The sequence below is a fragment of the Oryza sativa genome, chromosome 9, assembly GCF_034140825.1.
Source record: "Oryza sativa Japonica Group chromosome 9, ASM3414082v1".
NCBI lineage: Eukaryota > Viridiplantae > Streptophyta > Magnoliopsida > Poales > Poaceae > Oryza > Oryza sativa.
Window position 1 is genome coordinate 15,172,183 of NC_089043.1, and position 286,555 is coordinate 15,458,737.

At 42.0% G+C, this 286,555-nt stretch overlaps 18 protein-coding genes, 3 long non-coding RNA genes, 2 other non-coding genes and 3 pseudogenes across 26 annotated transcripts; 10 read left to right on the forward strand and 16 right to left on the reverse strand.

Annotated features, from left to right (window-relative positions):
* Window positions 1-1,359: 1,359 nt before the first annotated feature.
* On the forward strand, window positions 1,360-10,425 carry LOC4346802 (proton pump-interactor BIP103-like). Its single transcript, NM_001403737.1, has 8 exons — window positions 1,360-1,498; window positions 6,050-6,419; window positions 6,628-6,822; window positions 6,922-7,101; window positions 7,200-7,394; window positions 8,904-9,002; window positions 9,097-9,603; window positions 9,713-10,425. The coding sequence occupies exons 2-8, from the start codon at window positions 6,054-6,056 to the stop codon at window positions 10,052-10,054; spliced, it is 1,884 nt and encodes a 627-aa protein (NP_001390666.1). The 5' UTR covers window positions 1,360-1,498; window positions 6,050-6,053; the 3' UTR covers window positions 10,055-10,425.
* Window positions 10,426-12,101: 1,676 nt separating this feature from the next.
* LOC4346803 (chlorophyll a-b binding protein 1, chloroplastic-like) lies at window positions 12,102-13,437 on the forward strand. Its single transcript, NM_001403741.1, has one exon. It carries the CDS (start codon window positions 12,260-12,262, stop codon window positions 13,055-13,057), a length of 798 nt encoding a protein of 265 aa, NP_001390670.1. The 5' UTR covers window positions 12,102-12,259; the 3' UTR covers window positions 13,058-13,437.
* Window positions 13,438-15,974: 2,537 nt separating this feature from the next.
* Window positions 15,975-19,280, reverse strand: LOC4346804 (uncharacterized). Its single transcript, XM_015756503.2, has 9 exons — window positions 19,001-19,280; window positions 18,792-18,858; window positions 18,282-18,310; window positions 17,993-18,201; window positions 17,745-17,863; window positions 17,236-17,340; window positions 17,097-17,163; window positions 16,534-16,687; window positions 15,975-16,427 (listed from the first exon to the last, which is right to left on the reverse strand). Exons 1-9 carry the CDS (start codon window positions 19,202-19,204, stop codon window positions 16,272-16,274), a joined length of 1,110 nt encoding a protein of 369 aa, XP_015611989.1. The 5' UTR covers window positions 19,205-19,280; the 3' UTR covers window positions 15,975-16,271.
* A 3,690-nt stretch (window positions 19,281-22,970) lies between these two features.
* On the reverse strand, window positions 22,971-29,176 carry LOC4346805 (protein unc-13 homolog). Its single transcript, XM_015756501.3, has 5 exons — window positions 28,544-29,176; window positions 25,964-26,827; window positions 25,195-25,638; window positions 24,463-24,652; window positions 22,971-24,371 (listed from the first exon to the last, which is right to left on the reverse strand). The coding sequence occupies exons 1-5, from the start codon at window positions 29,075-29,077 to the stop codon at window positions 23,446-23,448; spliced, it is 2,958 nt and encodes a 985-aa protein (XP_015611987.1). The 5' UTR covers window positions 29,078-29,176; the 3' UTR covers window positions 22,971-23,445.
* Window positions 29,177-38,758: 9,582 nt separating this feature from the next.
* Window positions 38,759-38,831, reverse strand: TRNAK-CUU (transfer RNA lysine (anticodon CUU)). Its single transcript has one exon. It is a non-coding gene; the product is annotated as a tRNA-Lys (tRNA).
* A 145-nt stretch (window positions 38,832-38,976) lies between these two features.
* LOC4346807 (protein SAWADEE HOMEODOMAIN HOMOLOG 1) lies at window positions 38,977-44,383 on the reverse strand. Its single transcript, XM_015795972.3, has 9 exons — window positions 44,271-44,383; window positions 42,829-42,914; window positions 41,420-41,465; window positions 41,145-41,349; window positions 40,993-41,062; window positions 40,470-40,521; window positions 39,881-40,024; window positions 39,586-39,705; window positions 38,977-39,427 (listed from the first exon to the last, which is right to left on the reverse strand). Exons 1-9 carry the CDS (start codon window positions 44,307-44,309, stop codon window positions 39,380-39,382), a joined length of 810 nt encoding a protein of 269 aa, XP_015651458.1. The 5' UTR covers window positions 44,310-44,383; the 3' UTR covers window positions 38,977-39,379.
* Window positions 44,384-64,253: 19,870 nt separating this feature from the next.
* On the forward strand, window positions 64,254-66,767 carry LOC4346808 (exocyst complex component EXO70A1). The gene has a single exon (XM_015755849.3). The coding sequence runs from the start codon at window positions 64,534-64,536 to the stop codon at window positions 66,328-66,330; it is 1,797 nt and encodes a 598-aa protein (XP_015611335.1). The 5' UTR covers window positions 64,254-64,533; the 3' UTR covers window positions 66,331-66,767.
* Window positions 66,768-72,311: 5,544 nt separating this feature from the next.
* On the reverse strand, window positions 72,312-76,109 carry LOC4346809 (uncharacterized). Its single transcript, XM_015756774.3, has 7 exons — window positions 75,998-76,109; window positions 74,605-74,952; window positions 74,207-74,434; window positions 73,760-74,114; window positions 73,558-73,682; window positions 73,306-73,441; window positions 72,312-72,873 (listed from the first exon to the last, which is right to left on the reverse strand). The coding sequence occupies exons 2-7, from the start codon at window positions 74,946-74,948 to the stop codon at window positions 72,634-72,636; spliced, it is 1,428 nt and encodes a 475-aa protein (XP_015612260.1). The 5' UTR covers window positions 74,949-74,952; window positions 75,998-76,109; the 3' UTR covers window positions 72,312-72,633.
* Window positions 76,110-79,528: 3,419 nt separating this feature from the next.
* Window positions 79,529-79,601, forward strand: TRNAF-GAA (transfer RNA phenylalanine (anticodon GAA)). The gene has a single exon. It is a non-coding gene; the product is annotated as a tRNA-Phe (tRNA).
* Window positions 79,602-81,695: 2,094 nt separating this feature from the next.
* On the reverse strand, window positions 81,696-85,780 carry LOC4346811 (uncharacterized). Its single transcript, XM_015756837.3, has 7 exons — window positions 85,667-85,780; window positions 84,249-84,596; window positions 83,844-84,071; window positions 83,405-83,759; window positions 83,179-83,303; window positions 82,926-83,061; window positions 81,696-82,488 (listed from the first exon to the last, which is right to left on the reverse strand). Exons 2-7 carry the CDS (start codon window positions 84,590-84,592, stop codon window positions 82,249-82,251), a joined length of 1,428 nt encoding a protein of 475 aa, XP_015612323.1. The 5' UTR covers window positions 84,593-84,596; window positions 85,667-85,780; the 3' UTR covers window positions 81,696-82,248.
* A 3,068-nt stretch (window positions 85,781-88,848) lies between these two features.
* On the forward strand, window positions 88,849-93,410 carry LOC4346812 (probable histone acetyltransferase type B catalytic subunit). Its single transcript, NM_001422733.1, has 10 exons — window positions 88,849-88,975; window positions 89,762-89,803; window positions 90,127-90,236; window positions 90,316-90,384; window positions 91,265-91,303; window positions 91,386-91,459; window positions 91,554-91,620; window positions 92,036-92,114; window positions 92,188-92,348; window positions 92,442-93,410. Exons 1-10 carry the CDS (start codon window positions 88,900-88,902, stop codon window positions 93,123-93,125), a joined length of 1,401 nt encoding a protein of 466 aa, NP_001409662.1. The 5' UTR covers window positions 88,849-88,899; the 3' UTR covers window positions 93,126-93,410.
* Window positions 93,411-94,710: 1,300 nt separating this feature from the next.
* LOC9269619 (nicotinamide/nicotinic acid mononucleotide adenylyltransferase-like) lies at window positions 94,711-97,157 on the reverse strand (annotated as a pseudogene).
* A 6,176-nt stretch (window positions 97,158-103,333) lies between these two features.
* Window positions 103,334-114,366, forward strand: LOC4346814 (probable LRR receptor-like serine/threonine-protein kinase At1g51860; annotated as a pseudogene).
* An 8,138-nt stretch (window positions 114,367-122,504) lies between these two features.
* Window positions 122,505-132,053, forward strand: LOC9267814 (probable LRR receptor-like serine/threonine-protein kinase At5g59680). The gene is made up of 12 exons (XM_066303966.1): window positions 122,505-122,562; window positions 122,661-123,294; window positions 125,881-126,344; window positions 127,935-128,067; window positions 128,172-128,243; window positions 129,392-129,472; window positions 129,618-129,793; window positions 129,894-130,156; window positions 130,354-130,480; window positions 130,758-130,826; window positions 131,095-131,284; window positions 131,520-132,053. The coding sequence occupies exons 1-12, from the start codon at window positions 122,505-122,507 to the stop codon at window positions 131,917-131,919; spliced, it is 2,667 nt and encodes an 888-aa protein (XP_066160063.1). The 3' UTR covers window positions 131,920-132,053.
* A 5,036-nt stretch (window positions 132,054-137,089) lies between these two features.
* LOC107278789 (uncharacterized) lies at window positions 137,090-142,565 on the reverse strand. 2 transcript variants are annotated; one of them, XM_066304342.1, is made up of 5 exons: window positions 142,152-142,565; window positions 138,806-141,336; window positions 138,608-138,728; window positions 137,490-138,279; window positions 137,090-137,326 (listed from the first exon to the last, which is right to left on the reverse strand). In XM_066304342.1, the coding sequence occupies exons 2-4, from the start codon at window positions 138,850-138,852 to the stop codon at window positions 137,491-137,493; spliced, it is 957 nt and encodes a 318-aa protein (XP_066160439.1). In that variant the 5' UTR covers window positions 138,853-141,336; window positions 142,152-142,565; the 3' UTR covers window positions 137,090-137,326; window position 137,490. The 2 variants fall into 2 exon arrangements, 1 of the variants encoding a protein (XP_066160439.1); XR_010735157.1 differs by lacking the exon at window positions 142,152-142,565 and having other exon boundaries at window positions 138,806-141,319.
* A 1,415-nt stretch (window positions 142,566-143,980) lies between these two features.
* Window positions 143,981-147,692, reverse strand: LOC4346816 (autonomous transposable element EN-1 mosaic protein). Of its 2 annotated transcripts, none has more exons than XM_015755404.3 (9): window positions 147,443-147,692; window positions 146,646-146,900; window positions 146,357-146,570; window positions 145,989-146,186; window positions 145,729-145,905; window positions 145,535-145,645; window positions 144,738-145,205; window positions 144,523-144,597; window positions 143,981-144,412 (listed from the first exon to the last, which is right to left on the reverse strand). In XM_015755404.3, exons 2-9 carry the CDS (start codon window positions 146,894-146,896, stop codon window positions 144,323-144,325), a joined length of 1,584 nt encoding a protein of 527 aa, XP_015610890.1. In that variant the 5' UTR covers window positions 146,897-146,900; window positions 147,443-147,692; the 3' UTR covers window positions 143,981-144,322. The 2 variants fall into 2 exon arrangements, with proteins under 2 accessions (XP_015610890.1, XP_015610889.1); XM_015755403.3 differs by having other exon boundaries at window positions 147,438-147,692.
* A 2,064-nt stretch (window positions 147,693-149,756) lies between these two features.
* On the forward strand, window positions 149,757-151,592 carry LOC107278899 (uncharacterized). 2 transcript variants are annotated; one of them, XR_010735158.1, is made up of 4 exons: window positions 149,757-149,944; window positions 150,080-150,192; window positions 150,752-150,806; window positions 151,361-151,592. It is a non-coding gene; the product is annotated as an uncharacterized lncRNA (long non-coding RNA). The 2 variants fall into 2 exon arrangements; XR_001539817.3 differs by lacking the exon at window positions 150,752-150,806.
* Window positions 151,593-158,339: 6,747 nt separating this feature from the next.
* LOC112936039 (senescence-induced receptor-like serine/threonine-protein kinase) lies at window positions 158,340-161,850 on the reverse strand. The gene is made up of 9 exons (XM_026020454.2): window positions 161,720-161,850; window positions 161,548-161,619; window positions 161,376-161,453; window positions 161,058-161,221; window positions 160,668-160,930; window positions 160,347-160,473; window positions 159,989-160,057; window positions 159,509-159,698; window positions 158,340-158,991 (listed from the first exon to the last, which is right to left on the reverse strand). The coding sequence occupies exons 1-9, from the start codon at window positions 161,848-161,850 to the stop codon at window positions 158,595-158,597; spliced, it is 1,491 nt and encodes a 496-aa protein (XP_025876239.2). The 3' UTR covers window positions 158,340-158,594.
* Window positions 161,851-168,958: 7,108 nt separating this feature from the next.
* LOC4346817 (probable LRR receptor-like serine/threonine-protein kinase At1g51810) lies at window positions 168,959-171,276 on the reverse strand. Its single transcript, XM_066304343.1, has 3 exons — window positions 171,169-171,276; window positions 170,490-171,033; window positions 168,959-169,560 (listed from the first exon to the last, which is right to left on the reverse strand). Exons 1-3 carry the CDS (start codon window positions 171,236-171,238, stop codon window positions 169,056-169,058), a joined length of 1,119 nt encoding a protein of 372 aa, XP_066160440.1. The 5' UTR covers window positions 171,239-171,276; the 3' UTR covers window positions 168,959-169,055.
* A 15,160-nt stretch (window positions 171,277-186,436) lies between these two features.
* LOC9267979 (probable LRR receptor-like serine/threonine-protein kinase At1g51810) lies at window positions 186,437-196,956 on the forward strand. Its single transcript, XM_015755664.3, has 14 exons — window positions 186,437-186,554; window positions 186,688-187,237; window positions 190,403-190,875; window positions 191,162-191,300; window positions 191,390-191,461; window positions 191,913-191,990; window positions 192,154-192,323; window positions 192,467-192,735; window positions 192,923-193,049; window positions 193,304-193,372; window positions 194,352-194,541; window positions 194,748-195,125; window positions 195,750-195,882; window positions 196,831-196,956. The coding sequence occupies exons 1-14, from the start codon at window positions 186,437-186,439 to the stop codon at window positions 196,954-196,956; spliced, it is 2,892 nt and encodes a 963-aa protein (XP_015611150.2).
* LOC136351831 (uncharacterized) lies at window positions 189,350-190,229 on the forward strand (annotated as a pseudogene).
* A 363-nt stretch (window positions 196,957-197,319) lies between the features above and the next one.
* On the reverse strand, window positions 197,320-206,362 carry LOC4346819 (probable LRR receptor-like serine/threonine-protein kinase At1g51880). Its single transcript, XM_066303967.1, has 12 exons — window positions 206,265-206,362; window positions 204,546-205,122; window positions 203,064-203,533; window positions 202,822-202,960; window positions 202,659-202,730; window positions 200,454-200,528; window positions 200,196-200,344; window positions 199,830-200,092; window positions 199,329-199,455; window positions 198,398-198,466; window positions 198,123-198,312; window positions 197,320-197,996 (listed from the first exon to the last, which is right to left on the reverse strand). The coding sequence occupies exons 1-12, from the start codon at window positions 206,329-206,331 to the stop codon at window positions 197,603-197,605; spliced, it is 2,592 nt and encodes an 863-aa protein (XP_066160064.1). The 5' UTR covers window positions 206,332-206,362; the 3' UTR covers window positions 197,320-197,602.
* An 11,241-nt stretch (window positions 206,363-217,603) lies between these two features.
* LOC4346820 (probable LRR receptor-like protein kinase At1g51890) lies at window positions 217,604-227,224 on the reverse strand. Its single transcript, XM_026020257.2, is given in 12 exon segments — window positions 217,604-218,285; window positions 218,356-218,515; window positions 218,601-218,669; window positions 219,524-219,650; window positions 220,027-220,289; window positions 220,390-220,547; window positions 220,658-220,732; window positions 222,144-222,215; window positions 222,307-222,445; window positions 222,543-223,012; window positions 225,447-226,100; window positions 227,145-227,224. Coding segments are annotated over 12 exon segments (2,661 nt in total). The 3' UTR covers window positions 217,604-217,891.
* A 5,748-nt stretch (window positions 227,225-232,972) lies between these two features.
* Window positions 232,973-236,974, reverse strand: LOC136351669 (uncharacterized). The gene is made up of 2 exons (XR_010734854.1): window positions 236,768-236,974; window positions 232,973-233,538 (listed from the first exon to the last, which is right to left on the reverse strand). It is a non-coding gene; the product is annotated as an uncharacterized lncRNA (long non-coding RNA).
* A 20,035-nt stretch (window positions 236,975-257,009) lies between these two features.
* Window positions 257,010-258,956, reverse strand: LOC136351646 (uncharacterized). The gene is made up of 2 exons (XR_010734824.1): window positions 258,541-258,956; window positions 257,010-257,333 (listed from the first exon to the last, which is right to left on the reverse strand). It is a non-coding gene; the product is annotated as an uncharacterized lncRNA (long non-coding RNA).
* A 14,652-nt stretch (window positions 258,957-273,608) lies between these two features.
* LOC107278843 (uncharacterized) lies at window positions 273,609-275,232 on the reverse strand. Its single transcript, XM_066303968.1, has 2 exons — window positions 274,962-275,232; window positions 273,609-274,867 (listed from the first exon to the last, which is right to left on the reverse strand). Exons 1-2 carry the CDS (start codon window positions 275,230-275,232, stop codon window positions 273,609-273,611), a joined length of 1,530 nt encoding a protein of 509 aa, XP_066160065.1.
* Window positions 275,233-286,555: the final 11,323 nt, after the last annotated feature.

Here is a 286,555-nt window from a genome sequence, read left to right on the forward strand (position 1 = left end):
ACCATTCCTACCTATCGTTAGAACAAAAAATGATATGCCGTTCCTGCGAATGTTCATCCAGTAAATCACAAATGATATGTCGTTCATGCGAATGATATTGTATTCTTCCCCATATTTCCCAACTCACCTCCCTCGTATCGCGCGCGTACGCTTTTTAAACTATCAAATGGTGCGTTTTTTTTTGCAAAAGGTTTTTAAGTTGCTTTAAAAATAATATTAATCCATCTTTAAAACAGTTTAATAAATACTTAATTAATCGTAAGAAAATGCGTTGCTTCATTTTGCGTGCGCGGGAGGTGAGTTTCCAACCTCACCACCCGAACTAATTTAGCTTGATGCTAAAAAACTTATGTTTTTTTTCCTTTCTGGTGCCAGGAGAGGGTGAACCTGAGAAGATTGTCCCAGCGGCCGAAGCACTCTTAATGGCTTGTGTCAAACTGTCGAATACACGTGTGCCTCTTGCCATATGCGCTAATGTTGAACTGAGAGGAACTGAGAGGTTGTTTGGTTGATGGCTAAGTTTACCACACCTTACTTTATGGGGTTGTTTGGTTGATGGCTAAGTTTACCATATCTCACTTTGTCACAAGTGTGTTATGCCACAAAAAGTGAGGCTAACAATTTGTTGGCCACAAGTGTGGCTAAGTTTGGTAAGAATTTGAGTCTATAACGTGTAGGCCCAATGATTTTGTAAAGTGAGGCATGATACAAGTGTAGCAACCAACCAAACACTGTACTAACAAATTGTGGCATGCCTAAGGTTTGGCATGGCAATCTTTAGAAGCCAACCAAACAGCCCCTCAATCCGATAGTTAGGGTCTAAAATGTTTTATGAACTCATGAGTAACCCCATGTGATGGTACATTTCAACCCACTCACTTGGGCAAATTCCCATTTGAATTGCTGTTTGTGAGGTCCTTGATGTCTAAATTTTGGACATGGTAAGAAGAGCATACTTCCTCCGTCAAAAAAAAACTCAACCTAGGAGGGGATGTGATCTAGATTCTAGATAAAGGGTAGCCAGATTTGTTGTCTTAGAAGGGATCACATGACTCATATTCTCTTAATAGGTTAAGTTTTTTTTAAGGACGAAGGAACTCTTATAGGTTAAGTATTTTTTAAAGGATGAAGGAAGTATACGATAATATGACCGGCTCCAAGAACTATCAGGATTTGAACTTTTTTAAATGCATTGTGTTGGGGTAAGATTTCACATTTCCATGGAAATTTGGTGATTTTCATCTGCTTAGCAGGGGACCCCTCCATCCGCCGCTCGGCCCCACCGTCCCCGCGCGCCACGTCAGATCACCGCGGAGGTGGGCTCCACCCGCAGCGACCCATCGAGGTACTCCTCTCTTCAACTGCTACTAGTACTATCTCCTCCCGTCTCGTGCTCTTGCGCGCCCCCGCATCTCTCTCTCCTCGCCTAGGGTTTCACGCCCTCCGATCCCGCGGCGGCGGCGAAGCTTCCACTCGCCTCGGCGGCGGCGCCGGCCAGGTGAGGCAGCAGCTCGGGCTCTCTCTCTCTCTCTCCTCTTGTTTCTTCCTCTCGCCGTCGGATCGGATCGGGGCGGGTCCATTCGTTGCGGCTTCTCCTGTAGATCTGTGGCCCGTGCTCATGCTCGATCTGTACTGTATCCGCGGGGTGTGTGTGATCCGTGTCGCGTTCTTTTGGTTGGTTTTCTGCGGGATGGATGCGTTTGATTATGGTGCGGGTGGTTTTTTGGTGAGTAGGTGGGGGCGTCCAGATCCATGCGCATGGATGGATCCTGGGTTGGTGTGTTCGTTGGTAGTTGTGATTATCCGGCGGGTATCGGATCGATGCTAGTGAAGTATGTGATCGAGAGCGATGTTTTGGTTGGTTAGGTGGTTGGCAGGGATTTGTGCTTGGATTCTGGGACAAGTTTTCGTTTCGTGACGTTGCTGACATGCTTGGTTTGAAGGAAAATAATAATAATAATGATTAGGCGTAGATATATGCTAAATTTGACTCCGGATCCAAGTCAATTTTACCAATTTTGATAGGAATTGAGCGTTGCGAAAGTTACCATTCTTGCTAGGTTGACATGTCAAACTTAACTTTGAGCAGGTAATTTTCCATTGCAATTTTTTTTGGGAGCAATCCAATTCTTCTATTACGGGAATTTGCAAAAAAAAAAAAACTTGCATAAATCGCAGCAATGGTCAGCACATGAACGGAACAGGAACTACAAGCAAAATGAAAAAGGAAAATTAACTACCGTATGAACCAAGTTTCACATGGGCGTGCAAAATTCTGCACAGGTAGCAGCACCCGTGCGATCCAAGCCCATCTCCACCGCCAACCCGACCAAAAAACACAGCTGTTGATTCACAAGGCTTCGCAGATCACATCCCTACCTAAATACCTAAATTTCCAGCATGCACGCAACCTAAGCGGGCATGCTGATCCAGATCTACCCGACACCATCAACCCAATTCCCCCTCCTCCAAACAGCGAAACCGAACTGCAGCAGATCACAACCCCCATCTCCACTGAATCCAAACACCACATCGAGAAAAAAAAAACACACTCTAGATCGCGCGACCGCAACACCGCGCCCCGCCCCCATTCCCCCGCGGCGCGGTAGATCAGGCACACACGGATCGGCCAAATCTGATGGGGAAAAACAAGGATAACATGAGGGAAGGATCGGATCACCGGGCTCACCTGACAACGGTGAGGCCGCGCTCCGATCTGGCGGCGGCGGCGGCAGTGGAGGTCGCCAAATCTAGAGGCGCACGCGCGGCGAGTGAGGGAGGAGAGGAGAGAGGCGGGGTTAGGGGCGTGCATGCAGGAGTACTAGTAGAAGCCATAGGGGAAGGGGAAGCGAGGCAGTTGGGGTATTTTATATGATGAGCTGGAATTTTTTTTGTTTCTTTTGCGGTTTTTCACCCTTTTTCTTGAAAAAAACTACTATGCGTAATTCGTCTTTCTTTTTTTTTTTTTTGTGTTGGTGGAAAGACAACTCTTTTAGATTTTAGACTGGCATGCTTCTTGTTAAATGGAGAGAACGAAAGAGAGATAGGGTCCTCTGCAATACTCACCTGAGCCTATGGCAGCTCCAACTCTCAGATTCACCTCAGTTCTGACTAGAGCGCAACCAAACGGTCCAGCTCCACAAAAAAATGGAGTGGAGTAGGCCAGATCGCTCCAAAAAATTGTACTAGCTGCGCTCCCAACTCCAACTCCAGAGGACCCTATCTCTCTTTCGTTCTCTCCCTTTAACAAGAAGCATGCCGGTCTAAAATTAAAATCTGATAGAATTATCTTTCCACCAACACAAAAGAAAAAAAAGAAAGACGAATTAGGCATAGTAGTTTTTCAAGAAAAAAAAGTGAAAATACCGCAAAAGAAACAAAAAAAAAATCCAGCTCATCATATAAAATACCCCAACTGCCTCGCTTCCCCTTCCCCTCTGGCTTCTACCAGTACTCTTGCACGCACGGCCCTAACCCCGCCTCTGTAAATTCTTTCTCTCTCTCTCGCGGCGCGTCCGCCTCTAGATTTGGCGACCTCCGCCACCGCCGCCAGATCGGAGCGCGGCCTCGCCACCGCCAGGTGAGCCCGGTGATCCGATCCTCCCCCTCGTGTTCTCGTTGTTTTTTCCCCTCAGATTAGGCCGATCCGTGTGTGCCCGATCTACCGCGCCACGGGAGAATGGGGGCGGGGCGGGGTGTTGCGGTGGCGCGATCTGGAGTGTGTGTGTTTTTTCTTTCAGTGGGGATGGGGGTTGTGATCTGTTGCGGTTCGGTTTCATTGTTTGGAGGAGGGGGGAATTGGGTTGATGGTATTGGGTAGATCTGGATCAGCCTGGCCGCTTGGGTTCCGTGCATGCTGGAAACTTAGGTAGGAATGTGATCAGCCTGGCCGCTTGGGTTCCCCACTGACCAGATCACAACCCCCATCCCCACTGAATCCAACAGATCCGTGCATGCTGGAAACTTAGGTAGGAATGTGATCTGCGAAGCCTCGTGAAATCACACCTGCGTTTTTGGTCGGGTTGGCGGTGGAGATGGGCTTGGATCGCAACGGGTGCTACCTATGCAAAATTCTGCGTGCCCACGTGAAACTTTGGTTCGTACTGGAGTTAATTTTCCTTTTTTGTTTTTGCTTGTAGTTCCTGTTCCGTTCGTGTGCTGACCATGCTGCGATTTAGGCAAGTTCTTTTTTTGGTAGCAACTGATTTTGTCGCTGGTGATGAAGCCTTGTCAGATGCTGAGCGATAGTGCGGAGTATCTGAGTTGTAGTGATTGGATCATCGGAGTTACTGGGCAACCGCAAGGGTCAGCATTCCTTGGTGATAGAATTTGTGTTGTATGCTTTTAGACAACCGTATGTGTAATCTGTATTTCTGTTCTCTTGAATGAGAGAAGGGAAGGGAAGGTTATTTTCCTTTCAGTAGAGTGACCAGTGAATATGATGGAGTGAGGAGGGAAATGTTTACTTATCGCGTCACGGCTATCTTGTCCCAATTGTGGTTCTTTGTGAGTCACAGTGCTAGTTTTGTTTATTAGGGTGCAGCTATGCTACCAGATACCAGCAGGACACAACATACCACAATAAGCTACTTTGTAAAATGCATCACATTGAACACCTAATGCCATGCCATCCTTATTTGATGTGCTTAATGTTCTAAAAGTCAGCCCTAGGCATGGCGTGCTAGGAGCTATGTGCCATGTCGCAGCTGTGATTTTGCATTTGGTGGTGCACCTTCCTTGGGGGCTCTAGTGCTGATATTTTAATTGTCTTTATTTATGTGATATGTTTGCTAATTGCTAGGAAACCTCTTGTCAAGTTGATCTTAGGCGGGGTTAGGTGTCTGTAGGTGCTAACCTTGCTGACCACCTAGTCACCTTATTGAACATTGTATGCGCTATGATAGCCAGCAATGTTGTGACTGGCTTGTGTGCACCTGTGGTTTAGTGTACACCTCACCGCCTTGGCTGCACAGCATGACTCATTAGTTATGGTGCACATGCCCCAAACCGATGTTCGTACTTTCCTCACAGGCCTAGATTTGTGTGTGGTTATTTGGTTTCTGTTTGTGTGATTTGCATGCATGATTTCAGGGAGTTACACTCGGGCAGGGATTTGGATGTGGGATTTAATGCCTATTTGGTTTGTGGGTAGGCGTAGGCCCTCTTTGTTTAGGCTTATAAGCCTACTTATAAGTCGAAAAGTCTAAGTCAAAACAAACAAGCAGCTTTTTCATTTGGCTTTTTTGAAGCCATAAGCCACTCTAACACTATTAAGCCAAAAGCTAGGTTGGAGAAGCTTTTTTGGCTTATATGAGATAGATGTATGACTCCACCACTAAACTTAGGACATTAAATCCACTGGCTTATAAATCATATAAGCCAATAAGCTGACTTAAAAGTCTAGGCCAATAAGCCTAAGCCTAAACAAAGAGGGCCGTAGTGTGATTGCATAATTCCCTAGGTCATGGTTTAACTTGAACTTTGTATCACAGTGTGGAGATATATTCGTTTTGATGTATAGATCATGATATGGTAATCTGTGTGCCTTTTCTGTCTGAACCATATTGAATATCCCCTGTGTCCCAAAATATAAGCATTTCTGGAGTTCTGCATGGTGATTAAGGAAGTAGGTGGAATTAAATGGGAGATGGTTTTCATTTGTTGAGATGAGGACCTTGCTGTCATCCCAGTCTCAGCTGGAGAAATTAAACGGTAGATGGTTGTGATTTGTTGAGATAAGGGAGTAGCTGAAGTTGCTATATTTTGGCACGGAGGGAGTTACTAAGTGGAGAAAAGAGGTATGGACTTGGCTTGCATATAATTGATTTACTAGGGTAGTGTTCTTGTTTTCGTTTCCAGGTAAGTGGGGTCATTCTGGCACATAATGTTTTCAGTGAATTTTGCCTGATTTCTTATCATGTGTGGTCACATTTCTTAATTCCGAAAAACATATTATAACCAATTGCCCTTGCATATGATGAATATGATCTTACTGGATGTGTGTTCATTTATGCTGTGATGTTTACTGATTCCTTTTACATATCTGAAGGGACATGGGAATGGAGGTTGTTGGAACTGAGGCTGCACCAGCAGAGGTTAAAGTAACTGATGGAGAAGTGAACCTTTTCCAAGAGAATGAAAGTAAAGCAACTGCCAAGGAACGTGAGGAGGCGGTTCTTTTTGGTTCAGATAACAGCACAGCTACAGCAAATGGAGCCGCAAATGGCGCTGATTTGGCACCCCCAAAGGATGCAGAGGAGGACTGGCCTGAAGCTAGGAAAACACATAGCTTCTTCTTTGTCAAGATCCGCTTACTTGAGGACCCTAAGCTGAAAATGAAGATTGATCAGGCAGAAAAGGACTTCCAGAAGAAGATTCAAGCTCGTTCTCAAATTTTTGAGGCTATAAAAGCCAAGAAGGTATGGTCCTAGTTCTTACAGTTCTAGTACATATAAATATGGTCAATCTTGTTTAAATTTTATCCTAAATCAGCAAGAAGTTATATTCCTTACAACTTGTTTAAAACGACTGTCATCTGCTATTGATGCTAGAGCCTAGAATATGTTGCCAATTTGAGCAGACTACGAAATTTTGGTGATATGTCTGATTTTGGAACTTAATCTGCAGAATGAGCGCTTCGGTATTATCTCAGAGCTGAAGCCATTGGCTGCTGAGAACAAGCAATACAACGAAGCCGTAAGTGAGAAGTTGAAGGCGATAGAACCTCTTAGAAACCGTTTAGGAAAGTTCCGCGATGAAAACAATGCTATCCGGGCACAGGGTGCAGGCATATGTTCTTCAATTGAAGAGCTTGAGAAATCGGTATGGCAGTACGGTTAACCTATGATAATTTATTTTTCTGTTCTTCAGTCCAATATTTGATTACATGTTTGTGCCTTCTCCATTGCTTTGTCCTATTAGATCAAGAGATTGAACGACCGCATATCTCATGAGAGCATACCCTTGGATGAGGAGAAGCGGTTGATCAAACAGATTAGAGAGCTTGAAAAGACCAGACCGAAAGTCATCTCCACTTCTGCTAACCGAGCTCAAATCCAAGATACAGTGGTCGAAAGAGACGCCATACAGGATCAGGTTAAAGTAAGTATATACAACTAAATATTTGTTTGTGCATTTATCTTCTTGAAAAAAAAATAGAATTAATAATGGCCAAACATTGTTTGCAACTGTTACTTCAGATCATCGGGGAGGGCATTGATGGAGTAAAGAAGGAGCGACAAGCAGTCAGGTCTAAAATTAAGGTCCTGGAGGATGAGCTAAAGGCTATTGACATGGAGATGGGTTCGCTTCAAGAAGATTTAACTGCTGCCAATGCCAGAAAGGACAAGGCACATGAATCATTGGTCCAATTGAGACATGCACGAGATGCCTATGTAAGTCAATGTGTCTTTAATGTCTTTCATGCGGGGCATCATGTTTTCTCTTCTAATACTATCTACCTGGTATGCCTGGACTAAGAAGGAGCAACACCTAATTTTTTAAAGTTACTTCAGTTGTGTTGCACACAGTGTTACGGGACACACGGGTCCAAAGTTTTTGACATATCAACTTGTTTCTTTTTGCCAACATGTCTCTGACTCGACTCGACTGGTGGTGCATCTTCCAGCAGAGTGTAACTGGTAGTCAAGGCAGAAACGCATTGCTTTGTTGGGGAGGGGAAAGAAAAGGCATTGGGGATAGAATAATCAATAAGTGTGAAAATGAAGTCTGTCTAGGTTGTTTTTTTTTGTCAGCGGCCAACTTTCTATCCTCTCTAGAGACTTTTTTGTGGATAAGTGGATGGAACAGTTATAAATGTCCTGGGCTCCTGGTATGGATAAACAGACTAGATAATTTTCTGTGTGCTAGAAAAGCCTAGAATGATGTACCCCCTTTCGTCCCAAAACAGTCCCAAAATATAGCTACTTGTCACCACCTACTCCCCCATATCAACCAATTCCATCTCTCATTTAATCTCTACCATCCCTCTTCTCAACCAAGCACAACCACCCCCATTTAATTTCACTTCTCTCCTTAATCATCGTGAAAATTCCAGAAAGTGCTTATATTTTGGGACAAGGGGAGTAGAACATATGCTGCGTACAAGAGATTTTGTGAAATGCTTAAGTCCTTATAACAGAATTAATTATATTAGGTGAATCCTTGACTATTTAGCATTTGCTAAATCAGATACCTGAAAATCCATGACGGATACGGATTCCTATGTCTATGTGCCGGTAACACTGGATTTACAGTTCTCAGCAAATACATATATTTGCATGTCTTCACATAACCTCAGTTACACGTCCTTGAGCTGTAAGACAGATTAATTTTTGTTTTCCCCCCAAGTTTGGTGCTTTTCTATGTATATACTGACACTATAATTACCAATCGAATTTCCTTCATGATTCATTGATACCTCTGCATAAGGGTAACCTGTTAACATGTGGTGATGAAACATGTTTTTAGTAATTAATTGTCTCATAGTTACTACTCCCTCCATTCCAAATTGATCTACATATTTCATAGGTACACCAAGACCAATAAAAGCTAATAACTCTCTCATACTATATTTACTCTAGCAACAAACTCGATGTATGCACCATCCCCACTATCTCCTAGCCAATAGCAAATCAAGATATTGCATGTGGGTTATAAATACTTGTGTGCATGGATGTATGCATCAATGTCCATTTACTCCAATGCACAAATAACGAATAGACTTAATTTATGAACACAAATATGTAGATCATTTAGGAATAACCTCAAAAAAACTATATGTAGATCAATTTGGAATGGAGGGAGTATATATTAGCATGCTTAAGCTAGCTGCTTTTGACTTTGAGGATGTGGAGTTCATTTGTCTTTCTACTGATACCTCTTATGCTCCCATGTTTATCTAGAACGCATCATTCCATCAAAACCGCCAACTTCTGAGCAAAGCTAGGGATCTTGCTTCTAGGAGTGAGCTTGCACAAGTGCAAGAGCTCTACAAGACACAGGTGTGTGCGCCTCTGGAGCATTGTTTTAATAACTGTTCATCTTTTACGACTTAACAAAAATGTCCTAACTAAACTTCTGTTGTACTCTTTATAGGTTGACAAATTCGTGGCAGAATGGTGCAACAGCAAGGCCTTCAGAGAGGACTACGAGAAAAGGATCCTCTCCTCCCTCAACAGTCGACAGCTTAGCCGAGATGGCCGGATGAGGAATCCTGATGAGAAACCCATATTTATTGAAACAGAGGCAGCAGCACCACCTGTAGAACAAGAGCCTATCCAATCAAAAATGCCTGCAAAACAAGCCAAGGAAGCGCCTGCTCCCCAAGCAGAGGTTTCTCCCAAAGATGAGTCCCGCGTGAAAGCAATAGCTAAGCCATCTAAGGCTAAATCCTCTCTGGATGCTGATGATGACTATGAGGCCGAGTCTCCCAAGGAGAAGCCAAAGCCTAAAGAGGTTGATGTAGCTAAGTTGAAAGAGATCAAGAGACAGGAGGAGATGGAGAAGAATAGACTTGCCCTGGAAAGGAAGAAGAAGCTGGCCGAGAAGCAAGCAGCGAAGGCAGCAGCCCGTGCACAAAAGGAGGCAGAGAAGAAACTCAAGGTAGACAAGTCGTCGTCATCATCATCCCTCTTCCTCGCTGCCACATTGTAACCATGTTTATCTCTCTCGCTTTGCCACATTGTAACCACGTCAATGTACTTATTTTCAGAGAGAGGAGATGAGGGCCAGGAGGAGGGCTGGGGCAGCTGACACCGAGGCGTCCACTGAATCGGACAACAGGTCTGATGGAGCAGCGGAGGCACAAGCAGAGGACGACTCCGCTCCTGCTTCTGCTCCGGTGATGAGAGAACAGAGGGAGAGTGTCCGGTACAGCAGAAACGTCGTGACCAAGAGCAAGGCCCCGCTGCCGAAGGCGATCCTGAGGAGGAAGAAAGCCCAGTCGTACTGGTCCTGGGCTGGCCCTGCTGCTGCAGTGGCCGCCGCGCTCGTCGCCCTGCTTGCCGTGCTAGGCTACTACCAGTACTACCTCCCAGCGAGCGCTAGCAACTGATGGAAGGAAAGCAGGCAGCCCCCCCTTGAGAATTGCTTACTTGAACAATTTTGCAGGTGAGAAACAGAGTGCGTGGTCTGCTGAGACGTGGACTGAAAGACTGGAGATTTGTTCGTTTTCGTTCTGTTAGTTTGATGATCGGTGGATAAGAGTAAGGAAAAAAAAAGGATAGAAGTTAATTTTGGTTGGGACTTAGAATCTCCTATATACTGCGAGTGATCTCATGTACTCTTAAACTGAAGCATAGGTTGCCGTTCTGAAATAAACAATGCCGCATGCTTTAGGTTTACTTATCTGTTCCTATGAGCCAGATGAATTGCTGTGTTGTTCCGTTTTGTTCCATGAGCAATCGATGATCGTCATTTGCATGCTGCTTGCGGATGTGGGCGAGCTAATGTCAGTGTGTAGCGTGGGTTTACAAATCCCCAAATCTGTCTGTATCGCTCTAAGGCCCCGTTTAGTTTTCCAAATTTTTTCCCTAAAACCATCGTATCGAATCTTTAGACATATGCATGAAGCATTAAATATAGATAAATGAAAAAACTAATTGCACAGTTAATTAGTCCATGAAGAAGGAAATCGCGAGACGAATTTTTTGAGTCTAATTAGTCTATGACTAGCCATAAATGCTACAGTAACTCACATGTGCTAGTCTTGCGGTTTCCAGGTGAGTTATATTTTTTCATTCGTGTCCAAAAAACCCTTCCGACATCCGGTCAAACATCCGATATGACACATAAAAATTTTCTTTTCATGAACTAAACAGGCCCTAAATCCTGGGCGGGGTTCGCAAAATTGTCTCGTCACAAAAACCGCTTCCCAGCAGTTTCATCGAGAATTGTGATTGACAAAAAAAAAAGTTCGCATAAATTAACACTTATGAAATTATAATGGCATGATTCTAAATAGTTAAATAGTAATGATATATTTTTAAACCGTAAAATTTATAATGACGTAAATCCAACTAACCCTACAATTGTACACCCAGCACTTCAGCACAAGTCTCTTACTTTTTGGTGCTCAAAAGATTTAGTAAAATTCAACAATAACATGGAATAATTTTATTTTAAGTTTATATTTCGGGTTGTTTGTGTAAAGGCAAAGACCCGTAGATTACGCATGTGCAAAGATTTTATGGAGGTTCAAACGCTCCTTTAGATAAATAGCCTTAAGCCTGTTGGTTTGTATATATTAGTTCAAAATTCATGATATATAAATAAAGCCAGCTATATATTGTGTTGTTACGGAGCGAGTTTTCCCATTGACCTAAGGGAGTCCTTCAATAGTTGAGCAAAGAAGTTCAGGTACGTGTTTTAATGCTTCATGGAAGAACCAACAAGGAGATCTAGACATCACTTCTGATTGGGATTAAGGTAATGAGCCCTATCTGATGTCAGTGGGGATTGTTTACAGTACCGCAGCAAACACTGACGTATGGGTCTGGACCCATATGTTAGCCACCGCTACTGCATCAGCAGTATTGCAGAGAATTTGCATCAGCAGTACTGCATCAGCAGTATTACAGATGGGGGTGCACAAAGCCGGGTCAGTTTACCCAACTACCTTCCTCCTCTTAACTATAACTTATATTCAATTTATGTCTCTCGAAAATAGATATGAACATACTTTTTTAAAAAATAATACTACATATTGTGAATTTGTGATCCTTACCTTTACATTTGAGTTATGACGAACAACTTTATCGATTATATAAAAGAAAGGATGACTTCTTATCCAAACAAATCCTATAGTAATGTCTTTTTAACTTTCAGTGACTAACATATAAACCATCAAACGAGTCCATATTAAAGGATAATACTACGAAGAATTGTCATCCCACATTTTTACACTGCCACTATCAGTTAAAACTGAAAACCAGCTCACCCCAAGCTCACCAAGAATCTTCGAGAAACTTATAAACTCCGCCGAAAAATCTCGGACAAACCCGCGGCTCACACGCCTCCACGCACCCAAACCCCACCCTAGAATATCCTCTCCTTGGCCACCGCGCCGCCACATCAGCCTCCCCAATCTCCCCGCCCCACGCGCGAGCGCCAATCGCGAGCCGCCTTTAGATTTCCCAAGATAAGGACTCGATCCCCCCTCACTTCCCGCGCTATTTAAACTCCCGCGCCATCTCCAACTCCCAACTCACACTCGCTCGCTCATCGCCATCTCTCTCAGCTCTCACAGCTCACTGCATCAATGGCCGCGGCCACCATGGCGCTCTCCTCCCCGGTGATGGCCCGCGCGGCGCCGTCGACCTCCTCCGCGCTCTTCGGCGAGGCGCGGATCACCATGCGCAAGACCGCCGCGAAGCCCAAGCCGGCGGCGTCGTCGGGGAGCCCGTGGTACGGCGCCGACCGCGTCCTCTACCTCGGCCCGCTCTCCGGCGAGCCGCCGAGCTACCTCACCGGCGAGTTCCCGGGCGACTACGGGTGGGACACCGCGGGGCTCTCCGCCGACCCGGAGACGTTCGCCAAGAACCGGGAGCTGGAGGTGATCCACTCCCGGTGGGCGATGCTGGGCGCGCTCGGCTGCGTCTTCCCGGAGCTCCTCGCCCGGAACGGCGTCAAGTTCGGCGAGGCCGTGTGGTTCAAGGCGGGCTCGCAGATCTTCAGCGAGGGCGGGCTCGACTACCTCGGCAACCCGAGCCTGATCCACGCGCAGAGCATCCTCGCCATCTGGGCGGTGCAGGTGGTGCTCATGGGCGCCGTCGAGGGGTACCGCATCGCCGGCGGGCCGCTCGGCGAGGTCGTCGACCCGCTCTACCCCGGCGGCGCCTTCGACCCGCTCGGCCTCGCCGATGACCCCGAGGCGTTCGCGGAGCTCAAGGTGAAGGAGATCAAGAACGGCCGCCTCGCCATGTTCTCCATGTTCGGCTTCTTCGTCCAGGCCATCGTCACCGGCAAGGGCCCCCTCGAGAACCTCGCCGACCACCTCGCCGACCCCGTCAACAACAACGCCTGGGCGTACGCCACCAACTTCGTCCCCGGCAAGTGAAGTGGGGGACCGTAGCTTAGCAGTGGTTAATTGTGGTTGGATGGATTTGTGGCCAGCGAGTTCGTTGTCTTTGGGTTGGGGAAGATGGGTTTAGTGCGACGAGATGATGATCGAGTTGGTGTTGTGTACACTAAGAAGATGAAGAAGAAGATGATGTTTTTGCAATAATGATTTTATTCGTTTCCCAACTAATGGTCTAGGTACTTATCCGTGGTGTTATTCTGATTAGCGGATTTCTCATCTCTATTAGATCGGAAACAAATACTCCCTCGATCCCAAAATATAACCATTTCTGGCTATGTATAGTGTAAATATGTAGTCTAAATTGTTTATATTGTGGCATGGAAGGATTAATTAGTGCTTTAAATTTACGTATACAATAGATTGGGTCGAATCTACGAAGATAATGGATCCTCTGATTTAGTGGGTTAAAATCCAAAGCGTTTGGTCTTAAAAAAAAAATCCGAAGCGCACAATAAAATGAGTCTGCTGCTACAATATACAACTTGTTCATATTATAGCATTTCACAGTAAACCACGAGTGGGGCTGCTATACAACGGAATCCCGTTCTAATAGGATGATATCAGTTAGGTATCAGGGTCCTGATACCTACCTCTGAGATATCATGTCTTGAAACCTAACCGGTATCAAGTGATATCTATCAGATATCAGACGATACTTATCATGATTCCTACTACGTATTAGGTGATACTTATCAGGTATCAGATGATTTCCACCACATGTCGAATGATACTTGCAAGGTATCGGATGATACCTAGCTACCAGATATCAGGTGATTCCTACTAGGTATTAGGAGTCGAGCACTGAGGCGTCATCGCCAGTGGCCCCACCCTCCACACCCCATGCTGGAGCTTGTCGCCGGCGGTCGCATCCTCCGTCGTCCATGCCCCACGTCGGAGGTCATCGTCGGTGGCTGCATCCTCTAACATCCACGTGCCTCATGTCAAAGCTCATCGCCAGCGGCCATGTCTTCCATATTGAGTAGGTCCTCCACTATCCACGCGCCACATCAGAGCTCATCGCCAGCTGCTGCCGCGAGCACGTCCTCCACCGTCCACGTCACACCGGAGCTCGTCGCCGGTGGCTTTGTCATCCTCGCTCCACATTTGTCCGACAACTGCTCCATCCCGGCCGTTGTCGCAGCCCATGTCCACCGGCTTCGACTCCGCGTTCGACCACTCCGGCAACAACTCCATCCCTGCCGCAGCTCATGTCCGCTGGCTCAGACTCCATGTCGGACCACTCTAGCTACAGTTCCATCCCCGTCGTAGCCCACATCCGCCGGCTCCATCTTGGCGCCCGGACATTCAGGCGACAACTCTGTCTCGGTTGCCGCCATAGCACATATCCGCTGGCTCTTGGCAACGTATACTTATTGTATTGTTGTTCGATGAACTACTCGTGACAACAACAAACTACTGAGTTTTGTAAAATCTGCTCAAACAGTACATAACACGATTTAAGGCTATATAAATTTTAGCAACCGTCGATGGTTGACAACTATAAGGTAGAAACGTTGATGACGTGCGCATCGTCACACCGTACCAACCGAGCCAACGCTAGAGCTAACAGAGGGCAGTTGTCTTCACCGTGAAGAGATCACCGAAAACCAGGAAAAAAATTAACGTTATTGGCAATGCAAGGAAAAAAAAAACAATTTTCTTGTCCGAGCTCGATCTGCCACCGCGTTCTTCACTATCACCAAAAATCTTGTAAAAAGGTTGTTATCAGTAGAAAAAAAAATTCTTCCGCTGTCCGAGCTCAACGTCGTCGTCTCTGCCTTCGCCACTGGTCGCTCGTACGGGTGGATGCATTGCATGGTGGCCACTTGTACATGTCAGTTTCAGCACACGCACCCATGCCAATAATCCCGACAATTAGCCTCTCAACGTTCGAAAACCAGCCGAGTCGAGTCGAGCCCACTTTGGCACCTTGCTTCCACCACACACACACACACACACACAAACAACCAAACAAACCCAAAAAAAAAAAACAGAGAGAGAGAGAGAGAGAGACCATGGTAACACAGCCAAACAGGCCACGTTACTACTAGTAGTAGGTACCAACCGGCCCAGCAGAAATATCTCCCGGAATCCACCGGCGGAGAACGTGACACTCCCTCGGCGTCTACTGAAATTCACCGCGAAAAACTAGGCAAAAATCCGGTCGCCGCTCGCTAGGCGCTTGGCTCCGGCTCTGGCGCCGATCGATCGAGAGCTCCGATCCTAGCCAATGCGAGGCCACGTCAGCCGCCTCATCATTCACAAAAAAAAAAAAAGAAAAAAAAAGAAAAGAAGAGTAAACCGTACTTTGCACAGGCAGATTGTGTCTTGTTTCACTTTGCATCAGGTTTACCATATAATTTTACTTTACATCAGGCTGGATTGAAATAAGTTCATAAAATTGAAGGAAAATCTTGTGAAATCCAAATGAAACCTTTTTGAATTTAGATCGAAGTTTCATTCAAATCTCAAATAAATTATGTACGTTTGATGATGTATCCTAGAGTAAAGTTAAAGTACGTGCTAAACCTGGTGTAAAGTGAAAGATACAATCCACCAGACATAGAGTGCAATTTACTCAAAAAATATTTCAGCAAAACAAATATTTTTTTTATAAAAGTGTATTTACATAATTGGCAAGGGGGATATCAAGTACCAGAAGCACATATAGTGTGATGGTAAAGCATGCACAGTTGCGAGAATGAGAGGGTGCATGACTATGCCCATCAGTACTTAAAATCCTGATACGAACAAATATTATGCCCGTGCTGCATTACCACGCTTTTCATAGAATTTTAGTAGTGAGGTAAGTAATTGACTCTTATCTCGCTCTCTTTAAGCGTGCGTTAGAAAACATGCTCAGAAGAACTAGAGAAGAAGTGAGAAGAGGATATAAAAAAGAAGGATGAAATGTGGGCTGCAGATTGAACCTGCTCACTACAACAAGCAGTTTTCCTATAGGCTCGTTCCTAGTTTGTACTGCTTCCATCCCATAATTTGGACAGGATATGTCACATCCTATTCTAGGTTGCTAGGGCCAAAGGGAGTAGTTACGAGTACCAGCTTGCAATGGAGTTTGTAAAAGTTTGTGCACAAACACTTGTCCAGCTTACTGAAAAGGCCTGAAACTATTGCCCATCGAACAGAGTAAACCTGAAATTCAGTAACCTCATAATTTTCACAAGTTAGTTCAGCTAGTCCTCAGTTCACATACTCTATTCTGTAGCTCATTGAACAATGCTAAAGATTCTGCCCATAGCTTCTTGGCCACTTCAACGTTGTATGACAACTGAGAAGACGTTATGGTCCTTCCTTTCCCTCCAAAGAAATACTTTCCAGATGAGTCCTAAAGCCCAATGTAAAAATTCATCCCGAAGGTTAACCGGAGAATACAGTACATCATGTTGTTATTTATAATGTAATTGTTTGCTAGGATTGAACAGGAAGCTTACAGGTGGTGCCAAAGCGGCATCAAGGACAGCATCAACTCCCGTATCAGGTTGTTGTAGGAGATTCAGGAGGCGCAGAACAGAAAGCGCAAGCCAAGAAAGACATGGAGGAAGCTCCCGCATTATGCCTGTCTGTACTACACCTGGATCCGCAGCCCTGGGAGCATGAAATGTCATACTTCATATGAATAGTAAGCAACTTCAATTTCGAACTGGTAAAATAAGTTGCATTCTCATAAAAAAAAATAAAGGGTTGGCATGAATCACAATAGTTTTGATAAACTGCCAAGAGCGTAATGTTTGTCAGTGGCATTGAGATGAGCCATCCTAATCTATCCTTGCACTTGCACAGGAAACCTATGAAGCAATCAAGTATATTCTTCAATGATTTCAATATAGTTTCAGTAGAGGTTGACTTGGTGACTACTGGACAGAAGTTCTTGTAAAATTTTAATCATCTAAATGAAAAAAAAAATCACTTCCATCAGCAATAATTTGGATTTGTTCAACAAAGAAAATATGCAAAAGAAAAAAAAATGCATGCAACCAAAATCGATGGCACATACATGACGGAGACACCAGAAGATAAGTGAAGTTGTCGATGAAGCTCGTATGAGAACATCAGTAAACAAACTGGAATAAGAGAAAGTGAGCCCAAAGGAAATAAAGTTGCATTAAGCCTATTCAAAAATAAAAGTGACGTACATTTGGTATACTCATAAGTAGAAGCTAAGAGATAGCTTCTCCTCGCTGGCCAATGACCAAACCTTACTCCGCTCAATCCTTTCTCAGACAAGTTAATTTCTGACACTGGAGATGTGAAATTTGCAAATATTAACCAAAATATAATAACCAAACCACATGTCTAGTTCTCATGGAGAAAGAAAGGAAGCAGATATAATAATGGTAGGATCTGTCTGAAATGCAACTTAATATTTTGATATATCATCAATTTTGAGCTACTATAAGAGCATATGCCAAACGCAAGCAATTTGCAAACATATGTACTGATTCAAAAGTGTGGCAGAGAAACGTCTGTCCGACAAGATTTCAAAAAATGCAATTTACAGCAAACAAGATCTGCGTAGCAAGGGAAAAATAATTGGACAAATTGATGCCAATTAATGTATATGCAATTAAAATTATTTTCAATCTAATCCAGATACAATTCACATAGTTTTCTTGCTATTTATAATAGAAGACTTGACACTTACCACATCTGTGTGTGAAAGACGTTAGATTAACCACCCGAGAAGGTGTTGAGCTGTTCTTGAGCAATGGTAACAGAATGTTGGTCAGGACAAATGGACCAATGTAGTTTGCCTGAATCATTCTGGAAATCGTGTGTGGTAAGTTTCACTCAAACAGTAGATTAAAAAATGTAATAATGACATAAGTAAAGCATGTATAAGAAGAACATTAGAATTTCTTCTGCAAAAGTACTTTCAACATAAACACCTACTCATCAAGACCGTCCTCTGTAATTCGATATGACTTTGCTAGGATCCCAGCGTTATTGACCAAAAGCTGAATAGAGTGCTCCATATTTGAGTCCTTGATCCACTGATTCAGTGAAGTTTCAAACTTCTTTATTGACTTGTAGGATGACAAGTCGATTTGAAATGCTTCAAGATGGGCATCAGGTTGTTGATCCCGAATTTGTTGAACAGTCTGTTTTGCACACATCACCACAATGATGACAATGGGTAAATGATAAGATAAGACATCTAGCTAAAAGCTCCAAATAATACCTCAGATAACAATTGTGAAGAACGCCCAGCTGACACAAAATAGAATGCATATAGTGTTTTAGTCCAATAATACCAAGCGACCAACAAGGTTGAATCAATTCAACAACAAAATCAAGGAATACTTTCTACTCCAAAACTATAGCAATTGGCAAGTAGGAAACAAGTCAATATGAAATGAAGTAACATCTACAATTGTAGATGCAAAAGAAGACCAACTAACCATAGGACAAGTAATGAACATTTTACCAAAAGATTGCATACACATTTGCGTATTCAACAAATGAAAAGACGCACTACTTTTGGATTGGAAAGGACCTAATTAATGAAGAACAAGAGCATAAGCTTCTACAGGTTCAATACTTCACGAAATCAAGCAACAGCAAGGAAATTAGTGCTACAACAACCCCATGATTTGGACCGTTGGCAATGCTCGAGTCAACAACCAAAGATGCACACAGGGTGTTCGATGAAATGCCCACACAAGCACCGAAAAAGAAACAGGCGACCCACCGAGGATGACGTGGTACCCCTCCCGCGCCAGCGCCGCCGCCGCCGCTTTGCCCAGCCCCGACGTCGCCTGCACACGCATACACACACACACACCCCACCCACCATGAGCTGAGCACATCACAAGACGGGGAGACTCGAAAGAGAGAGAGAAGCGACTCCATCTGCAAGCAAGCAAGCAAGAAAGAGCGGAGGCGAGAGCCATCGGTTACCCCAGTAATCACGCAGACGGGGCGGCGGCGGCGGCGACGAGCGGCGTCGTCGTCGGGCTCGGGCATAGGTCGGAGGCGAGGGACGGGGGCGCCGCGGCGGAGGAAGAAGAGGAGGATGTAGGAGTAGAGGAGGGAGACGGTCCACAGGACGGCCATCCGCCAGAACTCCCGCGAGCACACCATGCGGAGCGCTTCGCGGTCCATGGCCGCCGGCGGCGGCTGCTCGGCGAGTTGTCAAGTTGCCACCGGGAAAGAGGGGCCACAACGGACGGTTCGGATTAGGGGAGAAAATTGAGATTGTGCCGTCTTCAAAAGGGTTTCGCTTTCGCTCAAATGCCATGCTGAAAATAGGATTAGTTAATTAAAATGCCACTTTTAACTGAAGGTTGCACGCTATAATATTCAAACTGACAAAAATATTCTGTTGCTATCTTTTTTCCGCCTTTATCGTCGACGACGCACTGCCGCAAGCTGATGGGGCCGCCTTCGTCTCCACCTTCACCACTCCCAAGGCGCATAGCTACCGCTCCCTACGGCAGGGGAACCGGATCCGTCCACCGGCCTCAGCCGCCTCCGCCTCCACTAAGCCCACCACCACCGCCGTTCGGGAAGAAAAGGGAAGAAAGAAGATGGTAGCTGGCATGTAAGTCCCACATTTTTTTTTCTAACGACCTAGCTATGGGATCTAAATTGCATAGTTTGTATAGCTACGGGTGAAGATTTATGGAATCAAGGATACGGGTGAACTTATTTCAAGTAGCTAATACGTGATGGTTTGATGGGCTTTCCATGGCTGGTAGTACTTCGGCTGTTTTTAATGGGCTTTTGACATTTAAAAGCTAGTGGACTGCCTCCCTTTGCTCAATACTTCAGGGGCCCGCGAGTGAAGATGCCACCCTAGCCCTGGCCCCGCACGATCCGCGGATAGATATTTGGCCCCGGCCCCATAGGGGGTGGGGAACTTCGGATCCGACAGGGTAATTGCCATCCCTAGGCGAGATCTGACGGTAGAGAAAGTTTGGACTTAAGAAATTAATAGGACACAACTACGAAACTACTAGTCGTTGGTTTGTTTTAGAGCAGTGACCACACCATCTCAAGTATAAATCCCCTTTTAGCTTAAAAGAAATACAATTGTGCATATCTTTTGTTAACCTTTTCAATGACTTAAATCTTTTAAATCACATATTATTTTTAAGATATATTTGCATCCGTGTACTCCACTCAAAATATTTGACAAAAGAGATCCATGTTGAATATATTCAAACATCTTATTAATTTAAAAGCATTTTATTTAAATTGTAGAAGTAACTTAGCTATGCAATAGAAGTAACTCGCTATAGCATTAGAAGTAATTACATTATGAGTGAGTGAAATTAGAAGTTATGTGGAGTAAATTCAAAAGCAAAGTTTAGAGAAGATTTTTAAGTAAATACATTTATCAAAGTAAATTCAATAAATCCTGAAAGTAATTCACATAAATCATAAAAGTAACTTAGTAAAAAATGGAAGTAAGTTGTTATGAAATTAGAATTAAATCCGTTGTAGGGAAAAAATTATGATCTATCCAGAAATCATAATTAGCACAAATTATAGAATTGACTAAAAACAATAATAATAAGTGTAATCAACTCAAAGCATTATAAATATATTAGAAGTAATTTAATCAAATCTAAAAGTAATTTTTATATATGATAAAAGTAACTTACGTATATAATAAAAGTAATTCATAACATAAATGTTTTTTCATCATGATATAATCATATAAGACCTTCTTATAAAGATTTAATTACAATGAACGTAATGTTGTAGCTGGATCATAGATCAAATAAATAATTTAAGAGAATTTTCTAAGAAGAAAAAAAGCACGCATAACCTAATAGAAAAAAAAACTTGCATGTCTGTAGACGTGTAGTAGTACTTCTCTCACATATGGCTGGCGTCGCTCGTTAAGCCTAAATCGAGAGGCCCCTCGAAGTAGATTTTGTGAAATTAATAACCATGTGTTTGGTTTGGAATGGGATAAGTTAGGTCATCATAGGTTGCCCATATTTCCTAATAAGACAAAAACGGTTTATTAGGAAATAAAAATTAATTTGCAGTTAAAACTTTTATGTGTTTTTAGTGATAAGTCAATGCTGAAAAAGAAGCTATGTGATAATATCCTAAAATCAACTTGAAATTAAATTTGAAATTCAAATTTTGCCTTTTTTTTTTCCTTTGGTTTATTAGAGCAACCAATGGGGTATTTAGGTAAGGATGAATTTTTTTATGGCGTTTGATTCGGGACAGATAAGGTGGGATGATCACTAAAAGGAAAATATTATTCCCTCAAAATCTAGGTTAGCTCCATACGACTAATCAATTTAACACACTTGCTCTTTATCATTAGCATACAAACCACACCCTTTTACAGCATTTCTTAAGAAATATGACAATTTTATCTCTCATGCCAAAAAACACATGAATACTACGATCTTTCTCTACCTCTCACTGTGGGATTTTTCTTCTTTCTTTTTTTGTTGCCGATACTTTTATTTTATTATTGTCCTTTTTGGGTTGTTGTGGATAGGAAAAAGAGAAAGATGAGGTGGATTCGCGAAAGGGCCTGTAGCCTAGTGGTTACAAGAGCCTCAGTAACACCTGAGGTCCTGGGTTCAACTTCCCATGGGAGTGAATTTTCCAGGATTTAACGGCGTTGTGCTTTCAGTAGTAGGCGACGTACCCGTCGACAGCGAGCGGTAGGGTTTACGTGCGTGTGTTCACAGGGGTGAGTGCGCGTGCGTTGTACTGTGTAATTCGTGTAATTCTTAAAAAAGAAAGATGAGGTGGATTCATCATTTTATAGGCCACATTTCCTACCCATTTGTACAGTTTCTCTTCCTTTTTTCTTGTTGGCCACATTTCCTAAGGAGATACTCCCTCCGTTTCACAATGCAAGTCATTCTAATATTTTCTATATCCATATTGATGTTAATGAATCTTTTAGATGTTAATGAATCTTTCATTAGAATGACTTGCATTGTGAAACGGATGAAGTATCAGGAGGAAGAAAAAAAATCCTCTTTATTCAGGAGGAAGAAAAAGAAAATCCTCCTTGTAATAAGATAACCAATTCATGAACTATAAACCTCCCGTGCGAATGTCAGAGCTTGTTGATATGCATTTGTCTTCGCAAACACAAAAAGAACATGACAGCTAAAAAGCATATACGAACAGTTTGTTCCATCTAAATAATAACTAATGTACAAAACAGCTCCTTCTATCGCCCCTGTTTAGAACAAAGAAATGAAAAACACGAGAATATGGAAAAAAAATATTGTAAAGTGAAAAACTATGGAATTCAAAACTAACACAAAAACAGGAGATGTAGGAAAATCCCACGGGGAAACATAACTATAGGATTTTTTTTATAAAATTATTTTTTGGTAGCATCATAGAAAAAGCATAGGAATTAATAGTCAAAAGGAAAAGAAAACATGAGGTCTAGCCTCATGTTAATTCTCCAAAATCAGTATGAAATGAGCAATTCAATATAAATGTAAAAAGGATTTTGTAGAAATTATTCCTTTGTTCCAAAGGACAATGTAGGAATATATTTTTTTCAATGGATTTCAAATCCCTCAATAATTTCTCCAGTTTTCTTTTGTTCCAACGGAGATCACATGAAAAACCTAGGAGATCAACAAAGTGACAGGGGTTTCCTTTCGCTCACTCCATAGAGTGGAGGATTAGCTTCCTTTCCCAAGGAATTCAACATCTTCCATTTGTACTGACTTCCAAACAAGCTTCTAGGGAAAAAATTCCAAAGGAATGCAAACCTCCAGAATTCCTCCAAATGTACCTTGTTCCAAACGGGAATGGGTGATTTCATAACGCAGATGAAAATAACAAGAATCATTTTACTCCAGCCGAGAAGATAATGTAGGACATGGCCGAGCAAAAATGTTCCCCACGAAAATAACACGAATGCAGGAACCAGATGCCTTGCATAATGATATACTCAAGTCCAACGCAGCAAGTCACACCAGTACAAAACTTATTCACAAGATGGGTATATCTGTTGCAAACTACAGCTACTGGAAAAATACACACATGCAGCGGCAAAGGTCAGCAAAAGAACTGGATTAGGGTAAAACATATAATCATAATAATAAACAAATCGACCTGTAAGTAATCCCCCCCCCCCAAAAAAAAAAGGAAAAAAGAAAAAGAAAAGAGTACCAGCATATTTCTTGGCGCCACTGAACAGCATGTGATAGAAGGGCCAAGTTGCTGAATTGAACTCCCCCGTTCAAATCAATCGCCTCAGATAAGGCAAACTCCGCAGTGGTAGCTTTACAATGGTAGTGTTCCTCAAAGGAGGATGTGACAAAATCATTCCAAATCCTGACTTCCTCAGTGGGTTTCATGATTTTGTTTCCAGAAAATGTACATCGAGTTCATCAGATCTTCTTGGGAAGATTATAGGTTTTCTTTAGGAACTTGGTAGCCGTCTCATCATAACGGTAGCACAGAACTCGCAGGACTGTGTTGGGTTCGTTCGGGCTCCAGTGCCCTGTTGTTGGTGGCAATGGTAACCTATTCTTGGCTCCAGATCGATTAGACTCAGCCATCATGCGTTTGAATCGGTCAATAAGGCTCTCGGAGTCTGTTCGTAGGAGGGGTAGGACATTCTTGACCTGGGAGGATGCCTTATCGACCAATTCCTCTGGCAAACCATCACCATCTGCTAAAAACAGGTCTTTAAGGGCCTTGAAGTCATCCTCTATTATCTGGGAGTCTTGACGGGTGAAAGCACGCAAAGGCCCACCAGCAAGAAGCACCAGCAAGAACCCATCAAAAGTGGCTTTCATCAATGCGGTTATAGCACGGTTCCGCACTTTGTTATGCACCATACCAGATATGGTCTCTAGTATAGGGTCGAGTTCTCTCAACAATATCTCGATCCTACTTGATGCAATGTCACCAATATAAAGGATATCCCAGAGAACGTGCCCCAAATCATAGAATGTCACCTTATATGCAGTTGTCTCACATAACTGCTGAATGCCCTCTTGACAGGCTGTCTGACAAAGCTCAAATTTGATGTCCAATCCATCGGTAACATCTGCCTGAGCTGACTCGACATTCCGCAAGCCTGTTTTTATCTTCTTCTCTAAGTTCTCGAGTTCACCTCGCACGAATTGAAGCGTATTCAAGCGTACACAGAGTTGAGGAAGGGCTAAGGGATCAGCGCCATTGGTTGTTCCATTTTGTGATCCTCGGTACTGTGGATTCTGTGGCTTTTCCTTTTTCTTGAACAATATATTCGATCCTACCTCGCATCGTGTCAACGGAGGTAGTTGGGGCATAAAAGAATTCCTTGTTCCTGTAATTAATGCATGTTTAAAATATGAACATTTGTACCCTGCATCTGAACACCATGTTATAGAAAAATGTGCCATGAGCTCAGTACTTACCACAGCCAGATTTTGCTTTAGACACAAAAAGCTGTAGGCTTCTATCAAGTCCAAACATCAGGTCAGGAAGAAGAACTGGATGCATTGGAATGGGCAATTGGAAAAATGCATCTAATGTTTCACCAACCATCCGAAGCATCTCCACACAAGAGGGAGCAATATTCTCTCTGTTGGCAGCTGGATTCCAAGTCTGCATGAAAGACATTGACAGACTTAGTGGAATTTTAGAACAGGAAAATCAAGCTAAGTTAATTCAAACACAATATGTCAAGAACAAGTTGGACTCATCATTCAAGAAGAATATTCAGGACAATTACATCTCACAAGTTGACTGAGCCAATCTAACATTTGGTTTACACATAGCATGCATCTGGATGTGACTCAACTAGCTATAATTTTTTTTCCATTCTGAAAAACTGGTGTGATGTCAAAATTTTGACTGCAAATCAAACAAATGCGGCAATTTTGGCAGCCATAGTTGGGATAAGATGAGAGAATGAACATATATCAGAGCCCAGATTGGAGATTGCAGTCATCAATGACACATGGATATGGACGGTTCAGGAAAAATAGCAGATAATGTTTACAAGTGTTATGCATCTACATGCACAGAGTAATTTAGTCTTATCGTAATAAAAATCACAACAACATGCATCATCAGTTACTAAATTAAGATAGTTTCTGTTTATACCAAAAGAAAAAAATATGTACTGTGAAATAAAGTAAGAGCACCTCTTGTTTCAAAGTCCGATCAACCCATCCCTTGAGCCTGTCTATCCTTTCTTTAATCCAAACTTTCACCAGGTTAGCAATTGCATTTTCAGCTTCATATGGTGGCATCTCTCTGATTAATGACTTGCCTCCATCATCACTATCCACAGAATCTTCAACTGCAATATTAACAAGATCCTTCTCTAATTTATCAGCAGCCTTAAGCACTTGAACCGTATCTGGGGTCAGCTCTGTAAGTCCAGCTATGAACTGTTTCAGCTCATTTCCAAAGCAAGAATGAAGGGTGGCAACAGCAACGCCTGAAGCAAGGGGATGCCATGTCTTTAAAATTGGGCTGTACAAATTTTTCTCCTTAATTGCTAGGTCACCAATGTCCTTTGCAAGGATAGACAGAACAGGGGTAGGGTTTCTTGATGACCGCTTGGAATCTGCTTCTTCCATTCTCTGCAAAGTGAAAGCTGTGTCACATTACTGTGCTACTGCACTATAGAAAAGACGTACATGAAAGGATCAACTAGCAAGATTTGAAAAGTTCAAATTATATGGTTCAAAAGAAACAAAATTACTAATAGGATGGCTTGAGTTTGAACAAAACAGTTTCTTGTGGTTGATTACCAGGAATCTACTTTCTAGCTTTTCTTCCCCAAAGCGCATTAGCCATTAAAAGTAAAGATATTGCAATAATCTAAACAAGGCATCTCAGCATACCAAAGTATGGAATATAACATTTAATCAATATGAATCAGAGTGAGAAATAATAGGGACTTACTTGAGCAAAAGCTGTACGGAGTGAAGACCTTATGTAGGTCTCTATCCTGCTGCGAGCTACGTCAGTCTCTTCTTTCCTCCTCCGACGGTATTCATGGGATATATCTTCAACAAGAACCCTTGCAGCTGACACTCCAATTGACACAATACCTTGCATGGACTCAATGTTACTTGTATTGAAGGTCTCATGGTAAGCCAGAAGTCTTTTCTCTGTCCAACCCATTATTGAGCTTAAAGTTGAACTCAACACTTTGCTGTAATTTGGATCTTTTGTGGTTTTGGCATCCTTTGCAACTTCGGCCAACTGATTCTCCGCAGCAGAGAGCAACTCAATATCTACTTGCCCGGACATAACAAAATGGTTGAACAATGCCCAAGCAAAGCAAAGGTTGTGAAGCATCTGGTTAATTCCCAGAATACCCCAGGTCTTCTTTAAGAGCTCCATCACCTCATCAATCTCATCAACAACAGTGCCATCATCATTATCAAAGCAAGCTTCTACCAACATCTGGTATAGATGGAGATTCAAGGGGAAACCATCAGCCCAGTGGCATCCGTCAGAAGTCCCATCATCAGACCTACCAGCAAGGGACATGACAGCACTACGTAGGACCTGCATTGACTCAGAGTTTTTCCCAGTTTCAAGTGGTCTATCGTATGCTCCACGTATAATTTGCCGCAGTCGTTGTGCAGAAACATCTGATTTGTTCAATGGAACAAGTGGGTGAACAAGCAAACCAGCCTCAAGAAGCTTCAAGTTCCTACTCTGCCATGCCTCGTACTCTTGAGGATCAGGGATATCTGATGCCTTGAACTGCTGTAGGAATTCTAAGGGCAAGACCATAGATTCAGCACGCCTGCCAAGCTGTTTCAAGAAAAAGAAAAATGGAGTTCAAACTTGGTACCAACAATTACAGGAACAGGCGTTAAGTCCCGAACAATAATAGAGCAGAGTAGAGTATCTTTGATATGATATATACAATAAGATCATGTTTGGCTTGTTGACATCAAACATGCTAAAAGTCCAGAAAACACAAACACACATTCAGCAACATGTCAATACTTAGCTATGTGTTTGTTTAAAGTTTAAACTGTCCAATGTTGTTGATCTGTTAACACATCTATCAAACAGACCATGTCATAGGAGGGTATATAAAAACATAAAACATATACAATAAAAAAAATAATCAGGCAGCTAAAGCTAAACTGCCAAACTTACAATGGTCATCTAAAGCCTGCAAATTTGCTCTTTTGGGGAGAAGACTTGGCAATAAAGATCTAAATATCATCATTCAGCACAGTTTAACTAAGAAACCTACTGAAGTGGAGATGTGCAATGAATCAACCATTTTCAGAATGCATATAAGACAACTTAGAGCATGAAGGTCAAGGCAGGAAGCTCAACACTCAGGGTGTAGATTTAGGATGTTTTGGTTATGACAGAGTAGCTTCTGCAATTAAGATAATCCAGCAATTAAGATAATCCAGTAGATACCCTCGCTCCTCCCTCCTCCCACACTCAGTACGCTGCACTCAGCACTAAAATCACAAATTTTACGACACTTTGTAGAACTATCTTTCTTCAATACTGCCTCTAGTACATGGATGCCTCTAGTACATTGCTCATGGATGACTGCAGTACATTGCCATATACTGTTTCCATTCCTCAAAACTGCGGTAAAATAAAGATGTCTTTGTTTTGTAGTGAGCATGACAAGAATAAATGGCTAATTGTCCTTTTGTGGAGACACATCCAATCTACAAACTTATGAGCATGCATAAGTAAAATAGCAAAAAACATTTCCGTCACTTTGTACTTATCAAAAACAGTCCGATGATAACATTACGAACCCATTTCAGACACAGGAAAAATCATGTGTGAAATGAATTAATCTACGGTGAAATTGATATAAAATCCATGCATTCGAACAAAACACTAAATTATTGTCCTTGTTGACATTATAAGATATGCTAGCAACAACCATTTGGATGTGACTCTATCGAGAAGAGTTGGTATGTATAGCTTTGCTTTGTACAATGCATCCGAGTATCCTACTACTGAAGCAAAACCGCAGATCAAGCTAAGAATCATGGTATTGAAACAGTCATAGTAATAATAATAAAAGGCGCACATAAAAATTATCTTGAGAAAACGTATATTGACTAAGTTCCAACTTCCGAGGCTATATGATAAACAAATCACAGAAAATAACTGGATATACTCCGGCTGGCACCAACAAATTACAAGATCTACGGGTAAAAAAAAAGGAGAGAGAGAGTTCATTTTTTATTCCCCTCCCGAGAAAAAAAAAAGGAGATATACTTCAAGTTAATGCATTTTCCCATTCTAACTAAAAATACGCGGAAACAAAAACAGAAATACGAGAAACGAGGGTATTTTTAGCGAAATTTGAAACTCTCGCGAACCCTCCCACGAAACCCAACCCAGATCTACCACAATGGCGATGATCAGATGAGAAAAACTTGAAGCTACATTTTTCACCCGAAATCCCGCTGGGAACGAACGCGCTAACAACCAAAACCACCCGAAGCCAAGAGAGCTCGAGATCCTTTCATTTACCTGACTCGCGGCGATGCGGAGGAGGCCCCTCCGGATCCTGGCGTCGGCGGGCTCCGAGACCCGCATCTGCACGCGCATCAGCTCCCCGACGGTCGCCGGCCGCCGCGGCGGCACCGACTTCCCGCCGCCGCCGCTCCCGGGGCTCCCACCCTTGGACGACGCCGACGACCTCAGCCCGAGCGCCTTCTTCATCTTGCTCGCCGCGGCGGAGGTGAGCGAGCGCTGGAGCGACGGGGAGGAGGAGGCGTTCGCGGAGGAGAGAGACGAGGCGGAGGCCGGGGACGCCGGCCCACCACCACCACCCGCCGATGCCGCCGCCTGGGGGATGTAGGTGAGCGGCTTCCCTCCCGTGGTGCGGGACGAGGCGACGAGCACCTCGTAGGCGGCCTCGCGGAGGTCGGCGGCGGAGAGGGGGACGCCGAGGTCGGGGAACGGGGAGGGGAGGCCGCCGGTGGAGGCCGTGGCGGCGGCGGCGGCGGAGGAGCCGTTGGAGGAGGAGGAGTCGCGGCGGGACTCGCGGAAGAGGCGAGACATCGCGGCAGCGGCGGAGGTAGTCGCCGTCGGTGGTGGTGGTGGGTGGGGAGCTCGCCGCGCTCGCTCTCGTGGTGAGGGGAGGAGGAGAGAGAAAGGGAGAGGAGGGGAGGTGTGCGTGCCGCTTTTTGTCCCGGAGGGATGATGAGGAGAGAGAAAGAGAGCGTGCTAATTGCAACGGGTACCCCAAGATATAGCCACTAGGTAGGTAGTATACTCCCTCGGTCCCAAAATATAATAGATTTTGGGTGGACGTGAGACAGTCGCATCTATCTAAAATCTCTTATATTTTGGGACAGAGGGAGTACAGAGCATTGATCCACAACCATGCAATTTTGAGGTTTCGAGGACGAAAGTAGATTTGGAGTGAAATTCCGAAAAGGTGAATTGGATACATGTCATTACTACTGTTACTATTCGTCTATTCATATCTATATCATCCGAATACGCACAAAATTGGAACCATATTATAGCCATCACGTTTTTCCATCTTCTTTCCCGATTTCTTATTCTTCTCCTATCTCCTCTCTCTCGCTCATTTCCCCTTCTGTTGATCGGACACAACAGCGGTGCCGACGCCATCACCGCCCCATATGCCCGCAACGCTGATGGTAGATCGGGCTTGCTTAGCCACAACAGCAACACCGATGCCATTGCTACCCCACATGCCGGTCCACCGAGCAACATGGAGGGCAAGGCGGTGGTTGTGAAGGGGAAGATCCGGTCGCTGTTGACTCAAGCGTCTCCCATCCCTCCCACAGCGACGCCTTGCCGCCTATCGCTTCTCTCCAGCAGCGATGGTGTGGCCACCGTCGATGCAAATGACCTGGCCACTAATATATGTAGGAGACGACCAACATGCAGAGAGGTGCAGTAGCAACGACCTCCTCAACAGCTAGGCGCGTGAGGTTGTGATGTATGTGAACAAGAGTCGGCGCTTCGCTGCTGCGCTAGCCACTGCCTCCCTCGGCGGCACCCTCCTTGTCGCCCGTCGCATCAAGTGGAGAGAGAAGAAGGGAGGATGGAGGAAGATGAAATTGACATGTGGGTCCCACGTCTAGAGGTATTTTGGTCTATATGATGACAAAAAACGTGAAAGCGATGGCATGGTTTTAATTTTACATGTATTTCGACGATATGGATACGAATAGACGAAGAGCAATGACATTTATCTAAAATGGCACATTTATAATGGCATGATCCAATTTACCCAATTTCGAATGGTTTTCGAGAGTTCAAATATAAAGAAGAAATTTGGACAAAATTTGATCAAAATTTATTAAAAATTGGCGAAACTTGTCATATGCTAGGATCTAAATCCAGTACTCGATTAGAAAAGTGAACCCTGATACATGTATAAGGTTTTCTTTTGATTTCTGAAATCATTCACTAGGTTAATAGCTTTTTGTTTCTTGTACTTAGGGAAAGTTTTTCTTTGCTATATATAATTGCAGATATGTAAGCTCAGACAGTTTACTGATACTAATTTGATCAAGTGTGGCACTATGATAGTACAACTTGTCTAGATTTATAGAAAATAAATCTTTATATTTGTAGACAGAGGTAGTAATATAAGTTTAACAATTGGCTCGTTTGCTGATGACGCCATCATTAACACATCTTTAATGCTAAATGATTAAATTTATGCCATTAACATCGGTGATCATGGTTGGATAGCTTAGTGTTGTTCTCTTTACCGATGGCATTCGTGATGACTTCTAACTGCCTACCGATGAAACAAAGATGGAGAGTTAGCATACGGTGACATTAACGATCAATATGGTTTAATGTTTCTCATTTTGATGTAATATTCTACTACAGCTTGTATGAATATTGCTCAACAATATAATATTCTACTACAATTTGTGCCACATATTCATGCCTAATGATGCGATACTCATTTCGATACTCATTTCGATGAAGTTTCTTATATTAGGACATATATACGTTCTCCATCCAAAAAGAGAATCTAGACTACAGTCAATATAGATTTATACGTATTTAAGCTCATTATCTGAAACGGCGTATTTTTAGCGCAATATTGCAATGACTAAGGGCGGAGATAGGAGTAGGACAGTTAGGGCTACAACTCTACTCCTGAGTCTAAATATCTATATTAGCTAGAATTATACTTTAAAACTTCAAAAATTAGAAGATTAAAGGCGAAGCTATATAAATTACATTAGTTGAGCTCCAGGCTTAGAAGAATCTTGGTTCTGCCACTGGCGACGACGTATTTTTGGAAGCCAGAAGTTGTCAAGGCAAATGCAATAATGGACACATGTAATCTTATGGGGTGCATTTCCAATCGTAACCGCAGCAAAAAGTTTTCGGCCAGTGCTGATCGATCTCCATTACCGTATGTGTCAAGGTTAAGCAAGGACTTAGGTACCATCAACTAATTCGTACCAGTTGTCACCCAGTAATTGCATATAGACCCTTACAGTAATACTCCCTCTGAAACAAGTTACAAGACGTTTTAACTTTGGTCAAAGGCAAATTACTTTAAGTTTAACTAATTCTATAGAAAAAAGTAGTAATATTTACAATACCAGCATAATTTCATTAAATCTATAATTGAATAATTTTTTATAATATATTTGTCTTAGGTTAAAAATATTACTACGTTTTTCTATAAAATTAGTAAAACTTAGAGTAGTTTAACTTTTATCAAAGTCAAAACTTCTTGTAACCTGAAACGGATGGAGTATTTTATATATAAGGAAAAAAAAGAGAAATAATTGCCTAGACCAGGTCCTTCGAAGAATCGTCAATCTGTCCAGTTGTCTGGTGAACCAAGTCCACGAGGATCGCAGGAAGTGCAGGTCCTACGTGGCAGGTATCGCTGGTTTTATTTCAAGTGTAGCTTCAAGTTCAAGAGATTCCAGTTTGATTGGAATAAGAAAAAGATATGTAATAAAGTGTTCTATAATAAGAAAGCAGATCTCGTAGTTTTACCATATTTGATAAGAAAAAATACATGCCGTTATAAAAAAAAAGTACGAGCGAAGGAAACGATACACTATAATGGGCATAAATATAATGGGCATAGTTGGGGTTTTCTCTACGGTTTTTAGAAAACAAGTTTAAATGAGAGGTAAGAGGCATATAAAATATTGTTAAATTGTCCTTTTAATATCTGCCATGTTGTTGGCAAATTGAATTTAATGAATATTGTCTAGGCTTTGAAGTATAATCATTTTAGTTTATCCTCTCCACGTACTTTCCTTAGAGAGCTTTTTAAAAAAAAATTGAGTTAAGTGGGTTTTGTCTATAGCAACCAAACTGTACCAGTTGACTGTTAGAAAGCATGTCCAAAATAAGAAACCTCTATGATTGATACTATTATGCATGCAGCAAGTAGAGTAAGGAAAGTTACTCTAGGATAAAGGAGAAGTTTATTTTATAACTCTGGTCTCCTAAAAATTATGGAAAATTCGGATTTTGGGCACCCCCTAAAGTATCAAAATATGTTCTAATAGTTTTAAGTCATTACTGATTGTCCATTGTTTAATGGGCTTTATTTAGAAAACGTGCACTTCATTAATGAAAAATAACCACTTTGATATAAAGTTTATTACATATAGCGATTTTTTTTTGAACAATGATAGTTGTGTGGATTTTAGAAGTAATATGACAAAATATTTTGTCCATACTCTTGAAGTAGTGGGTCACCAAACTATGCTTATGGTGGTAATTATGTTGCTATTTTGATAGATAGGGATATCTTTACAAAAATAATAAGATCGAATTGAACTATCAATTGCACATGATTTATGGAAACACAATGTATAGATTAATGTGTTATGTGCCAACCAAAAGTAAGTATGGCACTAGAAGAGGTAAACCTTATCAGAGCCGAAAAATCATCTTGTCACGGAACCATAAAAACTTCAAATAAAACCTCTTAGAGTATATGAGTTCTCAGGTTCACAAAACCTCGTATCAAGGCGGATCCACCACCCGACAAACTTAGACTAGCTAGCTGGATGCACAATAGAATTTGACTGTTTTTGATGAATCACAAAGAAAATTTTCATAACAAAAACACATTGATATAATATAATAGGATCAATTTGGCCATGCTTTAGAAATCTTTCTAATTTTAAGGTCGGCCACTGCCTACGGTTGAGTTGAAATTTAAACGACCTATGCGTTCACATTCCTAATCCCGCCGATCCTGCAAATGTTAATTAAATCGCTGTGAGTTTTTTATGTATAAGACACAGCTGCAAATATTTGCATGTATGGAATTTCAAATGGACGTACGCGTTAAATTAAATTTCAACGCCTCGTGAAAAGAACAATTCAATTTCAACGATTTCACGAGAAGAAAAAAAAATCACGGTTCTTAGCTGTTAAACTTCTCCGATCCGATGGTAGACGCGTGATCGTCGTACACAGACGCGTGAATATAATGTAGGACTACGGTTCTCGTACGAGATACAGGAGGACCGGCCGTTGAAATACATTTGAAACTTTTTTACTGCTCTTTAATTACCATTGCGCAATATAATGGAGAATTACCGCGGCCGATCGAAATGACCGGGATATAACGGTTATTTTTACAGTCACGCCTTAGGCCGTATTTAGTTCCACGTCAAAATTGAAAGTTTGACTAAAATTGAAAGTTTGAAGAAAAAAGTTGAAAGTTTACGTGTGTAGAAAAAAATTGTTGGGATGAAAAAATTGAAAGTTTAAAGAAAAAGTTAGGAACTAAACTCGGTCTTATCTAACTAAACACAGGATTAATCCGGTGGTGATTAATGAAGAGTGTGCTGATCAATGCGCAAAATTAGAGCACATTGTATTGACATGGTACACGAATTTAAGTGCAATCTAGTATATAAACTTGTAAAATACTTATTTTTTATATGAATTTGTTAGGTGTGTACCAACCAAAAAAAATAATAAGACTAATTTTGCTAGGCTCTCATCGGATGGCCTGTTCAGCCAAAGAAAAAGTTAAATTTTAAATTTTCAAACTTAATTTGGAGGTTGATTTTGAGATATTTTCAACGTAATTTCCTTTTTATATTAGCTTTTAAGTCACCAATAACACATATATAAAAGTTTTACCTACAAATTCGTTTTTATTCCCTAATAAGCCGGCTTATTAGGGAAAAAGCCAACCGATGGGGACCCTAATTTAAGTGTTAACATATCCTCTCTTATAACCCACTAACTCTTTAAGTTTGACATGCAAAGATGCCACATCATCATCCACTAACTATCATTACACCATATCATCATCCATTAACAATCATGACATTTAAACATCATGCAAACATGTTATATTAGCTATAACTTTTAAATTTATTAAATTTAAGATCATTATGTTTACATAATATTTCAATGTATATCTTCATTATGTTTTATAATATCCTATGTATCTATATAGTTCATCCTCACTTAGTTAGTGCTTAAATGATTAATGTATGTACAAATTATCTATATCATTTCTTCTCTAATTAAGCCATATCACCTCAATTGTTTATAGCCTTTAAATGATTAATCTACGATGCAAACTATCTTCCTACTTTTCCTCTTTCATAAATTCGTACCACCTTACGTTTACATTTGAATCATCAATCTACATACTATTTAAATTTAAATTATCATAAACCACACTAACTTACTTAATCTGATATTATCTAGCTATTTTATATGTTATTTTTATTTATTATTGTTATACTAAATTCCTACAGCAACGTGTGAGGTTTCACCTAGTGTTATATGATAAGAATGCTACCTATACATATAAATGTTAAATAGAGATGATTAATTAGCTGGTATAGTTATGGGCACACGGCTGGGCCACATGTATGTAACCCCCAAGTTGGTTAATCAAATAAATAGTATGCGTGATTAATTGGCTCTATCAATCATATGGTCTGATCCTACGGCGCAGATATATATATATATATATATATATATATATATATATATATATAGGACACTCATATGGGGCACCATGGTGCCCGGGCACCATGGTATCTAATGCACAAAATTACTCAAATTTTTCAAAATTTTCAAATTGTGAGTATATACCTAGTTATAATAATTTGATTCATACCTATACTTATCAACAAAACAACTCAAATTTAACTTTATTTCACAATCCATGATTACATACCTAACTAATTATATATATGGATGCTATATACCTAGAATCAAAATCTAACAAAAACAAGTTCAAATTCAGTTCAAACTTGCTTTAAACTAGTTAGTAAAGTAGTTAATGTTAATACCTAAGTAATTGAAAAAGTTTCATACTCATTTGAATTGGGTATATACTCAATTTCAACAATGGTGCCCGGGCACCATGGAGCACCAAACAAATTTACTATATATATATATATATATATATATATATATATATATATATATATATATATATATATATATATATATATATATATATATAGACACACACACCAGCTGGAACGTGCCAATAATTAGAAAAATCTCTCGATCAAGTCAAGCACTAGTGTACTACAGCTCAGGCATGGCGGTTGCCAAGCATGCGCCAGAATGTTTCTGCGAGGGAGAAACATGGGATCCATGGGATGCCCAAAACGATGGCGAAATAATCTGTGTGCATTAATTTGACGAATTTTCGGTAGGCGAAACTGACACGCTTGATCAAGAACAGCTAATTACAAAGCTAGCTAGGGCCACATCCTCTAATTCACACATGTACACCCTGTTTAGAAGAGTTTACCTTTTAAAATATCCAGCTCCACTAAACAGCGCAAATTCTCACATATATTCTGAGAATATATATGTAACTATAAAAATGAGAAAACAAAGTAAAAGCCAAAATCTAGCTTTTATAAATTCTCATAAGTTACTACCAACTGCATATAGAGCCTGAAAAGACGGAAGTGGACTACAATAATTTTGAAGTCGCTAAAACAACTTGAAAGCACATTATTTTAATCAGGCGGTATTGTATTTTTATGCATTTTAGCTATTTTTTCTAGACCGAGGGGTTAATTCGAAGAGTTTTTTTTAGAGTGATAAAGTTGCTAGAAGCATAAAATGCACATCCCTCAACAGATGGCCGTGGTAGCCTGGTAGGCGACGCACTTCCTCCGTCCCAAAATATAAGCATTTTTATCATTGTACTAAGTCAACCATTTTAATCATGTAAAATTGATGTTATTAGATTTATCATTAATCAAACTAGCATAATATGTAACGCTTTTTATTTAAAATATTTTATTTTTATAAATATTGTTGGTTAAAATAGTATCTCAAAAACTATGTCAAAGTTAAAAAATGTTTATATTTTGGGATGGAGGGAGTACCGTTTACAGACTTGGGGGAGGTGTTTACAGGGTATACTCACTCTATTCTGAATTGATCACCGCATTCCATGTTTACACTGCACAAGGAGGAGAAGATTGATCCCTAATCCATTTGATCAACGCATTGAAGAAAAAGAAAAAAAATGTTGCTTTGGTGAACGCATCATTCACTACAGGATATGAAGGGATGCAACTATGCTCTGTATGCATGCACCCAAACATTTACTTTACGTAGAGAAATGAAAATACGCTGCGAAGAAATACCTAATACGCTGATCATTTCTTAAAACATTGAAAAAGTACTATATAATGAATATTTGTGAATGAAGGGACTATATAATATAATTGATTAATAAAATATCTAGTACTCTATCCGTTCCAAAATATATATAAATTCTAGCATCTGATCGAAATGAAGGGATGCAACTATATATGCTCTACATGCATGCGTCGAAACATTTACTTTACATAGAGAAATGAAAAGACAGTGAGAAGAAATACTTAATACGCTGATCATTTCTTAAAACATCAAAAAAATTTATATGATGAATATTTGTGAATGGAGGGAGTATATAATATAATTGACTAATAAAATATCTAGCACTACATCTTTCCTAAAATACAAATTCTAGAATTCAAAATTTGCTCCAAACTATAATAAATTTTTCACCCACACTCCTTTCTGAACTAATCACAACATTTCACCACTTTCTCTTATCAATCAATCATAATCTTTTTATATTTAATTCTATTTACTTTCTTTAATACTGTGTCCATTAAAACTCTTCATATTTTAGGACGGAGAAAGTATCTTATAAAAGAATAATTTAATAAACTATAGGATATATGACACTAATGATTGAAGACTAATCGCTTTCAAGGGCCAGGACAACGCTGATAAGTGATTAGATATTGTGCCTTATTGTTTGGCATATTCATATGCTTATCAACCAAAATTTAAATTTTCAACGTTAAATTTGGAGTTGATTTTGGAGTATTTTCATCGAAGTTTATTTTTCAGCCTTTGCTTTTAGATCGCTAAGAACCCATATATAAAAGTTTTATTCACAAATTGATTTTCATTTGCAAATATGCCATTTGGCACGATGAGGCTGATTGTATCTGTTCTGGGTTGTCGTCACTATCGTCTAGCTGACAGTAGGTACAGTGCTGATATTTTAGGCCCACCTGTCGGTGAAATCGAAACTCGAAAGGTTGTTGAACCAAGGTTGTTTCAGTACCTCTGTGTTGGCTGCTTGGTGCTCTATCTCTATGGAGAGCTAATGGGCACTCGGACTTGTCCATTCAATTCAGCAAAATGCTTGTACACATTCTTAGGTAAGGTCAACTTAATTGCTCAATCCATGAGAGATTTTTTTTCCTTTTCTTCATAAAATCTTTCAGTGTGTCTCAAAACCGTTTTATAATCACTTAACTTTCTAAATCAACATTCCAAAACCGTTTTATAATTCCAAAACCGTTTTACTCCATACGGGTATGTGTGTGCACGGTCATAAAGAGTATGCGCCCGTTGTGAGCATCTGCGATTATACTGTGTTTCCCCAAAAAAAGTTGATTTTCAGAAAAATTTTCTAAGAAATGTTGGTGAAGATTTTTCTTTTAAAAAATGACAACGTGCTAAGGTCTCAAGAGTTTTGCTCACGCTAATCCGGTAACTATAATCAGACAAGAACTATCTTAGGTTGTGTTCTTCCCCATTCCCCCTCCTTTCCCAACTCACCTCACTCTTTTTCCACACGTAAGCTTATGAAACTATTAAAAGGTGTGTGTTTTTTTGCAAAAAAAAAAATCTTTACGAAAGTTGCTTTAAAAATCATATTAATCCTTTTTTTAAAAAAACTTAGCTAATACTAAACTAATCATGCACTAATGAGTCACTCCGTTTTCAAGGTCGGAGAGATTAGTTCTCAACCACAGGAAACGAACACAACCTAAAGCTAAAGCATTGTCTTACTGTTTTCAAAGCTAAATAAGTAAATGTGTAGTTAAATGTGGAGGTAAACTTAAGATCAAGCTGAAGCGCATGGAAACGTTATTATTAAAGAGTCCAAAATTTTTAGTAGTATAAAGAAAGGTCCGGAATTTTGAATCAAAGACTTCTTGGGAGAAAGGCAGCATACAATTAACAATCAGCATACGTGCAAACAGTTCCAACAGAAAGAAAAAACGACGAGACACAATAAAACAAGAAGTTATAGGAAGCAAAAAAGCTCCAAAAGATGTGAGTGAAGCAAATCTTGAAAATAAAAAGAGAGAAGAATAAATAACAAAACCTAAAAAAATGAATTCTCAAAAACAAAAATGCGATTGTTTAAAAAAAAAGGGAAAAATGAAAACAAAAAAATGTTGACGCCCACCGTGGGGCTCGAACCCACGACCACAAGGTTAAGAGCCTTGCGCTCTACCGACTGAGCTAGACGGGCCAGCTTGTCTGAATGGCATTTTTTATGTTATTATAAGTAAAAGTTATAAAAAGATTGCACAATTTTTCAATTGCATTTCGTGAGGTTGGGCAGGAACCTGAATACTGATAAGAACAATGTACCAGTGCAGAAAAGCAGACGAAAATCACCCAAGCCGAGAACGCTGAGCATTACGAATTTTCCATGGAAATGTGGAATCTCACACCCAACACAACGCATTTAAAAAGTCCAATCCTGTTAGTTCTTGGAGGTAATATGCTCTTCAGTTCAGTCTTGACTAATCCCCCTCTTTTCCTCCCAAATTACTGCACAAAATTTGGCCATCAAGCAGCCCCACGAACAGCCCCTAACTAGGTTCGGAATTTGCCAAAGAGGGTTGAAATGTACCATCACCGGGGGGGGGGGGGGGTTACTGTACTCATCAATGAGTTCTGAACCAAGCAAAAAGTTTAGCCCCTAACTAGGTTCGGAGTTCCTGTTAGTTCAGCATTAGCGCATACGGCAAGAGGCAAGAGGCAGATGTGTATTTGACAGTTTGACACAAGCCATCAGGAGTGCTTTGGCCGCCGGGACAATCTTCTCAGGTTCACCCTCTCCTGGCATCAGAAAAAAAACAGCAAGTTTATCAGCATCAAGCTAAATTATATCATTTGCAGGAACGGCATATCATTTGTGATTTAATGGTTGAACATTCGCAGGAACGGCATATCATTTTTTGTTCTAAGGATACGTGGGTAGGATTGGTTGAAATTACCTGGGTTCCATCATGGTCGTATTCGACAAGGAAGACACATCTGCACCCCCTTATATCATGTTGTTTCCGCTGGATTTCCAGAACATGCGCATCGAAATGCAATGCTTCATCATTGCTCTCCTAATGAACAAAATCACAATGAGGAAAGGAAAAACTTCAATAAAAAATACATTTTAAAAAAATCAATAAAAACGACTCGAAAGTAGAAAGTTGCAGCAGTACAACATATTGTATAGCCTCTCAGTTATAGTTTCAGGGCAAAAGAAAAAGGGAACGTCATTACCCTTTACCCTACCTTGAAACAGAGGACAAGGTCTCCTTCCCTGATGAGTTTGCATTCTGATGATTCCAACGGGATGGATTGCAGGCGGATAGCCTTCCGGACATTGATCCATTCATCCTCTTCAGCCCCAAATCCTTGAAATCTCACTCGGACTTCCTAGAACAATAATGAAGAAATAGAGTTTTCAAAAATAGATCTTTAATTTGTACGGTGCGAACAATTATAAAATGCAATAACGAGATTCATGTGATCAGACCTAAGAAGAAAACGAATATGTTATCATTGAAGACTCTCCAAAATCCATGTGGTTCAAACTTAAGATCAAGCTGAAGCGCATGGAAACGTTATTATTAAAGAGTCTAAAATTTTTAGTAGTATAAAGAAAGGTCCGGAATTTTGAATCAAAGACTTCTTGGGAGAAAGGCAGCATACAATTAGTAACATAGGGGTCTGAGACATTCTAAAATTCAGGGCAGTGCACAAATACTTCTGAGGAAAAAAAAAAAGAACACATGACATATGCTAGCAAGCCGATAAATAAACTATCAGCTGAAGAGACATAAATGCAAACATATCCTACAACATCAATTATTCTACTTACAAATTCACCAGAACTTAACTTCCTGTATGCTAAGAAAGTGGCGATATCATACCTGCATAGCACAGAAAATCATGTGATGACTATGGCATTAGTGTTGGCTTGCCAAAGTTAAGAAACAAAACAAGATAAGAAAACTTGAAATTAGTCAGTACATGTACAAACATTAAACTTCCAGCTTCATACAGCAGTACTAAGTACTAAGAACACTGCACAAATGCCCAGTTGCAAAGTTAACTGAGATCACTACCACAGTTCTAGCATTCTAGGTTCTAACGTACCAAACTAGCATAATCAGGAAAGGAGCAAGTGATTTGTCATGGCAAACCTTCCCATTGATGGGAATTATGTCTCTAAGTACTCCTAACACAACAAACTTGGGTACAACTTTCAACAGAAGTTAAATATATTGCTTGATCCTGCATGATTAGCATTAAAATTTTGAAGACAAGGAAATGGAAAGTATATGGGAGAAAGGGTCAAAGGAAACAAGAATTGTATCGTTACAAAGTAAAAGGGTATTCACCAAGCAAAATCCTTTGAAGACCTAGCCTCGAACTGCATGTCTTCAATTTCAGGAAGCTTATCTATGTTGTCTGAAAAGAAGTCAACACATAAGAAATAATGCACGAAGCATCATGCTTTAACAGATTATAATATTTGCAACTACGGAACTACCTATAGGTAAATCCGGCGAAACCTCGCCTATATCATTTGAAATGCTTGTATCAACAGCTAAAGCATTTTCTTCAGATGATGGAGGCTTTTCTTCAGAAACCGGTGCACTTGCTTGGGAGGCTAAAGCCTTTTCTTCAGAGCCAGTAGGCAAACAAGGAGGTATAACAGTTGATGCAGGGAACTTTTGACGGAACCATTCTTGAACCTGTTCAAGCAGATGTTATTATAGTACACAAATTGAAATTTGGGGCATAACAAGAGTCAGACGGTATAACCTGCACAGCCTGTAGTGCTTTACTTCCAACTCGGCCTGGAGAACAACTGCGCACAGCAGAAAATGAAATAAAAAAAACCATAATCATTAGTTTGAAGCTATTGCATGTCAATAATAATTCACAAATTAAAAAGAAACGTTTTTGCAACACCAGTATTCATACAGTTAGACAACATTTAACTATTTAAGACATATCTGCTTAAGGAGAACAACAGAAGACACTTCGATCCTTTCATAAGCTTCTTGCAGAAAACTACGATCGAAGCCTATAGTCTCTACTCTCTACTTATTGATTCAGAATAAAAATAAAGGAAAATTAAATGTTTGCCAATCCAAAAGATTGATAATCTAAAATATGCCACTCCACAGAATGTAAATGCTCCAACGTGAATACTATTTTGCCATTTTGAGCCTTTTTTAGAATAATACATGTCTTTTTCCCAACCTGAATTGCCATTTCCTCTTTCCTAGATTCTTCCCCCTACTCCCATCTAATTTTCTCTCATCATCGGACATGACACCGCACAGTTCAGTTTGTTTGTTACAAATTACGAATTAGGTTAGTGTTGATGGCATTAAGCTATCCCAACCATACTGTTATTTAAAAGATAAAGGACCACCGCCACCTTATAACACTGACATTCATGGCAAAGATGTGCCACACAATTGACCTATTCTTGCACCCACGGTCAGCAAGATTATTGGTTATCCAAGCACCTATCTCCAATACAATAAAACATGAATCTAAATTCCTCAAACATGACTGGACTGGCTAATGCCTCGCAGCCACTGCTGTCATGCATGGCACACGTGAGCACCAAGCCACCAAAGTCCTTCTGACCTGCTACTCCTCATAATGAAACCACGCGCAGATGGAAGTTCGTATCTGCTGAGGACATCTTATCCAGACCCAGACTACCATTCTCATGTCACCACAGGTCATCTAGTCATGATTCAACACTCTGAACAACTTCACCATCATCAAGTATATGTAATGCTCGGACCATCTCGACCAGACATCATTGGAGCGCTATCCCTGAGCAAGCCCAACTGCAAACTTTTGGTCATAACCGCTGGCCCTCACCACCACATGCTGGCCTTATGTGACCTGGAGCTGCTCGACAAGGATGCCACCCCATTCTGGTCACCAAGGATAAGAAGAGCGCTACAGCGTACAAGGGCAAAATTACCGAGCAATGTGTGGGTCTAGAGTCTAGACCAAATGATTGAAAAAAAGACTGAAAAGGGCAAAAATAGAATAGATCCTCTCTTCACAGTGGCATTAGAATGATTATATATAGTTGAGTGGCCTTTTGGGCATGTCAGCCTTGGCAATGGTAAATGTCAAAGTTTTACCTACAATAAAAAGGTTTAGAACACCCTGTAAGGTTGTAACACTGTGGGACTCACTTAAATTCTTCTGCGAGCTTCCGGCAGAAAATTTCATCCAAGACTTGTTCCTTTTTATGTGTAACCAACTTCTCCATCCTTGCAATCTGCACGAGGAAGTATTTAGGTTACCATGGAAGATGCAAACTAGCATAGTACAAATTGTATAGCTGATTTAACCATGATAATACAGCATGCAGAGGGAAAGACTGTGTACTATACTAGTAGTTCACTTAGGTACAGTGGTTGGGATCATTTGAGCCCCATCTCCTAACTTTAAAAAAAATGGATAGGATCTCCTTTGTGTTCCCATTTCTAGTCATTACATGCATAGCTAAATAGAGATTGATTTACAACTAGAGAATTCATGTTGAATCATGAAACTACGTAAAGCTAACAAAGGAGCATTTACTTTCCCTTCTTCCTTCCTCTGAAATGGATAGGCAACACACAAATGATGAACTATAGAGTTTAACTCTTAAAATTGGCCATAGGATGCAAAACACAGCAATCTAATAAGTACACATTGTGCACTACTAAAAGCCCACAAAGGACCATCGAATATCCTTTTCTCCAGTAGTTAGGATATATTGAAGAGTGGAAGAACAAACTCAACCGAAGTGTTTTTCCCATTTACAGGAGCAAAGAACTGAAAAGAATAAGTTATTCTGCTTCAGTTACAAGAATATTAAGTTTAACAAAGAAGGAAGAGTTGGCAAAATAGCAATGCTGACCAGTGGCCACAGAAGAATATCTGAATAGGAGGATAGCCACTTCCTTGACTCAACCTCGTGACTTTGATTAGGACTCACATTTAGCTATTCTTTGGCATCAATATGACCGGTTAAATGAATAATGCAATATGCCAGTATTTTATTGTTGCATGCATTGATCACTACATGCAGCATTCTAGCCAAAAACATCAGTGCCTCATGACTCTTCATATTTATGAAAAGAGTATAAACTTCTACCAGGATCACCCAATGCTAAACTGAACATTTTGTTCAGTAAGCAAAAAAGAAAAGGAACAAATATACACTGTAGTCAAGATTAGTCAACAGATGCTGAATAACTATAGTACATCACAAGCCTGCATGTAATCACCTGAATGCGCACTAGCAAATAAAGTCGCCATAGCATCAAAATCCCAATCAATTTCATCATACACAAGGGGAGAGAACTTCCCATGGCCCCCACAAGAACCCCGACCAAAACCCACCAAGAAACCACACCACTTGAACGAAATGGAGCGTGGGGAGGCATAAACAGCAGCAGGGCGAATCCGATCCCCCGAAGAACCAGAGAAATTTCTCCCAGCTCAATCGCGGAGATGCCCCGGCCCGTCCGTCTCTCCCCACCCCAACCCAACAAGAACCCCGGAGAAGCAGCACCACCCCAAGCGGAACCCCACCACAGGGGCGCCGACGAGAGGGGGGAATGGATGGGGCGCGGCGAGGCCTCACCTCGGATGGCGCGAAGCGAACGCTCGATCGCCGCTCCATTTCTCGCCGCCGGCGAGGTCTCCGCCGCCGGAAGAACGGGGAAGACGCCCTCCTCCCAACTTGCAGCAAAGAGTAGAAAAGAAAATGAAAAGGAAAAAGAAAAAAAAATTAAAAGAGAAGTAGGGGAAGTGGTTGAGTGGGCCCCACCAGATAATGGCCAAGGAAGGGACTGGTTGGTGGGCCCAGGAATCATCCTGCCATGCCAGACACTGACAGGTTTCTCAGGACAGATTGGAAGCCTGTTTGGAATTCTGGCCCTCTTTAGGGTGTGTTTAGTTAAAGTTTAGTTGAAATTGGAACGATACGATGGAAAAATTAAAGTTTATGACCGAGTTTAGTTCAATTGGAAGTTTGAAGAAAAAAATTGGAACTAAACTCGGCCTAAGATTTCAACTTTTTTCTTCAAACTTCTAATTTTTCCGTCACATCAAACTTTCTTACCCACACGAACTTCTAATTTTTTCGTCACATTGTTCCAATTTCTTTAAACTTTCAATTTTAGCGTGGAATTAAACACAGCCAAAATTGGAAGTTTGATTTATAATTGGATCTATGCCACTATAAATTTGTTTGTTTAGAAAAATACCACTACAATTCACCTAATAGGAAAAGGGAAATGCTGAACACCGGTATACCGTCCCGACGGGATAGGATAGACACCAACCAATCCACTCTTCTTCTACCTAGCTATTCTTTCTACAACATCTCTCTCACACGTGCTGCTGCAACTAAGTCAACGACGAGCTCCGGCGTGGCATGGGTGTGGATGACGGAGGACGCGGTCACCAGCGACGAGCTCCGACGCGGCCGCCCCCGACGAGCCCCCGGCATCGCGGACTCCGACGACGAGCTTCAGCGTGGCGTGAGGCACGGACGGCGGAGGATGTGGCCGCGGCGACGAGCCGCGTGGCATGGGTGTGCATGACGGAGGACGCGGTCGCCGGCGACGAGCTCCGACGCGGCCGTCCCCGACAAGCCCCCGGCATCGCGGACTCCGGCGACGAGCTTCCGCGTGGCGTGAGGCACGAACGGTGGAGGACGTGGCCGCGGCGACGAGCCCGGCGTGGGGAGCGACAACGGAGGATGCGGCCGACAGCGACGCGGTCGCCGGATTGCTGCTTGGAGCTCCAGCACCGCCACCCGCCATCCACGGCGCCGCCGTTAACGCCCACCTCCGGCTCCATCCGCGTGGCTAGCCGGTGCGCCCTCCGCCAGCGCCCCAACTCTGTCACAGGCCCTCTCTAGTCGTCGCCTTCGTCGCTGGCCGCTGGCCGTCGATCCCGCTGTGAGTCCAGGCCTTCATCCTATCCATCTGCTGCTTCGAGGGAGCAAAGAGACAAGACGGGGTGTAAAGAGCTTGTTGACCTGGTCATGGTTGGCTGTGGAGTGTGGTAGAATCATCTTCTACATGGTAAGAATCGCATAATACCTGATAGATATCATCTTCTACGTTGTAAGAATCGCATGATACTTGATAGGTATCATCTTTTATGTTGTAAGAATCGCATGATACATCTCGATACCTGATAGGTATCACCCGATACCAGCTAGGTATCAGGACCTGATACATCGCAAGCATCACCCACCACGTGGTAAGAATCACATGATACCTAATAGGTATCATCTGATACTTCACAAGTATCACCTGATATATGGTAGAATCGCATGATACCTAATAGGTATCACCCGATACCGGCTAGGTATCAGGACCTGATACATCGTAAGCATCACCCACCACGTGGTGAGAATCGCATGATACCTGATAGGTATCATCTGATACCTCACAAGTATCACCTGATACGTGGCAGAAACGCATGATACCGGTTAGATATCAGGACTTGATATCTAACCGGTATCATATCGTTTTTGAATGGAATTGCGGTATATAGTAGCTATGATACTGGGACTGATAACCACCAGGTATCGTTTATCAAGACCGATGCCCAGCATGTATCAAATATGATACTTGGCCATCCGGTTATCTGGTACTTGATACCAAACGGTATCACACACGATGCCTGTTATGAGGCATGGCACCCACTCGGTATCAGGTGTGATACCTGATAATAGACTTAATGCTCACTCGGTATCAGATGTGATACGTACCCAGTAACAGATTTGATACCTGGTAGCTAGGTAGGCTACTACTTGCTATACTAAACTAGCTTGGCTATCACATGAAGATTTTTTTGCGTATGCACGTGGACAAAATGACAAATGATGGGTCAATGGGGGTGACATGACACACCTTTTGAGACACGATGACAATATACATGACATACTAATTGAACGGAAGGAATCGTCCGGCTAACTGCTTGTAGGCCTGTACCGTCCGAACGGTATACCGGTATATAGCAGCCCTCTATTGTTTAGGTATTACTGAAATTTTATAAATTTAGAACGATGCCATCGCCGTGATGTTTTCCATCACTTCCGTCTTCTTCCGTCTCTTTTTCTCATCTCCTTCCTCTTCTCTTCGTTTCTTCTCCCCGTCGGCCAGCCATGCCTCAGCGTCGTGCTGCCGGCGAACGCCATGTCCACGCGCAGGAGCCTGAGCCGAAGGAGACTGTGTCACACCCTGAAAATTCAAAATATATAAATTGTTGTTTAAATGGAATTTTTAGAATTTATTTTAAAAGCCTAGAAGAGAAGATCTAATTTTAATTAATAAATTCCAATATAAAATGGGGCCAGATAAAATTTCATTAAATACTTTGCTTAATTCTATAATTCCTAGATTTTTCTGGGATTTATTTGAGCTAAGGAAGTATTTTCAATAAATGGAATTGCATTTAAGAAATAATTTAAATTGAAAAAGGTTTTAAAAAGTCTCTTTTGGCTTTGGGCCAAAAGTCGGCCCAAAACCGCTCTCTCTCTCCTCGGCCCAGTCCGGCCCAGTCCGCCGCAGCCGCGCGCGTGCGTCCGCCCGCTGACAGGTGGGGCCCACCTGTCAGGGCCGTTGTCAACCTCCGGCCGCCGCCGCCCGAAACCCTAGTTTCGCGCCGCCGCCGTTCCTTTCCAAATCCGGCCGCTCCTTTCCTTCTCCGGCCGAATTGATAGAGGGGAAATGATCCTCGGGATCTCCTCTACCTTTTCTCCTTTGGAAACATCGGCTAATTCGTTTTGGAAATTGTTGGAATCGAGTTCGAATCGGATTCGTCTCTCTCCTCCGAACCCTAAACCTTCCTTCTCGTCGCCAGCCGCCGTGGGCCTTCGCCGTCGCCTCCGAGCCCCTTTAAAAGGTTCCCCGGTGTCTCCTCTACCCGCCGCCACTCTCGCCTTCGCCTCTCGTCGCCGGAAGAGCTCTAGCGCCGTGCAACCTAGCGCCGCCGTCACCGCCGTCGCTCCAGCCGTGCGCCGCCGCCGTCTCGGTCGTCGTCATCGCTCGGGAAGGCCACCGTCATGATCGCCAAGTCGCCGCCGTTCTCGTCCGCTCCTTCACCGCCGCCGAAGACCGCCGGAACACCGTCGCCGCCGTCGACCCGAAGTTTGCCGCCGCTTCCTCCTCGTCGCCGTCGCTGTCTGTTGATCTTCCGCCGCTCTTTTGGTCACCGGTGAGTTCGCCGCGTCGCGCTCTACCCGTTGGTGCTCTCCGTTCGTGCCGAAGTGCCGCCGTTCGCCGGCGAGCATGCGCGCCCGAGCCGCCGAGCCGCCGCCGCCGGTGGTGACGTCACCGCCGACGTCATCGTCGCCCTCTCCCGTGAGCCGGTCGTAGACCGATCGATCTCGGCCGTCCGTTTTGGATGGATCGATCTCGGCCGTCCGTTCGCGTGAACCGTCGCCCGTGCGCCCGGTCCACCGAAACCCTAGCCGCTGACGCAATAAACCCCTTTTTCCTTTTCAAAAATAATTCATTATTGCGTCATAATTCAATTAAAATCAATTTAAGTGTTTTAATCCGATTAAATCTTCAAAAATTCATAACTAATTCATCTTAGCTCGGATTTAGTTGGTTCAAGTCTCTAAATTTTTCTAAAATTGAGATCTACATGTTAAAAATATCCACATGTACTGTTCATGCTTATTTATATGCTGTTTTGGTGATTTTGCTTCTTTCTGCTTAGATTCCGCCGTTTCCGGAGAGTCCGTTTTCGCAGGAGAAGAATTTGAAGAGTTCCAAGGCCAGCAAGGCAAGTCACACAGATCCCAAACAACCCTTTGAGCATGTTGATCCTATTTAAAGCTATTGTTTCTATTCAACTATTGTATTTATTTTCGAATGTCATTGGGTGGAATTAACCTATTCTTTGCTATAGCCCTTTTGTATTTGATTACTTTATTCCTTGATACCTTGGGTTATTACAATTTGACTAGTTGAGCTTTATTTATATTGGTTCAACTAGATATTAGATATAATTGCTTAGCCATGCTTAGAAACATTAGCTCACTATTGGGATAACTTATGACTCATTATTATTTAATGATGGCTTAATGATAGTTCACGATGGTCAATCGTGATTGTTTAATTATTTAATGTGCCAACTAAAACCTGATAAAGGTGGGTTGTGAGCACATGATTTTGTTGGTCGTGCTCATGACAATTAAGGACCGGTTCACGAGTTTCGGTTGTGAAACATTAACCGTGCCAACCACAAGCCAGCGTGGGCAACGGCTTTATCTTTTGTATAGCATGGTTCATTGCGGGGCACCAGACTGAGAAGTGGCGGAGATAAGCCCACGGGGGTCGCTGGGGAGTCCATGCCTTATTTATAAGGGGGTGATTATGATCCAGGAAAGGTGCGCTGTAGTGGATTGTGTTGTGCAAGGGGTATTGTCACAACTCCTTTCCGAGGTACCGTGGTGGTATTGAGGCACATGGTGACATGATGTGGGGTTGTGTCTTGTGGGTACAGTGGTACACCTCTGATCAGAGTAAAACTATTCGAATAGCCGTGCCCGCGGTTATGGGCGGGTCTAACAATATCTTTCGTGATTAGTCTCACCCTTCTCACCATAGTAAGTGATGCTTTAATTGGTAATAATTTGATTAGCTCCTGGTTTGGAATGGTATATTCCTGGTTTGGAGATAGAACTGTGCAGCCGGGATGGTTGTTCAGAATGGTTGGGCCTATGCAACAGGGTATGTTGTATAGCGTTGGATTAATATTGTTTAATTATTACTCAACTGTTTTATTAAATTCTCAAATATTTGCTAAATGCTGCTTTTGCAAATGAAACCCTACTATGCCATCCTTTGTTATCCTGTGCACTTGCATATTTGCTGCGTGGCTTGCTGAGTATGTCATATACTCACCTTGCAATCATTCATCAGAGGAAGAGTTCTACAATGATGCTGATGGTGTGGAGGATTAGGTGTAGCCTTGGTCAAGCTGCCTGTGGAGTGGAGCCGTCTGCGCCGTTTATTTTATTTTCCGCTGCTTAGATCTTTATTGATTGAGAGGAACTATCTACCTCTGTAATGACATTTTATTTCGCTTATTAATTAGAGTAATAATTGTACTATATTATCAATTTGTTATTGTGTGCCTCGGCTGATTCCTGGACGAGGGTTCACACACATGTAAGCGTTTAGAATTTTGGATAGAAATTCCGGGCGTGACAGACGGCGCCCTTGCTGAGGTAGCTGACGCGCGGGTCGAACACAGGGCCAGCCTGCCGGTGGCACGACACCGAGCACAAGGAGCACTGCAGCTAGGTGAGCGATGAGCCCATGTCGACGACCATCACGGTAGAAGGTCGCCGGCATGCCGAGGCCCAGGTGGGTGACGTAGTTGCCTACGGCTACCGACGCACCCAGCGTCAGCGGCACGGACGACAACGACGCCTGTGAGCCGCGCCGCTGGCCTTCTTCTTGTGGTGGCCGTGGAGGAGAGACGACGACGCCGTGCGGCAGGAGGTATACTCATTGGAGCAGGAGAACAGGAACTGATGCTCAGATTGACATGGCCAGAATTTTATCCAGCAAGAAAGAAAATCTGGAGACCGCGGGATCAAAGTGCAAGAAGGATAGCAAGATGCTCTTCAGACATTAGTCATCTATACAATAGAAAAATAGGAGACTTGATCAAAAGAAGCTCTGCACTTGAAGATCAGCTTGCGACTGCCTTGGCGAGCACAGAACAGGCGGAGAATATCATCGTTGTTTGGCGAGGCACGAGACGAGGTGGGCGATGCGTGCGTCATCGTGTGTGATGACGACGGAGACGGCGGGAGCCATCAACCCGATCTACGCTGATGTCGTCATCGACATGGTCGCTGCCCATTCGTCCAGGACGGCGGTGGCCGTCGTCAGCGACGATGACGATGGCGCTCCTCCAGCGTTGGTGTGGCGGCAAGGGGTGGCGCCGAGGACGGGCTGTGGGAGGCGATCTGGGCGACGAGCACGCGCAAGTACCCGCTCAGCCTTGGCCACTTCCGTCTTCTGCGGTGGCTCGGCTACGGCAACATATCGGCAGCGTGTACCCTCCTCGAGCTCCGTGGCGGCGGCGGCGGCGCCCTCTTCACCCTCGTCGAGTTTGTGCGGAGGCACGGCCGACCGACGGGGAGGAGAAGAAACAAAGAGAAGGAAGAAGGAGAGGAGAAGAAGAGAAGGAACAAGACGGAAGGGATGGAAAACGTGACGGCGATGGCACAGTTTCAATTTTGCAAAATTTCAATAGCACCTAAGGATATCATGAATAGTAATGGTATTTTTCTAAACTGGCAAAGTTGCAATGGCATGGATAAAATTAAGAGACAATCCATTATACGCCACTGACTTTATCACACGTCCACGATTTGCCGCTGACTTTATCACATTCTACAATATACCATCAACTTTTGCTTAACTTCTACGATTTACTATCGCCGTCCGGTTAGTCTCCTTTAGGACTGTACAAATTTGTCAAAATGACCAAAATACCCATGGGACAAAAAATTTCAAATTTTGGATAAAAATTCTGAAATATCAAAATTTAAATTTTTGGCCAAAGTTTGGATGTTTACAATCTTATGTTTATAATATGATATTTTGAAATTTTTATCCACATTTAGAAATTTTTTTCATTAGGGGTATTTTGGTCATTTGGATAAAATTGTACAGTACTAACGGAGGCTAACCGGACGGCGATGGTAAATCGTAGAAGTTAAGCAAAAGTTGATGGTATATTGTAGAACGTGACAAAGTCGGTGGCAAATCATAGACGTGCGACAAAGTCAGTGGCATATAATGGATTATCTCTAAAATTAACCCTAGGAAAAACACCGTGGGAATGGTGGAAGATTAACTTGCCACCTCATCAATATTTTCAGAAATACTGTCAAGAATTCGACGACTCTTCCGGCATCTCGCCTAGTTGAATCAGGATTTCGCTAGGGATTTGGATTGGAGATTGGGGAAAGGGATGAACTGAGGAGGGAAAGGTAGTTTAGTGACATTCGATTTCTTTCATTTCTTCGATATCGTTTACAGACAAGGGATTTCCCCTTAAATGGTCACATGCCACAGCACACACACCCACCTGACGCGTCCGCCGGCCCAGCACGGCACGTCAGTTCACTCACACACTCTTGGCCCATAACTGGCCCACACAGGCAAGCCTTGATGAACTACAGTTGTCATGACAATTTCCCTCCCCTTAAGGAGTGGCTTGTCCCAAAGCCGGTGCATCAAGAAAGTGGTGACGCTGTTGATGAAGATTCTCCCATGTCGCAAGCTCATCAGGGAGACTAGTCCAACGCACCAGCACTTGAGATGTTGTAGTTCGTCCTCGTTTAACCAGTCACCTGTTCAATATAGCTTCCGGCTGCGCGTCCTCTGCACCATTAACACAAGCATCAGGTAAACTTGAACATACCTGAACTCCTGGTTGCACAGCCTGTTTAAGCAGCGATACATGAACAACTGGGTGCACCAGACTGCTCACTGGTAAGTCCAGGCGATAAGCCACCTTCCCAACCTTCTCTAGAATCTTGTACGGCCCAAAGAAGCGAAAACTCAACTTCTGACAAGCTCGATTGACCACTGATAGTTGCACATAGGGCCGCAATTTGAGATAGACCATTTCCCCAACCGAAAACTGTCGTTCTTGGCGATGCTTGTTAGCCTGGCTTACCATCCGTTGTTGGGCCCACAACAGTTGTTGATGAATCAATCCTTGCATCAATGATCTCTGCTCCAACCAAGTCTGCACATCTGGAACAGTACTCTGTCCAAGATCCACCACCCCAAAGTGCGTCGGCTTTTGAGCAAACAACACTTCATATGGTGACTTGCCCAACGCAGTATGAAAAGCTGTATTGTACCAATGTTGCGCTTGAGACAACCATTGGGACCATTTGTTTGGAGTTGCATGAACTGAACAGCGCAAGAAGGCTTCTATACACTGATTCAGCCTCTTAGGTTGTCCATCAGTTTGAGGATGGTATGAGGAACTCATATTAAGCTTCACATTAGCAAGTCTGAATAATTCCTGCCACAATGCACTGGTGAAGATTCTATCACGATCACTCACTATCTACTTAGGCATTCCAAAGATGTCATAAACATTAGTGATAAACGCTTGGGCCACCGTCAGAGCAGTGAATGGGTGAGATAGAGGTATAAATTTGGCAAATTTAGAGAATTTGTCAATTACCACCAGGATTGTGTCAAACTTGCCTGACTTAGGAAGCCCTTCAATAAAATCCATGCACACTGTGTGCCAGGCTTGGAGGGGAACTGGCAGAGGTTGTAACAACCCTAGAGTTCTTCCATGTTCCACTTTTGCTCTCTGACAGGTCTCGCATTGCTGCACAAACTGGTGGACATCCTTCCGTAAGCTTGACCAAGTGAATAGACTTTTGATTCGTTGGTATGTTGCAGCCTGGCCTGAATGCCCCCCAATACCACTATCATGCAGAGCCAACATCATAGCCTGTTTAGCTGCAACATGCTGTCCTAACCAAATTTTGCCATTCAGTCGAATTATCCCATTCACCAATTTATATCCACCTTGTCCTTCTGGATGTAAGCTAAGTGCAGCTAGAAGCTTCTTGGTATCAGCATCCTGTTGGTACCCTTCCTGGATTATCTCCAACCACCTTGGAACACTGATAGAAACTGCCAACAACTCATCTGAGTTACTTCTCCTAGACAAGGCATCTATAGCCCCATTGTCTGAACCCTTTTAGTACTTAATTTTATACTGCAACCCCATCAACTTGACAAAGGCCTTATGCTGCATGTTTGTTGTCAATCTTTGCTCACCTAAATGACTTAAACTCTTATGGTCAGTCAGAATTAAAAACTCTGCATGCTGGAGGTATGCCCTCCACTTTTCCACAGCTAACAGTATTGCCATACACTCCTTTTCATATGTTGACATCATCTGAGACCTTTTACTGAGCCCCTTGCTGATAAATGCAATTGGATGCCCAGCCTGCGTTAGTACAGCTCCAATCCCTGTGTCACTGGCATCTGTCTCAACCACAAATTGTTGAGAAAAACTGGCAGAGCTAACACTGGGGCCTCCAACAATTTTGATTTCACTAACTCGAAGGCTTGTTGCTCTTTTGTTCCCCACTTGTAACTCACATCCTTCTTAAGTAGGGTGGTCAAGTCTCTGGTAATCACCCCATATCCTTGGATAAATTTCCTATAGTATCCAGTTAATCCCAGAAATCCTCTTAACTGTTTGACAGTTTTAGGAACAGGCCAGTCTTGGACTGCTTTTATTTTTGATGGATCAGTTGCCACTCTAGAAGCTCCAATCACATGCCCAAGATATTCTAGATGTTGTTTGGCAAAAGAACACTTACTCTTTTTGACAAACAGTTGATGCCTTGCTAGAATCTCTAACACAATCCTCAACTAACTAACATGTTCTTGTAGGGTTCGACTGTAAATCAAGATGTCATCCACAAACACCATCACCCCTTTTTTGATCAAATGGGCAAAAATTGTGTTCATCAATCCTTGGAAGGTGGCTGGTGCATTTGTCAATCCGAAAGGCATCACTCTGAACTCATAGTGCCCTACATGAGTTTTGAAAGCAGTTTTAAACTCATCACATTCTTCCAACCTTATCTGATGGTATCCTGATCTGAGGTCAAGCTTTGTGAACCACTGGGCTCCTGCCAATTCATCCAACAACTCTTCCACTACTGGCATGGGATATTTGTTCTTCACTGTTACTTCATTAAGTGCCCTGTAATCAATGCAAAACCTCCAAGACCCATCCTTCTTTTTGACCAAAAGAACTAGTGAAGCAAATGGGCTCACACTGGTCTGGATTATGCCTTGGTGCAACATCTGAGCTACTTGTTTCTCTATTTCATCCTTCACATTCACTGGTTTAACATTTGGCAGCAAGGGAATTCTATGGTCAAACTGCGTATGAGGTGGCAACTCTGTTGGCTCTTTGAACAAATGTTGAAATTCTGTTATCACCTCATTAATTTGGTCTGGGACATCCTCAGCTTCCACCAACTCCTCCCTCATTGCACAAAGTTGGACCACTTATGACACAGCCCCATCTTTAAGCATCCCCTTTAGTTGCTGGCTTGTAACCTGCTCACAGGATTTTATTTCCTCCTTTACTCCTACCAAAGTGATCCTTTTCCCCATTTGAGCAAACCTCAATTTCTTTCTCCTCCAATCTATCCACATTGGACTAAACTCCTCTAACCAATCCATTCCTAGGATCATGTCGTACCCTCCTATTGGCAACACTTTTAGTTTATCCTGGAATGTACTACCTTGACACCACCATTCCACCTGAACACATTTGTCACAAGTCATCTTTCCTCCATCTGCTATGGTCACTGAATTTGCAGGCATTCTTTCTGTGGGAAGCTGCAATTTGCTAACCAAACTCTCTACAATAAAATTACTAGAGCTCCCAGAATCTACCAGAATCAGTACCTCTTGATGCTGAATCATACCTTGCAGCCTAATTGTTTTCTTTCCCATTGTTCCAGCAGCTGCACACTTTGAAAGTGTTAGCTCTTCTTCATTATCTTCTTCTTCTTCTTTCTGGATGTCAGCAGTTCCATCCTGTAACATCAATACTTCAAGCAACTCATCTAACACATGCAATTGAACTGACTTTGGACATTTGTGCCCAGGTCCCCATTTCTCCCCACACTTGAAGCATTCACCCCTTGCTCGCCTAGCAGCTTTGAGTGATTCATATATGTCTTCCCACTTGGGTTTCTCCTCTCCTTTCTTGTTTTCCTCAGGATGTGCCCCCAATATTCCCTTGGCAACATATGCTGGCTTGATGCCTCCTTTGAATCCTTCTTTCACAATCACTTTCTGTTGAGCCTTCGATGCTGACAATTCTCCTAGCAACTCCTCCTGCGTTTTAGCCAAAGACAGAGCCAGATCAACAGTTCTAGGTTTATGCAATTTGATTGCTATTTTGACTTCAGGTTTCAGTCCCCTCACAAATTTGGTAACAAAGAAGGTTTTATCATAGCTTCTATTGTAGACTAACAACACCCTATGCATCAACTCCACAAACTTAACATAATAATCATCCACACTCCCACACTGTTTTAGATTCTCCAACTCTTCTAGGTGTTGCTGATATTTATCCCTTCCAAATTTCCCATTAACAGCTACAACCAGCTCAGCCCAAGTTTCCACAGGATGTAAGGCCTCATAGGTTTACAGCCACAAGGCTGCATTCCCAATGAAATGCAAAGTAGCAAAGGATGACCAAGAGTTGTAGGGAACCTAATACATTTCAAAATACTTCTCAGAGTTGGTTTTCCAGAGTTTTGGGTTATCTCCATCAAACTTTGGGAAATCTGTCTTAGGCAGTCTAGGGCTGGCGGATCTAACACTAAAGCTGGACCCCCCTACTCCCTTCTCTGATGTTTCTCCCAACTCAAAATTAACAGGCGAATGGTGGAATTGGGGCTTACTCTTGACCAGGGTTTGCTCCTTAGCCTTGAAGGCTTCGGATGCGTCACCCTGGTGAGTCGATTCGACGCCGTGCCTACGGGCGCTTGTGCCGCCTGCGATGGTGTCGTTGGCGTCACCGCTTCTAGCTGCGTCACCCTGACCGCAATCTCATCCACCGCCTTGTTCAGCTCCCGGATTCCTGAATCCACGCATGGGATCCATTTCTCCAGACCTTGAAGCGATCCGAGGATGTTGTTGATACTTGTTGTGAGCTCCACCACCTTCTCGCCCAACACCTCTGCTTCTTCTTCCGCTGCCCCCATCCTCTCGGTTAGGGTTGGATTTGCCTTCTTCCTCGCCAGTGCGCACGAGAACCGAAGTGCTCTAATACTAGATTGTCACGAATTCCATGACTCTTCCAGCGTTTCGCCTAGTTGAATCAGGATTTCGCTAGAGATTTGGATTAGAGATTGGGGAAAGGGATGAATTGAGGAGGGAAAGGTAGTTTAGTGGCATTTGATTTCTTTCATTTTTTCGATACCGTTTACAGACAAGGGATTTCCCCTTAAATGGTCACATGCCACAGCACACACACCCACCTGACGCGTCTGCCGACCCAACACGGCACGTCAGTTCACTCACACACCCTTGGCCCATAACTGGCCCACACAGGCTAGCCTTAATGAACTACAGTTGTCATGACAAATACCTTACATCCATGCCATCCTGTACACTTATACTCGTTTTGAATTATTCTTTTACCAACATACCCTTGTCAATTTGATTTATAAACTTGCCTGCTGAGTAAAAAAGGTTAAAAAAAAAGAGAAAAATTTCAGCTGCTCCAGCCCTAACCCTATCAGAGAGAGAGAGAGAGAGAGAGCGAGCGGCGACAGCACGAGCTCGGAGAGCACAGCCAACAGCGGCGAGGTCCGCGGTGGAGTGATGGCGGTAGGGCACGAGGCGATGGCGCGAGCTCGCGAGTAGATCTGGCGGCGAGGTTAGGGACGGTGGCGGCAGGCGCGAGCAAGTCCGGCTGCGCAACCTCTGCACGCGTGGCGAACAAATCCGACGGCGCCAATGCAAGGTGGGGCTGCGGCACGATGAGCAGATCCGGCGGCAGCAAGCAAGGTCCAAGACGATAGGTTCAGCGGCGGCACGAGCTCGGGGAGGATGGCGGGTCACGACGTGGAGGCGATGGCCGGCTCAGGCGGTGGTCGCCAATGGCGAGCCCTCCACACCAGCTCTTCTTTCTTCTTTTTCTTGCCTTTTCTCTCTATAAATTATTTTTATCCTAGATTTTCTTTGTCTCTAGTCCGACGGCAATGAAATGCATATGTGGCAGCAACTATTTCAATTTGGGATTTTGATCCATATGGCATGTAAAGTACATGAAGGGTATTTCGGTCCATACGAAAATACAATAGCAAAAAAAGGGTACAAAACAGGTATTAAGGTTGCAAGATGGCATGGATCTAATTTTGAAAATATTGCAATGGCATCCTTCCAATTAGATGAATTGTAGTGATATTTTTCAAAACCGTTAAATTTATGATGGCATAGATCCAATTAACTCTTGATTTATCCAGGTAAGGACTCCTTTGAATCAAAGTGTTGTAGAGAAATTTTATGAGATTGAAATTCTATAGAAAATTTTTCTATTTGGCTCTTTGATTTAAAGGATTGGTGTTTTTCAAATCCAATATAATTCCTATAGAATGGCTTATTACATGTAGGTTTGAAGGAAATTTAGCAAAAGGTCCAACCTCTTGGAAAAAAATCATTTTAGTCTATCTGTCTCATCTGATTTCTGTGTTTTTTCTACGGCTCAATTAAACGATCATTCATGTGTTTTCCATGTGTTTTGCGATACTCTGTTTTACACTTGCATTACTGTCAGAATCAAAGTTTTTCTATTCCTCTATTTTTTTTCATTCCTACGGTTCAAAGAGACGCTAAGAGTATGAACTAGGAAGTCTTGATTTTGTTTCATTTATATATGTAAAATGTTGATTTGTTGGTGAGATGGTGAGATTGAAGGGAACCCTTCCACATTAAACCAGGTTACAATTGTTGTACATAATGAAATGGAATCAGTTGGCATGTTAGGATAGATAGCTTTTTAAGTCAAATTGTTAGCTCAAAATATGCATGAGTGTGAGATTTATATCTTGCTGGATTTACATGAGTATTAATACATATGGTACCGGAGAAAATGCCAACCATATCAAATATCCGGTTGGTACCTAAGATTTGAGAATCCCATGTGAAATATAAATTGAGGCACTATATTTAAAAACTTCCTAGAAACAAACAATAGATTAGTATTTTAGAATCTTTTATCATGATGTAGTGATTTATTTTTATTAAGCGGAAAAATATAATCCTAAATGCTTGGAACGTACATTTATATCGTCAATATGAGCCATATCTATTACCATTAAACATGTATCATAAGCTAATACAACAAGCTCGAAAAATCTTTAAACATACTGAAATGCATTGACATGAACTAAATATATACTCCTACCTCCGTGCGAGAATCGGAGGTATAAAAAATCCGAGGCCTTAATTTTTTAGGGAGGCTGTTTAGTGACCCCTGTCAAATAGTACTTGACTTGTTTCTGACACTCATAGGTTAAGCATGCATGAATTCAGAACTAGTAATCCTTCCGTTCTAAAATACTTATATTTTTCGAATATTGCCAAGTCAAATATTATTAACTTTAACTATTATTAGAAAAAAATAAAAAACAATCATGTAAAATGATGTTACTAGATTTATCATTGAACAAACTATCAAAATATGTAACTATTTTTTAAAAAATATTTTACTTTTATAGATATTGTTGGTCAAAGTGGTATCTCAAAAACCGTGTCCAAATTCAAAAATGCTTATATTTTTAGACGGAGGGAGTAGCCTGGATCTACAGGATAGTGGGAGTGCAAGCCCGTAGTTAATCTTGAAAAATAGAGGTTATTGGGTATCCCATATACATATGACTAACATATCTAACGAGCTACTCCCTCCGTTGTTTAATATATCACGTCGTTAACTTTTTAAAATATATTGGACCATTAATTATATTAAAAATAATTGTTATTTATTTTATTGTGACTTAATTTATTATCAAATGTAGTATTCTTTAAGCATGAGTTATTTTTTTATATTTGCAAAAAAATGAATAAAATGAATGGTCAAATGTTTAATTTTTTTTACTTATTTGTGTAGATTTAGGTTCCCTTCAATATAAGTTGAATAATAAACAAATGCCCCGATCGGTTGAGCTGTGGTTGGACGGAGCAATAAAAAAATTAATAAGCAAAACCTTTATGCCAATATCATTCACGATTTTATAGTCAAGGCTAGAACATAGTATGATGAAAAACCCAGAAAATGAGCTTTCTCTCAAAATTTAAATTTTCGGTATTCCATTCAGAAGTGTAGTAAAACGGTCAATGTGTTGACACGTTTCAATAAGATCTGAAGGTCGCGTGTTCGATCCACGCTCACCGCACCTCAATTTTCAATAAGTTAAATTATTTAAATTCCCTTCTTTAGGGTTGAAAATTAAATTGCTTACTTAAGTTTTTAATTTTTCTATTCATCAGTGTCGAAATTAAATTATTTCCCCAAGTTTCTAAAATTTTGTTTCTTCAGGATCTATGGTATTTTTCAGCTTGCAATTTTCATCAAGTTATATTATTTTCCTAGGATTTTAAAAATTTCCCCTCTTCAGGGTTGAAAATTAAATTGCTTACTTAAGTTTTTAATTTTTCTGTTCATCAGTGTCGAAATAATAATTATTTCCCCAAGTTTCTAAAATTTTGTTTCTTCAGGATCTATGGTATTTTTCAACTTGCAATTTTCATAAAGTTATATTATTTTCCTAGGATTTTAAAAATTTCCCCTCTTCAGGGTTGAAAATTAAATTGCTTACTTAAGTTTTTAATTTTTCTGTTCATCAGTGTCGAAATTAAATTATTTCCCCAAGTTTCTAAAATTTTGTTTCTTCAGGATCCAAGGTATTTTTCAACTTCATTTTGTCTTCAACGTAGTTAAATTGTTTTCCTAGGTTTTTTAAAACTTATCTTCTTTAGGGTTCAAAATTAAATTGGTTTCCTAAGTTTTTAATTTTTCTTTTCGTTAGTGTCAAAATTAAATTGTTTCCCCAAGTTTCTAAAATTTTATTTCTATAGGGTCTAAGGTATTTTTCAACTTCATTTTATATTCAAGGACCAAGTTAAATTGTTTTCCTAGGTTTTAAAATTTCTGTTCTTCAGGGTTCAAAATTAAATTATTTTTCAAAGTTTTTAATTTTTCTTTTTGTTAGTGTTGAAATTAATTTTTTTTCCCCAAGTTTCTAAAATTTTGTTTCTTCAGGGTCTAAGGTATTTCTCACCTGTCGCCGCTTCGGATTTGTATGTCGTCACCGTCTCTGCTGTTCCACGCCACTCGGAAAAGGGTGCCACCGTCATCGCCGAGGGAGTGGGCCGCTCGGAGCCGCTGGACGCACCACCACCGCCGCTCTGGGTCACCGCCTTCTCCGCCGCTCTCCGGGTCTGCTCTCTCTCTCTCTCCTCGTTCTTGAGTCTTGACGGTTGCATTTGGTATATGAAAACACGATCCAAAAACAAGTTACCGTGATTTTCGTTTTTTGTTGAAGTTAGTAAACAATCAGATAATTACATTGAGGCGAGCTTCTTTTATGAGCTTTTGAATAAAATTTTTGACGAACGGTTGCTGTAAATTATTAACTATGGAATCAATTGTATGATGCTCCTATTGCAAAAGTGAACTTGAAGAAAAGTTGTGCTATGTTTCAGCAATGTGACAATATCACTTGTTTTACTGCAGGGGTTGTGCTTATATATATTTGTTTTCAGAACTTTTTTTTAAAAAAAAGGAGACTACTTCTGTAGAGTTTTGAGTCACATCAGCATGGTGCGCCAATTTTGCATTTGTTTAGAAAATTCCAAGGATGTGCACTTTTTTTTGTTTGTCAGCTAGCATTTGGCCAACACATCCATGTTTCTATGCATCTCGAGTTCAAAATTTTCTCTCCAACAAAGATCCATCCTAACTATCACAAACTTGCAAATAAAATGCTGCCTCCATGCCACATCTTCTCCTTTTTTTTGTGGACTGAATTACTTCTGTATATGTGAAAGTATGATTGGCATTCTAATTCTGTGCTGTTTTGAGCTTTTCGTCAGAAGCATGCAATGATATTATGGCATACTCCTTGAAATCCTGCGAATTTTATTAAGAAAAATACTTTCTTCCTACTGTTGTTACACTAGCTGTGTGGAGAGAAAACTTTGTCAAAAGCTAAATATTACGGTAAATGTTCTTGGTAAATCTTTTTTCTGGCATTATAGTATGCAACTGAGCTATGCCAGAAATTGCGATCACACCCAACTGATTAACTGAACGACATAGTGGAGACTTAGGTTAAAGGATTAGAAATCAGAGTAACTTAGAAAACGATACCTGTCCAATGCTAATGCAGAGGCTTGCTGAAAGATTATGTAGAGTTTTTACCTGAAAGAATCTCTACAGACACTACAACACGTTCATGTATTCTAAGAGCCTTCTATGGTTCTTAAAGCTCTTGTCCTGGTATGCTTGACACGGAGCTGCCTTGACAAACTACTATCACATCTGGTGTGTGGTTGCTATTTGCTTGTTCAAGAATGTCGGGAAAGTGGAGATCCGTGGAGAACTTACGGTGAGTTTGCTATTCCCATGTCATCCAATGAACCAGTTTTTTACTTCCTCCGTTTCACAATGTAAGTCATTCTAGCATTTCTCATATTCATATTGATGAGATTCATTAACATCAATATGAATATGAGAAATGCTAGAATGACTTACATTATAAAACGGAGGGAGTACTTGATAATGTTAATATGGCATGGGAATCAATGGTCTCTTCCTATACAAGGCAGATCCTCAATGGATTAACTTATCTGCATCTATACCAATATAAAATATATCTGTTTCATCACATAATTCTTTTCTAGCCCTGCATTTCTACAGCCTACATATGGTATAATTTTAGTATCATGGTTGATTCAATCTGTAGAGTCTAGCGTGCACTGCAGAATCCAGTGTGCACAATCTGCATACAGTATAATTCAATTGCAAGATCGGTGTTCTTTGTAGGCATGCAAATCGATAAGAACTTATTCATGTGAGTTGATGGTCTTAACATAATGACATTTGTTTATCAGCGTATGAATTATGGGGAAGAAGTATGGCATGTTGCCCACTGTTTTTCTTCTTATTATATACTAGATGAGGGAACCAAAGTGGATCAATACGCCTTCAGAATTTTGTGCATCTTTCAATTTGGGTAAGATGATATTGAAGGACCAGAAGCCACCAATAAAATAGAAGTGCTTATCTTATCCATTTCATTTACTGGAATTATACTTTTGCTTTTTCATTCTATGCAGAGAGCAGAGTCAAACTATAGGATTGCAGTTCCGGTTTCATTTATACAAGTTAACCGTGTGCAATTTAAAGCAACTAAATTTTGCACATCGTTGCAATTATCAGAGACACCTGATTGGGGTTTCGAAAGAATTATATTAGAATAGTTTTGCCTCACAGATGATTTAAGAAACTTGTCAATTAGACCTTAAATGTTTTCGTTTGAGATTGGTTTACATTCGGCACCTTACCTTCCATGGTAATCTGAGTCCATGTCCTTTTAAGGAATAGCATAAAAGCTAACACTCCCTATTCCCAAACGATGTTTGACAAATGCTTGTTAAGTGATATATTGTGTGAATCTTATGATCACCTGTTTATATCTGCAGGTTATATAGATTCATGTCACATGTGTATGTCTTCAGAATATCTATATTTATGTCAGTGTCTGTTTTTAGATTTATATATATTTAGGTTACCTGTGTATATATTGAGATTTTTCCTAATTGCATATCATTACAAATTACAAATATATTTAATGAATTTTATATGGATAGTGTACTCTGTTCTTGTTCCATTTTTTTCCAAGAATAATTGTCATTAGAATATGCAGATTTAGTTTGGGAAGCAAAATTCTATATTCTCAACTTAGGCTTTGTTTTCCTTTAGGTGGTGATATGGGCCCTGTTTAGATCCCACCCCAAAAATTTTCACCATGTCACATCGAACGTTTACGTTTGAACACCTGCATGAAGTACTAAATATAAGTTTAATAAAACAACTAATTGTACAGATTGCGACTAATTTGCGAGACAAATTTTTAAGCCTAATTGCTCCATGATTTGACAATGTGGTGCTACATTAAATATTTGCTAATGACAGATTAATTAGGCTTAATAAATTCGTCTCGCGGTTTACTGACGGATTCTGTAATTAGTTTTTTATTAGTGCCCGAACACCCCATACGACATCCTATATAATATCCGATGTGATATACCAAAACGTTACATCCCTAGATCTAAACAGGTAGCTGAGAGGTAGCTGAGAAGATCCAGGCCACTTAATTTAGATGAGAAAAAAAAATATCTCCCGCGAGTTCCTCATGGCTTATCATAGCAAGACCAATGGTGCCACTTGTAAAATCCAGATTTCTGTTTTAACCGGCTTGGCATGCACTACCTGAATTAAGTGAGTAAACATGTCCATGCAACGTTTCTCAATTCAATGAGCAGGAAGACGTGCCATGCACATGCATAATTACTAGTAACAATAAAATTCTCACTTAGTCTGAAGTTCTTAACCTAGGTCATGAACACCGTGTTGACTGTTCATCCGAAACTTGTTTGGATTGATGAAAAATTTTGCCAACCCCAAATTTTTGGTAACTTTGATAGTGTTGTATAGTTATTTGATTTGCTACCAATTTATGCTCTCACTAGTATAAATTGTATTATATCAGATTTGGTGTCAAAACTTACTAATGTTTAGGCACTACTAAAATATTGGTAAGATAAGGATTGGCACTAAAACAAACAAGCCCTATAATAATCACTTGGCTTTCCTTTTGTGAGGTTAATTTCTTGGTTGCAGCCCAACCTCTCCTTGTGGCCCGTGACCTATTGATGCCTCCTCCTAATAATAATGTCCCAGTCATGTCACATCTTGTTCGTGTAAGGACACGTGATCAGTGTAGATAACTTCTTTGTGCTACCTCCCACAACATTTGTTTCAGTCGTGGGAAATACTCATTTCGTCATGAAAGAAAAATAACCTTATGTCTAGATTCATTATTATAGGTGGTACGTGTCCAGTAGCAGTAAATACGTCTTCATCAGTAACAGTAAAGCAGAGCATTCCCGTGTGCCGGAAGAGGTCGCCGCGGCTGGAGACAATTCAGCCGGTGTTCTACTGGCGACTGGCCTCCTCGAGTTCTTGATCTTGGCGGATTGCCGTCCATGGAGACCACACGAAGCGATGGCAGCATCATGGTGGTAGGGGCGGTCGATATCGATTGCCCCCAGCACCGGCTGTGCGGGTACCGCGACTTGATACGGGGCGTCTCCGGCGGCGGCGCCGCCATGTCGCGCTGGCCGGAGGCGGCGCCCTTCGTCCCGCAGATCGCCAGTACTGGTGGCGATGGTGGTGCAGCGGTGGCCGGCGGCGGCTGGTCGAGCGGGAGCTCAAGCCCGGCTCCATCGTCTTGCAGCTCCTCCTCCTCTTGGCGCGAGGGAGACTGCTGCTACGACGTCTGCTGGTGTTCTTCTTCCACGGTCCACGAGCTTCGCAGCATCGCGGAGCGGATGGTCCGTGACGGCTACATCGAGGGGCTCATCAGGGCTTTCGGTGGCGCGGCCACTGCCGGAGCCGCCGGACGGCGTGGCCCCCCAGACGAGCTTCTCCTCCATAACTGGTTCTCGCAGCTCGACGTGGAGTGGGTCCTGCTCCTCCATACCTGCAGCGAGGAAGAAGAAGACGAACACGTACGACGACCTCCTCCTCTTCCCGTGGAAGATTTGATGGCGCTTATGGAGCGGTGGATCCGAGCCCTCCTAACCATGGTGCAGGTTCTCTGCATCACGCAGCTCGAGCTCCGCGCCAAGAAGCCAACCGTCGCCGGAGTCCGGAGAGCCATCCAGTTCTTCCTGCTCCGCCGCGACAGCAAGACGGCGCACGCGGACTACGTGCAGCAGGTGGTCCAGTTCGCGCGGTTCGCGGAGGAGAGCATCCTCAGGATGCTGGCCTTCGTCGACGCCGCCACTCTCGCCGTCGTCGAGGAGGACGACGACGACCACCGGGTGGCCGAGGCGCTCCCGGGGATGTTGCAGGTGTACGCCTGCATCTCCGAGGCCTCTCCGACCGTGCTCGCCATGTTCAAAGAAGCATCCGATCTCCTCGCTTCCGGCTCCTCCCGCCATGGCCAGGAGGCACAGGTTTTCGACGGCATGGACGGCATCTTCCTGCGCAAGAGGAAGAAGCTGAGCGACGCGATCTGGGACATGATGGAGAAGGTTCGATCCTCCTTCTTGCAGGATGGATGCTGGCAAGTCTCGCCGGAGGCATCAGCATCAGGAGTCCATGAGACCACCGTGCTGATGATGAACTACATCGCGCTTCTCTGGCGCAACGACGACGTCCTCACCTTCATCCTGCAGGATCACCACTTCAGCGTGTTCGTCTCTCACACCCAGGGCTTCAGCTCGGTCGTGAACCTGATCACCGACATCATCTCTTGCCTTGGCCACAAATTGGAGGAAATTGCCTCCTCCCTTTCCAATTCCATCTTGGACCCAGCGTTGCGTTGCATTTTCTTGCTAAACAATTGGCAGCTTGTGTTGCACCGCATCGAATCCCTGGACCTGCCATCTTGGGCCTTGATAGACAGATGCAGGACACGGAGGTACATAGACACTTACATTGACGTCTTCTGGTCGCCTCTGTTGTGCTGCATCTTCATCGGAAATTCTTCTGATACTCCTCGAAAGAAAACCTACAGACCTGCTTTCGGCTTCCGAAGATACCTGTCTCTTGAAAATTTTGAGATAGAATTCAGAAAAACCTACGCGAAGCACAAGTTTTTCAAGGTTCCAGACCCTAAGCTTCGGCAGAGATTACGTCAAGCCATCATCCAGAAAATCATTCCGCATTATAGCATGTATCTGGAGGAGCGAGCAGCAAGGGGAATGCACAATCGACCTCCCAAAATTACTCCTGAGCAGTTGAAGGAGCTATTAGAAGAATTATTCGAAGGTTGAAGCAGATGAATTTCAGTGGAATAAATGGCTATATATTTAATTAGCACTCACCGTTTTGTCACCCTAGCTTGGGTCGTAGGTTTGAAGGTTTGTGCTCCGGCCAGCAATTAAGGTGTGGTTTGTCTTCTTTGGACTTTGGTGATTATGGTGAGAGTATAATTCACCAAGTTCCTGCAAACAGAAACTTGGTTAGTCTTGCCTTATTCGCCGGAGACCTTACTTAGTCTTGCCTGCTTGTGAAGATGGGGGTTACTAAAACTGTTGAAATGAGTTTTACTTAAATGTTACAAATTTAATTATTTCCGTTGTACAGATAATCTATTATCATCTTCGTGTACTCTCTTTGGTTTTGTCGTGCATCTACTTGTACTTTAATATTGTGGTGTACCAGTAAAGTAATAAGAAGTAATACGTTGTGAGTTGTGGCATCCCAAAAATAATTTTCTTGAGATGTTAGCTTACACTTACAGACGACCTGTTCTCGACTTCTAGTATATACTTTATTTTGTTGTCTAGGGGCAAGATCTACTGTAACAAAATAAATGTAAAACATGTAATAAGACAGTTTATACAATGCAGTAGGAGCATGCATGGAAGTATAAATCAATTGTTCAACAATTGGAAACATCAAACAAAGCGTCCAATTAATGGTTTCAGACGCCGCCTCATCCCCAAGCTTCACACTCTGGTCGCCTCAAACCAGAGCGCATTCATCAAAGATCGCTGCATCCCGGACAACTTTACGATGTTCTATCAATCAACCAAGCGTTTGCACGAGAGACGGCGGCCGGCCTTGCGGCTCAAGTTGGACATCGCCGAAGCTTTCGATTCCATCTCTTGGCAGTTCATCATCCTGGAAGTCCTGGAGCACAAGGGCTTTGGACAACGTTGGAACTCCTGGATTGCCATGCTTCTGCGTACGGCAAGCATGAAGATCCTTCTGAATGGCATGCCGGGGGATGGTGTAGTTCATCGCCGCGGCATTCGGCGAGATGACCCAATTATATCCCCCTTGTTTTTCATCTTGGTGATAGACTCCCTGAGCTCCCTCTTTGTTAAGGCTCAGAATGAAGGGTTGCTTCAACCTCTCAGTGTCCCTCACCGGGTGTCTTTCTACGTTGACGACGTGGTCGCATTCATCTAGCCTACAGTGCGAGAGATCAGGGCAGCCACGGAGATCCTCAACATCTTCGGTGAGGCTTCGGGCTTATGGGCAAACTTCGCCAAATGCGCGGCCCTGCCGATACAATGCTCTGAAGAAGACCTATTACTAGCGCAAGCTGAACTTCCTTGCCCACTTGCAGCTTTCCCGTGCAAGTATCTGGGGCTCCCTCTGTCTATTTTCCGGCTAAAGAAAGAAGATCTGCAACACTCATCGACAAAGTCACTAACCGGCTACCGACGTGGAAGGCTGAGCAAATGGAACCGATAGGTCGCATTACCATGGTAAAATCGGTCCTAAGCTTGGTGCCCATCTACCACCTAATTGCCATTGATCCGCCGAAGTGGGTAATCAAGGGAATAGACAAAATCCGCTAGGGTTTTCTCTGGGCGGGCAGGGCCAACGCTCATGGCGGTCACTGTCAGGTTGCTTGGTCGAATGTCTGCTCCCCTACAACGTATGGCAGTCTGGGAGTACTGAACCTAGAGCTCATGGGGATCGCAATTCGTTCATGCTGGATATGGTCCCATCGCACTTCTCAGGAAAAGCCTTGGCAAGGTCTATCAATCCCCTGTTCTCCAAAGGAACACAGCTTCGTGGCTGCGTCCATGATCTGCCGGGTCGGCAATGGTGCTTCGGCGCTGTTCTGGGAGGACCGATGGTTAGATGGATCCTGTATCCGCTCGCTAGCACCGGCGCTCTACGATCGTGTCCCTAAGCGAACTCAGCGAGGAGAACAGTGGTGGAGGGACTGCTCAACAGAAGTTGGATCCGCGATATTCAAGGAGCCCTCAGGACCCAGGCCATTCTCGACTACCTCAACCTCTGGTTGTTGTTGCGTGCGATGAACCTCACGGACTGATGGGACCATTTTTTTCGTGGAAATGGGAAAGCTCGGCACTCTACTCTTCTCGCTCAGCCTACTAAGGTTTGTTCCTCGGTCGGATTCCCTTCCAATGTGTGCCGATTTGGAAATGACTCGCATCACCGCGATGTCGCTACTTCCTATGGCTAGTCGCTCTCAAGTCTCAACCGATGCTGGTCGGCGGATAGGTTGCGCATCAAAGGTATGCCAATCCCATCCTCCGCGTCCTTTGCGATCAGCATGGAGAAAGCATCGATCATATTTTAGTGGCTGCTGTTTTCGGCCATCGGGAGCCCAGAATGCTTGCCTATCAACGAAGTCTCCTTCCATACTTGGTTGTGCGACAGTAGGAAATCCTTCACCAACTCCCAACGATGAAGTTTCGACACCATTGCTACACTCGCAGCGTGGACAATATGGAAAGAACAGAATAACTGGGTGTTCAACCAAAAGCAGAGAAGCTAGATGGAAGTTGCAAAGGGAATGGTGGAGGCGGCGGCGTTGTGGCGGCTGGCCAATGCCGCCATGCCGGCCATCCACCTATAGTGCCCTTGGACTGCTTAGGTCGCATCTTGCATCTGTGAGATTAGGCTTTAGCACGGTATAACCTATCATGTCCTTCCGTCCCCTTCTGTTTTTTCTTTGATCTGTACAGACTTTTACTCCTCTTAACAAAGATGCACTTCTTGCATATTAAAAAAAATGGTTTCAGACGTGGTGGAAGTCCCAGGAGTAGCATTATCATCAAGGATATGAAAGAACTGGAAGTCGGTGCTCAATACATTTAGTATCTCTCGACGCGGCTCATCTTAATCATAGACACCATTGAGAACACATAAACCAACAATAATAGATAGGGAATCAAGCCAAAAGCAAATCCAATCGTGTGCACATTCACTTCAAAATGATGGAGCATTTTTTTTTTCATCTTAGGAACACGTATACACCTTGCAGTGCAATTGACACACAAGCTACTCCCTATGTTGGACCTAATACACTATTACTTAGGTTAATTATCCAAATATTTAGATGATTATATTAAAAAAATGTTGTAGGGTATAGGCCACTGGCCATGATTGTCTGTCTTGCTGACGAGAGAAACGAGCAGTACAATGCCTAGATATAAAATTGTTCCATGATCGATCGATGAGAGATTGAGAGTGCTAGCTTGCTTTCAATTCATCCCCATGCATGCCAGGAGAGGTGAATGAGCATCGGGTTCAGAATTCAGATCATGCTTGGGCCCAACTCCTCCCCGGTTATCGTCTTTGCCGGTGGGGTTTTCTCCCCGATAGCCATGCCCGTCTGCGAAAATAAAACCCCTACGTCACCGAAAATGCTTTTTCTAGTAGTGGGGATTGAACTCGAGCATGAGATAACACCGAACATCCATGCATCCATATATCCGATGAGTGATCGATAGGCATTTTTTTTGCCGGGACGGCCCAAGGCAGGCCGCCCAAATTGTATTAAGGAGCGAGAGAAGGTTTCAAAAACTTTTACAAATCGACATTAAACAGTCGAGGAGAACCAAAAAGAAAAGGAAAACAAGCACACCGCCACAAGCGGGATCTTTAGCTGACTTCTCTAAAAATGTTGGCCTCTCTCCACACTACAACTTCATCTTTGATATCTCTGAAGAGTTCCGCCGCCTCGATAGGCATTGGACAACCGCAACATTGATCTATCTATCTCCCATGAACATACAAATGCAAACCCGCTATGGATGCGGATATAGGCTACGAGCATAAATGCATGCATATGCGGAACCGGGTATAGCGAGTTTTCTTTAAGTGGATCAACAAATAATTTTTAATAGAAAGTTAATGTATCTAACCAATTATTTTATAGAGGTATCTAGTTGCTAAAGGCGATTTCAGAATAAAAAAAGTAAAATCAAAATGATTTAACTTATTCTCTCAATTTCAATCGACCGCTATTAGTATAAGAAGTGGTGATGCTTGCAGTAATATATGTCGAAACATGCATGCGTCCTTCGGTCTTCTTTTTTCTTCGATCAAAGTTAAAAATCTTGCAAATTCTTGATCTTCCGATGTGAATTCTAAGCTTCCCCTCCAACTTAGACAACCTTGATGAACTAGGATTTAAGGTGGAAGCAAGAGGTAGGAGGGGTGAGGGATGAGGAGAGGGGAAGTTCCCCAACTTTAGAGGGAGATATGTGGCAGCCCAACAATGGTCACCGACGACGGGAGCATGACGAGCCACAGGGACTGAAGAGGGTAGTGGACGCAAGGAAATTTTGGCCATGTGATTGGGTGGCGGGTGCTGCCGGAGCCGGAAGAGAAAGACAAGCAGGGGCGGAGCCCAATAGGCCTGGGAGGGGGGTTCCCAGGCACCCGGGCCGAAGCAAAAAAAATTAGCTATTACCACTATGAATCCACCATACAGGCACCCCTTGATCCAAAACTCAGGAACCCCCTCGCTAGCCTTCAGCCCAAAATCTGCAAAACGCCAAGGCCCAACAAGGCCCAACATCTGCACTTCACAGGTTAATCCAACGTCGATCGTTGGGCACGGCACGCATCGTCGTTCCATCTTCCACCTCTTCCTCTCTCTCGACTCAGCGTTGCGGCGCCGCCGCCTGTTGGCCAGAATCGCCACGCCACGCCACGCCACGCCGTCGCCCATTGGCTAAAATAGCCGCGTCGTCGCGTTGTGCCATCGCCGTGCCGATTTCGTCTTTGGCTGCTGCACTTGAATCTTGATTAGGTGATTTTGCCTTAATATTGGCTTGTTGGCTAGGGCGAGCACTCTAAGGAGAGTCTAAGTTTGTGATTACCATCTCCTCGTGGAATGGCTGGACGGCGTCGCCTTCTCCAACAGCCCGACATGGCAAGCCAATGATGCCAACCGGGCACTAGAGCAAATGAGCAGATGCAAGGTCCTTTTATCCCATGTCATCCTTAACTCCTTTTGTTTTCAGTTAATGTAGTAAGTACCGACATAAAGCTTGAAAATTTTCAATTAATCTCGAATAGTTTTTTCTCTATATTTTAATGTCTGGTTTCAAGTTGAACTTTCAAAAATTTTGAGTATTTGACCGTACTGTTGTGCATAGTTCGAATATATAACTGTTTGTATTTGTAAATGATTTCATGACTTATTCTTTACTTAAAATTTAAGTATGATCCTCTCTTTCTTTATTCAGTCCTAATGGATGAATGAAGACAGTGATATCACATTTTTTATGATATATTTTGTGATTTGTGACTTTCTTATACGATTGACAAATTATCAATTTCACAAATATTTTTAGCTGATTTTATAATTCAGGTACACAATTTCTGTCCTTTTTCTCAACACTTTCTTTTAGTATAATGCCCTCAATGGGAGAATCGATGTTTAGGATACACAATTATCTGCATAATACTAGTGTTAGCTCACCAGCCGATCTCATTAGAGATGAGAGTGACAAATCCTTAATTGACACTTATAAGAGTGGCAATTAGTAAAATATCCCCACGCTTAGAAGCATCGGGTAGGCCATCGAATCAATTCTTTTTTCCAAAAAGTTTGATTTGTATGAATGTTAATTTCGTGTCATATATTCTCTATTCAACTTAATAGATCACTTTATAATTAAGCACGTCACCTTTACTTCTAGTAGAAGAAAACAGGCGAAGTTGTATGAGCCGGAAAAAGGCAAACGGACTCGCATATTAGCCAGGTAGTTTTAACATGCAACGTTGCGTGCTTACACGCTTGCTGAGCTAAACCTCATGCTACAGCTTAAATGCTTAATACAATGTAATCAAGGGAAGACGAATATAACAATTAACATTATAAAAAAATTTAGTGCACTTCACACATACAAATACAATGCAAGATATTAGACTGCCAAATTTCAAAATCCAGAAGCAAAGAATAAAAGAAGCATTAGTGGATTAGTCCATAATTTCTAGGAATCAGAAAGAGAGGGATTAGTAGAGCTGATTGTCGCAAAAAAGGGGATAATATATTCAGTTCCAAATGACTAAAACTGATCCCAAATTATGGTTACTACATAGTCAAAAGAAAGAAGGCTGCGGAAGACGGATCGATGATGGCCATGACTGTACTTGAAACAGGACATATACCACCATACCGGCCTGAAAACACACGCAGAACCTTAAACGAGTACCTCATTTTCAAATAAGTCAGGCAACCTAAACTGACTTTAAGCTCTCCAATTACATCCATAAACAGCCGGCCGAGAAGTACTTTCATTTGCAAGAAGATCCAACTATTGGCATAACAATGTCCTCAAGCAACGGTATCAAAAACCAAAGAAACCAAGCTCAGTTGCCCTCTCTTTCTCGAATGTCTCGAAGTACTGGTAGATGATAGTAACAGCAAGCAGAATACCAGTTCCTGAACCAATAGCACCCATGAAATCAGCTAGAACAGTCAATGCACCAATGCACACTCCACCAAATGCAGCGGCAGTGGGGATGTATCTGTTCAATTCCTTCTGCAAGTTTGACTCACGATGGCCAGGCATCACCATTTGCTGTTCCTGTTATAGTGACATAGAAATGGAGTTTATAGATGGCCTTTGAGTAAACCAATATAGACTATTAGATCACCTCAACACTAAATATCCCACTATATATAGATTCCTCAGCACAAGGTCAAAAGTTTCTAAATATCCACTAAAAAGGTTCCAGCAGTTTCAGATAAGATAATAATAGTTAAGAAACTTTGGATAAGGCTTCATGGAAAACATTGAACGCTACTTGAACAATTCATGTGCTTGAATGACTATAATGTTGCATGGCACAACAATATTTGGAGTTTTATGTATACAGAGTTCAGAGGTTAGCATACATCAAAACATGTGCAGATGGGATATCAGACTTAAGACATCACCACACATGCAATGTAATGAGTTGGACTATAGGTAAACAGGAACAATAACTAGATAGAAAATATGTATCTACATCTTTACCTTCAGCTGTTTAGCAACATCCTTTGCAGATGAGCCAGATACTTCAATCCATGTCTTTGAGAAGAGAGCACAAGCTGACAGCATGAAGACCACATAGAACAACGCATGGAACGGATTTGCAAGAACATCAGCCAAACTGCATGTTTCCAAACATGAAAGGTAAGAACAAAAACAAAAACATAAAATGGTGACAAAAACAAAAGGCAAGACCATAAGGATAGAATGGTGACATCAAACATAACGATTATTCACCTTGATGGAGCAGTTACATAGTAAGCGAGACCACCAACAGGAACCGAATGGCCAGAGTACTCAGATTCCTTCCATTTCCCAAGAAGGTTAACCAGAAAATTTCCACTGTACCTCCTGTAGAGAAGCTGCAACAAAATAAAAACATGTTAAAAACTTGATCAGTAATGTAAATATTACTGCGGCACTACAATACCGCACGCACCTGTGATATGAAGTAGAGGTTGGTAATCAGTGCAGAGTGCAGAATGATGGGCATGTTTGAAGTGTAGAACAACTTAATTGGATATGAGCCTTGCTGCCCCCTAGCATTCTTTGATCTCACTGGAAGCACAACACGGAAGCCTTGGAAGTAGATGACTATGAGGAAGACCAATACAGTTGCAAGTAAATTTGTCACATTCGGAAGGTTCTGACGGTAGAAAGCTTCACGCAAGGCACGGACTTTGTCAGTTCTAGTAATCAACAAATGGAACAATGCAATGACAGCTCCTTCAAATTCAGCACCACGCCCACTGTTGATGGTTGTGGGGCTAAACGCCTTCCAGATGATATTCTCACTGTGCAACAGCAAGTTCACCAATAATAAGCTAAATTGTAACAAAATGTCACATCAGTAAGAATGTAAGATAAAGAAATTTAAGATGCTTACCAGATATTGGTAGCAATGAACAGAGAAATGCCAGAACCCAAACCATAGCCTTTCTGGAGAAGTTCATCAAGGCAGATAACAATGATGCCAGCAAAGAAAAGTTGTAGGATGATGAGAATGGCATTGCCAGTTCCAAGTTGGCTCACACTACCATACATTCCAGACAGCACATATGCCACAGCTTCCCCAATAGCAATCAAGATACCCAGCAGCTTTTGTGCGCCATTCCTGAGTCACATCACAAGATTACCACCAGGCAAAAAAAAAAAACTTTCATTCACTAAATCACTAGGTGCAGGACAGGCTAGCAGTACATGCACATTAGACTCTGAACACATTACCACCAATATATAAGACAATATAAAATAGGATATTGCGCTATTTCTATAAATACTTACAGAAGTGCACGGTCCTCTCTCACACTGTTGTCAACTTCAATAATCTTTGATCCCACTAGAAGTTGCATTACCATTCCAGATGTCACAATTGGGGTAATACCCAGCTCCATAACAGTGCCACGGTTTGATGCAAGAATAACACGCATCCAGTAGAAAGGATCTGCTCCAGTAGTTGAATGAATTCCATAGAGTGGGAGCTGACTGCACACCAGGAAAATGAAGAGAGAGATAACGGTATAGATCACTTTTTCTCTGAATGGTATTTTCCTATCAGCACTCTGTACTTCTGGCAGGAAAGCCAGAAAGGGCCTGACAAGATGCAGTACTCGAAAACCACCAGCCATCTTTCTGTGTCCAGGAAAAGAAAACAGATCAGCCTTTGACACAATGCACATGAAAAATGTTAAAACATAATATCACCCAGTAAACTGCAAAATTTCCCAGCTTGGTGTGTTATGCAGTCAGTTATGGTTCAGATCAACAAGATGCATTTATTATCCATTTGACTGTAATTGAAGTAAACCAACCCAAATATCGTAATGCTAAAACAGGAACCCAGTATTTCAAATAAAATGAAAGTCGAATGTGAACCCTCATGCGTTTCTTTGACGAAAAATGGGCAGAAAGGAATTTAATTCACTTGCACCAAGTTTACAGCAGGACGAAATAATCACATTTACTGAGAGATGGAAAACATTTTTATTTCCTTAAGAAGATTTAATTAATTCAAATAAAAGTGGGAAAGTGAGGAGGAGCTATATAAAGAAGCTATGCCTAAGATTGCAATAGGAAGCAGGTGATTTATAAGCAGAAGAAAATTAAAGTTTGACATGTCCATCTAGCAAGAATGGTAACTTTCGCAACGCAAAAGAAAAGGAAAAAAAAGAAGGCCAATTCTCAATTCCTATCAAAATTGGTACGTTGACTTGGATTCGGAGTCAAATTTAGCATATATCTACACCTAATCTGCATTCATTTATTATTATCATCATTATTATTATTTTTTCCTTCAAACCAAAGCATGTCAGCGAAACAAAAACTTGTCCCAGAATCCAAGCACAAATCCCCGCCAACCAACCAAAGCATCGCTCTCGATCACAATACTTAACTAGCATCGATCCGATACCCGCCGGCTAATCACAACTACCAACGAACACACCAACCCAACCCTGGATCTGGACGCCCCACCTATCCACCAAAAACCACCCGCATCATAAAACGAAAAAAAAAACGCGACACGGATCAGAGACACGCCCGCGGATCCAAGCATGAACACAGCAGGCAGACGGGCAACACAGATCTAGAGGAAAAACGCCGCAACAAATGGACCCGCCCGATCCGACGGCGAGAAGAAGGAAGGAACAAGGGGGAGAGGGCCGAGCTGCTGCCTCACCTGGCCGGCGCCGCCGCCGAGGCGAGTGGAAGCTTCTCGCCGCCGCCGCCGCGGGATCGGAGAGCGTGAAACCCTAGGCGAGGAGAGAGATGGTGGGGCAAGAGCACGAAACGGGAGGAGGGAGGGAGATAGTAGTAGCAGTTGAAGAAGAGAGGAGGTAGAATGGGTCGCTGCGGGTGGTGACCTGACGTGGCGCGCGGGGCCGGGGTCGTCCGATCCGGGACGAGCGGCGGATGGATCACGCAAAGCCGACAACGCTGGCTTCAAATCATCTATAGCTAATTAATAGTTTATTTATACAATAATTAACTATAAAAATATACTAAGCTATTAATATCCGGTCCCACCCCTCATACACACGTAACGTCTTATAATCCGTGTTACAGCCGGCTACAAATTTATAGTCCGTTTTCTTCTCTCTTTATCTTTTCTTCTCGATATGTGTTATAGCTGGCTTATAGCTTTCTATTGTACATGCTCTTAGGACATCACCAATGTATTTGGCAAAAATGATCTATATAGATGGGATCCACATAAAGAGACTATAATTATAGCGATCTCCACAATGCATATAGATACAAGGTAGTATTAAGAGATGAGAAAGAAAAAGAGATAGATATTATTATTTATTCTATATGGGTAGTCCATATGCTTACGGATACCTTTTGTTATTTTCTCCATATTGACTAGTTACACGATGGTAATATATAGCTGAATGGAATATAATATTGCCTATAGACTACTTTTGCTTCACATCGTGGATGCCCTCACGCGACCTTGGGTAACCACCTGTGTTACTTTTTTATCATGAGATAAATCGTTTCAATTAACAAAGTTTAAAATACTATGAACAGTTAGTTAAATTGTAAACAACTTTAACGTCATAATATTACTCCGTATAAGCTAATGCTGATCGGAAGGTTAAACATAATTTGCTATGTCCATAAACATAACTTGATGATGAACAGACCATCTTCCCCTGTTTAAAACAACTTACCAGTAGACAGTGCTTTGGTTGTAGCTCAACGATCCATTTGATGAGCGCTTGAGACGAAGATAGTAAATTTAATATCTGGTCTGAAAACAAACTACATACTCTCGTTTTTCGTGCGCACGTTTTTCAAATTACTAAACAGTACGTTTTTTACAAAAAGTTTATATACAAAAATTGTTTCAAAAATCATATTGATATAGCAAATACTTAATTAATTACGTGCTAATAGACCGCTCCGTTTTCTATACGTACTGTTTGGGTTGTGAACCCAAACTTACGAACAGAACCAAAGGGCCTGTTTAGATCCCTGGCAAGTTTTTTCACCATGGGGCCTGTTTAGATCCCTGACAAGTTTTTTCACCATGTCACATTGAATGTTTGGACATATGAATAAAATATTAAATATAGATTAAAAAAACTAATTACGCAGATTGCGTGTAAATTGCGAGACGAATCTTTTAAGCCTAATTGCTCCATGATTTGACAATGTGGTGCTACATTAAACATTTGCCAATGACGGATTAATTAGGATTAATAAATTCGTCTCGCAGTTTATAAGCGGATTTTGTAATTTGTTTTGTTATTATATTACGTTTAATACTTCAAACGTGTGTCCATATATCCGATGTGACACGGCAAAAATTTTAACCCCATTATCTAAACACAGCATAAAACTGAAAGCTAGAGAAATTAAGAGCACGTTGAAGCTTTTCTATTGAGATGTTCTTCCTGCTGCTTCCATTTTTATTGTTACATCCAGTTTATTATGTCAACACCCCCTCCTTCTGTCTCTCTCTCTAGTGAAGCAACGTGTCTACTGGGTTAGGTTGGACATGCAGAGGACTGAAAAAAAGGTAAATGTAACCATGCTGAACTTAGCCAAAACTACCTTGATACTTCCCTGCTAATGGCAGTAGTTTCATTGATCAAGAAAAAGATACTGACTAGTAGAAAAAAAAAACTATATATACACATTCAACGTTACTTGTTAGCTGTCATTATACAGCAAGTCGTACTGTGCCAGCAGCAACCGCATTAGTAGATTTGCAGAACTAAACGGAAGTTACCCTAAAATGGAAAGTCAAGCAGAAAATAATCAAAGAAATGTGAGCATTGGACTTGCAAGTTGCAAAATATCTTCTTCCCTTACATGGAACGACATTTGAAGTAAAAAAACTACACTGTTGTAAGCTGATCGCTTGAATTTTTTTTTGGACATGTGTAATCAACCTTAGTCATCACCCATCACTGATGTTAAAATGCACAAACATTTGCATGCATGATTTATTAGTTGCAGAAGCTCATTTTCATAAATAGAATAGGAAGAGTTACCTTGCCTAGTGTCCATGCAAGCAATTTATCAAGCACCTAGTGGTCATGAGGAAGGAGCCAAGGAGGAAATTTGTGAACGGTGAGGTATGGGGAGGAGTAAGCGGTGAGGTCTTCGGCAATAAAAAAATTATTGGAGGTATGTCACGAGGGCCTTCGGCCTACCTGCCAAAACCGTCTAAACCATCAAACATTGGCTAAGTCCTAGATGGACACCAAAGGCGAAGCTGGATGATGACGACCAAGGGGTTCACCATCAGGCCTGGGCGTAGCCAGGTGACGAAGATCGAAGGGTTCGCCACCAAGCCCATCGACTGAAGATCCACCAAAGGCAAAGACCGTAAGGCGAAGCATAAGGCTGTTGTCCGAAGTAGAAGATGCCTTCGGCTAAGGGCTTGGGAGGCCCTGCGACCCATGGAGGCTTTTCACCAATGATGGGCCGGCCCAAGAAGGTCACCTTAGGGCCCATAAATACAAAAGACATTATATACCCATACTAATGTCCCTATCATAAAGGTAACTATGTAAATTCTCATGTACCAACTAAACCCTAGAGGGTATGAGCATGTACTAAGACTATATAAATAGCCCCCTGGGGCCATGGAGGATCCCAAAAATTTTTACCAATTAATATATCGCTTTATTATTCCAACAACTCATCGAGTTTACCACGTCCTTCGACGTGAAGCAGTTGTCATTCGACAACAAAAATTAATAAGCAAAACTTTTATGCCAATATCATTCACGATTTTAAAAGTCAGGGCTAGAACATAGTATGATGAAAAACCCAGAAAATGAGCTCGCTCTCAAAATTTAAATTTTCGGTAGTCCATCCAGAAGCCGGGGCAGATGTATGTAGGTCGGGCTGACCCATAGCTTCTCGAAAAACAATCCTATAGACTTTGATTTTCATATATAAATAAAAAAAGATAAATGACCTCATTTAAATATAAACTGGTAGAAATTGATTCGACATGGTTAAATTCAGAAATATAGTAAAACGGTAATTGTGTTGACACGTTTCAATCTGCGTACTCCATCGAGTTTACCCAAGAGATAGCATGCAGGAGCACATCTCATCCAAAGCATTTTCCCCGGAAGTGACAACGTTTTATGATACATAGAGTGATAGAGGCACAAACATGTACCAGTCTCTGCAAGTTTACAGGAAGCGGTTAAATAAGCAAGTGTGCTGCTCATCAACAGGGGCGGGGATAGCTCAGTTGGGAGAGCGTCAGACTGAAGATCTGAAGGTCGCGTGTTCGATCCACGCTCACCGCATTTAATTTCATAGCTTTTTAAAATTTCTGTTGAACTGTTCAATATTTAAAGTTTCGTTTGGTTGGTATCAATATTAAATTGTTTCCAAGTTTCTAAAGTTTTTTTTTCAGTTAAATTATTTTCCTAGGTTTTTTAAAAACTACTATTTAAGTTAAATTATTTTCCTAGGTTTTTTAAAATTTCTCTTCAACAGGGTTCAATATTTAAAGTTTCTTTTCATTGTAGCAATATTAAATTGTTTTCCTAAGTTTCTAAAGTTTTGTTTCTTCAGGGTCTATGGTATTTTTCAACTTCATTTTGTCTTTTAAGGACGGTTGTGTTTGAGTGTTTCTTGCTTCATATGAGTGGTAACTTGAAAAAACCGAATGCTGCATTGTAGTCACAAGGGTTGAAACTGTTACGGATAGTTTCCGTCCATCCGGACCATTTTTCGGATTCGGATAGGTTCCATCGGAACTATCTGGAAATTCTCGAATTCGGAAACGAATTCAGAATTTTTTTTCTTGGAAACGAAAACGACTATAGTAAGGGTACTATCCGTCGAAATTGAAAAAAGATCAGAAACTATCTGGAAATTTTGTTCGAATATCCGCAGACATAGATCAAATTTTAGAAAAAACATGTATATATACATAACTTTATTATACGGAGTCAGATGAAGACAAACTTTATATCAAAATTGTAGAGCTCGATAAGATCTACAATTTTCTTGTTGACTATTTTATTATTTGAGATCATTTAAGGGTCTAAATATTTATTATAAAATACCATATATGTTTTTACAAACATTTGTATTTCAAAATGTTTAAAGTATAAAATAAACACTACATGTTTTTAAGATGTGAAATAAAATAAATAACATCTCCAATTTATACAATAAGAACTTGATAAGTGATATGGTAAGTAAGATATATATGTAGTAAAAGGTCTTAGGATTAGAAAATGAATAATCATATTTATATGTGGGTCTCTTATGGGAACGGCCATAAAAAACTATTGTCACATACGGTTATGGGATCGCCTACAAAATTGATGATATAAAGGTTGAAGACGTTGATAAAAAAAACAAGGGATATCTCTTCCTTGATTAAGAAAAGGCTGCCTTAAGAAAACTCAATTTGTAGGGATTTTTATATATTGGTAGGGGTGGAAAAAAAAGCACGGGCTCATGAGCTCAGCTCAGGCTTTGGCTCGAGCTCGCTTGGTTCAGCTCGGCACTATTGCCAAACGAGCCAAGTCCAAGCCTCCTTTTCAGCTTGTTGCTAAAATGAGCTGAGCCCAAGCTATTTCGCGAGCCACTTGTTTGGCCCGTGAGCCTAGGCCATTAGGTAAATATATGGATATTTTATTTTCTAGTGGAGTTAGTATTAGTCAATATACGATTTATTATCTAGATTTCGAAGAATTGAATATATGAACTTGTTTGAATTTTACATGCTGATGATTTGTTCTTACTTTTCTTAATGATTACAAATTATATATGAAGATATGCTTTAGTGGGAAGGCTCGCAAGCTAGCTCGATCTGGCTCATGTTTTAGTTTATTTCCCTAACCGAACCGAGCCAAGCCTAGTTTGTTGCAGCTTGTTTCCACCCCCAATATACCGGCAAATATTCGAATATTGCCGCATTCGTTCCGTTTCGTATTATTCGATTTCATTTCCATATCCAGGTTTTCGATTTCGAAAAAGAAAATATGAAAACGAATATGATAAAGCAATTTCTGTCCGTTTCTGGTCCATTTTCATCCCAAGTAGCCACAGCCTTAAAGATGAGAGTGTCAATTGCCACAGCCTTAAAGATGAGAGTGGCAAATACTTAATTGACACTTGTAGGAGTGTCAGTTAGTTCTTGAAGCATCGGGAAGGCAATCGAGTTAATTCTTTTTTCAAAAAGTTTGACTTGTATGAATGTTCATTTCATGTTAATATATTCTCTATTCAACTTAATAGATCACTTTATAATCAAGCACGTCACCTTTGCTGCTAGTAGAAGAAAACAGGCATAGTTGTATGAGCCGGAAAAAGGCAAACGAGCTCGCATATTAGCCTTTAAGGTAGTTTTAACATGCAACGTTGCATGCTTACACGCTTGCTGAGTTAAACCTCTTGCCATAGCTTAAATGGTTAATACAATGTATTCAAGGGAACACGAATATAACAATTAACATTGTGAAAAAAAAAAACATGGTGCTCTTCGCACATACAAATACAATGCAAGATATTAGACTGCCAAATTTCAAAATTCTAAAGCAAAGAACAAAAGAGGAATTAGTGCATTACTCCATAATTTCTAGGAATCAGAAAGAGGGATTAGTAGAGATGATTGTCGCAAAAAAAAGGGATAATATATTCAGTTCCAAATGACTAAAACTGATCCCAAATTATGGTTACTACATAGTCGAAAAACAGAAGGCTGCGGAAGACGGATCGATGATGGCCATGGCTGTACTTGAAACAGGGCATATACCACCATACAGGCCTGAAATCACACGCAGAACCTTAAACGAGTACCTCATTTTCAAATAAGTCGGGCAACCTAAACTGACTTTAAGCTCTCCAATTACATCCATAAACAGCCGGCCAAGAAGTACTTTCATTTGAAAGAAGATCCAACTATTGGTATAACAATGTCCTCAAGCAACGGTATCAAAAACCAAAGAAACCAAGCTCGGTTGCCCTCTCTTTCTCGAATGTCTCGAAGTACTGGTAAATGATGGTAACAGCAAGCAGAATACCAGTTCCTGAACCAATCGCACCCATGAAATCAGCTAGAACAGTCAATGCACCAATGCACACTCCACCAAATGCAGCAGCAGTGGGGATGTATCTGTTCAATTCCTTCTGCAAGTTTGACTCACGATGGCCAGGCATCACCATTTGTTGTTCCTGTTATATTGGCAAAGAAATGGAGTTCATAGATGGACTTAGTAACATTTCTGTATGTAAACAAATATAGACTAATTAGATCACCTCAACACTAAATATCCCACTATATATAGATTCCCCAGTACAAAGTCGGAGTTTCTAAATATCCACTAAAAGGCTCCAGCAGTTTCAGATAAGATAATAATGGCTAAGAAACTTTGGATAAGGCCTCATGGAAAACATTGAACACCACTTGAAAAATTCATGTGCCTGAATGACTCTAATGTCTAGAGTTTCATGTATACAGAATCCAGAGCTGCACAATGGGCTAGCATACATCAAAACATGTGCAGGTGTGATATCATACATAAGACATCACCACACACGAAATGTTATGAGCTGGACTATAGGTAAACAGGAACAATAACTAGATAGAAAATATGTATCTACATCTTTACCTTCAACTGTTTAGCAACATCCTTTGCAGATGAGCCAGATACTTCAATCCATGTCTTTGAGAAGAGAGCACAAGCTGACAGCATGAATACCACATAGAACAGCGCATGGAACGGATTCGCAAGAACATCAGCCAAACTGCATGGTTTCCAAACATGAAAGGTAAGAACAAAAACAGAAACATAAAATGGAGACAAAAACAAAAAGCAAGGCCATAAGGATACAATGATGACATCAAACATAACGATTATTCACCTTGATGGAGCAGTTACATAGTAAGCGAGACCACCAACAGGAACCGAATGGCCAGAGTACTCAGATTCCTTCCATTTCCCAAGAAGGTTAACCAGAAAATTTCCACTGTACCTCCTGTAGAGAAGCTGCAACAAAATAAATATATGTTAAAACTTGCTCAGTTATCATGTTAAAACTTGCTCAGTCATGTAAATATTACTAAAGCCACTACAATTACAGCACGCACCTGTGATATGAAGTAGAGGTTGGTAATCAGTGCAGAGTGCAGAATGATGGGCATGTTTGAAGTGTAGAACAACTTAATTGGATATGAGCCTTGCTGCCCCCTAGCATTCTTTGATCTCACTGGAAGCACAACACGGAAGCCTTGGAAGTAGATGACTATGAGGAAGACCAATACAGTTGCAAGTAAATTTGTCACATTCGGAAGGTTCTGACGGTAGAAAGCTTCACGCAAGGCACGGACTTTGTCAGTTCTAGTAATCAACAAATGGAACAATGCAATGACAGCTCCTTCAAATTCAGCACCACGCCCACTGTTGATGGTTGTGGGGCTAAACGCCTTCCAGATGATATTCTCACTGTGCAACAGCAAGTTCACCAATAATAAGCTAAATTGCGACAAAATGTCACATCAGCAAGAGAAAGAAGTTTAGGATGCTTACCAGATATTGGTAGCAATAAACAATGAAATGCCAGAACCCAAACCATAGCCTTTCTGGAGAAGTTCATCAAGACAGATGACAATGATGCCAGCAAAGAAAAGCTGGAGGATGATGAGAATGGCATTCCCAGTTCCAAGTTGGCTTACACTGCCATACATTCCAGACAGCACATATGCCACAGCTTCCCCAATAGCAATCAAGATGCCCAGCAATTTTTGTGCGCCATTCCTAAGTCACATCAAAAGATTACCACCAGGAGAAAGAAAAAGAATAAGGAAGCTCTGCAATTTTCTGATGTTAGCTAAAACACTAGGTAGAAGACTGGCTAGCAGTACATGCACACTAGACTCTGAACATGTTATCCACCAATAAATAGGAGATTGTGTTATTTCTATAAATACTTACAGAAGTGCACGGTCCTCTCTCACACTGTTGTCAACTTCAATAATCTTTGATCCCACTAGAAGTTGCATTACCATTCCAGATGTCACAATTGGGGTAATACCCAGCTCCATAACAGTACCACGGTTTGAAGCAAGAATAACACGCATCCAGTAGAAAGGATCTGCTCCAGTAGTTGAGTGAATTCCATAGAGTGGTAGCTGACTGCACACCAGGAAAATGAAGAGAGAGATAACGGTATAGATCACTTTTTCTCTGAATGGTATTTTCCTATCAGCGCTCTGTACTTCTGGCAAGAAAGCCAGAAAGGGCCTGACAAGATGCAGTACTCGAAAACCGCCAGCCATCTTTCTGTGTCCAGGAAAAAAACAGATCAGCATTTGGTACAGTGCACATGAAAAATGTTACTAAACATAATATAACCCAGTAAACTACAAAAGTTTTCCCAGCTTGGTTATTATTCACTCAGTTATTCCTTATTATTCACTCAGTTACGGTCCTGATCAAGGAGATGCATCCATTTGAATGGAACAGAAGCAAATTAACCCAAATATTGAAATGCTAAAACAGGAACATTCCAGAAATCAGACATGAACCATCACGGTCTTCTTTGACAAAAAAATGCATAGGGCGAGATAATCCACATTTACTGAGAGTGGGAAAACATCTCTATTTCCTTATGAAGAGTGGGTAGATATAATTAAGACAAAGAAAAGGTGGCAAAGTGAGAAGGAGCTAGATAAGTAGCTCTGCCTAAGATTGCAAAAGGAAGCAGATGATTTATAGGCAGCAGACATTTAAAGTTTTTCATTCATGTCCAGTATGGCAACTTTCGTAACGCAAAAGGGAAAAAAAAGACAATTCTCAATTCCTCTCGAAATTGGCAAATTGACTTGGATCCGGAGTCAAATTTAGCATATATCTACGCCTAATCTGCATTTAATTGTTATTATCATTATTATTTTTTCCTTCAAACCAAGCTTGTCAGCACCGCCACGAAACAAAAACTTGTCCCAGAATCCAAGCACAAATCCCCGCCAACCAACCAACCAAAACATCGCTCTCGATCATAATACTTCACTAGCATCGATCCGAGACCCGCCGGTAAATCACAACTACCAACGAACACACCAACCCAGCCATGGACCCATCCATTCCACCCATGCGCATGGATCTGGACGCCCCACCTACCCACCAAAAACCCACCCGCACCATCAAACGCATCCATATCCCGTAGCAAACCAAATGAGCCCGCACCATCAAACGCACGTATCCGCGGATAGATACGGTTCAGATCGAGCATGAGCATGGGCAACACAGATCTACAGGAGAAGCCGCAAACAAAATGGACCCCCGCCCCGATCCGACGGCGAGAGGAAGGAACAAGAGGAGGAGAGAGAGAGCCCGAGCTGCTGCCTCACCTGGCCGGCGCCGCCGCCGAGGCGAGTGGAAGCTTCTCGCCGCCGCCGCGGGATCCGAGGGCGCGAAACCCTAGGAAGCGAGAGAGAGAGATGAGGGGGGCAAGAGCACGAGACGAGAGGAGAGAGAGAGTAGTAGCAGTTGAAGAGAGGAGGAGGAGGAGGTAGATGAGGTTAGATTAACTCACCGCGTGGGGCCCACCTTGATGTGTCGCTGCGAGTGGAGCCCACCTCCTCGGTGATCTGACGTGGCGCGCGGGGACGGTGGGCGTCCGATCCGGGACGAGCGGCGGATGGAGGTGTCCCCTGATAATCGGATGAAGGGCATGTTCAAATTAAACCTTAGTAAATTTTGGTAAATGCTAAAATTTCGGTAAGATGACAATATTGCTAAAATTTTAGCAAGATCTTTTATGTATTACCAAATTTAGCAACAAACTAAACGTATATATTTTTTTGCAATTTTACCGAAAAAGAATGGTATGGTTAAAAATGGCATCAATCTGAAGAGCCCCGAAAATCACCCAAGCGGACAACGCTGAACATCACCAAATTTCCATGGAAATGTGGAAGCATAGAGAGCTCCAACTCCTAAATTTAGCTTCAGAAGTTGGGTTAGGAATAGAGTTGTGGAGCTGTCTAAACTCAGCTTCATCACCTCTCTATTTCATTTTGTGATAGTGCTGCACCCAGCCCCACTCCCATTTTAGGTGAAGTTGAAATTGTTTGGCTGAGCGCCTGAGCTCCAGCTCTAGGAGAGGTGGAGCTAAAGCTAGAGCTGTGCCAAACAGGCTCTTATATTATCTAATCCATAGAGCTGAAGCTGGAGCTGGAGCTGTGTTAGGGAACCGGTCGACAACGATAAGATGGCTGATGAGACAAGACTAAGAGTAGTTTTGTAATAATGTGAGCCCCTCCTTGGACTATAAAAGGAGGGGCATTTAACTATTTACCATCCATTTCTCAATGACATATGGGTCCAGTGGCAAATAGTTAAATATCTCATAAAAGGAAGGGGACCTTCTTTTAGGTTAGTACTATCGTTTTGTATCCTAAAAATGTCTCACTTGTAGTTAGCCTATCTAGAGAAGACAACAAACACCAACACAGGAGTAGGGCAGTACACCTCCGGGTGGCCTGGACCTGTATAACCTCATGCCTCCTTCTCCTCGCGGGGTGGTCGGGCCCCACGAACTCACCACGATTGTAGATACTCCGCACTACTCGCCGACTAACTCCTGGTTGGATCTTCACTGTCGGGGAGGGGGTCTCCACTCCCGCTATCCGAGGGACTGCCCCCTCGACAACGACAACAGAGAAGTGGCTATATGTGGAGGGAGGGGAAACAGTTGGATCCAGCAAGGAGGAGCCCAAATCCAGCCTCCCTAAGTTTCCCCTAGCCCGACGTTGCCGCCATCAACCTCTTTCACGACGGTCTACGGTGGTGACCGTGGCACGTAGATCTAGTGGCATGCAAGAATCGTGGATCTAGGAGCATCAATAGCTAGGTGTCCCCATCCCTCGATCTTCGCCGCAAGCCCACGATGGTTTACGCCGGTTTGTCTTCACATGTCCATGTTTTCCACTACTAGAAACAATTTTTGCAAACGGGTAAAAAAGATATTTCCAAGCGGAGCTCCACTGGGCCTGCACTTCAAGGCCTACGAAAATAGAGGATTTTTACAGGCGGCCATTAGCCTCGCCTGCGAAAATGATACCAGTGAATAAAAAATATCCCCTTGTCATCCCCACCCGCCGCCACCCTTCCCCTCCGGCCGCTGGCTCTCCTCCTCGGTCCGCGCGTCGCCGCCTTCGCCGCCTTTATCAGCTCCTCTATTTCGGCATGATCTGGGAGGAAGGGGAGGGCCCCCGCCATCTGTGGTGGCTGTCGTCACTGACTCCCCAACCGGATCTAGGAGGGAGTAAGGGAAGGGGAGGAAAGTCACCTCCACTGTCGCCGTCGGCTCTTCTGGTCGGATTTGGGAGGGAGGGGAGGGGCGCCGTCTGCGGTGGTCGCTACCGCCGGTTTTCCTCCTCCATATGCCACCGCCGCCGGTCGGCACCCCTCCTCCGGCTAGATCTTGAGGGGAGGGAGGGAGAGAGGACTGGATCTGAGGAAATGAAGTGGGGTGAGGCAAATGAGTGGTGGGTGTTGGAGGACTGAGTCGCCGGTAGGTGGAGGGGCCCGATTTTATTTGGCCACCTACATTTTTGCCGGCAGATGTCTCAAGAGGCCCGCCTGCAAAAATAAGAGGTTATTTTTGCAGGCGCCACTTTTGCGAAAATTGATTTTTGTAGGCAAGACCGCAAGACTAGATCTTTGGTATCTTTATCTTCTTTTGCAAAAGGGTGATTTTGTAGTCCGTCTAGAAAAACAAACGTGATGTTGAGAAAAATCATTTTTCTAATAGTGTTCATTGGTGGGTGCATCCAATGTCGATGTGGTTAGCGGCGGTGAAAGGAGGAGAATGGCCGGGGAGGGAAGAGGCAAAGGAGCTGCGGATTGCAGCAATAGCTAGAGAAGCATGGTGAGGGGACGACGATAGTGGTGGCTGGGAGAAAATTCATCTAACATGCAATATTAGGTACGAATGGGTAGTGTAAAGTAAAAAAGATAAGTTGGAGGATGGTTTGCAGTGAAAACATGCTAATAATACCTATCCATTCTTTACCTGACACCGAAACATAATTGGGTGGCTTCTTTTTAGACAAACCTCTGGCTCTTTTGACACCAAAACATAACATAGCTTCAAAATATAAGATACAAATCTACAAATTCATTTATTATTTTAAGAACCAAATTACAATTATCAACCAGGCCCCAAACACAAATTTTATGTCTTTTTTAGTCGTAGGCTTTTTGAAATTGGGGAAAAGTTTAGAAAAAGTTAGTAGTTTGGAAAAAAAAAGTTAGGAGTTTATGTGTGTGAAAAATTTTGGATGTGACGTGATGTGATGGAAAGTTGGGAGTTGGGGAAAAGTTCGGTGTGAACTAAACACACCCCTAATTTTTCACATACAAGTAGTACGCTACGGAGTATATCATCTCGAAAAGAAAAAAAAGGAAAAACGTTGATACTCACTAGTCCCCGCGGCATTTCCCCATTTTCCCGCCACCCCTTCCCCTTCTCCCGCCTCTTCTGCTGCCTCCTCTTCCCCTCAAAACCCCCAAACCCTAACCCTTCCCGCGCGCCTCCACCACCACCACCTCCTCCTCCTCCCCCTCCGCACCAGCCATGGCGCTCAAGCAGAAGGGGACCGACGCCGCCGCCGACCCCAAGAAGCGCCGCCGCGTCGGCTTCTCCGGCATCGGTACGGCACCCAGCTCCCTTCGTCTTCTCTCCCGATTCGCGGGATTTCCTTCGTGTTTTGGGCGCGGGTGGGGTGGCAATCGTGGTGCGGCGCGCTCTTCGTGAGATTCTCGGCCTGGGGTGGGTTTGTGGAGATCTGCTGGTGGAGCGGAGCGGAGGTTGGGGGGGTGCTTTCGATTCAAGTGTTTCGACTGCCGGGATCTGTGTTTGATGGGATTCAGATGAATTCCCCCCCTTTGTTGTGCAGTGGAAGAGTGGAATAATTGGGAATTTGTTTTTGTGTTTGTTGAAAGGAGTGAATCGAGTTACTCGAGTTCTTAATTTAGATTTTTCTGCAGTGAACAGTTGAATTTAGCATATCACTTGGTTGCTTGTGCAAACGCAGGTTTAGTTGTTATTGCATAGTCGGGCCTTGATATTGTGATTATTTTTATCTGCATAGTTGAACGGGGATTAAAATATCATTGCTTTCAGGGAGATAACTTTGTAGTTTATCATCTCCTGTTAGATGACAAATTTGCAAGCTGTTTGAAGCTCAACATGGTTCCGACTGGAAACTTTTAGGATTAATAAACGAACAACCATTGTCAATCACTTTTTGAGCTGCATTCATCCTATGAACATTGCTTTGCAAGCTACACATTTAGTCAATTAGATGTATATTTGTTTATAAGTGCATTATTTATGGCCTTTTTCTCTATACTTTTGCTCTGTCTAGCACCAATTCTTTTGGATATATAAATTATTTAACTTACATATTACCTTTTGTTCTTTCCTTGTGTTGCAGATGCTGGCGTTGAGGCTAACGAGTGCATGAAAGTGTTTATTGGTATTGAACTTGCTCATCCTTCCATGTGAATCTGAACTCACTTGCACTAAGAATTATTTTCTAATTTTCTTACCCTTTGTCTGTCCAAGTTCCTGTTTATTGGCATGCCTACAAATAAGTTAGATGGTCTAAAAAGATTGTCTTTACTTTAAATCATGAGTTTTTCATGGTTGTTTGCATGTAATTAATTGCAAAAATAAAAGAAGAAGAAGAAGTTTATGTTCTCGGGAACTGATTGAACTCTATAAATCTGTTATCCTACTACTATTTTGGGCTACTCAGATTCTTACTAGTTACCTACCTTCCTTTGGTTTTTGATACAGCAAGAAACCCTGACGAGGCAGGCTCAGCAAATAGCACTTCTCTTCAACCATTTGACCTAAATCATTTTTTTGGTGAAGATGGCAAGATATATGGCTACAAAAATTTGAAGGTTAATGAAACAAGCGTCCTTTGTTATTTGCAATGTGAATTTCTCTATGACTTTCCCCCATAATTTTCTTTTGGTGCAGATCAATGTGTGGATCAGTGCAATATCATTTCATGCATATGCTGATATCTCATTTGAGGAAACATCTGATGTGAGTACTGGTCCATAAAAAAGATACACGTATTGGTTTATTATTATTTTTGCAAACAATCATTGCTTAATTATATTATTGGGGAACATGTTGACTTAGTGTGACCTTTTCATAAGAGCAGATATCTGTCCCAAATCTTGAGTTTGCTAGCTTTTACCATTGCTGTTTATGGTTTTCACTGCTAATCATGCTATCTGGTAATTCCTGCAGTGTTTTCTGCTTGCAGAATCACAGATTTTATTTGAAGCATAAACTTGTGCATTTTCATTTTTTATTATGGTGACTTTAAAAACTATTTTCATCTTTTCTAAAAACAATATTTGGTACAATGGTGCTTTTATCATTTCTCAGATTCAATACCGCTGGATATAGATTTACAGGCAGTTGAACAATTCAAATTTACAGGCATATATCTAGCACACTCATTCCAAGTTGCATCCTTGTGGGATATATGATTAGATTTTCTTGAGATTATTATTGCTCTTTGCATGATTCCACCAAAAATTATATTTTTCCCATTGCACATAGTTTAATCTAGTCATAAGATGACTTCAATTCTTCAGTTGTCTTCGGTCAAAAAAGCAAAATCTTCAGTTGTTTATTGTCAGTGTCTATTTATCTTGCCATGGTCTCCTTTGTTATATTGATATGTGATGTTTCCTCCAAGCAATCCATTTCTAATCTGCTGCTGATACATTTCCTCATCTTTGAATACACTGGCTGTTTTTGTTTTTCTTTTTTCCAAAGATTGGCCATTTTTGTTCTCTAATGATGTAATCCTGAATTTGAAATTTTGTTGACTTTTATTCATAAGAAACAGTAGATATAATGTTTACTTGTTTCCTCAAGCTACTGACTACCAAATAACTAATTTCTCTAGGGAGGAAAAGGAATCACAGATCTCAAGCCTGTTCTTCAGGTAATATATGCTGTTTATAATGTCTTCTACATGAAATTATTGCATGCATAACTTTCTAAGCTTCAGTTATTCTCTTTGACAGAATATTTTTGGGGAAAACTTGGTAGAAAAAGATGAATTTCTGAAGACATTTTCAAAGGAATGTGAATATCTCAGGTACTTCTAATAGTAATAACACCCAGCAACTTTATCTCTTTGTTGCTTCAGGAAATAGGGTTGCAGGGCTAAACTGTTTTCCTTACCGCTACAGCAATGTGGTGACAGATGGCAATGTCATTAAACATGATGCTTCAATTGATGAAGATTCAGCAGTTGAGGTATTCCATTTGACTTGTTACTTTTTATTGATTTGTGATGCTTGTGTGTTGTGATTTTTAGCACGTTAAATTAATTTTGCCACAAAATGTTTCCCTATTAAGTGCTGTTTTGAACGCATGAAGCATGAAAAAGAGTTCAATCCAGCACCCCAAATTGGGACCTATTTTTACCATTTATCAGACTAGGGTACAAATTTCTTATTCAATTAGTGCTTGTAAAGCCTTGTTGAGTTTAAGTAATGTTACTGTGGAAATGTGGATGCTTTAACTTCAAATTTTGGACATTTTGGTGGTTTAGATCCGTGACTTCCATTCCAGTCCACTTTTAACTTGCTGCCATCCTTTTATGTTGATGATATCAACCTATTCCTTTGTGGTTCCAAATCCTCAGATTGATTTGCATTTCTGTTCCCAGATTGTTCGAGTTGAACTACAAGGTGCTGCTGCTTTTCTTTATTGTCGTCTGGTGCCACTTATTCTGCTTTTGGTTGAAGGCAAGTGAAGGTTCTGAAGAACAATCGTCTGATTTATTTGGAAGTTCTTTCTTCTAATAGCATTACGTTTTAGGTTCGACGCCTATAGATATAACTGAGCATGGATGGGAAATGCTCCTGGTAGTAAAGAAGTCAGCACAGGCGTCATCCAGCTCTAACTTTCTAGTGCTAGGGTTTGCAGCTGTTCATCATTTTTATCACTACCCTGAGAGCACTCGCCTGCGGATCAGCCAGGTATGCCTTCTTGTTTTACTTGATCTATCTGTGGGTTCCATTATTCAAATGTTTGATTGCTCTGCTTACATGATCTTCTTTGCCTTTTATCAGATACTGGTCTTGCCACCTTATCAAGGTGAAGGCCATGGACTTCGTCTTCTTGAGACGATCAATTCTATTTCTGAGTCTGAGAACATATACGATGTGACCATAGAAGATCCTTCCGATTACCTTCAGTACATACGTTCATCCATTGACTGTCTCCGCCTTCTCACCTTCGATCCAATCAAGCCAGCGCTCTGTTCCATGGTCTCATCTCTGAAGGATACCAACCTTTCGAAAAGGACCAGCAGCTTGAAAATGGTTCCACCTTCCGACCTTGCTGAGACGGTCCGACAGAAGCTGAAGATCAACAAGAAGCAGTTCCTCCGGTGCTGGGAGATTCTGATCTACCTAAACCTTGACGCTGAGGACCGCAAGAGCATGGACAACTTCAGGGCCTGCATCTACGACCGCATCAAAGGCGAGATACTTGGCACTTCCACTGGCCCCAACGGGAAGCGGCTCGTCCAAATGCCGAGCAATTTCGACGAGGAGACATGCTTTGCTGTGTACTGGACACAGGACGGTGGGGATGCAGATGACCAAACTGTTGAGCAGCAGCCTGAGGATCTCAAGACCCAGGAGCAGCAGCTGAATGAGGTGGTTGACAGCCAAATGGAAGAGATCGTCGAGATAGCCAAGAACGTCACCTCACGCGGCAAGGATAAACTGAGCGTTTCTTGCTCCGTATGACGGTACGAGTGGTAACTTGGAAAAAACTGAATGCTGCATTGCAGCCACAGCTCGCCTGATGTCTCTTTGTAGCTCAAGACTTCAGGGTAGAAACTAGAGGCTAGAAAATTTTCAGGTCTGAGAATTATGTTCTGCGTATTCTACTTGAGCTTTTCCGAGATGAACTTCCTTCAGCGTAGTAATCTTAGTTATCATTCGAAATGATTTGCGTGCTATTTATTGTGATGTTAAATGGTACTAACCTGTATGCTGCTGCAATTGAACGGTTAATGCATCTTCATTATCTGAAAAGGTTACTGCTCCAGACAACACATGGAGTTATGCAACAACGTGCTCATAACCGCTTTAATTAGCGTATCACCCCAATCGACACGATTAATGTCCTACTTTTAACAAGCAACGCATATGCTTACACGCTTCCTGAGTTGAACAAGGGCGTACATCTAATCTTTTTTTTTTTGCGGGGTACATCTAACATCTTTGCCATAGCTTAAAATGCTTAAGACAATGTAACGAAGGGAAGATGAACATAACATCCAACATCGGGGGAAAAAAAAACTAGTGCTCTTCACACATACAAATACAATGAAAGATATTAGACCACCGCCAAAATTCAAGTCCAGCAATAATATAAAAAACCAAAGAAACCAAGCTTAGTTGCCCTCTCTCGAATGTCTCGAAGTACAGCTGGTAGATGATGGTAACAGCAAGCAGAATGCCAGTTCCTGAACCAATCGCACCCATGAAATCAGCTAGAACAGTCAATGCACCAATGCACACTCCACCAAATGCAGCGGCAGTGGAGATGTGTCTGTTCAATTCCTTCTGCAAGTTTGACTCACAATGGCCAGGCATCACCATTTGTTGTCCTGTTAGAGAACAGGACTACAAGCGGCTTGGATAATCACTCGGCCTGCCCCTTCTGCACCCAAGAGCTTGAGACGGCGAACCACATCCTCCTCGATTGCGTGTTCACTCGGCAAGTTTGGCTCCGTGTGCTGTCGCCTCTTGGTTGGACTGCCCTCTCTCCTCGTGGTAGCTGCCTTCAGGATTGGTGGCCTTCTTCTAGGGCTTGCTTGCCTAGGCATCTCCGTGCCGGTTTCAATTCTATGGTCCTCTTGGTCTCTAGGCAACTGTGGAAGGAGCGGAACTCTAGAGTTTTCGACTCTGCGTTGTCCTCGGTCTCGGAGGTCCTTCAGTCCATCCTCTCTGAGGGTCATCTATGGTCTTTAGCTGGCATTGCTAATTTTGGGGTTCTCCTGGGATGGTAGTGGCTCTGCCCCCTTCCCGCTATTTGGAGTTGTGTTTAGCCGTCACAGTAGTCGTTCGTCTTTTTTTTTTTAATTTGATCTTTTGTTTTCCCTCTTTCTTGGCATGATTGCATCTGACTGATTGCGTCGTGTAACAAATATTCTATTCTTCTAATATATTAACGTGCAATCCTTTTGCGCGTTCGAGAAAAAAATGTTGTCCTGTTATATTGACAAAGAAATGGAGTTTATAAATGGCCAGTAACATTTCTGTATGTAAACCAATGTAGACTATTAGATCACCTCAACACTAAATATCCTGTTAGAGAAAAAAATGTGTGAACAGTGAATTCCTCTCTTTTTCCATTGATCTCAATGTCCCATTATATAGGGAGATTTAGTGTATTACAAGCGTAGGATTCTAGGCATTTAGTGATCAATTACATCAATATATCCATAAGGATGATTTATGCCTTTAAACATGGATGTTACAATATTCAAATCCTCTTTAAACATGGCTGTTACAAGATTCAAATCCACTTGATGGCTGCTTTTGATGAGATCAAATAATGGCCAAATAATGGCCTTTGTAACATATCCCACTATATGTAGAATCCCTAGCACAAGGTCGGAGTTTCTAAATATCCACTAAAAGGCTCCGAAAGTTTCAGATAAGGTAATAATGGTTAAGAAACTTTGGATAAGGCCTCATGGAAAACATTGAACACCACTTGAACAATTCATGTGCCTCAATGACTCTAATGTTGCATGGCACAACAATATTTGGAGTTTCATGTATACAGAGTCCAGAGCTGCACAATGGGCTAGCATAAATCAAAACATGTGCAGGTGTGGTATCATACATAAGGCATCACCACACATGCAACGTTGTGAGCTCGACTATAGGTAAACAGGGAGAATGAATAGATAGAAAATATGTATCTATATCTTTACCTTCAACTGTTTAACAACATCCTTTGCAGATGAGCCAGAAACTTCAATCCATGTCATTATCTTGTATCACTGCCACCAGCTTCCTTGTAGAGTTTGTGTTCTCCAATATATTGGATGACTTCATCACAGATTAGATACTTTATTGATAGGCATCTTTTTATGCATTCTCTGTATAATTCGATTTGTGCATAAATGCTGGACTCGCATGCCAGTATCCAATAGAGGATGTTGGGAATACAATAATGGACCATGATAAACTTCAAACAAATGTAGGAAAGAACAATACCTTACTCTAGACGAACTTATTTGGTTTGGAACAATCTCATCAACTGAAATGATATTGTCCTGAAAATGATTCCATAAAAGGGATGATGCAAATGACATCAGAAAAGAAGACTAATCCACTGTAGTAGTAAACTCCATAAGCTAGTCATTATTACCCTGCATTCGCTCAGTGTCTCGCTGCTGGATATTATATATTTTCTCAACATCTTTTCCTTCTCTACGTATGCAAATAACACCAAAGTCCTTGCATATGGTCCTGATCTAGAAACAGAAAGGGGTGTCATCAAAGCAAGCTCTTCTGTGTAGACAAATCATACATAAACTAGACATAACATCAAGACTTTGCAAAATGGGCACATGAGTTTTGTATATTGACCCCAGAGTTCAATATTTATATATACCTGATCAGGAATCCACACTCCTGGGATGCTGAATGATTCGAGCAGGTCAGAACCGCATAAAAGCATTACCTTGAGACTACCTGTGTCATTATTGATTATATTAGGATGCACTGGTTCACATTATCCAACAATATGTTGAAAAAGGACTTGCTATCTTTGAACGAAATTGGTTGCTAGATACCTCCATCAGCTAAACCATCCTTGCACAAAGCGTTCCGAATTCTTGAAAGAACAGTCAAGGTGCGTTGGTAACCTTTCTGCATTGCCTGCACAAAGGGGACAAAACATTTTGTACAAGAAATGCTACAGAGTCCACCAGGACATATAAGCTGAATGAAACAAAGTTACCTCCCATCGATCACCCATCACAAAAGATGAGCTTTCACATGCTAGTTCGCACAAGCGAATTCGGTGGGCTGCAGATAAGAGACCCTAATCCGTTCCAAATTTTAAACTCAGTCAAGAGAACAGTGGTGATATACTTTCCCATTTCATAAAATTTCCCAATCCCATATATCACCTCCTTCTTGTAAGCGTCGTTCACTGGAGACATGTAACCACCCAATACACAATACCCTCGCTGCTGCAACTCATCCTTTGCCAGTTCTAAACGGAACACATCAGACAAAAAAAAAAAACTTTTTTACTGTAATTATCAAGCTGTTCATGGGCAACACAAGCTTGTAGGCATAAAAAACAAAAAACAAAGAGAGGCTTGCCGAACATTCGGAGATGCATGTAGGTGGGAGGATTGAAGCTCCCGGTGGCCACGAGCACAGCCACACCTTGCTCTCCTCCCTCCCTACCACATCATCGAGATAGAAATCAATATAGATACATGGCAGCACGAGACCGCCCATCAAGCAATCAACAACAAGCCAGGATCGGATCTCGCTACCTGCCCGGATCCACGGCGAGCTTCTCCGTGGGGAGAGGCAATTCCACCTCCTCCTCCATGGCTGCCCCTCAGTATCTGCGAGGATTATCCTCCTAAGATTCTCCACTTCCGCCCTCCGACGGTCCAGGGTCCTCACCTCCTCTGATCCTCTCAGTATTCCGTGGCCTCCTTGGGTCGCCGGAGCACGCGGCCGAGCTTTGCCGGAACTGCGCCGCCGGCGATAGGGCGGAAGAGGAAAGAGCTTGTCGCTGCATGGGGTTGGACCTAGTTAGGAATAGCCCAGGTGGGCCCGGCCTATTTAATGGGCCGCATCTACTTAGTGGACCAAAAGGCCTATATGTTAATTGGGCTTGACCTCCTTACTAAAACCTAACCTCTGCCTCCTTCCTCATATCCCTCAGCGGCGGCGGAAGGCGAAGGAGAAGGCGAAAATGCTAGAACAGGTACTACATAGCATTTCAAATAAAATGAAAACCAAAATCAGACATGAACCACGATGGTCTTCTTTGACAAAAAATGCACAGGGCGAGATAATCCACATTTACTGAGTGGGAAATATCTCTATTTCCTTATGAAGAGTAGGTAGATATAATTAAGATGAAGAAAAGGTGGGAAAGTTAGGAGGAGCTAGATAAGTACTCTGCCTAAGATTGCAAAAGGAAGCAGGTGATTTATAGGCAGCAGACATGTCAAATTTAGCATATATCTACACCTAATCTGCATTCAATTAATATTATTATTTCTCTTCAAACCAAGCAAATCAGCACCTCCACACAACGAAAATTGTCCCAGAATCCAAGCACAAACCCCCAGCCGCTCAATAGCATCAACCCGAGACCGCCACGAATCACAACTACCAACGAACACAGCGGGCCCAGGATTTTCAACCTGGGTATTCAAAATTTGAAGAGATATTTTTTTTCAACCCAAAGTCTAATAATAGTTGTATAATATATAACAGTATAAACACGATTTCATAAAGTCATAGATTGACAGAATTGACCATATATTAAATGCGTTAAGCATATTAGAGTATCAAATTTCTAAAAAAGCCTTTAAATTAACCGTGGGAGCATTTTTTCTCTTCATCTTTCAAACCTACAAAAACAACAATATACTATATTCAACCATGAAACATTCCTGGATTCAAATGAACTTAATCCTAAATCCTAAATCAAATGAACCATCCTGAATTGATGGATTCAACTATGAAGTATCCACTGTCAAACAGGCTACTTCCGCCCGCGTCGCTCGCCCCAGGCGACACGGGCGGCGACACCACGCGCCGCCAGCCCGCTTTCGCCTCCTCCCTTCCGCCTCGCCACTGCCCGAACAGCCGCCGGCAAAGCCGCGCGGCGGCAAGGACGGCGGCGGCGGGGCCTCCTTTTCCTCTCTCGAGGAGCACGGTGGGGCACCGGCGGGACTCGAGCGACTGAGGCGGCGGCGGCGGTGCCCGCTAGATCCGCGCCGCTCCGGCCAGATCTGGCGGGGTGGCGGCTGGCGGCGGGGGTGACGACGGCGCCGGAGATGGGCCGTCGGCGGCGGGGATGGAGATGGCGGCGAGGCTGGCGACGGCGGACCGGATCTAGGCGCGCTGGAGGCGGTTCCGCCCCCTCCCCCCGTGGGCGGATCCAGGTGCGCCAGAGGCGGATCCAGGCCCCCGTGGGCGGATCTGGAGCGGGAGCTCCTAGTGCTTGGCGGCCGGTGGCTGGTGGCGGTCACGGCGGCTGGTGGCGGCGTTGGCTGGCGACGGCGGCGGAGGGCATGGCGGCTATGTCGGGGCGGTGGCGGCGGTGTGCGATGGCAGTGGCTGGCGTCGGCGACCGGTGACAGCGGCAGTGGTAACGGCGGCCGGCTTGCAGCGGCCGTGACTGTGGAGGCGACGGCGACATCGGCGGATGTGGACGGTGCAGTGGTTTGCGGAGCCGGAGGCTGGCGTCGGTGGCAGCGGCGACAGCGGCTGTGGCCGTGAAGGCGGTGGCAACGTTGACGGATGCGGGTCGTTGGCGACACAACAAGTGGAGGCGGGGAAGGAGTCGGGTGCGAGGTGAGGATGGCGACGGCGAGGTGGCTAGGCGTTCGGCAGCAGCGACTGCGGTGGTGGTGACCGTGCCTGCGGTCACCGGAGGCATGGCGGCCTTGGACAGCTAGCCGAGGGCATGGGAGACGACTACATTTGGCCGACGCGGCATCATTTGGTGGAGGGGTCGGAGACCGGCTTGGTGCAGAGAAGCGCAGCCGTTGGCAGCGGAGGCCGGCTCGGCGCGAGAGGCGTGGGTGGCAGAGATGGAGGCCGGCTTGGCGTGGGAGGCGCGACCGATGGAGGGAGGCTGGATTGGCGCGAGAGACGCGTCCGGTAGAGGAGGCCGGCGCAGAGTGGCGCGGCCGGCGGTGGAGGAGGCGACCTAGGTGTGAGGAGGAGTTGCTGGTGGGTGTGGCGCGGTCTTCGGCGCGTGAAGGCTGGCCGGCGGGGGACGCCGGTGCTGGGGTCCCACATGTCGGCAAAGCTTGTGTGGTGTTGGAGCATCGGTGCGTCAGCCGTGGATTCGCAGGTGGTGAGCGACGGGTGAAAATCCAGTTCGGCCTTGGTCGGACCGACAACGATGGTTATTCCCCCTCCTGAGGGCGTTGTTGTGCTGTCTCACCCCTCAAGGGTGGTTGTCGGGCGAAAGCCCAGTCTTGGCTCTTTTGAGTTCTGACGGATGACGGCGGCGGTTTTTTCGTTGTTTCTCTTCTTGAAGACGTCGTTTTGGTATCCCTAGGGGGCGATCTCGTCTGTGTCCCTTTGTTTGTCTAGTGGTGGTCGGTCACGCTTAGCGGCGGCCGGTCCGGTGTTAGCCTTCTCCTAGGCTAGTGTGTTGGCGATATCGCCGTGTGGGTGGTGGTATATTTTTTTCTTTTTCCTAGTTACGACCCTACAGGGTTGTAATCTTGTAATTTTTTCCTATTCTATCGATAGAACTTCGCACGTCTCGTGCGAATCGTTAAAAAAAAAACTATGATGTATCCTATATTCCTAATCCAAAATGTTCCTACTGCTTAACCATCTAAGACATGACATCTACGGAGTACGTGCAGCAGGGGCGCAGGGCAGGGGATGAAGGGAACTAGGGAAGACTTACCTTCGTCGGACTCAAGACGGCCGGGCGGCGTCGCTGGCGCGTGGCCGGTGGAAGCCTGGCTGCCTGCCTGCTGCTGCTGTGCTGCCGCGCTGCCGGCGCCGGGGTGGCGCGTGCGAGGAGGACCTGACCGGGGACCCGGGGACGGCGGGCTGCGGCAGCGACACGACGCGAGACCGCGACGGCGCGATGGGGAGACGGGCGGCGGGGCAGGGCGACCGGCGACGGCGCCGGCGCGTCGGTCTCACGTTCCCGTCCCGTCTCGGCGTCTCCTGCCGCGGCTCCTTTTATTGGGCCAATGGGCCTGAAAAGTGGGGATAGGAATAGTGGGACGGATAGTAAGCCTTTTTATTTTGGGCTTCTTTTGGATGAGTAGGCCTTTTTTTTTTTTCATTTTCCCTTCTTAAAAACCCCTAATACTCCTAGTGTGTCTTGGGCGTCTAAATCTTGCTCTTGTTGGATTGCTTGGTCACGTCTCTTTCAAGGCCATGTACGGTATAAGCTCTGACAGTTGGGTTGACCATATGAACTTAATTAGTTCATATGTACGGTATAAGCTTCTTTAATTAGTTTACCACGTTTTAGAGAACCTTGGTTATGGATTACATAGGTCCATTAGACATTGACCTGTAAAAGAAATGATATGTCTCAACTCTAGCTAAGTTTAACTCGGAAGAAAATATTGGATATGATTTCATATGCTTTCATTGTTCTACTAGATTATGTCTATAGGGGCCCAATGTATGACAAACTGTGTGCAAATTATGATGGTGGCTAGTTTTATGAGATTTCTGTGGAAATAGAAAGTCAGCCAATGCAACTGATCGACATAAATTTTAGTAGAGTGGTTATCGGGTCGTCCCTTTCGTTTCAGATATCAAGCGACATCTCGTTCTTTATAAAATAATAAAGAAAAGCGACATATATGTATATAGAGAATTCTAGGGAAAACTGAAGTCTATTTTACAAACTTGAATAAACTTTTAGAAAGCTTTTCTTTTTTAAAAAATAAACATGAACTTCTCAAAACCATGGACTTTAACTTCTATAAACTTTTCATTTGCTTCCGTTTATTTCAATTTTTATCGGTGCAATGCAATAAAAATTGCATGTTTTAAATGGAGCAGAGTAAACACTTTTAGTGTTTTTTAGCTAACATATATTGTTTGCATGGCATGTTTTTAAAAGTATTTAGTAGTCCATATCTTTTTAATGGATTCTTTGTTAGGTTTGCCTTTATTTATTTCAAATTTCATGGGATAAAAGCGAAGAATTTTTACATTTTTGGAAATGGACATTTTTTTCTTGATTAAATATATTGTTTGCACGTATAAATTTGAATAGTATTTACTACTCTCTCCGTCCAAAAAAAAAAGGAAACCTAGGAGGGGTCGCAACGAATCTGGACAACCCTCCTTCTATATTCATTGTAAGGTTACTTTTTTTTTTGGGACGGAGGGAGTAGCGCATAGTACTTTAATTTACTCTTTGGTTAGGTTTCTTCATTTATTTCAAAATTTTTTAGTGGTATGCGACGAATATACTCTTTGTTTAGTTTCCTCAATTTATTTCAATTTTTTAGTGGAATGCGACGAATATACTAGTTTTGCAAATGAAATAATTATAGGTAATTTTTTATTTTTTTAAATTAATGTTATTGGAATCACTAGAGCATGAAGAGTAATATAATGTCCGTTTAAGTTGTATCCTTTTTTCATATGATTAAATATAGTACAATTCGACTCATGGAAGATGTTTTTTAGAGATGGATCGGGCATGGATGTATGACACAAAAAGAACTCATCCGGCGTGCTTGAAGGAAACATCCAAATTTGTTGATCAGGCAAAGACACATGCTTTGAGGGAGAACAGGAGGACCATTTTTGTCCATGCTTTGATTGGAAAAACGAAAAGATGCTACAAGACCCGAAGGATATTTTTGGCCACATTGTAGAGCGTGAATTTAAGGATGACTACAAGGTATGGACTTGTCATGGGGAAGTCGCCGTTCGTAATGAAGAGGTTGATTTTTTTTTGCTTTGATCGGGAGAAAATTTTATAATCGAAGATATGTCCCAGGGAACGATCCTGGAATTTGGTTGTTATGGTATAGATGATGCAAATATTGATTTTGATATGGAGGATATGTTGCGGCACGTTGAACCAGAGGTCCTAACTGGTACAAAACGAGGCTTGGACAATTGAGAAGCGTTAGAAAAAGCAATGAAGGACCTTCTTTACGACGAATCAAAAGGATGTGACAGTGACTCTACGGTGTTGGCGTGTTGCGCTCTGTGCTTGAACTTCTCAGATTGAATGCCATACATGGATAGTCTGACATTAATTAGCTTCAACGATTTGATGGATTTGTTGAGAGATATGCTTCTTAAGCCAAACTTGTTGCCGACCAGCATATATCAAGCCAAGAAACTAATATGTCTATTAGCTCTAGGTGTTCAAAAGATTCATTCAAAAGATCCTACCATGCCATACCACGTTGGCCCTCACTGGGCCGCACCTCGTTGCTCACGCCTCACCGCACCTCCACATCACCACATGCCTCATCGTTGCTCCATACTACCACACCACACCTCATCGTGGCACGTACCGGTTCAGTCGCCACCATCACTCATGCGCGGTCCCTATCTCTCGTATCAGATCTAGGTGCACCTCGCAAGGAAATGGAAGAAATGGGTGTTCGCACCGCTACTGATGTCCAGCTTCCAGCCGCTCACTCTAGCAGCATGGAGCAGAGGAGGAGGAAGGGAGGGGTTGTCAGCAGCTAGGGTTTTGACGCCAATCCATGTGGGGACATAGGACTATATGAAGTCCCTCACTTCCTTTTGTTCCACCAATTCCTAATTAGTTACTACCTCCGTTTCATATTATAAAACTTTCTAGCATTGCCCGCATTCATATATATGTTAATGAATCTAGACATATATGAATGTGGACAATGCTAGAAAGTCTTATAATATGAAACAGAGGAAGTACTTAGTAGGTGCCAGTGTTGAAATTGAGCCAGATTGAATGGGTGAAAGTTGTATACTGTAAAGAATCCAGAGGTAGATTAATTAATTGGACTTAATTATCATCACCATATTAATATATTAGGAAGTGTACGTAAGCATCCATATATAAATGCACGTAGACATACCTTTGCCCATGAAGCAAGCAGTATATGTATATGGAATTTATAGTCTACTTAACTAGCTAATTAAGCCATTGCAACGGGGCTCGGCGCTGGTGTCAATGGCGCCGTTTCTCTTTGCTGTATTGGTGTTAGCCACCACAACGCTTCATGGCGTCGTCGGCCAAAAAGGTTTTTTCTCTCTTTTCCACTACTATCTCTGAGACTGCAGGGGATAATCACATGTTCAGAAACTCATCAGATTCATTGTTCATGTGTGCAGCTGGCTTTGTAAGCATCGACTGCGGCCTGGAGGGCACCAGCGGCTACACCGCTGAAGACACCGGCATCGTCTACGTCTCCGATGGCCCGTACGTCGACACCGGCGAGAACCACCGGTTGCTGCCCGGGGAAGAGGGCCAAAGGGAGCGCCGCTACCTGACGGTCCGGAGCTTCCCCTCCGGCGTACGGAACTGCTACTCGCTGCCCACCGTCGCCGGGGCCAAGTACCTCGTCCGTGTGGCGTCCTAGTACGGCAACTACGACGGCAAGGACGACAGCTTGTTGTCGTCGACGTCGCAGTTCGACCTGCACCTCGGGGCGACCTACTGGCCGGGACACCGTGAGCAACTCCAGCTACTGGTTCCGCGAGGCGATGTTCGTGGCGTGGGCGAGCTGGGTGCCGGTGTGCCTGGTGAACACCGGCCGCGGCACGCCGTTCGTGTCCGCGGTGGAGCTGAGGCCGCTCGGCGGCGAGCTCTACCCGGCTCTCAATGCCATCCAGAGCCAGTCCATGCGCTTGGTTCAACGAACTAACATGGGCCCATCAAAATCACGTATTTTACGGTATGTATGTAAAAAAGAAAGATCTATCCTACATGTTAGTCTTTGTGAATGGACGCCATCTTTTCCGGCCGGCCAGTTTGGGTTTTAATGTGGTTGGTTTTCCTTTTCGAGACTGCTACACGTATACGTACTAAATTTTTCTTACTAGCTAAATTTTTTACTAACAATCATCTCAACCGTATGATTTAGGTAGATAGAAGTTATAAAATACCTAGATACATTCATAGCATGTCATGTAAATGTTAGTAAGAAAAAAATAGTATTTATAACATTTTCCTTTTCGTTTGAGCATAGAACCTAAATCCATTTTCATAGACATTTACTTTTATGATGAATTTAATTCAAAACCTTTAGTTTCATGATAAATACAATCTAAATTTATACGTTTATTTTAAGGAGCATCTGTTATTAGTGGATCACTTCTGTTATCCCTTGGATGACAATTCAATGGTTCTCATCAATCCATATTAGTCTCTTCTTTTAGATTATGAATCTATAAAAATTTCCATACTTGAAACAAACTTACAATCATAATAATTTACAAAGCTATATGTAGGAGTAGATAACAATGAAATATTGCAGTTAAAATGAACTTAGCAACGTGCAACTTTTGGTGACTGTATTTTAAATTTTCAGGCCTATAAAATCTAGTGAATACTGTAGGTTTTTTACTACTCCACTCATTCCAAAATATAAAAATACTAGGATTGGATGAGATATTTCATAGTTATACAAATTTGGATAGGCTCCATGTCCAGATTCGTAGTTCTATGACATGTTCAATCTGGTCTAGGTTCTTATATTTTAGAACGGAGGTAGTATAATGGTCTATCAAATTATATCTAGTTTGACAAAATTTACTTTTTCTTAACACTTTGGGATAACCATATATAGGTACCCTGATGACCCATATGACCGACGCTGGTTGCGGATGCAGCTTGATCGGACATGGAAGAACCTTTCCACTGCGTCGACCATCAAGGATACGAGTTTGGACTACGCTGTGCCCTTGCCTGTTATGCAGACTGCCGCTGAGGCGGTCAGCAATGAGACGTCGCTCGCCATTACAGGGGAATACAAAGCACCAATGGGTCAGCTTGAAGTGTTCATGCACTTTGCAGACTTCCAGAACAGCCAGATCCGGCAGTTCAGCATCTCCTTCAACAAGAAAGCGTCAGTCCAGATGAGGCCATCGTACCTAGCCACCGATACCCTCCACAGTACATACAAGGCCACCGGTGGCGTGTGCACAATGACTCTTACGTCTACCTCCGAGTCCACTCTTCGGCCGATGCTCAACGCGTTTGAGGTTTACAGTGTGATCCCCCGTGACAATCCGATGACATTCCCTAGAGACTGTAAGCATCCCCTTTCTCATTACAAAAGGAGTATAAATTACCCACTAAACATATGCAGTAGTATTTATCCCCCTCAATTTAAATACGTACTATATAAACATTTCACAACTCAAACTTTTCAAATCAGACGAATTACACCCTGACTCAATCTATAGCGGTTTTGGTCCTACATGGCAATCTAAGTCACCAAAAATATTTTTAAAATAGTGGGGCCCACATATCAGCGTTTCTCCCTTCTTCCCCTCTTCCTTGGGCTCGACAACGGTAGGCGATGCTGGTTATTGCTGTGAGGTGAGCCTTGCATGCTGCTGCCCCTTTTACTCTCTTTGTCTCTCTACCTCATTGCGAGGTGGGCCAATGATGTTGGGGCAGGCCTCAGCTACCGTATCTTCATCTCCCCCGAGGCCAGGGGCGGACTTAGGCCTCGGGCCACCTAGGCCGTGGCCCGAGGCCTAGGACTGAAGGCCCATGGAGATAGTCTATTTTCCACCATATAATAATCAAGCTAGGCCATATTCTCCATGGGTTGGCCCCGGCCTTGGGCCAGTCCTAGGTCTGTCCCTGCCTGAGTCGATGAGGAGGTATAGGAAATATAACGATAGGTGGCAGCCTGGGCGCAGATCTAGAGAAGACAGCTTGGGTGTAAATCTATAGCAAGAGAGCCTCGAGCTCCCATCTACCACTAGGCGAGGTCCGCCTTGGTCCACTGCTGTCTAGAGCTATACGTCCACCAACCTCTTAGACTCAACCGAGCTCAAGTAGGACATGGCTAGACGAGCTATGGTGTCCACCACCCACGTCAGTTGCCAAGCTGTGAGAGAGAGAGAGAGAGAGAGAGAGAGAGAGAGAGAGAGAGAAGATGACGAGAGCTTGAGATCTGCCTTCATCACTGGCCGTCGCCTCCAATGTCCTCCCCGAGGAGCTTCGTTACTGGCTGTTGCCTCCATTAGTCTCCGTGAGGGGAGCACAAGATCTGCCTCCACCGTTGATCACCGCCTTCGCTGACCTCCTAAGTGAGCTCAAGCTCTACCTCTTGCCACGGCCTCTATGGACCTCCTTGAGCAAGCTCGAGCTTCGGTGGGGCGGGATCGACCAACCACCTCTCCTTTGTCCCACCACCGAGCGTGCACACAAACACACACGTACACACGCGCGCACGCGCACACAGAGAAAAATATATATAGATAGAGAGAGATTGAGGTGGGGTGCAGTTGAGAGATATGACAGTGGGCCTATGGATTATTTAAAATATTTTGAGCGAATTGCATAGCCACATTGGTGTCACGTGTGCTATCTTAGGCTGAATTGACTGGAAACAATGTTGTTGGGGGGGGGGGTTTGTTTGGTTTGGTTTGGTTTGAAAAGTTGTGGGTCGAAATGCAAATGGGGAATACATCCCCATTCCTATCCCAAAGACTAAAAAAAATCCCGTCCCCCGCCAAATACAACGGGGGAACTTCATTCCCATTCCTACCCCTGCACGACGAATTAATCAATGCAAGGTCCTTGTCCCGTTTAAAAATCCATATACATCTGAAATTATATATGTAGAGGAACACACATATATCCATACTTTATGTCAATATATCAACATATATCCACTAATTCACATCATAAAACTACAAGATTGAGCACAAAAACATTGAACTTAGATCTTTGCAGGTCTCGTGGTGAACAGGGATGAGGAATTAATGGAGGATCATCCCCACCCATCGAAACCCAACAATGATATGTTTTGAGGGGACATTATCGTCCCATTCGATTTCCCGATTCCAATCACCCCTATCCACGAATAGAAGATATCCCCACAGGAAACATGGAACAGGGTCTCGTTGTCATTTCTATTTTGGGGAGGGGGGGGGGTGTCAAATGTCTAGTTTTGTAGTTTTACGAAGGTAATTCGGATGCTGTAATAGTTCAGGGGTAATTCATACTTTTTATTGCTCCATTCTTAATTTTTCTTTAAACAAAAACTCCCTTCTCCATAGTTTTTGTTCTAATGTTTGGACTTATGTACACTTTTTACTCCCTCTATTTGCTGTTTAGGACACAATTTAGTCAAGCTTTTGAAATTTGATCATAAAAAAATCATAACGCTTAGTTAAAAACGATATACAAAATTTGCCTTGAAAAGTACAATCATAATACAATAAATATTAAATTATGTTGGCGGTACACAAACTTATCAAGTGAGTGCAATCTAGCATATGAACTTGTAGAACGCTCGTTTAGGTACACGAACTTGTCAGCTGCGTGTGAACCATGGCCCAAAGAACGCAGCAAGGCTAATCTTGCTAATTTAAGTGTCGATTCATGCATGTACGTGAGAAGAATGCTACATAGACATAAATATATTCAGAATAAGGCCTAACAATTGCATGAAGAAAGACATTATAAAACTAAAAAATGATACAAGGAGTAGAACAAAAAATAACAAAGAATCAAGTTTACATATATAGCATGTCTCATGCCCACCTCATGTGTGCACGTCGCGCGACTAGCATCTAACTTGGTAAAATTGGCCACATCATTTCCTTTTGACCTTGGTTCACATGCATTAGATATAGAGAAAATTCCTTGTATGCCCCTGAAATTTCGCTCCATCCCTTCTGTGCCCTTGAGTTTTGACGTATCTCTTATATGCACCCGAGTTTTCATTTTGATACCCTCCAAGCCCATACCGTTAGTTGACCATCAGTTGACCATTAAGTTATTTTCAAAATGACTATATTACCCCTACTTAGAGTACCTATGCGCTAGCTTTTTCACCAACATAATTTTCGAGTTGAAAAATATTTTATTAGTAAACAACAAAAAGAATGTGTTTATTTGACCTCAAAGTTTGAAAAGTTAAATTTAAAATTTTAAAAATTTAGATCAAATTTCATAAAACATTCTTATTTATATTTAAATTCAAGTTAAATATAGTTTTAATTTCTAAATGTTCGGTGAAACTTCTATATGAGTTTCATTAATTTTGTTAAAGCTTGCTTGAAAATCTATTAAAAATATTTCAAAAAATAAATATTGGTTTTGAAATTTAGGCTCAACTATCTATACAAAATTTAAAAAGTTCACATTAAGCTTTATTTAGCCTTTTGAAGTGATCACATGACTATAAAAAGGGCAACATGGCCATTTTGGAAAAAAGATAACGGTGAACTAACGGTATGGGTATAAACGGGATCAAGACGAAATCTCAGGGGTATACAAGGGATGTGACAAAATTCAAGGGCATGCAAGGGATGGAGCAAACTTTTAGGGGTATGTAAGGAATTGCCCCTTAGATATAAGTTCATACACCAAAATGAGCGTTTTACAAGTTCATATTGTCTGATGACGTTGATGCAAAAACATACACTGGCTTAGGAGATCTGCTTAGCTCCAGTGCAGGACCAAAGGTTGATGAGATGCGGGTGTGCCAGTCAGTTTGACCCTGCAACTGACAAGATATACAAATAGTAGATCAATGAGCCGATCGGCTGACAAGCCGATAGATTAATTCCAGTCGATGCCGATACCAGCCAATAGCGATAGGGTCTTGAGCTATCGGTTATAATTCTAATGTAGATTCTGACGCTTGATGCAAATAACAATATAAAAGCAAGTAACAATATAATCCAATAGAAACCAATCGGCTAACAATGATATGATAGAACAAGTATTAATCCAAAGGTTAAAACATACATCGGCCGGAGGTCCGATGTCATAAAATCCACAAGATTAGATAAACAATAAAATCTTTGTTGCGATCGGCTAAATCCAATATGTATGCAATCCTTGTAAGCCGATGCAACGTCCAAATAACTCATCGGCTAAAACCCCGATGAAACCCTTATTGGCAATCAAGAAGTAGGCTAGAGATTATGGTTCTAAGCACGACTTAGTAGATCAAACTTAACTGATACAGCACTAAGTATGAAATGAAACATAATATCTAGGCAATCAAGCCGTTGACTAAGTTTTCAGGGTGGTAGATGTCTAAGCTAATCTAATCTAGTAACACAATTTAGTCGATACCGGCAGAAACCCTAAAACGAGAAGCAGCCGATAGAGCTAAATTGATATGCTAAGACTAGATTAACAGAGACATATGATAAATAGGTAGACAAATATATCAGCCAAACCAGAGCAATTCAAGAGGTCGAATGTACTGATGTAGCCTCAAACGACGCCGATGAAGCCAATACAATTGCCAGGGCCGACAGAACGAAGGGCTTAGCCCAGAGCAGATATAGATGGTCCCCGTATTAGCGGTGTTATCAGCCTTCTCCTGCAGTGACAACGAGCTTCTTGGAGAAGCCACAATGTTGACAATGGAAAGATGCTACTTCAAGTCAAAAATGAAAACACGCTATACTTATCCGCCTCCCTCACCTCCCCTGTAGTCTTCGTGCAGCCCTGCCCTCCTTGCATTTCATGCCACCACCACTTTCTATCCCTGATGCCAAAGACAAGGAGAGATAAACTACTAGAGATGAGTCAAGTTGGGAGATAAATTAGGATTAGAGGGGATACAGTAATGCAAATTTGTTGCCACGATGGGGCTTCGGAGGGGGCCAAATGCGAAATGTTTGCTACCATGGACAACCACGTTGGCACCCGAGACATGTGAAAGGCGATTCGGACCAAGTATGTGATAGATTAAACCAATATTATGGATCTAGATGTGTGATTTATAAGTCTACGGATCTAAGTGACACCTTGGTCCAAGTTTAAAGACTAGACTTGTATATTTTACTCTAAAATAATCATCAACTTCCTCTTGGTTGAACGAAGTCAATGGCGAGAGTGAGGTTAGTTCACTGATATCTGAATCGAACTGAGGACTCTTTCTTGAACCAGTGCCGTTCTAATACGTGTAATATTGTCAAGTAGGTTTTGTGTGCTATTTTTTTCTCTTTCCGATCTGTGATTTGGTGAAATCTTAAAACTTCTACTCTTTTTCCCATGCTAGTTGATACCATCATGGCAATTAAAATCGAGTACGGTATAAAGAAGAACTGGATGGGTGATCCGTGTTTTCCAACAGAATTTGCCTGGAACGGTGTGAAATGCAGCAATGTGAGTGGCAACAATACTGCGAGGATAATATCTTTGTGAGTATTATTCGAAAATCATTGCATTTTCTATTATTGCCCTAGAAGGCCTAATTTTGGATCACTTGAAAATTTACATGCAGGGATCTCTCCTACAGCAACTTGCACGGGGCGATATCTAATAACTTTACATTGCTCACGTCACTTGAGTATTTGTATGTATTTATGTATATAGTGAATGATTTTCGTTTTAAACGGAGGCATATATATTTGATCGATTCTCTTTAGTCTCTCGTTTTCTAAAGTCTAGACCTATATATGGCACATGTTTTTGACCAAAATCTGCACTATATGTATGGATATATGGTTGGGTCTTACAACCTTTCTAATGACCTGTGGAGTACAAGCCAGCTTTTCTTACATTTTATTTCTTGAAGAGTACTCTCATCATAATTAAATATTTAACATACAGAACAAGATTTAGACTCAATTTTTTTAAAACTTCAATAATCAACTTTGTATTTGAATAAGTTTAAAAAACTATTAATTTTATAATAGTATGATAGTACTTTTCAAGTCAAACCTACACATAGCATTTTTAAAACTCATTTGAGAAGTTATTTATGGTAAAAGTTTAAGGAAAAATATGAAAATTTTCCCTAAACATCAAATATTTATCACCAAAGGGAGTTTAAAATAACTACATACATAACACGGTAACTTCGATGCTAGGGTTTTGTCTTACATCAATTTAATTATCTGGTTCTCTACCAAGTTTGCAAGTTTTACTTATCAAAAGGCATGGTTGTCTAAAAACTATTTTACTGTCCTAGAAAATGAAGCAAGGCACATTATTGATATGGATTATACATGTACCAACAGGAACTTGTCATGTAACGAACTTCACGGACCAATTCCATCCTCCCTCCGTAATAATAATACAGGGTTGTCCATTGTTTTCAGGTTTGGATCTTAGTGACACTTTCTCTATTATATGTATCCAAACTTTCAGAATATTCTTTGCCTGTGAAATTTGGGCTGGTGACCCATCATGTCTAAAGACTGTTTTTTTGCATTTAACTAAACACTGAACTGATCTGTCCAATGATGCGTTTTTTTAGTTTTGATTCTGATGGAGATGTATGCAACAAAACTATCAACCCATCTCCGTGAAGAAACAAATCAAAAAGGGCAGCTATAGCTATTTCCATAGTGGTTCTCGTGATGGCAATTGCTATACTTATTCTTGTGTATTTGGTTTGGAGACAGAGAAGAAAACCCAACAGTGCGTATGCTCAGCTCTTGTTAATTTTGTTTGACTTCTGCTAGTTTTATTTTGGTTATTAGGTTTGTACTTATAATATGTTTTTTCCCTTTCATGCTCATATGATTTATTATATTTGATATTTCTTTCACGTAACATGTATTTGTTGCAACCAATTATTTCAATAGATGATCCTACTAGAGAGCCAGAGCATGAGAGTGCTTCAGCAAGTATAAACAATCATGGGGACGTCCTTCAAAAAGTTGAGAGTCGACAATTCACATATAAAGAGCTTGAAAAGTTAACTAATCATTTTGAACAGTTTATTGGACAAGGAGGTTTTGGATCTGTTTACTATGGTTGTTTAGAAGATGGTACTGAGATTGCGGTCAAGATGCGTTCAGATTCATCATCTCATGGGCTTGATGAATTTTTCGCTGAGGTATTGAATTCAGCTGAAAGTAAAACATATATTTGGATCCCCATTTGTCACGGCTTACATGTGAATTTAGCTAAGCTATGTTAATGCCTTTGTCAAAGGAAGAAAGGGAAACATTTCGTTAAACTTGGCCACACTCACAATAAGATCGTTAAATATAAACTATGGGATTTGCTTCATGTTTTTTTTGCTCTTTTGTAGGTTCAAAGTTTGACAAAGGTGCATCATAGGAATCTAGTTTCCTTGGTTGGTTACTGTTGGGAGAAGGATCATTTAGCACTTGTTTATGAATATATGGCTCGAGGCAGTCTCAGTGATCATCTGAGAGGTTTCCTAATGCAAACTGAATTTTTATCTTTTATTGTTACTTTATTTTTGTAAAAGGCTAGTACTGTATCTGATTAAAAGATAATATCTATACACTATTTGAAAGCTTGCACATCTTGAAATATCTTCTAACGATATTTCTGTACCAGAAACAAAAAAGAAAAGCTTTGGTTATAAAATCTTGAATATTTTTAAGTTCCATCTACTCCAGTGATATGAACAATTTGTTGGAAATTGGCATGTTGGCATGTGTAACATGGTTGTATTCTAACATTCAATTTGCATATACATCAAGGTAACAATGTTGTTGGTGAAGGCTTAAATTGGAGAACACGCGTCCGAGTTGTCGTGGAAGCTGCACAAGGTATGTTGCAACAAAACTGCAGAGACCCTCTTTTTACTTGTCATATGTGTTGTGTGTATTTTAAAACTTTGACAACAAGTTCACAAATAAATAGTTACAACATTTACATGACAATGGTATTGATAGATTTGTTGACTAAAGGTTGGAGTTGACAACATTTACATGACAATGGCATTGATGCAAGTAATACTTTTGATATAAAATTATAGTTTTAAGAAATAACAATAAAAATGTATATTTATGACAATGTAGAACATGACATGTTTACTTAGAGCATCACCAACATCATCCTAAAATTTTATTCCCAAATTTTTGATTATGGGAATCCTAAACATAATTTAAGGTGTTAAAATTTTTTCTCTGTCCAAGAGATTAGGTAAAATTGGTTTCCTAAAAACTAAAAAGGTGGGCCACAATAAAATCTCCACCGGAAAAATCTGTTTTGTGCTCCTTCCTCCCATCAGAGCGCGTGTGCGATCTCTTCTCGCGTGTGAAGTGCCGCGATTGGGAGCCAAAGTACGTTCCTAGAAAAAGAGAACGACAATCCCGAAGCAGGGAATATAGAATTTTAGGAATGAGATTAGAGAATCTATTGGATCAAAATTTTTAACCAAAAATCCTCAGATTATTAAATAGGGAATGATATACAGATTCTGCTAGTGATGCTCTTAGATAATCTCCAAACATGTACGTGCATGCACAATTCTTCTCACTATCTATTGGTCCTGTATATGATGTGACATATGCAGGCTTGGATTATCTACATAAAGGTTGCAGTCTACCAATAATTCATGAAGGCCAGCAACATTCTTTTAAGTCAAAACTTACAAGCTAAAATAGCGGATTTTGGACTTTCCAAATCTTATCTTAGTGAAACACAGACTCACATATCAGTTACTCCAGCTGGGACAGCAGGTTATATGGATCCAGAGTATGTATATTTTATATGCATATCTTTACACTTCTAAACTTACTTTTCGTTCAATATCATATCTAGCTTAATTTATCTTAGAAGCTTAAATTTGTTTGCCAAGTTGGGAAATCAATACTGATAAGGTGGTGTTTCATTAAACAAATTTATAGGATGATGCTATAGAAACACTAATCAATTTAACTACCTAATGCCCCTATTTAGGTCTATTGACATTAGCCACTTTACAGGTACTTCTATACTGGCAGGCTTACTGAGAGCAGTGATGTTTACAGCTTCGGAGTTGTTCTATTAGAGATAGCCATAGGTGAATCTCCCATACTTCCAGAACTTAGCCACATTGTTCATCGAGTGAAAAATAAGATCGCTACTGGTAACATCAGCTTGGTTGCTGATACACGACTCAGAGGTTCCTATGAGGTCAGTTCAATGTGGAAGGTCGTTGACACTGCATTGTTGTGTACCACCGATATTGGCACTCAACGGCCAACGATGGCTGCTGTGGTTGCACTACTGAAGGAGAGCCTTGCATTGGAGGAAACTCGTGCGGACAGTACCTTCAGTGGAGCCACAGGCACAGCGAGTGCTAGCACGACCTCCTCTATGAATTTTGGTCCATTAGCAAGACGAAGCTAGCTGTGCAGATGTTCATGCCTTTGCTGCCTCGGTGATGACTACATGTGGTTTTCAGAAACTATTTGGCTTATGAAGAATACCTATGTATATATGCCCCTTTCTAAATTGTGATGGATTGGTTTGTTTTTGTTTGGAAGCAAGAATAAGGTGCATGTCTATGAGCTTGCAGAGCTTCCTTTATGTGTGTTGTGCAACTGTAAAGTAGACCTTGGTCACAATGGACTCAGTAGGCCTACCGATGGCTGTGGCTTTCCACTGTATTTCGTTTGATCTCCTGTACTTGTTATACATGATTTGAGTCAGAAAGAAGTCTCTAACTCGTCTCCTTCGGTTTTCACGTGTTTCTGTATTGCTAAACAGTGCGTTTTTTTAAAAAAATTATAGAAAAGTTACTTTAAAAATCATATTAATCCATTTATTTTTAAAAAAATAGATAATACTTAATTAATCATACGTTAATAAATCAGTAAATCACTCGATTTTACGTGTATGAGAGATAAGTTTCCAACATCATCCACCGAACAAAGTCAATTAACTAAAGATTTACATATTTTGATCAATGCACCACGAGTTTCCTGCTGAAGTAGCTATAGGATTTGTGACATTAATTTCCTGTTCTATTTCCTGCTGCCCTACGTGGTCTGTAGTGAGCAATGGAGCAAGAGGAAAGATTAGCGCTAAGGATGCATGGTAATACGTTGGGACTTGGCAAAATCAGCCGCGCGCCATCTTGCGATGGATTGATTTGTTTCTGATGTAATAAGAATCGGGTATCCCTGCGACCCTGCGTCAGACCTCGGCTGAGTCGAATGATACAAAAAGGAGGTAAGAAATTAAGGGACAAAGGTTAGAAATTCCCACTAATAAACTACTCCGCTGCAGCCAATATTGCCGTGCCAATACTGCAGTCCTCCGCGCGCTGCCCTGCCCTGGCCATCATTGGCGCCGTGTGTTGCAGTTGCAGGCGAGACGGCCAGCAACCGCGTTTACCGTGGGGTACGGTAAAACGAAAACCAAGGTACCCTCCTTAAATTCAAATAAATTTAAAAAATAATTTAAAATTTTGATAAATTTTATATAGTTTTGTACGGTTTGTCACGGTTACTGCGCAGTAACCATACTTACCATGGGGTGCGGTAACCTCGGCCCCCAGCGGTTTGAGAAACCCTTGCATCTGACCTTCATAGTTGCACTCTCCAACCCTTCCGTTCGTGGATTGGCCTTACACCACTGGCAGTGGCGTATATGGGTGTTCTAATATAACTTACAGAAAAATTTCTCACACCGCAAATATAATAATACCAATAGACTCCAAAAGTGTAGAAAATAGAATTAACCAAAATTACATCATGATATATTAATAACCAAAATTACCTTAATAAGGTATCTTGAAAACATTTTAACACTAACAATTAAGTAAAATATTGACTTTATACGGCTAAAAAGTTTGAAGAAAATTACCATACCTTCTTGTGGGTTGTACGCTTTCTAATGTTATATACCCTTCATTCCCTTTGAAGAAAATATCCTGCACAATAAATGTAAGAATCACTTTGCTGCATGTTTCCGATAAAAGAGATGCAATATCTTAATATTTCTTGATGTTTCAACAAACAATAGTTCAATCTAAGTGAGAAGCGACAAAACTGAAAATTGAAAACACAAAAAAGGGAAGAACAAGTCTAGAACCAGAAGACCTAATGTCTATATGTCCTAACCAGGACTGTAGTGCCCTTCCCTGTTCCATGCCGTTTTTCTGGATGCGGCCGCGCTGCTGCACCCGCACGCCGGTGCCGGTCGTCCTGCTGCACACTGCCCCAGTGCCCTAGCCGTCGGCCGTTGCTGTCGCCGAACGCCGGTAGATCACGCGCGCGAGGTGGGAGGAGGCGGTAGATGTGGAACGATGACTTTTCGATTTTAGCTTTCTTTTTTCCTTTTTCCCTCTTATTTTTACAACATATATATACACGGGCCTTGGGCTGGATCATTTTTGACCACCCGGACCATCCTCACCGGTGGCCACTTAAACATCTCAGTTTGGCGGCCGAACTGGCAGAAATTGATGGAGTAGTGTGTGGAATTGAAGCAACTTCTCTGACGTAAAGTCAAAGAGACACGAGTCCCTGATAGGTGGGGTCTATCCCTATGAGCCCGCACGTTAGAGGAGACCGTCGGTAGTGTGTATGGATGAAGCGCGTCACGGTGCTACCCTCCACATCCTCGCTCATCAACAACACCACCAACCCGCTCTAAGATATGACCACTAGGCCCTAATAAGAGGCTAAGACGGTAAGCCCCTAATCCCGCCGAAGAACTCCTACCCCCTCATGTCCTCCACCGTGACGAGCAGCGCTTGACTCGATCGTTTGACTTGATTAAATTAGGTCCTAGTATGGATGGTTGGTTTCGTTGATGTTGCATCTTAGCAAAAAGAAAATAAAAAAACACGTGGGGCCCACATATAAGTAGACTTCACCTCTCCCTACCTATCCCTTCTCTTCCCCATGTATCCACCTCCCACTCTCTTCCCCACGAGTTCGCCGGCAAGGAGAGGGGTGGCGGTCAGCGAGACCGTCCGTAGGAGGCAACAATAGTGGTGGGAGGTCAGCGAACCCCGTATGAGATTGGAGGAAGAAGAGTATGCTGGCGGTATTGCAAATTTGGCAGGAGGCGTTGAGGAGGAAGACATTGTTGTGCTGAGGGAAAATGTAGGAGACGTCGGTGTCATCGTGGATGACGGGCGGCGTTGCAGTTCTGGCGGGAGGCGGCGAGGAGGAAGCTTGTATTATGTCGAGGAGCTTGGTCAAGAAGTGCGCGCTTGTCCTAGAGCATGGAGACGTCGCCGCGGTAGTCACTCCAGACGAGGACGCAACTAGCGTGAGGTCACTGCAAACGACTATGGCCGGTGAGCCCAACACGAGGTTGAGCTCGGTCATGCGTTTGTGCGAAAGGACGCTCGCCCCAAGCCCCATCGCGCCGCTAGAGGTCACCTTTGGATCCAGTGGAGGCGAGGCGAATATGTGACGGTGTGAGGGAGGCAGTGCGGTGCAAGTTCGCTTGCTGTAAGGGAAACAATGGCAGCTGCGGTCGGTGAGCCTTGCACGAAGTTGAGCTCGGCCGTGTGCTCATGCGAAAGGAGGCTCGCCTCAAGCCCCATCACTGCCGCTGGAGGGCGCCCATGGATCTAGTGAAGGAGAGGCGAATACAAGGCGGTAGGGGCAAAGGCGGGTGGGCTTGTCGCATCTGAAGTACTCCTAGAAGCCATGCCTGCACCAACACGGGATCTGCCTCTCCTAGGGCTCGTCGTTCAAAAGTCAGCCCATGCAAGATGCAACTACATAAATTGGAGTTTAGTCTACGCGTACTAGATCATCCCTTTCGTTTCACAAAATCAGGCATCATTTCGTTAGCTCGATGGTGTCGATGAGAAGAAGACGGTGCCCGATGGCAGCCTGGAGGCGAGCACCTTGAGAAGCGTGCTGCTCCACCTCGTGGCCCTCCTGCCCTAGGGCCACCTCCTCGAAGGAGACTCACGCAGGACGCCCGCCACCAGAGACGATGCTGACACTGACCACATCTTCATCAAGGGTGTTTGGCATGGAGGTGCTTGGTGGGGTGCTCGTCGTCGTCGACGCTGATGTCGCCAAGCACGCCAGGAAGAGGACGAGTTGAAGAGAAGAGGAAGCATAAAGGGAAGGGGAAGCATAAAGTTGAGGTGGCCACTTACATCTGGGTCCACATGTTTTTTACTCCTTTTTTTTTGCTTACTAGGATGTCACGTAAAACCAGCCATCCATATTGTCATAGGACCTATAGTAACCTGGTTTTGCATGTTGGGGCTAAGATTTTTGGTGTTGCGGTTCAGAGATATGATTTAAAGTCGAAGAAAAGATAAGGGACCCAAAGTGGACTTACTCCAGAAAAACCCCAACTTGGATCTCTACCATACTTTAATATCCATATTTTCTCATATGACTCTTAAAACATCTACAACAGCCTCTCTATCCCACTCCCCAAGTTAAAATTTAGGAAGTTTAGGCAAATTCTAAATTCCAACAGACTTGCCAACCATATGCCTAATCTATTCGGCTAACCAAACACATATCCATAGCTCTAGCTCTCTCTTCTCCTCTCCCTCGTCCTCGAGTGCACAACAGATTGAGCGAAGGCCGCAGGTGGCAGCATCCCGCGCCGATTCCCATCATTGGCTTGCCTGTCATGTGCCGATTCATGTGTCAGGTTCACCCGGCCCACGCCGATTCTTATCACCAGCTCGCCTGTCCTGTGCCGATTCCCATCGCCAGCAGCAACACCTTGGCCACCCACCGTTTAGAGCTCTTGTTGGCGAGCAGTGGGCGGAGAGGCTGGCGCAGCGGCCGATGCTGTCCGGAATAGTGTCGTTGAGCTGGATGACGGTGAGGATGAGTGCCTAGAGCCCCGCCACCATCGAGAAGTCCCCCCTCAGCCCCCACTGCAGCAGGTCTATCGCCACGACCACGTCGCCGCCCGTCCCGTCCCGCCCCGCCCTGCCCCGCCCTGCCCCACATACCTCCTCTTTGTCATCGCCCCAACACCATGCTACGGACCTGCCATGGACATCCGCTAGCACGCGAGCTATATCAGCTGCACGTTGTTGTCTTCCCCGCTGTTGTGCACCTCGCTGGTTATTGAGGAGGATGAGGCCGGCGAGAAGGAGAGGAAGAAAGATGAGGAAGAAAAGGATAGTAGAGGCTGTCATGTGGGTCCTAGTGTCATAGACTCATAATGGAGAGTGTAGATGGGGAGACGGTTTGAGTGAACAATGAGTTTGGTTTACCAAATTAATTGGAGAACTGGCTACAATTGTTGATAGAGATTAATTTGTAGTTGAATATAAATGAAGCTAACCGTATGAATTAGTTCTAACAGCCGGGTTGGTCATATGAATACAGTTTACTGCCTTTTAGAACCTTGGTTATGGATTAAATTGGCTCGTTAAACATTGACTTCTTAAAAACAGTTGTTTTCGATGTCTCAACTAGCTAAATTTAAAGCGGTAGGGAATGTTTTATGATTTCATAGCCTTTCATCGTTCTACTATAGATTATGTTTTAGGGCCCATCGTATAGAAAAATCTGTGCAAATAGTGTTATATATGACAGTGGCCGATGTATAATTTTTGGGGAATAAAAAAAGTCAGCCCATGCAAGATGCAACTATATAAATTGGAGTTTAGTCTAGGTTTACAGGATCATCCCTTTTCTTTCACAAAACCAGGTACCATTTCGATCGTTCTTCAGACTTAAGAAGAAAAATCATAATTGCCTGGCCAAATCTGGAATACAGTGTTATTAATCTAAGGAAAATAAACATCCGTTTTATATATGGACCATGAACTTTTGTACAATTTTTTTTTTGAATTACATTTGACTTTAATAAAATTCTAAAAACACTATATATAGCCCCACTATATACGGTGCTCTATAGTAGAAAACAATCTAAACCGTTGATCTTATTTGATCGAAGTTTTCAGATCTACTTCTACTATCATCCTAGTTAATGGCAGTAAAAACGTGAAAGGGCATCATTGTAAGAAAAAAGATGTGGCGGAGGTATAATCATTATTTAGTAGTGACTATACATTTTTTTTCCTTCTTTTTTTCTTCCTCGATGGAATATGAGTGATACCATCGCAATGAATGAGCATATATTGATCTAGACAGAAATGTCAGGGAATAAAGGGAGAATGAATAAAACAGTAACAATCGGCGAGTTTTTCAAGCTGATGTTGACTGGCAATGAATCATGCGGTTTCAGAAAGACTATCTTAGAAAAAAAATAGAAAGAAAGAGTAAACCTAAGTTCCATCTATATGCAAAAACATACATACCAAATGAAAAAATGTCGAGAATGAGATCGTTGGCTTATAAGCTGTAGGCAAATTTTAAATTTTATAACTCAGTTTAGATTTAGATTTTATTGTTTTATATTTTGAAGCCTTGGCATTTTGACCACTAAGAATAGAAGTATGAAAGTGTAATTCTAGAATTTTTTTTGCTTCATTTATTTTTATGTTTTATCATCCGTAGCTCAACCAATTGCTTTACAAAGCCATACCCAGAATTTGAATTAGAACTTGATTTTAGAGTTCATTTTATGGTTTTTTAATTTATCATATTTTTAAGATTTATGTTTTAAAAATAGAACTATAACCATCTTATTCTGTTGTTATATTTAATTGCTTTGTTTATTGTTACAACTTATCAATCGTAGCTTAATTAACCAATTATAAGCCATATCTAAATTTAAATTTTTAAACTTAATTTTACATTTTATTTAGGGTTTTTTTCGTCACACAGTACTTCCTGTTTTTCCAGCCTTGTTTCTGGAACACGAAGAGCATAAGTTACAGGTCTTACACCTAAAATTATTAATTTTGCCTCACACTTGTGTATCGGCTTATAATTAAGCCCGTAGCTATCCGATGCTAAGAAAAATTCTAATTTTGTATAATGCCTACTTGTTCCAAATTAAATCATTGTTACTATAGAATTGAAAAGAATATTTGCATAATTATAGTTGTAGAATTAGTAGAAACAAGGTTACATCTAATTAAATTATTTTCCATAGTACACAATTAGCAGGTTGTGATGTTAGGACTGATTCTATAACCCCAGGCCCAATAATAACCTATTTTTATTAGAAAAAAGTCAGACGATCTGTTGATGTCAAACCCTAGTGATAAAATCCGAAATGGCAAGTTGGCAACCATTGTGCAGCTGAATGCAGAAAGTCGTCCCTAAGGACCAGAGTTAGGGTTCAACTTATTAATTAACCTTACTTTTCTGGCGCACGTATGTGTGCTATATATGCTAATATGTCCTGCAGGTGAATTTTTCTTTTCAAAAATACTATGCATATGATTTCTACGTACGATTCTAATACGATTGTGAACGGATCGATTATAAACGCCATGAGTTTGCTTTGTTGGGAAATGGACAAGTGATCACCGTAGGCTATCGCTTTATGTCGCGATTGTAGGGAGAATCATTGCGTCGTGCGTATGCAAAAAATCGTATGTATAGCATATCTTTGTAGGTCCAACAAGCACAATATATAAGATTTGTTTTTACTTGATTTTGCATAATTAATTACTGTAGTAAAATCCTGCGATAGTAGCAATACAATAATGTACTCTCTCCGTTCCATAATATAAGGGATTTTGGAGGGATGTGATATATACCAGTACTACGAATCTGGATCACGTACCTCCAAAATCCCTTATATTATGGGACGGAGGGAGTACATTAATTCAGTTAAGGGTTAGTGGTGAAATTGTCCCAGTTTTAGTGTGTGAAAGGTGAATTTTCGACTCATTCATAAGCTGATGGTGAAGACGACGGATTAGGAAATTTCAGGCATGTTTCATTTGTAGAAATTTCTTTTACCAAGTTCTGATATTAACATATATTTGGTAGGGAAACAAATCAAACGTACTCCAACCAACACAACCCCATAAAAATTTGGTAACTACGCCGTCAACATTAAAGCTCCTCTAAAATTTGATTAGACTTCAAACTAATTATTACCTTCATATATATTATCTTTTACTAAAATTTGGTAATTCGATATTTAAGGTTACTTAAGATGAGTTGGTTTGGACAACAAGACTAATAACCCCTTAGGACATGAACAATAGTGTGATGTTAGCATCTTGAAGGGGATGTCACAAAGGATTTTTGATGAGGTGAGGAGAAGAAAAATACAAGAGAGAAATAAGTCATGTGTTAATTACTAGACATTATACAGACACATATACCCCAGTGTATGTTGTGTGTACAATCAAATAATTAATCAAATAAAATAATCTATTACATATAAGCAACTGTATGAATTGTTTGTATGTTTAGATATGATGCCGAAAATTATATGGTAATAATTATCTCTGCCATAATCAATTAATTCACGCTCTTAGAGTTGAGAGGTATATATATTGGTCCTGTCGTCTTCAATATACCAGGAATATTTATATGCATGTAAAAACTACTACATATATAATAAATATATAATGTGCCAATATGAATGCTCAGCTGCCACTATATATATGTGGAATTTCGCTAGTGATAGCAGGGGGGTTCAGCTGGGGATCGAAATTGACAATGGCGCTGTTAGTTTCTTTTGTTGTATTCGTGTTGGCTGCAGCTCATGGTGCAGTCGGTCAGCCAGGTTATCATCCTTTCAGTTTTTTCCTGCCTTGTTCGTAATTCTTTCGAACCGAAATACAGAATACAGATTTAATTTGCATATATATTCAGAGATTGAGATCACTTGCAGATGTTGTAATAGGCTAATAGCTAGCCAATGCCATGACGATCGATCTGATGATTCTTTATGCGTACGTGCAGGTTTCCTCAGCATCGACTGCGGCCTGGACGGCAACTATAGCAGCGGCTACAAGGACCCCGACGAAGGCATCACCTACGTCCCCGACGGCACGTACGTCGACGCCGGCGAGAACCACAGGGTGGCCGCCGACCGAGAGAGCGGGCGGCTGCGCTCCGACCTGACCGTCAGGAGCTTCCCCTCCGGCGTACGGAACTGCTACGCGCTGCCCACCGTGGCCGGAGCCAAGTACCTTGTCCGGGTGATCGCGTTCTACGGCAACTACGACGGCAAGAACAGCTCGTCGTTGCAGTTCGACCTGTACCTCGGGGTCAACTACTGGAACACGGTGAGCGCCGACGGCGACGAGGTGTACGAGGCGATGTTCGTGGCGTGGGCGAGCTGGGCGCCGGTGTGCCTGGTGAACACCGGCGGCGGCACGCCGTTCGTCTCCTCGGTGAATCTGAGGACGCTTGGCAGTGGGGTCTACCACCCGGTTCTCGCGGCCAACCAGTCCATGTGCTTGTTTGACCGGCGAAACATGGGCTCAAACGTTTCTATTTTACGGTACATCAAATATATATATTCTTCCATAGTACTCTCATTTCAGTAAATGATCATTTGACAGTAGGATAAGATTTATGGCATTATCTTTTTGTTTATGCTTATCAACCAAAATTTGAATTTTAAATCTTAAATTTAAAGCTAATTTTAAGGTTTTCTCATCGAAATTTATTTTTATCTTTTGCTTTTAGATCGGTAAAAATATGTATATAAAAGTTTTATTTATAAATTACTTTTTATTTGAAAATATATCGTTTGGCTTATTCCGCTAATAACCCATCCGAAGCTTTTCACTATCATTTCAAAGCTTATCTAATAAGTTAATGATAGTGCGATAATACTTTTCAAGAAAAAAAATTGTATGCATACAATTAAATAACGCTAATTCCCATCCCCCAAAAAAAAGCTAGTACTCTCATACCTCATAAAACCACATCTTAATTGATCACCTTTAGGATCATTTATATAGAATAAATTATTTCTAACGTTTTGATCACATCACCTCAATTTTTTAGCATTGCATCTCATTGATCTATGATCTCTCTTATGCTAATGCACCATCTTAACATTTCTATTATCGTAGAATTTATGCAAGATGTAATTATGTAAAGCACGTGAAGTTAAATCGTTTAGGTACATTCTCAAAAAAAAAATCGTTTAGGTACAAAATCAGTTATTATCATACCACTTTGTCGCAGCAACGCAAGATTTCAACTACTTTTTTTTAACACTAACCATTTGAGAAAGTATTGATAGCCAAAAGTTTAACAAAATTTTATCCTAATGCCAAATAGTTTTGGCAGGGGAGTAATAGCAAGTTTGCACTGGACACCGGCCAGCTGAACTCCGTATTTATCAATTATATATATATATATATATATATATATATATATATATATATATATATATATATTGAATTTGTTAATTAAGTCACAAAAATACAAACATATACCAAACAATTCAATAGTTTTAAATTTTAATTAAATATATGAAATCAATAAAATCTTACCAATGATCTTCAAATCAATATAACTTAGCACTTATCAATTCGAATTTCAACATTATAATTCACTCGAGTCAAAGTACAACTCAATTTATATTTATTTTGTATTTTGAATTATTAAATCAGGATAAAAATATTATTAAGAGTTCAAACCATTACAACTTGGATTCTAAATTTGATTAGCTAGTCCACATGTATTTGGTGGAAGATATTGGTCATAGATTTGATAGATGGACATTTATAATTTTATACTTTTTATGAATTTTAGTGCGATGGAACTGTCAGCTTCCCAGCTTCCATTAGTAAGAACAAAGATTTAATCTACTATTTTTTAATAAGAAATTATTTAAAAAATACCTATGCATTTTTGTTACCAACCCCCTGTTACTATCCATTTGGGACGAACTCTATCATATGTTTCGATGAGTACCTTAAGAAATCTGTATTTAATTCGTGTTCCTTTAGAGTTCTTTTTTCTGTTTTATAAATTTTACAAAGCATAAAGTCTATTTTTAGACTTTGAACAAAATCCATTTTTCACCCTGAGATATAAAACAAGTTATATTCTCACTCAGCTTTTAAAACCAGACCGAACACACCCTACGACATTTTCTACTGGATTTCCTAGTTCATATTTTTATTATGCTTAATTTGTTGATGCAAATATATATTACTTAATTTCACCCTAAGCTATAAAACCACTTGTTTCTTTCTTCAACTTTTAAAACTAGGCAGAACATATGCTGGGACATATGTTGCATTGGCTTTCCTAGTTCATATTCTTATTTTGTGTTGGTGCAAATATCAGTTAATTTCACCCTAAGCTATAAAAACTGGTTGTTTTCTTTCCTCAACTTTTAAAACCAGACAAAACACACACATTTATGCATAATTTATAGTGGCTTTTCTAATCCACATTCTTATTTATGCATAATTTGTTGATGCGAATAATTAGGTCAACAACCTTGAAACTCACCTAGCTAATTGAAAATTTTGAAACTCACATGATTGAATTTCATACTAGTGAAAAAAAACCATTGTCACCTTCTAACCGGCCCAGCAGTTTAACTGGAATTAAACCATCACCGGGTCGATCAGGAATGGGGTGTACTGGTTGAGAATCAATGCCTGGTTAGCACGTTGAACGTAGTACATGCTTATAGCCATCAGAATCATCACTTCGCTTCTGAATTAATGAAAGGAAACATATAATGTACATGTTTTGTATGAGCCACTCTTCAACCACCCGGCCTACTCTTCACACTGACGGACCGGTGAGGTGACCCGAGAGGTCAACCGGCCGGGTCGCTCACCTGGTCCGACTTTTTTTACTTGCATTATGTGCCTAGTTTTGAAAGTGAAAGGTGAAAATAACCGGTTCTGCAGTTTATGGTGAAAATTGAATTACGAGCAAAGTTCAAGGGCAAATGTTGACTTTAACGTTTTATACACCTATAGATAGTTTATAGTTTTTACCGTAAATCATGTAGCTTCATGATATTATGGCTTACATATAATTATAAAGTCTCACAAATAGTTCCGTTCAACGTACTCTTGTATTAATTTTACCTTCTACATATGAATAGGTATCCCGATGATCCATACGACCGATACTGGTGGAAGATGCGGTCTGACCCAACGTGGAAGAACCTTTCCACGGCATCCACCATAGAACAGAATGACAATTTCGTTGTGCCCTTGCCTGTTATGCAGACCGCCATCGAGGCAAGCAACAACGATACCATAATCAAGGTCACACGAAAAGATAAAACAGCCCACAAGTGCATGATATTCGCGTACTTAGCAGACTTCCAAAACAGCCAGCTTCGACAATTCAATATCACCCTCAGCGATACCAAGCCATTGCTGTACAGCCCGCCTTACCTATCCGCTGGCATTGTGGACATCAGCGATTGGGACATGCCCAATAATGGCATGTACACCATCACTCTTGAGCCCACCTCTGCGTCCAAGCTGCCGCCCATGTTAAACGCATTTGAGATCTACACTCTCATCCCCAGTGACAATCCAATGACGTTCCCAAGAGATTGTAAGCATTCTATATATTTAGTCCCTTCTCCGTTTTCTCTGGTTTAATGTTTATACTTGTGCATACTTGATACATCTTTGTTAAAGTTGATCACCGTTGCCCGAGTTTGGTTCCTAGTCTAAAAAAAGGCCTTGTTTCTGTTGTCTCCCAAATGATAGGTTTGGGACCAATTAATGAACAAACAATGAAATAAATGAATCTTAGGATCCATATCCATGTTAGTTGTTTGGTTCAATGATGAGACGAGGCCTTTTTTAAAAAAAGATTGATGAGGGTGGATGATTGAGATAAGAGCAGTAAAATAATAATTTATGCCAATTGAGGGATGGGCTCATCCAACATCTTGTTGGAATATTCTCAAGTGGGTGGCCATATCCCACACTCGCCCATGAACCACGAACACCGTGAAAAAGTGGTGGCCAAATCCCATAAAACAAACAACCCTTAAATTACATAAACACGTATGTACGTTCTAGAATTTTCACTAACTTTGGATAGAGATTTACTCTTTTAAAAAGTTGACCATCTTCTTCTGTTGGTGGCTTTGGTTAATGTGCCTTCTCTTTATGATTTGTTAGTTCCTGTCATTCTTGGACTTTGAGCCAAAAACTGCATAATAAGTGGTTGTAGTTTCTGTTAAAGCAAAGGTCGGATTTAATCTTATTCATTATCTAAGAAAAAAGACATTGATGCTTGTCACCATCTCTTTGTGCGTATGTTAGGGATGCATTTTTAGGTGTGATATTTGTAATAAGAATTTGATTTGCCAAATGAACCTGGATTCCGTAGCAACATGAAGCACAGTGATATATATAGTGGTGGAGTCATTAGTTAACGACCCCAGTTACCAGAATTTTAGTCTTGAGCTAATTCCCTCATGGCATCTTTCCTAGTCCCCCCATGTTGCGCTTCAGGTGCTCTGTCAAATAGCTGTTAAGTTTTACTCACATGTTAGTTGGTCTTTCTTGTTAATGTTTGAATATGGTAAATGGAAAGAGTGAGGTTAGCCCTATCTGAAATATACCAAGAATTCTTCTTCTTGAATCAGTGTGTTTATCTTTGTACTTTAAAAGCAGAGTCGACGAGTCATCCTCATTTCCTTCTTACCCATTCCCACATGTATGTTATTACCTTAAAACGTCCCCCTTCCCTTTCCACCCCATTCCCACGTATAAAAATGCCATGAAAAGAAACCAAACAACAGAAAAAATAGCTAAAAAAACAAGGATCCAAAGAAATCGAGAGAAAGTAAAAACAATTGGCTAAGAACACGTTTCCAAAAAAATCAAGACAAAAACCGTTCCGAAAAACCGAGGCAAAACCCGCTCAAAAAAAACAGGATCCAAAAGAACCATAAAAAAAAGAGAGAGGAGAAAATTTGAACAATGTTCACCTGAAAAACCAAGTGAAAATACTGGAGAAGAGAAAAAACTAAGCCAGTTTCACCAGATCCTGTCCTGTTGCAACATACACCGAACCTGTTACTGGTTTATAAAAGGTGTCAGTTATTTTGTTAATTTTTTCATTCGTTCCTGTGTTGTTGTGCAATTTAATCAATTGTTGTCCTAAAAACTCCTTTTCCTATGCTAGTTGACATCATCATGTCAATTAAACTCGAGTATGGAATAAAAAAGAACTGGATGGGCGATCCATGTTTTCCTGCAGCCTGGGACGGCGTGAAATGCAGCAATCCAAGTGATAACACTAGCAGGATAATATCTTTGTGAGTATGATTCAAAATATAATGCCTCTACCAGTATTACAACATAAGATTTAGTGCCTTTGCCTTATGTTGGAATCGTTGGATCATATGAAAATTTAATGTAGGGATCTCTCCAACAGCAACTTGCACGGACCCATATCGAATAACTTCACATTGTTCACGGCACTAGAGCATTTGTAAGTATACATAGTGATTGGTTATGTTTTAGGCATATTTCATTGAGATTCTTTTGAACTCCACATTCTTTAAATTGCTTATGTGTTGTGTTATATTTTTGGACAAAATCTGTGTTCAGCTTGCTATAACTGCTTAGACCACCTGGCAGGTTTGCGCTCAGTTGAACGTGTCCCGATCTGTTTGGGTGTAACTTAGTTCAAGGATCTTGTCCAGATAAACTTTTATGGGTTTTCTGATGTAGGAGTAATTCAGTGTGGTGCTGGTCTGAAGCAGTTGCGCCCTGCAGCTACCTGCTTTTCTTCAGCAATATTGCTGCTCTAATATGCACTTTGGTTCTCTGTTTCTTAATAAATTTAGGCTGTGTTAATTGCTAGGAGTTGGGAACAAATCTCCTACGCACGCAAAACTGAGTGGTTCATTAGTACATCTAATTAATTATTAGCTATTTTTTTAAAAAATGGATTAATCTGATTTTTTAAAGCAACTTTTGTATATAAACTTTTTTAAAAATTCAATGTTTAGCGGTTTGAAAAGTGTGCGCGAGAAAAAAAGAGGAAGACAAGTTGGGAAAGCTTGGAAAATAACTCACCCAAATAAGTTCCCAACTCACTCATCTCTTTTTTCGAACGCACGCTTTTCAAACCGCTATACGGTATGTTTTTGCAAAAAAATTATATACGAAAGTTGCTTTAAAAAATTATATTGATCTATTTTTTTTTCTAAAAAAGCTAATATTTAATTAATCAAGAGCTAATGGACCGCTCCGTCCTCTGTGTAGCACAGATTAGTTGCCAACACCCGAATGCAGAGGGTTGCTTCTCGGTCCAGTTTAGACCATGCTTAAACCAAATGATCAGCTAGCTTTCTATAACCTAGACAATAGTTGTGTTGGCGGTCATAAATCATCCCGCAGCTTGGTAGAGTGCAGCCTTTTTTTCGACAATGTGAACTTTTGAGCTTGCAAACCTAGTGCTACTCCCACTGTTCTCGTAAAAGAAAAGTTTGACCTCCCTTTGAGATTTCTATATGGATAAATTTAGTTGCTGAGTGTTACTAGCAAAGCACACAGTTGCCCAAAAAACTAATTTTATTGCCTATAAGATGAAGAAAGGCACATTACTAATGTCTAAACTTCATGTAACCACAGGAATTTGGCAGGCAACCAACTGAATGGACCAATTCCTGACTCCCTCTGTAGAAAGAACAATACAGGGACATTCCTTTTGAGGTTTGGGCCTATATATTGATGTTTCTCTTTCTATTATACATCGAAAATTTAGAATATTGCTTTTCGTTGCACTTTGGGCTGGTGACCATTATTGGAGACTGCTTTTGCCACAAAAAGTGACCTCATTTTCTTATGTGATTTTCAGCTTTGATTCTGATAGAGATACATGTAACAAATCAATACCTGGTATAAATCCATCTCCGCCAAAAAGCAAAGTAAACAGAGCAGCTATTTTAGCTATTTCGGTAGTGGTTCCTGTGATGGCAATTGTTGTTCTTGTACTCGCATATTTGATCTGGAGACAGAAAAGAAAGCGTGACAGTGAGTATGCTCTGCTTTTGTTAACTTGTTTTGTCTTGTATAAAATTACTGTTTATTACGCATTATATTTCTTTCATATAGCTGGTATTTGTTGGAATAGTTTCTGCAGATGTTCCTCACAGTGAACCAGAACTTGAGATTGCTCCGGCAAGTAGAAAATATCATGAGGACGGCCTGCAAAGAGTTGAGAATCGCCGATTCACATACAAGGAGCTTGAGAAGATAACTAATAAATTTAGTCAGTGCATTGGACAAGGAGGTTTTGGACTCGTGTACTATGGCTGTTTAGAGGATGGTACTGAGGTTGCGGTAAAGATGCGTTCTGAATTGTCATCTCATGGACTTGATGAGTTTTTAGCTGAGGTACTGAATTCACCTAGAATAAAAAGAGATCTTAGGACCCTAATTTGTCTTTACTTACAAGTAAATGTAGCTCAGATTTATTATTTCCTTTGTCGGAGAAAAATGTAAAGTAATTGCTTAGACTTGTTGCATTCACAATGAGATCACTATGTGTAAATTAAGAGATTTACTCTATGTTTTTTAATCTCATTTCACAGGTGCAAAGCTTGACAAAGGTGCATCACAGAAATCTAGTTTCTTTGATTGGTTACTGCTGGGAGATGGATCATTTAGCACTGGTTTATGAGTACATGTCTCAAGGCACTCTCTATGATCATCTAAGAGGTTTATAGATTGCAAACTTAACCCCTGTTCTCGAATTGTTCTGAAGGCTAGTCTTGTTCAATGGCATAACACCTATACACTATATTTGAAATGAGAGGGCATCTTGAATGACTTTCTAATGATATCTATTTTTTAATATATAAAAATATGAACTTACCTTTTTAGGGAATATTTGCATATTTCTATTCCAGTTTATTGTACTAATTGGTAAAATTTGTTGAAACTGGCATGGATTACGCGATTTCAATTCTAAATTATGACTTGTACATATATTAAGGTAATAATGGTGCACGTGAAACTTTGAGTTGGAGAACGCGTGTTCGAGTTGTGGTTGAAGCTGCACAAGGTATGCTGCAAACAAAGCTTATGGTTGTGATACACACACACTTGCCTTGGAATAGGTAGTATGGAAATTTTAAATTTTGGAATAGCCTAAAAGGAGTAGTTGGAATTGTTACACCGTAACATTAATGGTGCCGATAAATTTATCATCAAAAGATACAAATAAAACTTCGAATAACAAATAACTGTAAAAGTAATGACATAACATGTCCAGCACACATGGATTCACACTTCTTACTCTTTTTTTTCTTGGTATGATATTTTAAATATAGGCCTGGATTATTTACATAAAGGTTGTAGTCTGCCAATAATTCATCGGGATGTGAAGACCCAAAACATTCTCTTGGGTCAAAATTTACAAGCTAAAATAGCAGATTTTGGACTTTGCAAGACTTATCTAAGTGATACACAGACTCATATATCAGTGGCTCCAGCTGGGTCAGCAGGTTACATGGATCCTGAGTATGTATACTTTTGTGCATACGTTTACATTTCATCCAGTATCATATCTAGATTAATAAACTTTTGCACTATCTTATGAGTTTATCATGTTGAGAAGTAGTATTAAACTGACAAGATGATGACTCGATATTCTGTAATGCCCGAATGTTTCATCTTCATCATTTATGCATAATTCAGATTGTTTCATCTTCATCATTTATGCATAATTCCGATTTTTTTTATCATTCATTTGTAGGTACTATCACACTGGCAGGCTTACCGAGAGTAGTGACGTCTATAGCTTTGGTGTTGTTCTGCTAGAGATAGTCACCGGTGAGTCTCCCATGCTACCGGGATTAGGACACGTCGTTCAACGGGTGAAAAAGAAGATTGATGCTGGTAATATCAGCTTGGTTGCTGATGCACGGCTCATAGGTGCCTACGATGTCAGCTCTATGTGGAAGGTTGTGGACATAGCATTGTTGTGCACTGCTGATATTGGTGCCCATAGGCCAACGATGGCTGCTGTGGTCGTGCAGTTGAAGGAGAGCCTTGCATTGGAGGAAGCTCGTGCAGACAGTGGCTTCAAGGGAAGCATAGGGACACTGAGTGATACAACAATTTCAACGTCCACATTTGGTCCATCAGCAAGATGAAGCTGCAGCTGTTCCTGTCTTTTCTGCATCGCTGATTGTTCTCCGCTACAGCTGGCCTTGATGAACTATTTGTCCTGTGAAGAATACTCATATCTATATATGGGCTCATGTATGGATTAGTTTGCTTTTATGTGTCCGCAATAATAAGGTACATGTCAATTATCATGCAGGCCGGCCCGGCCTTCCTGGTTCTGTGTTAAGAGACCTTCTTCCAACCAAATGGCCTCAAGCATGCTTAGTAATGTGTACTGGATTGGCTGTGCTACTGCATTTTGTTTGATTTTCTATACATTGTCCAGATGAAGTTCTTATATTGACTTTGCAATGTACTATGCATCCTTGTTATAGCCTCGTTGGAGTTGTGACATTTCCTGCTGCAGTAGGTGGTTTCTAGTCAGTAGATTCAGCACAATAACCTGTAATTGTTCTACGATTTATTGAGAGAAGTTATCATTTGATTGGCGCTTCTATTTTCACACCATACATGTGCCAAGAACTCTTTGTGTCCAGTTAGCTTTTAAAGGTGTGATTGAATTTTTAGCCGGGAAATTAAAACACCTCATAAAATTCTTCAAAAACTATATTTAGTCATCTTTATCAATATAGTGTGGTAAAATTATTTCGCATGAGATGCTATCTACAGTAGAAGTTGGAACCTCTAGATACTAAAGCGGATCAACATGCAAATATCCCACATTATCACCCACTAGCAATTATTATTCCAAAATATTATAAAGCACGTGCATGCATGACACATCATCTATAATTTATTATATTTTAAGTTCTAACATGTAAGCATGTGAATAATTAGCTCACATAATTTTCACAATTTTTCAACATATATCCATCTATAATTTCTATAGGGGCAATTGCATCTATACCCCCACTTTGAATCCCAACTGCTGTTTTACCCCCCTTTTTAGGGTTTGCAACTTTACCCTCACTTTTTGAAATTGAATCCAGCAGGCTACCCCACTTCTAACACCTAGTTTGACGGTGTTAGTTCTAGAGCGGCGGAGGTCTTCACAGTGGTGCACCATCAATGGAGGTGTTCACCAGCATGGACGAGGGGGGCACCGACGGCGGTGCTGTCGACGGAGGTGTGCAGTCGCTGTCGTCGGATGGGAGTAGCCACCACGGGGGAAGCACCGCGGCTACAGCCTGGCTACCGCCGCGACGGAACACTAGCCCACACCCGCCGCCGCCGTGTGCGCCCTCGCCGCCGCTGCGCCGCACGCTCACCCGTGCTGCTGCTGCCGCGCCTCATGCACGCCCGAGCAGCCGCCGCCGCCGCCGATAGGTTAGGTTTCGGGTTCACACGCATGGGGTGTGGAGGGGAGGGATTTCAGTCCCTATCCATTCACTCAGCGGTACAATGGTAAATTTATATTACATAAAACATTTTTTTATTTCAATTTGTATTCTTTAACAAAAAAAACGTGGGACCCACTAAACGGGCGTTAGAAGTGGGGGTAGACTGCTGGTTCAATTTCGAAAAGTGAGCGTAAAATTGCAAACCCTAAAATGTAAGAGTAAAACAAAAATTGGGTTTGAAAGTGAGGGCAGAGATGCAATTGCCCCATTTCTATAATATGTAACATACACTCATCTATACATTCCACAACGAACCATGGGATATCAACTTTGTATTAAATGCAGGCGCTGCCTACGAGCACTCTTTGAATTTGAAAAATGGTTCATTCGTATTCCTTATGAATGCATGGACTACTTTGAAAATCACATGCACCAAAATGCAAAGAAGTCCATGATATCTCAAAAACACCTGAAAGGACTCTAAGGTGAATTTTAAAATGCTTGACACAATTTAATTTAAGGATTTGAATATTGGGTCTGGTACAGCTTTAGCTCTCAAAATTTTTGCTGTTGTATCAAAAAAACACATGTACAAATTTACTTATCTGAAATTTGTAATATACCTTAACATTTTACCTCTGTATGATTTGCGATATATTTCTGATTAAGAACAATACGTATTCCTCGCCAAAAAAAGAGAAGTGAAGAATAATTTGTGGTTGTTGATGCCTTTTTGTTCATGGCGCAACACAAGAGCTAGATCTATACATAAAGCTTTGCAGCGTATAGAGTCACCAAGCATCTCAATCTTAAAGAAAACACCTCATCAAGATGGGTTTAGAACATCAAAACCGACGAGCAGAGCCGATTTACAAGAATAGGGATAAATTAACACTCGTCTCATGGTCGGAACGGAAGGTTTTGGGGACAAACCTACAAAGAGAACTCACATATTTGTGGCGAAGATAGACGGCTTGTAGCGCAAACAGACGAAGATGGACGAAATAGGCTAAAAACTAGGCGAAAAGTAGATGCAATATTGAAAGAACGATTCAATTAGCTTTTGTGTTGGTTATAGGTTGTCTCTCAATTGAACCGGCCATGCCCCTTAAAGGTATTGGTCTTACCTTTTACAGGGACCTCTTCATATTCCACTAGGTGCAACAATTAGGACTTGAAAACCACAACCCAAACAAGAAAACCCAAGAACTAACAAAATTGGAGTCAGAGTCAGACTCTGTCAATCTGACCAGACATATGTCGTCGGTCTGACCGGCCCTAGGCCACCAGTCAAACCGGCCGTGCATGGCAAGCCCGGGTCTTTCCAAATTTGGTCATATTTTCCTACTTCTCTCGTTAGGTGCCAAATGTGTTAGCAGTAGTTAGTAGATTCAGCATATGAATGGTGATTAACAGTTTTACTACGGGTAAATCAATAGATGCATCTTTTGTTTGTGTTTGATGCTTCAAAGAATTGTGTTGTAGAAGGGTATGAAAGGTGATTGATGCGAACACACTCATGAAGGGTGGCCTGATCTTCACGACAGTAGGATCAAAATCAAAGATAACTTGCTGTAGAAAACAATGGGTAACTAGTTTTATACCTGCCAAGGTTGGATGCGATCAAGCAACGGGGAGAGAGACACCGAAACCGTGAGGACATTGACTCGATCTCCGAACGACCACAGAACTATAATCCGGGACTAATCCACACAATACGGTGCAACCGAACTAGAACCCGTAGAGCACGAACTAGGGGAGTTCAGAGAGATCTTCCTCACAAGTCCAAGAAGAACTCGCAAGAAAAAAGGAGTGTAAGACACTCAAGCAGCTCGGCTGCAAAAACCATTCAGGTTGTCAAATTATCAAAAGTTGTTTTCTGGAAGCACATAGGGGATATTTATACTAGGAACAACCCTCCTAGATAGGTATGAAAAGTCTTGGAAGTTTGAAGGACATAGGCTAGCCCAAAGGTCTCAAAAAGTGAATTCCCGAGAAGACTCACGCGTCTATTTGGCTTCTGAGCAGCCTCCAGTAAAAATGTCATTACTCCTTATTGGAAAGTCCAAATGACATGGGGTCAGTTTGGAAAGCTAACTTAATAAGCTTTCACACCATGTGCATAATGCACTACGAAATATTGTAAATTGATACAGTTTTGCATGGAAAGTTGAATGTCTTGGCAGACTGTTGGCCTTCGGAGCAGTGTCCACTAATCTGGGCATAACTCTTTAGTGGGAAATTCAATGGACGAGTGGTTTTGTGTGAAACTAGACTCAATAAGCTTTTCAAAAAGTGCTCATTCACCTTCATAGCTTTTGAGAATCAAAAGTTATGATGATTTCTTAAATTGGTCCGTTTTTCACTGTAACGGTTTGATCTTCATGGTCCGATTCAGCTTCCTCTTGTTGCATATTCTTAAGCACAACCAAAGTAGAACATTTTGGTAGTATAACATTCTCATCTATAGATGCATCAAATGTAGCAAGGAGTGAGTTCACCTGCTGTTGTAGTTTCTTCGCACGACTTCACGTAATCGGTCCTTCCATTACTTGATCACGTGTAGCAGTAGTTGAACTTGGTATAGTCAAGACTTGGATGTCCTCATCAGTAATAGCATTTTTCCTGATGGTGACACTCTTTATATCTTATGGTGATACTGTTGAAATGGGTCTTTGGTCCAATTCATTTGCGTAGTTCCAAGACCTACCTATACATTATATATCTGTCAACAAATTTTCTCCCAAAAAAAATATCAGATATAAATAGTGCAATCTTATTATAATTATATTGTAATTTTCATGTAACTTACATTGTATGCAACTTTTCAAAATCTCATGGTAACACGTTATTTTTCCGAAATGGAGGTCGTGGAACCAAATCCTCTTACTTGTGCATGTGCTGTGATTTCTTTTCTTCCTTGCTTGCACAAATGTTGAATCAAATCAAATGGTTTTTGTAGTAAACCTGTGATAATTCCAGATTTAGAGGATAAACTTCCAGAACAGAGGTAGATTCTCAAATGTAATCATTATAGAAAAAACTTGTTCAAGTTTCAGTGAGCAGCACCAGATCTTTGTTATAGAACTAATGGCACCAAGTCTTGCACTATTTTTAATTTTCTCCTAGATAAAGATTAAAATTTGCAAATCTGTTTTGTACAAGTCAAATCTTGCTATGTGAGTACTACTTTTGGGATGAACACATCATGATTTGTCTAATTGGATAATGTATACAGAGAAAAAACAGGTAAATTATTGAGTTCATATTGTATATTTACTCTGGATATATATATATATATATATATATATAAATACTACTACTAGATGCTGGGAAGCTACTGGGTGCTGAAAACTCACGGCAACAGAGAAAAAACTCTGGGTAAACATGCTTACCGAGAGCAGCCTCCCGGTAACACACAGCCGGCAGCTTCACACCTTTACCGTGTGAAGTTTCCTGTGCAGTAGCATTTTTGTGCCCGGGATGATGCCAAAATTTACCGTGTGAAAGCAAACTCCCGGTAACAATCCAGCGATCAGCACAGGAGTACAGATGGACGGAACAGGACGGAACGGGACGGAACGGGGCATTACTGAGAGGTAGTAACTCACGGGAAGTAAATCAAAGTTACCGAGAGGAAATTGCTACCGTGTGGGAGTGTGCACGGTAACATGAGTAATGTTACCGAGAGTTTATTTGAGATTTACACCCAGTAACGTTGTGCACGTGATTTTATATAATATGCACATATTGAAAATAGTACTGCACTAGCTGATATGAGGCAAGCAACAGATAAATAAGCATGTTTCATTCAAACGAATTGGCACCACATAATAATCACTAAACGCAGCAGATCAATAAGCATGTTTCATGCAAACAAATTGGCACCACATAATAATTAGTGAACATTAGTGCAGATTCTCAGTGCTAAGAAGAACATGATATGAATATATCCACCAACTAGATACACATGATGCCATAGAAACTACAATGGTTCTTACACCTCTCCTAGGGAGGCAATAAACACTAGTGGCTGTCTTAACCGGATTGATGGTAAAAATAAACTCCAGTCCTTTGCCATAGCATTATATGCCTGAAAGTATGAAAAAATAAGTTAGCTGTCAAATAATATTACAGTACACAGTAGTTTATGAAAGCTCAGTCATGGGCAATTTGACAAAAATAAATATGTATTTGCAGATGTAGGATATAACAAATTGGCAGTGTGGCCTCCAATTCAGAAGTGAGGTCTTTACCTTAGAAATATTCATCATATAAGATATCTCTATTGGTGGGATATTCATCATCTTCATTGGATGAGTCAGCATAATAAGACTCGTCATCATCGTAGTTGACATCTTGAATAGATGATCCATTGAGAAGCTCCAAGTCCTTGCCATTGCAAATATCTTCAGTATCCCTACTGCTGGCAGCCTCTTCAGAATTATTATCAAAGTTCAGACCAAGATCAATTACAAAACTGCCAAGCAGGCCATCTTCTTGGAAATAGTGGACAACATCAGTGTTGGGGACAAAATCATAATCTTGATCAGTGGGTACTTCTAATCTACCAATTGGCTGCACCTTATATACAACCCACCAATTAGTGAGATCTTGTACAGATTTGCATGGATATGGCATGTAATACACTTGTGTCGCTTGATGAGCTATAACAAATGGCTCAAACTTGGGAAGGATTGATGCATGAGCAACTTCAACCAGGCCATATCTTGGCGAGTACCTGACTTGGCTTGGGTCAAACCAATGGCAATTGAAGAGCACAAGTGTGAGAGGTTTGGTGCCATCAAAGCTGATTTCTATTATTTCTTTGATGTAACCATAGTACTCAGTCATTTCATCATTTTCTCCCTGTCCTATAGTCACCAAACCACTGTTTATTGTAGTTGCATTTGGCCTCTCCTGCTCATATTTATGTGTCCGAAATCGATACCCATTTACATCATATATATTATATAACAAGACTCGAGTGTGGCATCCTCTAGCTATTTGCTTCAAATCATCACTCATAGTCTCATCCATCATACTCTACATGTGAAAAAAAATAGGACATAATGTGTCCATAAGTTGGGAATGATAGACCCAATACACAGAGTTTTTGCAGTAATATGTTTTCATGGGGATTACTTTGATCGGTGGCATGAATATTCATGAAAGTTTTTTTTGTTCAACAGGTAGTACAACATATATACACACATGCATGATCTTACAGCAAGCAAAGTAAGGTAGATTTCCTAATCTGATCTGAAAGGATATGCATGGCTAAGGACATTGTCATCTTTTTATTCGATGTAGTAATTAAATTACTTGTCACCATTTTCTTCAGTTTAAATAAAGTACGGGATAAAGAAATTACCTTCTTACAAAACCAAGAAACAAAATTAGGATGATCTCTCCCAGCACCATTCTGTAAGATGTTCTCCTGCTGTTGCCTAGTTGGAACACCTCGTGAAGTCCACTCCTCATCTATAAACTTCCTGCAAGGTAAAAAGACAAGCAGAAGGTAAAATTACATGCAGCTATGAACAAGATGCAACCCATATAAACTTCATACCTAATGTAGTCATCCACTTCAGTAAGATTTGTAAGCACGTACAACATGGTAGCATCCCACTCTTCAGCAGTTAAGTGTCTAGGGACTCCTCGGCTAGTAGAATCTCCCTTAATAGAGAAGAGACTAAGGGAACAATCAGTGGACTGAGCCACATTGTATCGAGGGACAGGATTATGAATTGTCCGCACTTGATCAGCAAAATATATAGATGTGAAATTTGAGATTTCATCTAGTATGTAAGCCTCTGCTATGGATGCTTCAACACGAGCTCGGTTTCTAACTTTGCTCTTAAGATACTTTTGGCCTCTTTCAACAGGGTAGTTCCATCTGAATTGTACAGGTCCACCTCATCAAGTGTTGCATTGGATTGAAAAATCCAGGTGGAAAGATTTTTTCTAATTTGCAAACCAAAACAACTATTTGACTCTCCATGTTTTCCATCTCTATGGGATCGAACTGTTTTGCACAAAGTTTGCGATAAAAGAAGCTCACCTCTGCTAGCACTTCCCACACATGTGTTGGCAAGTAGCCACGAAACATCACTGGGAAGAGACGTTCCATCATTATGTGGTAATCGTGGCTTTTTAACCCATTAATCCGCATGTTTTTCAAATTTACTCCTCTCCTTAAGTTCGACCCGTACCCATCAGGAAATTTCAATGTCCGAAACCATTCCAATATTTCTTTCTTCTGAGTTCTGTTCAAGCAAAAATCCGCTCTTGGTTTTACCCATTGACCAGATGGTTGTTTTTGGACAAGGTTCAACTCAGGGTGGTTACAAAGTGCAGCTTGGTCAAGGCGAGCCTTGACATTGTCCTTCGTCTTGTCTGGGATGTCAAAGCAAGTATTGAATATTGCCTCAGCAACATTCTTCTCATTGTGCATGACATCGATATTATGAGGAAGTACTAGCATATGAAAGTAAGGGAGTCTCCACAAACTAGACCTATGTGTCCAATTGTGACTTTTGCCATAGTCTACAAAACCATTTCCATTAGGAGCAAGGACAAGGCTATCTAACTGAGCTTTTATCTCTCCACCCGAGAGACGACGAGGTGGCTCAGTACTAACAGTAGTGTTTGCCATAAAAGAGTTTGAATCAGTTCTAAAACTGTGATCACTTGGAAGAAACTGGCGATGACAATCAAAAAATGAGTACTTACCCCCATATTTCAACCTTTTTCCTTGGAGCACCTCCATACAGATTGGACATGACATCTTCCCGTGCACACACCAACCACGGAATATGCCATAGGCTGGAAGGTCATGGATAGAATAAAGGAAGGAGACTCGCATGATAAAATTTGTCTTGGTGGCACGATCATATGTCAACACACCTTGCTGCCAAGCATGTATGAGTTCATCAACTAAGGGCTCCATGAATACACTAATATCTTTACCAGGATAGTTCGGCCCAGGAATTATCAAACTAAGGAACATGTTGTGCTGCCGCATGCAAATACCAGGTGGAAGGTTCAGAGGAATGACAAACATAGGCCAGCAAGTGTATGAAGAGGCACCCATACCAAATGGACAGAACCCGTCTGTGGCTATTGCTACTCTAACATTGCGCATTTCCATAGCAAAGGCTGGAAAGTCTCTATCAAACTTCTTCCAGGCTTCACCGTCAGCTGGATGTACAATCTTGTCAGGATGGTATCGATGACCAGTTTTGTGCCATGTCATTTGCTTGGCCTGAGATTCTGACATGTATAGCCGCTGAAGTCTTGGGATGATTGGAAGATAACGAAGTACCTTTCTTGCAACAGTTAATTGTCTCTTCTGGCCCTTACTGTTTTCGACCTCAACATACCTACTCTCTCCACACTTATCACAGTGTGTCTTATGTTCATTCTCCTTCCTAAAGAGCATACAATTTTTAGGGCATGCATCTATCTTTTCATACGGCATATTCAAAGCACTAAGGAATTTCTTTGCCTCATACAAGTTGGGTGGTAGCTTATGCCCTTGGGGGAGGAGAGCACAGACCACATTCAAAAGTGCATCAAATCCAGCAATTGATATAGCATACTGAGACTTCACTGCTAGTAGTCGTGTGGTAGCATCAAGTTGTGATACCTGTGTATGTTCGTGGAGAGGTTTAGTCGCTGCAGACAACATTTCAAAGAAAGATTGCGCTGTGGGCTCTGGATCTTCCTCCTCAACTGAGACATAAGCATCTCGGATATCATCCACCATATCATCCATCCGATTGATGTCCACAACCCTATCTTCATCTTCAGTGCTTTCACATACCACCTCTTCACATGTAGGGTGTGTCTCACCATGATACACCCACACAGTATATTCAGGCCTGAAACCATACTTGCAAAGGTGTTTCATCATCACATCTCTTGTTTGGGGACGTGTGTTGTTGCAGTAGTTACAAGGGCACAATACATCAGCACAGCGTGTGTCCCGACTGAATGCCATGTCAAGAAATTCTGTAGTCTTCAAAATCCATTCAGCAGTAACCTCGCCGCGGTTTCGATGGCCCTTGTACATCCAATTACGATCAACTAGCATTGTACCTGGTTATGACAAAGTGGCAGAACGATTTTTCTGTTAGGAAATGCATGGCTGTTATTTTACTGCAATACTATTCTTTTACTTCAATATTGTCTCAATTTTACTTTTGATGACTTAGAAATAATACATCGAGCATCACCTGACAGATAAGCTGAAACTCAGGTTTTCAGATGTGGAATTTGCAGCAGTTTATATATATATATATAGTAAATTTGTTTGGTGCTCCATGGTGCCCGGGCACCATGATTGAAATTTACTATATACCCAATTCAAATGAGTATGAAACTTTTTCAAATATTTAGGTATTAACGTTAACTACTTTACTAACTAGTTCAAAGCAAGTTTGAACTGAATTCAAACTTGCTTTTGTTAGATTTTGATTCTAGGTATATAGCATCCAAACATATAATTAGTTAGGTATGTAATAATGGATTGTGAAATAAAGTTAAATTTGAGTTGTTTTGTTGCTAGGTATAGGTATGAATCGAATACTTATAAGTAGGTATATACTCACAATTTGAAAATTTTGAAAAATTTGGGCGAATTTGTGTATTTCATACCATGGTGCCCCATATGAGTGTCCTATATATATATATATAGATATATATATATATATATATATATATATATATATATATATATATATATATATATATTGTTCCAATTTTTGTTTTCCAATTTATTTTGACAATTGAGATCCCCCAAGTACAGCCGAAACATACCTAACCCATGCTAGAACTGATCCCAAATCGAAAAGATGATAACTTGAACTGATCCCAAATCGAAAACAATTTAACTTGAAGGGTGAAAGAGGAACCTGAGGAGAATGAATCCGTGGACAGGACTGTTCGATGAGCAGGCAATCCTCGCCTATGCCTGTTGATGCCCTGGCGGAGCCGGCGCGTCGAGGGAGGCAGTGAGGCGTGACGCTAGGTCGATGGAGATGCGCGGCTCCCACGGCAACCTTCAACCAGACGGGGCGCGGCGCGACGGCCGTGTGGCGGTGGCCACCGGCGGCGGCGGCTGTGGTGCGACGGCCTTGCTGCGGTAGCCCGGCGGCGGCAGCGGCTGTGGCGGGGAGGCAGCGGCGGCGGCGGCGGCTGTGGAGGGGCGGCGGCGGTGGTGGCGGCGCGGCAGGTGGGTCTATGGAGGCCGGAGGGGAGGCATGCCGATGCGGATGAGAGGAGTAACCTAGCCCGCGATTTTTTTGGGGGGACGACAACCCTAGCCCGCCATATTTTTGGGCGCGCGGTTTCTGATATGCGGGCAGCGATACTAATAGTACTTGGTGCTTTTTTCCTCCAGATGATGATGATGACCCCAGCCCGATTTAATCCACTAGGATTTATTTCTTGTATAATATAGACAAAATTCATTCAATTTTCAAGCTTGGTCTGAAACTTTTGTTAAGATGTCTACTTAAAAAAATATTCCCATATATTTGAAAAATAATAAACTTTGGCTCTTTAACACTAATGAAAAATCATTTAATGAACACACGCAATTTTTACTAGCGGATACTAAAAAGCACCGCCTAAAAGGGATGACGATCCGTACCTCGGGGGCTCCGCCCCCGCACCCCTGGGCGTCCGCAGGTGGACAGCCTCCGGCATCTACGGGCCTTCGCTTCGCTCCGGCAGAAGCTGGCCTTTATTAAGTGCAAATGAATATGGATCACAACCCAAGCATATTCTCCCTTAACCCTCATTTAATTGAGAAAATATGATCCATAGCATAGGAAAACTAGTGGCTAGCAGAGAACTCCCGCCGGCGAAGGCCAAGGTAGACGGGGCCGGTGGAATACAATGCTCTATGGAGAGGAGTAAGGGCAAATATGACGGGAGTGCTACGAACAAAAGAAAAACTAGTGGCATGTGGTTCTAGTCTAAAGGTGGAATTTTTTGTGCTATTTTTTGGTTCCGATCCTTTTTTCAGTGATATGGATTGAATTTTCTCCATTCAATTCCGCCCTTAACCCTCCAGCGTTCAGCAGCCACAACGAAAACCGGTCGAATTCCACAAAATTTTGAGGTTTCGATGAGGCTTGAAAGTAAAAGCCGTCAAAGGTTTCGATGAGTTTCATCCAAATTCAAATTTATATTGATAAAAATGGAAAAAAATCAAATAAAATCTTTTGAATAGTATGATATTTATTGAACCTATTGGATACAAATTTTTGAAAAATAAAAATGATGTATTCCGTGTATTTCCTGAAATTTACATGAGAAAATCTCGGAATCGTAAACTCTAAGGGTGACGGTGGCCACGGCGGCGAAGGGATCCGATGGAGATAACACAAATTGGCCATAAAAAACACTTCGTAGTAGTGTAATATATGAACTAGAGAAGTGCATTTGGTAAGCAAAATTTATTTATTCTTTAAATTTACTCAAATTTTTCTTCAAACTTTGAGCCTATTTTGAAGGGAATTTTTACCATCCTTTTTGACCTCGCACTAGCAGGTACCAGTCAAGGGGTATGATTTGTATGTTGGATCTAATTATTAATGACATGAGCTTACGCAATGCATGATCACCAATTTTTGCTTAGGCGGAATTCGACGGTACACTAATCGGTGTTTGATGTAACCATTAGCCAAACGAACATAACTTACAATTCACAAGTTCCAGTGCATGCAAATATAGATGACCAAAGTATGGAACTTCCAGTTCACAAGTTCCAGTGCATGCCAACATATATGACCAAAAGAACCGAACTTCCAGTTCACAAGTTCCAGCGCATGCCAACATGGCAACATATATGACCAAAAGGCAACAGGCAGCCAACCTAAGGCAACAGACACAGCGAACATCTACTAGAGTTCCATGTGGCCTAAAGTTCAGGTAAACCTACATAATTAACAAAAGACTACTTAGTGAGACAACCACAACCAACAGCTATCCAAGTTCATGGCCATGACCATCCAGGTCAGTTTAGTTACAAAATATATCCATAGTTTTAGGAATGTACAACTAGTCCGCTGTCATGCTAAAAGTTGACAATTGCACCAGATGCAGCACCAACCCCAACATGGTTGGGGCCTGAGTTTCCATTCGAAGCCACAGGTCCAGACGAAGCCTGTTTTATATTTCAAACCAAATGATTTAATATTAGTCCTCTCATAAGTTAAATGGGAAATAATTACTCATGCAAAAGATATTACAGACTACCATGTATCAAATACTTACTAGGTGAGTCAACATGACAGGTAAGGGAGGTGTGCCTGAAGCTGACAAGTCTATGTTCAGCTTACTTTGTATCACCTGCAATCCATTTCACATGTACACTAGTGAGTGCGACCAACCCAAAATTCAAATTCTATAATGATAAAAACACTACTAGCTGTGTCTTATAAGCAATAGCAAACAAATTCAACTTGACCAAGTAAAGTTATACCACTTACCCTTAAAGCAGCTTCAAAGAATGCTGATTTCTGTTGAGAGGCTATCTTTTCCAACTCCCTCTCCTTGCGCTCTTCCTCCCTCTCCTTACGCTCCTGCTCCTTCTCTCGCGCCCTCTCTTCACGCTCACACTCCTTCTCCTGCTCCTTCTCCTGCCGCTCCCTCTCCTTCTCACGCTCCCTCTCTTCACGCTCTCGCTCCCTTGCCTCGCGCTCCTCTTGTAGTTGCCGCAGAAGGTCTTCAACCTGGTTTGTGTTGTCATGATCTGTCCTCAATCTTCTGCGAGGGCGTTGATCATCACGCGAATTATCACCAAACACTGCTGATGAGTCAATGAGTCCATCACCAATCATGAAACGGCCATGTTTCTTTCCACCACCAGCCATGTGCACAGCGACAGGATCAATGGGAGAAGTGCGCCAATCATTTTCTGGCCCATGCAACTGAACATAAGCTGCAGCATAGGCCTCCTGTTGCAATCAGATCATATCTTAAATTAGTTCTAATGTAAAAAATGATGAACTACGTCTATGATTCATCATCACTCCTGCTCAACTTGCATAGATGATACACGATATAAAATACTCATATATATGCATCAGCACAACATTTGCAAGTTCCTCCACTTATTCCAATATAATAGCAACATGCTTTGCAAAATTTCCAAGTGTATCACCATTTTTGGGGCTCATTGCTAGCTATTCATGCATAAGTGTTTTGACAACCATTACTGACAACACATAATCATGATAAGTAAAAGACACTATCTGATTTGCACCACAAAATATTTAGCACTTACAAGCTTCTCAGCTACACGCGGGTCACAGCTGAATTGTCCATCCTCTCGATTTTCCCTCCTTCCTTCTGTGTAGGCCTCTAGTGGAGCAACTGGCCGCTTTTTCTTCTTCTCCTATATGACATAGATAGAATATAAATTATGTCAGATTTTCTTTGGCCAGAATCTCCTACATGTTTAAACAGAGATGCACATACCAAATTTTTTTGGTAACGGCTCAAGTTAGCACTGCCTTGGCGGTGAGATGGCCCTTTCATTTTCTCCCTCCGTATCCTATGAGCACGTGAGACAGCCTGCCATTTTGGATTACACCACCGCAATCGTATCAACTCCCGCCATGCATTTTCTGAATTCAGGAACCACCATGGTTCTACCTATAGGAGAAGCACAGACATATTCATTAATTACTAATCTATTTAGCAAACAACAATAAATTATAAATGTTCAATCATATCACCTTTAGGTACTCGCTCTCTGTAAGATAAGTTCTGCATGCGATTTCTCTGGAAGTGTTCACCTTCAGGATTTTCCTTTGGTAATTAAGCACAGCTAGGATGCGAGTTTCATAAAACAAGCGATCAACAAGGCCCTTGACACAATTGTGGACAACCTTTCTAGCTTCTTGTTCTTTTCCCTCTGCCCACCTGAAGTAAAGCTGCAGCTATGAAAAGTTAAAGGCCTGCTTGACACTAAAAACTATGGTATTCAAATATTGTGGCATATCGATATTTTACTATCCAAACAGGCCCTAAACTAGGAAAAATACAGATATAATAAAATGTGCGATGTACTCCAAATTAGAGAAGGAAATGTTCACAAACAAACCCAGAAGTCTTCCTCAACACGATGGAGACAGCTTGGCAGCCGTATTTGATTGCTTCTTGGAGTATCCGGCGCTATCCTGTAATGTTTCCAACTCCATGCTGGCTCCTCTTTACCCTTCAATGTGACAATGCCAGGGAACCATTGTTTAAGAAGTAATGTCAGGATGCTATTGGGGACCCTAATGTTGCCTCCATAATCATTTGCTCGCCATTGCCTGTGCATATCAACAAACAGGTAGATCAGTCCTTCATATTCAACATAATGGAAAATACAAAAATAGCCTTTTTACCTGTCTCCTACTGGAGTCAGCACAGGTTTGTCCTCCTCTCGGGTAGGTTGTGGTGGCACACGTGTAGGACCACGAAACCAGATTTCCTCAGATGTTTCTTCCTCCTCCAAAATCTCCTCATCCAAATTAGGAGAATGATTAGGTTGTTGGGAACATGAGGACCTTGTACTGCATCTGGGCAAGGTAGCACCACTCACTGCCTGATCTGAACAATTGGAAGCCTCCCTATTGCCTAAGCTCAAGCGCCGCATATTCCTAGAAAATTAAGGTTTGAAGTATTATATGAAACAGATCAAATGGCAGTACATAGCAGTGCCGCAGCAACATGGTTCATGGTATAATAAAATGTACATATAAGGTTACAAACAATGTAGCAGTTCAGATGATCACAAAATATGGAACGAATCATCCCCATTCAACATCCAGCAACAAGCTAAACAAGTAGGGACGTGGCTAACTCTCAGCCTAACCAATAATATGCATCTATTGACATGTACAAAAATTTGAAAACCGTTTAGTCTGACGCTACAAGGACTCTCACCCACATCATTTTGTAGTTATCAGGGTTTGCTTTTTTATTTACACAGCACTGCAGCTTATTTCATAGCGATCATGGTGTTGATATAAACTAGATTTTCAACTGAGATGCAGTCCATATAAATCAGACAACGAACTCTTTCTGGATTCAGAAAGAAAAGGACGTCTATTTCCCAGAATCAAGAACCATCATTGCATAAGATTCAAGAACCACTCACACACCACGCCGGATAGGAGGATGTAGCTGTGTAATACCTCACCCTGCTCAGTTGCTTCTTGATCGGGGACTGGGGAGCCTTGCTGCACAGCTTGACGAGGATGTACTGGTCAGCGCAGTGGATGCCTGGATGGACGTGGACGTACAGGGCCTCGTAGATGGAGTGGGATGCGACCCCTCGTCGACCGGGGACGCGCTGCCACCCTCGCCGGCCTAGCCGGGGACGCACGGCCGGCCGTGAACGGAGAGACCGAGAGGGGAGAAGTGAAGCGGCGGGGGTGGGGATGGGGACTGGAGAAAGAGGAACGGTGGAACGGGAATCGATCGATTATATAAGGAGTAGGGTTTTGCTGTGCCTCTTGTTTGGGCCCACAGGTGGGCCGTGGCCTGTTCCCGATAGCAATTACACACGAACTCTCGAGAATTTACTGTTCCATGTGCGCCAAAAAAAACACCCCGCGCCAAAAAAAAAAACACCGCGCGCCATCCGCCGATTCTGCCCGCGTCAACGGAAATCACCGCCCGCCAAGCAAAAAAAAAATCCGCGCCAAGCCACGGTAGGAACGGTGGGTCCCATGGTTACCGAGCGGTTTGGCGTACTTTTGGTCTTCCCGAGTTTTTTTCATCGCTAACACACGGTATATTTGCAATCTTACCTGGTGCAACGTGATACTCTCGGTAAGTCACCGAGTACTAGCAAAAACTAACTCCCGGTAACAGGGTGAGGCACACGGCAGCTTCACAAGCTCTGGTACTTGATTGTATTATGTAAAAAGAAAAGATATATATAATAAAAGCGAAATACAGATTTCAGATTAGTTACATGATTTGTATGTAATGTATTCAAATTTTGTATGTACTTGATGCTTCTGTTATTCTTAGTTCATAATTGCATAACCGATCAATTTTCACTTCTATTCACTTCGTTGAGATTATTTCAATTTAAATATTTCATCGATGCAATTTTCACAATGATTATTTTTCCAGATAAATTGTTTCTGTAAGTTGAAGTTGAAGATTGGATTCTACGTGTTGCAAATTAAAGTATATGCTGTTTAGACTATAGTTCAGAATGAAACATCGTTATATTTTGATTGGTGATAAAGTGGTTCTATTCAGATGGATATTTAAATTAAATTACATGTTTCATATATTAAAATTACAGTGAAATTAATATGTTTTTTTTCAAATTTTATATGTAATTTATGCTTCCGTTTCAGTTTCATAGTTTATATTCGAAGAAGCTAGAATGTTTTTACCTGAATTTATTGCTTTTGTTTTCTGTTATAGCTAAAAATGTATCCAATTAATTTGGGCTATCTGAATCTGTTCATGATTTGGGCTCAAATTTTGTTTGAAGATGGCTATGTGATTATGATATTTTTAGATGGCCCTTTGATTATGAAACATGGGCTTTTAAATGGGCATGTAATTGTGAAGAACAATTTCTATTTTATTGTGATTTTGTTTTCAATGTTGTTTTAACATGCCTTGATTTGGGCTTGCGATTGGGTTTGTGCCGTAAAAATGGGATTGGATCGGGGATGGGCCATTCGAATGGTCTAATTACAATTCTGATGGTCCGTTTTGACTATTTGTGATTTTGTCTAATTATTATTTGTTAAATGTTGATCGAAGTGTTAGAAAATCAGACAGATTTGACGTGGTATTTTCTGTCGAATGAGATTCGAGCGGTAAACAATCCCGTTTTGGGTGAAAGTCAAAACAAGGAATGGGAACATGGCTCGTCACCATCGGACTCATGATCAGGCTCATGAGCCTTTGTTCGGATGACAGGGGAAAGGCCGGAATCCTTGCCTATTTCCCGACCTCGAAGTGGAAGCCCACCACAAGGGGAAGAAATCCCAGAATTGCTCAAAAGTTCATTTGGGATGTTATCTGAGGAGCTCGACCCCCTCGTCTTCCTCTCGCACGGGACACAGGGGCAAACCCTAGCCCATCCGCCACCCTCTTCCCTTCCTCTCCTCCCCTTGCCGTTGCCGAAGTGCACCGCCGGAGAGCCGAGCGGCCAGCCGGGAGCAGCGGCGAGGCCAAATACCCGGCTACACTCCCCTCAGCACGAGAGATGGTGACACGGCACGAGGTATAATACGTCGAGTTTCGAATTAGTGTATTTCGGGGAATATTAGAAACAAACATGCAAAAGTTTAACTTTTTAACTGTTGTTCGAATAGGCGATCAGGAATGATGGATGCGTAGAGCTTGTGTAGTGCAAAGAAGACTATAAGTTTGTAGTAATCGGAGTCCAAATGAAGTCCCGTGGATTGAATCAATGTGGACCGTTTGATCTCCTTTCTAGTATCTTTATATACCTACAAGAAAGAAAAAAGGAAAGCGGAAAAAATGAGAGATTGAGAGCCTCTACAACCCTAGCCGCCACTGCTCCTGCGCCCTTGTCGCCGCTGCTGTTGTTCCTGTCGCCGGCGCCGCTTCTTCGCTGCCACTGCTACAGCCGTGGCTGGTCACCGCAGCCATCGCGTCATCTGTCGCCACCGGGGAACCCTTTCTGTTTTTCTCCTTCCCGGTGAGCTCTTGCTGTTGTTGACCCGATCTGTTGCTGCTGTGTGATTTGGTTCCTGCTGCTGCTGCTTCTGCTAACCTTTCCTTGCCGGTGCTGTTGTTGCTCCTAATGCATGGCCTGCTGCTGTTGCTGCTGCAGCGAATCAGAGAGAAGGGTCTACAGAGGTTGTACAGGAGGAAGAAAGAAAGGAAAAGGCAGAGCAACATTGAGGAATTTCAGCGATTTCGCAAATTAGGGAAATTTGTCGCAAGGTAGTGTTCCTCCTCTGCAAGGGTAACTTCCTTTTAGTCCCTAGACATAAAAGATTCAGATAGAAATTGATTCGGTAGCTGTTTGTGCAAATTTTGAAGTTCTTGATTATAGGCTCGAAACCGTATTTTTTCAAATCTGGTATGAAACGATCGGGATTCAGGTTAGGAGTCCTAAATAAAGTTTGTAGTCGTCATCAATATCTTTCTATTGGTTCTTGTTTCGAATGATTTCAATAAACGGTTTAGAAGAAAGAACAAAAACAGTACTGCTGACCAGGCCTGTTTTAGTAGGGACAGTAATTAGTTTTCTTAATCTGAGACCTACATAAGCTTAACCCGATTTTTTCGCCCAACATGAAAGTTGGAGACAATTTTTTCTAAATGACTGAAGTTGTATTATTATCCAGACTCCCTTAGACGATTTGCGAGTTATGAGCAATAAAAGAACTACTATAGGTTGTTTAATACAAACCCATAAAAAAGTTTATATGTTATAAGTTTTGATTTTAGTAAATATCCCTTGTAACTATCATTAGTTGAATATAATTTTACCACATAGGTGTGGAGAGATCTAGTGTGGAACGTGGTTTGTCAGGTTACCGTCAAGGTTAAAGGCAAGTGCATGACGAACTAATTGTGTGATTCATGGATTGTTTGCTCTATATATTTATTTCCAATATATTTCTATGTGATTTGTGACTGCTTAGGTTCAGATTATTGTTCATGCCATTTAGATTTCAAGTTTATCTTATGTTTACGAAGTTATTCTTGTTTCAGTATTCCGGATTTTGGTTTTGGGTAAATAATTCAAGTTCCATGCTTACCATGGATGTGTAATATGGCTTAAATTTGGTTCTTTGTTTCCGGTTTCAATCATTCGTGTTCCATGTGAGTCATGGATGTGCTATCCGGATTTTTATTCATGTTCCTATGGGTAAGCGTTGATCACGCTTACTCGGCTTTGCCTCCAAATGCTAGGATGTATTCACAATTGTCCGGGATAGAAACTACTATTTTCTTTAACTTGGTATTTGAAATGTGTTTTTTTTCAAACAAAGAAAGTTTTCCGTTCAGACTTTATTGCCAATGATGTGTATGCGTGTTTTCTAGTTCCACATTGTACTTGTTGAGTATTTCCGTACTCACTCTTGTGTTTATTTGGTTTTAGGTACACCTGAGATCGGAATGCATGGGGGAAGTAGCACCCTTATATACACATCTATCATCACACTATCAAACTATATTGCATAATGACACTTGAACTATATCCTGGTTTGGTATTGTAATAATCTTTTAGATTTCTATTAGTTCTTTTCCATGGATTATATGGATGGATAGCACTGTGGGAATGATATTATTATTAGTTTAATTTATTACTACATGTTCTTTTCCATGGATTATATGGATGGATAGCGTTGTGGGAATGATATTATTATTACTTTAATTTATTACTGCCTGTCGTGGATGTCTATATTTATAGAGGGGACTCTGTCGAAATTCTTAATGAATTTAAGACTTAGTGTTTTTTGTTCCGTAGTGTGTAGCATTCTAGGTAAGGGGATACCTAGGTGTCGGTGACACGGGACCGGGAGTATCATGACTTAGAGACTTGAGGCAGACACGATCACCCACGTGGCCTAATCCCCTCGGGGGGGGGGGGGGTCGGGCCCGAGGGTGATACGGCCGCCCTTCTCTTTGTCTCCCCGAGGGGTCGGACCGCTCCCGTCTCGGCCCCGAGGGCCGAGGCACCCCGACCCCTTGTGGGTTTTGCGCCGCGTATATGGGGTAGGTGAGCATAGCGGGGCTCACCTAACCACATTTATTGCGGTTTGGACGAGCGCGTCACGCCGCATGTAACGCAGTGCAGCGCGCTCGTTTATCCGGTCTGTGATCAGTCACAGACCGGTCAGATCGTGGGTTAGGTGGCGACAGGCGGTCTGACGCACGCCTCGCCCCATCCCGTCAGGACGAGAGCCTCAAAGCACTCGTCCCTAGCCGGAGCCGGCGTGTTACCTCCTGGAGATGGCACGTTGGTTCCGGTCAGATATATGCCAGGCTTCATCCTAACCATTACAGGCAAGATATTGTATGAAGAAGGGCGAACATGCAGATTGATAAACTGACGCGTGGTGGACAAGAATGACCGATTTGTGACCGGTCTGACACTGGTCATGTCGTCAGCAGACAGCCATGTTCCCACGTCGCGCCTGCTTCCGGCGGAAGTGGAGGTAGGTATGGGCTAACCCATCAGAAGGTCATTCGGACGGCAACCATACAAGTCTCCGTCTGTTTATGAAAAGATAGGATAAGTCCCCACAAAAAAGAGAGAGATGGTGCATGTGGTATCCCCTTGAGGTATAAAAGGAGGACCTTGCCGACGACGGGACAGGAGGAGGAAGAGGAGGTCGGCCCATTCCGACGACGAGGGTCATGTCCTCGCCGTCGAAGGTGCTTCGCTGGCCACCCGAAAGGGGAGGCCTGCGAGCGACAAAAAGAAAGAAGCCGACGCTCCCTGACCTCGGCTACTTGGAAGAGCGAAGGTGGCGCGCGGCCCTTCGAGCCGCGCGCTACCAGCAGAGCCTGCGGCGCTACCATCAGCGCCACGTCCGGGCCCGATCACTCTGCGTCGATGACCTCGTCCTACGCCGCGTCCAAACGCGTGCTGGATTGAGCAAGCTCTCACCAATGTGGGAGGGTCCGTATCGAGTGATCGGCGTCCCCCGGCCGGGCTTCGTTCGGCTGGCCACGGGCGACGGCACAGAGCTGCCTAACCCGTGGAACATCGAACAACTTCGTCGCTTCTACCCCTAAAGGGGGATCGGGTGTCAGGTCTTGGGCTCGGGCCAACCCCGCACCCCCCCGGGCGTGTAGGGTTGGCTGGGGGCTTATCTTTCTTCTCTTCCGTATTTCAATAAAAGCGTTTTCGATTTCCTAAAGGCTGTATCTGTGCTGTTGTTTCCTTTTGAAGGATCTTGACTTGAAATAGGTCACTCGTGTTCAATCCTGCCCTCGGGGGCTCGGGTCGGCTAAAATCGCCAAACGGGGCCCAGAACCGAGCCGTGCCCCGGGGCGTGGTGAACTCCGGGGGGGAATCGGCAAAAACCCACAATCGGGTCACCCATAACCCTCGGTCACCATGCTCCCGGCCTGGCCAGTCTCGACATGTGGATCTCCCCAGGCACTAGCCCCGACCCGAGCCATTTGAGGACTAGGACCTGGGCACGAGCCCTTGTTCAAGCCAAGACACAAAAGGACCGCGGCACAGGCATCCTCGTCTCATACACACAACAAATAGAATTGACACAAAAAATTTCCTCTTTATTTGATTGCAGATTAAATCAGCCTATAACAAGAAGGGGGCCCGAAGGCCTCGGAAGAAGAAGGAAAAGCTATTAAGATTGGCGGATGCCTGGGGGTTCACTCCGACGCGCCCGGGTAGCCGGCCTCGCCGTCGCTGTCGTCCGCACCGTTGTCACCGCACTCCTCGTCGGAGTTGAAGGCAAACGCGAGCCGAGGAGCCGTTCATTATTGTCGGTCGGTTTTCCCTTGCTGATGCGCGCGATTTGCGACCGCCGGGATTCTGCCCGAAGAGAGAGAGAGCAGGGAGGAGAGGCCCCCGAGCCGAACGGCGGCCCAAGGCCCCCGACGGCCGGAGCTGGCCCTCCGCCTGCTTGTCCGACGGTGCCAGGCGCCCCCGACCCCTAGGATGGCCCCGAGGCCACTGCGGGAAGGCCGCACCTATCGCCCTCTGACCCCGAGGCTAACCCTGTGCCGATTCGATCCGGGAGAGAGCAGGGAGAAGAGGCCCCCGAGCCGAACGGTGGCCTAAGGCCCCTGACGACCGGAGTTGGCCCTTTGCCCGCTTGTCCGACGACGCCAGGAGCCCCCGACCCCCAGGACGGCCCCGAGGCCACTGTGGGAAGGCCGCCCCTGTCGTCCTCCGACCCCGAGGTCGTCGGCACAGAAGACGAGTGCGCCCCGCGAGGCCGCTTGGGTGAAGAGCACCCCAGGGATGCGGCCCCTAGCGAAGAGGATCGGCCCCACCGAAAGGTGCAGCGGCCCATCTACTTTGTTATTGAGGCCCTCCGGGATGCCAAGACCCGATACCCTCAGGCCCAGAAGATGCTTTACGCTATTCTGATGACTTCGAGGAAACTGCGCCATTATTTCCAGGCGCATCGGGTCACGGTGGTTACGTCTTACCCCCTCGGCCAAATCTTGCATAATCGAGAGGGTACTGGACGGGTGGTGAAATGGGCAATCGAACTTTCTGAGTTTGATTTGCACTTTGAACCAAGCCACGCGATCAAGAGCTAGGCCCTCGCCGACTTTGTGGTGGAGTGGACCCCAGCTCCCAAGCTCGTCTCCGCCCCCGAGGCCAGCTCGAGCCCATCGCAGCTGCCTCATACCGCCCTCTGGGTGATGTAGTTCGACGGCACCTGTAGGAACCGGCCCCACCTGTCACCAGGCCTTAGAAGTGGCGTCACGCCCGACCGCTTCCCTCGAGGAGGGCGATCGCCCTGGCATAACGCCGGGGGCTACTGTCGGTGACACGGGACCGGGAGTATCATGACTTAGAGACTTGAGGCAGACACGATCACCCACGTGGCCTAATCCCCTCGGGGGGGGGGGGTCGGGCCCGAGGGTGATACGGCCGCCCTTCTCTTTGTCTCCCCGAGGGGTCGGACCGCTCCCGTCTCGGCCCCGAGGGCCGAGGCGCCCCGACCCCTTGTGGGTTTTGCGCCGCGTATATGGGGTAGGTGAGCATAGCGGGGCTCACCTAACCACATTTATTGCGGTTTGGACGAGCGCGTCACGCCGCATGTAACGCAGTGCAGCGCGCTCGTTTATCCGGTCTGTGATCAGTCACAGACCGGTCAGATCGTGGGTTAGGTGGCGACAGGCGGTCTGACGCACGCCTCGCCCCATCCCGTCAGGACGAGAGCCTCAAAGCACTCGTCCCTAGCCGGAGCCGGCGTGTTACCTCCTGGAGATGGCACGTTGGTTCCGGTCAGATATATGCCAGGCTTCATCCTAACCATTACAGGCAAGATATTGTATGAAGAAGGGCGAACATGCAGATTGATAAACTGACGCGTGGTGGACAAGAATGACCGATTTGTGACCGGTCTGACACTGGTCATGTCGTCAGCAGACAGCCATGTTCCCACGTCGCGCCTGCTTCCGGCGGAAGTGGAGGTAGGTATGGGCTGTCCCATCAGAAGGTCATTCGGACGGCAACCATACAAGTCTCCGTCTGTTTATGAAAAGATAGGATAAGTCCCCACAAAAAAGAGAGAGATGGTGCATGTGGTATCCCCTTGAGGTATAAAAGGAGGACCTTGCCCACTTAGAAGGGGGAAGAACGATCCCGGAACGATCGGGGGCTGGCTCGCACTTTGTAGCTTCTTCATACACAGATCCACCAAAACACAGGAGTAGGGTATTACGCTTCTCAGCGGCCCGAACCTGTATACATCGCCCGTGTCTTGTGTGTTTCCACTCTCGCGAATCTTCCACACTCAGACCAGGAGCTTAGAATCTCACCCAGGGCCCCCGGCCGAACCGGCAAAGGGGGGCCTGCGCGGTCTCCCGGTGAGGAGCCCCACGCTCCGTCACTAGGGTATTAGACGCTGTGGGCGGGAATGATGGCGTGGCACGAGGCTGTGGATCCGGCACTGCCATGGCCGGATCTGCCACCCCCCCTCCCCGTGGCTGGATCTGGCGTTGGTGCGACCGATTTTGTCCTGAGGCAAGGCTCGGGTGACGACAGTGGCTGGCCAACGGGAGCGGGCGATGACAGCGTCTGGTTTGCACGGGAGGCGTGGGCGAAGGCAGCGACTGGCTAGCACGGGAGGCGCGGACAACTGTGACGATTGGCAGATGCGGCCGGCGTGGGCAGCTGGCCGGTGGCCGGCGGAAGGAACCGTTGTGCGTGGCAGTGGCGTACGCAATGCCAACAGTGGGAGGCTGGTGAGGTGCGTGGTGAGGCTGGTGCGATGGGACGACGACACGGCTGGGGTGCAACAGCGGTAAGGATGTCGCAGTGGGAGGACGAAGGCGATGGTCGTGCGACCAGGTGACCCGTCGGAGGACACGGGCAGACTGATTGAGGTGACGACGATGGTAGCGTCATGAGGTGGGAGTTGAATGCTCCGGCGAGCTTCTTTCAAGGCATCAGTCCTTTTTGCGGCATTGGCTTGCCACCGCAAGATGGCCACGCTGGATGGGCTAGTGCGGGGAGAGGGGATCCATTCTTCTCTCTCACCCTCTCCATCTCCATCCTAACCATGTGGATGGAGTTGGAGCACGCCAAAGGTTGAGACCCTTCTTTGACGGTTGGCTGGCAGCGAGACGGTCGCGCGGTGGCTGCACGTCGAAGGGGATTAGTTGGTGCACTCTTTGGCGTGGGAGAGTAGGAACTACGGCGAAGGCCTAGCCTTCATGCCAGCAACGGCGACGCCTGCAGGCGCCGCTTCCCCTTGGGGCGTTGCTGAATTTTTTTTTCTGCTCTACCAATGATTCCTTCCCCTTGGGGTGTTGCTGCATTTTTTTTCTGCTCTCCCAATGATTCCTGTAGGTGAAAACCTTGTCCTGTTTCACTAGGATGGGCGACGACGCTCTTGGTGTCGTTTTCTCTTGGAGGCATCATCTTGAAGACCCAGTCCTTTGGGGTGTTGGGTGCTTGTTCTGTTTTTAGTAGTAGGATCAGACATAGACGCGTGATGTGTTTGTATTTTCTATTTTCTATTTTCCTAACTATAATCTTCTAGGACTATAGACTTGTATTTTTTCTGCTATACTAATAGAAACATCATGCTACCTTGTGCGGGTTGTTAAAAAAAAGTTCATTTGAATCGGCCCGGAAAGGTGGGTTTACAGATACATTACCCTCCAAACCATAGGGAAATCCGTCCACAGCCCTACCTCATGGAACTCCACCATTCAACTTGCAGCGGCACGAGCGCCTCGCCTTCTTCTCTCGTCCCAAACATTGGCATCGGCGCCTCCCATGGTGGTCGTTGCCTTAGCAACAGCCAAGCAGTAGATGCAGTGGGTGGCGAGCCCTCTTCTCCACCTCCTTCTCTTCGTTCTTGCGCGTTTCTCTCGGTCGTGCGTTGCTTCGGTTCGGAGGGTATCTTTTATGGTGCAGCCGGGAGGTGTGCCCACCTCATCAATTCATCTCCGCTGGCCGTGGCTGTGGTTCTCCTTGCACGGCCAGGCCTCCTCGAAGGTATACTTCTCGGCCTCGAAGTCCTCCTACTCCATGCTGTGGAACTGATAGCAAGAACTAAGCCAACTAGAGGAGGGGGGTTGAATGGTTGTAGTACCCAAAAACCAAAACTTTTGGTAGAATTAAAAGTTACCCTCGAATCTGATGTAGATCAATCTGACCGGAGTTGATCCGTCGGTCTAACCGTGCCTATACCGCCGGTGCGACCGGTGTAGATCGCCCAGTCCAACTGCTCGCGTCGCCTCCTCCTGCTATCATCACCACCGGTCTAATCGCAGTAATGCCACCTGTCTGACCGCCGCGATGCCACCAGTCTGACCACCAAAACCTGAGCAAACACAAATCGAAGATCTCTCAAAGTAGATTGAAACTTTATTACTTCTCTCTGTGTTTACATAGGCCAACTACAATACTCCTCACGAAAATCTCGACTAAACTTTACTCTCAACTCAACTCTCTCAAAAACGATGCTTGGATTTGTTTCATGTTTCGGTACGTTTCAGAACCGTGTTTCATACGTTGTAGCAAAATGTTTTATTGTGTGATTTGATTGTGTTTTACCATTTCCAGCACGGAAACATTTTGAATTCGATGGTGTTTTCATTCTTTCCCTCGATATACTCAGATTTATTTCATGTTTCAATATATTCGAAACCGTTCTTTCATACATTGTAGCAAAATGTTTCATGGTGTGATTTGATTGTGTTTTAGTTTTTTAAAAGATTAAAACATTTTCGATCTACTTGGTGAAACAGCCCGATTTTTAGGCGCCTCAAGAACTTTATAATTAAAATTAGGTGACAGCAGGATATCAAATGAAATTATTTGGAAAAAAGGATATCATACGAAATAATGCGGAAAAGCACAGCCCATTCAATACATTATTAAGCCTTCTCAAGCCATTGGGATGGGAAGAAAGTTGCACTTTGCAAAGCACGCCCGTACACTTTTTTTTATAATAGAATGAGATCTATTATTTGCTTTAAAGAAACTACAGAAAGTCTGCGACTCTACAAGCTCATAGACAAGCACCTTATTTTTGCTTCCACGCACACAAAAATACCATCACAATCCTATACATAAGTATTTCCTCACATGACAAATAGTAATAAAAACCACTCGTAACGGAGAATCATCAACGATGCAGAAGTAACTAGTGGTTGTATGTTCATCTTGCTAATGGACCAACATTGGCCAATGAAACCGTGGTATCACTCGTGCCCGTGGTTCCACTGAGGGCACTATACTCACAAGTTTGCTCCAATGCCAGACTCTCCTTTAGCTGTGCAACCACAGCAGCCATTGTTGGACGTTGAGCGCCAATATCAGTGGTGCACAACAATGCAGTGTCTACCACCTTCCACATTGAGCTGACATCATAGGCATCTCCAAGCCGTGCATCCACAACTAAGCTGATGTTACCAGAAGCAACCTTATTTTTCACGCGCTGAACGATGTGGCCTAGCCCCGGTAGTATTGGAGATTCACCTGTGGCTATCTCTAGTAGAACAATGCCGAAGCTATAAACGTCACTGCTCTCGGTGAGCCTGCCAGTGTGAAAGTACCTAAAAAATGGTAGATGTTAATAGACCTAATCTGGGGCACTAAGTGATTAAAATAGAATTACGCCACACACACACAACATTCTCCCTCCCGGCTGATAATACTTAATGTTTTGGACAAGGGTAAGGACAAACTTTAAAATCTTTGGTTATGAATAATTCCTAAAATATTTGTCTTGGAAATATTTTGACTATATGTATAGATTAGTCTTAAAAAATACTTCAATAAAATCATATATTTGTTAACATTTATATACATATTATAATAAAAAATAATGGTCAAAATTGTTTTTTTAAGACCGTGTCTTTGTCCAAAACGACAAGTATTATCAACCTGGAGGGAGTAGTAGTTTTGATGAAACACCATGTTATCAATTATTTTTAGTGAAACACCATCTTATCGTTATTAATTTCATAACATAGTGAACTCACACAACTGAAAGCTAAATCAAGATACCTTATTTGAGAAAAAAGAAATGTAAATCAAGATAGCTATGGTATTGGATGAAGGTATACATACTCAGGGTCCATGTAACCTGCTGACCCAGCTGGAGTGACTGATATGTGAGTTTGTGTCTCACTAACATAAGATTTAGAAAGTCCAAAATCTGCTATTTTGGCTTGCAAATTTTGACTTAACAAAATGTTACTGGTCTTCACATCCCCATGAATTATTGGTAGACTACAACCTTTGTGCAGATAATCCAAGCCTACACATATCACCATCATATCCAGAGAACAATAGTGAGAAATGCACATTAATGCATATTGGCCGGTGATGTATCTAGTAAAACATGTTGCATTTTCATAAGTATACTTGCTTCGTTCTTACATTTTATAACTATAATATGTTAACAGAACTATTAATTGTATTAACATTCATTGGCAAGTCTAGCTGCTGATGTCATTTCATGTAAAAATTCTAACTAATTACATTGTAACACTTATCAAAGTTTTAAAATACACATTGCATATGTCGACAAGAAAAAAAGCAGCATACCTTGTGCAGCTTCGACCACAACTCGAACGCGTGTCCTCCAATTTAAGGAGTCACTAACACCATTATTACCTTGATATATGTGTAAAAGTAATAGTTAGAATAGAATCATGCATGTATTACATGCCAGTTTCAACAAATTTTACATATATCAATGCAATAGGTTTTACTTAGAAATGTGGAACTATTTCCTAGAAAGTTTATATATTTTTATTTGAGGTAGAGAAATATCATCGGAAGGCCTGTAAAGAAGTAATGAAATCTTAAGATCATAGTGTAGATCGACATAATTCCTTTATCAAGTATGATAGTAGCCTTCTAAAAAAAATAAGGACAACGGTTATATTTGGATTCGGCAAACCTCTCAAATGATCACAGAGACTGCCTCGAGCCATGTACTCATAAACCAGTGCTAAATGACCCTTCTCCCAGCAGTAACCGACCAAAGAAACTAGATTCCTATGATGCACCTTTGTCAAGCTTTGAACCTACAAAATAGAAAAAAAAATATAGAGTAAATCTCAAAGGTTGTACTTAATGATCTCATCGTAAATGTGACTAGGTTTAACCAGAAATATATTTCCTTTTTTCCCTTCAACTAAGGCGATAATACAGATGAGCTACATTCACATCTAAGCCATAACAAATTGGGATGCTAAGATCACTTTAACTTTTAGATTACCTCGGCGAAAAATTGATCAAGCCCATGCGATGATGATTCTGAGCGTATCTTGACAGCAACCTCAATTCCATCTTCTAAACAACCATAGAAGACGGGTCCAAAACCTCCTTGTCCAATGAACCGTTCAAAATTATTAGTGAACTTCTCAAGCTCCTTATATGTAAATTGGCGATTCTCAACTTTTAGCAGTGTGCCTCCATGATTATTTCTACTTGCTGGAGCAATATCAAGTTCTGGCTCTCTGGGAGGATCATCTGTAGAAACTGGTTCAAGAAAATACAGGTTGTATGAAAGAACTATAAAACATAGAAAAACATCATAATAAACATATTATAGACCGTAAGGATAAAAAGTTAGTACAAGTCAAACCAAATTAAGCGGAGCACGCACTTTTGGGTTTTCTTTTCTGTCTCCAGATCAAATACGCGAGAATAAGAACAATTGCACTCACAGGAACCACTACTGCAATGGCTATGATAGCTCCTCCTTTTACTTTCTTTCTTGACGGAGGTGGATTTATAGTTTTGTTGCACATATCTCCATCAGATCCAAAACTAAAATTACACAATACAGTCAGTTGAGAGTTTGCTTAATTTGGTGAAAAAAGAGCTAGTCTTCAGCGCTCACAATCCCAAATATCGAAGGAAAAGCAATATTCTGCAATTTGGATATATACATAATAAAGAAAAACATTAGTAAGAGCCAAACCTGAAAACGAATGACCTTGTATTGTTTTCACGGAGGGATTCAGGAATTGGTCCATCCAGTTGGTTGCATGACAAATTCCTGTGGTTACATGAAATTTTAGATACTAAAAGGTACCCCTCAAATATTCCTCTGCTTAAAACAAAATCAATCACTATGAACATTGAAGACATACAAATACTCGAGTGCTGTAAGCAATGTAAAGTTATTAGAGATGCTCCCGTGTAGGTTGCTGTAGGATAGATCCCTGCATGTATATTTAAAGCGATCCAACATAAGGCTAGCTAGGAACGAAATTCAACATAATATACTTGTTAACACACAATAATGTTTTTCATAATACTTACAAATATATTATCCTTGCAGTGTTGTTACCACTCACACTGCTGCATTTAATACCATCCCAGGCTAGTTGTGCTGGAAAACACGGATCACCTGTCCAGTTCTTCTTTATACCATACTCAAGTTTAATTCCCATGATAGCGTCAACTGGCATGGACAAAAATAAGTTTCAGGGTAATGTTTGATTAGATTTGATTCGTACCTATACCTCACAACAAACAAAACTCAAATTCAATTTTGTTGCACAGTTCATTATTACATAACTAACTAATTATATGGTTGGATGCTATATACCTAGAATCAAAATCTAACAAAAAAAATATGTTCAAATTCAGTTTGAACTAGTTAGTAAAGATGTTAATGTTCATACCTAAACATTTAAAAAGTTCATACTCATTTAAATTGGGTATATACTCAATTTGAATCTTGGGATAGCTTTTTTCTCTCTTTTTTGCTCCCTCTCCACCAGATCTCCCTCCTCGACTGTCAACGAGCCGAGCTCGCGCGAGTTTGGGTATGTAGGCTTGAGCTAGTTATAAACTCGAGCCAAACTCGAGCCGAGCTTGGTTAATGATCGAGCTTGGGAGTGAGCTCGAGTTCAAGCTCGATCGAGCTTTGAGCCTACTCGAGCTTGACAGCTTGACTTGGTGGAACTCCAAAGAATTTGCTCTTGTATAAGAGATATCAATGCAAACTATCGGTAGTCAAAATTAATAGGTGCTTCTTGTCTTGAATGAAGCCTCTGCAGCTTTTCTCATGAATTCATTACTTTGGAACGTTGAAATTAACAAAAGCTAGCTACTACATCTACTAGGAGTAGTAGTACTATTACGAGCAGCATTGATGAGGTCTTGAGACTTGAGCAGGTCAAGTACGATAACAAGTATATAGTGACATATCAAGAATGTCATCCTATATGCATTGCATCTAATTATGTTAATCAAGCTATGCCGAGCTATTCGAGCTCGAGCATGCTAGGCTTGCGAGCTCCAAGCTTTTTTAACAGCCCCTACCCTGTATGGGCGCCCTCCTCTCCCTCTCTTCCTCCCCTATTTTTCTTTTTTCTCGTATAAGCGCTCCTCCGTTTCTCCCTGGATTTCTTTCACTGGCCCCCTCCTCTCCCTCCCTATTTCTTTGTTCTATCCTCCCTTCCTCCTTCGATTTTTTTCTCTCAAGAAAACCAGCTTAAACTAGAGAAATTAAAAATAAATTGGTAAATTAAAGACTCTTGAACCCATGATCTCATGGTTCATAGCAAGCTCTCCGACCAATTCACCCTATGACACTATGTAATTAGAGGCCATTGTTTGCTCACTCTGTATATCTGTTCAAATTTTTGTGAGAATAAATCAGTTATGTAATTGTAGGATGTTAATGTAGGAATCACACCTTATTACTATAATTCCGTAGTAACATTATCACAGAAATGCTGTAACAAGATACGTGGCATGCAACTTTTGGCGGTAACATCATGATGAAAATTACAGTAACGGAGAACATGCAATAGTAACATTGGTATTATAGTAGTAATGCTCGTGTAGAGCTAAAACATTTTAAATCTCAATCTTTAGGGAGCAATATCTCTCACATCATATCTTGTTTTCCAATCTGTTTGCACCATGGCGTTCGTAAAAAAGTGCTTAACAAAACTAGCTCCATCATGACTATTTTTTAACGCTGTTACTGCAGAAAGCAATTATGTTACTACATATAGACCGTTGTGTTACCACGTCGTTCTAGCGAGACGAGAACTTGAAAAAGGTGGGTGTGGGGGAAGGTAGCAGACGGGTTTGACATGGATTTGACCGGCGGGTGGGGGCTTTGAATGGCCTTTGACTAAGTTGGAAGGTGGGTTTTGGCCCATGTGCAGGGGGTGTAGAATAGTTATTCTATGGGGGGATGTATAATACCACATACTATATCTATGACCCAATTAAGTACCCCTATAGCAGGTATGATTTCATAGCTTTATCTTGGGAGTCATTTCAGCCACTGTGTACCCCTTGACACTTGCATACTGCAAGTTGTAGCCATTCTCAGCTCATAGTTACCTGCTTGGTCAACATTGACCGCCAAAAAATCAACCGGCCACCAAGAAAATTCTGGTTTCTTATAGTGTGAGCAAAAGGATGAGATAATATGGAACCATCTCCCTCACCAGTCCACCAACATGGTCAACTTGCAGTGACTAGGCACCATCGCAAGAGGACAAATTCTATGGAGAAGGGCTTAGTAGTAAACAAACCTCCAAACGATGCCTCTAGTAAGGTTACGATGCTGAGAACGCCGTCATCGCCCGTCCTATGAGATCGGGACGTGGTTTTCATCAGACGTATTCCACAACGGAGAGAAGGAAATACACCATGAAAACACCCACAGGGGAGTTGCAACACCTAGAACACTGTTGTTGCCGGCACCGAACAGGCTGGGCTTTCGTCCGTAATCTTCCTACCCTCCCCTGTAAAGCATGCATGTCATTAGCAGCCACCACTATCCGAACACTTCAACATGCAACCACTACACCAGTGCCTCATCACCGATCGGCCAACAGGTAGGAGCTCAAAATTCGATGCACTCGGCTTCATCTGTGTCATTGGGTTGGAGAAGGATAAGATGGGATAGAAGAGTGGATTTTCTCTCCCCCGTAACAAGCCACCATCATCTCACAAGCAAGCCACCATCTACCCCACATCTGAAGGTTATCGTTCCACAGCTACCAAGTGGCTGCCATAGCCCCTAGAATTACCCGGGCTGATGCACCACCATGTGCCCTCCACCACGACCTGAGCTACCGTGAACACACCTGCCACCATCACTGAGGGGCAGGGCAGCCCACCGTCGACCCGCTTGCCATCACGCCACCGGCACCCATGGCCACGAGCATACCCGGCCAACACAACCCACTTGCCACCAACGTCATTTGTTGCCGCACCAGTCCACCTAGCCACCGCAGCTCCTATCATGCCCTGGAGATTCCCATTCTAGCCTCTAATACATTTAATAAATCACCGAAAGAAATTATTTAATTTAACCTAGAGTGAAGTCCTAATTAAAAATATTAATTAATAAGCCATTATGGCTTGGTGTGAATTTTCTTGAGTTCCCTTGCCAATATACACTAACTGGAATTTTAGTAACTTTAATAATTATAAGTCACTTATGGGAATTAATAAATTCGGAAATCTTTCCTTTTTCCTCCTTGCCCGTTGGGCCAAATCCTGGACCACTCTCCCTCTCCGCGCACCCGCACGCCTTCTCCCCCTGGACTAGCCAAAGGCCGCGGCCCAGCCGAGCCTTCCCACCCCTCTCCTCTCTGCGTGACGCCGATAGGTGGGGCCCATTTATCGGGCATATCCCTAACCTCCAATGTACGAAGCAGAAGGGAGCCGCCTCACACCCCCACTCCGCGCGCTCCGCATCGGCTCCACCCATGAGTGCCCCACTACGCACGTCCCGCACCTAGTCGTTCCCCACGCAGTCACCATTGTCACCTGCCTTGCGGAGACCAGTTCCATGCCCACCGCTATTTAACATTCTCCCCATCCTCTCCTCTTTTCTTTCCCGCACTCGCCATCCTGTCCTGCAATCCAAGTTTCTCCCGTGACGCCTAGCCTAGCTCTGTCACTCACCGCACCCCTTAGGCCGCTGCTAGCAACCACGTCGGGCCGTGTCATCAACACCTCTAGCCCTGTGAGGTTGAGATGACCCTCGGCCGCCACTCCCCACCGCCGAATCCTCACCAGAACCCTTTTTTCCTCGATCGCTGGTGAGCTTCATCCTCTCCCCGTCCTCCGGTCGGCAATGCCTGCTGCCATGCACCCCAATTCCCCTCCTTCCGGACATGCGGTCACCTCCCGAGCTGCTTTACTTTTTTACTGCTTTCAACTACTACCTTACAACTGCTTTATGCTATCAAACCCCTAGCTTCGTTGTAAATATCCTTTGGCATGACTTGTTGTGTACCGTGGGTAGTACTAAGTCTTGCTCTATTTTCCACCACCCCAGAGTTGCTGTACTTCTCAGACGGAGGAAACTCAGACGATTTAGCATCGTCCCTGCAGTCAAGGATGCTTGTGGAGTGGAGTTGGCACCTCGCTAGCATCGGCCATCATAGTTTAGCTAGCTTTTAACTTTCCATTGCATTCGTAAGACTCTTCTTATGCTTGTAATATGTGGATTTATATGTCAACATTGTCATCTGTATACCATGGCCAGTCCTAGAGAGGGATTTAAAGCACATTTAGCTTGGAATTCGGGTTCGTAAATTTCTAGGAGTGACGGCCCCCCAATCCAACCCTTTATGCGAGTGACGCTAGACCTACACGCAGAGAGGACTGCTATCACCATACCTCGCCCCATGCAAGCTAACGATTATATTTCTTGAAAAGACTATGTTGGATCTTGCCCACAGAAATTAAAAGCGCTAGCTTCTTAATTAAAAACATATAATCATCAAGCTAAAAACTTGATTATAAAATTTAATGGGAGAAAATATTTTTTGACCCAAATTAGAAATACAAAATTACAAATAAATACAAATAATATTTGATGAAAATTCAAAGGAGGGAAATTAAATTACATAAGTTAGGAACTTTTTTTATTTTTCCCATTCTTAGAAAGCATATTTTCCATGTTTTAATCAACTTCTAACAAATTTGAAGAAATTTTCTTCGATAGAGAGATTAAATTACCCTTTACAATTTCATCCAATTTTATCACAATTCATTTCAACATCTGAATTATGCAGTAATTAACTCTACCTCCTATTTTGTTTACTCAAATTGTTTTAGAATTATGATTTCTAATCTATTAGTTATTTTTTTATGGAAATGCTATTACTTAATTTACAGGGGAAGGGTGACATTAGCCATTCCCGAAAATTATAGCAGTCAACTAATTAAAAAGGTATAGAGAAATTTAAAATGAACTCGGTGCTTCCAACATATATATAGGGGATAAAGCAACTCAGGGGTATATATGAAGAAGATATCATGAAAATTGATGGGAGCATAAGGAAAATTTTAATTTAGTACTTCTTTCAGAACTTTGTTAAAATTTAATGTTGACAGGCCTTTTGTTCTTCCTTTTGTTTTAGATTCAAATTAAAACCTCCAGTTGTCAAAGAATATGGAGTTCTATAACAAAACTTAACATGGCAAAGAATGGTGAAAGCTCGCCACACTAGCTTGTTTCTCAACAGTTTGTTGATTGAGTGTATTTTAAATAATAGGTTATTTTAGTATGATAACCGAGCAAATGCAATACATCTAAAACCTTTTTCAGAACTCAAGATGATCTAACTGGCAGCTTTTTCTTTACATAGCTGAAAAAGTACGGTTTGGAAGAGAGATCTTTTAACCAAAATGCACGCACTAACCAAGTTATTACACCTGTATAATCATTTTTCAAATTCTTGCACTAGATCGCACCCACTTACTAAATTCGTGTACTATAGACACAATTTACTCTAAATTTTACTCAGGCCACCTTGCCTCGTCGTCTCCATCGTCATGTTTTGCACCTGGACAAGATCGCCATCCGTCCAGTGGACTGCAGAATCACCTACTGGCCGCCATCCTCATGCTCCTCTCCTCCAACTGGATGACCGTCTTCCTCGAAGGAAAGCAGAAGATGGCGTGGCTTGCCCGGCTTGCCAGGGTCGTCCGGCTGCAGACAAGGCGCTGGTCGGAGCGGACCTCGCAGTCGCAGCTGAACCTCATCGATCAGCTACTGCCAAGGCAAGCCAAAGGAGGAGGACACGATTGGCCGCCGCCGGTGAAAGATGATTCCACCGCGTGTCGTGTGGATGTGGTCCCTTATCCAGGTCACCAGCAAGGTGGGCGTCAGGGAGACGTTGGATGACTTCTGGTCTTCATCCAGTGCAGACCAGAGAACCAGTGAGCTGTAGCAGCACATCGACTAAGGCCATTTTTAGATTCTAATTTTTTTCTTCAAACTTCAAACTTTTCCGTCACATCAAATTTTTCTACGCACACAAACTTTTAACTTTTCCGTCACATCGTTCCAATTTCTTCAAACTTCCAATTTTGATGTGCAGGGCTGGCCCTAAGACAGTGCGGGCAGTGCGACCGCACTGGGCCTCCAAAATATGTATACTATGTTACCAAACCTGATAGGCTACTTTGTGCATTGAGAAGATGCTGTTAGATGAGATTGTTATTGATACTATCATCACTGATTTTGCATCTAGAACTGTTAGAAAAAAATGTTTTAAATGATCAAGAGATATTTCTTTTAGTATTTTAAACTTATTAGTGTGAAATTCGTTAATGACAATGAGTTTTTAAATATTATGTCTTGTATTTTTATGGTGAATGGGGGCCTTCATTTTTTGTTTCGCACTGGGCCATCAAAAAGTCGGGACCGGCTCTGTTGACGTGTAACTAAACACAGCCTAAGAAGAAGAAGAAGTTGCTGAGCTACTGCTGCTGCTGGTAGAAGGAGGAGAAGCCACACGTCAATGTGCTCACGTAGTCACGTATATCTCCGATAAGCTCAATAAGGAAGCCCAAAAAGTCAAGTTCCCTCTGAACTACAGCGTGATGAAAAAGCTGAGCGGCTGCCGCGGAGAGGGGACCCTCAGTGATGACGAGGGCCTTGTCGGGAACATGCATGCAGTTGCCGCTGACCAAGGCAACAGGAGAGAGGAGCTCAACCTAAAAAAAATCCAAAAGAGGAGGAGATGAAGGTGGTGAAGCAGGAGAGCTCATCAACCAGAAAGGAGGAGGAGACGCAGGAGATAGAAGAGTTGGTTGACAAAACAATCTTAGAGGGTGTTCGGGAGAGTCCCTCTCTCCCAAAAAAACAAACACCCCCCTTAAGGCCTTGTTCTGTTGAGAGAGTGATTGGATGGAATTAAAGGGGATTAATTCCACTCTTTCAATCTCCCTCAATTCCTTTGTGAGTGGGATTAACCAAACAAGACCTGAATGGCTAAAAAGGTAAGAAGTGATTAGTATTCAGTTAGAAGGTAAAAGAAATTGTTTGTTTCTAGAATTTGTTAAAAGTTTGAAATATATAGTCTCTTTGTTTTCTTATTTAAATTCAAATGTGAGGCCGCTAACACGTACAAATATTGAGTTGTGTTTATCATCTGCTTCCTCCCTCTCTGTTTTAACTAACCAACGCCAAATAAAAGGAAATGGAGGGAGTCGTTTAAAAAAAAGGCTCATAAGAAAAGAAGGATGAGCAATTTTCTTATAGATATGCTTACAGGCGTCCGTTTTAGAAGACAATGAATTTCATGAAACAGGAAAGCGATCAAATTTATCCTGGTTATAACTATTGCGGCTAGGTTTAAACATTAGCTTATTAAAACAGTTAAACAGATATTCGGAAGTAAATATAAAGAGAATACTTACAGTCTCTAGGGAACGTCATTGGATCATCATGGGAGATGAGAGCATAGATCTCGTACGCGTTAAGCATCGGTGGCAGCTTGGACTCAGCAGTGGGCTCAAGAGTGATGGTGTACACTCCACCGGGAGCTTTGTACCATTGGCTGTTGCTAAGGACACCATTGTCTAGGTAAGGTGGGCTTACCTGATATGACCCTAGCTCGTTGAAAGAAACATTGAATTGTCGGAGCTGGCTGTTCTGAAAGTCCGCAAAGTGCATGAAAACCTTGTACTCAATGGGGGCACTATTTTCCCATTTAATTCTAAGAGATGACTTGTTGGCCGCCTCAACGGCGGTCTGCATAACAGGGGAAGGCACGCTGAACATGGAATTATTCTTGATGGTCGACGCAGTTGAAAGGTTCTTACACGTCGGGTCAGGTGCTATCTGCCCCCACCAGTGCCGGTCATATCGATCGTAAGGGTAACTGGATATATATGTCAAAGGTAAAGAGAAATAGTAAGTTTTGTAAAACTATAAAAAACTGAATTTGGTATTTGCTATATATATACTCGTTGTGTCTCAAAATGTAGTTATTTTTGGCCTTTAAATTTCATCTTAAAACATAGCTATTTGCTATTTCTTCTTCCCACGTTTAATTAATTCACATAATTCAACTTATATTCAATGTTCGCCTAGACCTCGTCTAGATGCTAGACGACGGGTTATCGTATAGTTTAGGGCCTAAACTGTGAATTAGACGGTCAAAGACCGTTTGACCGTCTAGTCGGTCAAAGACGGTTCTAAACTATCTAGACTACACAATTAGACAACATTTAGACGAGTGTAAACCGTAAACCTATCGTTTAGACTATGGTCTAGGCAATAGGCCAATGCATTTTTTGTGTGGCTGAAGCTGAAACTTTGAGCCTCGACGAAAGCCCTTATGGTTTATGGTTTTATCCCATTACATACTGTTCTCCTCTACTCTAAGCCAATCACTGTAACGAAGTCACATTGTCTCTCCTCTGCTAGTCGTTACAGTGGACCTTGCTCCCACCTCTCTCCAGCCCACAGCTTTACTCGAGTGGCAGCACCTATCATAGCACGGCTAGTTCTCTAATATTCTATGAAAAATATTAAGCATATTTACATGTGTGCCAAGAAAAATATGCCGATAATATAGTGTACGGTATATCGTCTAGACCATCTAGACTGGCTAGACTCTAGACCATGGGTCATTGTCCGTCTATCGTCTAGCGTCTAGATGAACATTGCTTATATTATCGACCAATAGCAATTCCATTTAATTGGACCTACTTTTTAAATACTTGTGCTTTGCTTCAGAAATGTTAATTTATATTTTAGAATAGATGGGACATGTGGATACTTTTAAAAATACATACTATAATATACCTTAAAGTGGAAATGTCTGAGCCCACGTTTTTCCTTGAAATCATGCGCATGGACTGTTTGGCGTTGATGACCGGATAGAGCTCGCTGCTGAGTCTCCTCAGCACCACCGACGACGCAAATGGCGTGCCACGGCCGGTGTTCAGCAGGCACACCGGCACCCAGCTTGCCCATGCCACGAACAATGCCTCGTGGAACTCGTTCCAGGGATCTTTTACGGTGGCCCAGTAATTCACCCCAAGGTAGAGATCGAACTGAATCGTCGACGAGCTGTTCTTGCCATCGTAGTTGCCATAGGCAGATCTCACCCGGACAAGATACTTGGCTCCGGCCACGGTCGGCAGCGCGTAGCAGTTCCGTACGCCGGAGGGAAAGCTCCTCACTGTGGAGTAGGGTCGAAACGTCCCACTCTGGTGCTCAGGGGCTACCATATGGTTCTCCCCGCCATCGACATATTGGCCGTCGGGCTCGTAGACGATGCCGTCATCTGGGTTCTTGTAGCTGCCGTAGTTGGGATCCATGCCACAGTCGATGCTTAGAAAGCCATCTGGTTAGTATATGTATAAACAATCAGATGGACTCTCTGAACTCTGAAGTGTGATATCGAATTCTCAACCTTAATTCTGAACAAGCAAATCGATCTGTATCAGAGAACTAGGAAAGGATCAAAAACAGAAATAACCTTCTTGGCCGACTGCTCCATCAAGTGCTGTGCCGAATAGGAATACAGCAAAGAAAAGCAAAGGCGCCATCGACACCAGCCGACGATGAGCCGAACGCCAATGGCCAGCTAGCTGGTTTCCACATGGATGCATATTGGTGGCTTTTATAGGCAATTGTGCCTGTATGTATCAACGCACACGTTTTCATGCTAAGAGCAGGTATAATAGGACGCTATAAGCCAGCTATAAAAATATTTTAAGGAGATATAAGAGGAGAGATAGGAGCAGCGGGCTATAGATTTGTAGCCAATTACAGCACAAACTCCAAGATACATATGTGTATGATAGGTGGGACCATACATTAATTATATAGTACATATTCATAGGTAACTATGGTATGAATTGACTATTAAATTGACTCTAGATGATTTGGAGTCAATAGTTGGCTCTACTGTTAAACTTGTTCTTATGTCCACATTGCTAATATATATTACTCCCTCTGGACTCCTGTCATGGTCATATGTATTTGATGTTTACTATAAAAAATGCCCGTGTGTTGCAACGGGGTAAAAACGTTTTCTTTATGTTATACATTTTACTCCCTTGGTTTTGGACCGAATGCTTCCTTGGTTTTGGATCCAACGCTCATTCCTTCCTTTCCAGCTTTAGTCCTAGCCCTGTCCGCTACCTCCCTCTGCTCGGCCTACCTCTCTTCGGCTCAGCCCACAAGTGAACCTGTAGGCTCAGCTCGAACAATCACGTGCCTGTACCATAACGGAGCGGATCCTCCCATTAAATCCGGTCCAATCTTTCTCGATCTCCAAAATTTAATCCGGTTGAGCTTGCATAGTCCAGTGTTCGTACGATGATGGAGCCGATCCTCTCCATCAAATCCGGTCGAATCTTTCTCAATCTCCAAAATTGTTGAGGGATTTTAATCTACTCGATCTCCATCTTCCATTTTAATCAAAATCCCCGAAATTGTCAAGGGAAAATGACAAATCCGGTCGAATCTTTCTTGATCTCCAAAATTGTTGAGGGATTTTGATCCACTCGATCTCCCTCTTCCTTTTTAATCCAAATCCCCAAAATTGTTAAGGGAAAATGATGAGAGAGTAGTCAGGAATCTTCTTGATCTCCAAAATTTAATCCGGTTGAGCTTTCTTGATCTCCAAAATTGTTGAGGGATTTGATCCACTCGATCTCCCTCTTACTTTTTAATAAAAATCCCCAAAATTGTTAAGGGAAAATGATGAGAGAGTAGTCGGGAATCTTCTTGATCTCTAAAATTTAATCCGTTCGAGCTCGCATAGTCCCGTGTCTGTATGATGACGGAGCCGATCCTCTCCATCAAATCTGGTTGAATCTTTCTTGATCTCCAAAATTTAGAGGGATTTTGATGCCCTCGATCTCCTTTTTCTATTTTTTTATCGAAATCCCTAAAATTTGTTGAGAGAAAAATGATGAGAGAGTAGTGGGGAATCGGTTTTTGCAATCAATTGGAGAAGAAAACACACAGGAAAGCAAATCAACGTGACCGCGGCGCAGGGTTCGGCACACGAGAAAAACTGCAAAAAAAAGCGACAAAAGAAAGAAAAACGGCGAAAAGAAAATAAAACGGAAAAAAACGAAAAAGAAGGGAAACGGGAAAAAAAGGAGGAAACGGAAACGGAAAAAAAGGAACGGACAGCGAAAAGAAAATAAAACGGAAAAAAGTAAAAAAAAAGAAGAAAGAAACGGACGAAACTTTTACCGGAATCTTTATGAATTTTTTAATTAGGTATAGATATGGTAAGGTTCGGTAGAGCTCTTTAAACATCTCAATGCTCAGTTTTTATTTTTAAAAAATCATGTACATAGATTTCCCATCACAATTAAGTACATTGTAATATTTTGAACTTTATTGGGTTTTTCTAATATAAAATTGACATTCAAAGTTTTAAAATTTTGATTAAACGCAAGATATTTTTGTTGTTGCTGCTACTACGAAATATAGAGTTTGTACTTTGTACAGGTTGCAGAATAGCGTCAACTCCCACCGCCACCACCACTGCCCCCGCTGCTCAGTCAGAACCATACAAACCAGCATGTATCGCAGCCTTACCGCCGCCATCTTAAAAACCATGTGGCGATCTAGTGGTAAGCTCTGGCGGCAGCGAGATGAGGAGGAGATGGTAGCGGCTATGGATTCGGGGGAGGGGAAGGGTTGGAATTCGGAAGTCAGTCTAGGTGGCACACTGATTTCGTTTCTAAGTCCTTGCTAGTTGAACCATGTTGAACCGGTGTGCCATGTTGAGTCATCATTCCGTTGGTAATTAATTAATTCTGAGACAGTTGAACCAACACACTGGTTTTGTTGCTAATTTATTCATTAGACGGTCACCGTCTCGCCATTGATCATAGCTGCAGTTTAATACGCAACTCACTTATACTCCCTCTCTATCTAAAAAAAACTCAACCTAGAGGAGATGTGATCCCACCTAAGACAATGAATCTGGACAAAGGGTAGTCTAGATTCATTGTACTAGGAGGATGTAGCGCCCGTTCCGTCGTGGCGCCTAGCGGGAAAATTATCTCTTAAAAACCCTAATTGCGAAATTTGTTTCCTTGCTTGTTGTCTAGTGTCCGTGCCATCTCAAGATCTCAATCCCCGATCTATCGTCGAGTCCAATTCCAAATCCAAATCCTTCCAAATCAAATCCCTCCGCAAAAGTCTATTTTGCCTCCCCCGGGTTCGATGGGCCGAATTTCTCTCGGCCCATCTCCCCCTCCCTCCCGGCGTCCGCTCTCTCTCTCTCTCTCTCCCCCCTCCCCCTCCGCTCCGCCCGCGCGCCGCGCGCGCGTGCGCGAGCGTCGCGCCGAGCGCCCTCCGCTCCGCCCGCGCGCCGCCCGCGCATGCGCGAGAGTCGCGCCGAGCGCTCCCTACCCCTCCGCTCTGCCCGCGCGCGTGCGCGTGAGCCGCCCGCGCCGAGCCGAGTCCTCCCTCTCCGCTCCCTCGCTGCCGCTTCCCGCGCGCCGTGTTGGCGTGCGCGCGCCCGCGCGGTCGCCGCCCGTTGCTTCCCGCACGCGCGTGCCGTGGTGGCCGACCGCCTGGTCGCCGCCGTCGTCAGCGCCTGCCGCGCCTGTCGCTCGTGTCGCCGCTCCGCTCCACACCGCCCGCCGTCATCGCCGTCGTCATCGCCTCGGCCCCGCCACTCCGCGCGCTAGCCTCCAAGGGGCGGAGGCAGAGCCCCCCCTCCCTCTGTCGCGTCGCCCCCGCTCCCCTCCTCCTTTTCCCAAAGAGGCAAGGGACAAGCCCCCTTTCCCTCCCCCTTTTTCTCCCTTTTTCCCTCTCGCCGGTGTCACCTCCTGTCGCCGTTTTGGCCGCTAGCCGGAGCGCCAGCTCGCCGGCTTGACCGTCCAATGTCGGTTCCCCTCTCCCAAACCGACATTGCCGCCCATTTAAACCCGAGCCCCTCCCCCTCCAATCTCCCTCGTTTTCGCCTCCGTGCCATTGCTGTCGCCCCTGTTCGCCGTCGCCGTTCGTCGTCGTGTGTGTGACCAGAGGAGCCGGTGCACACTAGGACGCGGAAGGGGACTCCGGGCGCTCGTCTTCCTCCTCTTTCCCGGCCCGAGGCCGGAGAGATTACTCCCGCGCCGTCGGCCTCTCGTCACTACGCCCGCCCGCACGGTAGTGCCTCCCTCCGTTCTTCCTCCTCGCTCCATCTCCCCCCCCTTAGTTTTCGGTGGTAGCACGAGTAGCCTCCCCGTAGCTAGCCGGCGCCGCCCCGACCGTTGCCGTCACTCGCCATGTGCTCGCTGCCGTCGCCGCCCGAGCTCGGAAGCGCCGCTCGTCGCCGGCCACGCTCGGCGTAGTTCTGCCCAATCCGACGCTAGCATCGGATTCCCGTAGCCGCGTAGATGCTCTCGCCGCCGGGAATTGGCCCCTCGTGACCTCGTCTCCGTTTTCCTCTTCTCCCGCCGCCGGTTGCCGCCGCCGCGATTCGCCGCCGTCAAGCTCCCTCCGGCGAATCCGAGACATTGGCTCGTCTCCCCTCGTCACGTGCAACCACCCGGAGTGCTCGCTTTTGCCTGTATCGCCATGGTTTGCTCCGTCGCTCGCCGCTGTCGACCGCCGTCCGTTCCGGCTGGCGTCGTCGTCTACCTCCTGCCGGCCCGCGTGGCAGCCACGTAGGCGCCACGTCGGCGCCAGCTCAGCCTAGACCGGGTCGAGCCGACCTCGGTCAGTCCCTCCCCGTGTGCGCGTTCCACCGCGAGCCGTGAGGCTGCGCGTGGGCCTGCCGCACCCGCGTCCACCGCGAACCGCGCGCGTGCACCGCGTCCTTCCCCCACCCTAGCGCCGCGCCGCGTGCTCCCTCCGCACGGTGAGCCGAGCCGCTGACAAGCGGGTCCCACCCGGGACCGCGCGTGGTGAGCCCGGTCCACCGGCCCTCTCTCTCCTCCCCTCCCCCGCGCGCGCGCTTGGGCCGTCTTGGGCCGGCCGGCCCATTTAGCTCGGCCGGACCGCCCCATCTCTCTCGGGCCGCGCCCTAGCCGCCCGAGGAAAAGTCTAATTTCCATCCCTCTTTTCGTTTCTTTTCTTTTCTTTTTCAAAAAGGATTTAATTAAATCATTTTTCCTTTAGACCAAAAATCTAATAAACTTAGAAATTCAATATCTTCCCAACCGTAAATCCGTTTGATTCCGTTCAACTTCCAAAATTCCTCAAATCTCGAGATCTATCTAATGGCACGCTTAGAGGTCATTTTAGGGCTTTATTTTCGCCGTTTGTTGAGTTGTCCCGTTTCGCGTGTAGTTTCGGAGCCCGAAGACCCGCAGCGCGAGGATTTCGAGGATCAAGCTCCAGAAGTCGAGCAAGGCAAGCCACCTTTGAACATCTTGAACCTATATTTGAAATTTAATTATATTGCTTGCAAAATATTATGCATTGATAGGATCGCACTTAATCTGTTGTCCCGTCTGCAAGGCAGATTGGCGGACCTACCTAATTTTGTTGCATTTGATCCTTCCTTTGTTAATTGCTATACCATGTCCCCTTGTAACCATCTAGTTGCGTCTCGATATTCGTGCACCCTGCGCGAGTATCGACGGACGCCTTCAAACTTAAAATCTGAGTAACAACTTGGGTAAAACTTGGGTTTTACAAAAAGACTTGGAAAACCCGACACCTGGGTCGGTGCTTGCGAACTAAATGAATTTCCAAAACCGCGGACCGGGGAACGTACCGGGTGTACGGTTTTCCGCTCTTGCACTTAAGAACCGTTTCCTTGGAATTTCATCCAAACATAAGATAAGTACGACCACATGGGTGGAATGGGACATCCCTGGCTGAGTAACTAGCTTATCAGGGGAGCCTTGATGCCGAGAGACATGTGGATTCGCCGGGGTGGTGTCGGGGAGGACCCCTGGGCTTCCTAGCACAGTATGGTCTGGGACCTAACCTGTTGTTGGTCTGGGACCCCTCTCGTAGGCATATGGTAAACCTGTGTCGGCTTTGGAAATGCCTTGTCATGAAAGCTTGGAGGTCTCCCGACGTGGCTGATCCCCACGGGCTGGGTGATCCGGGTTAGTAATGTCGTGTGGGTAAAGTGTACCCCCTCTACAGAGGTCAACAAACTGTTCGAACAGCCGTGCCCACGGTCATGGGCGGATGTGAGGTGATTCCTAGCGTAGTTTTGTTTGACTACTGCTTGTGAAATTGCGGTTGTGAAAAGGGGTTCGATGTTTGAAAAAATTCCGTAGCTGATGGAATCAGCTAGGCCCGGGTGGCCGTTTGAAAGTTGATTGGCCCGGGTGGCCGTTTGAAAAGTTGCTGGCCCGGGTGGCCGTTTAAAGAGCTGTTGGCCGGGTGCCAACCTTGTTTCAAAATCTAAAGACTGATACATTGCACATACTCCGACCGGACGAGACGCACTGTCTCATCCGTGTCGTTTGAGAAGCACTCACTTAGTTGTTTCAGGAAAGAGTTCAAATAAAATCAATTGCAAAAACACCAGCCTCTCCTTGAAGCCTGCATTAAACACTTATTTCCCCTGGCTTGCTGAGTACTCCCGTACTCACCCTTGCTCTATATAAATAATCCCCCCAGTTGCTGAAGAAGATGAAGCGGATCCTGCTGACGAGGAGTTCTTCCAGGAGCAAGCCGGCTACGATGAGTTTTAGGGTTTCGGCCTAATCCCCAAGTCGCGCCTGTGATGTTTGGTCCTAGTCCTGGCTTCCGCTTTCCTTTTGTAATGCAGTTGTGAGCTCGGGGTCTGTCCGCAACCCAACATGACTGTACTCCTACTCTATAATAAAGAGACCTCTGTTGCAGTGATATTCTGTCTTCCTGTGATACCAGCACTGTTTCCTGGGACTGGTATCGATTAACAGGTTAATTTGGAGCGTCACGGGCTAGTTCCAGTCGGGACTAGTTCGGGGCGTGACAGAGGACGGGGTTGAGTTTTTTTTTTGGATGGAGAGAGTACTTGAAAACAGGAACATAGTAAATTCAGCTAATCCATTGACACATTGTCTATTCTAAGACAAGAAAAAAGAGTAACTGAAGAATAGTACTCTTTCTATTGTTCATTTCCTATGAATCTTTCTTCGTTCACTTCATTGAAAAGATATTGTGCATTTACCAAATTTTCTGTCATAGATAGTCTAGTCAAGCTAGCTTACTAATGCCAAGAACTACTACTCAGCAAAACCTATCATTACTAATACACGGCTATATGATATACTTATTATTCTATTTCTGTATTTACTCATATTCCAGATTCGTAAAGCTATACTTTAGAGAAAGAAAGATTCTAGGGCCACTTGCCCATAAGAATAACACCGAACTTAACTACCTATAATTGTTCCAACTGCCCATGTGTACTAACCCCCCGAAATCACTTTCCCTACTGCTACGTTGAAATGAAAATGCCCGCCTCCAATCCGCTTAGTTAGACCAGACTCTCAGACATATGATTGTTGAGTTAGCCAAGTGAGGGGTTCGTTCAGCCCGTCAATAAAGCTATTCTCGGTATAGAAATAGATAAGAAGAGCTCCAATTAGGGGCAGGCGCAATAAGGAAGGTAATCGATTGACGAGACCCATCAAATAGTAATCAGATTGTAAGAAAGAAGTTCTGAAAGTTTTAGGTTAGGGGCCTACTTGCTATTAAGAGAGTTCACCTTGTAGATTTAGCAGAGGGGGTGAGAAATGAATTGTACAAGCAATAGCATGTACAAAGTTAGGTTGATCAACCTAAAAGAAAAAATAAAGCGGTTTTTTTCTTTCTATAGAGAAGTGACTGCGCTAGAGATGCTTATTAAAGGTTTGCTTGGTGGCTTCCCTGCTTAACAGGCCTTCCTTGTTGATTGGCTTGGTCGGCTAGTTCCCGGAAATCGCTTCCTCTAAGTCTTAAATAGTAGAACCTACCCAATCATTGCCTATGAATTAGACAAGGTGAAAGAAAGAGGCATTGGCGATAACAACGTCACTATTAGCCGTCTCCCTAATACGCATCCGTTGTCTCGTCAAGCTAATTGTGTTTTACTAGAGGAAGAGTGCACAACCGGTGTACATGGTTCTGGCACAACCAGGTACAGACACCTCAATAATAAAACTGATGGGGAAAATCCACCACCGAATCGCATTTCAAAAAACAAAAACAAATAATTCAAAAATGGTTGACAAAAAACTGAATCAAAATCACGCTACATCCAGTGTAAACAATAATATTCCTAAACTTGATAATATGGTTCATAAATTTCGTACAGTATTACTATATGGTGATAACAAGCTAAAGGAAGTTGTTAGAGAAAAGGTGGGAGCGTGTGGTAGATAACGATCTGGAGATCGATCATGGAAATTTTGACAGTAAACAGTTGTTTGATGCTGTACAACAGTTTAGAACGGATAAGTGAAAGTATAACTCCAAATATTGGACACCGCCCAAAGCCAAACGGAAGCTAGGGGTGGAAGATATGCAGAAACTCTACTCCTTTTACGATAAAGCGTATAAAACATATTTAAAAAAGGATTGAAAAATCAAGGTATTTGAATACCTAAAGGAACAATATATTGAACTAAAAAGAAAAATGAAGAAGAGTTTGAAACAAAAGATTTGGAAACTGTTCAAAGAAATGTTCAAAGAATGACCATATATATGGATAGTAATATATTTGAGAATATTAGACAGTTAGGGGGCTTGTTTTTTCGTAAGGGTGATCTTACAGCCAAGGAGTTTATTCTTGATTGGTTAAAAGGGAAAGATCATGAAATAAATTATCAAATCATTAAAGCTATGGTGGCGTCATACTTGGAAACCATTACAATATGGGTGTTAAGCAAGCTCTTTAATTTTTTGCTTTGGAAGAAGAGAGTGTGAGTCTTGCTACGTTGATAGAACTACTTGATAAACATGTAATGTACCAATTGTGCCACTTTTATCATGCCAATTAATGTATATTAGGCAGGTAGCCATATTTTAAAATTGAGGGAGTAGGAATTTTTCTTCAGATAATTAACTTTGTTTTGACATTTGCTCAAAAGAAGTTACAACCAATTATTACAGAGAGTGTAGATTTGACATTTGCTCAAAAAAAGTTACAGAGAGTGTAGATTTGACATTTGCTGAAAAGAAGTTACAACCAATTATTACAGAGAGTATAGATCATAGATTTTGACTTATATTATCATACTTGACTAAAAATAAGAAAACCACTTCAATAGTGAAAATTTTCTTTTTGTGTGAAGCAAGGACCAAAGCGCGGTCTGGACAAACGCTCTAATATTTTATTCCAAAAGGCCAAATATAAAATCTTCTTAGGATTTGCATCCTAAAAAAAATCCTCCACAAATCATTTTTCCAAAGGGATCCTGAGTAGTATTATTACTGATCATCCAGCATCATTCATGTTCGTGCTATAAATTTTAATTAATATACAAATTTACTAATTTCATAATCCAAAATTATTTAGTCCTGGGGTACATTGACATCACACAATATCACCCAAAAATTGGGAAGTGGATAAAATCAATAGTTTAGGGTTGAGTAGCCATGCATGGTTTAAAAGTTCCTGTTTGTTTTCCAAAATAACTTGCTAACAACTCACCACATAACTGTAAGAAGCTAATAGTCACAATATTTGAGTAAACGGTGGAGGAGGGGATACAACATCGCCTAGATATTAAGTGCTAAAAAAGCTTCCACACCAGGTTGAGGAGAAGGTAGGGAAAGAGATCGACGAGGAGCCTACCGGTCTCCAGGTCATGGTCGTCGTCGCCATCGCTGTTCTGGCCAAAGTTCTGTTCGACGGATGAAGAGTACATATGGCCAAATGTTGCCTGATCTGTGTAATGAAAGGGACGATCTGATAATCACTGAAATCCAATTTATGTTAGTTGCAGGCTGACTTTCATTTTCCACAAATATTATAAACCGGTCACCATCATGTGTATAGCTAGACTTGCACACTGTTTTCGTCATATGTTTGGACATGAAAGCTTATAAAATCGTCAAATGTTTTCAAATTTGTCATATGTTTGGACCCTAATAAATTATAATCCAGAGAATGACGATATCCTACTAACTTATCAAATATTTTCAAATTTAGCTAGTTGAGACATTGAAAACAACGTTATTTTAGATGTTCAGTCAAAACGTTATTGTAGTTGTCAGCCTATGTAATCCATAACCATCGTTCTTAATGTAGAACATATTAGAACTGTATCGACTGTGTATACATAAGAATTTGATGTGTAAATTCAACCTTAACAAGTATATATGCAATTTGGAAAAAGGGCTAAATGTGTCATTTCTAAAATTTTATCTCCAATTGAGCTGAAATGTTAAAATAATAATGTCTATAGTTTTCTTTAACAAATTGTCACAAAACCTGACTGTTAAGTCGGACCCCTAATTAGCTCTGGTCTATAGGCTCACTACTGGAGAGGGGGAGACTCCCTAGTGCCTTAATACACATAGCAACACTGGGAAAAAGAACTCGGTAATTAAACTTGCTTTCCCAGTGGCTCACCGGGTAAACTTGGCTTGGCAGTGATTCAGAATTGCCGTGCATGGTTGGTGTGTGTCCCAAGTGCAAATAATATGCAACATCAAAAAAAATTAGTGAGCACTTCTAGGAACTCCGTAACACTGTCACCGTGCCATCGATCAAGTTGAATGTAACTGAAAACAGGAAACGGTAGCAGAACGGAAAACGGCAGAAGCGGAACAGAAAACGGCAGAGTTACATAGCGGCGGTAGAACACCCGGGAATTTTTCTTAGCTTACAGAGTGCGCATGTTACCGTGTTACTGCATGCCACACCCAGCAAACGTTCCATCATTACGTAGTGCTCTTTGGAACTAGCACACTCAGACACTCAGTAAGAGCTGGAGATTTACGTTGAGCCATCCGGTAACCTTACATTCCCACACAGTACCATTCCCGCGTGTTCAGTTAATTTAACAAGCCCGGCATTTTGATATACATGGGGCAATTTAATACAATTTTGCTAATTCATCTATATTGTTTTGTTCTGTGTTATTGATTGTGCTATGTTATTTGGACGATGGTATTCTTCTGTAACTATAATATAAGAGATGTGATTTTGAAATACATCATGTGAAATTATTATCATGAGTACTAGTTTGTGACGAACATTTTACTTCGCAAATGATTTAATTAATAGACTTGGTTTGATAATATGTGTGGATGTTGGTGTGAGTGCGTGTAACCAATATAGGTCATATTGTGATATCTGTGCTCAGAAATGATTATTTTGTTCGATTGTGTGCAGGTGACTTGAGGTCAGGCTTAATCAATAGCGAGGACCGGGACTATGCTCAGGAGTAGAGGTCTGATATGGTCGAGATACCTTGTGAGAAGGTAACTAGAGTCAGAATTTTTGGAGGTCAATTTCGGCCAACGGTGGAATTAAGACTAGACTTAGGGAGGAGTTACGATCCAGACGATTAAGGATATCGGGTGAAGAAGTTGAATACGAGATGGTAGACGGTGGATGAATACCATGTAGAAGAGATCTTCATAACGGGCTTTACGATGTGTGCGTGCAAGCGTCAGTGTTAGTGAAGGAAATTGGTCGAACAAAACAAAACGGAGGAAGAGTATATGGCGCTACAGCACATGTGGTACAGTAGCAACATGTATGAATGCGTTCGATGCACATGGGCTTGGGTCAGCTCGTGTGTGTGCAGTTGCTTAGGCATGTTGCCCATGGAGCAGCAAGCTCAGTTGGTGGGCTCGGTGATGGCTACTGGAAGTAGTTGGGCTCGTGAGTGTCGGCCCATGTGGAGGGGTCACGGCCCACGAGCGTAAGCCAGCAGGACAAAAAAGGATGTGGAGAGGATTTCTGTACGGCGCGTTGGAGACTGAGAGGGACATGTGTCTAGCGTGGATTGGAGCGCATACGTGAGGAGTTCTATCCGGTTTGGATCTTCTATGGCCGACTGCAGTCCAAGGAGAAAAGGAGAAAAAAAATAGATAAGGGAATATTAGTAAATTGTAATTTGATTTGGATTATGAGGGATTGAGTCCTATTGTGAATAAGAGTTCTATACCTACTTTGTGTAGTAGATTTTAGAAGTATATCGACTTTTAGAATAAAAAAATAGGATTTGCTTCGAGATTTAATTCCTAGTTCATGAGTTGAGAGAAGAGTGCTATAGATGCACTTTGTAAACACATATTGATGTAATGAAGTTGATCTATTTTCAATAGTATCGTCGATACGTGTTTTTCTGAATCCCGACAATTTGATTGGAGTTTATTGGGTGGTCTAACCGGCGGCGAGAAGGCAGAAGAGGGAGGCAGCGGTCCAACTGGCCGGACGACACCGGTCAGACCGGCAACAAGGTTGCGGTCAGTCCGGTGTGCACAAGTTGGTCAGACCGGCTACGCCGATGACTTCATCAAGTTGATGTTCCAACCATCGATCACCTCCCTTTTGGTTGGTTTGGTTTTTGTATTCGATCCTACACATCAACTATCCTGTTCAATTAATCAATCTGATAACAATGTAACCTTAAACTTGCCCAAGCCAATCTCAAACATAGCTAGAACAGAGTTGAGTGAATATTACTTCTTATGAGCACATCCTTGGGCAACCAAGAGACCATGCATCAAGAGAAAAGGTTTAGACGAATAGTGTCCAGGCAGTTTGACAGCACCTCCGACAATTAACAATGGCCAATTGGCTTGAATACCCTGGGAATGCATTGACAAGGTATGTATAAACAAGGTATTAATTCTCACAAAGCAATTGAGCAAAGATACAATCTATGGAAATTGAAACCAATAAGGTAATATGAACTGGTGCTGTGTGCATACTCTCTTCATTCTTCATGATTTTCTAGGTTTGTTACAAAGTTCATGTATAGCTACATTGATTAAAGATGACAAGAGGATGAAAAACACTACCAGGACATAATATACAACCCAATTAGATAATTGACCTGGCCAATGATCCTGATCGGATCCAGTGCGTCGGGTGCTACGAGCGTCGGAGCTCGAGAGCTATCCGCCAGGTAGAGAATGAAATGGAGAGCTATCCGCTAGTAGAGAATGAAAATCACGTATTTGCACACCGATATCGTACTGTGTAATAGAGTAACGTATAGTATCAAAATTGTTAGGAAAAACGTCTTTAATTTTTACAATAGTAGAGACAGGGAAGAGATTGAGATTTGTATTCACCCTCCGCCCCCCCACCCCCCCCTAAAAAAAAAGCTCATGTCTGCGCCACTGGTCGGATCCATCTGCCGTGGATACACCATCAGGACCACATCCGATCCGGGCAACGTCTCATGCACCATGCCATCATTACTGAGCCAATAGACCAACCGCCTATAGTCGCTACCAACACCGCCTCAGCACTCCATCGGACCACCACGGCCACCGTTCATCGCCACCGAGGATGTTAAGCACAGGGACTGAGCAACCGTCAATAGCGGCGAAGGATATGATACAACCTTCTAGAAAGCATCAAGCCGGTGAACCACCGTAACCAGCACTAGCCGTTATCATGGTTTGCATTCTTGAAATGTGGGTTTTTACTGGAGGGAACTGAAATCACCGAAATTTTGGTATTCTTTTAGTCAAAAATATTTGAAAATTTGATAAATTGAATGAATTTAAATAAACTTTGACTAAATTCACAAAAAGTTAGAAAAAACCGAAATTTCAGAAATTTTGTTCTGAAATTATAATCACTGGCCGCTATGCGTGCACCATATGGCTCACAGTGTCAATGTCGCACCACTCCCTGCGTCGGTACGTAATGCCATAGGCTGATATTCTCTCCCGCCCTCCGAACCCAACGGCGCACAACCAGCCGCCGGGCTAGCGCCGAACACCGTGGCCGCGTGCCACCCCGAACTAGGCCCGAAGACAACGAGGACGTGCACGGCGAGGAGGACCACCGTTCCCAGGGGCGAAGCTACACAAGCTGATGGGGGTGCAGATGAACCCCCTGTATTTCTGTTTTTAGTGCTTGATGTTATGTTTTTGCTACATGTGCACCCCCTCATCTCAGTTATGTGCAACCCCAACGACCGGCCAGAGCGTGGCGGAATGAGCGCACGAGCCTACTGCTCTATTATTTTGTTTTTTCGGTTTTACTGATCATGTCTATCGCCAATACTACATGCTTATATTGATGGGATAGAGGCAAGGGCATGCATATAACTTGCTCATCTCATTTCTTCAATTTGTCTGATTTCTTCACATCAAACCTTAAAGTTTAAATATAAAATTCAATTTTAGTTATTATTTTAATGTTTCTAGATAGTAATTTAGGATTTAAATAATTATACCGTTTCACTAGGATTTAGGAAAATGTAGTAGTATTGCAGATCGATCCTAAGTACTAATATTTCAATTAGAAGGGTTATGGCACTAGCTCCTTGACTTTTAAATTTTATCACACACCGATATATAGTACTCCCACTTAACTAGTCTATGTGTCTATGTGTGTTAGTTTGAAGCATAAGAGAGACAGAAATCCTTTGTTTACGCATGCTCCCTAAACTGCTACCGATGTGTTTTTCTATTAAAAAATCTATAAAATATTGCTTTAAAATTCATATTAATCAATTTTTATTTTGAAATAATTAATACTCAGTTAATCATACATTAATAACTCACCTCGTTTTACGTATCTTCTCAATTTATTTTTTCATATCCTCTCAAACACACCCTAATATTATTCAATGGTTCAATGTATCTTGCAATATTGAGTATCATTTTTATCGTTCCCACCTTCACTTTACATTTTAATGTAAGAATTTCTAATCATATCTTCATCATGCACTTAGCCATCATCTAGTATAATGTTTAACAATTGATAGTCTATCATTATCTTGTATAGCATGGCTTCAAAATTTCATGTGCTACTACATATACGGTTGAGGTGGTGCACCCCCTCTAATTTGTTCTAGCTTCGCCACTGACCGTTCCAGAAAATAAAACCTACCTCGCAGGAAAAAAAAAAGAAACCTGCAACAACAGTTAGTGAGATGCAATTGAAGTCATCTCAATGAATCATCGTACATTTTCTCGTCCAGGGGAAAATCATTGACAGTGCCCGAGATAGTGAGACCTTGCTCCTTGATTATGGCGTGATGAAACAATTTTCTATAACCATGCCAGCTCAAGCAAGTACACAGCCAAGTCTACGAGGCGGCCATACCATATTATACTCCCTCCGATTGTTAATAGATAACAATATTGATTTTTTAACATCGCATCTGAGCATTCGTCTTATTAAGTTATATAAATGTTATGTATCTTACTGTGACATATTTTATCACTAAAGTTTCTTTAGGTCTGACTTATACTTTAGCATATTACACTATTACTTTATATAAGACGAATAATCAAACGTTATTTTAAATATCATTGGCGTCATCTATTTAAAAAATAAAGGTAGTATGTAGGACAGCACAAGAACATTTCTTATTAATTATTTAACTTCTTAACGTATAATAAAATATCCTTCAGCAACAACCAACAGCTAGCACCTTTTTGTTAGTTTGTGTGGTAACCACATTCAGTACTTATTAAGTGCAAATCATGCGACATTGACCCGGTTTAATTAATTTTGTTCTGTGAATATTGATTTTTTTATTGTTTTTTCATAATTAACGTTTGATGGTGGAAGTTGGACATATATATATCCCGCAAATTAAGCGTTCCAAGGTAAACTAGTGGACTGATTGACTTTTCTAGAATATTAAGAATGTGCTGCCCACGAAGTAGCTAGCCAAAGTATATAATTCAGCTTGCTGGCCATGGCGATGCGCTGGTTTCAGGCTTTCAGCAAGCTGTTGTCGTCAATTGCGCTGATCTTGGTTCTCTTTGCAGCATTCGTGTTAAGCATAGTGCTCCATGCCGCTGCTCAGCCTGCAGGTGCTTCACTGTGTCAAAAACTATTTTCATGCATATATTCACTTTAAATTCGTCGAGATCACATGTGAATTTGTGGTGAATTTTGATAGCCGGCCATGATTTGATATTGTTTAATGTTTATGCACGCTTGCAGACTTCCTGAGCATCGACTGCGGCCTGGAGGCGAACTACAGCGGCTACAAGGACGCCAATACCGGCATCGTCTACGTCTCCGACGAGCCGTACGTCGACTCCGGCGAGAACCACAGGATTGCCGCCGACCAGGAGAGCAGGTGGGGCGACACCAACCTCCGGACGCTCCGGAGCTTCCCCTCCGGCGTGCGCAACTGCTACACGCTCCCCACCCGCGCCGGCACCAGGTACCTGGTCCGCCTGTCCTTCGTCCACGGCAACTACGACGGCGGCGGCGGCGGCGGCGGCTGGTCGACGTTGAGCTTCGACCTGTACCTCGGCGTAGACCGCTGGGCCACCGTGGACAAAGACTACGCCCACGAGGCGGTGTTCGTGGCGTGGGCGAGCTGGGCGCCGGTGTGCCTGATAAACACCGGCAGCGGCACGCCGTTCGTGTCGGTGGTGGAGCTGAGGCCGCTCGACGGTGCGCTCTACCCGTCGGTGATGGCCAACCAGTCCATGGCGAGGTATGTACGCTGCAGCATCGGGGACAATAACAAGTTTATCACAAGGTAAGCACATATTTTTTTTTCCTTTCCTTGTTAGTACAAGCGAGTAGTACTCCATCCGTCCCACTGAATAAGGTGTGCGCACACGTATTTTAAGATTTATCTCTTTAAAAATGTTTAACCAATAATTATTTTGTTATAGTTGAAGTTTTATTTGCTGAAAATAGTATCATTAGATCCATACTTTAATTTACTTTCACATGATTATGATTTTGTTACGATACATTATAGTATATGATAAATTTAAAGTTAAATGTTAGTTTTTGAAGATCATACATACTAAGGGCTTGTTTGGAGAGCTTTAGATTCTGAGAAGCAGTTGTTTGGTAGCCAGCTTTTAAGAATCTGGAAAAGCTCTGAAATCGAGCTTCTCCAGCTTCTGGCTTCTTAGTTCATTTTTCAAAATCTGTAACTACAGATTCTCAGAAGCTGTGGACTGTTTAGGGCAGCTTCTAGCAGAAGCAGCTTTTCAAAAGCTGAAAAGCTGCAGCTGGGACAAACTCCCCCAAACAGGACGTTAAGTTTGACCGCACCTTATTCAATGGGACGGAGAGAGTATATTTAGCATTGTTCCTCCCTTGATATTTCACATGCTGCTGGCTAGGCATTGGCCGCCTAGTCCAAACCAATTAAAAGTCGGGCCGTCAAACTGTTTTAATCGACCACCACCGAAACATCAAAATCGTATGTTCTCAAACAAAAGTTTGAGTCAATGAAACATATTGAGAAAAATGACAACCAGAACATATTGAGAAATGAACTAAACATGGAAAATAAAAAAGATAAACACTTTTAATTCAAGATAAAACATTTTTCTTCCATGTATGAAACATTGTATTCCAATGGCTGAAACATCGAAACAATTTTAAAAAAATCAAGATCTTAAAGCGTGCAACATAGTCATAATTTCAGTTGAAATATTTTGTTTCTTGCACGTGAAACATTGTGTTTCAACTATTGAAACATCAAACTTAACCCCTCACTTTTAACGTGTCAGAGCAGCAAATAGATAAAAACCAAAGTAGCAGGGGAAAGCATTAGATTGTAGAGGGAAGATATTAGATGTGTGGATGGTAAGGTTAGCATCAGAACCGAGCAAGGCCTGCTCCGTCAATATTGTGACAGAAGGTTGCCTGAGCTAGGTGTTGGGAAGGGGACCAACCTCAGTGATCACCTCTGCCATGAAGGTGGTGGTGGTGGATGAGGGAGCGACAATTTGGGAGGAGGTATGTCGGGTGCAGCCGCCATCGCCACTGGAGAAGGAGGACCTCTTGTGGCAGTTGGACTAGGCGGTGGCAATGATCTGCATAACGGCGATGCTGCTGTGGTTCTTGGCAAGACTTGGTGCTGGGCAAGCAGGTGAAGTGAGGGACCATGGTGAGAGGGTGGAGAGAGAAAATAGGGAAGAGTGGTACGTCCGATATTTATCCTTGGGTAGGACGCTCGATAGGAGGTATTGTCATTTTTATATAAAATAGAAATTACAAAATACAACCTCTTATTATAAAATTTGGCCATTGCATGTAGTGTGCATGTGTTGTTTTCTACAACTTTAGATAAATAGGCCAAGAATGAGAGATCTAGTCATGTCGTCCTATACTCCGGCTATGTAAGTTAGCTTATCCTTGCTCCGGCCTCTACCGCATCTACCACCATCACTAGCTCTCGTAAAAAATCTCAACTTTTTGGCAATTACATCAATACGAGGAGGACATTGTTACAATTGTCAAAATCTTTCATTTGAATATAACGTGAAATATTTAAATTTGGAACATATACATATTATTTGTTATGTCATTTCAGACAAATCAGTCTTCTTGTATTTCAAATTACCAAATATCAAGAAGCATTAAAGTCTAGTTAAATATAACTCATGGATGACTGTCTATATACCATCCATATATGTTTAACTGTCTACAGTACTTTCCCCAAATTTCTTCCTCTCCGGCCCCTCTTCCCCTTCGATTCCGGCGGCTAGCCGTCGGCGAATGTTGGAGGAGGGGTCCGGCCACCTCCCCCTTGCTTGTATTGTGTTTCTAGGTTTGTTTTTAGGTCGTCAGGTCTCTCCTGTAGTTAGGGTTTGTCCCTAGTTGGTACTTTTGGCCGGCGAGCTCCATGGGCGCTGGTGTGGTAGGCGGCGGCGGCGGTTGGTGACGGTGGAGGTGTAAGATCAGTAGACTTGTGGATGAATCGACGGTTGGAGCTGGCTCCTTGCGGCGGCGGCGGCTTCGTCGTCTGTGGCCGCGGCGTCGGCTTCTTCGTCGCCTGTGGCCACAGCGTCGTTTGCTTCGTCGTCCGTGGCCGCAGCGTCGGCTGCTTCGTCGTCCGTGGCCGCGGCGTCGCCTGCTTCGTCGTCAGTGGCCGGGAGGTCGTCGCCCCTTCCCGTGCGATGGCTGCGGTGATTTCTCATTGCTTCCGTCGTCCGATGCTGTCGTCGCCCAGAGCATGCTGCTCGTGGTGCTTGATGACAACCCGTCGGCGTGGTGGCGGCGATTTCACTGGTACCTGTTCGAGAGCTCCCAATGCTTAGGTTCCGTTGGTCATGATTCGCAGGATTTCTCTTCCCCATCCCTGTATGTCGACCCAAAAAGACAGCAGTTCGTATGCCACCATTCGAGTTTTTCAGTGGGTTTGGGGATGTGGATTTGGGCTCCTTCTTCCTATATGTTTCCTACCAGCTTGTTCCATGCATGGTTTGTTGTTCGGGTTGAGCTCACGCTCCTCAGATTTAACGACGAACTCCGTGGACACCACTTGCTGAGTCTGGTGTTGCCTACTCTAAAATCTACGGCTCAGCAGCAGACCTCCGTTTTGTGCAGTATTTGTGGAGTCAACCGGATGGGGATTACCGGTTTGTCAAGCGGGCTTCATGCCGAAGGAGGCCCAAGGTTGCATTCGTCGCGGCATTGCCGCAACTCCCTGTCGATGTGCATCTTATCTGCTGTGTGGTTTCATTATGAAGTCTGTAGCCTTATTGCAGGTTTCCATTCTTTAGAAACGGATGGTTTTATGCTCTCTTTTTATCTATTTGGCAATGTACTGGGATTTATTCCCATGATCTCTGTCGGTTTATATTAATGGATGTTTAGTTTTCAAAAAAAAAACTGTCTATATTTATCTATGATTTTGTTGTGTATTTTCTTTTACCTTTTTTTTCATTTTACATAGGTATCCGGGTGATCAATATGACCGGTTCTGGTGGCAGCTAGGATACAGTAGCCCGACGTGGAAGAACCTTTCCACTGTTTCGGCCATCACGCAAGATTCCATCTACACTGTGCTCTTGACCATTATCCAAACTGCCGTTGAGGCAGTCGGCAACAACACGATGCTGAACATTACATGGCAAGATCAAACGCCTCGTGGTCGTGGCTTGAAGTTTTTCATGTACTTTGCTGACTTCCAGAACAGCCAGCTTCGGCAATTCAATGTCTCCTTCAACGACGTTGAGCCATACCAGTACAGTCCACCGTATCTAACCACCGGTGTCTTATATAACTCTGGATGGTCAACTGCCACCGATGGCAACTACAACATCAGCCTAGTGCCTACGGCTGCGTCCAAGTTACCGCCGATGATCAATGCCCTAGAGATCTACACTCTCATTTCCCATGACAATCCAACGACATTCCCAGTGGATTGTAAGCATTCTCCTCTATCATATACTCCACTCTATTTTCTCTGATTTAGTTGATATTTTTCTTATACAGAAACTTCCATACACGTTATATTTCAGATAAACTTGACTACTTGCTATCTCATAAAATTCTTAGAAATTTTACAACTGAGATTTTTTCTTGGATCAGTGTGTTCTTAATATGTGTAAATGTTTCAAGGTTTTGTGCTTGTTTTTATTTTTTAAATTTGCGATGTGGAGGAATTGAATCAAAATTTATCCTCAAACTTTCCTTGTTTGGCCCATGCTAGTTGAAACCATCATGGCAATTAAACTCGAGTATGGGATAAAGAAGAATTGGATGGGTGATCCATGTTTCCCTGAAAAATTTGCTTGGGAAGGCGTAAAATGCAGCAATTCAAGTAGTAACACAGCGAGGATCATCTCTTTGTAAGTATAACTTGAAATTCTATCACCAGTATTATGCTCGGAATTTGTGCTTGGGACTTATGTTGGATCACCTAAAAATTTACATGCAGGGATCTGTCCAACAGCAACTTGCATGGAGCTATATCTAATAACTTCACATTACTCATGGCACTCGAATATTTGTACGTATCTAAACAATTCATTTTGTTTCTAAAGAGGCATATTTGATATATAGCTTCTTTTTAATTAACTTATTCTTTCAAGTCTATACGTATATATATCTTTTGACCAAGATCTAAACTACGGTATACATACTTGGCTTCCTAGGGCCCTCTCATGTGTCATTACTTCTCAATCAAATAGAACAAAATTAGAAATGAAAATGATGCAGAAAAAAATTCACAATAAAGACAGATAATCCCAGGTGACGTGGTGTCGTAAATCACGCTGTGGGTTATTATAATCTACTTATTCTTGCATTTTATACGCGCTTGAAATAAGTGCATAAACATATATAGTGTCAGGGATTTACCTCATGCTCGCCCCTTTATAATTTGTTATTAAGGAATTATATTACTATATTTAAACAGCGCTAGACATATTACTGATATCATAAACTTCGTGAAACCACAGGAATTTGTCATGCAACCAACTGAACGGACCAGTCCCTGACTCTCTACGTAAAAATAACACAGGATCATTCATTTTCAGGTTTGGGGCCTTATTGGTGTTAATGTTTCTCCGTAATGTATCCAAGTTACAGAATGTAGTTCATTTTTTTTCTGTGAACTTTGAGCTGGTGGTCATTATTGAAGACTGTGTTTTCCTTTTGCACCAAAGAATACCATGAACTGACTGTCTTATTTGATTTCAGCTTCAATTCTGATGGAAATATGTGCAACAAACCAATAATAGTCCCATCTCCGCCAGGAAAAAGGTCAAATAGAGCAGCTACCTTAGCTATTTTGATAGTGGTCCCTGCGACGGTGATTGTTGTTCTTGTTCTTGTGTTTTTGATCTGGAGACAGAAAAGAAACTCCAACTGTACGTATTCTCTGCTATTGTTAATTTGTTATGAACTCAATAAATTTATTAACCATTCGGGTTGGTGGTATATACTTTATGATGACTTATTATGTAATTTATACTTGATATGATTTTCATGTAACTGCTATTGTTGTTACCAGATTCTACTGAGGATCCTACAAGAGATCGATCAAATCAACTTGAGAATTCCCTAGAAAAAAGTCAAAATCATGGGGATGTCCTGCAAATAGTTGAGAATCGCCAATTTACATACATTGAGCTCGAGAAGGTCACTAATAAGTTTGAAAATCACATTGGACAAGGCGGCTTTGGACCTGTGTACTATGGTTGTTTAGAAGATAATACCGAGGTTGCTGTCAAGATGCGTTCTGAATTGTCGTCACATGGGCTTGATGAATTTTTTGCCGAGGTATTGAACTCACTATGAATTTAAACATATATTATCATTCCATTTTTTTCATATGACAATGTAACCTAGCTAGCACTTTCACTTTGTTTAAGAAAAATGGAAATTTGGTTAAACTTATTACATTCACAATGAAATTAATTCCAACTGGTGGAAATGATGAGATTTATGTTTACGTCCCATTTTATAGGTTCAAAACTTAACAAAGGTGCACCACAGGAATTTAGTTTCTTTGATTGGTTATTGCTGGGAAAGGGATCATTTAGCACTCGTTTATGAGTATATGGCTCAAGGCAGTATCTGTGACCGTTTGAGAGGTTTGCTGCTTGCAACTCTTTTCCTTGATTATTTATGGACTCCAGTTTCTTGGCCTTAGTTAAGAGATACTATTTGTGTGCTACTTGGACTTAAGTGACTTTTTAATGATATATGTGTACCTTAAACAAAAAAAAATATGAATTAACTTTGCTATGAAATTTATCAACATATTCCACTGTAGGTAACATTTTTGTTGAAAATCAGCATGCATCACATTATTCTATTCTAACTATCACTTTTCACATATACGAAGGTAATAATGGTGCTAGTGAAACCTTGAATTGGAGAACGCGTGTCCGAGTTATGGTTGAAGCGGCACAAGGTATTCTGCAACAAAAAAGACAGGCAAATCTAGATCTATCATTTGTTTTTGTCTTCCTATATATATGTACTATGAATATTTTCAAGCTTCTATAGATGATATATAGAAATGGTAGCTAGAATTGTCACATGCAAATGGCACTGGAAGAAAAAAAAATATGAGTAAATTTCACAAAACTACATATACTTTGATCAAATTACCACAAAACTACAAATTTTGATGTATGACAAAACTACAGATTTAACAATAAATTTATCACAAAATTACTCACAAAACTATAGATTTAGTAACAAAGTTATCACAAAACTATAGATTTTAGAGTTTAAATCCTTAGCACTAGTGTTATGTTTGAGTTATAAACGTGTAAGTTTTGTGATTAAATTGTCACTAAAACTACTTGACAATTTTATTACTAAATCTATAGTTTTACGATACTCCAACTTAAATCTTAAATAGGTAGTTTTTTGAGAAATTTAGTGTTAAATCTATAGTTTTATGATATATCACCCTAAATATGTAGTTTTGTGATAATCTGGTCAAAATATATGTTGTTTTGATAAATTTACTCAAAGAATATTGTGAGAAGTCTTTAGCTAGGATTTCTAGTAAACTTCAATATCAACGCATGAGTTTTTTCTTTTCGTACAATAGGTTCAATACCACATGTTATACATCCATGAGATACTGACAATATTTTGCATCGAGTCAAGACTCAAGACATCTGACACACCTATAGAAGAATAAAATTGCAGTTTCATCATAAAATTCATTTGATATTGTTGCATCATTTTTTGTGATTTATGTAGCTAAAATTGTAGCAAAGCAACAGTTTGGATCAAATAGTTATAGTTTTGTGAAATTTACTGTTTAACTATGAAATAAGTTTATCTATGACAATAATGTCCAAAATGACACTTGTTCATTCGTGCATGCACACCTTCTCTCACTATAGTTTCTTGATATGATTTGATATATGTAGGACTGGATTATTTGCATAAGGGTTGCAGTCTACCAATAATTCACCGCGATGTGAAAACCAGTAACATTCTTTTAGGTAAAAATCTACAAGCTAAAATAGCAGATTTTGGACTTTCCAAGACTTATCTCGGCGAGACGCAGACTCACATATCAGTCACTCCAGCCGGGACAGCTGGTTACATTGATCCCGAGTATGTATATTTGTGTCAATTTTTTTTCATTTCTTAACAATATTTTCATCTAATGCCTTATCTAGACAAGTTGGGAGATCCAAACTAAAAAATACATGGTTTTGGGCTCATGGCCTTTACCTTATATCCACGTAATTAATGCACCATTTAGGTTCCTCTGAAATACAATGCAATATTCATATTTCCTGACATAATGTATTTTTTAGGTACTACCAAACCGGCAGGTTCACGGAGAGTAGTGATGTGTATAGCTTTGGCATTGTTTTACTAGAGATAGCCACCGGTGAGCCACCCATAATATCGGGTCAAGGCCACATCGTCCAGCGTGTGAAAAATAAGATTGTTGCTGGTGACATCAGTTTGATTGCCGATGCACGGCTCGATGGTGCATATGACATCAGCTCCATGTGGAAGGTGGTGGACACTGCATTGCAGTGCACTGTTGATGTTGTTGCTCAAAGGCCAACAATGGCCACTGTGGTTGCCCAACTAAAGGAGAGCCTGGCATTAGAGGAATCTCGTGAAGACAGTGGCTTCATGGGAAGCACAAGCACAGTCAGTGATAACACATTTTCTACGTCCAGGTTTGGTCCATCAGCAAGATGAAGCTGCAGCTGGCTTTGATAAACTATATTTTTTCATGTAATGGAACAGTGATGTATGCTTGTGTATGCATGCACTGTGATGGTGGATTAGTTTTCTTTTGTGTGGAAGAAAAATAAGGTGTCTTCTGGACCTCATTTTGGTACTGCAAAGTTACTAGATTAATTCCTGCATCCTATGCATTTGCATTCTACTCGGTTTGCTCTCCTATGTCACATGATTAGAAATGCCTTTGCACTGCACTCTGTATGAGATCCCCTATTTTCACATTATTAGAATTAGGGAGAAATCCGCCAAAGTGAAGATTTTCTTATCTTCACTTTGCATTGCGTTAAGCGCAACTCTGCCTAACCAAAATCCACGAAACACGTCTTTAGATTTGTAGGTTTCATGACTGCTTCATTGGACCAGTGAGAGTAAGGACATCTAGCTAGGTTCTACACATTGGAGAACTAGCAATCTAGCATACATGTCCATCTCATCCACCCCCAAAAAAGAAGAAAGGGGAATAATGAGATATTTTGTTCATGTTTCAAGGTCGAGTACGTCCTCATCCTGCTCTACTCTGTCATGAGCTGCTGCCTTGTAAACAAGCACCTTCTCAGCATTTGGCTGACCTACACTCATGGACTTATATCAGAACTCTCAACAGCATCACTGGGGAATTTACCTGCAAATGAGACAAGTTTGAAGATCGTCATGGATGTTAGTTTGAGCTTTGAGTTCAAAGCTGCACAAGTATATAATATTAAAAAAATCATACAAAAAATGGACTAATAGAGAAAATGAAACACCCTAGCCCATTAGCAGCCTGTATTTGTGCAGTTGAGGTCCATGTGGCTATAGTGGTGGTTTAGTGCCACCTTAAAAGTTTAGGTGGATGAGGGTTAACGCTTTTAACAAAGTGAAGATGAGGGCTCCAACCATATATAGTACGCCTGGCTAACCCTTTTATATGAAGTGTCCGCTCTTCATTACTCTACACTTGAAATGCTCCGAATATTTCATGATACCCCATACCACTTTTGCTAGTTTTTTTTTCTCAGTATGACCAAATTATCTTGATTCACCCTAGATGAGAAAAATTAATAGGAAGCTGAGTCTGAATTACAGAGATGTAGCTAGGTCAGGATTTTACTAAATTCAAAATAGGAGGTATAATTACAACCAAAATTTAAAGAGTATAATTTTGGATTTTTGAAAGTAAAGAAATTTATGGGGGGGGGGGCAAATTACCCAAAGAACTGAAGTTTTCAAATTTTCTTTATTTTGACACAGCATTTGAAGTGCGCAAATACTAATGAGTACGTAAAAATTAACACAAAAAGGGAATGATAATGAAATGTGTAAACATGTTCAATATCTTTGTTACATATTATTTGAGCAATGATACCTGAGAGTTAGGAAGCTCACAAACAGCTTACTGTTACACCGAAGCAAACTATTGCATTGCAATACCCACACCGATAAAGGATCCTATCGACTCGGTTTATGAATACAAACTGTATAAATCATTGTGTCTTAACACAGAACTAATCGTCTATGCAAATCAGTTGTTTTATTTTAGACTTAAAGCAGAGAACCATCATTATGTCCCGAAGCCAGGTATCAATGGTTTCTTCATCTTGCCGATGGACCAAACATGGACATTGAAGACGTGTCCCAATGAGCTTCCTCTTGTTCCAGGCTTTCCTTCAATTGCATGACTACCGGACATTGTTGGCCTTTGGGAAGAAATATCATCACAGCATCTGGAACCTTCCACAAGGAGTTGACAATATAGGAACATCCAAGACGTTCATCTGCAACTGATGTTACCAGTGACCATCTGCATCACACGCTGAATAATGTGGCAATTTCCAGGTATTATGGGAGGTTCACCAATAGTTACCTCTAGTAAAACAACACCGAAGCTGTCGACGTCACTGCTGTCAGTAAGTCTATCAGTGACGTAGTTGCTAAAAATGGCCCACATTGATAAACATAATGATTGCGCCAAGTGATTAAGGATAAATTTGTAGAGAATCACTAAAATATATGAATATGCAGCACAAACGAGTCACCTTAGCTCAACACGAACGGCTCATCACAAATGTCTAGATCTGTACTAGTGTGGGAGCACAAAAGTACTAATGATAGATTATGTGAAATAGGATATACGAAGCAATAAGGAAATGAGCAAGCAATCTTTGCTATGGATTAATGGGAGTTGTAGTACCAGAAGAATATCGAAGCTAATGTAAGTAAAAGTTCACACACATATGTAGACGCAAACTTTATATTATGGGCCATATACACACCTATCATGATCCTACCATGACATCTATGTTTTATACCGGCTGTATCAATTATTGACATTAACAAAACAAATAGTCTGTGCATGCACATCGTATCGTATAGACTTGTCACAGGGATCCATCAATGTAGTGAAAGCCAAGGCTAGGTATGTAGTATTTAATCATCTTGCCGATGGACCAAATGTCGACATCGAAGACATGGTGTCACTTGCTAGGTTTTCCATGTCTCCCCTGTCCCCATGAACTTCCACCAAGTCTAGGCTTTCCTTCAGCTGCACAACCACGTCACCCATCTTTGGCCTTTGAGTAGCTATATCTGTTGTGCACATCATGGCGATGTTAACAACCTTCCACATGGAGCTAACATTGTAGGCACCTCCAAGATGTGCGTCTGCAACTGAGCTAATGTTACCGCTGACAATCTTTTGCTTCACACGTTGAACAATGTGACCATTTTCAGGTATTATAGGAGGCTCGCCAGTTGTTATCTCTAGTAAAACAACGCCGAAGCTGTAAACATCACTGCTCTCGGTGAGCCTACCAGTGGTGTAGTACCTAAAAGTGACCCGTGTTAATATATGTAAAGATTGCATAAGTGATTAAGGTGAAAATTGCATGAAATCAATCTAATATATGAATGTAGTAGTACAAATGTAATAGTGTGTAGATCGAGACTCGTACTCAGGGTCAATATAACCCATAGATCCAGCTGCAGCGGCTGATATATGAGTCTGGGAGTCACTATGATATGTTTTCGATAGTCCAAAATCTGCTATCTTTGCTTTAAAATTTTGACCCAATAAAATGTTGTTCGTCTTCACATCCCCATGAATTATTGGTAGGTTGCAACCCTTATGTAGATAATCCAGGCCTACATATAAGGAAACTATAGTTAGAAGAAAAGATGAGCCATAACACTTTTGCTAAATTTTGTTTGCATTGCCATTATAAAATACCTTGTGCAGCTTCAAGTGCAACTCTTACACGTGTCTTCCAATTCAAAATTTCACCCATACCAGTTTTCCCTTTTAATATATTCAAGACAAACAATTAGGAAAGAATTCTACGAGCATCTTCAAATAGCAATTAAGGGAGTTATACAACATTCATCTGCTGTGTGTGTGTAGTGTGTGACCACACGTCGGCAGTGGGAGCAATAACATAAATAATAAAAATAGTACTGTCCCTTTAATAACAAAAAGGAGTAAATGCGGTGATCTCTAAGAATTATACTAGATATCACTCTGTACTTTAGGGACTAGCTAGCAAAGCACATATGTGGATTACACCTATAAAAGTTTGTACATCACATAGGCATTCATGTCTTAAAAATTAGTCAAGCTGGATTTTCAGGTACAACTAATTGAAACAATTATTCCATATGAAATTAAGAGAATCAAATATCACATGCTGCGTCAATCAATTATGTTGAGAATGAAACAACGAACAATTACGGCAAAACTTCTACAAATGTTTGGAAATAGAAGATCAAGATACTTCCTTAAAGATGACAAATAAATTTGTCGTGGTATCTATAATGAGTTTAATTAACCAAAGGCCATGGAGATCCTTATGTAGAGATCACCATATGCCGCCACCAAACAAATAACATGAGTCTCTTTATTTTTAAATAAACACAATATAGGTACATTACTAAATAAAGTGATAGTTAAATTCTCGCTTGTAACAATGGTCTCTCCGGACAATAAGTACTTATAGTAGTTATTGTGCTGCAAACAACTATTCAACGTGAACTGCTTTGTCCGTCTAGACGGAACATGTAGAATATTAAGTTAGTTTACGCTATGTGTAGGTGCTCACTTGTGTCCAGGTATCCTCCCTATGATTTCGCAACATTCAATACATTGAAGTTCGCAATGGACAAACCTCTTAGATAATCACAAAGATTGCCTCTAGACATGTACTCATAGACAAGTGCCAAATGTTCCTTCTCCCAGCAGTATCCAACCAAACAAACAAGATTTCTGTGATGCACCTTGGTCAAGCTCTGAACCTGTATTATAAGCAAGAGGAAGGATAAGTCTCTTAGGCTGTGTTCGATAGTGGGGCTTGGGAATCCCTCCCCCACAACACGCAAAATGAGCGGAGGTACATCGCGTGATTAATTAAGCATTAGCTAAAAAACTTGGAAAGGGATTAATTAATATAATTCTTAAGGCAACTTTTCTATATTTTTTTATGTAAAAAATACGTCATTTGTCAGTTTGGGAAACTTCCATGTGAAAAACGACGGACTAAAGTTGGGAACATTCACCAAAGAACACAGCCTTAATGTGTATGAAATCTCACTGTGGCTGTGATTAAGTTATATGCAGTGAAAATATTGATTTTGTCAGTAGTGAACTTAGTGGTAACTGAATTTGTTACCTCAGCTAAAAACTCATTAAGCCCATGCGAAGATAATTTAGACCGCATCTTCACAGCAACCTCAGTACTGTCTTCTAAACAACCGTAGTACACATGCCCGAAGCCTCCATGCCCAATTAAATGTTTGAAGTTCTCAGTAAACTTCTCTAGCTCCTGATATGTGAATCGGCGATTTTCAGGTTTTTGTAGATGGTCCCAATGATTTGTGATATGTCCAGGAGCACCCATGAGTTCTGGTACCATGGCAAGATCAGTTGAAGAAGCTAGTGCAAAAAGAAAAGTATTAGCAATATTACATTGTGTCATTAAACTATAAGAGTCAATTATTTTCAGTACAAACTATATATTTTAACAGAGCATACGTACTATTGAGCTTTCTTTTGGCTCTCCAGATCAAATATGCCAGAACAAGTATGGCCAGTACCAGCACTGGGGCCACTACTGAAACAGCTAAGGTATTTCTTGACAGGGATGGAGTAGCATGTGTTTTGCACATATTTCCATCAGACTCATAACTGAAATTTCATAAAACTATCAGCCGGAAGGGTTCAAAAGAATCGTAGTTAAGTGTTAAATTGCCTAAAGATTACTGAAAGAAATCAACGTTAATAAAAATATCCAAACCTGAAATCAATTGATCCGTTGTTTTTGAGGAGGGAATCTGGAATTGTCCCATTAAGTTGATTGCATGATAAGTTTCTGTACAAAGTGATATACAATTTACGGATTAAGCAATAAGTCTATGGCTTGTTGACAATCTGCAAACTTTGATAACAACACTGTAAAGTTCCAAGTATAAAGTATCAAACCACTTTAATTACCGTCAGATACTCAGATATCTTTAAAAAGTATCAAGAGTCTTTATGTTCAGCTTTGGATATGGTAGTACATATAGAATTACTAGCTTTGTCCCATAAAAAACAAATTGCGATATTTGACACATTCTAGTATCACGAATTTGGACAAGACAAGTACCACGTGGCCAAACTATTGATGTTGTTGTTTTTCAAATGATACTATTTCTTTTATAGGTTCAGAAGAACTATGATAACAGTCTTACAGGTGGATACTAGTTAGTCTTTGCGATATTTCTTAGTCAGCTCTTACCTTATTTGAGGACTTGGATATCTTCGAGAGCTAAACTTTCACCACGGAGTATGTTATATTTCAATAATTGTCAAACGTATTATTATTGGCTTAGTAGTAATTTGATATATCATAATTTGCTGGTAAAAGTTAAAATGACCCAGTACAATATAGCACACTCCTCTGAGTATCATGAAGCCGCATGATTTGCAACATCACATTGACCTAATGAATGACCTAAAAAAAAAACTATGATAACAGTCTTACAGATGAGTACTAGTTAGTTTTCATGATTTTTTTTCTTAGTCAGCTATTACTTATTTGAGAACTTGGGCTTTGTATTATCACTCTATACCAACCTTTTTCCCTAAGGACAGAACTTGTTGACTGTGTAACTGTGAGAGGCCAGGGCTGTAAAACATTTCTATTATTATTTAGAAATGTATATCTTTGAAAGCTAAACTTTCACCATGGAGTATGATATACTGAAATAATTGTCAAATGTATTATTATTGGCTTAGTGGTAATTTTATATATCATAATTTGGTGGTAAAAGTTAAAATGGCCCAGTACAATGTAACACACTCCTCTGAGTATCATGAAGCCGCATGATTTGCAACACCACATTGACCTAATCAACGATCTCGAAAAAAAAAACTATCTACAGACACATATATTTATATATACTAATTAGTGGCACTCCTGAAAACCCCCAAATTAATTGAGAAATAAAAGCTAGAAATACCCACACTAGTGAGAAAAGTAAAAAAAAATCATTTTAATTAAAATTATATGTGTCCATCTATCATATCTATGTCTGAGATCTGCATGTACTTGGTTTGAAGTCTCAATTATATACTTTAATTGATTTAATGATTCTAAATGAAAAATAATAAATACTAAGTGGTACCCTCTCTGGAGTCTCAAGCATAGAGTTTTGTTGAATGCCAAAACAACATGTTCCTTGAATTAAATTTGAAAATATACTGTTCACTTGTTTTTTCTCAGAAATATTCAGGATTCAAATTTTTTGGTACAAATATACCGCTGGTATCGCTCAACATATACAGTGGACGTGACGACTTCGGCGGTGTCACACAGTGATGCGCGAGACTCCTCGCTCTCGCGCGGCGCAGGCGCGAGACCGAGTGGTCTGGCATAACCTAACAGCAAGACCGAATATCATGTCATTTCAAATGGCTTAATTAGTGATTAATTATCTTGCTTAGTGGTTAATCAATAATTAATTAACTGCTAATTAGGTGGATTAATCACTAATTATTATTAATTAATCGGTAATCATGACAGTTAATCAATTTTCAATACGGTGTCGCTATTTGGCCATGCGAGATGGTCCACGTCATTCTCGCACAATGGTTAGGTGATATCGATAGTATATTTGTGCCAAACAATTTGAATTCCTAATATTTCTAAGAAAGAACATATGAGTGGTATATTTTCAAATTTAATTCCATGTTCCTTCACTAAGGGGGGTAGCTTGTAGCCCAAGAGCAGCGAGCCAGCGAATGTCTAATTTACACGCAAAATACCTCCACTAGCCCTCACCACTAGTTATCATACCTTTAGTTCATTTTTACCACTTTACAAAAGTAAAGCTGCGATCACTTTCGATAATATTTAGTCCGTGTTTTTCATTTTTAATGTAATATGATGCCTAGTCCTGTCGATTGGCAGTTTTAAATGCAGAACAACCAAAGGCAGAGGGCACTCAGATATACTTACAAGTACTTGAGGGCAGTAAACAATGTGAAAAAATTAGATATCGACCCATTCAATTTGCTGTTGGAGAGATCACTGCATAATAATTTCAAATAATCCAACAAAATTTAGCAAATGTATACAATTAATAATGCTAGTACATTTAGATCTTCCATACTATACTCACAGAGATATTATCCTCATGATTTTATCACCTGCATCGCTGCATTTCACACCATCCCAAACAAATTCAGGTGGAAAACATGGATCACCCATCCAGTTCTTCTTTATTCCATACTCATATTTTATAGCCATGATCGCATCAACTAGCATATATACGAGGAAAAAATAGGAGTTCAAGAGGGAGAGTTGATAATGTTTAATTGTTTAGTGTACCTCGCTAAAGACCAATAGATACAGCTAGCTTACAATCCTGGGAGAACGTTGTTGGATTATCATGGATGATGCGACCGTAGACCTCATAAGCATTAAGGATCGGGGGCAGAGCTGATGTGGCAGTTGCAGCAATGGTGAAGTTATACTTTCCTTCAGAATTGCTGGACCAGCCGCCGGTGACAGACAAACCTTTTAGGTACGGTGTGCTGTATGGGCTGCTCTGCACACCATTGTCTATGGAAACTGTAAATTCCCGGGACTTGTTGTTCTGGAAGTCAGCGAAATGCAGGATCACGAAGTGGTTATGAAGAAGGACGTCTACTTGGTCGGAAAAGAAAACTAGTTTCATGGAGTTGCCACTCGGCACAATGGCTTTCTGGAGAACAGGCGAGGGCACCGCAAATTCGGTGCTAGCTTGGATGGTAGTTTGGGTGGAAATGTTTGTCGACAAGGGATGGGCTTCATCTGTGGACCAGAACCGATCGTACTGATCATCAGGGTACCTGTATTACGTGTGAAATTTGGAATATAAGACGATTACCGGTTAATAGAAAAGCAAATTGACTAGGAATACTAGCCATTAACCAATGCATCGCGATACTAGGTGATTCCCCGCGCTTTGCTGCGGGATTCATGGATTAGTATATGTTAAATATTGTCGAAATGATGAAAGTTGAAATGTTAAGAAAATAATGTGAGGAAGATGATTTGACACATACTTGTTGATCTCTATAATATAATATTGTAGATGATGTGTCATGCTTGTATGAGATTCTAATAGGCTAGAATAGTAATTGCTAGTGGGTAAAGATGTGGCATGCTTGCATGGGATTTTGAATGGTCTAAAATAGTAATTGCTAGTGGGTGATGATGTGACATCCTTGCATGTTGAGTTTTAGCTTCTAATAATTGTTAGTGGGTACCATCTATATAGAAAGTATAGATTTACTAATTCAGACTGCAATTATTAAATCATGCAAACATGACAATTGAACTTCCGAACCGATCGAGAACAACACAATATGTGTTAATTTAAACTTCAAATTATTAAATCATAAAAAACTAATTATTACTCCATAGCAACAAGAAATCGATATTTGGTATTAGATTATTACTTTTTTATATTTTTCAAAATTGGATTTATTAAATCAAGATGACATATGTAATGATTCAAACGAAGTGCAACTACAGTTTCACACGAAAAAACGGGACTGATACTTTAATTTCATGTTGAATCTATTTTTGAATCAGTGTGCATTTGTTTTTTTTTTGTCTGTACGAATTAAAATCATTTTATTTTCTTTTGTAAAATTCAGTATCGCTGCTGGTCGTCTCCCAAACATATATAGCTGGTAATTAATGTGTGGAACCGGCAGTAATCCCCAGTTTGTAGTGCGTTGTTTAGCTAAATTAATAAAATCAGAAAACAGCTTCAAGTGATATATTGGTTCACGTATAACTGGCTAGCTGAGCTGCAAGATGTACAAGATCCAAGGAAATTCAGAACATATATACCTTACTAATTTGTCATCATCAGGGCTCGATCCCACGTTGCTCCGAACATAGAGGGAGAGTGACACATTGCCCATGACAGCCGGGTAGGGCAAGATACCGAGAGGCCTCAACTCCACCATGGACATGAACGGCGTGCCTTGGCCGATGTTGATGAGGCAAACCGGCGCCCAGCTCGCCCATGCCACGAACACCGCTTCGTGAACATTATAACCATCATTTCCGTCGGTGGTGTCTATACTCACGGTGTCCCAGTGTTTGACACCAAGGGTAAGGTTGAATTTTAGCGACGAGCTGTCCAAGCCGTCGTAGTTGCCATACAAGAACTTCAGCCTGACCAAGTACTTGGACCGGACGTCGTTGGGTAGCGAGTAGCAGTTGCGCTGACCCTCGGCAGATGGGAAGCTCCTGACCGTGTAGAGAGTACGGTCAGGGCCCCACCAAGCATTGCGGTATACGGTGGTCACCTTGTGATTCTCGCCGGCGTCGGTGTAATGGCCATCTGGGACGTAAGTGATGCCGGTGAGATCGTCTGGGTAGCTGTCATCTGCCTCCAGGCCGCAGTCGATACTTAGGAAACCTATTGTGTGCACCAAAGAGAAATGGCATAGAAAAGTTTTAATCTCCACCTGTTAGTATAGAACCTAATGGGCCATTGGGGTAACTTCTTTGTTTAAGTTCTTTTGTTCAATTTATTAAGGCAGCCTCTGTACAAAATGTTACAAATATAGGTCTAATACTCTTCTAATTCTACATTCTCCAGATGTTAGGTCTCAACTCAATGGTACTGATTTCTCCCACCTCATCAACGCCGCTATACTTCATTTTTCTACTAACACGTCCTCACTAAAGTGTAAAAACCGCCTTCCTAGCCAACACTAATGTATCATTGCCGTTTCATAACAATAAACAGCAATGATACTTCAACTATCACTGTCGGTTCTCGATATGAACTAACAATGATATGATTTGAAAATACCAACCAATTAACAGTGGTATGAATTGAAAATATCACTGCTGATTCATAATAGAATCTGACACTATGCTTAATGGACCACATATATAGTTCGGCCCACCATTAACTGAGCATCGAAGTGAAATTATTAAGAAATTAATAATATTTTTATATGAAGTCGATGAATATAAACTTTATGCCAAAGTTATATTTCTTGACAAGATCTACAACATGGTTGCTGAACAATTTATTATTTGACATAGTTTATATGGTCATATATGTGTTAGAAATTATCTGATCTAATTGATAAATGCTTTAAAATTTTCAAATGAATTGAAGTAGACACAAACACTATATCAAAATTGTACATCTAAGATCTATAGTTTTGTAATTTTATAGTTGATGACCTTAACGTTTACATTTGAAGTCATCACGTTAACAGCACAGCCAGGAAGCTGCAGTTTTGTGTTCAAATTAACGCTCGACCTATAGTTTTACCATATATACAGTGACTTTTCACAATGAACTCAATGTTAAATATGTATGTACGTCGTGATACATCACCACCTTAAATCTGTGTTTTATATTTTTTTCAAAAAGAAATATCTATAAAATAATATCTATACTTTTATGAAATTTACTCATTTATGTGTATAAGCATAGAACACTTTTTTAAGATCATGCTTGATAAAACCAGGCCTTGCAAAATTAGATAGTAAGAGTATTTTGTAGTGGAAGGGACAACAGAATAGAAAAAATAAGCTGACCTGTCTGGCCGTCGGCTCGAACCGCTGCTTCAAACACCAGTACAGCGACCAAAACCAGGAGAGCCATGGAGACCTGATGAGTGATAACCTGGGACGATGCTGGAGCGAAGCTATCGAGTTTGGAGTTTGGACCGTATATATACACACACAGGCACACACATAAACTCTCCGTTTTTCTAAATGTAACAGATTTTTTTATTAATCTTTGACAACATTCTCGACTGAGCGAGTATTAAATCACGTATTACAAGAGTAATCCAGGGGAGCACCGAACGACTGAATTATTTAATTTACTGTTGACAAATTAATGACCTTCCGTACCGGTTTTGACTGACACTAGCAATTTGACAAATTGTGCTCCTTCTTCGGAAAGGACTATCATATTACTGTTGGGCGTAACTTTAACGACGACGTGCACATGCACACACAGTCCTGTAATGTTGCTGACGAGAAAATACGAAAGAGATAAATCAGTTTTTCACTAGTCGACGACTAGTCTGGCTCCTATATCAAACAATAACTTTTTCAGAACAAGTTGACAATATGTGTTAGCATATTTTCAAACTATATATTATGTTGCGCAAATATGTACAGTAGTGATTATTTATTATCCAAAGAAGTATACAGAGCAATATAAACTAAGATTTGATAAGTACAAATGGGGACGGCTAGAGGCGCGGGACCGATGCAAGAGCTATATAGGAGTAGGTGGCAAAGAGAGGCTGGAGAAATCATGGCTGCTCATGTATGTGGAAATCTATACTCCCTTCGTACTCACAAAGGAAGTTATTTTGGACAACGATACGGTCTCTAAAACACAACTTTGACAAATCTATTCATATAATTTTTACATTTTCAAACTCAACAACTTTAAAGTTATTCATGATTTATATTCCCAAGGTTTGACTTAAATATTATCCTAAACGACTTCCTTTATGAGTACGGAGCGAGTACCTTTTTTGTAATTAAAACTCATTAATTATATATCTAAAAGCTAACATCTAAACATACCACATCAATCGACTAAGAAACTAAAACTAGCATGCATGCATGCTATAATGTTCTAAACCTTAACATATACTCCCTCCGTTTCACAATGTAAGTCATTTCAGCATTTCCCACATTCATATTGATGTTAATGAATCTAGACATATATTTATATTGATGTTAATGAATCTAGATAGATATATATGTCTAGATTCATTAACATCAATATGAATGTGGGAAATGCTGAAATGACTTACATTGTGAAACGGAGCAAGTAAGTAAAAGGGCATATAGACTTTAATAGCACCTCAAGGTTCTAAGTCAAATTTTTATATGAGCGAATTTTAGATTGGATTGTTTGAGAGGTTTAGTTCCCAATTTAAAAGGCTGTGTATATCCCGTCGTTGGATATATATATAGAGACCGGGTAAAAATTACGTACCCTTCTCTGAAATAACCCTTAACATATAAGAATACTAAATTATCATTTCTCACATTATTTTCACTACATGTTAATCCAAAACAAACGTGTCTAACATTTCTACAACACTTATATGTGGATAAATATTAGATAGATACATTTTATTTTTTGTAGAAAAATTAAAGACAATTTAAATTCACCTAATTTTAGAGATAATTTAAAATTCACCTCTATAAAAATACTTCTGCAGAATGATTTCGTTATAGTGTGAGCATAGGTTAGCTAGTTATGTCTCTTTATGGTGGAACATATATATCCACTGAGTAGGTAGGGTAAAATGTTCATCACATATGTGCTCCTATTTATATCTCATATGCGGCCTAGTCTCTTACAGGCCGTTTATATAAGTATGGTGCGTATGTGTGCGTTCATATGCGAGTATGCATATGTATATGTGATCATAGGTATTTTTACTCTATTTCATGAAAGAAATTACGTGTAATAGTTTTAATTACGTGTAATAGTTTTAACAAAACAGCTATGTTGTTTTGGAAACTATTCTCATTACTTTGATGCCGTACAAGCTGAATGTTCGTGCTTTACTGAGATGAAAGAAAATATATTATAATATCTATCTATTATATAGTAAAAGTCTGTTAAACTTCCTAAAAACGTTCTTAAGCCACCACGTGGCACTCTATAAACACTCTTATGTCGCCACGTAGCACTATCTAATCTCACCGTCAATTTTCATTTAATTAGTACCTGTTATTTTAGACCATTAGATTAGATCTCTATAGTTGATTTTTATTTAAATTGGTGAACCCATTACTTTAGAATCATTAGGTATATAAATAATACCTTCCCTGTATAAAAGGGAAAATACGTACCGTCGGCATAAACAAAAAAAATCATAAGTACAATACATATGATTCGGAAAATAAGAGTAAAGCTTAGGTTCCGTTCACCGGAAGAAAAAAAATGCTTGTGTGATAAAGTCAAAAAAAAAAGGAACATACGAAGTAGTATAATCGGGAGAAAAATATAAAATATAATTTTCTACCGTATAAGATAAAAAGAAAAACCAAATGAACATACTATCTATCTATCTATCTATCGATCTATTATATACTAAAAATCCATTAAACATCGTACGAACACTCTCAAATCGTCACAAGGCACCATATAAATACTCTCAACTCGCCACGTGGCACCCTAATAAAATAGAGAAATCTAATCAGTCAATTTTGATTTGCTGTGTTAAACTTAATTAATAGTGAAGTAACAATGTTGTTTTTAGATGGGTGAGGTGTTAACTGTTTGGTTTGAGGTTGGGATTGGGCCGTAGCAGTGTACCACTTAATTTATTATAGTCATATTTGAATGTGTTTGATGATGTTTTGTTTGTGATTAGGTGGTGGTCTTTCAGATCGTGCATGATACCAACCCTTCATTGTAGGCAAGTGCATGACGAACTAATTGTGTGATTCATAGATTGTTTGTTCTATCTATCTATTTCCGTTATATTTCTATTTGATATGTGACTGCTTATGTTCAAACTATTGTTCATGCTATTTAGATTTCAAATTTATCTTATGTTTACGACGTTGTTCTTGTTTCACTATTCTGGATTCTGGTTCTGGTAAAATAAATTTAAGTTCCATGCTTGTTATGGATGTGCAATATGGTTTCAATCTAGTTTTTCGTTTCCGGTTTCAATTATTCAAGTTCCATGCGAGTCATGGATGTGCTATCTGATTTTCTATTCATGTTCCTATGGGTAAGCGCTGATCACGCTTACTCGGCTTTGCCGGCAAATGCTATGATGCATTCACAATTGTCCAGGATGAAAACTACTATTTCAATTCATATCTGCCCGGAATGGGAACTACTATTTTTCTCTGACTTGGTGTTTAAAAATGTGTTTCCTATCAAAGAAAGGAAGCTTTCTGTTCATGCTCTATTGCCAATTATGTGTATATGTACTTTCTAGTTCCATATTGTACTTGCTGAGTATTTTGATACTTTTATGTTTTATTTGGTTTTAGGTGCGCATTGAGACCGACATGCTTGGGCTGGAAGTAGCACCCATATATACACCTTTATCTGCACACTATCAATCTATATTGCCTAGGTCCATAATGACACTTAAACTATATCATGGTTCGGTCTTGTAATAATCTTTTAGATGTATTTTAGTTTCTTTTCATGGATTATAAGGATGGATCGCACTGTGGGAATGATATTATTATTAGTTTAACCCATAATTGCCTGTTGTGGAAGTCCGTATTTACAAGGGAAACTATCGAAATTCTTAATGAATTTAGGACTTAGTGGTTTCTATACCATAGTGTGTAGCATTCTAGGTATGAGAATACCTGGCATGTTACAGAGACCGACAACAATAGCCTGTGTTCTGCGGTGCCCTGCTCGAAATGAATCAGGAGGTAGTCCGTGTTGCGCTCACCCCAAGCGCGGTGTGTGGCGGAGCATCGGCGGCTCGGCGCCAGCATGGCCCTTGCGCTGCTGTGGCGAAGAGTGCGGGAACGACATGGAGCCACAGGGCCTAAGCGCATGGGCCCTCCTTGAACCCCCCCTTCCCCCCTAGAGGGCTACCTCATCGGCGGCAGCTGCGGTTGCAGCGTCAAAGGTGTATGCGAGCCGGACTTGGGCTGTGTTCTTCCACCCATTTTCCCAACCCAGCTCTCTCGTTTTCTGCGCACACGCTTTTCAAACTGCTAAACTGTGTGATTTATGAAAAAACTTTCTACATGAAAGTTGTTTTAAAAAATCTTATTAATCCATTTTTCAAAAAAAAAATAGTTGATACTTAGTTAATTATGTAATAAAACGAGCTTTGTTTTGCATGCCGGGGAGCCATGGTAGGCAGGGGAAAGTCATACTTTTGTTATTGTTTGTCTCTGCATTTCCTTTGGATATTATAAAATAATCTCGCAGGCCTCCAGTAGCTAATTACCAGTTTTTTCGGTGTCCTACAACAAATACACGTTCTTGCTGTGTCCCCGGCCAATTACACGTTTTTTAGATGTCGCTTAGCAAATTTTAACCTAAATAAAAGAAAATACTAAAATTTCTCACCAAAAATCAAAATATCCCAGCTTATCTTTTATAAAACTGGTAGACCCATTACTTATACCCCGTTAGACATCTAACGACTTTCTATCAACTTTTTCTCAGCTTGTATATAGGAGCTATTTAACCATACATTTTGATATTGAAGCTTTTATCAATAAATGATCATTTTAGGAGATAAACAATAATCTCAAGATGATCATAGCATCTAAATTATATATATAATATATGAAGTCACGTGGCTAGTTGAACAGCATACTGATTGATTGTACTGAGCGTGTTGGTTGCACCAAGGAATCTTAAGTATGAAACAAGCATGATGTGGCCTCAGCAATATATAAGCCAATTACAGATATGAATTAAAAGACTATATCCATTTTTTTTTTGTAAAACTTGCTACAGTACATCGTGAATTTGTGACACATAACATAGAACAATCTAGAAACATATAATTATTACATGATGCTCTAGTTTAGTGGTAATTTGCAAAGCAAATACTACCACATCTATTTTAATTTTTCTTACTTAATTGGAGCGAGATAATTTATAATTGATGCCTTTACCCCATGCCAGGTTGTAGGACCAACCCACTTATATTTTCATCCTGGCTTACAGACATCAAAGCATTTAAAAGATGCTTCTTAAAGTGGGTTTATCCAAAAAATGAAGATAAAAAGAAATGAAAATTGAATGAAATTTGTCTAATTTAAAATTTGTTTTTGTTGGGTTTATAACCCATTCTAAATACAAATATTCAAATATTTTAGCAGGACTAATAAAATGAATATATTTAAAATTTCAAACAGAATCTAACAAAAAAATTGGACATTCATAGGAAACACATCTATTGTTTCAACACAAAATTTTCTCATGAATTAGAAACAACACGGTTTAAAGTAATTTAATTTCAGAATTTATATGTTGCAAGTAACCAGCGTTCAAAGCATGTTAAGTAAGTTCAATTTTAGTGTATGATAAAGTGAAAGAATATTTTTGATAGAAAACCATCCACACATGGACATTCGTAATAAAATTTTACGTACATGCCCATGCATGTGCGCGGGCTACCTTCCTAGTTATCTAAAATAGCTATAAATATTTTTTCTATGAAATGGGTTCCAATCTTTTCATCATATGGAATACGACCCTAATTTGATTCTATAACTATTCATTTAGATTTAATTGTTTTTAATATTAAAATGTGTAAGGGAGTAAGTTGTAAAATTAAAACAGAAGTAGGTGGGGTGACATTTTCTCTACTTATAAAGAATTATAAAGGAGTGTAGATATGCAATGTCACGGGTACCCAGTTCCACCTGTGTTTACAGGGAGAGAAATACTATAGATGGTCGATGAAAGAAAACAAAGTAACTACATTTAAGAATGTGGCTATCTACATCACTTGTATTTTTATCTCAATAATAGAGACGGTACCAATGCGAAGAGCGGGTTTTATTCAGAGTACTCCTGAGCTGCTATCTTGACTTTCTCTTCTCTGCATACGTTCCTACTAACTACAGGCAGCCGGTTATCAATTAAAGCAAGCGAGGTACAAGTTTTGGTTATAGAGTACTACCTCTGTTTTTTAATATATGACGCCATTGATTTTTTTATAAATGTTTCATCATTCGTCCTATTTAAATTTTATTTTGCAAATATATAAAATTTTAAGTTATGCTTAAAAAACATTTGACGATAAATCAAGTGACAATAAAAGGAAAAAGTACGAAAGCTATTGAACTATCGCAGTCGACCGAATTATCCCCTTAAACTCAAATAACACACGTTTTGTACCCTCAACTATTTGTACCGGACAAATACCCCCCCCAAGTACTATTTTTAGCGGCTTTGACTTGATCTAGCACATGTGACGCCAGCAAAGAGAATAATAAAAAATTATCTGGGCCCATATGTCATCTCTATCCCTCAGGCCAAGCCCTCCCAAGGAGGCGGAGTTGGAGGGAGTATTTCTATTTCAGCAAAGAGAATAAGATGAATAGTTAAACGTGTTTAAAAAAAATTAACGGCCTCATATATTAAAAAACGGAGGGAGTATTTCTATTTCTAGGTTAAGTTGCATACCATTGTTGATTGATTTACCAATGATTCCAACACCCTAAACTGGCCAAACCAAGTATCAGAATATCTAGCTTAAAGTTGCATACCACTGTTGATTGATTTACTAATGATTCAACACCCTAAACTGGCCAAACCAAGTATCAGAATATCTGGTACATAGAGCACATTGGATGCTTGGATCATGGATCTTAGTTCAGTTTCGGAAGAGAACAGAGCGTGATCTCTATTTATCCAATCGATCGGACCGATCCCCTTCTCCAATGAAACCAATACTAGAATCTCAGAGTCATCAATGAACCATTTATGTAATCATATTTAGTTTGAGACTGTCAGCATAAACAGTCCATTGAATTGTTCGATCATCCGATATATAGGATGATATGGAACTTAGTGTTATCAGTTACCAACGTACCTTTTTGTGTAGCAGTTAATCTGCTAGGAATTCATTTTAATTTTCATGGTACAAGATTATTCTACTGTACACTGGCACCAAATTAAAGAGTAGAAAAAAAACTCAGAAACAAAAAAAATGATCCAATAAAGATGCATCGCCCTACTCTATAATAGTATCAGAGCTTAACATTATCGATTAATGGTCTTGCGTGTGTTCATATATTTTGCTCTTACTTCAAGCTAAGGCTCCCTGTTTAATGTCTTTGATGCGAAGCACAGGGCAGCATGGCAAATCTGTTTGGCAAGGTTTATGGTCTGCCCAGCCGGCAGCACTTGGTACGATAACGGAGAAGCGAAGAACCGCGAGAGGAGCTCTTCTCCGTCTCTGTGCGATTGTCTTCTGTTCATGTCAAAGACGATGGCGCTTTAAGCTGGATGAACAAGAAGAAGAGGCGAGGGCTCAACTAGTTATTAGCGGAGAAGTTTTAGACCGAAACATGGTGGATGGGGACTTATCTATGTTTTCTATCCATGACAATGATGGGGGCTAGTTACCTGACCTAATGCTAGATAGATCAATTGAAAGACAGAGCTTTATACAGGTTTGGGCCCTTTTTCTAGAACTAATAGTTCTGTTTTGGTGGATTATTTTCTCGCCTATTAATTGTGTCGAGTTGTGTGTTGCCCTCAACGAACACTTCTAAGAAGTATTGTGTCTTGATGCGTCTATTTACATGCATGTGTCCTGACCAGTTTCTTTACTTCCAGAAAACAATCCTTTGCATAATAATATTTGTACCGATTCCATTGGAACCAATCCTTCTCAGAAAATACTACCATTCATTAGCCATGTTATTGCCTTTTTTTGAGCTACCTGTCGACCTGACAGTAATGGAAGGAAAAGCAGTTGCTGTTTCATTATTTCAAACTCAATCGCATATATGCAGCTATATGGGCTATGGTTTTAAGTAGGTGAATATCTCATTGGTGGACATACTCTTGCTTCAATCTTTCTTTGTGGTATAGCATTTGAGAAACATCAATTCTAATGTTGGTTAAGTGTATAATTGAAGAACTAGCATACCTTCAGGTTTCATGAAACATTACTGTTTGCTTACGAATTTTCATGTGCCATACTTGATATTTGGTGTCAAGTTTTTCTTTCTCAATTTACAAAATTCAAATAGACCTTGCCATATGACAATTTGAAATACTTGAATATGAATCAAATTTAGATCTCCTTTTTGCCCGCAGCAACGCGTGGGGTGCTGACTAGTTTGTATTGATTACCTTATTCTTTTTAACCAGCTTGGACATTTTTTATTGGTTCAACTAGATGCTTTGTATAATTGCTTAGTCATGCTTAGAAACATTAGTATCATTTTATGCATGAATAACTAATGAATCACTTATGATTAATGATGGTTAATTAATGATAGCTCATGATGGTTAGTCGTGTTTAGTTAATTAATATTCATATTAAAACTTGATTAATGATGCGTTGTGAGCTCATAGTTGTGTTGGTTGTACAAATGATAATTAAGAACCGACCCGCAAGCTACTAGTGTGAAGCATTTATCGTACTAACCACAAGCCAGCATGAGCGATGACTGGACTATTTTTATAGCATGATTCATTGTGAGGTACCAGACTGAGAAGTGACAGAGATAAGCCCATGGGAATCGCTGGGGAGTCTTTTATGGGTTATGGATAGATGACAATCCGGGAATGGTTAACTGCTTTGAGTTGTATTATGTGAAAGATCTTGTCACGATTTTTCCTTTATAGTACCATGGTATTATCTCGGGGCATGGCAACATGTGTGGAAACATATCTTGTGGGTACATTGCTACACCTCTAGCTAGAGTAAAACTATTCGAATAGTCATGCCCAAAGTTATGGGCAAGCCTAGCAAATGCTTTTCGTGAGTAGTCCCACACTACTCATTAGTGACTAAATTGGTGATGATAATTTGTTAGCTCTTGTTATGGAGTTTATATCTCTTCAGCCGAGTTTGATAGTTCGGAGATGGTTTGGGCCTTGTATGTTGTATAGTGTTAATCAACATTGTTATTTAATTAATCTACTGTTTTACTACTCTTAAACGTGTACTATATGTTACATTTGGAAACAATCCCTATCATGCCATTCTTTGTTATCCTGTGCATCTGCATATTTGTTATGTGGCTTGCGGAGTATTTCATATGCTCACCTTTAATCATCAAACCACAGTTGGAGAAGTACTCTGAAGGAGAAGACCTTTGGTTTATAATCTAGTTGAGCTACCTGTGGAAGTGAAGTTGAAGACATCGCTAGATCGTCTTTCCCATATTGTTTCCTTGTGAGTATTATATTGGACCTGAACGAGAATAGAATGCATAGATTAGTTTAAAATTACTAGTAAATTTCCAAGCATGACAAACAAGACAGGTACAAAATGACAGATCCAAGAGAGGTGATGAGGGCATGAGGCAGATTGAGACAATCAAGAAGAACGGAGGATGGAGGCAAGCAAATCCGAGGGACAAACCTTGCAAATGGCGACTGTTGTTGCCTCCAGAACCCGACATCGAGTCGCTGGGTCCGGGAGCAGCTGAGCCATAGCCACCAGCAGGAGAAGCGTCGCCGCCTAGAGAGTCCGAGCCACCGCGAAGGTTGGTGGCGCCGTTGACGCTGACTCCGGGAACAGCTAAGTCTTCGACGCAGGCAACAAAGTAGAGCCACCGACGACGGCGTTGAAGGGTTTTGGACGACACGGTTAGGCGGACATGGGAGCAATGGAACCCTAGTGTTGACGTACAAAGGAAGCTGGCATATATCAGATATATAGCTTGCATCATAACTTATTTTGTTTTATAATCGCTTCTGTTACTGAATTGTTATTCAATTCTTTTTGCGTGCTACAAGGCAAGATGACACTTGGGGGCAAACCTCCCTCATAGCCTCCTAGGTTGATGGGGTGACCACCTACGGTGCATGTCTCGTGGCATTACTCCACATATTTTTTTTCGTGGCACCCCAAACGCTCCCACATATTTGGTCGGCAGTCGCAGCGGTGGGAGCAGAATCTTGGACTGCCGTGAGACGGCGATGAGGCGTAGGCCAGAAGAAGCAAGACTCCGGTGGGCTCGTCCAACATCAGCAGGAGCTTGCCGTTGTTGATGCAGTCCAAGCAATGCTTCCCCTGCATCTCCCTGAAATGCTTTTCCATCTAAGCTTCGGTCGGACATGTGGACAAAAGTTTGTGCTTGACTATGGTGTCCATGGCCTGCATCAGCCAAAGCCTAGTGCCAAAAGCCGCGGCAGCGATCACTCTTCACCTGGGGCTTCCTAGTGGGCGCGCAAGCGCCAGCTGCTCAACTCGCGCTGCGCAATCCCCACCCCCGTAATCAGCATTAATTACCATAATCAGTACTATTATTTAAAAAATACATAATGAGTATGTAAAAATCAACACAGAAAAGGATATGATAACGAAACATGTAAACATTTTCGATATCTTTGTTACATATTATTTGAGCAATGATACCCTATAGTTAGAAAGCTCACAAACAGCTTACTGTTACACTGAAGCAAACTATTGCTTTGCAATACCCACACCTATTAAGGATCCTACCGGCATTGTTTATGAAGACAAACTGTATATAAATCATTGTGTCTTAACACAGAAGAAATCGTCTAGAGAGAAATCAGTTGTTTTATTTTAGACTTGAAGAAGAGAGCCATCAGTATGTTCCAAAGCGAGCTATCAATGGTTTTTTTCATCTTACCAATGGACTAAACATGGACATCGAAGATGTGTTATCTCTTACTACATTTTCCAAGTAACCCATCCCCATGAGCTTCCTCCAATTCATGGTTTTCCTTCAATTGCAAGACCACGGCGGACATCATTAGCCTTTGAGAAGCAATATCTGTTATGCACATCATCATGGCATCTAGAACCTTCCACATGGAGTTGAAAATATAGGAACCTCCTAGACGTTCATCGGCAACTGAGGTGATGTTACCAGTGACAATCTGCATCATGTGCTGAATGATGTGGCCATTTCCAGGTATTATGGGAAGTTCACCGATAGTTACCTCTAGTAAAACAACACCGAAGCTGTCAACGTCACTGCTGTCAGTAAGCCTATCGGTGATGTAGTGCCAAAAAATAGCCCATATTGATAAACATAATGATAGCGCCAAGTGATTAAGGATAATATTGTATAGAATCACTAAAATATATGAATATGCAGCACAAACGAGTCACCTTAGCTCAGCACGAACGCTCATCACAAATGTCTAGATCTGTACTAGTGCTGGAGCATACAAGTACTAATGATAGATTATGTGAAATAGGACATAAGAAGCAATAAGGAAATGTGCAAACAATCTTTGCTAAGGATTAATTGGAGTTGTAGTATCAGAAGAATATTGGAGCTAATGTGAGTAATAGTTGACACACATAGATAGATGCAAACTATACATTATGGGCCATATACACACCTATCATGATCCTTCCATGACATCTATGTTTTATACTGGCTGTCTCAATTATTGACATTAACAAAACAAACAGGCTGTGCATGCACATTGTATATATCGTTATAGACTTGTCACAGGGATCCATCAATGTAGTGAAAGCCAAGGCTAGGTATGTATTATTTAATCATCTTGCCGATGGACCAAATGTCGACATCGAAGACATGGTATCACTTGCTAGGTTTTCCTTGTCTCCTCTGTCCCCTTGAACTTCCACCAAGTCTAGGCTTTCCTTCAGCTGAACAACCACGTCAGCCATCTTTGGCCTTTGAGTAGCTATATCTGTTGTGCACATCATGGCGATGTTAACAACTTTCCACATGGAGCTAACATTGTAGGCACCTCCAAGATGTGCGTCTGCAACTGAGCTAATGTTACCACTGACAATCTTTTTCTTCACACGTTGAACAATGTGACCTTTTTCAGGTATTATAGGAGGCTCGCCAGTTGTTATCTCTAGTAAAACAATGCCGAAGCTGTAAACGTCGCTGCTCTCGGTGAGCCTACCAGTGGTGTAGTACCTAAAATTGACCCGTGTTAATATATGTAGAGATTGCATAAGTGATTATAGTGTGTAGAAGAGATTCATACTCAGAGTCAATATAACCCATAGATCCAGCTGCAACGGCTGAAATATGAGTTCCAAAATCTGCTATTTTTGCTTTAAAATTTTGACCCAACAGAATGTTGTTCGTCTTCATATCCCCATGAATTATTGGCAAGTTGCAACCCTTATGGAGATAATCCAGGCCTACAAATAAGGAAACTATAGTTAGAAGAAAAGATGAGCCATAACACTTTTGCTTTGTTTTTTTTGCCTTGCTATTATAGAATACCTTGTGCAGCTTCAAGTGCAACTCTTACGCGTGTCTTCCAATTCAAATTTTCTCCCATACCAATTTTCCCTTTTAATATATTCACAGACAAACAGTTAGAAAGGAATTCTACGAGCAACTTCAAATAGCAATTAAGGGAGTTGTAAAACACTCGTCTCTTGTGTGTGTGCACACATCGGCAGGGGGAGCAATAACATAAATAATCAAAATAGTATTGTCCCTTTAACAACAAAAAGTAGTTAATGCGGTGATCTCTAAGAATCATACTAGATATCACTTTGTATCATAGGGACTAGCAAAGCACAGATGTAGATTACACCTATAAAAAAGCTTGTACATCACATATGCATTCATGTCTTAAAAATCAGTCAAGATGGATTTTCATGTCCAACTAATTGAAAACAATTATTCCATATGCAATTATGTTTAAAATATTTACATGATGTGTGAATCAATTATGTTGAGAATGAAACAATGAACAAATATGACAGTTCTAAAAAAAACAATGACGACAAAACTTCTACAAATGATTGGAAATACAAGATCAAGATACTTCCTTAAAGATGACAACTAAATTTGTTGTCGTATCTATAGTGAGTTTAATTAACGAAGGCCATGGAGTTCCCTTATGTAGAGATTGCCAATATGCCGCCACTAAACAAAAATCGGTATCTTTATTTTTTAAGAAACACATATAGGCACATTACTAAATAAAGTGATAATTAAGTTCTCACTTGTAACTGTGGTCATTCCGTGTATTAAGTACTTATAGTAGTTATTGTGCTGCAAATTGCTTCGTACATCTATAGGGAGCATGTAGAACATTAAGTTAGTTTACGCTATGTGTAGGTGCTCACTTGTGTCCAACTATCCTCCCTATGATTTCGCAACATTCAATACTTTGAAGTTTGCAATGGACAAACCTCTTAGATAATCACAAAGATTGCCTCTAGACATATACTCGTAGACAAGTGCTAAATGTTCCTTCTCCCAGCAGTACCCAACCAAACAAACAAGATTTCTGTGATGCACCTTGGTCAAGCTCTGAACCTGTACTATAAGCAAGAGGAAGGTTAAGTCTGTTAGGCTGTGTTCGATTGTGGGGCTTGGGAACCCCTCCCCACAACACACAAAACGGAGCAGAGGTTTAGCGTGTGATTAATTAGGTATTATCTAAAAAATTTAAAAAATAGATTAATTAATATATTTTAAGGCAACTTTTCTATAATGTTTTATGCCAAAAATACATCGTTTAGCAGTTTGGGAAACTTGAGTGTGGAAAACGAGGGACTAAAGTTGGGAACTTGCACCAAAGAACACGAGGGACTAATGTGTATGAAATCTCACTGTGGCTGTGATTAAGTTATATGACAGTGACAATATTGACTTTGTCTGTGGTGAACTTAGTGGTAACTGAATTTGTCACCTCAGCTAAAAATTGATCAAGCCCATGCGAAGACAATTCAGACCGCATCTTGATAGCAACCTCAGTACTGTCTTCTAAACAACCGTAGTACACATGCCCGAAGCCTCCATGCCCAATTAAATGTTTGAAGTTATCAGTAAACTTCTCTAGCTCCTGATACGTGAATCGGCGATTTTCAGGTTCTTGTAAATGGTCCCAATGATTTGTGATATGTCCAGGAGCACCCCTGAGTTCTGGTACCATGGCAAGATCAGTTGAAGAAGCTAGTGCAAAAAAAAAAAGTATTAGCAATATTACATTGAGTTATTAAACCATAAGAGTCAATTATTTTCAGTACAGACTATTATAACAGAGCATACGTACTATTGAGCTTTCTTTTGGCTCTCCATATCAAATATGTGAGAACAAGTATGGCCAGTACCAGCACTGGGGCCACTACGGAAACAGCCAAGGTAACGGCTCTATTTCTTGACAGGGATGGAGTAACAGGTGTTTTGCACATATTTCCATCAGTCTCATAACTGAAATTACATAAAACTATCAGTCCTGAAGGGTTCAAAAGAATCGTTGTTCAGTGCTAATTTGCCTAAAGATTACTGAAAGAAACCAACGTTAATAAAAATATCCAAACCTGAAATCAATTGATCCATTATTTTTGAGGAGGGAGTATGGAATTGTCCCATTAAGTTGGTTGCATGATAAGTTTCTGTACAAAGAGATATATAATTTTGGCATTAAGCAATATGTCTATGGCTTGTTAACAAACTGCAGACTTTTATAACAACACTGTAAAGTTCCAAGTATAAGTATCAAACCACTTTAAATACCGTCAGGTACTCAGATATCTTTAAAATTACCAAGAGTTTTTATGTTCAGCTTTGGATACTGTGGTACATAGAGAATTACCAGCTCTGTCCCATAAAAAAACAAACCTAGTACGAGATGTGACACAAACCTAATACGAATTCGGACACGTATAGTAACACTTGGCCAAACTGTTAATGAGGTTGTTTTTCATATGATATGATTTCTTTTATAGGTTCAGAACCATGATAACAGTCTTACAGGTGGGTACTATGATAACTGGGATCTTCATGTCCCTGGTTTAAAGTCTCAATTATATATTTCAATTGATTTAGTGATTCTGAATGAAAAATAATAGATACTAAGTGGTACCCTCTCTGGAGTCTCAAGAATAGTATTCCTTCACTACAGGGGGTAGCTTGTAGCCCAAGAGCAGCCAATATCCACTCGCACTCACCCCTAGTTATCATACCTTTAGTTCATTTTTACCACTTTATGAAAGTAAAGCTGCATCACTCTTGATTAGGGGTGAAAACAATACTGAAACGGACGAAAACCATCATTATCGTTTTCGTTTTCATTTTTTTTCGCAATCGGAATCGGAACCGGAAACTCCGGATATGAAAACGGAATCGAATATTATCGAAACCGAAAACGGAGCAAAAACGAACCAACGCGAATACGGTAACGAAAAATTATGAGAATACAAAACCCCTCAAACCAATAAATCCAATTCTCAAGTCTCAACGGTCAACGATTCATCATAAAACACAATCATATAAGTCCAATTTTTAAGTCTCAACAGTACATCACAAAACACAATCTATGGAATAAATTATCTATGTTTAAGAGAGTAATGATGTTGATTAATCCCAATGCAGAAAAAAAATATTCTTATATAACTTCAGATTTGCATAACAAATATATTTTAAAGAATAACAGCCAAACACCATGGTATTCACTATTCAGTGCTTAAAAATGAATCCAGGGTATTTTAGTTAGAAAATTTCTGGAAAGTTTCCGACTTATTCCGAGTTCCGACGGAAACTGGCCTTATCATTTCCGATTCCGTTTCCGAGAAAATATTTTCGAATTCGTTTCCGTTTCCGAAAAATTCCAAAAAAACTCCGACCGACAGATTCCGTTTTTTAAAATAGGTCCAGAATCCGGAAAGTTTCCGTACCATTTTCACCCCTCTAGATAATATTTAGTCGGTGTTTTTCATTTTTAATGGAAGATGATGCATAGTCATGTCAATTGGGAGTTTTAAATGCAGAACAACTGAAGGCAGAGGGGATCTCAGATATACTTACAAGTACTTGAGGGCAGTAAACAATGTGAAAGAATTGGATATCGACCCATGCAATTCGCTGTTGGAAAGATCACTGCATAATAATTTCAAGTAATCCAACAAAATTTAGCCTGATGTATACAATTAATAATGCTAGTACATGCATACCTTTCAAATATACTCACAGAGATATTATCCTCATGATTTTATCACCTGCATCGCTGCATTTCACACCATCCCAAACATATTCATGTGGAAAACAAGGATCACCCATCCAGTTCTTCTTTATTCCATACTCATATTTAATAGCCATGATCGCATCAACTAGCATACGAGGAAAAAAAATAGGAGTTCAAGAGGGAGAGTTGATAATGTTTGTTTAGTGTACCTCAACCGAGACCGACAGATATAGCGAGCTTACAATCTTGGGAGAACGTTGTTGGATTGTCATGGACAATACGACCGTAGACCTCGTAAGCGTTGAGGATGGGGGGCAGAGCTGATATGGCAGTTGCAGCAATGGTGAAGTTATACTTGCCTTCAGAATCGCTGGACCAGCTGCCGGTGACTGACAAACCATTTAGGTACGGTGTACTGTATGGGCTGCTATGCACGCCGTTGTCGATGGAAACTGTAAATTCCCGGGACTTGTTGTTCTGGAAGTCAGCGAAATGCAGGATCACGAAGTGGTTACGAAGAAGGACGTCTACTTGGCCGGAAAAGAAAACTAGTTTCATGGAGTTGCCACTCGGCACAATGGCTTTCTGGAGAACAGGCGAGGGCACCGCAAATTCGGTGCTAGGTTGGATGGTAGTTTGGGTGGAAATGTTTGTCGACAAGGGATGGGCTTCATCTGTGGACCAGAACCGATCGTACTGATCATCAGGGTACCTGTATATGTGAAATTTGATATATAAGACGATTACCAATTAATAGAAACGCAAATTGACTAGGAATACTAGCCATTAACCAATGCATCCACTACACCAGATCCTCACATCTCTGACGGGATACCTGTGACGGGCAAACGAAATGGTCACTGATGACCGTCACCTCTGACGGGTCATACGGGATGTCGTCATCGGTGAGGCATCCAGCTACGACCCATCACAGGTAACTAGTCACCTGTGACGGGTTAAAAATAGAACCCGTCACAGGTGAGGTTACCTCACCTCAAACGGGTTTAAGTCCTAACCCGTTACAGGTGACTAGTTACCTGTGACGGGTCGCAGCCGAACAGCCCGTCAGAGGTGAGGTTTACTCACCTCAAACGGCTTTAAGTCCCAGCCCGTTTGAGATGACTTCTGCCACTGTATATATATATGTCTCCTCTCCCAGCGGGGGCCCACATGAGGACATAAGGTCGGCCGGCTCCCTCTTCTCCACTTCTCCTCTATCTCTTCGACTTCTTCTCTATCTCTCCTCTCTTTCTCTATGCCGTGGCGGCTGGGGCGGCGGCGACGGCCCGGCCGCCAAATCCGGCAGGGGCGGGAGGGGAGGCGCAGCGGCGCCGAGCCAGCGGGGGCGGCGGCGGCGGCCCAGCCGCCAGATCTGGCAGGGCGGGAGGGGAGGCGTGGCGGCGCGGAGCCGGCGAGGGCGGCGGCAGCGGCGCGGCCGCCAGATCCTGCAGGGGCGGGTGGGGAGGCGCGGCGGCGGTCCGGCCGCTAGATCCGGCATGGGCGAGGGGAGGCGTGGTGGTGGACGACGGATCTGGAGCCGTGGCGCCGTGGCGGCCGACGGCGGGTGGGGAGGCGGCTGAGGCCCGCGGCGGCAGCGGTCTCCATCTCTGCCGCCTCTGCCGGCGACGCCTCCAGCCTCCGCCTCCCACCGGCTTTTAACGCCCACGCCGTCGCCGCCTCCTGACCGCCGGTCGCCAGATCTGGCCACCGGGAAGCCGGATCTGGCCACCGGCGCCTTTCCTCGCCTCCTGGCTGCCGATGTCGCCAAGTTTGGCCTCCGGGAAGCCGGATCTGGCCGCCGGCGCCTTCCCTCGCCTCCCAGCCGCCGACGCCACCGCGGATCCGGCCACCAACACCTTCGCCACCTCCACAACCTCTTCCCCGACTACCGGACGCCGCCTCCTCCGCCGCCGACCGATGAACACCATATCCGGCCTCCACAAGGTCGGGGGACGCGGATCCAGCGTCCGCGGCCTTTACCTTCCGCCACCGACCGCCGGCCGCCTCCGCCACTGACCGCCGGCCGCCGGATTTGTTTGTGCTTGATGTTGTTTGTGCTTGATTTGCTCATGTTTGTTGCTTGTGTGGATGTGTAGTTTGTTAAAATGGACATGGATACTTGTGTGATGTATATTGTCAGATTGCTTCATGTGTAGTTGTTTGTTGAGATGTATTTGATTTAAAATACAAAGTTATTGTATCATGTGCATCTTGAGATGTATTTGATTTTTCTTCATTTCGTACATTTGGGCTGAGGCATTTCTTTTTTTTTTGGGTGATTTTTGACATCTGTGACGGGTGAGAACTAAAACCAGTCACAGCTGTTTCGTCACCTTTGACGGGTTGCAAAGAGTCATCCGTCACATGTGTGAGTCACCTGTGACGGCTATATTTTTTAGCCCGTCAAAGGTTTTAATTACCAGTGACGGGCTTTCACCCGTCAAAAGTGAGGTGTAGTCATCAGTGACCACTTGTCTCTGACCAGAACCAAATCCGTCAAAGGTGAGGGTTAGAGCCCGTCACAGATAACTGGATCCGGCCTAGTGATCGCACGAGCTCCATAGTTTTGTTTTCTTAAAAAAATCAATACCATCTAGGTATTTACTAATTCAGACTGCAATTGTTAAATCATCCAAACATGACAATTGAGCTTCCGAGGACAACACAATATGTATTAATTTAAACTTCAAATTATTAAATCATAAAAAACTAATTATTACTCCACACCAACAAGAAATCTATAGTTGATATTATATTATTACTTTTTCATATTTTTTAAATTTGGATTTATTAAATCAAAATGGCATATATAATGATTCAAACGAAGTGCAACTACAGTTTCACACCAAAAACCGGGACTACTTTCAAATTGAATCTATTTTTGAATCAGTGTGCATTTAGGATCCTTTTTTGTCTGTATGAATTAAAATCATTTTATTTTCTTTTGTAAAAATCAGTATCGCTGCTGGTCGTCTCCCAAACATAGCTGGTAATGTGGAACCGCGAGTAATGCCCAGTTTGTAGTGCGTTGTTTAGCTAAATTAATAAAATCAGAAAATAGCTTCAAGTGATATATTGGTTAACGTACAACTGACTAACTGAGCTGCAAAATGTACAAGATCCAAGGAAATTAAGAACATATATACCTTACTAAATTGTCATCGTCAGGGCTAGATCCCACGTTGCTCCGAACATAGAGGGAGAGTGACACATTGCCCATGACAGCCGGGTAGGGCAAGATACCGAGAGGCCTCAACTCCACCGTGGACACGAACGGCGTGCCCTGGCCGATGTTGATGAGGCAAACCGGCGCCTAGCTCGCCCATGCCACGAACACCGCTTCGTGAACATTATAACCATCATTTCCGTCGGTGGTGTCTATACTCACGGTGTCCCAGTGTTTCACACCAAGGGTAAGGTTGAATTTTAGCGATGGGTTGTCCATGCCGTCGTAGTTGCCATACAAGAAATCCAGCCTGACCAAGTACTTCGACCCGATATGGGTGGGCAGCGAGTAGCAGTTGCGCTGACCCTTGGCAGATGGGAAGCTCCTGACCGTGTGGAGAGTACGTGTGTCAGGGCCCCACCAGCGATTGCGGTATACGGTGGTCACCTTCTGATTCTCGCCGCCGTCGATGTACGGGCCGTCTGGGACGTAAGTGAGGCCGGTCAGGTCGCCCAGGTAGCTGCTGTCTGCCTCCAGGCCGCAGTCAATGCTTATGAAACCTATTGCCCAAAGAGAAATGCCATAAAAAATTTTTAATCTCCACCTGTTAGTATAGAAGCTAACGTGGTAACTTCTTTGTTTAATTTCTTAAGGCAGCCTCCATACAATATGTCCCAATTATAGGTCTATTACTCTTCTAATTCTACACTCTCCAGATGTTAGGTCTCAACTCAATGGTACTGATTTCTCCCACCTCATCAACCCCATTACAATTCCTTCTTTCTACTAACATGTCCTCATTATAGCATAGAAACGGTATTCCGAGCCAACACTAATGTTCATAACAATAAACAGCAATGATACTTCAATTATCACTGTCGGTTCTCGATATGAACCAACAATGATATGATTTGAAAATACCAACCAACAGTGGTATAAATTGAAAATATCACTGCTGATTCATAATAGAAACAGGCACTATGCTTAACGGACCACATAGTCTGGCCCATGTCACACCCTGAAGTTCTCCTCCCAAGCCTAAAATTTAATTTATAAATGACCCTAAGAAAATGCCGGTACAAATCAAGAGAAAACCCTAATAAAGTAATGCAAATAATAATCGAAACTGGCATGTGGAATTTTTCTGGAGTTCTACATATCGAAATTCGCTAACAAGATTTTTATTGGAATTTTCAGAGCCCTAGAGATAATTTTAACCAATTCAAATTGAGCAAGCAATATTTTAATTCCAGGGAAAATCCTTTTCTTCCTTTTTCTTTTTCTTTTTCCCCTTTTCTTTTCGAATGGGCCGCCGACCCATTCTCTCCCTCTCCCCCTCCCCCGCTGGGCCGGCCGCAGGCCGAGGCCCAGCCAGCCCGCCCGCCTCCCTCCTCTCCCGGGGACGCCGACAGATGGGGCCCACCTGTCGGGTCCTTCCCCAACCTCCGGCCGTCACCGCCGCCGCCGAAACCGCCGCCCCGCCTCCTCTGAGCCACTTCGGCCACGCCGCGTGTGCTCCCCGCCTTCCCCACGCCCACCCCCCTCTCTCTCTCGCCCGCGCCCTCAACCGAGATGGGCGGGATTCGTTTTTTGAATTCCCCCACTCTCTCTCTCTCTCTCCCCACCTCCCACCTCCCACGTCGCCGGCGAAATCGGGAGCACCTAGGCCGTTCCCGACCTTCCCGCCCCTATAAAATCCATCCCCGCGTCCTCCTCCTCGCTTTTCCTTTTGCCGCCGGCCTCTCCCGAGCTCTCCATCGCCCCCACGCCGTGTAACCACTCGCCGCCGCCGCTCCCGCTACTCCGGCCGCCGCTAGCCGCTGCTAGGGTCGCCGCCGCACCGCGCCGTCGCTGCCGTCGGGTTCGCGAGGCCGAACTCCACCTCGTCCGCCGCTCCTCCGTCGAGATTCGTCGCCGGAACCCGCATCCCCTCGCGCTCAGGTGAGCCCTACCCCTACCGCCGCCTTCGGCCATGGATGCCGGCCGCCGTGGTTCATCTCCCTCCCTCTAATCTCTCTCTCTTCCTTCCTTAGGGCATCCCGAAGCTCGTCCGCCCGTCGCCGCCGTCTTCCCGTGGCTCGCCGTCGCCGTTAGCCATCGTCTCCCTTAGCGCCGGCCACTCGCGGTGAGGCATTCATCTCCTCTATTCCCCTTCCTCTCCCTCCTAGTGCCAAGCCGCCGCTTCAAATCGCGCGCCGTCGCTTTCGACCGCCACCGCCGCCTCCCGTGCCGCCGGTCGCCGTCGCCGTCGACCGCGTGCCGCCGCCGCTAGCCATGGCCGGCCGGCCGGCTTTGGAGCCAAGCCAAGCCCGGCGGCCACTTCTGCCGCCACCGCCCGATCGGCTCGGGGCCGATCTGGGCCGTCAGTCCCGTGGACCGGTGGTGGACCACCCGCGTGGTCCCGGTCCATGGTGGACCGGCCCCCTTGAGCCGCTGCCGAGTGGGGCCGTGTGCCGGCGCCCTTCCCCTCTCTTCCGAGCCACTGACCAGTGGGACCCGCCTGTCGGCGCCGCCCCCCCTGATGACGTCAGCCCTGGGAATTATGGCGCAATAAATTATATAAGGGCTTTCTGTTATAGTAATAAACACAGTGAATCTTCTAAAATTCATATGTAATTCATCCGAGCTCCGTTTAAGCCCATTCAAGTCGCAGTAAATCAAGAAAAATGTGTAGAATCCATTAAAAATGGTTTTGTTCTCTGTTTCAGTAGTCTTATAGCCTGTTTGCATTGTTTGCCTTGTATGTCGTTAGATTCCGGCTCTTCCGACGCTCCGGTGTACTTCGAAATAGTCGCTGAGGTTCCTTCAGCAGCAGAGCAAGGCAAGTCATACTTGTCACTTGATCATGTTGATCCTACATTGCAAATGTTCTATTGTTTTCCTTCAAATACTGCATTTGTTTTGCAATAACACTATGGGATGTTTACCTATTGTTACAGCCATACTATTTTGGTACCTTGCTCCTTTGTTAGCTCGGGTTATAACATGAATAGATTTTGGACTAGGAGTTGCTTAGCCATGCTTAGTTCAACTAGCACACAATGGGGAAATCTCATTTAAAATATAGACTGTAGGTTTATATGATAATGTTGGATTAGTACCACCGCTTTGGTGTTAGTTAATTAAAATGAATCACATGGTGGGCTGTGGGTGCATAGTTCTGCTAGTCGCACCCATGGCAAGTAAGGACCGGTTCGCGGGAAACCCTGGAAGAACTCCTCGTACTTACCACAAGCCAGCGTGGGCAACGGCTGGGCTTGTAGTGTAGCTTTTCTCTAGCTGACGCATCCTGGCAAGGGTGGGCGTGATGGAGCGGGGTGGGCCCTGCGACGGCCTCTGTCGCTTCCGGATTCACCTAGGTATGAGAGGGGACTGCCCGTCGCCCGCTGGGGACGGGGGTGAAACCTGAGGTGTGGTGTACTTGGCTAGAGGGGGTTATGCGAAGGGTCCTGTCACAGTCTCTTTCCGATATGTCGTGGTGGCATGTCGGCGCACGGAAACGTGTCGTGGGGCTGTGTCTTGTGGGTACAGTTGTACACCTCTGATCAGAGTAAAACTATTCGAATAGCCATGCCCGCGGTTATGGGCGGTCAACCAGATTCACCGTGATTAGACTCATCTTAGTTTAGTCTAATGAAATTGGATGGTATAGGTGGATGGTTGGGCCTGTTGCAACGTGGTGTAGCGTTGGACAGTGGGTGATTAATATTGGTTAAACTATTACAACTGTTTTTCGCATTCAACTTCTGTTTATAAATGCCAGTATTATGCAAATGAACCTGTATAGCTATCCCTTGTTGAATCCCTGCATCATACCCCCCATTCCGGTATGACTTGCTGAGTACAGTGGATAGTACTCAGTCTTGCTTTATTTTTCCCCCAACCCCAGCGTATGAGTATGTGTCCGATGGCGGGTTCTCCGAGGAGTAGGCTTCGTCCGTGCCGTCGAGGATGCCTGTGGAGTGGTGTTCCCGCTGCAGTTCAAGTCAAGGCTTAGCTCCTGTTATCTATCGTTTGTCCGCTGCATTTATGTAAGACTTTTATATTGTTTGTAAGACGTGGATCTGTATGTCAACATTGTCGTTTGTGTACCCCGGCCGGTACTGGACGGGGGTTTTAATGCACATTCTGCTTGGAATTCTATTCGGGAATTTCTGGGCGTGACAGCCCACCATTAACTGCGTATCGAAGTGAAAATGATAAAGAAATTAATAATATTTTTATATGAAGTCGATGATCAAAGATAAACTTTCTGCCAAAGTTATATTTCTTGACAAGATCTACAACGTGGTTGCTGAACAATTTTTTATTTGACATAGTTTATGTGATCATATATATGTGTGATAGAAGTTATCAGATCTAATTGATAAATGCTTTAAAATTTTCATATGAATTGAAATCGACGCAAACTCTATATCAAAATTATACAGTAAGTAAGATATATAATTTTATAATTTTATAGTTGATAACCTTAACATTTACATTTGAAGTCATCACCTTAACAGCACAGCCAGGATGCTGCAACAAGTCCCACCGAACAGCTCCACTTCAGGTTTGTCTTAAATTAACGATCGATCTATAGTTTTACCATATATACAGCGACTTTTCACAATGAACTCAATGAAAACTATGTATGTATGTAGTTTCGTGATACAACACCACCTTAAATCTATATTTTATCTTTTTTTCAAAAGAAATATCTATAGTTTTATGAAATTTACTCATTTATTATGTGTATATGTGTAGACCATTTTTTTTTAAGATCATGCCTTGTAAAATTAGATAGTAAGAGTTTTGCAGTGAAAGGGACAACAGAACAGAAAAATCAAGGTGACCTGTGTCTGGCTGTCCGCTCGAACCGCTGCTTCTAACACGACTACAGCCACTACTACACAGACGATTTTTCTATACAAGACCCTATAATTTTTACAAACGGAACATAACTTGCCGCGTCTGAAAAAAATCGAGCGGCATTTTCGCATACGGCTACTTAACACGCCCGTATGAAAAAATAAATTTTTCCATACGGGCCACTTAAGAGCCTGCATATAAAATTTAAAAAATTGAAACCAGTTTATCTCACTCATGAACTCCAAATTGGATGATCATTTTTTCTAAATGTTTCCAAAATCATGCTCTATCATGTCATTGTGTTCTTTCTGCTATTATTTTGGCCATTTTTTCTTGTAACTTTGTTTTGTCAATTAAAAATTTGAATTTCAAAATTTTAAATAATATTTTGAAGTAGTAAATAACTTCAGCTGAAAAGGTCATCAACAGCAAAGTTGTATAACTCATCATGATCTATAACTTTTGTTTTGGTCATTTCTTCATCCAACAAAGTGATAGTAATATTTTCCCAAAAATTACATATCTTTCTTTTATTTTATAAAACTATATAAGAGATGTGTAAATTTTATGAATAATGTTACTATCACTTTGTCAGATGAAGAAATGACCAAAATAAAAGTTATATATCTCGATGAGTTATATACAACTTTGTTCTTGACGACTTTTTTAGTTGAAATCGTTTAGTACTTCAAAATGTTGTCTGAAGTTATCATAATTTGAAATTCGAATTCAAATTATTGAAACAAAGTCAAATAGCAAAATGATCAAAACAAAAGTTGTAGATCTTGATAAGTTATACAACTTTGTTGTTAACAATTTGTTCATTTAAAATCATTTACTACCCGAAAAATTATTTGAATATCTTATATTTTAATATTTAAATTTTATATAGTTCAATCAAACTTGGATGGAGAGATGACCAGAAGAAAAAGGTAGATCTCAATGAGTTCTACAACTTTGTTTTTGATAACTTTTTCACATAAGTTGATTTAGTACCATAAAATTCGATTCAAATTTCTCATATTTTTACATGCAGCCCCTTAAGAGGTCCGCATACAAAAATACAACCCTAATTTTTTTCATCTCCCTACACCCTCTTTTCGCTCCCAATACATCAAATTTTTTCCAACCCATCTCCACTCTCACCCCTTCTATTATATCACTCTCCCCCCTCTCTCTCACCTCTCCTCTCCCTCTCTTTTTATTTTGTCCTCTCCCTCTCCCTCTATGAGAGTGGGTGCCGGCAGCCGGGAGCAAGGGCGGCGGATCAGGCGGCGCCTCCCTCGGGAAGGTCAGATTCGTCACCCTAGGGAGCGGCTGCAGCTACGGCGACGGCGGGCGCGCAATTGGGACAGTGGATCCAGCGAGTGGGCGGCAACGCGGGCAGCGGCGCCACCGCCATCCCCTTCTCACTGCCAACGCCGACAACGACGACGAGGCAACCCTCCCCCCCTCACCGCCACGGCGGCAGGGGCGGCACCGCCTCATGCGGATTCGGTGCCAAGGGCGCCCCTCCCTTGCGCAAACGGCGGGGCTGGCGGATCCAGCGTTGGCGCCGACAACAGGTGGTGGAGCAGCCGATCCCGCGCCGGCGTGGACGGCGGGCTGTCAATCCGGCGCCGGCGACGACGGTGGGCGGCGGGGGCAACAGATCCAGGGCTGGTGACGACGGTGGGCGGCGGGAGTGATGGATCTGGCGCCGGCAACGACGTGCGCCTGGCTCGGGCGGCGGGGATACGGCGCTCCGGTGGCAGCTAGGGTTGGGGGAGGGTGTTTTGGTTTTTTTTTTATTGCTGAATTTATTTTCGCATGTAGCCAGTATAAGCGACCACATGTGAAAATACGGTTACGCCGGCCGCATGTGAAAAACGTGATTTTTGCAGACCTTCTTACCCATACGATGGGCACAACCGTATGCAAATATGCTTCTCGCCTGCATGCAAAAAGAGTTTTCGTAGTAGTAAGCGAGCAAAACCAGGAGCGCCATGGAGACCTGATAAGTGATCACCTGGGACGATGCTGGAGCGAAGCTATCGAGTTTGCACCGTATATATATACACACACATAAACTCTCCATTTCTAAATGTAAGAGTAGTATTAAATTACGTATTACAAGAGTAATAACCCTGTGGAGCACCGAATGAATGAATTATTTGTTTTTTTTTCTCAGCTGCGTACATCATATGTAAACGTAGGTTATTAATGACCTTCCGTACGGGTTTTAACTGACTCTAGCAAATTGACAAATTGTGCTCCTTCGGAAAGGACCGTTGGGCGTAATGCGAAAGGAACTCATCTGACTTTTAAATTACAGAGACATAGATCCCTAACAGGTAGAACCTATTTTTATGGGTTCACATATAAGCGACACATATCTCTCACCAACTGAAGTTAGAGGAAGCTATAGTATAAGTTAGATGAGCCTCCTCCGCGTAACGACGACGACGTGCACGTGCACACAGTCGTGTGCTTTTGCTGCTAAGAAAATACGAAAGATATAAATATATGGCTGGCTTTTCTCTTCCTTCTTTTTGTTGCTCGGGTAAAATCAATTTTCCGCTTGTCGATCGCTAGCTAGCTAGTAGCTAGTCGACGACTAGTCTAGCTCCTATATCAAACAATAACTTTTTGAGAAGAAGTTGACAATATATGTTAGCATATTTCAAACTATATATTGCGTAAATATGTGCAGTACTGATTATTTGTGATCCAGAGAAGTATACAAAGTAATGTAATCTGGGATTTGATAAGTACAAATTGGGACGTACGGCGAGAGGCGTGGGACCGGTACAAAAGCGAGATTATGGCAGAGAGAGGCTGCAGAAATCGTGGCTGCTCATGCGTGGAAATCTAACCTTTTATGTAACTATAAAACTCATTAAATACAAATCTATAAGTTTACATGTAAATATTCCCTCCGTTTCTAAATGTTTGACACTTTTTAAGCACATGTTTGATCATTCGTTTTATTAAAAAAATTTATGAAATATGTAAAATTATATATATACATGAAAGCATATTTAACAATAAATCAAATGATAGGAAAATAATTAATAATTACTTAAATTTGACGACGACCTCGCCGATTCACCGTAGATCTCCAGTGCTATTAATTATTGCGCTGCGAGGATTGCTGAAGTTTTGTTTTGTGCGGGTGCAGCTTCAATTAACGATGGCGCGCGCTCACCTTCTCAGGCCTTGAGGCCCTTGAGAATCCTCGGCTGTAAGTTTTTGGTTAGTTTCCTGCTTCTTGATGAATCGGAAAGCAGTGCTAAATCGACTGATTCGGCACCGATGATTGATTGTAGAATTGTATTGTAAATTTCTGAATTGGAGCCTATATATTGTAGGATCTAGTGTTTTATTTTGGCATGCGCGTCAAAAACGATTTTCACATGCATGCATGTGCTTAACAGCCTAAAAAAAATGTCGAATTTTTATGATCGTTCAGTTACAGGCAGGCCACGGATCTGCATGCGAAAATACATTTTTGACTATTTGAAAAAAAATGCTCTTTGCAGTAGTGAAAGGCTGTTCAAAATTAAAACATATCAACGCACTACTACAAAAGTGATTTTTCTGTGCGAGACCCCATGATTTTTGCAAACGGACCATAACTAGTGGCGCCTGCAAAAATCGCGCGGCATTTTCGCAAACAGCTCCTTAAGAAGCCCGTATGGAAAAATCGATTTTCCCATACGGGTCTCTTAAGAGGTCCGCATGCAAAAATGATGTCATGGAAAGATGGAAAGATGGTTCTCAGCCGTATGGAAAAACCCTATCTATAGTAGTGCGTTAAAGTACTTAGAAAAACATATCATGTGAGGAACTAATAAAGTCAAAAGTAGAATTTTAATGACCATGCATGATAAATCGAGCCTTAATAGATAGATGGAGTATAGCCGGTGTGATCAACAACGGCTGTGGCTAATGGGCGATCGATCCCCATCCCCTGTACACTCCTCTCCCCCCCCTCCATCCTCCTCCCCTTCTTCTCTTCCTACTACACCATAAATTTTTTAAAAAATAAAAAAACAAAGTTGGAAAAATTTATTTATATAAATAACTGGTGGAGAAAGGGTTTATAGTCCCGGTTGATAACCCTCTGTAGTCCTGGTTTTTTAACCGGGATTACGAATCCGGGACTAAAAATGTCCATCTTTAGTCCCGATTGAAATAACCGGAACTAAAAATGCATCTTTAGTCCCGGTTCGTAACACCAACCGGGACTAAATCTTTAGTTCCTATTAATGTAATCAACCGGGACTAAATGTTTTTTTCTTTTTTTTCTTTTCTCATGTTCAATATTTCCAAATCACTATAAAAATAAAAGATAAAAAATCACAATCACAGTCACACCACAAAACACAAATAATAGATAGCATGGATCACAGATAGTTCACATATTACATATCTCCCAACATCATTCACAAATCACAGATCGCATCACAAATCACCGATCGCATCACAAATCACAGATCTAACAAATCACAGCCATTCACATCACATTAAGAAGGAAAAAAAGAAAAAAAAGGTAAAATATCCCATGCCGGCCACCGCCGGGGCGGGGGCCGCCTGCCACCGCCTCCGCGCCTCCGCCGCCTGCCCTCCGCGCGGGCAGCCGCCGCCGCCGGGCCCTCCGCGCGGGGCAGCCGCTGCCGGCAGCCCTCCGTACCTCCGCCGCCTGCCGCCGCCAGGACGGCCCTCCGCGCCGGCCGCCGCCAAGAAGACAGGGGAGAGGGGAAGGGGAGGAGGAGAAGGAGGAAGAGGAGAAGGACTGAGGAGGAGAACTAGTGGAGGGGCAGAAAAGCTAAGGATAAGACTGAGGAGGGACAGACAGATCGACGCGCCAAGAGATAAACATCGCGCCGGCTTGGGGTGATTTTTAGTCCCGGTTGGTATAATCAATCGGGACTAAAAATCTATCTGTAGTCCTGGTTGTTTATACCAACTGCGACTAAAAATAATAGGGACCTGACACGACCTGACAACTTCTTCAACCGGGACTAAAAATGATCTTTGTCCTGGTTGGTAACACCAACCGAGACTAAAGATCAAAAAATACCCCTCAGCTTTTAAACCGGGACTAAAGATGTTTTTTAGTCCCGGTTTTTATTGGAACTGGGACTATTGTGGAATTTGGCCGACCGACCAATAATGGTTTCTCCACCGCCGGGGCGGCCCTCCGCGCCGGGGCAGCCCTCCGCGCCGGCCGCCGCCAAGAAGACAGGGGAGAGGGGAAGGGGAGGAGGAGAAGGAGGAAGAGGAGAAGGACTGAGGAGGAGAACTAGTGGAGGGGAAGAAAAGCTAAGGATAAGACTGAGTAGGGACAGACAGATCGACGCGCCAAGAGATAAACATCGCGCCGGCTTGGGGTGATTTTTAGTCCCGGTTGGTATAATCAATCGGGACTAAAAATCTATCTGTAGTCCCGGTTGTTTATACCAACTGCGACTAAAAATAATAGGGAGCTGACACGACCTGACAACTTCTTCAACCGGGACTAAAAATGATCTTTGTCCCGGTTGGTAACACCAACCGAGACTAAAGATCAAAAAATACCCCTCAGCTTTTAAACCGGGACTAAAGATGCTTTTTATTCCCGGTTTTTATTGGAACTGGGACTATTGTGGAATTTGGCCGACCGACCAATGATGGTTTCTCCACCAGTGAATACTATATATAAAAAATATTTAAATTTAAATTTAAATTTGAAACGGGTATGTAAACTTTTGACTTATAAACTTTTGGTCTATAAACTAATATTTGAATTCAAAATCAAATTTGAATCGGGTATGTAAACTTTTTGACTTATAAACTTTGGGTCTATAAACTTTATGTGTATAAACTTTATGTGTATAAACTTTAGATGTATAGGAATACTATATATAAAAATATTTGAATTCAAATTCAAATTTGAATAGGATATAATTCAAATTGAAATTTGAATCGAATATGTAAACTTTTGACTTATAAACTTTTGTTCTATAAACTTTAGCTGTATAAACTTTAAATGTATAGAAATACTATATATAAAAAATATTTGAATTCAAATTCAAAATTGAATCAGATATAATTCAAATTCAAATTTGAATCGGGTATATAAACTTGACTTATAAACTTTGGGTCTATAAACTTTAGTTCTATAAACTTTAGATGTATAGAAATACTGTATATAAAAAATATTTGGATTTAAATTCAAATTTGAATCGGATATATAAACTTTTGATTTATAAACTTTGAATCTCTAAACTTTAGATGTGTAAACTTGAGGTGTACAAACTTTAGGTGTATAATAATTTTATTAAAATAGAAAAGTAATGCGGTGCCAAAAAAAAGGAAACCACGTCGAGGAGAGGGAGGCGACCCGATCGCTAGGGGCGATCGCCCATTAGGAGTTTCGATCAACAGATGCACTAGTGAAAAAAAAAAGGAAGTGGAAGAAGAGACCTGCTGGCTGGTCGACTGCAAGAACCCCTGATTCCAGCACGAGTAGTACAACAACGAGAGCCAAGAGCCCCATGGAGTCTTGAATTCCTGATAATTAACCCAGGAGCGATCTATCGGAGTTTCGACCATGACCAATAACTAGCTATATCTCCACTGCATACACTAAGTATGTTGAGACATGCCGACTGGCGTACGTTTACTTGTTACAAGCCACAGCGTACATCTCGGTCACTATATATATTGGCTGCATCCATTATTGGTTCAAGCCCTGGGCCGGGTATACTTCACTGTCGACCTGTCGTTGGTGCCCTAAGCTGATTGGCTTTTGATTTCTTGGAGTTTTTGTTAAAGCATTAATTCTCCGGACTTTGGCAGACTTGACTCTTTCTTTCTACTTCCTCCGTTCCACAATGTAAGAATTCCTAGCATTATTCAAATTCATAGAGATACTAATGAATCTAGACACATATAAAAAAGATATACATCAATCAAAAAACATATACATCAATCAACACATAAATCTAGGTAAGACAAAAGGTCTTACAATATGAAACGGAGGGAGTACTGCATATGGCAAATGGTGTTACTCTATGTCACAAAGTCGAGCAATGCATGTGAGACAATAATTTTTTTTAGGTTTTTACACAGGAGGGATGAGATTGTTCGCGTGGTCCTAGGATAGGAACGATGTTACCAGGACAAGTAACGTGGTATATGTCACAAAGCCAAGTCCAACCGAATCGCGACCCAGTTATGCACCCAATGTCTCTTTGACACTACTTAGCAAGAATCCGCCCTAGACTGCTACCGCCTACTCGAGACCGTTGTCGTGCAGATCTCCTCTATCTTCTGCTTGGATCTATGAAAGGAGAAGGTATAGAGTGGAGAGAGATAAGAAAAAGGTGAGAAAAATCATGGGACTTATGTTGCCACCGGTTTCATGGTTGACGAATCCCTAGTTTCATGGTTGATGGATCTAGCCGTCCCCGACCTTGCGTAGGCTGAATCTAGAGGCGTCCACACCACCGACCTTACTCCTCTTCCTCCTAGATCTATCAGAGAGGGAGAGAGGAGAAGGTTTTAAAGGGACAGAGGGGAGGAGGAACAGAACGAGAATAGACCATCCTAAGCCATCCTCCATTTCCCGCTACCCACTCCCTACATCTTCGTGTGGATGAGCAAATTTGACACTTGGACAAGATAATATCAAGCTTAAGCCAAATTTGGAAAGTAACCTCTACGTTAGTGTCTAGTCCGATCACCTATACAGGCCTGATGTGACCGCCTACAAATGACTGGTCTAACTAGATAAAACAGAGTTTGACTGGCAGACTCCAACAGCAGGATGCTCCATGGCAGTGGATTAGGCGGCGGGGAGCTCGTTGGAGGCGGCAGATCTGGCAAGGGGGACCTTGACGGGTGCAGATTTGCTGCAAGTACCTCCTCACCCAATGAGGCAACAGCGGGCTCGGGCTCTGGTGGAGGCAGGCTCGGGTGAGAGGCACCCTACCGCCGACAACGGCGCGAGGGGCGGATCCGGCACCCCCTTCCCTTCCGCACAGATACTGCTGCCTCTCCACACCCACCCCCACCCCACCCCCCAAGCATGCGGATCTGCCAACGGCTTCGAGTCAGGCTAGCTAACCTCAGGAGCATTGATCCACCACCCACCGGCCTCGGAAGCACGGATCCACTTGCTAGCCTGTGATTTTACTCTTTGATCTCTTTTTGTGATGAATTTATTGAATGGATTTTGAGGATTGTGATAAGTTTGTGAATGGATTATGAGTGTCAAGGGGATTAGGGGAATTTGGATATACCGTAGGGGGATATTTTGGAATCTGCAGGATTTCTTTTTAGACACTAAAAACATTTTCTTAGGCATATCACTTTACGTCTTAAATTACAGTCGTCGCTTTTAGTCGTCGCTTTTGGTAATTCTTGCAACCACAAATAAATCTGCAAGCGCACGAAATACTGTTGTAGCACTTCACCTTCGGGTGACCCCAAAAGGATATCGAATACACCTGTGTAATCTATCTAAAGCTAAGACTATCCAAGGACAACAACTATAGGTAGGCTAGTTAGGCTAAAGATGACTTTCTATGTATTTTAATTATCTAAGCTAAGTTAAAGGTAATTTCCTATCTGTTGTTTCGGGCGCCGACCCCTGCTGTTCTGCCAGTGTGGTTTCGGCTATAGCTCTATGATATATCCTAACGTGGAGGATTACTACCTCTAACAAATCCATGGGATACACAACAAATATAGGTAATTTCTGACCTAGACACCACGCCTAAGTTCTTAATTACTACTCTAATACTTACACATGAACTTCCTTCTTTATCCAGAGTCCTAGTAATAGAGCACTTAGAACGAATACTAAACAATGAACACGCAAAGATGGAAATATATCTCACTTATACTAAGTAAAGTTTCTCCGAACCCATAGCAGAGTGTACCGAGCTCCGGTACTCCTCCTGAATTCCTCCTACAAAGCTACACTCGTCGAGGTAGAAGTCCAAGAAAGCACCAAACTTCCGGGCATTCCTCGAGAGCTTCCACTCACTCTGTACCTATATTCTAATATACAAAAGATACAATAGAGCATCTTATAATTCAGCTCAAAGTTGTGTGTGATGAATGAGAGTGAGCTCCTCCTTTTATAGGCTCCAAATGATGGTTACAGCTATGGGAAATGACCAAACTACCATCCAACCGTCGTTGGGATGAAATTAGGAGCGTCCACGTGGAAGGTGGCAATCAACGGCCTACAAATAGGTTCGGCCGAACCCGAGATGGCTCCGTTGACCCTGTTTTCCCTCATGGACACTAATTTTGAGGCCCTTAGTCCATGGGCATGGTGGTTGGGCCCATTTGGAGGTGTTTAATTGGGCTTTTGGGTCCAAAACTACCTTTAGTTTGGATATGTGTTTGGTTCTCCTCTTTCTTCTTGTTTATTCCCTCTCAACTTTAGTTGTTTGTTGCATGCATCCAAATATATACCAACGCTAGTGGAAATGATTAGTAATAAACCCTACCACTCAGTTGAATACCATATTTTATTCTATTATATGTAGGTATTGATGGTCATATACTATGATTTAAGGATCGTCGATAGTCACGACTAGCCGTATGTCAAAAAATGTTCAAGCCATGTTTTGGCCGACTATGAAAATGTTTTTCTAGTAGTGTTTTGGAGTGCAGATCCGGCGGGCGGCGGTGTCAATGAAATGGGAATGGGGGGTCCCCATTTCCCCGTCAAAGCAATTAATCAAGTACCAAAGAATTTCCGAAGGGGTAGGCTGTAAGAACAGAGTTTCGAAATTCAATATTATACTTTAGTGTTTTAATTAAGGAAAATTGTTGCGTCTTTCGACAACAAAGGTCAATCTTTCCTATCCATGAGCCATAGCTCCCCCAAGCTGCCATTGGCTATGCGGGTGCACTGTTTCTACTTTGTTCCTTACTCTTGCTGATGCGAAAAACACACACTGGCCTGGGAGATCTACTTAGCTCCAGTGCAGGACCAAAGGTTGGTGAGGTGTAGGCGTGCCAGTCAGTTTGATCCTACAACTAACAAGATACAAAAATAGCAGATCAATGAGCCGATCGGCTGACAAGCCGATGGGATAATTCTAACCGATGCCGATACCAGCTGATAGCAATAGGGTTTTAAACAACCGGCTATATATCCAATGTATATAATGATATAAAGACAATCAGCTAATGATGGTAAAATATAACAACAATATAATCCAATAGAAACCAATCGCCTAATAATGATATGATAGAATAAGCACTGATCCGAAGGTTAAAGCATGCATCGGCTGGAGGTCCGATTCATAAAATCCACAAGATTATATTAAACAATGAAATCTTTGTTGCCATCGGCTAAATCCAACTTGTATGCAATCCTTGTAAGCCGAAGCAACATCTAGATAACTCGTCGGCTGAAACCCCGATGAAACCCTTATTGGCAGTAAAAAAAGCAGGCTAGGTATTATGGTTCTAAACATGACTTAGCAGATAAACTTAACTGATGCAGCACTAAGTATGAAAAGAAACATAATATCTAGACAATCAAGCCGTTGACTGATTTTTCAGGGTGGTAGATGCCTTAAGTAATCTAATATAGTAAAACAATTTAGCCGATACCAGCAGAAACCCTAAAGCGAGAGACAACCAATAAAGCTAAATTGAGATACTAAGACTAGATTAACGAAGACATATGATAAATAGGCAGACAAATATATCATCCAAACAGGAGCATCCAAGAGGTTGAATGCACTGATGCAGCATTGAACGACACCGACATAGACGAGACAATTGCCTGGGCCGGCGGAACGTAGAACTTACCCCTTCGCCGGAGATCGATTTGAACCGATGCAGCCCCGCGTCAGGTGCCTAATTCCACTGGTTGATAAGTAAAAACCTCAGAATAGAGGGTGGCGATGCGCCGAGAGTAGTATTGATCAAGAGATAGTTTACAATGATCCCGGATGTACATATTTATACCCATGGGGACATACTAGTCCTTGTAGGACAAGAAAGAAACTTTCCTAAAAGATAAAAGGAAAGCATAAAGTCCTTATAGGACACTAAACACACGTTTCTAAAGATAAAAGAAACTAACAAATTGTGCCTAATTAATAGATAAACTGTCATGTCGCATCTTACTTGAACTCGGTGACTCCTAGATAAGCTTTCTTTAACAGATTAATTTCCTTAACCGAATATAACAGTAATCCGACTATTGGCGACGTGATAACTCTCTTAGGGGCTTACCAAATTTCACTGTTAACAACTCTCTAGAAAAAGTAGAATTATCATCTATACGGGTCAATATCGCTATTAAATAGGTGAAAGATATTTTTTTAATAGTTTTCAGCGAGGTTTACTCATTTTTATACCGACTAGATAAAAAGGGGCAATAAATTGTATTTTTCTATCTTATATTTAGAGCTGTTGACACAGATTACTCCGCCAACACCTCTGCCTTTACGAAGTAATCATTGATCATATATTGCCGTGTAAATTAAGAAGCATCGTCGCTGCCCAAAACCATCAAATGGAGAGGTCACGCATACTCAACAACCAATTACGCAGAGCCAAGAGCTGACCGATTACAATTTACACACACCGCAAGTAAGCAAGCTACAACAAAAACTGAACTCCCTCTTATCTAAAACATATTTTGATATCGGTGAGAATTATATATATATATATATATAATTACTTAAATCTGGGAATTTGATCGTATTTGTGTTCACATTTAAAGTGGACATCTTAGATGTTAATTAATGGAGAACTTGACGATCAAGCTAAGGATGGATTACATAGAGATTACGTACCCCTGTTCAGATTCGTTGTACTAGGATGTGTCCCATCCACTACAAAGTTTGCTATATATATTTTGGGACGGAGAGAGTAATTCGGTTTGTCACCAAGCTCCGAAGGCCCCTGCACCACACTGGGAGAAACCAAAAAGGAGATCGAGATGAAGCTAAATATCGATGGCTCTTTTGATCCAGTGGAAGAGCGGGGGGAATCGGTATGATCCTGAGAGATGACAATGGGGCCATGGTCTTTTCTGCCTGCAGATTTATGGAGCGCTGTAATGGGGCGCTTGAGGCAGAGATCCTTGCCTGCGTGGAAGGAATTGCATTAGCGCTTCACTGGACTATGCTCCCTTTTGAAGTGGAAACAGATTGGTTAACGCTGACACAGATGCTGCAATCAAGAGAAAAAGACCTGTCGGCCTCTGCGCACCTAGTCAGGGAGATAAGGAGGCTCATTGACGGGGACAGGGAAATCTCTGTCAGGAAGATCCATCACGCTCAGAACCAGGTTAGTCATAGCTTAGCCAATAAAGCCTGGTCTGAGGTTCTAAATGAATTCTGGCTGGAAGGTGGTTGTAATTGTTGGAAATATGGTCATGAATCGGCATATTTTAATCCAAAACTTTAAAGCAATAATCATGACATAAGCAGTGTATGGTGATCTTAATATAACCAGTAGCATACTATACGCATCATGAATGTCAAGAACAGGAACATTACAATAACGCAATAACATGCTAGAGGCATCATGAATATCAGGAACAGGAACATAGCGCACATAGCAGTAAAGCGCTAACAGTGGAAACAGGAACAGGAGAAGGATATACCCCGAGAATGGACCTCCGCTAGACTGTGAGGCAGAATTGCCTCCATTGATGTTGTTGTTCGCGCCATCGGCTCCAGCTCCTAGCGCACCACCTCCGGCTCCAGCTCCCGGCGGCGCACCACCTCCGCCATCTCCTCCAGCAGCGGTGGCGGCAACTCCAGACATGGCGAGCAGTCGTGCGGGAGGTACTCCCCAAAAACCTGATCACCCGCTTACCCGGTGTAGATCTCAGGCGAAGGTGTGGTTTCGGAGGCACTGCTACTTCCAATCTCTCGTGCGTGCAAGAGATCAGAAGCGAGGAAGCGAGAACAGTACAGGCGCGGAGGAGGAGGAACTAACACCGGGAAAGAAGCAAGCGATCAGAATAGATCGGACTCGCGGCCTCCTTATCTATCAGGAGAGAGAGGCAGTCGTGGGAACGTGGACGCGCTGTTGTGAAGAGAGTCGTGGGAACGTGGGTTAGTGGCTGCAAAAGAATAGCGACGTGACGCACGCACGCCGCCGCCAGCCAGCCACGCCTCGCCTCGCCCTCGCCCACGCCCACGCCCTCGGCCTCAGCCCGGCGCGCACGCGCGCGCGTGTAGCATTCCGACCCCCACCTCAACCAGTCAACAGGGAGCCTCCAATAACTCCCTATTTAGGTTGAGATATTCCTCACTTAAATCCTGAGATAGTATTATTATCCTTAACACTTATTATGGGCCTTTGAGATTTAATAGGATAAGTTGGGCCTAGCCCAATTATTCTAACAATCCCCACCAAATTTCAAGGCTCATAAGAAATGTTCTCAATGTTGTGGCTGTTTGATATACAAGGGTTTTGGTGGAGACTGTTGAGTTGAACTTCCACCTAGGAAATGAGCTACATCAGACCACAACTGAACAATGGACTGTGCCTTGAATTGTCAGTTTTGTGTGATCAGGTTTCACTCAGAACCTTGACTGGTACTGGGCTGCCGTTCGCATCCCCTCTGTTTGGAGCATATAAGTCAAACTCCAGGCCTTTCATGAGTATCTTGAGATCGCCCAAACCTCATAGACTGTGACTACAGTCGAACTCATATAGGTGTGTTCCTTCTGAGATGTTCTGCAAGTCAATAGCTCTGCTTGGAAAAGCCACTCGGATCACATTAAGGCATGAGCCATCCTACCATGCAGGAAAGAAAAGAAGCAGCACATCATGAAAATGAGCCCTTTTCAAGGGTCTCTTCTCTCAGTCACACAATAGTTTGTTTCGCCATCCAAATTCACAGGATCTCCGATCACAATGGACAGGTTTCCACTATTGTGCAACCTTAGGTGGGTATCAAGCCCATTTCCCTTGATGCACTGTCTATCACATTACGTGGTAGCCCCTTGGTAAACTGATCTGCCAGATTTCTAGCCGTTTGGACATAGTCCAATGCTATCACTCCGAAGTTTTTTTGCTTTCTGACAGATTTCAGTCTTCTCTTGATATGCCTAGATGACTTCATGTTGTCCTTTGAACTGTTTACTTTAATAATCACCGTTTGATTATCATAGTTCATTAGGATAGCTGGCGCGCACTGGTTTTTCAACCACCGGCAAATCCATCAGGAGTTCACGAAGCCACTCGGCCTCAACTGTCGCAGTATCTAGTGCTGTAAGTTCTGCTTCCATTGTTGACCTTGTTAAGATGGTCTGCTTGCAAGACTTCCAGGAAACAACACCACCTCCAAGTGTGAACACATATCCACTTGTGACTTTTATCTCATCAGCATCAGATATCCAGTTTGAGTCAATATACCCTTCTAGTACTTTTGAATACCCGGTATAGTGAATTCCATAGCTCATAGTGCCCTTTAGATAGCGCATTACTCTTTCCAGAGCCTGCCAATGATCATCTCCCGGATTTGAGACAAACCGGCTCAGCTTGCTTACAGCAAATGAGATGTCAGGCCTCGTTGCACTAGCCAAGTACATCAATGAACCAATGATTTGAGAGTATCTCAGTTGATCCCTTACTATTCTTCGGTTTTTCCTTAATAGCACGCTAGGATCACAAGGAGTAGGAGCTGGCTTACAGTCACTATATCCAAAGCGACTCAAAACCTTGTCCACATAGTGAGATTGCACAAGTGTAATCCCACCCTCATCTCCTCTTTGTAGTTTGATGTTAAGAATAACATTAGCCTCTCCCAAATCCTTCATTTCAAAACTCTTGTACAGATAGTCCTTGACCTCCTCAATCACATTAAGGCTGGTCCCAAAGATCAATATGTCATCGACATATAAGCACAAGATCACTCCTTCTCCCCACCACAGCGATAGTACACACATTTGTCAGCTTCGTTCACAACAAAGCCTGTAGATGTAAGCGTGGTGTCAAACTTCTCATGCCATTGCTTAGGTGCTTGCTTGAGGCCATACAAGGATTTCAACAGTTTACATACCATTCCCTTCTGACCTTCTAATACATACCCGTCTGGTTGATCCATATAGATCTCCTCCTCCAGCTCTCCGTTTAAGAAAGCTGTCTTAACATCCATCTAATGAATGAAAAGACCATGAGAGGCAGCCAGAGCAAGTAGTACTCGAATCGTGGTCAAGCGAGCAACTGGTGAGTATGTGTCAAAAAAGTCCTCGCCTTCCTTTTGGGTATAACCCTTGGCCACAAGCCTTGCCTTGTACTTTTCAATTGTACCATCAGGCCTAAGCTTTTTCTTGAAAACCTATTTGCATCCTACGGGCTTGCACCCATATGGACGCTCAACGACTTCCCAAGTACCATTAGACATAATCGAATCCATTTCACTGCGTACTATTTCCTTCCAGTAGTCAGCGTCAGGAGATGAATATGTCTCTTCTATGGTTCTTGGGGTGTCATCCACAAGGTATACAATGTAGTCATCTCCAAAGGATTTTGCAACCCTTTGTCTCTTACTCTTGTGAGTGTCTACAATGTTGTCCTCCTCAGGATTTTTCTCAGGCGTTTGATCATTGTGTTCTATCGGTGCAAAGTGCTAGGTGTATGTTTCATGGAAAATTCATTATCAAAGAATGTAGCATCTCTGGACTCAAGAATTGTACCAACATGCATGTCGGGTACTCCAGAGTTTACTATTAAGAATCTATAACCCACACTGTGAATAGCATAACCAAGGAACACACAATCAACAGTATTTGGTCCAAGTTTCCGCTTTTTGGCTATAGGTACATTTACCTTGGCCAAACAGCCCCATGTTCGTAGGTATGAGAGATTTAATTTCTTCCTTTCCCATTCCTCGAATGGTGTTACTTCCTTATGCTTCATTGAAATTTTATTCAGGACATGACACGCAGTCAAAACTGCCTCACCCCACCATTCCTTGGAAAGCCCCGCAGTCTCTAACATGGCATTCACCATCTCAGTTAGAGTACGGTTCTTTCTTTCGGCCACCCCATTTGATTGGGGTGAATAGGGAGGCATCCTCTCATAAATAATTCCAAACTCTTCGCAAAAGGATGCAAACTCATTAGAAAAATACTCCTCACCTCTATCAGACCTCAACCGTTTGATTTTCCTTTCAAGTTGGTTTTCTACCTCAGCTTTATAGATTTTAAAGTAATGCAATGCTTCATCCTTTCTTTTCAATATATACACATAACAAAATCTAGTGTAATCATCTATCAGTGTCATGAAATATTTCTTTCCCCCTTTAGTCAACACGCCGTTCATTTCGCACAAATCGGAATGAACAAGTTCTAGAGGTGCCAAATTCCTCGCCTCAGATGCCTTGTGAGGCTTGCGAGGTTGTTTCGATTGAACACAAGTATGGCACTTGGAACCTTTGATCAAAGTGAATTTTGGAATTAAACTCATGTTAGCTAAGCGCGTCATACAACTGAAATTCACATGACAGAGTCGCGAATGCCACACATTAGACTCATCATTCTCGCTAATATGGTTCACAACATTATGATTATTACACATGTCATTCAAAGAAAAGCGGAACAAGCCTCCGCTGTCATAACCTTTTCTAACAAAAGTCCCATATTTAGATACGACACATTTATTGGACTCAAACACAAGTCTAAAACCTTCTCTACAAAGTAGAGAGCCGCTAACAAGATTCTTCTTTATTGAAGGGACATGCTGCACGTTCTTCAGCTGCACGGTCTTTCCCGAAGTAAACTTCTGATCGACCGTACCAATACCATGAACAGCCGCAAGCGACCCGTTTCCCATCAACATGGAGGAACCTCTCCCGACCTGATAAGAAGAAAACAGAGAAATGTCAGCACATACATGAATATTAGCACCAGTGTCCACCCACCAATCAGGTGAGTGAAAAACAGAGAGAACTGTAGGTAATATTTTACCGTACCCCGATGTTCCTCCGCCCTCGCCAATGACCATGTTGGCAGACTTCCTGTCTTTGCGCTCAGGACAGTCCTTGGCCCAATGCCCAGACTTGCCACACACAAAGCAGTCTCCCTTTGCTTTTCCCTTGCCTTTCTTCTTAAAGTTGGTTGCAGCCTTGGGTTTGACATCAGGCTTGACTTTCTTGTTGTTGTAGGATGCATGAGGGTTCTTTTTCTGTACCATATTGGCACTAGAACCTCCCTCAACCTTTTTTTCCCGGATGTCCGTTGCCCTCGCCTTCTCCTCAACACCCAAAGAGCCAATGAGATCAGAAACACTGAACTCTTGTCTCTTGTGCTTTAGAGAAGTGGCAAAGTCCGACCAAGAAGGTGGCAATTTGGCAATAATGCCACCCGCCACAAACTTGTCCGGCAACTAACAGTTGTTGTTCTCAAGTTCCTTAGCTAGCATCTGAATCTCATGAGCTTGTTCTACTACAGAACGGTCATCGACCATCTTGTAGTCATAGAACTGCTCCATGACATACAGCTCACTGCCGGCGTTAGAAACTCCGAACTTGGCCTCAAGTGCATCCCACATGTCCTTCCCAGAAGGCATGTGCATGTACACGTCCACTATATTGTCAGCGAGTACACTGATCAATGCTCCACGGAACAGACAATCCGATGCCTCGAACTTAGCCTCTTCCTCAGGAGAAAGAGGTGGTTCACTTCATTTGCCACGTGAAACATAGAAGCACTGCATCGCTGTCAACCACAATAGTGCACGGGCTTTCCATCTCTTATAGTTAGAACCATCAAAAGCATGTGGTTTCAGTGCAGCAGCAAAGCCAACTACCGAAAATGACCTATCAGGTTTTTGGATTGTTGGAAATATGGTCAAGAATCGGCATATTTTAATCCAAAATGTTAAAGCAATAATCATGGCATAAGCAGTGTAGGTTGATCTTAACATAACCAGTAGCATACTATGCGCATCATGAATGTGAAGAACAGGAACATTACAGCAACGCAATAACATGCTAGAGGCATCATGAATATCAGGAACAGGAACATAGCGCACATAGCAGTAAAGCGCTAACAGTGGGAACAGGAACAGGAGAATGATATACCCCGAGAATGGCCCTCCGCTGGATTATGAGGCAGAATTGCCTCCGTTGATGTTGTTGTTCGCGCCACCGGCTCCAGCTCCTGGCGGCGGCGCACCACCTCCGCCATTTCCTCCAGCAGCGGCGGCGGCAACTCCAGACATGGCGAGCAGTCGTGCGGGAGGCACTCCCAAAAAACCTGATCATCCGCCTACCCGGTGCAGATCTCAGGTGAAGGTGTGGTTTCGGAGGCACTGCTCCTTCCAATCTCTCGTGCTCGCAAGAGATCAGAAGCGAGGAAGCGAGAACAGCATAGGCGCGGAGGAGGAGGAACTAACACCGGGAAAGAAGCAATCGATCAGAACAGATCGGACTCGCGGCCTCCTTATCTATCAGGAGAGAGAGGCAATCGTGAAAACGTGGACGCGCTGTTGCGGAGAGAGTCGTGGGAACGTCGGTTAGTGGCTGCAAAAGAATAGCGACGTGACGCACACACGCCGCTAGCCAGCCACGCCTCGCCCTCGCCCTCGGCCACGCCCCGGCCCGGCCCGCGCGCGCGTGCGTGTGGCATTCCGACCCCCACCTCAACCAGTCAACTGGGAGCCTCCAATAACTCCCTATTTAGGTTGAGATATTCCTCGCTTAAATCCTGAGGTGGTATTATTATCCTTAACATTTATTATGGGCCTTTGAGATTTAATAGGATAAGTTGGGCCTAGCCCAATTATTCTAACAATAATTTCATTTCACAGCTTGTCTGTGAGGATGTTTTGATTTGAGTAATATATTTTCCCTTCCCAAAAAATAATATTGGTCAAATATTTAAAGAGTTGAATTTTAATAAGATACATGTGCATCCTAGTGAGGGTGACGAAGGGAGTAGTATGCATAATACACATCGCTGAAAATCTTGTCAAGTTTATTTCCAATGCAACAAATAGTGTCATTTGGATTTCCCAATAAGAAGTAAAGATCAAATTACTGAATGGCTTCGCGGAATCCAAATGCGAATTGATTTCGGGATGACCTTCGAACTAGCTGTCTCCAGCAATTTCACAGCCATTTCATCACACAACTAGGATGGTTGTTCTTAGCGTAAATATCCCTGGTATCTAAGTACTTGATAGACTATGTTGATTCAAATATAAACCACTTTTTGTCAGTAGTGTGATACTCTCTCCGTTTCATAATATAAGGCACAACTATTTTTTTGATGTTTCATAATATAAGACATACATGCATGCATACAATTAATTAGGACCTCTTCTCCATTAAATTATTGCTTTTTTAAATCATCCACCCTTAAAATTTCTAATTCTATTGGATGCATGCATTACATTTATTAGGGTGATCCAAACTAGGAGATAATAATAATTGTTTCTTGATCTTTGGGTTATGGGTGGTTGTGTCTTATATTTTGGAATGGAGGGAGTAATAAATATTTGAGAAAGATCTCTACACCTTTCTCTTGTGATTGCTTGCAGTATTACTAATATTTGATCACTCTTCTTCATAAGTGACAACTATTCACCACGGGAGGATTACTGACCAAGGAAACCGGTCTTCAAGCCATTTTCGGTTAATTTCTAAGAGAAAAGAATTAGAGGGATTTATTTTACAACTATTATGATGTGGAATTATTTTACCTTAAGCCCCTTCAAACGGAATGAAGCCTTACCTGGATCTACCACTCTTCCGTATAGATTCAGATCCAAAGTCTAACTTCAACAGCGGAAAGGCAAATAATGTGAACAGTGTAGTCACTTCAAGAAGAGTTTGTAATTAACCATTTAATCTATCCACATTTGTAACGATCCCATATTCCCATCCACAATAAACAGACAAGAAGACCGATTCTGATATAGTGCAATTTATACTATGCTACCTACATGTTAATGTAGCATATCTCTCTGTTTACCCATCTGAAGTCGGAGGATTAGGTTCCCTTTCGCATCAGCTAAAAATCCTTAGTCTATATCTTATTTGGCAATTTGTCAAGTTGGCAGTTTTGAAGTTTTCGAAGTGTTAATTGTAGTAGTTACAGGTACAGATCTAGTAGTGCCACTTGGATGCACCATTTTCCTACACAGATGTATAAATCGAAAACTAATTTAATAGTGCTATTTTTCTAGAAAAGTCTATTTTACACAATCCTAAACTGATTCAGATCTACTCAAGGAGCTGGTCTGAACAGGGTAACAAGCAGAGTGGATAGAAGTAGTTTTAGGAAAGGGTTAATTTGATGCATGCCACTATAAATATGACATATTAAAAAAATAGCGTACTAAAGGAGCTGGTCTGAACAGGGTAACAAGCAGAGTGGATAGAAGTAGTTTTAGGAAAGGGTTAATTTGATGCATGCCACTATAAATATTATAAATATGACATATTAAAAAAATAGCGTACTAGAGGAGCTGGTCTGAACAGGGTAACAAGCAGAGTGGATAGAAGTAGTTTTAGGAAAGGGTTAATTTGATGCATGCCACTATAAATATGACATATTAAAAAAATAGCATTACAATTTGTGTTATCGACTGGGTGCCACTCAAAATTTCTAAAATTAAAACCATGCCACTCTCGTAACTAATTTCGTCCTCCTCTCTCAGGTCGCCTTCCTCACCGTGACATCATGCACAGGGCTCCAACGGCAAGGTAGGGACATCGTGCACCGGGCTCCAATGGTGAGCTTCCCAAGGAGGGCGGCGGCGTACATGCGCGCCATCAAACCACGGCCCGCCGGAGCACGAAGCACTCAAGGTAGGGTACCATGAAGGCCACGCGCGAAGCACTGGTTCCTCTCATAGCCGGACAGGTCACTCCCAATCAGCTCCTTGATTTGGGACAGGCCGTGCGACGGGCCGGACACCGAGGTGGTAAGCACGTCCAGGTCCACGGTCGCCGTCTTCCTGACATTGGTGAGCTCGGCGGCGAGCCCCGCGGCAATGTCCGCCGCCTCGGCGGCGCTCGACAGGGTCATCTCCTGCACTACGAAGTGGAGCAGCGTGGCTTCCCGTCGGTGCCCTCGACATAGGTGAATTTGAGCAGCGCTTCGAGCTTGAACGCCATGGCGCCGCCGCAGGAGGTCCCAACGTTCATCCTGTTCCCGGTCTTGAGCATAGCCTCCAGCAGCTTCAGGAATAACTTGCTGGACATTAGCTCCCTGCACGCGTCCTTCCAGACACCAAGAACAGCATGCCAATTAAACTCCGAGTATAATAAATTTACAATTACAAGCAGGATCGCTGAGACCGGCGGCCATTGCGACGAACACCCAAGATTCACCTCGAGCATCTCGAACGACTTCCTGATGTGTCCGACCTCGTCGGCGAAGGTCTCCCGGTACATCATCGTGATTACCACCTTCAGCAGCCTTTCCGCCGAGACCAGGCCGTCGACGTCGCCGTCATAGCCGGACAATGTCGACCTCGTCCTTCCAGCTGCTGTGCCGACAGGCCGTTCCCTGCGAACAATTGTTATGTGGGGAATTCCCTTTCAGCGGCACGGGCGAACGGACGAACGCCGTGCCTGACGGGTGATCTAGCGCCAACTGAATTCGGTGGATTCGGATTTGCTTCACAGTTTGTTTCTGTTATCCCTTTTAATTAGCAAGTTTGTTAGCATGTAAGGCTACTATTGACGTAAAACACGTGGCCTGGGAGATATGCTTAACTCTAGTGCAGGTCCAAAACTCGCCTTCGGGTATGCTAGCGTGCCAGTTGATTTGATCCTGCAATCAATAAGAAATAAAGACAAAGAAACCGCGGTTAAACCTATAAACGATAGCCGATCGGCTTGAGTGCCGATGACATATCATTTATCTTTGAGCCGATGTCATATAGGTATCGATCGACAATCATGAATAAATAAGAAGGAACTAAATCAACTCGATCGGATGTAGATATTAACAATATATACTCCTTATATTGATATATACTTAAATCAAGTGATTGGGATAGATCGGTCGCCATGCCGAGACAATATAAATCGCTTTGATCGAAATATATATTGATAATGGGACTATATATGTTCATAGCATAGCCGATCAGATAGATCTAACATGTATCGGCTAATACTCCGATACCACTCTATATTAAGATATTAAAGCAAGTAGAATATATCAAACAAAGGCCTAATAAACTTAAATGCAACGAGATCTTAACATAAAGGACAGATTTAACATATCAACGAAGCATATAGAGTAAATATAGTTAAATCAGGTAAGATCTGATGAAACCCTGATATATACTATCCTAATCGGCAACCAAGAAGCAGGCCAGATATTGGAATTTTAATCACGACTTATAAGATCAAACTCAACTGATGCAGCTATCGAGTTTTATAGAGTGGTGGATACCTTATATAATCTAAGTCAACATCGATATCTAACCTAATCGGCTGCCCTCTACCGACAAATGTTAGCCTTTTGTAGGTTAGATAGCAATATTGCCAGAGATTATGATATATGATAACTCGATGAATTACATAAACAAGATTAGAGTATCATAAAGATGGAAGCACTAATCCCGAGAACGCAAGCCGCCATAACAAGTTTTACCTCTTGTTGAAGATCGAAACCGATGCAGCTCAACCTGAAAGCAAAAACTCGTCGAAACACAACAAAAGTAAAAGGGTGGCGATGCGCAGAGATTGTATTGAACATGTATTAATTAATTACATGGGGTTCGGGGTCTATTTATACCCGAGAATTACAAACTATGTCCATATCAGACACGACTCTTATCTCTAACAAACTCTAAGATACCATAAGTCTTTACGGCAGACTTTTGCCCAAACATATCTCTAAGGAAATTACATAAAATATCCTAATTAATAGATACAACTGCCTTCTCAGGACTCTATCCATGCACAGCAATCATCATGAAGCTCATCAACCTAAACCGACAACGTTTGCTGTGTCATATCGTCGGATTCAGCTCAATCGGCTAACCTCGTCCAACTCGAACTCTGTCGATCTTAGCCGTAGCCGATTCGGACTACAGCCGATCTTACTATGTTCTCCGATCAATTTCCATCTCGAATTCTACTTTGATTCCATCTCCATCTCTGATACTTAGATTACCAAATTTGGTCGTTAACACATGCCCCCCAAGTCCGGAATATTGGATAATGTTTTGGATTTGCCATACGTCAATTCCGAGAAAACTCCGTTCTCGCCGTTTCCCGACCGTTATTCAAGCGCTTTAAATACTAACCATTACCCCCAAGAAATCTCACACCGTCTTCTTCCGTTTCCACCGCTGAGGCCAACACTGTCCTCTCTCTCTTCGGCGATTTCTCCGACGCACAAGGCGATCCCCAAGCGACTTCATCTCCGGCTAGATCTCCGCCCGCGGCGATGTCATCCTCTGCCGGCCCGTCTACCGCATCGTCGGCCGAGTATGCTGAGGTAAGTTCTCATCGGCTAGATCCCTTTTCTTCGCAACAGATTCATTTTCCAACTCATCTTGTTTTCTCCTTCTCGGTTCCTTTGGATTTGTAGCATCTCTCCAACCTAGTTGCAATTCCCAACCTGTCGCATGAAAATTACTATTTCCTCGGCGCAGTCGGCAACCCTGATCCTACCGAGTTCATTATCAGCAAAACCAATAGGATTCCTTTCAGATTGGCCAACCCAAATCTAGGTCACTAGAAAAATACCTTCAAATCTTGGCCATCTCTCGATAAAACTCCACCCGAGAAAAGTTGGACTACATGGTATAAGCGCGTATCGGCTAGCAAGAAAGTTCACTAGGACGAGATTGGAATCGGCCAAGCGCTTGCCCTTACCATAGCCAATTCAGCTAAAGATGAACCTCTGATGGCCGCCGCCACTTATATTTGGTCCAACACTATCAATGCCTTTTTGTTCAACCAAGGGCCGATGACTCCAACCCTGATCGACATCACCATGATCACTGGATTAGATGTAACCTCATCGGCTAACCCTATGAGTATGAACACCAAGAACCAATTTGATTTCAAGACCAAAAGCATAGGGGGTTAGTCTGGCTATATAGCGGCATATATGGGCAAAGGGCCTGTCACTCCTCGGGAGCATGTAGCTTTCTTGCTAATGTGGCTAGAGAAGTTCCTCTTCTGTGGATCCAGTTGTGGTCCTACAACCAATTGGTAATTTGTAGCCGAAGCCCTAGAATCGAAAAAGCAATTTCCTCTAGGCAAAATCCTTCTCGGCTATCTATACCAAATGTTGAATAATGCATCAGCTAAGATAGCTATCAGATCAGTAGTTGGAGCAGGTGGACCATGGTGGCTATTGCAGACTTCGTTAAATCTGATGGTCATGAAAGTTGTCAATCGGCCATCTTTGACAGAAGCCGAATTCCCAAGACTGGAGCCGATTGTAGAAGATGATGGAGAAGAGCGCACTCATCGCAGATGCATGTCATATGGAGAATATGCATCCACACCAACCGATGCCGGAGCAAAATTATCGGCTGAACTGCTCAAGGACTGGTTCTGCAGTTTCTATGATGGCTTTCAAAAAGATGTTCGAGTTTGGTTTCCTTATGAAGATTCAGCAAACCTTGAGCTCCCATCGGACTTTAGATTTGAAGATATCAATCATGAAAGATACCAAAAGTCCAGGGAAGTTTTCTCAGCTGCAATCAGCCCATGCATGCTTTCTGTCGGCATCCATCAGGGGAAAAACATCCAAGTCTCTTATGAGTTCTATCATCCAATGAGCTTAGCTAGACAACTTGGAATGGGCCAACTCCTAATCAGCTTATTCTTTGCCGATAAGATCCTGTGCCGAGGGGAAATCTCATCAGCCTTGATGATGGATCGGCTGCTCAATCTCCAAGGACCTCCTCTGGGCAGCATTGAAAATATAGGGCTGGCAAAGTTCAGGAGCAAAAACTTTGACAGATGGTAGGGTGAATGGAAACTGCATCTATTCCATCAATCGGCTTCTATGTACATGACAGATCTCTTTCCAGATGTTATCCCTTAGGTATGCCTTCATTTAATTAACTCCGTTTAAATAATTGCTTAGCCGATTCATAACGTAATTAATTTTCTTTCCTGACTTGCAGATAAGGGAGTTCTTCCTTCCTCACCAGAGCAATAGTGGCAGGGACATAGAGTATGCTCTAGGCCTTATTCCAAATGGAGGTGGTCCATCTCCTCCTGTCATCGGCTATAATGCCCCCGAGACTTCAACTCTTCTTCAAGGGCTCATCAGAGAACCAGCCGATGCTAGTAAAAAGAGAAGAACCAGATTATCGGCTGTGGATACATCGGCTCCTGCTCCAAAGAAGGCCAAATTAAAGAAGCCTAAACCAACCGATGATCTGCCTGCCCTAGATCCATCCATTTAACAAGCTCTGGATGAAGAAGAAATCGGCGAGGATGTTGATCAAGCCACAGATGAAATAAGCAATACTGAAATAACTCCATCGACTTCACCTAAGCTAACTCCTCCGACCCCCTCTGCTCCAGCTTACTTCTCTAGGTTAAATATCTTTCCTTGATTCTCTTTTTATAACTATTCGTCCTCACCCGATTTCTCACTAATCTTTTCCTTGCAAAAAAAGAGAATTGCTGTGAAGAAGAAATCGGCATCAACAACTCTAAAACCGGCTCCACCAATAAGATATCTTTAATGCTTTCACTAGTTGATCTCAGCCGATTTTGTCTAACACTTGTCTCTTTTACAGCCTCCTCCTCCTCCTTCTTCTCCTGTACAACAATCATCGAGTGACCAAACTCCATCGGCCGTAGAGAGCCATCATATTGAAGAAGAAGAACAACCAACTGCTTCTGCTATCCCAGTAAGTTTCCTTTTGACACAAGAATTTAGATCGGCCATGTCTATTTAGCTCTAACTCCCTTTAAATAATTATTGCAGGTCTTAGCCAATCTTTTCTCTTTTGACATAAGGGACTATCTTGACGAGACAGAAGAGGATACCACAAGCAAAGCTTTAGCCCCCTTATCCGATGATGTGAAGAAAATTCTTGAAGATATCTCTCATCGGCTAGAGGCAACATCGTTAGACAGCTTAGTGGTTGATTGTGGCTCAATTAGAACTCGGCTACATGAGGTTCAAGCTCTGATCCCAGATGAGCTAGCCGATGTCCTTACTCCAGCCGTCTATCTTGAGCAGCATCAATTCAAGCTGGAGAAAGCCAAGCAAAGATTAGCTGAACGTCAGGGGCGCAAGGATATCGAGGCCACAATCCAGGCAAATCGACAGCTTGTTCATAAAGAGAAGGCCAAACATGATCAGCTATTTGAGGGCCCGATTAAATCTAATATTGATCGGCTCGAAGCTCGTAAGATTGAGCTCTTGGCACAACTTGAAGAATGCAACGCCGAGCTGGATATGGAACATAAAAAGCTAGCCGATCTCCCAAAATCTATCGAAGAACATAAGGCAAGACTAAAATCGGCTATCAAGAATGTTGCTGATCTTACCAAGTCTTTAAAAGTCATCCCCAGAACCAACGCTCAAGATCCAAAAGCCATTGAAGAAGTAGAACAAATCAGGCAAAGGGCTATTTCAGCTATCCAGCAATATTTGTCTCAGTGATATCTTGTGTAATATGTCCTAGAAATGTTTTGTAATCGGCTAAGAAACTTTGGCTCTTTATCGAACTTATCTTAATAACTTTTATGTCGATTCAATAGAACTCCATATTGTGCTCAAAAATCTGCAGTTTTCATATATATGCTGTCGGGTCCCAAAACTATTAACTTGGATCCGATTGAGATTAATATATCAATCCCTGGATCAGTAAATATTGATACATGTAATACAGCTGGTTCTTCATTGCATACGATAAAGTTTACAATACTAGGGGTTTTACAAGGGTAGGTACTCACCTAATTAAACATAGATGCTAATATTACACAGCGGAAGTTCTAGTACATTCTAACTAGGAAGGTATAACCTCTAAGGATTTTCTAAGTTATCAGGGTCATCATAGTAATAGTCATAGGGGTCCTCCTCTTCACCCAAATCTGAAAAAGGGTTAATAAGAGCAAGGGTGAGTATTCGCAATACTCAGCAAGTTACCATAAAAATATGTTATGCGTTGGCAAGGAGTGAAGTTCTTTGCAGAAAGCAATAATAGACAATCTGGAAATATTAAAGCAAGAGTTTGTAAAATATATACTTTAGGTTTCTAACCAGGGTACCATATGAGTCCCGGTACTCAATTCCGTGAGTACGGCTATTCGAATAGTTTCAAAGATATTCTACTGCAGCAGATGTAAGCTTTACCCGCAGTCCATGACTTGCTGATAATCATCAGCTTTAGTTATGGCCCAGTATTAGGTTATTAACAATTGTGGCACCTATTCCATGAACTTATATCCTCATATGCTCTGAACGTAATGTTAACAGCAGCAAGAGGAGTTCTGGCGTTCCCGAGGTATTTAAGAGGAACTGGTCGTATGACACCACGTCATCTCGGTCAGGGTTTAGAAATATACCATATAATTTATAGTCGAGTATCACAAACCATTCACCTGTACATGGTAATGGTTAAATTTGCCTTTCGCGGCTATAGTTGCCTCCTGCGCGAGGACTTAAAAATAAGAACCACTATACAGAGGTACCACATTGCTAATTAACATAATAACTAGGTCTGTCCCCATTCTACAAACTGCGTTGTACCCGTTCGTTCGACATAAGTACCTGGTGATAACTATATCGATCGAGACAGTACTAGCCACCCGAAAATTATCCAATTCTTACGTACTGTCCCAATCTAAGTATAAAATATTTTAACCAGATTGTAAGCAAGATAAGCAATACTAAATTATCTAGGTTTCTATGGTTGAATTATGCATATAAAATAGAGTATTGAATAGAAGGCTATAAATAAATAATTTGTAAAATATAGGCTTAAAAGATCAAAAGGTAGATAGTAACTTGCCTTGCTCGATATCCTGAGATTGATTGAGATTATCTAATAGGTTAGGAGACTCCTCAAGATTTAGGGTTAAACATGTAAAATTCAAATTCAAAAGAGATTCGAATAAAATCCAAAAATAAGCAAAATAAAATAAAATAATAAAATAGCAAAAGTAGCCTCAAAAGATAGAGAAAGATTTTGGTCCAAGTTTCATTGGAATTGGGTTTATATTTTAAAAGATATGGGCTTCTAAAGATTGAATTTGAATTAAATTGAGAAATTAGAAAGGTTACTGTAGAGGGGCCCACCCGTCAATCTTCCTTTCTTTTTCTTATTTTCTTCTTCTTCTTCCTTCGTTTCTTCTCTTCTGTTTCTTCCAGGGAGCTGAGTGGAGCGAGAGAAGGGCGCCGGTGTTCTAGTTGACGGGGGACGGCAACGTCGGCGGTGAAACATGTTCCTGAGCGACGCGCATCCAGGGAGGGTGGTGATCAGGAGAGGGAGTGAGGGAGGAGGCCGGAACGGCGATGGCTAGGGCTTAGCTCCGGCCGGTATGGGAGGTGGCGGTGGTGGCTAGTCTCAGAGGGGGAAAGGCAGGGGAAGGTTAGGAAATGGATTTGCCTCGTCGAGGCGAAGGTATTGGCGAGAGGGCTTGGCCGGTAATGCTCCGATAAGGGAGATCGACCGACGGCCGGCATTGGAGGAGAGAGAGAGCTCGGTTTGATTTGGGGAAAAGAGGAGGGATGGCCGGCTACTTATAGGCGGCGGACGTCGGTTTGCGAAGGTCGGTTCGCCGGAGGAGGACGAGGAAGGCACGACGATGACCTTAGTGAAGGAAAAGGGGACGGTGCCGGCTTCCGCTCGTGATTGGCTGGTGATGGCGGCTGCGTACACGCGGCGACGCCAGGGATGTTGGGCGGCAGAGGAGGAGAAGCACGGCACAATGATGACGTCGGCGCGACTCGGTGGCGTGAGGAAGAGGGACACAGCGACGGCTGCTTAGGGGAGAAGAAAACGGCGCCGGCGGCGGCGCGCGTGTTGGACACGGCGACGCGCGCCCAGAGAGGGGGCGGCTGCTTCTGCCAGTGGGACCGGCTGGGCCAATTGAGCCGAAGGGAGAGAAAAGGATTCGGCCCAAAAGAACTATTTTGGAATTTTGAATATTTTGCCTAAGGAGAAAGAATTTATCTAGATATCTTTAGAAGAGTTTTGCAAAGATTATGCACTATAACAATGTCTCACTAATAGAAGGGTAATCTAGAGAAAGTTTCTAAATTTTGGAATTTGAAGGAAATTTGCTAAATTCACTAAGGTTTAGGATAGGGCAATAATCTAGGGTTTATTGGTAAACTAGCTTAAGGGGCTTCTAGGGGTAATACTTGAACCAAAATCAAGAATAAAAAGAGAACTTTTAAAGAGAATTTTGATTTTGCTAGTCTAAGATTAAAACCAGTCAAAAGCCAGCATGATGCAGTCAAATTTTAGTTTAAAATTTGAGAATGTTACAAACCTACCCCCCTTAAAGAAATCTCGTCCCGAGATTTGCTTAGGAGTCTTCAAATAGATAAGAGGAATTCCAATTGTAAATAATATTCCCATTCCCAAGTTGCTTCATCCTCTGTACGATGATTCCATTGAACTTTAAACATTCTTATTGCCTTAGTACGAGTTGTTCTCTGTGCTTCTTCCAAAATTCTGATAGGGTATTCTGGATAGGTTAAGTCTTTATTCAGTTCGACAGTACTTAGTGATATTTCTTTCTCTGGGATACATAAACATTTCTTTAATTGTGAAACATGGAATGTAGGATGTACATCAGATAGATAATCTGGTAAAACCAATTAGTGCTCATCCATAAACTTCTCCATCGAGTCCTTGCAACATGTAAGCTCCCTTAGACACAACTCTATAGATTTGGAACAGTCCTTCCCAATTCGGCAACCACTTCCCGAATTTGCTATCCCGAGTCCCAATCGGCAAAATCAACTTCCATACAAGTTCACCTTCCGAAAAAGCCTTGGGCACCACTCTCTTGTTGTAATGCCGAGCAACTCGTTCCTTATCCTTGGTAACCTTTGCAAGGGCCCTCAATCTGGACTGAACCAACTCTTCCCTTTCATCTGCCATGAGGTTATAATACTCATCGGCTGTTAAATCATTTTGCAACTACGTTCTCCTTGAGCCGATTCTAATCTCCCATGGTAAAACAGCCTCATGTCCATAAACAAGCTTATAAGGAGGGACTTGGATCGATCCATGACAAGCCATCCGATAAGACCACAATGCTTCGGCCAAACGAGTATGCCACTGCCGAGGATAATCAGAAATCTTTCTTTTAATTAATTTGATCAAGCTCTTGTTAGATGCCTCGGCCTGCCCATTAGCTTGTGCATAATATGGTGAAGAATTCAACAATTTGATACCCATGCTATAGGCAAACTAAACAAATTCATCGGACACAAAAATTGAACCTTGATCAGTTGTAATGGTTTGAGGAATACCAAATCGATAGATTATATGTTCTTGAACAAATTGTATAGCATCCCCAGAATCAACCTTCTTCGAAGGAATCGCTTCTACCCACTTGCTAAAATAATCAGTCGCCACCAATATAAACTTATGCCCTTTACTCAATGGTGGATTAATCATGCCGATTATATCAATTCCCCAACCTCTAAATGGCCATGGCTTAATGATGGGATTCATAGCCGACGCCGATGCCCTCTGGATCGCCCCAAATTTCTTACAATCTTGACATCCCTTGTAATTTTTGAAACAATCCTTCAGCATCGTCGGCCAAAAATACTCTGCACGTCAAAGCAACCACTTCATCTTATGAGCCGATTGATGAGTACCACAAATTCCTTCATGAACTTCTCCGATGGCAACCTTAGCCTGATCAGCACTCACACACTTAAGTAACACCCCATCAATCGTCCGATAATAGAGCTCATCATCCAATAAAGTATACTTCAACGCTTTATATCTTAATCTCCGAGAAGCCGACTGAGATGGATTCTGTAAATATTGATGCACATCATATCTCCAATCATCGGCTGTTATTGCAGCAACTTCAACCTTAACATCTTTGATCATCGGCTTATACCCTGATGCCCCTTGGGCCAAATCATTAGCTTCAATATTCTGCTCTCGAGATACATGCCTCAAGGTAACCAGCCAAAATTCCATCATTAGTTCTTGGCACTTCTCATTATAAACCATTAATGTATCATTTTTGCACTCATATTCTCCTGCCAATTGACTGATTACTAGCAAAGAATCCCCCATAATTTCGATAGCATCGGCTTCAACTTCCTTGAGTAACTGCAACCCTTTAAGAACTGCCTCATATTCAGCTTGATTATTGGTCGCATAAGGTTTAATAGTGTAAGCAAACTCAAAACATGCCCCACGAGGGGAAATTATAACTAAGCCGATACCACAACCATGAGTATATACTGATCCATCAAAGAAAAAAGTCCATGGCACGATCTCAATTGAGCCGATTAAATCATCACGATGATCAACAATGAAATCGGCTATAGCTTGCCCTTTGATCGCCTTCGGTGACTCATACCGAAGATCGAACTCAGTTAAGGAAAATATCCACTTTCCAACCCTTCCTTTCAAAATTGGAGCCGATAACATGTATTTAACAACATCGGCTTTGCATATGACAGTGCATTCGTTGGACAATAGATAATGCCTTAACCTTGTACATGAAAAATATAAGCACAAGCACAACTTCTCCACAGGGGAATATCTAGTCTCTGCATCCAAGAGCCGACGACTCAAGTAGAATACAACTCTATCTTTCCCTTCGAGCTCCTGAATCATGACCGAGCCGATTGACTTCTCACCGGCCGACAGATATAACCTAAAAGGTATCCCCTTCTGTGGAGGAATCAAAACTAGAGGAGAGCTAAGATATTCCTTAATACTGTCCAACGCTTTCTGTTGCTCTGCCCCCCAAGTAAACTGTTGATCGGCTTTCAACCTCAATAATGGTGTAAAAGGCTCTAACATTCCAGACAAATTAAAAATAAACCTTCTCACAAAATTTATCTTGCCGATCATCTCCTGCAACTCTGTCTTGTTCTTTGGAGACTGAATCTTCTTGATTGCATTAACACTCCTTTGAGTTATCTCAATTCCCCTCTCATGAACAAGAAATCCCAAAAACTGGCCAGCCGATACGCCGAAAGCACACTTTGTTGGGTTCATTTTCAAGCCATATTTCCTGGTTCTCTCAAAAACCTTCCTCAGATCAGCTATATGGTCCTCTATCTTTTTAGACTTAACAACCACATCATCAATGTAGACCCCAACCAACCAGCAGATCAGATCATGATATATATAATTCATGGCTCTTTGATATGTAGCCCCAGCATTTTTCAAACCAAAAGACATTACAACCCAGTCAAATAAGCCAATTGTACCAGGACACATAAAAGCTATCTTATGAATATCTTCTTCGGCCATAAAGATCTGATTGTACCCTGCATTACCATCCATAAAACTCAAAATCTTGTGTCCTGAGGCAGCATCAACCAGTTGATCGGCTACTGGCTTTGGATATTCATCCTTTGGGGTAGCTTTGTTCAAATCTCTGAAATCAATGCATACCCTCACCTTGCTGTTTTTCTTGATAACAGGAACTATACTAGAAACCCACTCGGTATATCGGCAAGGACGAATAAAACCAGCATCATATAAACGTTTAATCTCAGCTTTGACAGGTTCGAGCATATCGGCTTTGCATCTTCTCGGAGGTTGTTGGTGTGGCCTGACCCCTGGTTTGATAGGTAGCCGATGTTCAACAATCGATCGGCTGAGTCCGGGCATCTCATAATACTCCCAAGCGAAGCAATCTCTGAATTCCTTTAATAGCTCTATCAACTTGGTTCTGAATTCCGAAGATAAATTCTTACTAATAAATGTCGGCCTTGGTCGATCAACTGGACCTATATCAATCTCTTCCAAATCATCGGCCGACATGAAACCCTGTCCTTGTTTGTCATCGAGATTTTCTACTGTGTCCTTGGTGTAGACATTTGAACCCTCCACGACGCCCTCAAAATAATAGGTTGGGTTCTCCATCTACAATTGGTTGTATATCAAAATCGGACACTTTTAGAAAATCTCCATCCCAAACTTTTCCAGATAAACAATCAAGACCATCCATCTCCCAAAGAGCTAAATCTGCACTGGCAACATTGACTGACCTGTCGGCTGGCACAATTTCAATCTTGTCGCCTTGCCACTGAATCAAGCATTGATGCATGGTTGAAGGAATACAACAATTGGCATGAATCCAATCCATTCCAAGCAACAAGCTGTAGGAACCCTTCCCATCGATGACAAAGAACGTTGTAGGTATAGTTTTACTGCCGACGGTTAGTTCCACATTCAAAACTCCTTTGGTTTCTGATGGATTGCCACCAAAATCCTTGAGCACCATGTTTGTCTTGATGAGATCTTCAGTGTTTCTGCCCAACTTCCTGAATGTAGCATAAGGCATAGAATTCACTGCAGCCCCACCATCGACCATCATCTTGGACATCGGCTTCCCATTGACCTAGCCATTTATATACAATGGTTTAAGATGCCGATTCTCTGTTCCTTCCGGCTTTTCGAAGACTGCTTGCTCTGGTGACAAAATCAATTTAGCCGGTTCTTCTTCAACTTCGTCAACATGGGCTTGCTTGACCCCAAATTCAGTAGGCAACGTGAAAACCATGTTAACCGATGTAGTTACAAAACTTTTCCCTTTAGCCAATCTCTTTGCTTCATCGGCTACAGGAGCTTGATTCTTAACGCGCCACTCCTGCTTCGGCTTTGTTTTTTCAGTCGATGATTGATTTCTTGCTCAACCTCCTAAAATCATTCTCTGTTCCTCAACCTCTGAACACTTCTCTTTTGATTCTTTGTAAAGATACCAGAAGGACACCATTGATTCTGCATGTCTTCATTGTCCTCTTGGTTATAATCTTGGTTCACCGGGCCCAACCTTTGATGAACAGGAACTCTTGTTTGCTTTAGCCGATTGCTTCTATTACACGATCGGCTTGAACTTTCTACAACATTACCGCACCCAGGACAGTCCTCGATAGATGGCAGCCTCTTGCCCAATTCTTCAGCCGATGGGATTGTATGACCAGCAGGAAGTTGAATCTGTTTCTCTCGGAGTAACAAATCAAAAATCTTATCAGCCTTGGTAATATCAAAGTCATACCTCTCCACTTTTCCAGAATTCTTTACCCATTGGCATGGTATAACCTTTTTGCTTCTCACCCATTCTATCTCAGAGTCATCATCATCATCATCATCCGATCCATATATGTAAGGACAGACATGATTAACCTTTTTAAAGTTCTTCCTGACTTCTGCAAACCTCTGTTCATGCAAGGTTACCTTCTGTCCAAGATGTGACAGGCTATCAAAGTCTTGAGACGAGAATTTCTCCTTGATCGGAGCAATCATACCCTGAAAAGCCAAATCGGCTAACTGGGCATCAATTAAACTCAAGCTGTAGCACTTGCTCCTCATCTCTCTAAATCTCTGAATATACTCATGCACAGGCTCATCATATCTCTGCTTGATCGCTGTTAAATCGGACAATTTCAACTCATGAATCTCACTGTAGAAATAGCTATGAAAATGCTTCTCCAAATCGGCCCAACTGTTGATTGATCCACATGGCAAAGAAGAAAGCCAAGTGAAAGCCGATCCAGACAATGACAACCGGAACAACCTAACCCTCAAAGCATCCATGATAAAAATCGGCTAACGTGTTCATAAGTTGACATACTATCCTGCCCTGAGAATTTTGAAAAGTCTGGAACCTTGAACCGGTTAGGTAGAGGGACTTTCTCAAACCATTTAGGGGAAGGTTGCCGATATAAGTTTCCAGCGTCTTTCGGCTTAAGCCCAAACTGCTCCTTCATCACATCCGCAATCATATCGGCCCATGGTCGTTGCTGAGGTACTCCTTGAGGTTGTTGTGGAATGAGTTCGAATTGATTGTATTGAGGAGCAAACTGGGGTTGAGCCGATCCTCCCTGCTGATATTAAATTTGCGGTGAAGGAGGCTGATACTGATAATTCAAATTGCCCCCCTGGTAATTTTGAAACTTCGGCTGAATATTGCGCACCAAATGCTCGGGATCAACTTGAGGTATCATCGTTTGATCTGGCTGTACATGATGAACCAAGTGCTCTGGCACAACTTGATTAGCAGCATGCTGCCTTGGCTGATTGTCAGGTGTTACAAACCCAGTCGATGCATTCATCAAACCTTGCTACAGAATCGGCTGAACAACCTACTGCCTTAACAGCGTTTGCTGAATCGGTTGCAAAACCTGCTGCCTACGTGGCGTCTACTGAATTGGCTACACAACCTGTTGGATTCGTGGCGTTTGTTGAATCGACTGCAGAACTTGCTGCCTTGGTGGTATTTGCTGAATCGACTTCTGCTGGGTTGGATCAACGGTAGGTTGAGGAGGTAAGAACATAGCTGCAACCTGATCTTGCTTTAGCCGATTCACATTCTGTCCACTATGCTGTGATTGCTCTCTCACCAACAATCAAGGATTCACTAATTGACCTGGCGCTGATGATGGTGCAGCAGGTGCAGGAGCCGATACTGGTGCCGCCGGCTGAGCCGATGGTGCATTAAGAGGAATTGATTGAACAACTGGCTGATTATCAGTGACTAATGGCCGATAATTCGGGAATACCCCTCCTAGTAGATAAACTTGTCCTGTAGCCTGATATTCAGCCATTGAACCATCAACCATTGTCTTCACCATGTTTGACAAAGTGTTGACTAATATTCTAGATTGATTGATCAAAGCATAGTGCACGGCATAGTCAACCTGATCCTGGAAGTTGTTAAACTGTAATTGTGCTGCATTGCCGTCATGATTAAGACCTCCACCTTGAACTCCCTGAACACCATCACCTTGAATTTCTTGAGAGCCATCACCTTGATCTCCTTGAAAGTCATCTGCAGCACCTTTAATACTCGGTTGAGCCGCGTCATCTGGAGCTTGTTTCACTTCTCCAACCTTAGAAGAACCTGTCCCAGGAACATCGGCAATTACTTTTACTTTGTACTTCTGAACAAGTGTTCCCTTGCGAGTCTTCGTGAATGAGCTCAAGAACTGATTCCGTGCTTGCTGCATCATTACCTCAAGATCCTTTTGCTGTTCAGGTGTCAATTTGTCCATAGTGACGAGCACAATGTTGGCTTCATCAACCTCAGATAGACCCAGCTTGTGGACCTTAGCTTTAACAGAACCAAGTTCACCAGCCGAGGATGGCGATGCTGGCGGTTTCTCGGCCATGGGAAAAACTGCTGTTGTGATTTTGACTTCTGATCGGTCCCACTGGGTGTGCCAAAAGCGTGTTGACGTAAAACACGAGGCCTAGGAGATCTGTTTAACTCCAGTGCAGGTCCAAAACTCGCCTTCGGGTATGCTAGTGTGCCAGTTCATTTGATCCTGCAATCAACAAGAAACAAAGACAAAGAAACCGCGGTTAAACCTATAAACGATAGCCGATCGGCTGAGCGCTGATGACATATCTTTTATCTTTGAGCCGATGTCATATATGTATCGATCGGCAGTCATGAATAAATAAGAAGGAACTAAATCTACTCGAACGACTGTAGATATTAACAATATATACTCCTTATATCGATATATACTTAAATCAAGTGATTGGGATAGATCGATCGCCATGCCGAGACAGTATAAATCACTTAGATCGAAATATATATTAATAATGGGACTATATATGTTCATAGCATAGCCGATCAGATAGATCTAGCATGTATCGGCTAATACTCCGATACCACTCTATATTAAGATATTAAACCAAGTAGAATATATCAAACAAAGGCCTAATATACTCAAATGCAACGAGATCTTAACATAAAGGGCAGATTTAACATATCAACGAAGCATATAGAGTAAATATAGTTAAATCAGGAAAGATCGGCTGAAACCCCGATACTACCCTAATCGGTAACCAAGAAGCAGGCTAGAGATTGAAATTCTAATCACGACTTATAAGATCAAACTCAACTGATGCAGCTATAAGTATGGAAAGAAGGACAATATCAAGACAACCAAGCCATTGGAAGTTTCATAGAGTTGTGGATACCTTATATAATCTAAGTCAACATCGATATCTAACCTAATCAGCTGCCCTCTACCGATAGATGTTAGCCGATTGTAGATTAGATAGCGATATTGCCAGAGATTATGTAAGACATATAATAACTCAACAAATTACATAAACAAGATTAGAGTATCATAAAGATGGAAGCACTAATCCCGAGAACGCAAGCCGCCATAACAAGTTTTACCTCTTGTTGAAGATCAAAACCGATGCAGCTCAACCCGAAAGCAAGAACTTGTCGAAACAAAACGAAAGTAAAAGGGTGGCGATGCACGGTCACGCACAGAAATTCACTAGTAATTTCCGAACTAATTTGTGTATTAAAATCCTCGTTTAGGAATCAACCGACTAATTTGTGTGTTAAAAAACTCGTTTAGGAATCAACCGAGGTACACAAACTGACAATTTAATATACAGATTCATCAAAAATACAACATTACATACTTACAAAAGAAAGGAGAAAACAGCAGCGGAATTACGGTCTAGCGAAGCTCCGGCTCCACTCCCACGGGCAGCTCAACTGGGGTATAAGCCAAACGTCTTCTCCTTCGCAACTTTTCTTCAACTGAGGTTTGATTGATTATTGCAAGGTGAGCATATGACATAGTCAGCAAGCCACACAGCAAATATGCAAGTGCACAAGGATACCAAAGAATGGCGTAATATAGGGCTCATTTGCGAATGCAGCATTTAGCAAACATATGAGAATTGTAAAACAGCAGAGTAATTAATCATCAATATTAATCAACACTGAACAACACACCCATGCTGCACAGGCCCAACCATCCTGAACAACCATACCCGGCTGTACAGATCTATCTCCGAACCAGGAATGTACCATTCCAAACCAGGAGCAAATCAAATTATTACCAGTTATCGCATCATTTATTATGGTGAAAAGTGTGAGACTAATCACGAAAGACATTGTTATACCCGCTCATAACCGCAGGCACGGCTATTCGAATAGTTTTACTCTGGCTAGAAGTGTACCACTATACCCACAAGACATGATTCCACACATGTTACCATGCCTTGAAGTACCACCACGGCACTACAAAGGGGGAAATCGTGACAGTACCCTTCGCACAACACAACTCAAAGCAGTGCACCGTACCTGGATCATAATCACCTCCTTATAGACAAGGCATGGACTCCCCAGCGACCCCCGTGGGCTTATCTCCGCCACTTCTCAGTCTGGTGCCCCGCAATAAATCATGCTATATAAAAGGTAAAGTCGTTGCCCATGCTGGCTTGTGGTTGGCACGGTTAATGTTTCACAACTGAAACTCGTGAACCGTCTTTAATTGTCATGAGCACGACCATCAAAACCATGTGCTCACAATCCACCATTATCAAGTTTTAGTTGGCACATTAATTAATTAACCAATCACGATTAGCCATCATGAGCTACAATTAAATATCCATCATTAAGTGATAGTGAAACATTAGTTATCCCAATCATGTGCTAATGTTTCTAAGCATGGCTAAGCAATTATATTTAATATCTAGCTGAACCAATATATAAGTCCAACTAGTCAAATTGTCACCCATGGTATCAAAGAATTAAGTAAGCAATGCAAAGTGGTCATAACAAAGGAATAGGTTCACACCACCCGGTGACATTCCAAAAATAAATGCATGGTTGAAATAAATAGAGAATTTAAATATAGGATCAACATGCTCAAAGGAATTGTGTTTGGGATCCGTGTGACTTGCCTTGCAATATTCGGTCTTCAATTAATCTTCTTGGATACTTCCAACGCACTCACGAACCTTCAAAACGACGGAAACGACAAGCTAACCTGCAGAACGAGGAAAACACTAAGAAACTCCAAATAAACAGTACATATAAAGTAAACAAACATGTAGATCATGATTTTAGATGAATTAGAGTCAAACTAGTCCCGGTTCGGATGACTTATCTCTATCGGGTGTATTCTAAAAGCCCGTCACGGATGACTAATCTCTAATGGGTAGGACTCTATAGCCCGTCACGGATGAGTTATCTCTTTCGGGCATTAGCTAAATGTCCGTCAAGGATGAGTTTAGAACAAAAAAAATAAAATTTGGCTTTTTGGCTAGCCTCAGGCCTTTGCTAGCCATGCCCGCTGCAAAAATGACAGAAGCATATATATACATAGTCCCATTCCCAGCAACCCCATTCCCAGCATCAATTCACAAATTCCATCACAGCCATTTCATATAGACCCATTCCCAGCATCACATCAGCCAATTCACATTCATATTCCATCATAGCACAGCCAATTCACAAAATCAAACACATATACATTCACATCCACAACCCATTCACATATATATCATTCACATCCATTTTTCTCTCCAAACCGCCGACATGCATCAAAACCTGCAAAAATAAGTTATAAATTGGAACAATTTTATATGTAACTAGAAATGCAAGTATACAGAGACGAGCTACCTAGGACTTTACTCTAAAGAATATAATTGTATTACAAAGAATATTTACAAAAATCAAATGTTTGTCACATATGCATTGCGAATGTTCTGCCATTGCGAGACGAGCTACCTAGGACTTCACTCTAAACATCCCTTTCAATGACAAGATATCATCTAGTATGAATTGTGCTAGCTCCTCTCTAATGATTTCGAAGTTGATTTCCGGAATCCTTCAAATAAATTTCTGCACGTTCGGCGCCAACATCGTCCACCTCTGTTATGGTGTAGACTTCCTTAGGAATTTTATTCTGGGTCCTAGGATTCCGGCTCGATGTAGTCCCAGTAGTGGTCGTCGACATCGGTTCGCCTTGCTGCGACATGTCCTATGTCACTGTTGTACGGGGAGAAAGTACTTTTTAAACACAAAATTGCATCTACACACATTCTCTTATGGTTTGATATACCTCTATCTCCTACCTACGTTCGCCTCGTCGACGAAACCATAGCATCCATACTCAATAGGGCCGGAGCAGCCGGGAACTCGACCTCGACATCAGTATACCACTCGAACTTGCTATCAATGTCACTTGGTGCTGGCCTTGGAGTTATATTGATCTCAATGCTGTGCTTGGGCCATTGAATAAAGTTCCCACGTGCAGCCCCAAGGGTCAGAATCTCGTCATTAGGTGGGTGTAGGATAGTGTAGCCAACCCAATCGGGCTTCACTAAGTCCACCTGAACTTTGGCATTGCCGGCTTGCAGCTGCGCCCCATGCACTCGGGTCTCTGGGTAGGCTTGAATGCTTGACCCTCTGCGGCAGGAATTGCAAATCCTGGTGTCACCCTAACGACTAGGGTACACGATGTGGGTTCCTGCGATTGATTCATTAGTGTCCTTAGTATATGTTGCAATGTATTGTGGTGCTAATATAATATATACGTTATTAAGTTGTTTCTACCATTATGTGGTCCACCGCGGCGGGGCCTTCAGGCTGTTCTGCCGGAGCCTCAGTTGATGCGCAGCTGCTACGCCTCTGCGTGGGGCTCACTTGTACTACGGGACCGGGAGTGGCATCGGTCGACCTATCCCTGATGCGTGCCTCCATCCGAGCCTTCATACCTAACAGCTCGGCAGTGACCTCTTCTCTAAGCTCTTCTTTAAGCTCCTATCGAAGTTGGGCCTTAATGCGTGCAGCTTTCTGCGCCTTGGAAAGCTTGTGCTTCTTGTACTGCCACGCATATTGGGGAAACCCAAACTTCCATGGAACATTGGAGCCAATGCCCCTTGTTCGTCCACGGTGTTCTTCGTTTCCCAATGCTTTCGTGAGGATGTCATCCTCGCGTTTTTGTGAGCAAACCTCTTGGGAGGCCTGTCTCTCAGCATTCAGTTCGACCTAGAGTACAGTTAGGATGCGTTAGACGAACAACAAGATACAACATAATGAAACTTATTCTATGTGTTCAACATACGATTTTCTGGTACACCGCTTGATCTTCGGGATTTGGGAACGAAAGAGTTCCGTCACTATTCTTCTTCACCCTTGCCCTTGCCCAGTTCCTTGCCCGCTAGACCGGGATATCAGCAAGCACTGGTTGGGTGTTAGATTCCGCTGTAGCTTCATCCTCCTTGTCCCATTCTGCCTGTTTCCCCGCGTAGCCTCCGGTGCCAAGCCGGTGCAGGTGAAGGTTCCTTGCCTGCAGATCACGGTAGGTCTGGCTTTTTTCCTGAGACTCTTTCGTTGATTTGGCGGCATGGAACTCATCCCACACGGGTTTGGTGATGAATGGGTATTTCACAAATGGTTCTGGCTGGGCAGGGTTGAGGACGTACTCCGTGACTAGCGTTGTCTTGAAATTTTTCCAACAATTCCCCATCTTGCGGATAGCCTGCCGCTTCAGTCCTACCTTGGCCTCTGTAGGGTATCGGAAGCTTTCCTTGAACTTCCTCCATGCCTCTTCTTTTTCTTCTTGAGGGACCAGATCGATGTGGTCCTTCAGAATAGTGAAGTTCCGCCTCCCTAGGACTCCGCATATCGTAGGGAACTTTTTGACAGCTTTCGTCGGAGCCGTCGGATATCCAACATCGTCCATCTCTGTTATGGTGTAGACTTCCTTAGGAATCTTATTCTGGGTCCTAGGATTCCGGCTCGATGTAGTCCCAGTAGTGGCCGTCGACATCGGTTCGCCTTGCTGTGACATGTCCTATGTCACTGTTGTACGGGGAGAAAGTACTTTTTAAACACAAAATTGCATCTACACACATTCTCTTATGGTTTGATATACCTCTATCTCCTACCTACGTTCGCCTCATCGACGAAACCATAGCATCCATACTCAATAGGGCCGGAGCAGCCGGGAACTCGACCTCGACATCAGTATACCACTCGAACTTGCTATCAATGTCACTAACATAAGATAGTGGCAACGGTAGCAAGTTCTAGTGGGATATGGATGTCGAGGTCGAGATCCCGTCTGCTCCGGCCCTAAGGAATATGGTTGCTACACACAGACAACCAAAACCCTAACAACGTGCATCTTCTTGTTTGCAGGGTCTTTTATGTAGAAAATCTGTTCGACCTGCTTCGCTAGTACGAATGGTTCGTCTGCGTATCCAACCTTGGCCAGGTCCACTAATGTGAAGCCTTCCTTGTCGACCTTGACACCTCTGCGGATATTCACCCAACTGCAACAAAACAAAGGGACTTTGAAGTTCAGATAGTTCAGCTCCCATATCTGCTCTATGCGGCCATAGTATGTGCTTGATCCAGCCTGATCCTGATATGCATCTATACGGAGTCCACTGTTTTGCACTGTGCTTTTCTCATCTTGTGTGACGGTGTAAAATGTGTATCCATTGATATTGTACCCTTGCCATGTGTTAACATCCCAAGATGGACCCCTTGCCAACCTTTGTAATATCTCACTTGGGCCATCGGTCGACCGTGCTACATGATCCTTCAACCATTCGTTGAAGCGAAAACCATGTTCTCTGTTGATCCAAATATCTGATCGACCAATATTGTCCTGTCAGACCTTCGCTAAATGCTCCTCAAAGTATGGGGTTACTTCAGCCATATGTTGCAGCACTGCGAAATGAGCCTGCGCATAGGAAGCTTGATCGGGAACAATTCTTTTTCTGCCAGTTGTGCCAACACTTGCCAACCTTCCTTCGTGGCGAGACGTAGGAACTCCGATAGGATTAGTCTCAGCCATGTAATCGATACAAAACTCAATGGCTTCCTCGGTCATGTAACCTTCAATGATGCTCCCCTCTGGTTTTGCTCTGTTCCGAACGTAGGACTTCAGAATTCCCATGTACCTCTCGAATGGCCACATTTCTCTCATAAAAGCTGGCCCACATATTTTTTTTGCTTCACTAGGTGAATAGTGAGATGAACCATGGTATCGAAGAAAGCTAGTGGAAAATACATCTCCAACTGACACAGGGTACTGACAATATCGGCCTGCAACCCATCTAGGTCTTCTGGATCTATAATCTTCTGACCGATTGCATTGAAGAAGGCACAAACCCGTTGGATCATGTGACGGACTTGTGGTGGTAGAATGCCTCTTATAGCAATTGGCAAGATCTGTGTGATTAGCACGTGGCAATCGTGAGACTTCATTCCAACCAGCTTAAGATCCTCCAATTTAACGTACTTACTTATTTTCGCGCAATAGCCCGAAGGAACTTTAATATCCGCCAGACATGATAGCATTGCGATCTTCTCATCCTTCGACAATGTGTGGCAAGCTGGTGGGAGGTACACTCTTCCCGTCTACACATCTGTAACAGGCTGAAGTTCACTGCGAATGTTCATCTCCTGTAGATCGAGACGCGCATTCAACCCGTCCTTTGTCTTGCCAGGCATATTCAACAATAGCCCCAGCAAGCTATCGCACACATTCTTCTCTACGTGCATCAGATCAATGCAATGACGGACCTCAAGATCTTCCCAATAAGGTAGCCGCCAAAATATGGATTTTTTCTTCCACATCCTCTTCTTGTCCTCCTTACTATGTTTTCTTTTCTTATCAAACTCATTAGTAATGTCCTTCACCATGTTGTGTACCTGATCTCCGGACAAATCCACAGGGGCAGACCCAAGTTCTTTCTTACCATTGAAAATTTTCTTCTTTCTTCTAAAGGCGTGCCGTAGGGGGAGCCATCTCCTATGACCCATGTAAACCATCTTTCTTGATTTCTTTAGCCACCTACTGCATGTATGTTCCATACAGTCAGAGCATGCCTTCTTTCCGTTCACGATTTGTCCAAAAAGATTACCCAGCGCGGGATAATCATTAATGGTGCAGAACAATAGAACTCGTAGTGTGAAGTTCTCCTGACCATATGCATCCCAAGTTTCCACACCCACTTTCCACAGAATCTCAAGGTCATCGATAACAGGCTCCAAGAACAAATTGATGTCATTGCCGGGTTGTCTCGGACCTTGGATTAACAAGCACAACATAATATATTTTCTTTTGAAGCACAACCATGGCTGGAGGTTAAAGTTCGCAATGAGAACTGGCCAAGTGCTGTGAGAACTGCTCATGTCTCCGAAAGGATTCATGCCATCCGTACACAAACATATCATCATGTTTCTGGGGTCGGCAGCAAAGTCTTTGTGCTTTCGATCGATATTCCTCCATTGAATCGAATCCGCAGGGTCTCTTAGCAAACCGTCATTCCTTCTCTCTGTGGCATGCCAACGTACTAACTTTGCTTCATTGGGGTTGGCAAATATTCTCTTGAAACGATCAATGATTGGTAGATACCACACAACCTTCGCTGGACCACCCCACTTTGACTTCTTTCCCTCGCCCGCGCTCTTCTTTCGCTTGTATCGAGAATCCTTGCAGACACGACAAGCATCTAAGTCCGCGTATTGCTTGTGGTACAATATGCAATCGTTTGGACATGCGTGAATTCTCCGGACCTCTAACCCTAGGGGACACAGAAACTGTTTTGCTTCATATGTCGTCTCGGGCAATGTGTTCTCCTGAGGAAGCATGTCCTTCAGTATTCCCAAAAGTTCTGTAAAACTCTTGTTTGATCATCCATTACTAGCCTTCAACTTCATTAGGTCTAATGTTGCTGATAATTTGGTGTGTTTTGGCTTGCATCCTACGTATAGGAGGAGTCTCCGAGTCACTAACCAACCTGCTGAACTTCATGGAATCTCTCTCGTTCATAGCTGGGTCATCAACGTCACGTAACATATCTTGCAGCATATCAGGGTCCACATCAACCATTTCACCGCCCAATGGAGATGGGACAAACATGTCATGCTCTTCTTCATCTCCTTCTTCATGAATGTCTGTACCACTTCCGTCTGCAGCTGCACCATCAGTACCCAGATCTTGCTCTCCATGCATCACCCAACATGTGTATCTCTCCATGAATCCCCGGCGTATCAAGTGAGCGTGTACTTACTTTTCATCTTCCCACAAAATCTCATTCCTGCAATCGCTACATGGACAACACATGTACTTGTCGTTTCTTCTTATCCTATTCTCCTCTGCGGCTTTCATAAAACTTAATATGCCATCTCTATACTCCTTGTACTGACGCCTCAAGCCAGTCGTGTACATCCAACTCCGATCTATCGCTGAACAATGAACAAAATATTAGTTAACATCTCATAACATAAGTACTACTAAATTAATAGGAAATATTTAGTAGCCTTTTACTTACTTTTATGATTTTCCTGTTTTTGTTTGCAAAAAAAATTACAAAAATTCGCCCCCTTCAACCTCCCACCAAAATAGTGAACAGTGGGATAAACTACAGTCAATGGACTGCTGGAGTATATATAGTGTGCAAAGTATATCTCAATCGGGCCAAAAAAATGTCATCTCTAACGGGCGCACACTAATCTCTAACGGGCACAAATAGAAGCCCGACACCTATAAGAGTCATCGGTGACGGGCATTAAGGCCATCTCAATCGGGCCTTCTTTGGAGCCCGTCACCGATGACACTCATCTGTGACGGGCTCAGTATTTGGGCCCGATTGAGATAGTGGAGGTCATCTCAATTGGGCCTAACTTCGAGCTCGTCACAGATGGGTCATCGGTGACGGGCTATAGGAATATGCACCCCGACGAGTACATCTACAACGGCAAAAATTTAGGCCCGATTGAGATGACTTCGTTCTAACGGCCCACGTTGTCTAGGCATGTGATGAGCCATCACAGATGAGAGGATCTGTACTAGTGGACGGGAGATGCTCCAGGTTTCATTTGTCCCGATCTTCATCTAATTTCATCTTTTAGATCGTGACCAGATATTTGGTATTTGAGAACACGTACGTAAATTTGTTTTCCAATCAAGTTTAGTTTTTTTATGCCACCATCTAATCTTCGTAATTACCAATAATACTCAATCATATTAATCACTAATGGTTTGTGTAAGCAGAATAATCACGCGTACACGTATGGCAGAGCCTCTACAGACGTCAAAAGAGCTAGCTTTCTTTGGGATCAAACTAGCTTGCTACACACATAGGCTGTTGATATCGCTTCCATTGCACTAAAGATGATTAGAGCAAGTTCAATAGTAATCTATAGCCAATGTAATAGCCAATTTATACAATAGTTGTTTACTATACTATTAATACCTGTTTCTACTTATCATACATACATTACATCTTAAAGTCCGTGCTACAGCTGGTTACAGATCTGTAGCCCGCTGCTATTCTCTCTCTTTTTTTATCTTTTTAAAATATGTTTATAGCTGGCTTATAGCCTGCTATTTTACATGCTCTTACACAGGTTGATAGGCTGCTGATATGTTTGGCCATATGTCTGATAGTTTAATCCGTTGCACTGAAGAGGATTTATTCGTGAGTCGACGTACACATCCGTAGATTACATGCACAGGTATTTCGTCGAATGTGCAAGTTCTATTCAACACAGATTTTTGTAACACACCAGCCAACCACGTACCTAGAGTGCCACACCAAGCATACACTCAAACCACTAACTCCCAAAATTATTAGAAATTTTGGCAGAGTCTCCGCTGTAAATACGGACATCCACGACAGGAAATTATAAGTTTAACTAATAACAATATCATTCCCACAATACGATCCATCCTTATAATCATGGGGAAGAAACTATTAGAAATCTAAAAGATTATTACAAAACCGAACCATGATATAGTTTAAGTATTATTATGGATCTAGGCAATATAGTTTGATAGTGTGCAGATAAATGTGTATATAAGGGTGCTACGTCCCGCCCATGCATGTCGGTCTCAATATGTACCTAAAACCAAATAAAACACAAGAGTATAAAAATACTCGGCAAGTACAATATGGAACTAGAAACACATATACACATCATTGGCAATAAAGCATGAACAGAAGGTTTTCTTTCTTTGATAGGAAACACATTTTCAAATACCAAGTCAAAGAAGATAGTAGTTCCCATTCCGGGCTGGCATGAATTGAAATAGTAGTTTCTATCCCGGACAATAGTGAATACATCCTAACATTTGCCGGCAAAGCCGAGTAAGCGTGATCAGCTCTTGCCCACAGGAATTTGAATAAAGAATCAAATTGCACTCCCATGACTACGCATGGTAGTTGAATAATTGAAACCGGAATCAAAGAACCAAATTAAAACCATATTGCACATTCATGGCAAACAGGGAACTTGAATTATTTACCCAGAACCAGAATCCGGAATATTGAAACAAGAATAACATCGTAAACATATGATAAACAAGAAAAGCAAAATAGTGTGAACAAAAATATGAATATAAGCGGTCACATGTCACATAGAAATATATCGGAAATAAATAGATAGAGCAAACAATCCATCAATCACACACTTAGTTCGTCATGCACTTGCCTCCAATGAAGGGTTGGTATCATGCACGATCTGAAAAACCACCACCTAATCACAAACAAAACCTCAGCAAACACATTCAACATGCATATAAAACAATGAAAAAGGTGAACCTACTGCCCTATCCCATCAAAACGCAATAACAAGGAACGCCGCTTGCACTATAAACAATATTGTTGCTTCAAACATTTATATCTTGAAATATGAAAAGGCTATTACCGCAAACAAATACATTTTGGAAATCTACAGAACAAGGCCTACAACTCTTATGTGGAAATCATATTTTTATTATGCCATTAAAATGGTCTAATTTGCGCTTGAAAGCAGGCTTCACAATCTGTCTAGAAATTCAGACTATCCGCACTAAAACAATCATAACTGGAGTTCTACTTGCCCAATCAGGGTGTACTTTACCAATATGGAAAGCTAAGAAAAACCTCTACAACTTTGTCTATAGGCGTCTTGGCTGATTCCACTGTTTATCCCATCCAAAAATGGTTCAATCTACTACTATCCAGATTATGACATAAAAACAACAGTTATACTCAAAAATTCGTATCATCTAAACCACTTGAGATAAAATCGCGCCCTTTGGTCAGAAGATAGATATAAATATTATCTACAGCTTCCTAGTTATACACTTTCGCAGAAAATATCATTTTGATCTCCGAAACTTTGAAAAACCGAAACACTGTAAATCTGCCAACGTGCAGAACAGCCAATTCGAACCACAACAAACAAAACTCCTTCTCTAACCTTCCTTATCCACGAAATAAACCACTAAAACCACCCTAGAACAATTGATATGACAAGGGAAAAAGCCTCACCTATGGTTTCTTTAGAGAACTTGTGAGGAGACAATAGGGGAGACTATGATCTAACCCCTCCTTTTACTCCTCTCCTCCTCCTCGTTGCGTTTTTCTATTTTGCTTTTTATCCAAGTTATGAAGGCGGAGATCTAGGGAGAGCAATTTGTTGTAGAGGGGAGAGATGCGAACATAGGAGGTGGGAGTCGGTTCCCCTCTCTCTAAGTTTTAGGGAAAAACTAATGGGTTGGGTTTATGGGCCTTCTCATGTTGGCACACTTCTAAAGATATTTTTCTTTTATTTATTTCTGTTAACTTCTTTATTTTAACAAGTCAACCCAAACTAAAAAAACTAAATATATTTTAATACGGGGTATTACAATTTCTTTTTTAGTTTGATTGAAATAATGAATATGTTGCTGATTTTTTTGGTGTTGAATTATATCTTTTATCATAAGTGCATGGTTAAGGTAATCATGTCAATAAATTAGAAAAATCCCAGACACAACTATAAAAAAAGGTATTTAATCTTAGTTTTGAAACAAAGATATATATTGGTATATTTTCTGTATACACAGTTGAAAACTACCCTCTCCATCCCAAAATACAACTTCTAGCATTTAAAAATTCAACCAAAAATAAATAACAACTTTACTTTTAAAAAAATATGACAACTTCTCTACTAATTTTTTTCTCAATCAATTATAACCTTTCCCCAATTTAATTCTACCTACTTCCTTCATATTTGTGTCATACCCTAAAATTTATTATATTTTGTGACCGATAGTAATAATTAATTTTCCCTATGTCTTTTTTTTGTGTGTGTGTGTGTATATATATATATCCATATGACTACTGTGTGCAGTCTGCAATTTATTGTTATTTGTACATGCCGTTACAGTTTTATCATCATACCAATTTTTCTGACAAACAACACCTAGCAAAATATTGTGCCACAGTAGCAAAAAACACAACGCCCTAAAAACTACAAAATTTGGATGATCGAGACTCTAGGATAAAATTGTGGCACAGTAGCAAAAAACTCAACTCCTTAAAAACTACAAAATTCAGATGATCGAGACTCTAGGAGAAATAGCAAAACTATAACTGATCTTAATTAGATTTTCAAATATTGAGATTATTTCCAAAACAATAGACAACAAAACACACCTTGATTGGAGTATTATTTAGTGCCAATAAAGTTAATTATCTACATATAATATGATTCATTTCTGGCATATTAACCCCACACTTTCCTTGTGTAGTCTGCAAATGTTGTTGGCTGGGCATCTTTCATAGGACAGATTGATGAAACACAAACAAGTCAGGAAGGTGCAAAATCCCTGAAATTATGCTCTGAATTGAGTAAGACTATTAAAATAAATTAATCTACACATGTATTGGCTGCATTTTGTTTTATCATGACCGTTGATCATATTACGAATTTCTGCAAATAAAATATACCTTCTGGAACACCATAGGGTATTCTTGATTTTTTTAACTTTAAGTTTTCATTCCAAATTGAGTACAACTTCAAGCTTATTAATTCCTGAGTTTGGAATTATTGAATTAATTAAAACGATAAATTCAAACTCCACCATGACAACAAATAGGTAGTGAGTAATTCCTGATTTTCAAATTATTAATTAGATTATGAAATGCTATAGTGGACACTGCAAACCAAACTGACCACAATCCATTATGTACCAATTATTAATTTTAGAAAAAAAATCATGAAAAATCTATAAATCAGAGTCCAAGCCATGTACAACTCAATACTTATTAATTCCAAATTTTATTCATTAGATTAAGAAAAGAACTAAATCAAGAATCCAATATTAAGTAAAGGTATTACTAATTAATTCCATCTTCGCAAATTATTAACCTAAGAATATGAAAGTAACAAATGAGATGATAGCTAAGATGTATTATATATATACTTTATAATAGCTAATTTGAATTTTGAAATTATAAATTTGAAAAATCGTTATGTCCTTAGAACAATGTAATAATTGTTTACATACTATTAAAATTTATCTCTATAGTAATTGGGCATTGCGAGTCAGCTGCCACATTAAAAAAAAGATAAAGACATGATTAAGTGATCATATCATCGTGACCGTATATTATATACTGAGAATTTGTATTGCAGATACCGTGACACTTTATATTAGTTCCCTTTTCTTTCTAAAATTTTGAATTAATGAACATAAATTGTATCTATTTGAACTTAGTTAACACTTTCTTAGTTAAATTTTTGAATGCAAAATTTGTAGTTACAAATAGTGACTAACATGGACTATTTTTGCATCGTAATATGCTATAATTTTGACAATGTAATTTCCGAACTAATTTGTGCATTAAAACCCTCATCCAGGAATCAGCCGAGGTACACAAACTGATAATTTAATGTACAGATTCATCAAAATAACTAAAACGATAAATACTTACATAAGAGGCACTTAGTCCTCACCATGAAGAAAACTGCAGCGGAAAATAAAATCTAGCGAAGCTTCAGCTCCACTCCCACAGGCAGCACAACTGGGATCTAAGCCAAAGGTCTTCTCCTTCTGGATCCTTTTTCTTCAACTGAGGTTTGATGATTATTGCAAGAATGAGCATATGACATACTCAACAAGCCACACAGTATATATGCAAGTGCATAAGAATACCAAAGGATGGCATAATATATGGTTCATTTGTGAAAGCAGCATTTAGCAAAGAGTTGAGAATTTGTAAAACAGTAGAGTAATTAATCATCAATATTAATCAGCACTGAACAGCACACCCATGCTGCATAGGCCCAACCAAACCTGAACAACCAACCCTGGTCGTACAGATCAAACCTCCAAACCAGGAATTATCCATTCCAAACCAGGAGTCAAATTAATTATCACATTATTATCATTAATGAGTAGTGTGAGACTAATCACGAAAAATATTGTTAGACCCGCCCATAACCGCGGGCACGGCTATTCGAATAGTTTTACTCTGACCAGAGATGTACCACTGTACCCACAAGACACGATTCCACACATGTTGCCATGCCCTGAAGTACCACCACGGCACTGCAAAGGGGGAAATCGTGACAGTACTCTTTGCACAACACAACTCACCACAGCGCACCATTCCTGGATCATAATCACCCCATAAAAAACCAGAGGCATGGACTCCCCAGTGACCCCCACGGACTTCTCGCCGCTTCACAGTCTGGCACACCATAATGAATCATGCTATACAAAAGATAAAGCCGTTGCCCACGCTAGCTTGTGGTTGGTACGATTAATGTCTCACAATAGTAGCTCGCGAACCGGTCCTTAATTGTCATGAGCACGACCTTCAAAACCATGTTCTCACAACCCACCATTAATCATATTTTAATTATCAATTAATTATCATAACACGATTGACCATCGTGAGCTACCATTAAATATAACCATAAATAATAATGTAGTATATATAATTCATCCCATTAATGAGCTAATGTTTCTAAGCATGGCTAAGCAATTATATATATATAGCATTTAGCTGAACCAAACCAATATATAAGGTTCTAGCTAATCGAATTATAACCCATAGGAAAATAAAGTCATCTTCGACCATTAATTAATTGGGAAAGGCTCACCACCCGATGACATTCAAAAATAATGCATAAGTTGAAATAAAACAATAGCTTTAAACGGGTTCAACATGCTCAAAGGGTTGTTTGGGAACTGTGTGACTTGCCTTTGAAACAAGCGTCTTCAATTCGTCTTTAGGAACTTCTCCAACGAACGAACGATCCTCCGAAACAACGGAAAACAAAACCTAGAACGCAAAACGAGAAAAAAACACTAATAAAAACCAAATAAACAGTACAATTAAAGTTCATAAATAGGTAGAGCTTGAATTTAGATGAATTATGAGACTTGAACGACCTCATTCCGAGTTCGTATGAATTAAATATGAATTTTACAAAATTTAATTTCAATTAAACCTATTAAAGAAAAGACTATTCCAAATTGATTAAACAATTTACAAATGACTTATAGCTGTGACAAAAGATTAAAACATCCTCCGGAAATAGATTAGGTCATATTTGGTAGATGACATATATTAAAAAGGAATAATATGCCATTGAAAAGAAAGAACAGATTTATATCGATTTTGGACGGCTGAGATTAATCTCGACCGAGTCGACCAAGATCGGATGGCTTGGATTGACACACGGCAGCGGCACAACAGCGGTTGCGGTGGCACACATACAGCAGCAGCACGACGGCGACGTACAACGTCTAAACAGCGACGCGGCGGCAACAAGGCAGCTAGCGCAGCGGCGACGCTAGGGCAGCAGCTAGCGACACAGCAACGGCTGCGCTAGGGTTAGAGCAACAGCGGCGGTGACACGACCAAGGGATTGAAACCTAACCCGAGGGGACACGGATAGAAGTCTCACCGAACCAAAGCGACCGGAGAGGGGGGGTCGACGATGACGATCCGGCGACACACACGGAAACGATGACGACGCTAGGGCCAAACAACAGATTGGATTAGATTAGATTAAATCCCTAGGGATAAACTACACCGGTAAACGACATGGGAGAGAGGAGAGCTCACCGGAGAAGACGACGACGACGACCAAGACGACGACGGCAAGGGGTGACGGCTAGCGGCAGTGGCGACTAGGGCAGCGGCGGCTAGGGTGTTGGAGGAGGCGGCTAAACAGGAGGAGGAGGAGGCTAGGGGTGGCTGCAACACAAAAAAAAAGGAAACAGGAGGGGAGAGGACGGCTTATATAGGGGAAGATTGAATAGGATTAGGTGGGCCAAGGGAGGCCCGGCAGAGGGGGAGAGGGAGGGACTCGGAGGGGAGAGGGCAGAGGAGGAGCATGGCTGGGAGAGGGGGGAGGCGCACGGCTGGGAGGAGGCCGAGAGGGGGAGGGGAAAAAGATACGGGAGGAGGGGTTGCCTAGAAAGGAAAGGTGCGGGAAACAGATGTGGTGCCGTTTTGGGAAAGGAAGAGGAAACGGAACCAGAAAGAGAATAGGACTCGGCTCGTCATACAAAACGAAATCGTGGCGGCAAAGAGGTCGGCGGATACAATGAACCGCAGACAGGGAGAGTGAACTGGGAATGATTCACAACCAAAGGAGGAAAAAGAAAGAATTATTAATTACTTTTCCAATTAAATTAATCACTGAATGATCTTTCATTTATTAAAAATGCTTCCAATGCTCAAATAATTCTGGGAAAAATCTAGAAAATACTTGGACATTAAAAATATTTAATACAATTTTATCTATATCAACTTAATGTTCAAAATTTTCATAGATTTTATTCACACACTTGCTTTAATCATTAAATAATTTCTAAAAATTCCTTTTTCACAACGATTTATAATTTAGCGATTTTTATGGTGTGACAATCTCACATAGAGAGTTAGGAGTTCCAATGGACAAAGATGAAGTAGAAGACGAGAGCATTCCAGACTGGGCTCAATATGGTGGATTTGATGAAAATACAAAAGGAAGGTGGACAGGGCTGTTGAAGATAACGTTGGTGCGAATGATCTTGGTCAGAAGTTGCGTGACGTAAAGGAGGACGGCAAAAGTGAAAAGGAGGTGCAGAAACTTGAGCGCATATCAGTGGACCACAAAATGTCGTTGTACCCAGGATGCGATCCGGGGCACAAAAAGTTGGGTACCACGCTAGGCACAAAATTAGAGCGTATGTTAACGGACCACAAAACGTCACTGTACCACGCTGGAATTCTCGCAATGGAATACCAAAATTGGTGTGAGTGACAAGGCATTTGGCGAGTTATTGAAACTCATAAAGAACATTCTTCCTGAAAGAAACGAATTGCACGAAACAACGTACGAAGCTAAGAAGGTAGTCTGCCCTCTATGACTAGAAGTATAGAAGAAACATGCATGTTCGAACGATTGTATTCTCTATCGCGGTGAGGAGTACGAGAACCTAGAAGAATGCCCGTTTTGTAAAGCACTATGATACAAGATTAGACAAGATGATCCAGGTGATGTCGACGGACAGCCTTCGAAGAAGAGAGTTGCTGCTAAGGTGATGTGCTATTTCCCTATAATACCACGGCTCAAGCGTTGGTTCAGGAACAAAGCGCATGCTAGAATGATGCGCTGGCACGCAGAAGAATGTCGACAAGACGGGATGCTGAGACACCCCACCGATGAGTCACATTGGCGAAACATCGATGGAACATTTCAAGACTTCGGAGTGGATGCACGAAACATTAGGTTCGGTTTAAGTATGTATGGCATGAATCTATTTGGAGATGAGCAGCAGCCGTAACACTTGGCCTGTGACCATGTGTATCTCCAACTTCCCCCCTATGAATGAAGCCGAAGTACATCAGGGTGTCGATATTATTGAAGGCCCAAAGCAACCTGGTAACGACATTGATGAGTACTAAAGACCATTGGTTGAAGTTCTGAAACTGCGTGAAAGAAATAAGGTGTCCTCGTGCGGGATGAGTTCAAACAGAAGCAATTTAACCTACGAGCGTTGCTGTTCGTTACCATTAACAACCTATCTGGACAGTCAAACAAGGGATATAAGGCTTGCACCCTGTTGACGGAAAACACAGTGGCCTAGGGGATCTGCCTAACTTTAGTGCAGGTCTAAGACTTGTATCGAGTGTGCTAAGGGCGTGTCAGCTTGTTTCATCCTGCAACCAGCAAGGAAAAAAGAAACAAGGTGAGTTAGCGGATAGCCGATCGGCCGATAGGCTGATGACGTATCGTTGATGGTCTCAGCCGATATGGTTAGACCAAATTGGCTATAGACTGAGTAGATCAAAGAATATAAAACCCTACATATCGTCTGCTTAGTTTGATAAAATAGATTTCAGACGATATCATGAGAATAGCCGATGGAACAATTTTTAGAGAAAGATAGGTAAATAAAGATAATATACTAGCTAATACTCTAGTGCAAACTTATATAAACAAATCAATCTATAGCAATCTATATTTAGACTAATTGGGCACTTTCTATGAGCTCTCACGTTAATCAGAAATATCTAACTGTTGATTAGGTAGATAGTTTTATCGTGGCCATCGATCTAGGCTGGATAAAATTATTACGGCTTGGAGTTGATTGTTACCGCCGAGATAATAACAGATAATTAACTACCATAATTAGCGTGATGTGCGGCATATATGCAGCATAGCACGGCATATTCTGCCGCTAGCAGGCACGTTGAGCGTTCCATCCCCAGCAGCAATCAACGTGTACTGCATCAAAATCACAGTGCCTTTCATGGATCGATGAAAGCATGCATAGATTGGCAGGGCTATTGCTCACGTATGATATTCCTCATCACTCGCATCCCATACAGCTTGAAGCCATCCTGATGCATGCAGCGCACATGAAATTTGTACAAAACAAATATGCACGCTTTTTTCCATCTCATCCTTTTTTTTATTTCTTTTAATTCTTATGCCATTTCATCCATGCTCGAGCTCTTAATTAATTATTTGTAGTGATGCAAAACAATGAAAATCTAACAAATCTGCAGCTTTGTGTGCATGCTATTGATTCACTAAATTGTACTCCCTCCGTCCCAAAATAAATGTAGTTTTGCACTAGTCACATTCAACGTTTGACCGTTCGTCTTATTTGAAATTTTTTTATGATTAGTATTTTTATTGCTATTAGATGATAAAACATGAATAGTACTTTATGTGTGACTAAATATTTTTAATTTTTTCACAAATTTTTTAAATAAGACGGACGGTCAAACGTTGGCCACGGATATCCACGCGTGGCTGCACTTATTTTGGGACGGAGGTAGTATTATCGTAACCATATATATCGTGCGGAGAATTAATATTAAATAAATATACAATAGGAAATATCGTTGACTTTCACTTTTTCTCCATTGTACCCAAATAATAAAGCATGACATTTTAAATAGAAAGTCGGAATTAATAAACTTGAAGTTGTACCCATATCAAACACATAATATTTCGAAATTTGAAATAAATAATAAGTAAATTATAAGTAATATGGACAAAGTTTTAAATCTAACTGGCTATATTTTAAAATT

What these genes read in the sequence shown, in the direction of transcription:
- LOC4346816 (XM_015755404.3), bottom strand. Translation starts at nt 146,896, where the DNA reads ATGCGGCGCTTGAGCTTAGGCAATAGGGAGGCTTCCAATTGTTCAGAT. An exon ending in CTGACTCCAGTAGGAGACAG is followed by an intron (nt 146,571 to 146,645) that starts GTAAAAAGGCTA and finishes TGATATGCACAG; the next exon opens with GCAATGGCGAGCAAATGATT. An exon ending in CTGTCATGTTGACTCACCTA is followed by an intron (nt 144,413 to 144,522) that starts GTAAGTATTTGA and finishes AATATAAAACAG; the next exon opens with GCTTCGTCTGGACCTGTGGC.
- LOC4346805 (XM_015756501.3), bottom strand. Translation starts at nt 29,077, where the DNA reads ATGTCTCGCCTCTTCCGCGAGTCCCGCCGCGACTCCTCCTCCTCCAAC. An exon ending in TCCGTACAGCTTTTGCTCAA is followed by an intron (nt 25,639 to 25,963) that starts GTAAGTCCCTAT and finishes TTCACTTTGCAG; the next exon opens with AGAATGGAAGAAGCAGATTC. An exon ending in TAAAGCAAAATCTGGCTGTG is followed by an intron (nt 24,372 to 24,462) that starts GTAAGTACTGAG and finishes CATTAATTACAG; the next exon opens with GAACAAGGAATTCTTTTATG.
- LOC4346802 (NM_001403737.1), top strand. Translation starts at nt 6,054, where the DNA reads ATGGGAATGGAGGTTGTTGGAACTGAGGCTGCACCAGCAGAGGTTAAA. An exon ending in CCATACAGGATCAGGTTAAA is followed by an intron (nt 7,102 to 7,199) that starts GTAAGTATATAC and finishes CTGTTACTTCAG; the next exon opens with ATCATCGGGGAGGGCATTGA. An exon ending in AAGAGCTCTACAAGACACAG is followed by an intron (nt 9,003 to 9,096) that starts GTGTGTGCGCCT and finishes TACTCTTTATAG; the next exon opens with GTTGACAAATTCGTGGCAGA.
- LOC4346817 (XM_066304343.1), bottom strand. Translation starts at nt 171,238, where the DNA reads ATGGCGCCTTTGCTTTTCTTTGCTGTATTCCTATTCGGCACAGCACTT. An exon ending in TGGAGCAGTCGGCCAAGAAG is followed by an intron (nt 171,034 to 171,168) that starts GTTATTTCTGTT and finishes TATACTAACCAG; the next exon opens with ATGGCTTTCTAAGCATCGAC. An exon ending in TCAGACATTTCCACTTTAAG is followed by an intron (nt 169,561 to 170,489) that starts GTATATTATAGT and finishes ATATATATCCAG; the next exon opens with TTACCCTTACGATCGATATG.
- LOC4346812 (NM_001422733.1), top strand. Translation starts at nt 88,900, where the DNA reads ATGGCGCTCAAGCAGAAGGGGACCGACGCCGCCGCCGACCCCAAGAAG. An exon ending in TATTCTGCTTTTGGTTGAAG is followed by an intron (nt 92,115 to 92,187) that starts GCAAGTGAAGGT and finishes ATTACGTTTTAG; the next exon opens with GTTCGACGCCTATAGATATA. An exon ending in CTCGCCTGCGGATCAGCCAG is followed by an intron (nt 92,349 to 92,441) that starts GTATGCCTTCTT and finishes GCCTTTTATCAG; the next exon opens with ATACTGGTCTTGCCACCTTA.
- LOC4346819 (XM_066303967.1), bottom strand. Translation starts at nt 206,331, where the DNA reads ATGGCTCTCCTGGTTTTGGTCGCTGTACTGGTGTTTGAAGCAGCGGTT. An exon ending in TCGAGCCGACGGCCAGACAG is followed by an intron (nt 205,123 to 206,264) that starts GTCAGCTTATTT and finishes TGCACACAATAG; the next exon opens with GTTTCCTAAGTATCGACTGC. An exon ending in TGCACTTGAAGCTGCACAAG is followed by an intron (nt 198,313 to 198,397) that starts GTATTTTATAAT and finishes CCTTATATGTAG; the next exon opens with GCCTGGATTATCTACATAAG.
- LOC9267814 (XM_066303966.1), top strand. Translation starts at nt 122,505, where the DNA reads ATGGCGCTGTTAGTTTCTTTTGTTGTATTCGTGTTGGCTGCAGCTCAT. An exon ending in AATGACGTTCCCAAGAGATT is followed by an intron (nt 126,345 to 127,934) that starts GTAAGCATTCTA and finishes TTCCTATGCTAG; the next exon opens with TTGACATCATCATGTCAATT. An exon ending in TGTGGTTGAAGCTGCACAAG is followed by an intron (nt 130,827 to 131,094) that starts GTATGCTGCAAA and finishes TTTTAAATATAG; the next exon opens with GCCTGGATTATTTACATAAA.
- LOC4346808 (XM_015755849.3), top strand. Translation starts at nt 64,534, where the DNA reads ATGGAGACCACACGAAGCGATGGCAGCATCATGGTGGTAGGGGCGGTC.
- LOC107278843 (XM_066303968.1), bottom strand. Translation starts at nt 275,232, where the DNA reads ATGGAGAGATACACATGTTGGGTGATGCATGGAGAGCAAGATCTGGGT. An exon ending in CTCGGAGACTCCTCCTATAC is followed by an intron (nt 274,868 to 274,961) that starts GTAGGATGCAAG and finishes AGAGTTTTACAG; the next exon opens with AACTTTTGGGAATACTGAAG.
- LOC4346804 (XM_015756503.2), bottom strand. Translation starts at nt 19,204, where the DNA reads ATGGACCGCGAAGCGCTCCGCATGGTGTGCTCGCGGGAGTTCTGGCGG. An exon ending in CCGTCTGCGTGATTACTGGG is followed by an intron (nt 18,859 to 19,000) that starts GTAACCGATGGC and finishes ATGCGTGTGCAG; the next exon opens with GCGACGTCGGGGCTGGGCAA. An exon ending in ACAGAGGACGGTCTTGATGA is followed by an intron (nt 17,864 to 17,992) that starts GTAGGTGTTTAT and finishes CACGATTTCCAG; the next exon opens with AATGATTCAGGCAAACTACA.
- LOC4346811 (XM_015756837.3), bottom strand. Translation starts at nt 84,592, where the DNA reads ATGGCTGGCGGTTTTCGAGTACTGCATCTTGTCAGGCCCTTTCTGGCT. An exon ending in TTTATTGCTACCAATATCTG is followed by an intron (nt 83,760 to 83,843) that starts GTAAGCATCCTA and finishes GCTGTTGCACAG; the next exon opens with TGAGAATATCATCTGGAAGG. An exon ending in ACCTCTACTTCATATCACAG is followed by an intron (nt 83,304 to 83,404) that starts GTGCGTGCTGTA and finishes ATTTTGTTGCAG; the next exon opens with CTTCTCTACAGGAGGTACAG.
- LOC9267979 (XM_015755664.3), top strand. Translation starts at nt 186,437, where the DNA reads ATGGCGATGCGCTGGTTTCAGGCTTTCAGCAAGCTGTTGTCGTCAATT. An exon ending in AATAACAAGTTTATCACAAG is followed by an intron (nt 187,238 to 190,402) that starts GTAAGCACATAT and finishes CATTTTACATAG; the next exon opens with GTATCCGGGTGATCAATATG. An exon ending in CTCATGGCACTCGAATATTT is followed by an intron (nt 191,462 to 191,912) that starts GTACGTATCTAA and finishes GTGAAACCACAG; the next exon opens with GAATTTGTCATGCAACCAAC.
- LOC112936039 (XM_026020454.2), bottom strand. Translation starts at nt 161,850, where the DNA reads ATGGGAATTAAACTTGAGTATGGTATAAAGAAGAACTGGACAGGTGAT. An exon ending in ACAGAAAAGAAAACCCAAAA is followed by an intron (nt 160,931 to 161,057) that starts GTGCGTGCTCCG and finishes TTCTTGAACCAG; the next exon opens with TTTCTACAGATGATCCTCCC. An exon ending in TTGATCAATTTTTCGCCGAG is followed by an intron (nt 160,474 to 160,667) that starts GTAATCTAAAAG and finishes TCTATTTTGTAG; the next exon opens with GTTCAAAGCTTGACAAAGGT.
- LOC4346807 (XM_015795972.3), bottom strand. Translation starts at nt 44,309, where the DNA reads ATGGAGCGGCGATCGAGCGTTCGCTTCGCGCCATCCGAG. An exon ending in AAGCTCGCAGAAGAATTTAA is followed by an intron (nt 41,466 to 42,828) that starts GTGAGTCCCACA and finishes TGCTGTGCGCAG; the next exon opens with TTGTTCTCCAGGCCGAGTTG. An exon ending in AAGCACTACAGGCTGTGCAG is followed by an intron (nt 41,350 to 41,419) that starts GTTATACCGTCT and finishes CTGCTTGAACAG; the next exon opens with GTTCAAGAATGGTTCCGTCA.
- LOC107278789 (XM_066304342.1), bottom strand. Translation starts at nt 138,852, where the DNA reads ATGTTGTACGTGCTTACAAATCTTACTGAAGTGGATGACTACATTAG. An exon ending in GAAGTGGATGACTACATTAG is followed by an intron (nt 138,729 to 138,805) that starts GTATGAAGTTTA and finishes TTTACCTTGCAG; the next exon opens with GAAGTTTATAGATGAGGAGT. An exon ending in TTTCTTGGTTTTGTAAGAAG is followed by an intron (nt 138,280 to 138,607) that starts GTAATTTCTTTA and finishes TTTCACATGTAG; the next exon opens with AGTATGATGGATGAGACTAT.
- LOC4346809 (XM_015756774.3), bottom strand. Translation starts at nt 74,948, where the DNA reads ATGGCTGGTGGTTTTCGAGTACTGCATCTTGTCAGGCCCTTTCTGGCT. An exon ending in AGAGAGGACCGTGCACTTCT is followed by an intron (nt 74,435 to 74,604) that starts GTAAGTATTTAT and finishes GATGTGACTCAG; the next exon opens with GAATGGCGCACAAAAGCTGC. An exon ending in ACCTCTACTTCATATCACAG is followed by an intron (nt 73,683 to 73,759) that starts GTGCGTGCGGTA and finishes ATTTTGTTGCAG; the next exon opens with CTTCTCTACAGGAGGTACAG.
- LOC4346803 (NM_001403741.1), top strand. Translation starts at nt 12,260, where the DNA reads ATGGCCGCGGCCACCATGGCGCTCTCCTCCCCGGTGATGGCCCGCGCG.